Source organism: Sebastes umbrosus, chromosome 2, assembly GCF_015220745.1.
Source record: "Sebastes umbrosus isolate fSebUmb1 chromosome 2, fSebUmb1.pri, whole genome shotgun sequence".
NCBI classification, from domain to species: Eukaryota; Metazoa; Chordata; class Actinopteri; order Perciformes; family Sebastidae; genus Sebastes; species Sebastes umbrosus.
The window spans coordinates 25,001,160-25,265,458 of NC_051270.1; the positions used below are offsets into that span (position 1 = coordinate 25,001,160).

Genomic DNA, 264,299 nt, shown 5'->3' on the forward strand with positions numbered 1-264,299 from the left:
TGTGCAGCTCTCATTCAGAGCTCAACTGCACCATCTAGCTGTGAAACCTGAGCCATGGTGCTGTAATGTCCTTTAATTAAATGATATACAGCAAACATTAGGCTCATAAATATACTGTAGGTAAAATACACAGCCAATTAGTGGATTAGTTACCTGACAAATTAACGTGTAATAATTTTGATGATTGAGTCATTTTCAAACAAAAATGACAAAATTTGCTGACTCTAGCTCCTCAAAATGAGAATTTGCTGTTTTTCTTCATCTTGTGTGATAGTAAACTGAATATCTTTGAGTTTTGGACTGTTGATCAGACAAAACAAGCAATTTGAAGGCGGCTCTGGCAAATCTTGTTTAGCATTCTTCACCATTTTCTGATATTTTATTGTTGAAACGATCGATCAATTTAGTCTAGCAAATAAAATGTCAGATTAAGTGATCATTCATTGCAGACCTACAGATATTATGTAACAGAAAGCCAAACAAGAGTTTGTGATCAGCAGAGGTGAAAAGCAAATAAAATAGCAATCACAATCATATAAAAAAAACATCCTTACACACTCTTTACTTTAAAAATGATTTTATTTATTAATACAGTGGTATACTTAAAATTGTGTTGCAGAAGAGGAAAAAAGTCAGCCACACGTGAAGAGCTAATATCCAATTAAAGCCGTGTTATTATCTAAAAATAAAATGGTACTGGTGTGCCATACATCATATATCGTCTATTAGTACAAAAATACATTTAAGGGCACACGATACAGCATCCAGTATCACAAATCAGTGAGGGGGACACTTTGAGAGCACACCCTTTTTAAAAGAACATGTTTTAAATGTATTTTAGCCCAAGCACTTTCCTGATCCTTAAAGAGCCATAAAAAGAGCTTTTTATTACCGTGACCATAACATAGTGTGAATATATTGGTAGAAAAGATGTGATGTATTATCGTTAGGTTACAAGTTCCAAGGCTCGAGGGTATATCCAGAATACAAAGATAACCACGTTCACTTTCTTCCACTTTTTAAAACATGTTTTCTCTAAGTTTTATACAAAAAAGAAAGACATACAAAAAGTTCATTTACAAACAAAAGAAACAAGGCAATATGCTAGCTTTATTTACAGCCACTTCTTCTCTGTTGTTTTCTTCTTCTTTTTTTTTTAAGTAATGCATAGCAGATGAAAGAAGAGCATACCTTTGTTATCCTTTATAAACTGTAATTGTGTGCTAAACCCAAGTTCATTTATACAGTGGGTTCACAGAGAAATGGCAAAACAAATGACATTATACCATAATTTATCATAACTTATTTTGTTTTTCTTAATGAAAAGTGAATAATCTGCAGATAAGGCATCACTGCTTATTTGTGTGTGAGTGCGAGAGTGCACCGAGAGAAGAGAAAGAGAGAGGAGGAGGAAGAGGAGCGAGAGAGAGAGAGAGAGAGAAAGAGAGAGAGATATAGATGTGAGGAAGGAACTGAGGATGCTACTGGACCTGAGTAAAGAACATGCATAGATCTCCCTCAGGCTGGAAGGAGAGACGCCGGAAGAAGTTAAGCTACAAGATATCACTGTAGGAAAAGGAAGAATAGAGGAAGAACGTCTCTAAATAGTGTGCTGCTCGGGTTCATATTCAGCTTCATGTTTTGCCTTCGACAGATACTCGTCACCATCTCTGGTTTAACCTCTCAAAACCTTCATTAAATGTCCTTCAATGTGGAAAAAGAAACGTGGAGATACATGTTTGTTTTCAGTCACCTCAACTGAAAAATAACCGGAGGTTGACTGGTAATTGAATTCATGAGTAAAATTTTAGTAAATCTTCTCTATACTACTATATATACTGTATGCATATATAGCATAAATATTACCAACACAAGACATTTTGAAGCATGTACGCTGCCTCAAAAGCCATCCATCCATCTATATTCATGTCAAAATTACATTAAACATTAGCCTTATATATAGTGTCAATCCTCAGGGGGGGGCATGCATCCATGGTTTCATTTCACATCAAAACTTCAAATTGGGCTTTAAAGAACAGCTTGTAACGATCATCAGTGTCCTTCATCCGCGGGTGCAGTAAACAGCACTGACTGGATCTTCTTCATACTCCATTATGTGGTGTGTGTGTGTGTGTGTTTTTGGAGTGCATCCGTCAGTGTATATGTGTGTCCATCTTCTTCATTTTTATCCCCCAAACGGTTCCACATTCAGTAACATCACACCTGCCGCTCTGTCCTAAAAGTGGTCAATGAGCACAGAGACACAGTTGGCTCCCACCAGGTAGTTGGGGTCTCCGGGGAGAGACTTGTTCTGCCAGCTTTTTGGGTCACCTGCAGACAGACAGATGGCGAGATAGTGAGTGATAACAGCTGCTTTTTATGTGAAATCCAAGCTGTAACTGCAAAGAACTCCTCTTCAAACCACAAAATCTATTGCACAACAAATCCTCATTTTTACGACAGCACTGGCTGCAGAGCTTGATTGTATCTATTGTCTGTAAGTAAGTAACATCACATGGTTTTGTGGCCTATAAAAGCAATTTATTATTTTTATTGAATGTCCCCAGCCGCAGTCGCTGTGGGGTCTGAGTGTAATTGCAATTATAAACATATAGGTCTGTGCCAAGAGGAAAGTTCCAGTAATCAATCAGAGGAAGCAGAGCCAGCTCGGCAGAGCTCCATCGCTACAGTACACGCTAACTATAAATACAGCCTCCTCATTGACATCCACTGTCAATCTTCATATTCTCACCAGTTCACCTTGCCGGGAGACAGGCCGGTTGTATCTATGCTCCACCAGACTCCATTGAAAAACATGTAATCTTACGTCACAGAACACAGGGGTTGCTGGTCTACCGCTGCCTCGATCAGTTAGTTTGTGCTATTGTGTGACTTTGGTGAATCCAAACTAAACAAAGTCTCACAATAACACAAACAAACTAACCGATCGAGGCAGCGGTAGACCAGCAACTCCCGTGTTGTGTGAGGTAAAATGTAATTTTTTTCAATGGTGTCTGGTTGCTTTGACGAGAGTATAGATAACAGCTTCAGTTGCCCGTCGGGAAACCTAGACTGTATAGCTGTCTCTATTCTAAATATAACGTTCGCTTTAGGTGAGCCTTTTTTTAGGTGGCTAAAATATGTTTTGCTGCTGGCCCCGTCCACAGCAGTACATTGCTTTGCTCTGGTGTGGTAACTCCTGTCTGCTTCTCCAAACTGGTGGCGTGCCGACCGTCATCTACTGAAGGTAATACATTAACTATGGATAAGTACCTCATACATCCCCACTTCAAAACACCCTTTAAACTGTCAATCTCGTGCTAAAATCTGGCTGACATGGAAGAGATAAATGTGACCTGAGGACCATCTTCTGTTCAGGAGGTATGCAACATGAAAGGCAGGGGGGGAAAGCCACACACACAACTCGGCTACTTTATTTCAAGATCTAAAGGAGGTGTCAATCTGCCTTCTTGGCGGTGTGTTAGGCTGAATAGTGGACTCATATTATTGGGCTCTCATAACGGATTTCCTACTTTCCTTTTCGGCTGGCTGGTTGTTTGATCACAGGGTTGACGGTTTGATCCCCAGCGAAATAAAAGCGCTTTATAAACACAATCCATCTCAGAGGTCTAGTTGTATTAAGTGCAGCGTTACTGGATGTCTTGATGAAGTCGGACTGAGAGGCAGCCTTCTTGTTGTTCGTTGTAAAACAACTCAAATTGAAAAAGAAACACGTCTTCTACAAACATTTGGGCCGGTTACTGGTGGGGCCTTTTACTGGATGCTGGCTCAAGGTGAGCCCAAAACAACCTACTGCGACCCAATTCTTCCCTTTAGTCATTTAACATGCACTCTCCCACACGTACCGTCTTGTTAGAGAGTGCATGTAGCCTGAACACTAACAAAGAGCCAGTCATTCTTTCATCCTAAAGGAGGCAGGGTCCCGAAACGCTGAACTTTACAACTTCAAATACTAAATTGCGTCTGCGTTATGAGTGTGTAGCTTTCCCCTCCTTCCTTTGATGTCTGCCTGTGAGCCGGCACCTGACAAGAATAGGAGTCAGTTTTCCTTCAGTTCCTCGAGTAAGAAAAATCTGCAGGTCACATGTCAGGTTGTCGGAGCGGTAACGGGAAGTCAAAGCAGATATTCATGCGGCATTCTTGAATATTTCAGAAATAACTGACTGATACAGAAATCTGACCCAGTAGTTTGTAGAGCAACTTTTGCTTAAACAACATTTAAAAAAGAAAAATCCCAATATTAAAAAGAATCCAGAACATGATTATTATGATGACGTTAAAGGTACCCTTTGGCAGCCCGGTCACGCAAAAAGGTATGTGAATGACACAATATGGAGCAAGGCAAAAGCGTGAAATAAGAACGCCGTTGTTGCTTTAGGCGTGTCAGTTGTACGTCATGTAGTCTGTACTGACTGCAAAGTAAATGCATCCATGTAAATATGCTAAGCTCAGAGGTAGTGACGTAGAATAAAAAGCGAGAAAGACTGATTATCACAGGAGGATTGGGAGGTGGATGGGTCAAACAAACTAACGACTTTCAACCAGGAGACCGCTGGTGTTTTGTTCTGCAAGTTACATTAGTGACGTCTTTTTTAGTGACGTTTGTGGCGTGTTTTCTGTATTTCTGTTACGTTGTTTCCGTACGTATTTTACTTACTTTACGACTTATTTTAAGCCAAACCATGATGTTTCTCCTAAACCTAAGTGAGTGCTTTTGTTGCTCCCTGCTGATACTGCATTTTCATACATGCGTGTAATATTCTCACGTGACACTGACCTGCTATCCTCTGGTGGACAGGTGGGTATATTACACGCTTTGGTGTGATATTGGAGAGCCTGTGGACTTTTTTTAAATAAACACTTCTGTTTACATTCAGTGAAAATTGACAGAAATGATTTATCAATTGTCAAAATGGTTGCAGAATAATTTTCTGTTTATCAACCAATCGATTAATCAACTAATCGTCTCGGCTCTAGTGTATTCTCAAGGCCTAACAAACACATTAATGCAAGGTCAACTTACTGGAAATTTTCTGGAACTTCCAGCTATATCTTGTGGCCTTCATCATCGGCAGATAGAGTTTGCTCAGTGAGGCTGCTCCATCTGATGGTGAAGGCCACAAGAAGTGTCTGAAAGCTCCTGAAAATTGAGCTTTAAGGTCACTGATGAACCTTTAAGGTAAATTGTCAAAGCCATTTTTAATCCAAAACCTGACAGTGTCAATGAAACCTGCGTTGATTATGTCAAAGTTTGCGATACATCAGGTAGCTCAGTTCTTTTCTGCCTTTTGCTGGTGCATAACTAAGTTTCTAGGGACGTGACAACCGCCAGAGGATCAGTGAAATAGTGTGAAACAGTCAGCAGCAATGTGTATCGCGTTACCCACTCGCTTGTATGTGCAAGTAGAGCACGAGATACAAACAAAACAGGGACCCCACGTATCAAAACATTGGTCTACAGCTCCAGTAGTGATCGAAAACTTCCACAGGGTACCTTTAAACGATAAATGTCAGGTGGTCAAGCCCTAAAGAATGTCTAGAAGATGAAATATTGCATATTTTGATGTTATCGTCTACCATTTCATTTCATTCTGGTGTACATGAACAGTTCTGTTACAGAGCTTAACTGTATTGGTGGTTCTGATTTCAGCCTGTAAATGAACACAATCATCTACAGAATAACACAGTATATATACATATATATAGAAGAGAGGCAGTGAGATGCAGAGAATTGTTTAGGAGGAAAAAGGAGAAGCAAAGTGAGAAGAAAACCAGAGAAGGGACAGGAGGAGGCCAGAGAGCGGCCTCGCTTTACAATAAGAGGATTACGACACAGCCCGATAATCCTCCCAACAATTCAGCAGGACAACGCAGTGAGCTCACATCTCATTCAGCCCTCCAAGTCTCATCCTTAAAATGAGGCTAATTAACAGCTAATCCTGACCGCTGCCACAATTACCACTGTTTTTGAAGACGTGAGACGTGAGAGGGACAGTGTTGAGGAAAGGGAAATGAGGAATTAGTTACTTTCTTCAGTTTTTATTTCTCAGATGTGTGTTTGCTCAATTACACGAGAGACTAAATGGTGACCTACTTAAAGTAGTCTGCGTTAGTTTTGATTTCCATTAATGTGATTCGTGCAATATTCTCCCTTTATCTCATTTCTGTTGCTGATCAATTTCAGTGCTAAATATAAATATGGACTTCACAAACAGCATTCTGTTTTGTGGTTTTACTGGAACTTCTGTCTCGGTTGAGACATGTCGTCAGCAAAATCACCATTTACTGACAGAGGAGTTAAAACTATCTGAATCATCTCCAGCTGCCCCTGAGAGCTGTGAATGGTTTATCTATTTCATTACTTCACTTCCCCGTTTTTCCCAGATCCAATTTCACAACCAGACTTTACTTTTAGTAAACAAAAAAAAGATTTATGTTAATTCGTCTTTCAGACAGGCTTCATTTTGTCACCTACTCTTATTCTACCTTAAATAAGAAGAACAATTAGCAAGACGGAAGCTAAATTTAGAGAGCTATATTTTGACATGGTAACAGGATGCCTTTGTGTAACTTGTCTTCTTGTTTTTGCAGGATAAAAACAGGCATTATTGGTTATGACAGTGTCCCAATTTCTGGAGAGATCTATAAAAGCTGTTCTTCAGGTCAGGATTTGGGTGGCTATGTGAGAAAAAAAGCAGAGCAGCATGCATTATACCTCTACCTGGTGAAATGAAACTATTATACAGCCAAGCGTCTGATGCATGCATGTTAAATGAAATCAGAGAAACTTGTTAAAATGACTCAAGAGGTGAAAAGCAAGAGAGAAATACTGCAATTTCAGCATGTAAAAACAATGACTTTGATCTGAAATAACGAAAACCAGTGATACAGTGATGAGATTGAGTGAGTTAACTAGAATAAATGATGAAAATGAATCAACCAAAGCAATAAATTATGAAAAAAAAAAAAGATTTTCCCCCTAGATTGATTCTCTGACATGACCAAAATATCTTATTCAATTTTGTTCAATTGATTTTTAATGAAGAGAACCAAAACTAGGGGTAAAAACTACAAATAATAATTAAACAGTGACCCACAACCCTCAAATTGTCACACAGCCAGCCCAAACGACCCCAGAAGAACAGAGAGAGCACAGCATACCCGACGAGGAGTCGGAGGATTTTAGAGCAAAAGACCAACCATCAGGGGTCATAGACGCACAGTGAGGTAAGCGCAGCTCCACAGGCTTCAAAAACTTGAGGCCATGAGGTCCACACATCACCAGAGGGCTGAGCAGAGTCTCTCCTGTAAACACAAACAATTCAGGATGATTATAAGTCAACAAACACAAGCAGGTCTTAAATGCAATTTTTCGCAGACAGCGCTGGTAGGCCTTGTATCACTGGGAACATCCAGCCCGTTCTCGTCCAGCCCGACGCTTTGTCACTGCCGTCGGCGTGTGATACCGCCGCACAAGGCACCCTTTAGCACCGGTATGAGACGCGCCGGGCTTTCCATTAACTACAATGTAAACCCATCCACGGCAACAGTAAACGCTCAGAGAAAGTGTGCCGTGAGTGTGGTGACGTAGTTTTAAGAGCGAACGAGAGACACACAGGGCGGGTGGGAGGGGGAGGTGGATAGGCCCAACAAACACAAGGCTTTCATCCAGGAGACCTCTGTTCGTGTCCCGTTTCACTTTCACGTTACAATCAGCTGTTCGTTCATGTCTCGTGTTCACAAAGTCAAATCACATTTTTACTGTACAAACGTAGTCATTTTAAGCCCAAACATGTTTTTTCTAAACCTAACTATAGTGGTTTTATTGCCTGAACCTAAGAAAGTATTTTTGTCGAATACACAACATTAAGCATGTGTTTACTGCGACCGAAAAGTGACGCCGAGGGGTCTGACAAAGCGTGTGATGAGTTGGGATGAGAACGTGTTGGAATATCATGGAGCAGAATCCTACTTTAGATCCAGCATACCTCCCGAAAGCAAGACATGCGCAATTAAACTTTAAAATACCAGCTTCAATAAGCATTGAAAAATTTAGATGTGACTCAAGAAAATCCCCCGGCCTCTTCATCCCTCCATCTTTGATAAGTTACCTTTCTCCTTGTCGAGAGGCGGCAGGATGCTGTTGTCTCTGCAGACTTTGAAGTAGATCTCCTGCTCCACGCCTTCAGGGATGGCACCCTGAGGGATAATTATGCTGACACCTGTCTCGATGGAGCTCAGGACGCCGCCGTTAGAGTTGAAGATACCTCGAGCTGTTGCAACCACTGTGTGGCCTTCATCTTCATCCTCATCATCATCCAGGGCACTGGGGCTGAAGGGACAGATGTCTTTACTTTCACACTCTCATATTCAACAGAACACGCTCAAGGTAATCTCTAGTCAAGACTGAGCTTGTTACCTCACAGGGATGGCCTTGGGCACGGCGTTGATGTTGTTGTGCTGGTTTTTGGAGCGATGGTCCATCGTGCGTGTGAAAGTGTCCAGGCCGCTGTCATGGTCTGTGTTCAGGGGCTGAGGGGGTATCTGAGGCTTCACTGGGCTGGAGCTCCGGCCCTGTTTCAAACACAAGAGGGTAAAGCGTTAAACTACAGGTAAAGACAGAAACAGTGAGGCTGAGCTAAAGAGCGTGGAGCTGGAGAGTTATTGATGTAACCATCAACAACAACAACCAAAATATAGAATAAATACTGTAGCTTCTCAGTGAGAACCGAGCAGACAAATCTATCCATATAAGTCATGCCTATTTCTGTCTTTCTGTTTAACTGTAACCTCTTACTGAGAAATGCTCACTGTTTTCACAGTAACAGCTCATTAAATACAGCAATATAGCTTATGTCTTTGACTTGGTACCAAATCTGAGGGTTACAGTTAAATTAATAGCATCATAAATTATGTCTTTGATTTATTTGATTTTGATTTAAGTCCACATGGACTTCAATAATTTAGCCTACCTTTGCATCATTACATATTTGACCCTCTTCAGGGTGCTGCACTAAAACGGCCGCTGGCCAAACATCTGCTTACCTTTGGAGCAGTGTCAGGCTTGTCATTGGGCAGAAGGTTGTGGTTGAATTTAGGACTGTCGAACATGCGCGCAAAAGGCTTGGCAGACGTGGTGTAGGGCTTGGGCGTGTAGCGGTTGTAGCTGGTTGCTGGTGGAGCTGTTTTTGGAGGATGTTCACTGGTGCCGTTAACTGGAGACTTCTCAGGGTAACTCTTGTGAGGCAGGAAGTTGGTCTGGACAGTGTCGTCTCGGCCGGAAGGCTTGGCTGTGGAAGAGCCATGAAGGTCAGCAAAAGAGCTTTACAGTACAGTATGTGTCACTGTGTATACGTTTTTATGTGTATGAAATTATGTACATGTTGGCGTAAACAGCAGGCCGTGTGTCTCAGTAGCCAGTACAGTGCGATACAGTACATACAGTAGATGCATCTTCACGTGATTACAGTCTTGTATAAGATGAAATTCTGACTAGTATTTCCTTTGATAGAAAACAGTTTACCTTCAGGTGCGGGTTTGGGCAGTGTGGCTGGTGGCAGAGAAGGCGTCACCTGGGGAACTGGTTCATATTTTTTCTCCACTGGACTTGGTTTCTCCACTGACTCCGTCCTATATCACAAGACCAAGACCATCAATTCAACATTCACAATAGAAATGAACAAGCATAAAGGATGTTAAAGATAGATTAGATTAATGTGTCTTTTGCAAATTTCCTTCCAACTAAGAGGAAAAAAAACAAAGATGTTTCATAAGAACATTATACGTTTGGGAATGTGGATGATGAGCATCACCTGGGGTAGTTGTTAGTGGTTTGTGCTTGTGGCTGGGGTTTGTTGGGACCAGTCTGGAGCCTGTCAAAGTAAGACAGCTGTTTCCTGTAGTAGTCCTCGTCCTCATCAGGGTCGTAATGGTTGGAGCGCACAATGTCATCAGGGACCTTGGACTGAGGCTGTGGAGGCTGCTGAGGCTGCGGAGGCTGCTGAGGCTGCGGAGGCTGCTGAGGCCCTGGGGCTCTGGGTTGGTGTGATAGAGCAGTCAAGCAGATCAAATACAAGGCAGAGATGGTGAGAGCAGAGCAGGAGAAGAAGAGATTATGATGACAAATGGCCAAAATGAAAGTGCTTGAGCAAATTGGTCAATGACGTGAAATTTAAAGAGGCTGATTACACAATTTCATTCCAATATTACTCAGAGTGTGAACACAGTAACAGCAACTCGTAGTAACAACTTACCTAAAGGTCTTCTCTTGATCCAGGTTGCTCAGAGAATTTGCTTTAGGGATGACTCCGCCTGCTTTCAAAGGTAGATCGGCTGCCTGTAAGGGCAAAAACAATAAAAATAAAAACAAATAAAAAATTCTGAATGTTAACTTTCAATGTGCTTATCTCTCAAGAAGTTGAAAAGCAAATGTACAAGTTAAAGATCATATTGATAACATTTCTGTGCAGAGGAATAAAATTTTTTTTTTAAAAAAATGCATACATCCACAGAGCTTTTAGAAAGGTGCAGAATAATAATATGTCTTTTCCTGCATTAATCATTTTAAAAATGTTGACGGGTCCATAACTAATGTTTTGTTTATATCTGATAAAACAAATTGGCAACCATCTGTTGTGAAGTGAATGTAATTGAACGGAGGAGGGAGAATGCAACATCTATTTGCTGAAAGTTATCAATGTTATCAACAGCACCTTTAAGTACACTAGTAACGACTGTAACTACATAAGCTGCATTATGTAATACAACTGCAAAGCCAGACAGTTTACCTTGTTCCCAGATGAATCCCCTGCATCTTTGGCTCTATCCACGGACACAGAGCGTTTGTTCTCAAACATCTTGACCCTTGTCAGGACTGACTGAGGCCGAGAGGCGGGGTCGTCCGGTTGCTCTACTCTGGCGGGGAAAGGATTTGGAGCCTCCGCAGGGGAAGGTGAGGGGGCCTCTGTTTTGGGAGGTGGTGTGGGGCTGGTTTCAGAGTTCACAGGAACGGGGTCATACTGCTGAGGTTTGTAGCTCTTTTGTTGCGGCGTTGGTCCCTGGTTATAGGCAGGCCGCTGGGCAGGGGGGTCTGGGGAGTGGGCAGCTGAGGGGTACGTGCTCAGGTGAGGATCCTGGTCGTAGTGCAGGTCAGATACTGGAGCAGGAGGTGGAGGATCATCATAACGGACAGGACCTGGGCCTGTCGGTTTACCGTAGCGAGGCCGTCCGTCGAATCCCTGCTGAGGCGGGGGCTCGTCATAGCGGAGAGGAGGGGTGTACTGGGAGTCAGGGCCGTCACTGTATGGCAAACGGGGGTCGTAGGAGTTGGCAGTAGTGAGCGGTTGGTTGTAGGGGTTCCACTGTTGCTGGTCGTAGTGAGGCACACTGTTCTCGTAGGGCGGGTTAGAGTCATAGTTTCGGTACTTTGGTTCTGGGTAACCACCTCCGCTGCTGACTCCGCTGCTGCTGACGTCATACCGACTGGGTGGGTGGTCGTAATCTCTGTATGGCTGCTGCTCAGGGGGATATCCCGGCTGAGGGTTGTAAGACACAGGCTTCATGCTGTGACCGATTCTCCCCATGTTGTCTGCGCTGTATGGATCCTTCTGAAACATCTACCGAACAAATACACAACAAAGAATGAGGTTAGCGACTGCACAGTATCCACTAACACACGGAAAATATGTAATGAGAAAACGTACAAAAATCAGTTAAAGGATGCGAAAAGGAGAATATTAAAACAAGTCCGTGAAATTAATTGCAGAAGAAGAAACAAGAAGGGAAAGACCTGAAATAGAGAAACTGAGAGGGAGGGGGTTACTGGTCAGAATATATACTAGATTAAATAGAAATCGCAGCACAGCCAAACACACATTGTAGCTTGAAAACATCACAAAGTACCACTGCAGCTCCAAACTAAACACTGAATTTAAATTAACAAAGAATAACAAAGTTAAAAAAAAAAAAATACAACAAAACAATGGGGTGCATTTTTCTTGTCTAAAGTGACAGAATAAGAAAATACTATATCGAAATGTGACGTAAACTACTAATAGAAGGCATATTGATAATTTGGGGTTTCTTTGCGTATAATTTGTGCACTGCTGCATTCACAAGGGAAAATGTCACCCACTGTCTTGGTGCAATCATAAAGGCAACTTAAACATTCACAATAATATTTAACATTACAAGCACAAATCCATTGTACAAAAAACATATTTAAAATCCTGATAATTGAGAAGTAACCATTAATTATCCATCCAAATCTGCAGAACATTTTTGTTTAGGTGGTTTTTGTTACTCGGCTACAAATTCAAACGCAGGACCAAAAATTAAATATAAAATGGTTAGAAAATTAATGGCTACTTTTACATTCAGTCTGCACTGATAAATACAGCACAGAGAAATCTACGTCTAGTGGTTAACAGAGAACGAGGCAAACATGTTGCAGCCATGCAAAGAGGATAAGCAACAGTGAGAGCTGTAGGATTTCCGCTGCTCCTCCACATGTAGGCACATCAGCGCAGCCATAACCTCCAAGTCCACTGTTGTTTACCAGCATCTGCTCGCACTCGGGCTCGGGCACGTGCACACACACACACACACACACACACACACACACACACACACACTCCTGCACGCACAATAACGCCCACACGCACACACACACACACACACACACACATCTCTGTCTCTTCTGGGCAGCACTGTGGTCAGCAGACATGCAGGGCGGAAGGAGAGAGAGAGAAGCGTGGCAGCAGGAGGTAGATAGGTAGACAGGCAGCAGCAACAGCAGCAGCACAGGAGGTCAGCCGGGTCAGAACGAGCCGAGCTGAGCCGGATCACGGAGTGTCCAGTGACGGTCAGATGGATACCTTTGGTTCTGAACTGGCCAGTCCAGACTGAAGAGGTTCTGGTGTGACGCTCTGAGGTGCTAGCTCAGGGGTGGGCCTCCTAAGTGAGCCAGCCTCTGGGATGGGGCTTGGCTGGCTGTGAGGAGCTGCAGGAGCCTCGTCAGGGCTCAGACCCCCTACAGTTTTTACAGTAACGTCGACAGCAGGGGGCACTGTCTCAGCCAGGGGCTCAGGCTGCTGGGGGACGCTAGGGACGGCAGCGGCCTCTGCTTTCTGTGAAGTGGTTCAGAAATGTTTAATAACACGCGCTGACACTATGGTGCAGTTTCTAACAAGTGCTACTACCTTCACCGCCCCTCTACAACGCTCTGCTCCTCACTTGTGCAAACAGCCAATCACCCGCCTCCACATTTAACAGTAGCTGTAGATCAACCAATGTCATGTGAGAGTTAGGAATTAGCAGCAGGACAAGTTTTCATCGTTAGAGTATACTAATTTGATTTTAATTCTACGGTTACAATACAGTAGTTTCTTTTTTTCCCCCCTTTTATGCTCATTAACACATCATGAGACGACAAACGTTTAGATTTGGGGTTCACAGCGGCCAATCGGGTGTTGATAAATACATTACACAGGTACACTGAGATTAACACTGGCATTTCCAACATGCACATAATACTTTCTTGGGTCGTTATCGCAACAGTCCCGATCACAGGTAAAACAAAGGTAGGAAGTGCACATAGGTGAGTACTGGTACAGACACTTAGACAAACATAAGTTTCTTTTCCCAGTGACATCAGCAACAGTCACACCAGTAAGACAGCTTGTGGTAATACAGAGTATAAGAGTAACAGTAAAACTTATTAAGTTCTTTTCCTTTTCAAAAAATAAAAAACACGCTCACAAACATCAATCAACAAACACATATAGGCAAATAGATAAAATAAATAATATCATAAATATAGATATATATTTTATATATAATATTTATATATTGCGATAAATACCTGACCACAGAAGTTTTCCCACTGATATTGTTTGGTAACAGTAGATAGACAGAATAACTGTAAAAATAAAAAAGTGCCTTCAATAGCGCCTCCAGAAAACCCTTCTAACGCAAACCACGTCCTCCAGACAACAGGGAAGACGTGCAGCTCTCAGAAACGCTACCTGCTGCGGCACTGGTGCCTTGAATCCAGCCGGGTCGATGCGGTTCAGGGGGTCCGGCTGCACCGTGTGCGGGTAGACGGCGTAGCCAGGGGGCTCCTGGATGACAGGCGGGTCGTCACGAACAGGCTCAGAGGAGCGGGTGATGGCAGGCTCCGCGGGTGGACCCACGTCGTCGTTCAGCGTTTCGTCCAGCTCCTGGTCGGTGTAGGCTCCGCCCTCTGTGTCCGTGTCCTCGTAGTCGGAGGTGTGGCGGCTGTCGGTGCTGTACATTGAATACTCACTGCCTGGTGCCGACAGATAGGACAGGCGGTCGTCGTGGATGTCCAGGTCATCCTCAGCTGCCCCGTCAGCCTGGGAAACAAAAGGTAAGGTGAGAGAGGGAGTGAGAAAAGATCATTTCCAGTCTACACGGTTGTTTGTTTCTGTGTGTGTGTGTGTGTGTGTGTGTGTGTGTGTGTGTGTGTGTGTGTGTGTCTTACCTTGCCCTCTGAAACCCACACCAGCTGGTTCTGCTGCTGCTGGATTGTGTCTTTCAGCGCTCCAAACCAACCATCATTCATGTTGTTCAAGTTAATGGTTGCTGAATACACAGAGAGGAGAGGGCAGAAGAGAAGAAAAAACACATCTCTCCAATCAAATGAGTTCCAGCATTTCTTTTCCAATTAACAATAAAGTACAACCACAGTGTCCTAATTAAAAGTTCCTTTTAGATACGCACTCTAACCCATAAATGTTCGGCCACTTTAACATGATTGGTATCACGTCTGTTAAGGACTCCAGAATAAATTTGAAGTTGCTCTTTCCAGACTTCCGGGTCTGAGAAGTGAAGCCAATGCTGAAGAAACCTTCATTCTTTCTAATAGCCAGCAGGGGGCGACTCCTCTGGTTGCAAAAATAAGTCTGATTGTATAGAAGTCTATGAGAAAATGACCCTACTTCTCACTTGATTTATTACCTCAGTAAACATTGTAAACATGAGTTTATGGTCTCAATCGCTAGTTTCAAGTCTTCTTCAATACAGCATGATGTTCATTTTGTAAATTATGGTCCCATTTAGAGTCAAATAGACCATAAAGCAGAGTATGCTTTAGGGCGTGGCTACCTTGTGATTCCCATGTGCCAAATTCTTAATATAAAAATATTCCAACTTTATCTGTTTCCCAGTTTTATTTACAGTAATTATAGTACGATTAGGAGTCCTGATTCTGAGAATATGTTTTAAATGAAATCCAGTGGATAAAGGCACAGAGGCACAGATGCAGCTTGTTTGCTAAAAGTTGCTTGGACAGAGGATTATGTGGAGAACTTCTGTGTGTGCTGCAAAGGCTGAATATAACCCGAGAAGAATAGTCTTTAGAACTTATCACCAACAGATGCTCCTAAAGCACGGTCACGCCACATCCGTTGACAGAAACAGTGCATGCTGAGAAAGGGCCCTGTGGGTGCTCTTGTGTGACGGTCAGTGCTGAACAAGCGTTTGTAAGGAGTCTGACAGAACAGGGCCAGGCACAACAAGTGAAGTGTGGCCTCCAACACTGCGGCACTCAATTGTCAACTGCTTTTGAATTGTGTCTGTGCTGCCTGTAAAATCTCTATCAGTCCCCTCCCTTTGTTTGGAGCCCCCATCTACCCCTCCCTCCTTCCCGCTGGACTCACTGGTGAAGAGGTGGTGGTTGTTCTTCCTTAATTTGAGGGCTCGGTCAAACAGTTTCCTGGCGCTCTTCCTAGACTCAGGGCAGAGGCGGGTCCTCATGGTCTTCACGCCCTGCTTTGTGTCTGGGTTGAGGAACACCACAATTGGATACCACTGAGCGTAGTTCAGACGATCCACTGCATTAGGGGTGATGTCCAGCACTGCATGCTTGTCCTTCATACACAAAAACACAAATAAAGAGAGAAACATAAATGTGTTTATTTCCATATAGTGAGCATTTCCAAGTGGTGGATGAAGTACCTGAAAGCCACACTTGAGTAAATAAATACTGTTAATAAAACAGTCATGATGTTGAGATTTATTAAGTTTATTCCTCTTAACATGTACACCACCTTAAAAATGGAAGCTACATTACACTTGAAGAAAAACGGTCTCCACAACTTAAAGGATTTAAAGATCAAAATCTTGTTTTTCCTTCCCTCTTTCACAACAATGAAAGAATCCCCGCTAGCTGCACATTATCCTGCTTATTACACAGCTACTTACTTAAGAAATCAAAAATTTTACACAAAAACGGTCCGCCAGAGTCCGACATCAGAACTGCGCCCATAGCAACGGTCTGCTATAAATAAATAACAGACCGCAGAATGCCGTGATTGACCAATCAGAATCGAGTATTCAACAAAGCGGTGTAATAAGCATGGAGAAGCAGTGTTCAGTTTTTATGCTCCATACTGTATATCTGGAAATAAAATCCCAGAAAACTGCATGTCAGCTGCAACTCTCACTTCTTTTAAGTCAAGGCTGAAGGCTTTTCTGTTTGCCGCTGTTTTTTTATTAAATCACCGTCTTATTCTATGTAGCTTATTTTCATTTTCTATTTTCTTGGATTTTTAATGACCGTTTTTAATGTATTTAAATGTACTTTTATCTTGAGTTTCTTTTGCACTTTGTCTCGATGCTTTTGATGTCTTATGCAAAGCACTTTGAATTCCCTTGCTGCTGAAATGTGCTATATAAATAAACTTGACTAGCCTTGGATTCGTTTCTCAAATGAGCCTGCCACAGTATAATTCACCACTTTGTTGAGGTTCAAACACATAATAGCATTAAAGAGTGCAGCACAGCAGAGGGCAGCAGTGAGCTGTATTTATCTCTGTGGCTCGCAGCCATCTTCTCATTACCATAACAAATCTGTCAAAAGATGTTTATATCTCTACCTTTTGTCTGTAGAGCTAAATGTGTGTGCATATCTAGCTTCTCACCCGGTCAATGATCTGTTTGATCGTGTGCAGGCGAATGATGCCGGAGCTCTTCTGGTCGGTTCCTGCATCCCTGGGTTCACTCTCTATGGAAGACAAATGGACACAGTTACTGCATCATATCAACATGAGAGACAAATAACAACAAACCCAGAATGTGCCACCATTAGATATATTTGTAGTGTGCAGTTGTCGACTCCCATAAATACAGCTGTTAAATACAGAATAGTAATCTGTGTACGGGAGAAGACAAGTGTACGTTTATGAAAACAGCTAGATAGTAAAGACAAAAAAATGTGGACAGCAGCCAATTCATGCAATAGTCATTAGGTTTTTTAGGTAGGTTTAGGGAAATGAAATTCCGTGTTTAATGAGTGTGTGTGCGTGCAACTGCATGTAACAGTGTAAATTATGGTGCAGGAAATGTGTTATGTGAGAAACACTGACGTGAAATATGTGCATACAAGAGCATGAGGGTCATTTTGGGATTAATGAAAATACAGTGTCATTGTAAGCCTCAGGGATTTAAGCAAGGATGCGTAGAGGGTTTATGATTCACATAAAGATAAGCAATGGTTTCCTGCCCAGACACACAAGGTTCAACAGAGGGCAGTCATCTCACCAGGATGTAGTATAGTAATGACTCAAACACATCACAGCACGAGGCTTCATTTCTAACATTTCTAATTTCTAATAGGATCTATGATCTGAAAACACACTGCTCTTATCTACCCAAAAACATCTCAGGGAGAGCAGATAAATACAGCCATGCAATACTTTAAGATTTAAGCGTATGCAGCGATGTTAAAAAATAATAGTGTGATTCATTGACATGTCAGTGTCAATATAAATAAAATTTGAAAGACCAATTTTGATATAAGGAAGTCTATTCATTGACACTTAAGAGCTTTATACCATCGCTGCATTATGGAAATTTAGAGAGTAACACACACTCACACACTCACACAACACTGTCAGAGTTGTAATATATAAAATACGCTTTACGTTTTTATAGAGTAGCGTCACTGTGGTGGTTTAAATGTAGCCGTTGAAGGAACAGTGTGTAACATTTCGGGGGATCAATTAGCAGAAATGGAATATAATATTCATAACTATGTTTTCATTAGTGTATGAAACAATGGTTGACTATTTCATCTCTTAAATACTACGTGCTGTGTATCTTGGCGTTCCTTTAACAGATTTTAAATGGCTGCCACGTCACAAACTTTCTCATTTTACAGCTAAACCGTACACTACAAGATGATTCTGAGAACATTTGAGGCAATAAATAGGCATTAACGTAACATAATATTGATTCATATTTGATCAGCGCTGTCTAGTTTGACCGTTTGGTCGGAGTTCGCGATTGATTGACAGCCGGCTCTGATAGACAGCAGATGGACAGCAGACCTCAGATCAGCTCTGACTGCTTGTTTTCCTGCGGTTTGTGAAATCTTGCAAATGCTGTTAGGAGCACCGGAGAACAAAGAGGCACATGATTTTTTTCAGGTTATCTGTTTCATGTACTACTGTCACGACATAGCGACCGTTTTATAAAAATAACTTTTTTGTTTAAATCATATTTTCTCCAGTCTCGCCTCCTTCAGCTTTAATGCCATGATGATTTGCTGCATTTTTAGCATGTGGTATTTTATAGGCAAATAATGGGTGATAAATTAGTACAAAAAGCATAAAAATGGGTGCCAAGTTTCTGAACCCCAAATAAACTCATTATTTCCAGTCCATTCTGCATTATTTGATCATTTCCTTATGATTTAGTTGAAACTTCACACATTTTCATCAGTTTTCATGGCATATTAACTGCACAGCTCCACATGCTGCCTTGTTGTCTTTCTACATGATGCCATTAAGAGGGGAATACCACTGAATTTAACTATACTTTGACTATTCAAGAAAACTGTACATTAATCAGCATTATCTCTTCCATGATCAACATGCAATATCACAATGACAAACAGCTCATTAGAGACTTAAATTTGGGCAAAAAAGTGTTGTATGGGAACAAAAAATAATTTTCAACATCAAAAATGTGTATCAAATTTAATGTGAGTTAGATGTGCAGAATGTGATCCATGCTAATGCAGCAGAGCTTTTTAAAATCTTAAATATATATATTTTCATTGATAGCTGTTGTTTTGTTTGCCAAAGTCAAGTGTAATTTCAGTCACTAAATGAAGCACAATATCAAGAAATAAAAGAAAATAGCTGTTTGCAAGTATGATATTGCATTTCTTCAGTGTGAGTTCTTCTGTGATTCATTTCACAATCATGCTGTTATATACTAAAAATACTAATAATTGTAATGACAAAGGAATAAATCAAGTGCTACTCCCCCATACGCATTGTTTATACATCTATAGGCCAGCTAGCCACCAAACAGCAGTTTACAGATTATCTGCCATTCACTGAATCAAATAAAACAAATAAAAGTTGATGCACTAAGTGACATACTTTCCACTCCTTGTTGTTGCTGTGTTTCTGAAAAGGAAATACAGTTACACAAACATCACTACGCAAATAAACATCAAGGAATGGATTCACTTTTTTTGTGTGGGTGTGTGCACACTGAAAATATATGTGGGAGTGGTTTCACTGGCATGTGAGGTTGTGCACTTAAAGTAATTGGAATTCAATACTGAGTGTTAAAAAAAAAAACACACATTAAAGAAGGTTGCAATTTCAAGTGATTAATACGAGTGTGCAGCTCTGCTTGGAGTGTAGAAGAGTGAAAGATGAACAGAGATAAAGGAAGAGAGAAGCTATAAATAAACAGATACAACCTGACTAACTGACCTACTAAAAGATATTGTGAATATCTAGTAGTAGGCTAGTAGTAGTAGTATTCTGGAGTTAAGCAGAATGACATCTATTTTTGAGGGAGTTAACATCCAGTGAATAAAGACAACTAGCTGGAACTTATATTAAAAATGTAATCAGCCCACAGCAGTGGTCTGTTTCTACAGAAAAATACTGAAGACTTAAGGAAGAAACTACCAAAATATAATGTTTCTAACGTTCTGTAGGTTCTAACTACATAGAAATAGCCGGGGTTGTTGCATTGATTTACCTATAATCGTTCAGCTTCTAAGTACTTTGTCATATTCTCATTACTGCCAAATAAACAAGTGTGTTTTTATACACTTTTGATGAATCAAATCAGATTTGCAGCCTCAACAAGCTGTTTGTTTGTCACTGCATTGTTGTGCCAATCCTTACAGCAGAGTGGCACATTTAAAAATAACAAAAGAGAGTCACAGCAGGCAGTAGTGATGCACGATGAATGTCTATTTTCAGTGGACACAGGTCAGGAGAGTTACTGTTACAAATCACTGACAAGAGAATTCACAAAATTTGTTCAGAGATGACACATTTTGTGGAATAAATGTTGCTATCTTTCTGTGTTAAACCAATCAAATTAAATGTAGACAGGATAAAAATATCTTTAAAACCTCCCAGACTCAATAAGGTTGTTTAGAGACGTGTAGAGCTACGTTTGGATTTTAAAAATGCAGGGTACGTAGTAGAAGTACTGATCCAACACTGAGTTCAACATCTATTACTGACCGCTACTGTGAATATTTGATGGATGCGGCGAAGTTTAGCAGCCATCAGCTTTAATGTGTGATGTGTAAATTAAGAGTATGGTCTCCTATCAATACCAGACACACAGTAGGATACTACACAAAACATAATACTTAATCACTTACTTGCTAGTTCAAAAATGTCTGGCTCCTCCCTGGCCAGTTTCTCTCTGGCCGTGTCCGCTATCGGCCCAAAGAGAACCACCGGCCTCAGGAACCCAGCTGTACGAGAACAAGACCATGTCAAAGAGAGTACCAAAGGTTAGCATCATGTAACACTTACAAACACAATGCTAAATTAGATCATACATTTTTACCTCATTATAATATATCACAATCAGTAATGAACAAATGAAAAACTTTGCAATGCTTAGAAGCATAGAAACGTAGGACTACAGTCGTCTAGGGATGTCAGAGAACCGATTCTTCGGTGCCAAGATGATGCCAAAATTCTGAAAACGTGATGATACTCATTTGTACCGACAAGCCAGAGACTAACGGCGTCCTGTCAACCCGGGGACAATAGAAAATGTGTTTGGGACGTAGTAAACTCACTATCAACAAGTCAGGGGAAACACCATATTTTAGCCCTGATAACACTACATTGCAAACAACAAATCGGTGTTGAAATCGGCAGGACGAGAGGTAGTTAACGTTAGCTGTTAGCTCCGTGCAGGACTGTACTGCTCACCAGCTGCTAACAGCTACCGTTGACTATCTCTCGTCCTTCCTATTTCAACACGGGAGGTGCCACTGATTTACATTATGATGCGTTCAAGCTCTATTCAGTAAAATTGATATTGGGCGAAGGTAAATTCTAACGTTATCATGATGTGTTCAAATGTAACTCTTGTTTGGTGAGAAACCTGAATAAATCCAGTTGTTTGAAGGAGATGTTTTTACATCAATATAAAATAGATATTAGAGAGGGAATTATGACCTGTTTAACTTCCTAACAAAAAACAGTATGCAGACAGTAATAAAGGAGTGGATGTTGAAGTATATGGGATTTATTGTTTTACTTACGTTTTTTTACCGTAGTATCGAACTGGTATCAAGAATCATGAAATCTCACTGGTATTGGTAATAACTACTAAATTTCTTGACGAAACTCACGAGTGCCGTGGAGGACCACGTGTTTCTTTTTGCTACTAGTTTGAAATCTGTCCACTACTTGGTAAATTCTTCCTACAATAAATTATAAAGATATGTGGGAGTTGATTGCCGGTACTGCCTGTGCAGATGTACTCTTACCTTCCCTCAGCACCACCCTCTCATAGGCAGGGAACTTGGTCTGAACTGGCTGAGCCGACAAGTCCTCCCTGCTCTTCCGCAAATTCCTCTTGGAGCTTCGCAGTCCTCTGAATCTCCAGAAGTCCGCTCTGTCGCCGCCTGGTGTTTTGGGGAGGGTGTACTGGACACTGGATAGCTGCTCAGCTCTGGATAGAGAAGAGTAAGAGTAAGGTCAGCTGTCAGGACTTCAATCAAAACTGCAATCAAGGCCACTTTTAGATAGTTCAGGTATTAGGCATTCAGCTTAATACTGTTTGGAGAGGAAAGCCATGGTAATATACTGGTACTGCAACACCTCTTCCTAACATACAGCAACCGAGCAAACTCTGGTGAATGGAGCATGAAAAATTGTCCATATATACTACGAGCAATGTCACTATCTATTACATAGAGAGAGTGATGTTGAATAACTGTCAGTTACTGTGCATACATAGAGCCAGGGCAAGCGTTTTTTCAAGCAAGGTACGTTGCTTTGCACGGAACAGGTTAGGACATCTTCATTGGTAAATACTGAACCAATCTGATGTTTACTCGTTCAAATCGCGTCCACTTAGGAAGAGGTGTAACTGTAACACCATTGTGCAGTACTGAGTTGTAGATGGTTGTCAAACTGATTATGGAGTACTTGCTGACGAAACGCTTAAAGGACATTTTATATTTAGGCTAGTTGATGTTGTCTTAAGGGCTAGTACAATCTAATTTATAGCTCAATATTCACATTATGAAGAGCTTAAATGTCATAACTCAATGATTTTTCAGCAGAATAACACAGTCAGCAATTGGTATATGTAAATTCATTACTTTAAATCAGGTATTTTCACAAGATAATGACACATATTATTTTGATATACACATTTTAGTGATGCTCCGATATACATACAGAATATGTATAACAGAAACTAAGATAAGACTTTATAAAACACTGACACACTTTCCACCAATACAGATTTACAAACCATGAATTTCTTCTGCAGTATCTGTTTCCTAAACTTACTGGAAAAGAAGAGAAGTCATTCCTGGTGGCTTTGAATAATAATGGTCTTCTTTCGATGCATGTTTTTAGAATAATATTATTGAATGCTGAGTGTGATTTTAGGGTTTTGTGAAACAATATCCAGGGAGGCAGGTTTATCTTGGCCGGGGAGCTGAGATATGTTTCACAATGTTTAATGTATGTGATATAAATGCATGCAGCATGTGGAAAGCTCTGTCTTCTCTGTCAGCAGGACAGTGAGGAATCTCTGTGTAAACAGAGCCAGAGGCCGTTTAAGGCTGTTGAGACAGGCCTAGATAAAACGATGCTGTTGGCTGGATCATGATCTATACTACATATCCTCAGACACACAGACCTCATGAACCTCACACAGTAATCCTTATATAACATAACAACTCGTACATTATATCCTTATAAAACCTGACACACGTGATGTGTTAAATATGCCCTACTTTAAAAACACAGACTATAACACAGAACTAAAGTCTTTTCTTACACAGAATTACAGAAACACAAATAATAAGCATTTAAAATCATGATAAATGTGTTAAATATAGTAGAATATTTAACACATTTCAATGAATAAATGGAAATATGCTCTCACATCCTTCCTTGCTACTCACAGATCAACCACAATGTTTCTGTTCCTTTGTCTGCCCCATTGTTCATTCATAAAGTGCCAGGACAAGCTGTACAGGTAATAAAAGGTGTGACCTGAAAACTTCTTTTACCTGTTCTTGTTGGGAATGATGCCTCTTTCCACTTCTTGATGGTTCTTGCCAATACGGATTGCGAGCCAGGAGCCTAATTTGCCGTTGTAGAGCGTGTCTACTACACGGAACACCTCGCCCTTGTTAAAGCTCAGCCCGTACGGCGACTCTTTTTCATATTCAAAATGTGTCCGGATGTAGAAGGAGTCACCCACGTCCGATTCCACTATCCTCCGATACACTAAAGAAAAAGCAGAAAATGACAAGAGATGATTACAGCGACGTTTTAAATGTGCTGGTTTTGATGCCTGATGTGTTTACACAAGGGCTGTCAATCGATTACAATATTTAATCGAGATTAATCACAAATTAATCACACATTTGATTAAATAGAGATTTGTCAAGTATTTAATAATCTTATCAACATAGTGGGCAAATATGCTGCTTTATGTATTTATTAACAGGCAACAACAGCTGTCAGTGTGTCAGTGTGCTGACTTGACTGTGACTTGCCCAGAACTCCATGTGATTATCATAAAGTGGGCATGTCTGTAAAGGGGAGACTCGTGGGTACCCATAGAACCCATTTTCACTCATACAGTATATGATGAGGTCAGAGGTCAAGGGACCCCTTTTGAAAATGGCCATTCCAGTTTTTCTTCAACAAAATTTAGCGTGGTGTTTGGAGCGTTATTTAGCCTCCTTTCTGACAAGCTAGTATGACCAGGTTGATACCAATTGATTAGGTTTTTTAGTTTCATATGATGCCAGTATCTCCACTCTAGCTTTAAAAATGAGCCTGCTGCATCCTAAAAATCACAAGTTGTGTTAATGCGTTAAATAAATTAGTGGCGTTAAAACAACTTTGCGTGCTATTATCGCGTTAACTTTGAGAGCCCTAGTTTACATTACTAACACAGTACTTTATACTGCCATCACTCACCATCCTTCTTCTTCTGGGCCAAAATAGTAACTTCTTCTCCTTTTGGGAGATCCAGCAGAAACAGCACAGCCTCCTCCCGGATGATGTTGGCAAAGTCCACATTATTCACCTACAGATGCAGAACAGAAGACGTAGAAAAATCAACTTACAGTTAAATTGAAGGACTAGTGGACTATCATACGAAAGAGCAAATTATGTAAGGGATAATGCCCGGTGAGGTGTCCACTATCAGGAATTAACTTTGCGGAGGCAACTTGGCCTCCACATCGTCCATTAATTCCTGATTACGGACATCTTGAAGAGCATTACCCATGTGGCCACATGCCTAAGAGAAAAAACATTCATTAATATTTTCATGCGTTCTGCAACCAAAAACAATCTATTCACTCCGTTTCCATGGTAACCCTGAAGGTTTGCTAATACCTCTAAAAAATATGACCATCCCATAAGGTTCTTATGTAATGGAAACATTGTTCACTGCTCCAGTAAATAGGATGGACCGTAGCTAGGACTTGGCAACAGCAGAAACTTCTAGTCCGCTCAGCTTATAGAACCCTTTGGCTCAGCTACTAGCCAGAAAGCTAACACTATGCTAGCAAGATTCAACGTCAATGACATTACGTACGGTTGAAAAAAAGTAAATATAATTTGACAGTATGTTTAATAAGACGACTAGCTAGCTATCCAGACATATCATTGTCCCCAAATCAATATCAAGACGAACAAATGAGAGGCCATGTGTACTTTTGGAGTTGAATAGCGAATGTGAGACGATCGCTTCTGTGATACAAGGTATCAGTGTTGTGAATAAGACATTAAGATGTTTTTGTAGCCAGCGCATTAATTTAGAACGGTGAACAGACAGTTTCACTGGAACTACTCAGTAGGTCCATTATCGAGAATTAATAAACAACCGGCAGCTAATCAGAATCGAGTATTCACCCAGACCATGGTATAAGTAAGGGATAATGTACAGCTAGTGGATCATTGTTGTGAAATAAATCCCTTCATTACTTAACAAATCCATAATTTGATACAAAAATGGAACTGCGTCCATAGCAACAGTCTGCTATAAAGTAATAACAGACCGTAGAATGCAGTGATTGACCAATCAGAATTGAGTATTCAACAAAGTTATTAAATAATGACTGTTAAATGCTTAAAAAATGTTGAAAGTTACTGAATTAAAGTGAACTCTTCTCCTCTCTTTTCAACAACTTTAATTTTTTTTTCTTTGACAAAAAAACCCCCAGAAACTCTAGCAGCTATCACTCTCTTGATTTCTCACAGAATAAGAGGAGGAAAAGAAAAACTTGTTCCTGAACAGAAGCAGGGCGATGTATTCCCCCTACAACCAAGCAGCCTCCTCCTCACCTCCTGCTTCTGTCCCAAACACAATAACTGCTGTTTGTTGACTCTGCTTGAGGGGCAGCAGGGGAACCAGAAACACATGGACTGAATCACTGAACCTCAGAAAGACACCTTTGTCCTTCCCAGAAACAGGAGGGCTTGACGTCTTTATCTCCACTAGCACACCATGACCAAAGGGAAACCATCTGAAGATGGAAAACAATGTCCTGGAAGTCTCTAAGGTGTGTTTGCACAGCAAAGAGAACACACACACAGGCACAGGCACAGGCACAGAGAGATCTATGCTGTGGAGTGGGAGGAACACAAGACATAGTATGTTCATTAAGAGAAGGGGATATGGTAATGGACAGCTTTGTCTATAAGATAAATGCAGTCCATAGATGTTTATGTCATAGTAAAAAGCTGTGTGGCTAATTATTCAGCCTCTACTACACAGCTTCAACGTTTCAGCATTAAACATAGCAGGTGTAATAATAGTTGTCTTTGTATAAACATGACAGAATGGATCCAACAATGACATCAAGAGGGTTTCCATCATCTCATCAACAATGTTACTCTAGTGTTCAGCTGAACAGAAAGTCAACTGTTCCGAGGTCAGAGTGCAAGAACGACATCTATTGTGTCTTCACATTGGAAACAAGGGGAGTTTTGACACGAGGCAGAGCCCAGAATGACTCATAGACTGACAGATTTATTGTGCTGCATTCCCAAGATCTCTATACACAGAAATAAAACGATTGTGGCCATGGGATCACATAGTTTCACCACTGATTATCTAAGTTACGTGGGCAGCTACTGCTCGTCTATTTTGACAATAACACCAGATGTTCTTCCCACTCTCATACATGTGACATGGAAATAATAACTTACAAAAGCCTGAATAAACTCAATATCTTGGAATCATCTTACAAGCTACTTAATACTGAGACAACACACTGCAATCGCAAAGCAATGAAATAGAAAGATCTACTTCAGCCGCAGTCATCCTATATATCTGCATGTGACCTAGGGCACTTTCATAAGTCATAGTCCGTTTGGTTAGTCCGAATCAGAGTGAAACTGATACTTTTGGTTAGTTTTCTATTTAGTCTGGTTCGGTTTCACAGTGCACAAATTAAAGCAGACCAAATAAAAAAAATAATTAGCTGAGGGGCGTGTACGAAGGAGCGAATTTATCTTTTTCGTCTCGAGAGCTGCTACTTCTATGCAGGGAAGCACAGACTTTGATATATTGCTGTCAAACTCTGCATGGAACTACTGTGCGCACAAATCCCTTCTCCAGTTTATCATGAATGACTTTATAACAACACTATTTTTGTGGACTTTATTTAGCATATTCTGTATGTTCACTAGGGTTGTGCAGTGGTTAGCACTGCCGCCACACAGCAAGAGGGTTGCAGGTTCAAATCTGGCTTGGGGCCCTTTTGTGTAGAGTTTCCATGTTCTCCCCGTGTAAGCGTGGGTTTTCTCCCATGTCAGTAATCAGCCCCAGCCCACCTGCGACCCTGAGTAGGATAAGTGATTACAGATAATGGATGGATGGATGTTCTCTTCGTCCCAGATGTCAAGCAAACATTTGACTTCTGCAGAAGTCCAGGTCAGTCCTCTCCCACTCGTTTTAACCTGTCGTTTACCTGTGTCCATCTCAACAAATGCACGCACAGGCAGTCTGGCTTGAAAACAGTCAGAGACCACCTGTTACAAGCTGTCTTGGACCGGTTGTTTTGGTCTGCACCAGAGTACGATTTCTGTGTTCACAAACACATTTATACATCCCTGATTACTGTAAAACCTGTGTTTACATGCAGCAGATTTCTTCCCCACCACTGTCCATTTTTCAACCAAGGCTGGCATATCTGATAAATGACAAGTGTAGCCTAAGGAGTTGTTTTTTTTCTTAGGGTGCTTTGACAGACGATGCAATGAAAGGACAGCTTTTACAGAGTTTCATAAATAGTCCACTTCAGCTGTGAAAACCCATTTAGATCTACTTATTTCAGCTTCAGTTTTTAGCCAGACTTTAGGTTTAATTATATTGAATCCAACATAAAGCAACGACTGATGATCTTTCTTTTCAACCCACTGAACTGCTGCCTTTCTAAAATATTTGTCATTTACATGTACACAAAAACTGATGAAGCATACACAGTACGTGGCCAACAAATCAGGTTTCTGTGATTCTCATAATCCATCACCACTATTTCAAAAACTACATTTCATGTATACATGTTACTGCAGAGAGCGAACAATAGCCATGTTGCTTGAGTGATGGAGTGTAGCGTACCCTGAGAATCTGGTCTCCCTCCTCCAGCCCCTCCTTGGCTGCAGGACTGTCCTCCAAAACACCTGCCACAAAAATCCCCACGTCGTTCCCTCCTGCTAACCGCAGACCGACACTCTCTCCCTTCTTGAACTTGACCAGCTTCATACTCGGCCTACAAGAGAACACAGGTAGACAGATGGGATTAAGCAAAAAAGGTCAGCAAGTCATGGATTTAAAAACAATCATTCAATGAGACACAAAACACAGCCAAGCAGAGTGTGGAGTAGCAACAGAGCCAAAACAAAAGCTCACCAGAATATCTGAACTAAATTTCAAGTATATGGCAGGAAGCCTAATTGTTTTTTAAGTGAATAATAAATCCCCTTGATATACATGCCACAATGCAAATCTGCACTCGATACTGTAAGGTGGACGAGAACATCTAGGACATTTACCTGAGGATGCTGTCATCATGAGCGGCGCTGGGTACGGGGGCATCAGAGGGGCTGACAGGCAGGTCCACGTCAGGCTGACCAGGCTGTGCATAAACTGGCTTTGGTTCTGCCACAAAAACAATCATAGTAAGTTAAATAACACACTTACTCCCAAGGAAAGTTGTAAACACTCCATGCAGGACAGCATTAGATTAATAATTTTGCACAGTGAAGATAGCAAGCCAAGTGCTGGGTAATAGTGAAACCAAATGTAAAAGTGAAAGCATCAACATAAAGGCCTTTACACACCGGGGGTGTGATGAATAAACAACAACAAAATGTTGTGAAAGGGAAGAACGGAAGGAGTGGATCTGGTATGCGCTGCTTTTGTCAAGGTTGAAAGGAGTAATAAAGTTTGCTGTTCTGGTTCGGACCATGAAGCCTCCGTGTTATTGTTTCATAAATATAGGCGTAACTCAACCGTTTCTGTACATCCTGATTGGTTGACGCCATTATTTGCGGTGCGAAAGCTCAGAGAAGTGATCTTGTTCCACAAAAAAAATTACGCTGCTTTTTCGGCACGTAATTTTCTCACGAAGAAAAAAAACGTTGCCGATGTGTAACAGCCTTTAATCCGTGTCACGTTTAGTTAGTATTTCTTAGTGAAGACTGATAAGGATGCGTAAAAATGTAATTTGCAGTTAACAATAACTTTTACAACAATATGTTGATAGAAATTACCCAATTAATAGTTTAGATTGTGTCTTATTGAACAGCAGGAGTGGAGTTTAGTGTAAAGATGTATCTGAAGCCTGGCACACTGTTTGTCTTTTTAATAATTTGTCTTTAGGTACTTCAGTTAGGTTTTACAGCAAAGAATGTTCACTGAGTCAGCTCTACAAGTATTGTTTTTTCTTGTAGAGCTGACTCAGTGAACATTCTTTGCTGTAAAACCTAACTGAAACCTTACATTACTAATGACAATGAGATGTAGAAATATAAAAGGTGGTGAAAGCTGAGACAAACATGAGAAACCACACTAATCCCTCAAGTTGAGGGCTGATGGGAAGAGGTTTCTGTACCAGGCAGCGGAGGTAACAGTTTGTCATCTCTGGAGCTGGCCTGGTCGCTGGCCTGTGACATTACACCATCATCAGAGCTTTTGACTGGTGTGGACATGACCCCTGCTTTGGATGGGCGATCCTCATCTCGACTTCGATGACTGAAATAGACAAAAATAACACATGGCAATTCAGTACAAGTGAACTGTTAATGCTGTAAACAACCACAGTTTCTATTAATGTATTCCTTAAATGACTGCAACATCTTTGCTGATTTCAGCGTGTGTGAAAATGACCTTGTACGGAGCCCCTATATTCCCGAAAGGTGATATTTTTAGTTATTATCTTGTGCGCACAAGATAATTATCGTTTATTAAACTTAAGAAATGGCTTAGAGCAAACCAAACCTGTAATCATGAGTAACCATCATCTCTGGCACGGTCGTTACATACTGCTATTTTTTAAACGTATTTATTAGGGGTATCAAAGTTAACGCAAAAATGATGCATAACGCAAATACGTTTTAACGCCCCTTATTTCTCTGACGCATTAACGCAACTTGTGATTTTTAGGTTGTAGCAGGCTCAGTTTTAAAGCTAAAAGATACTGGCATCATATGAAACTACAAAACCTAAGGACTTCATTGGTACAACCATGTCATACTAGCTTGTCGTGAAAGAGGCTAAATAACACTCCAAATTTGCGCTACATTTTGACGAGGAAAAACTGTCATGGCCATTTTCAAAGTTCTTCATATGTGAATGAAAATGGGTTCTATGGGTACCCAGGTGTCTCCCCTTTACAGACATGCCCACTTTATGATAATCACATGCAGTTTGGGGCAAGTCATAGTCAAGTCAGCACACTGACACACTTGCCATGTTATGATTTGAGCATATTTTTTATGCTAAATCCAGTACTTGTGAGGGTGTTTTGTGTTTTTAATTGATTTCAAATAATAAATATATACATAAATTTGCATAAAGCAAGCATAATTGCCCACTCCCATGTTGTTAAGAGTATTCAAAACTTGACACATCTCCCTTTAAGGTACATTTTGAACAGATACAAAATGTGTGATTAATTGCGATTAAATATTTTAATCGATTGACAGTTCTAGTATTTATGTATGTTATTGCATTGTATTGTATTGCTTGCTGATATTGATAACTAATATTGATAACTAATTTGTAATAACCTGCCCAGGGACTACAGATGAAAATTAGCACATGAGCTAATTCTGGCACATTTTCAATGAGATAGAAACTAAAATCTTGTTTGTGAATGTTCACCGTCCCTGGAAAAATAAATAAATAAATAAAAGTTGTCTTGTGCGCACAAGATTAAAAATATCATCTTTCGGGGCTTTGTCTTGTGCTGACATCAGCAGGAAGATACAGACACTGAAAGGAACCCAAAAGGAAATAGCATGGACCCTGGATGACGTGATAAGGGCACATGGACAGAACATTTGATGAGAAGACAATAAGCTATAAAAAGAAGGATGTGCTGCTCTGTCAAAAAGACCCTGCAAATAGCAAACCACTCTCCCAACCAGAAACTGATATTAATTCAACTGGAGCAGACGTTTTTCTGGAGGATTGATGTAAACTCCCATTTTATTAACCATTCCAATGAAAGCACCAGGCAGAGAAAGAATAATAAAACCAAGCCTTTCAACATAAACTCTTGAGTTAGGATACTTTTCAGTCCAAGTTCCTGTTTAACCTGGATAGAATAAACAAGGGGAAATGGGGTGTGTGTGTGTGTGTGTGTGTGTCTTGTAGGCTACTTCTAACAGAGTAGAAAGGGCTCTGTTGCTTAAAACAATGGTTGAATTCCTATCTGGTCACATGACTGCCTGCTGGCACAGTACTTGAGCTGCATTCAGAGGCTTTTGTAGAAGAATGTGAAGGTGCAGACTGTGCCACCAGGCTCAGACGAGGAAACTTCTCCCAGTCTCTTAGTTTTGCTCATGCAGTACGAAAATATACAGTGTAGATAAAGTATACAGTACAGTGTAGTCACCCATAAATAAAACAGTGAAACACAAAGGTACATCTATTTACACACAATGCAGCTGCTGAACTTCTTTACAGTATTTTCCCACCACAGCATGGCCTTTTCTAGGTCCCTGACTTCTCTCACTACAATTCAATTTTACACATGAATCTGATCCGTGCAGTTTGCCAGCATCAGAGAGTCCTGTATGAGAGTTTGTTGTGGAGGGAGAATGGCAAATGAGAGCTGCAGCCCGAGGATAAATAACAGAATTGTAATGGGAGAGAGAGAAAGACAGAGTGTGTGTTTGTGTCTGGGAGTGTAATGGATGAATGAGAAAGAGAGTGTGGGATAGGGGTGAAAGAGAAAGAGACAAACACAGCAAGAGCAATGGACAGAGAGAGAGAGAGAGAGAGAGAGAGAGAGAGAGAGAGAGAGAGAGAGAGAGAGAGAGGCTGTTGTGGCCTAAATCTGTTGTTTCTTTCTGCAGAATGGTGCTAAAAAAAAGCTTCACACTGACAAACACCATTTGACAGAAGCCTTTGTTCAATCCCCTTCGCTTACACACTGTTACAGTACAGGCAAGAGCGAGCAAGGGAAGTAAGAGACAGGAAAGGTGAAAGAGCAGGAGAGATGTGGCGTCACAGACATCAACAAATGATGGAAAATATGTTACTGCCACACCAGAATCTCTACGCTGCATAACAGTCCCGATCTATATCCATCCACAAGCTCCAAAATATTTAACCTTCTCCACTCCACTGCTCTTTATCATAGACCCGTTTTTGTCTTTTTAGGGGGGTACAGGGGGTCTTTAGGGGGGGAGATAGCAGGTCAACAGTAGATGTCACATAGAAGAGGTGTACATCTGAATCTCAAGCTGAGAACCTGAAGATTAATTTGAGATGCAGCTCAGCGCTGTGTGTCAAGTTGTTCTAGTCATGAATCAGAAATAAACATGAATTAAGTTATTAAAATAAATTGTGAAAGTGTATAAAGGCTAAGAACATGATGATAGAAGTATATGATGGCCATCCCCATGCTCTATTATGTCTCATAAGTTGTTGTAGCAGTTTTTGTGTTGATACCTTTTGTTACACAGATTTAATGCTAAATTTAACAATTCTTTTAATTGATAAAAATTATCAAAAATCCCTCCAAAATACCACATTGAGACACCAAGACCTTGAGGAACAACACAGAAAAAGACATGCTGTGATTTGGTATCAGAAACTTTGGATAATTGGAGATTTTTGCAAGAATTTCATTTTTTGGCGTTTGGATGGTGAGTCTGCTTCAGCCTCTTAAAGACAGTAAAGTCGGCCGAGGGAAGAGATTAAAGAACAAAACAGATTTAGCAAAACAAACAAAATGTAAAATAACAAAATAGCTAAATTTCACTCTTGTAAACTAACAATCTAACAATTAAGCATATCAATGACAAAAATCTTAAAAAATAAAAAAGAATAATTACTCACACAAATGTATCTGCAAGTTGAACCATGACCCTTATTAAGATGAGTTTGAGTATACTTCCTTGAAAGACAACACAGAGAGTCGATGTACAAAGTATACTCGTGCTCATTAAGAGACACTTTGGATGAAGGGCGTTTTTGATGATATGTTGTATTTAAAAACATGCAACAGCGTCGTTGCCCTAGGGAGAAGCCCTACAGCCAATCAGATTAAGCAAACCATCTGGCTTGGGGCAAAGCACTGTGGGAAGTATGTCAAATTCCTCCTCCCCCTCCCCCCCCACCCCAAACTGGGAGACAGTAAAAACATCCCCTGACATCACAGGCTTGTGACAGTCAGACTTTTACTTCCTCAGTAACTTCTTCAACCACAGAAACATGAGAAGCAGGTGCTACTCCTCTGATGACGATTCATGTGCAAACCAGATTAACCAGTCATACCAAATGTGCAATGGTACACATAAACAAAATGACGTAACGTAATTTGGTTTTCCTCAAAAGGGGGATCAGGGAGACAGCAACAGCAGTATTACAGTGATAAATAATCAAAACAAACACACACTGGTCTGTTATCAAAGGGATGCATTCACTTACATTGGAAGTAATCTGTGCAACAGTGAACCTGCCCTCATCCTGCATTGAAACAAGTAAGGTTACTCCACAGTCTGACACAATGTACCATCTAATGAAATGCCAGCACTGGAGGTTAATCTAGGCACGACTGACAAGCAACTTGCAAGCTAAACATAGCAGCAGAACACTGAACTACCATCCTGCAGCTACAACAGCTGTATGTGTGGGTCTGTGCAATACAAGTAATGCAAGAAATATCTCAACAAGGCTACTGGTTTTTCAGCTAAACTTGGGTTTTGTATACCTGTTCCAGTGAGACATTTTGCCCTTCAGGAAGAGAGTGTGTTATAAACAGCAGGTTTGGCACCCATATGTCACATAGTCAGACCGTGATCTCATTAACATTACAGAAGTGCTGCCACTATTTGATTAGCAATGAGTTGTACTGCCTCCTGAAATAGCACCTCTGGCTAGTTCTCTATCCGGTTACACATGTTCTCTTTAGCATAGTTTTTATGGTTTGGAGTATGACAGCCTATTATGTATGCCTGCAACTCAAGGCCAATATAAATATGATGAAAGGAGGTCTGATTTTACGAGAATCTGACAGTTCAATCCCGAACAAGTGCATAAAGGCTGCATGGGTTCAACACCCAGCCCTACTCCACAGTATCAAACAGACTTTTACTAAGATCAGAAACCAGCAACATAGCCTCTGTCTTTTCTCATTGCAGCCAATGACTGAAGCATGGGTCTGCTCCAAAAAGTGCCAAGCCTGTTTCACTCCCCAGTTCTGTTTTATCAACTGGACCCAAGTCTGAAAGAACAAGTTGTCTTGTCTCAGTATCTTGTTCTTGCCTTGTAAGCATACAACATACACTGACTGAGAGAAACTATAGTCCGTTGCATGACTTTCTACAGCTCTCCTTTGTCATCTACTGTATGTGCTAGTCAGCTACAAGAAGCTTTGAAACTACTAAACTACAAAACCACTAAACTATGAGAAAGATAACTTACTGGAAGCTCCAACTGGCAGTAAGAAAAAAGGAGGACAAAGAGACATTATGGGCATTAAAATTAATTGAAAGAACAGCACATAAAGTGTACAGACGACAGAGAAATTTAATAGCCGATACCAATACCAGTGAAATTTCACGATTCACGATACCAATTCGATACCACGGTAAAAACCAAAAGTAAAACAATAAATCTCACGTACTTCAACATGCAATTCTTTATTACCGTTCGCATACTGCTTTTTTGTTAGGAAGTTAAACAGGTCATAATTCTCTCTATATTATCTATTTAATATTGCTGTGAAAACATCTCCTTCAAACAACTGTAGTTATTCAAGATTTCATTTGAACACATCATGATAACGTTATTAATTTACCTTCGCCCAATACTCATAGAGCCTGAAAGCATCATAATGTAAATCAATGGCACCTCCTGTGTTGAAATCGTCAGGACGAGAGTGAATTAACGTTAGCTGTTAGCAGCTTGTAAGCAGCGCCGTCCTGCACGGAGCTAACAGCTAACGTTAACTAGCTCTCGTCCTGCCGATTTCAACACGGATTTGTTGTTCGCAATGTAGCGTGATCAGGGAGAAATTAGGGTGCCTCCCCTGGACGCGCCAATAGTAAGTTTACTGTATCCAAACACATTTTCTATTGTCCCTGGGATGACGGGACGCCGTTAGTCTCGAGCCCTGACAGTACCTGCGGTATTGTAGAAAAATGAGTACCATCACATTTCAAGAATTTTGGCATCGATTTGGTAACGAAGTATCGGTTCTCTGACATCTGTACAGAGTATATGCAGAAAATAGCATTGCATTAATCAAATATGCATTATAAAACACAGATTTTGTTTCAAGTACTAATGTTTAGGTCATTAGCATGAGTGATGGCAACAATAGTAAAAAAACCTAGCTTTGCATGATTGAAGTGAGTGACTATATAAAGCTGAGACAACCTTATACAGTTTGAAGGTGATTCTCTGTACAGAAACTGGTTAAAAGTGTACTTTCAAACAAGTCCTTAGTCCACCAGGAGGAGGTGAGTCAATCCCTCCTCTCTTCCTCTCCCAGAGTGACGCTTTATTGGAACTCAGTCACGGCTCCAGAGGGGCTGTGATGGTTTATGCATGCAATGTCTTTATCTATTGATTTATGCATTAGTGGTGCAAGGTACTTACTCAGCACCCACTAACCCGAAGGTGTGGACATGATGTATGGAGTTGGAGGGGTGGGAGTATGGATGTATGACTGTGGTATGTGTCACAGCTGTGTCCCATCACCTGATTTGCAGTCAGATGTGTGTGCACGTGCATATGTACGTTGCTTACCTGCCATTGCTGATCTGCCGAGGTGAGTGACGGAGAAGGTCTGATGGTTCGGGCCTGTCAGGTGAACGTGATCGACTACCTCGCCCGTGGGATCGATTGGAATGGTCTGATGTCAGTGAATGTATTTCTGAAATGTCTGTGAATTTTAGATTAAAAATGCATTAGCATTTAATCAATGACATAAATCATTATATAATTTGTCTTTTGTAAACACAGGGTCACAGCTTTATGCTAGCTGCATCTAACACGACACATATTCTGGCCTAGGAAGATTACACACCATGATCTAAACAAAACGACAGGGTGCTTGGACATGAAAACAATATTGATAAGAAGAAGATGGAGATGGCTAGGACATGTATTAAGGAATCTGATGACATGACAAAAGTGGCATTGTGTTGGACACCAGAGGGAAAACATGAAAGAGGGAGGCCCAAAACAACCTGGAGGCGAACCATCAAAGGAGGAATGAAGACGAGAGGATACAGCTGGAACAGCATTGAGAAGAAAGCAAACAACAGAGATGAGTGGAGATCCTTAGTCCTTGCCGTATGTGCCACCCGGCGCAACAAGGACTAAGTAAGTAAGCATCCGACACGGCACTGCTACACGTCTGTTGTCTCACCATCTCTGTCGGAGTTATTGGCTGATGGGATGCTGTCATCCATGTCAGGAATGTTGAGCAGCGTAGCTCGCTCGTCTCTCTGCACCACCATCTTCAACTTGCCCTTTGACCTCTCAATCAGCTTCTTGGCATCTATTAGTGATAGGTTCTCTGTGACTGTGCCATTGATCTGCCAGAGGAAGAGGAGAGGAGAAAACTGAATAAACAGGTCAACTTCATTGCACAATTTTTCTGTAGATCCCACAATGTTCTTTTGAAAACTATGGGATCATCACAAGGTAAACATTGGGGCGACTGTAGCTCAGTGAGTAGAGGGGGTCGTCCTTTAACGGAAAGGTTGACGGCTCCTACTGTCTGCATTTCAAAGTGTCCTTGAGCGAGGCACTGTTAGTTGCTCCCCGGACGCTTTACGGCAGCCCACTGCTCCGAAATGCTTAGGATGGGTTAAATGCAGAGGGAGGTAATAATTCATGTACCTGTATGTATATGACTATTATAATAAAGTTTTTTTAAGAGGAATTGTGAATTGTTTTCCCTCACATTAACAATAAGGATGTCTGGAAGGCTATAAACAAGTTTAAAAGTATTTACAATTAGGATTGCAATGTTTTTGGTACCGTTAGAGACACAGACAGTCCACGGAAATTGTATTGTATCATATATGTTGTATAAAGCAAAACTATTATTATTATTATTATTATATTATCTTTATTCAAGTATTTGATTTCTATTGGTCTTTGTCCTGCAATCGCATTTCAACTAGAAAATGTCTCCGCCTCTCTTCAGAACAATTGATACAGTAAATTGGATTTTGAATGCATCTCTGCATTGTGAAGGAGGATTTTTCCCTCCTCAGAGATCGAGGGGATAAAAATTCAAAGGAATAATGGAATGTGTGGTATTCCTGCTGGTGAGCCTGCATACTAATGAACTGTGACCTCACTCTGCGAGCCACTTTCAGCAGATTACCACGGCAGGCTAGTGAAAGTTTCCAGTAAAACTTGATACTCCCTTCTCTTTCACCCCACCTCACTCCTTCTCTATTAATGACATTATTTAAAGCTATTTTTTTTCACCTTCAGGAGATTCAAGAACTTTATTGTCATCCTGCAAGCATAACGAAACTGCAGTTGGCCTCAAAATGGTGCATTATATTATAAAGACGACACACATATTTACAAGGAATAAATAAGAGATGAATGAGATAAAAGATTAGTTATAAATATCAGCGATTAAAGTGCAGAATCTGAGCGATATAGACATAAAAATATAAGCAATATGAGTATAGTACAATAACGTTTCAATACAACTAACGAGTGTGCAAACATCAGCAGCAAAAGTCCCGTAAGAGTGCAGTGTGGCAGCACATCAGTCTTGACAGACTCAGGAGATGTCTGAGTTCAGTAGTGCTACAGCTCTATGAAAGAAGCTGATTTTCAGTCTATTTGTGCGTACGTGGATTGATCTGAAGCGCCTGCCTGATGGGAGGAGTTTAAACAGATGATGTCCAGAGTGTGTGATGTCTTGTATGATGTTCTTAGCCCTCCTCACGCAGCAACTGTTGTGAAGATGTTCCAGTGGTGGCAGCTCGATGTCAACAATGTTCCTCTTTATGTTTATTCTTATAATTGTTTTATCAGTTCATTTCCTCAATATTGCGTTTTACCCACTTTTAAAACCCCCGTCTTACCTGTCGGCTCATTCATGCAAACACTCATCTGTTTTCTCTCACCTTAAGCACAACATCTCCCTCCTGGATGTTTCCATCTCTGGCAGCAAGGCTCTCAGGAGAGATGTCCTTCACAAAGATGTGGCTGGCCAACCGCAGTCCATATTCTACTTTCATAGTTAATAAGCACAGAGAAGTAATATTAACAGGGTGCATCATTAAAACTCACTCAGTTCCCTGCAAATAAGATTAACAGGTTAGTCAACATTAAAGTTCTTATAGACCTTTAAACTCTAGGATTTGCATAGTAAACTTTTAAGGTGCTTGGACATTTCGTTGCTCACCTTCATTTTTGCGGGACTTGACGAGGGTGACCTTGGCAGGCCTGGGTGCAGCAGAGGAGGTTGTTGATCGGCGATCGGAGCGCGGTGAGACGCTCCTCTCCCGCGAGGCACTGTGATCCCGCCTGCCACTGCTGCTACGCTCACGATCCTGACGCCTGCCAGTGCCCGTGCCTCCGCTTGCTCCTCCATAGGCACTTTGGCTACCACGCCCACTGTGGTGATCGTGATCGTGATCGTGATCATGATCATAGCCATCCTCCTCGTCACTGTCCTCTTCCTCGTGCTCTGACATGGTCTCCCTGTCCCCTGGCCGAGAAACAGGGAGCTGCACTTTCCTTTTGCGACGAATAGTCTGGGAAAAGACAGGAAGTTTTGAGTGTTATTAAAGATGTGATTATTATGGTCTCCCTCACATTTGAGGTCAACATGATAGTAAGATTCAAGATTCAATAATTTATTGCCAACCGCAGTTGATGTGGAATTTGTTTCAGTGTAAATCAACAACAAAACATTTTAATCACATAGCACACGCAATAGTCTCATTAATGTTGCACAAATCATTCTGTCAAACAGCAATTAGAAGTAAGTGTGAACCCCTGAAATCATGCTCTGTAACATCAGGGCCACTGTGATTCACACAATGTTGCACAAATACAGGTTTGGTAAATATCTTCAGAGTCAAACTTACTATCTTTGCATTTTTGCCACTCTTTCGGAGCTGCTGCACTGCGTAGGCATGCTCTACGTTGTCCATAGAGACTGCATTGACCATCACCACTCGATCATTTTCTCTGAAAATATTAATAACAAAAACACTTAACAATGTCTAAATAGTTGTAGAGATCTATGTGAATTTATACAATTCATACCAGGGTGGTAGTAGGGCTGCACAATTAATCAACTATTCATGGCGATCACGATTTTGACTTCCCACGAACATGACCAACTGCGATATTTATGTTTACAATGTGTGCTTCGCTCATAGAAAACTCTGCTGTATAAATCAAGTGCTTCCCAAACTAACAGCTTGAGATGCAACGTCAACAAGCAGCCGGTTTTCAGCAATCTCATATATCCGATTTTTTGCAGGTTACACACAAATGTGCAGCCACCACATGATGGTTTTATGTCCTCACACACACACACAGCATGCCGTTGGTGTGGAAGTTCTTCATCTGAGTGAAGAACAACAAGCCGTTGAGTAACAACTTTAAAACATTTGGAACAATTAACTTATATTGTAATTCATTCCCATGATGCTGCTCAGAGTAATCACAGTGACCGCCTCATCTGCTGACAGCACGGAGCTAAAGAGCTAACGTTAACGGAGGTTCCATTGTGCTACATTCATTCAAGCTCTACACAGTAAAAATGAGTATTGGGCGACGGTAAATTTTAACGCTATCATGATGTGTTCAAATGTAATCTTGTAGTGTAGTTTTTGGTGAGAAACTTGAATAAATTGGGTTGTTGAAGGAGACGTTTTCACAGCAATATAAAATAGATAATAGAGAGGGAATTATGACCTGTTTAACTTCCTAACACTAACTCTAAGCAGCTTCTAATTAGAACTACTAATGCCAATATTACATTTTTAATCGAAGCAAATATTTAAATAAAAATACAATAATTTATTTCCTAATCATTTGAATTGTGTATTTTTATGAAAATAATTACTGTAGATGACAGTAACAAAGTAAAATGATAACATATAGAGTTTTTGACGGTTAGAATCTAACACAACGTGCAAGTGAAACAGCGCTCTGCTTATTTAAATGTGAAATTGCCATAAAAATATTTTGTTCCTAAAATTAATGAATAATCGTGATCTCAATATTGATCAAAATAATCCTGATTATCATTTTGGTCATAATCGTGCAGCCCTAGGTGGTAGACATTCATTCAGAATAAAATGTAACATTAGAAATATTTAATAGGAGCTTACTTACTTTATCTAATTCTGAGGTCAAACTAACAGTGCTCCTACAATCCACAAAATATTGACGACAATAGTCAAAGACTTACTGTAGCAGTCCCTCTGCAGGACCTCCTTTCAGCACATCAGATATCACAATGGACGTCTCCCCACTCTGGAAATGAGGGTTGTCTCGCCCACCTGAGATGGCAATACCAAACCCAAAACCTGGGGCCTACACACAGAAATACATACATACTGACTGATACCGCATAAATGACAAATACAGTAAACTATCCCAACAAAAACAAGCTAATAGGCTCTCTGTAGGCTAATTATCAGTGAAACTGCTATTTAAGTAAAACAATGTAATGAGGTTTAAAAGACTGGGATATTTGCTGTGGACAAGAACAAAGCTATGCATTTGCAAGTTGCTAATTTTCCAAGAGGTTTCCATGGAGGCTTTGAGGACTGCTGTGTTTTTGCCTACGTAAAAGCCAGCACTGAAGGATCCAGCCATGTGATGTAAAAGGCTAATCTTACAACCACAACAACACAGGAGAACCGCAAGGCAGAGAACCGCAGGCCACACTGGACTGCTCCTTCAGCCTCAATAAAGCCGCTGTTAATTAGATTACAGCAAGCAGGCCAGTCTAGACAGGTGCTCTATACAATCCCACTGCACAACAGCATCAACTTAACTACAGTTTACTGTCTCAAAGCAAAATACATTCAGTAATTAAGCATACAAGACAATGGGTATATGATTTATCATCTATCTCTCGGGGAATATGACTTTGAAAAGTTTGATAGTTAACTTGATTGTGCTGATTGTGCCAGAGGGATTATCAGTTATATGCACCGGTGCAATCTATCATCATTACATGTGACTTTACACAGGACAAAAAGCACATGGACTAAAGCCATCACCCCCCCTCTTTCCCTGGAGTTGTGTTAGGGAGAAGAATATGTTGCCAACAGGAAGGAAGTGAAATGAAGTAGTAAGGATGTGGATGCTGATTTCAGTCTTCCTTAGCCTTGTTTCCTGCCATCTGGGTTCCTTGACTATTGTTTCAGTACCACACATCCTGCTGCTGCTACAGCTGGCCCTCTCAGTACAGAGAGGAAGAGAGATGGATGGGCAGAGAGAGAAAAAGTGAAGAACACACAAGACATACTGCAGGATTAGGGATGCCAGAGACAGGCAGAGAGCGAAAGGTGTAAACACTTACCCTGTGAAGGGTCACTGTGTGCTGTTCCCATATGACCGTTTCCTCCATCGCTGCACTCTGCAACACAAGAAACAAGAGGGAACGGATTAACATCTTGAGGCCAATTTATAAGTACATATGTATATCTGGATGCATCCTATTACAATAATCCTGCAACAAATACTGTCTTTGTGAAGCTTATAATGTTCCTTTCTTGAAGACTTTGAGCCTGTAAAGTTTTGAGACAACTCTTTGGTCATTTTTAGTTAGTGGTGGTGATGTACTGGACTGCATTATATTGAAGGGTCTAAAACCTTGTCTTTTACATAAATGAGTGGTGAAGAGTATTAGAAATACCTGCCTGTATAACGTAGTCCAATACAACACCACCGCTATGCACAGCATAAAGAATAGGACTGCAATTAACGATTATTTTCATTGTCGTTTAATCTGTAGATTATTTTCTATTTTAATATATATTAGTTGTTTGGTCTATAAAACGGAGAAAAATGTGGATCAGTGTTTCCCAAAGCACAAGATGACGTCCTCAAAATTCTTGTTTTGTCGTGCGCCGTGCACACCGGCTGACCGCTCCGTCCTTCACATGGTGATTACCTCATTAATGTTATGGTTCCCTTATAGCACTGGGTTTAAATCTGAAATATTGCCAAATAGGCGCTTTTGCTTTTTGCTTTGACACTAAATCCTCCGTTATCGTCTTGTCTATCAACTCTCTCTCGTCCCCTGTGTGAAATCTGACTCCTACTACTCTGTGCTGAGACTCTGTATGGAGCAGACACTTTCGATTTGTAGCGTCCCTAGTCTGACTATGTTTTGATAACACGGCGCTGATACGCCAAAATGAACTAAATAGTTTTTATTTCTATAAAAAAGCTAAATGACGGTGGGCAAGTAATGTAATCCGTGTATGCCCGAACAACGTGCAACACCGGTAACACCGATTACCGCGGCAAGCCTAAAAATCAGAACGCCACACCTCTCTGAAATACATCATGTGGCTTTTTATGACATAACTGTTTGTAAGGGTATGAACATGATTCAACCAATTAGAACTGAAGACAATACTTATTGGTTCTATAGGACTTTTTATTATGTATGTATTTAACTTCCAGTTCTTATAAAGAATAGCACTAACTCAATGAGGGCACATTAAACCTGTGTGCAGCGTGCAAGACATAGCCTACTTATATAATACACACAAAATGTCATTGAGTCATAAAACTCTGCAAACAAAACATTGTTTATATTCAGCTTTAGATAATAGTGACAGTCTAAAACTACATGCGTGCTTAGTGTTTCCATATCCTGTTCAGTTTTCAGTAGAGTTGTTGTTTGGCTACCAGCAAGGTAGACTCTATTGCTTATTTGCATGACTAAGTCCTAAAAGTCCACATGTGAAAAGATTATGAATGACAGCAGCATGAGTAAACAGCCGGCAGAGACTGACTGAGGTTCAGAAGACTGAGTGAGCATTCGTATATTATTCCTGGATGGGTCAGCTGAGAGAGCTGAAGCAAATAAGGTATTTAGCTGCTCCTCTGACTTGCCACACTGGATTAAACTGATGCTAGGCAGCAGGCATCTTTTGCGTTCACTTATTCTCTAATTCAGTTACATCACACAGGTTTCTCTTTTTGCATGATTCATGTTTTAGTTTATTTTATTTACTCCACATGAAGCACAGAAAACTCCCAATATGAAGCTATAAGGATGTGATGATGTTACTACTATTAGGTCGAAGAGACACTCCTCAATTTGAGTCTCAAAGCAATGTTGTTTTTAACTCCCAGAGTGCTATGTCCCCAGCTTTAAATTACAGCTTCTCTCTGCTTGCCTCCAGCTGATGAAGCAACACTGCTGTCCTGTCTGTCTGTCTGTCTGTCTGTCTGCTTGCCTGCAGGGAGTAACGGTACAGCTGTCTGTGGCAGAGTGCTGAGCACAGTTCAATGTGGCAAGGGAAGGGAAAGACGAAAACGCCACCACACGTGGCAGGGTGCTCATTTACTACAACTTCTATTATCAGCTTTTTAAAATAACACACCACGCCATCTGTCTCTCCCTACACCCTACCATCGTGATAATTTCACTCCCTCACCCCTTAATCATCACCTAATCCCCCAACCTTCTCACCCATCATCATGATCATTACTGTCATCACCTTCCCTTTAACCTAACTACACAGATCACAGCACGTTCACACTGCAAAGCTGCCAACTGCATGTGATGAGGACACAGACCAAGAGCCAGCTGATGAGAGTGTCTGGTGTTTTTAGACAAGGCCAGAAACATACTACTGTAGGTTTGGTGGGAAAAAGACACAACTGAACACAAAGAAGAAAAGACTGATTTCCTAGGTTATATTGAGAACATTTTTATGTAGACAAATATTTCTTTTAGAGCTTTTACAAAGGTGCCGAATGAAAGTATGGCTCATCCTAAAAAAATATTGATGATTATGAATTAATTTTTTTAAAAAATTAGCAGGTCCAACAGTGTCCGAAATTAACTTATTCACTCACCAGCCAAGGGGACTGGTAGATAAAAAAATCCACCGACCAAGCCTATTTTTTACCGGCCAAATAATAAATTTCCTTTTTATGTCACATTTACATTTGTTTAAGTACATTTCATTGAGATAGTATGTCGAATACAAACTTAGAGAAGAGACCAGAGCAAAATTTAAAGCAAATTAATTCAAATATATTGTCAGTTAATCAATTCAAGCCTGAATACTAGGCTTGGCGGTATCTATTTTGTATATCTTCCTGACATTTCACCAGTTGAAGGCTACTAGAGGTGGGACCAAGTCATTGTTTTGCAAGTCACAAGTAAGTCTCAAGTCTGTCCACTCAAGTCACAAGTCAAGTCCCAACTCAGGTCTCAAGTCCTAAACAAGCCATATGCGCTCTTCACCAAATGTAATGTAATTTTAACAGTGGATCCAACTGGATCTCAGTAACATAATGTTAGTTCTTCATAGTTTTCTCCTGAAACTTGATTGGATGCTGTTGGATTGGTTCAAACAAAGTGGATCTGGAGGGTTAAGTGTAAGATAATCAAATGCAAGTCCCAATAACATTCACCGGAAATAAAGAGTCCAGAGTTCAATAAAAAAACAAAACACCACTTTTCAGAGATTTAGCAATGAGCAACAAAAGATAGAAATTCAGTTTGTTCAGTTCAGTTCAGTTCAGTTCAGTTTTTTCCCACACGAGTAAATCCTCTTCCCAAAAAAAATCAATAAAGGATCTCTAATCAGTTTGTTCCGTTCACCACCGTAAACAACCTAAATCTATAGTTAATGTATAGCTACATGTTGCAAAATGACTTCATTACTCTACCACAAAAGATTCATCACTTGACATGACTGTCTGTCTGTCTGAGTCTCTCTCCTCCACTCAACCATGAAATGTGCAGGTTGTGTGTCGAACTGGCAACCACTTGTTATGAAGTGAATGCAATGGAACGGAGGAGGGAGAGAGCGACATCTAGTGGCTGGACGTTATCAATAGCACCTTTAAACAGGATAAAAAGGAACTACGTAATTTGACTTTCAAACGATGAAGTAACTTTTAAAATGACTGATTGAGAGGTAAAACTATTGGTTGATTATTCGATCAAACATAGCCTAAATCAAGTGTCTATTTTGAATAACTGATTAATCATTAATTTCCTAAGCAAAAATGTCAAACACTTGCTGGTTCCGGCTTCTCAAAGGTGAGCTGCATCTCTTTACCTTAAAAGATAATAAACATAATACCATATGTTTGGGTTTTGACTACCAATAAAACAAGATTATCACTATTTTCTGAAAATTTACAGAAAAAACAATTGATTGATTCGTCAAAAAACCTTATAGATTAATGGATAACGAAAACAATCTTTAGTTGCAGAGCTAAACTTGATTATTGTGAATATCCTCATTGAAGTTAAGGATCATTTGAGCCTTTATCATGGTTCCTCAAAAAACAGTTACAGTATTTTATCTGTCTGGGTAATGTCCAGAAGGATGAGTGGTGACCTACAGGTAGTTACAACTCATGTGCTCAATACACTGGATGAAGAGCGAGGTAATTCATGCTATTACAGAGATATTTGACAAGAAGAAGAAAAGATGGCTACACATCCAGCTACTTTAGATACTTTTATTAGAGCTGCAATAATTAATCGATTGGTTGTCAACTTTTAAATGAATCGCCAACTATTAATTGACAATAAAAACAATCGTTAGTTGCAGCCCCAACTTTTATTATACTGATGTTTCAAAGCAAGGTGTGTGACACGGACTAGCATAAGGCCACGTTCAGATTGACTTGAAAAAACTAATTAATTTGAATGGAGTCAGTCCGTTAACACAGTCGTTTTGCAACAACGTGCTATCATTCAGCAAGGCGTTGACCAATCACATACATGATGTAAGCTCACATTCCTGGTGGATTACTTTGTAACGGGAATGTCGAATTTCTCCTGTTTACTTCGTGATTGTCTTTTTGAAAGATAAAATAATTGCCGGTGTGATTACTTTCCAGAGTTGTAAAATCATGTTACTGAGCAATACAAACTGTTGTTCAGTGTTTGACACCTGATAAGCCTTTAAATGCATCAATCAATAACTCCAACTGGACATCCTGGATCATATTTCATTGTGTCCCAAGTACCCAAACAATCCACACTCAACCACCAACACAGCCTCTTGTGCTGTTTTAATACAGGTCTGTTTTCAGTTTGGATCCAACACCTAAGTATCGGCCACTGGCCTTGCAGGCAGTAACCTATGCTGAACTTACTGTAGGTCTCCTCTTCTGTGTTTGAATCTTTTCCATTCACACCGTTCACTTCAGTTGGCCTGAACCTCTAGAATACACAGTTAACCCTTTGACCCCGATTTCCATGGTAGCTCTGTGTGGATGTTATTTGTGTCCATAATTGGTGCAAAGGGCTTGGGTGTCCCCCTCTCTTCCCCTCCTCCCCCTCCCTTGTCTGCCCCTACGACTCACACAGTAATGCCACTATTGTGTGAAGAGACCTGACCCATTTAACCACGGCTCCCCCCTCCTGACATTCCCAAACACATCCATTCCTCTAAAGTGTTTTGTGGTATATTCATCCACCCGTTCATCCATTCATTCATCCATCCAACAGTCCAGGCAGACCGAGGGGGGCTACATCATGAGAAACAACAGCGTGCTGGGGTCATGTGATCAGGCGGTCAGGCAGGCAGGTGGCCTTGTCCTTGAACTGTGGATTGCACTGATAGGCAGTGAGAGGGAGGAGGAGGAGGAAGAGAGCAAGGCTGTGGGCTGCTTATACAACTAACATATACAGTACCAATGGACAGGGCACATAAAACTGTAGAGGAAGACATGTTGAATGACATGTTCCCTTTTATTCTCTGCTCCCTTGTCTCTTTCCATCCCTCACACACACATTTGTGTACATCCGTATTCAAAAGCAAGCTAAGACTATGAAGAACTTGTAAATATTTGTGTAAAACATTTTGCTTGACCAGATCTAAACCCTCTGAAAACACTGAAGTCATACAGCCCACACACCCACACCCCTACAAACTGACCACAAGCCTTGCAAGGGAGGGCTTACGGTATGTGAGAGTGTATGAGCCATGAAGACGTAGACATGCTTGTACCAGTAAGAGGTCATAGATCAGATGTGAGTCATAAGAGAGACAGGAGAATTACAGATTAACAGCACGGCTTCAATTAAATTTCTATTTAACATCTGAGTGGGCGTTGTATTAGAGAAAGAGTGATTTTCTGTTATATACTACATATTATAGCATTGCAGTTGCACATCCCTTTACGTAAGAAAGGCTGAAAAGAGTGTATTTAATTGCTCACACTGCTGCTTGATTTGGGTTAAATTAATTAAAAGGATTATAACAACATCACACATATTATTAATTTTAATGGTGCAAAGGAGTATGTGTAGTCACGTTCAGCTTGTGAGTGGAAAAGGCCCGGCCCTTGACAGATATACTGTACAGTACAACCAAGACGGTTAGTGAGTTAGGACTAAGGTAGGATACTAATTCACATAGGATGTTTTTATCTAAAAAAGCAGACTCTCTACTGATTACAGATGTCAGTTTCTGTTAATTTTGCTTTTGACAGCCCGATAACAATTAACCGGTATCTAACTCGTTAATTTTTAGGACGCAAAATGGCGTGAAATACAAGATGCGCTTTCCTTTAAGTCTGGCGCTCCATTAACTCAGTGAGCTTTGGCGCTGCATTTCGAAAAACTATCCATTTAGAGGTGCTGAAATTTTTATGTTTTGCATTGTACATGTCTTGCTGTTTAATTTGGCCAATCACAGGTCATTTCAGAGAGAGCGTTCCTATTGGCTGTGCTCCGGCAGGTGGGCGGTGCTTGGTATTTCCACAACTGATCTCAACATGGCTGCCAGGTCACAAACTATCTCAATTTACAGCTAAACAGTACACCATGAGATGTTTCTGAAAACATTTGAGGAGAGAAATAGGCAATACAGTAAAAGAATATTGATTCATATTTGATCAGCGCTGCCTAGTTTGACCGCTTGATCAGAGTTTACGAGTGATTGACAGCTGGTCAAAGACGGCAGGCTCCAGCTCAGCTCTGATTGGTTGTTTTCCTCCGGTCTGTGAAATCCTGCAGATGCCATTAAGAGCACCAGAGGACACAGAGGCACATGATTTTTTCCATGTACTACTGTCAGGTTATAGTGACCGTTCTATAAAAATACCTTTTTTTTAAAATCATATTTGCTCCATTTCTACCCACTGCAGCTTTAAGGGTGCTTTGATCGGTTGGCAACCGATCATTATTGGCTGATATTCGTTCTAAATAGTTCAATAGGTGGTCTCTATAAAGACCGATCAGAAGAGCCGATAAGACGACGCATTGACTCGGAAAGTTTTGAATACTCATTTGCCTGCGTTCTCGCCTGCTCTTTAATTCTACAATCTACCGCCCAAGCCTATTTGGCGCTCATGTTAAATTAACATATAGACCATAAATTTACCCAGGCTATTTAGACCTTAAATTAACCTATAGGCCGACACATGTAACGGTCAAAAATATTCTTGATAGCTAACTAATTAGCAGTTAGCTGTTGCTATTCCTACTACTGATGAACAACATCTGCAGAGGCTCTGTTACAAAAGAATAATACAGGCTACAGTGTTATGACAAATACAATGTAAACTGGTGACAGCCAAGATGGTTAAGGGGAGAGATCCTGTCCGTCTCTAAGGCTGCTTAGAATATTTACTCCACTGGGAGTACGGCTCAGTCTCTCAGATGAGATTATTACAGTAATTAATCACTGCAATGTGAAGTGATGATTAACAGGCTGGCTGATTGAGTGTGAGGTATAAGCAGGGTAGAAAGCAGACAGTAACAGAGCACAAGTGACGCGTTAGCTTAGTGTTACTGAGACGTGAGAAGAAAACAAACAATTCACTTTAACCGAGATCATTTCAACAGCTAATCCAGATGTGATGTGGATGAGGGAGGCCAATGTGGTCTCATCTTTCATTAAACAAAAACCCACAATGAAGAAATTTCTGTGTGGAAAAGCTGTAGCTCAGTGTCAAATGGTAATTTGGATATCTCCTGCATTTTGTTACGGGAACATTTTGGATCATGCAAAAGCAAAGATCACAGAACATGTCGGGCCAAAACAAACATCAACACAAGTGTGTCTCATTTTTCTGGAGTAAAGAAATAATAAAAATACTGACGGGAACAAAGGATGCGGTTTATCTCTGAAGTCACAGAGTTGTGTGAAACAATGGTGTGCTTGATGTTGCACAAACTGACGGCAGCCTAGTGTATTTATACATCCATATTAGTCAGGCTTGAGCTCTGGCCAGCAAGGCCCAGGGCTGGGAAACAAAGAGCAGCCACGAAACATGTGTACTTGTCCGTCCGTGCACGCACAGACGCACACACACCAGCCATGATCTAACACTACAGGGCCTCTTTGTTCAAGCTACAGCCAGCCTGGCGTGGCCCTGCCTGGCCCACCATAACACAGAGTCCAGTACGGAAGATAACAGCTCACTCAGGCTCTTCAAAGGCAAAGACTAATCCAGTTCTTTGGGGCATACTGATGAACGGACAGCAAAAATGAGTGATGAGATGGACAATAATAACCTGCTGCAGAAAGCTATGATAAGTAGGGTCAGGTCAAGCATGCAAGTCTTCTCACATGCTTCTCAGTCTCTATAGTCATCAAACATGTTCACAATAACAGAAAAACTGAGTATACACTGCCAAGATCTTGAGAATCAGTGCACTGTGAGACCATCCATTCTGCAACCAAATGAAAAGTCAGCTGATGAGCATCACTAGACTTTTTGGGAAATAGAAGCATTCAGCCAGAAACAGCCAAAAAACATGTGGACCTGGTTCACATACCCAAGTTGGCAGTACTGACTACACAATAAAACCACAGAGAAGTGGGCAGTCAAACACATCCCTAAAGCCCCAGACACACCAACCCGACATCAGAGAACTAGCAGCAATGAAGGCCACCAGTTGCGTCGCATCACGTCGCCTTTGTTTTTGCCGACATGTTGCAGTTAAACACACCGCAAAGACTACAGCCGATGGCCAGTTAGCGCATACGATCTGCGCCTGCATGAGACGAAATAACTCTCCACTACAGCAGGTCACGGTGGTCTGTATTTGTCATTCAAAAATGGAAACCCGAAAGACCGAGGACTGCGGATATACAAACTGTTGTTATGATACGTACATGACATAAAGCGGATTCAACATGCTGAATCGTCCAAAAAAACTCCAACACGGGCAGACTAGGGCTGACGGTGCGGGACACACCGAAAAAACTAAGCCGACGGATGCTCACCGACGACCCCAAACTGTCTGACAGCCGACCGTCGGCTTGGTGTGTCAGGGCCTTTACTACCTCTACTACCTTTTTTTCTCATCCAATAGTCTTAACTTTATAAACTTAAAAAGGAAAGTGACAAAGCCGCAGGTGAGGTCATCTTATGAGTAATGTCATGAGCTCGGAGGAGGTTTGGAGGAAGCATAATACAAGCTCTTTATCAGTGTTTTACCAATGAAACTGTTGTCCGGCAGGCCATTAGTCACCACCTCCCTCCATCCATCCAACTTCCCTTCATCTGAACCACAGGAATGCTTCACACGGTGGGCAGATCAAATACAAAGTCTAAGATGCTGTTTTTGACAAAAACCCACAGGATGAAAATGTGGGAGGAGTGAAGAAAAAAAGATTAAAGAATACTTGAGCACTGACATTTCTGCCACTGAGAGAGAACAAACCATTATTCACATCAGATTATTCTGAGGTAAAGGTAGAAATACTGAGCAATGGGGCTAGCAGCAGCTAGATGACGACAAGTGTGAGGTAAAATCCTGATAAAGCTTTAGGTCAGTGTGCCTGCTCTTCTCTGATAGCCTGAGGCAGGATGTAAGCAAGAGCAGCCACATCACCCCACAGGAAAACACTCACTTCCTGTTTGCAGGAAATAGCCTCAGCTTCCACAGCAATCCCTGTGCAAAACTACTGGAAATTCCTCCCAGTATACTCACCTCCTTTTACGACTTGCAATCTAAAGAAAGTTTTAATCCAGATTTAGAGGGCAAGTGGTTGATTAATCTCACTGTGATTTTATTCAAATACACCAAGGTCCCACTGTTGTTCCTGTTTTTTCATCATGGCTATCGGGCACTACTGTAAACACACTAGGTCTGCAACTAACGGTTGTTTTCATTGTCGATTAATCTGTTGATTATTTTCTCAATTAATCGATTAGTGGTTTGATCTATAAAATGTCAGAAAATTGTGAAAAATGTGAATCAGTGTTTCCCAAAGCCCAAGATGACGCCTTCACATGTCTCGTTTCATTCACAACTCAAAGATATTCAGTTCGCTGTCATAGAGGAGTACAAAAACAACAACCACAAATACTCATCTGTAAAAAAAGTAGAAATTCAGCCCTATTCGCACAGCTTAATACAGTTAACATGTCATTATGGCGTACTGTAGAGAGGTCAAAAACACTGCAACAAAACCTGGGTATCTGCACGTATTAGAGGAAAGGGAAAAAGTTAAGACTAACATTGAAGGATCAACATTTAGACTGGCAACTCGCAGAACCGCCACCCTGTAGCAGCAGCTCTCCCCGTCACTGGGGCAATTGTATCCATGGTAACCGTATCTCCCTTCTTAACGGACCCAAAGGAAAGAGTGGGGCAGCAGCAGTACACTCAAACAACTCATAATTAGAGACACACGCACATGCTCTTTCTGGAGGGCAAGCACTCAACAGCAAACACATGCAAATGCATTAAAGCCTCTAATGTAAGCTTTTACATTCTGTCTTTCAGGATTACTGTGCTATCCTGTGAAGCGCACATGAAATAACAAACCCAACGACATATCTGCCATCACCTTCAGCATTTAACAGATGAATTCAGCAGTAGCCATTTTTAGGGCAGGTTGTGACTGTGATGGGAGGAGAGAGGGCTGCAAGTGTGTGCACACACATGGGTGTGCAGATGAGGGCAAGTAGCCAATAGGCAGATGACGATGATGATGATGCAGAGCCTCAGTCAGCAATGATGTACTGTTGTGCTGATGTGCTCAAATATGCTTGAGTTAATTAGTCTCAAACAGCAGCTCTACTCTGCCATGCAGCTCCCTGAAAAACCTCCATCAGGACTCTGCTCAGCATAACATGCAGGACACACACCCACACACACACACACACCTCTGGCTGAAAACTATCTGACACAGAGTCACTGCTAGAATAGTGAGGGTAGGAATAAAATACAAAACCTATAATCCAGGCTTTTGGATTAAAACGTTAATCTGAGCCATGCTTCCTCTGAAGTCTACGGCTGCTGTCTCATGAAAGCAGACAGAGTGAAATGGATAGAAGGACGGATGGATGGATGGACGGATGGACAGACAATGGCAGGATGCAGCACTGAGAACAGTGTGATGTCAGTGAGCATGTTTCTTGCAGCATGGGTCTTACACATGGTGCCTCTGACTTACTGCTGTAGCTGCCTGCCAACTTAACTGATAAGTCTGTCTATGTTTTAACAAACCGTTAATAACATGTGATTGTGGTAAAAAATCTGGCACTGACGACTCCAGGTATTTTCTTGCTGAAATTTCCACCCATCGCTCTTGTGCGGTGTCAAACTGGTGCAAAACTTCCAAACCCAGTTTCATCGTCCCACACACATTTAAGGCAAAACCCACCAGTTATCTCTGAGGTATATAACTAGTGTTACACGGTATACCGATACTAGAAAGGTATTGTTAAAAACGGTACGATACCACGTTTTATTAGTACCGATACTTTATGAATGACAGTGTTTTAGTACGAGCCGTGAGTTGCGTCGATGTGCGACAGCGGCGCTGTGTGTGCAGCGCTCTGCTATGGGGACAGCATGAGGATCGGGATCCCGAGGGAGCAGGCAGTTATAACTTTGCTGCTGGTGGGAGCAAGCAGTCAAAAAATAAACTGTAGTGATAACCAGGAGGATGGAGCCAACAAGTGAAGTTGAAAAGAAGATTAAAGCAGGCCACAAAGTGCTCAGCGGCTGCACAGTCTCTCTCTGAGCTGGTGTCTGTATCAGCAGAACTCCCTTAAAAAGAAATAAGGAAATAACAGCATGGCTCTAATTGCCGATCAAATGTACCGATAATTAGATTCACCTCATTTTCTGAATTTGCATTTGCAACTCATATGCTTGATCACATAAATCATATGTAAATCATAAAGGTAATGTATTTTCACTTGAATGAAGTGAGAGCTTTGTTGGAGCCTGTGGGTCAGGTGTAGGCTCTGATTATTTTCACTGACCTCAGTACAGCTCCACAGAGCTGATGTGCAGCGGGCTGTTCTCTGCTCTCCACTGACCCTGACACACAGCTAGCCTAGGCTAGCATCTCATGTGCAGCTTACCCAGCAGCAAAGTCATCCGACCTCAACCACACTAATTGTTCTCTGCCTAGAGAGACGGGCAGCGTTGAGGTCACAGAGTGGTAACTTCTGGTGGGATTCAGACTTTCCACTTTTCCACAATCCCTCCCGTTGGTTTAGTTCAAGCTGTGGGTTTCTCGCAAACTTCAAAGTTTCAAATAGCCTCTCTGGCAGCGTTTTTCACTCTTGGGATTTAAGGGCCCACCCTCCGCAGAGCGATGAGTGTATTTAAGGGCTGGAAGATGTTTTGCTAAAAGAAAAACGTTTCTTTTTTCTCCTTCGGGGTGTGCAGGTGGTAAAGGTCCAAGGCTGGAGCCGACACACAATAACACAAATCTAATGCATGAATACGTCTCTAATTACTGTAATCCGTCATCATGGTTGTTTTTCTTCTTACAATAATAATTCAATCAAATTCAATAACCTAAAATGATGTCACATTTGGTTAATGTCTCGGTCGATTACAAACTCGTGGGAGGGAATTGCTTCACGAGTAGAGCCTGACTGATATATCTAACTCACAAGCACACACACACGCACACACACTACACTTTGTTTTTGTGTCTGTGGAAACAAACTGTAAGCCAAGGCATTGAGAAAGATAACCAGATCCAGCACTGGAACCTTTGGATTCAGCCAATCACCGCACACACAACTATCAGTATTCCCACCCTACCCCTCCCATCATACACATACACTTTACACAGGAATGTGCAGATAAGGAGACAAGGCCCAGCTCTCTCACTCGGCCTGTTTCTCATTCCAAACGGTTTTCCTCACCTTTTTCCTCGACCCACACTCTGGATATTTCTGCCTTAAATCTCCCTCATGGTCTTATTTTGACTCCTTTTTCCTTCTTCTGTCTCACTGACAATGAAAGCAAGGCCAGAGAGCAACACAGCAACTGAATTCAATGTGACTGGGTCAATTTAATATCAGAGAACCAAAATAAACAAGTATCAGTGACAAGTATCAGTGACTGTGAAGGCGAGGGAAAACGATTCAGGGTCTGGCAATGATAATTACAGTGATTACTGTCATGTGGCTGATAAAGTTTCTGAGAAATTACTGCAGTGTTAATGACTGTCGATTAACAGAAACCATATTTCGCTATGTGTTGTAATACATTTCGTCACAAGAGATGAATTTTACTACGTAACTCAGAGGTGACGGTCGGGACTACAAACAAACTAAACTTATCAATTTACCAACACTATGAATCCCTTACTAACCTAAATTTACGATAGTCGAATCCCCTAAAAATAAACTACAACAACTATAGACATCTCACCGGAAGGGTTTATTATTAGACCTATTGATCTTTAGGTCATATTGTCCCAACATAGCCGCAGTTACATTTAACCATCAAAGCAAATACACCAGGGCTGGGATGATACAGCTATCTACCGATTCAATACCATCATGATACTTGGGTGCCGATTTGATATGTATTGCAATTTTTAAAGCTGAAGTAGGCGAGATTGGAGCAGATACGATTAAAAAAAGTTATATCATCTGCAAGATTTCACAGACCGGAGGACAACAAACAGTAAGAGCTGATCTGAGGTCTGCTGTCCAGCTGCTATCTGAGAGCCGGCTGTCAATCACTCGCGAAATCCGACCAAACGGTCAAACTAGTTTTATTTTCTTTTTAATTTATAAGGGATATGTAATGTTTTATACTTCTGGTGAATATAATCCAATCAATCTTATTTCCATATATGCATGTTGTATATACAATTCCATTTGTTAACACCTTATTTTGAAAACCAGATGTAGTCACACGTGTATACTTCCGCTAACTTCGCCAAGCCCGTCGCTAACTCTTACAGTCAGCTCCGTTCTCTTTATACATCCATGGCCAGCTCTATCGGGGCTGTTTGAGTGCATTTAACATAAATGTCAGTATATGGGTGCTCTGCAGTTGTAGCGTCGGTTCATTTGACCATGTACACGGTATGTGTAGTGTTTACCACTTTGGATTTAATATGCAATGGTGAAGGTTGTATCTACGCTGACCCTCCACAGTTTTGTACTTTCTCGTTGCGGCTGGCCACGGTTAGTTTTGGTTGACGAATAAGGAACGTGCTAACTTCCTTCTACCTCTGCATAGACTCAAATGAAGCAAATATATTTATTCTGGCATTAAAAAATCTATTTCAAAATCGTAAAAAAAAAATCGGGATACATAGGTGAATAGATTTTTTCCCACCCCTAGTTTGACAGTGGTGAAACTCACTGTACCACACATGCAAACAGGCAAAGACACACACACACACGTTAACAAAGGGGTGATTCAGCAAGGGGTCTTTCAGTCTGCTCATGTTTGCCTGCCCCCACAATACACACAGCATGACCAAAATTAGCTACTACCAACAAAAACAAATAGAGAGTCTCGTCTGCCACAATGTACCAAAGTCTATACATGATTAGTACGGTGACAAGAGCAGCATTTGACTGTTCAAACTGGAAGCAGGCGGCTGGAATATTTGACACAGAAATAAAAACATTATGGCTTCCAAATTTCAAGTTGCACAACATCTTTCAAACTACGCAACTCTGAACCACAACTCATAGCTCGCACAATCACATGGTGCCATAAAACAAGGGGCCAAGCCCACTCAATGGCATTCCCAAGCCTTCTGAGGACTTTGCTACAATAGGCATGTTGTGGGGCAGAATCTATAGTGAATTAATGAGTTACTGTTGGAGCGGCCATTTTCCCAGCACTTAACTGGCATCATAATTACCGTTCCCCCAAGAGATGAGAGATAGGGAGGGGGCGCATGCATTCCTTAACAAGATGCACAAGCACAGAGAGATAATACACAAATTACTTCTAATGATGGCTAAAAAAAGAACTCCTCAGCACCCCTACTAGAGAGGAAGCTTACACCCTCCAATGCACCTAATGAACTAATTACAATGTGCAAAGAACAAACCTGTAATGAAGCCTTATCATCTTGTTATTCTGTAGTATACGTACAGTACATCATTACGCTGTTTTCAGAAGGCTGAAGGAAACACATCCACATCCTTTAAAGTATCTGCAGATACCAAGTCAGAGTTTTGTTTATGATCACAGCTGCATAGTGCAAAGTTATCATTACAGAGTAGGCCCACATACAGCAAGTTAAACAGGACTGACAGCTGAACAGATCTGTATTAAGGAAACACAACCTGCATCAAAGCTTTCCTTTGTTGATATCTGTGAAGAGAAAAGTTTTTTGAGCCACAACAGCAACACTTCAGAAGCATCTGCAAATTGGCGTTGAACTAAACTCATAACGATGTGTCTCTCCTTGCATCACTCACTAGCCCTCGCTGTCATACTATCAAGTGAAACTGCTAGCTGCTGCCTGTTTATTTTGTGTTTTTACTTCCCATCCATACTTCAGACAGGAGAAGAGGATTGAAAGGAGTGACAGTGTAGATCTTTATGAGTGAATTTTTTTAATCAGTGACAGAACCACCCATATTTGATGCTCTATGCCAGTGGTTCCTAAAACTTTTTTAGACCTTCCATGGGAAGTTTTTTTTTTTTTTTTTTTTTTAATAATGGGACGCTGAGCCACAATATATCATACATATACTGTATGTACTTGTGCAAATGCAAAATAAATGTGTACAAGGACAAACAAACAAAACAAAAAGGTTGCAGGCATTTTAATGGGACATGTGAGTCTGCTGTTGATGTGGTGAGAGAGGGAGAACAACCCGCAGGTCTGACTTTGCTGACCGGCGGTTTCTGGTCTTGTTTTCATGTGAACAGATGTTGGGAACAGGCAATAACACAGTGAATGTGCTATCAGACAGTGATGTACTGTATATCCGTCAAACAGTCTCGTTAAGCCATTAGCCAAATAGTGTTCATTTTAATGTGGTTGGTCTGTGTTGAGGTTTACCATGTCAAATCGTTTCATAGGTCACTATTAACGCTGGGTATCGATTAAAAAAATTATGAAGCCAGTGGCCTACCCTTAAAGTGATACGGATACCAATAGAGTACTTCATTTGATACCTATCATGTGAATGGAAGCTGTGTGTATCACAATGACAAGGCACAGCGCTCATACAGAGGTTACCGTTGATAACACCATCCCCCGACCCAGGGTGGCGGGACCACGTTGTCGCAGAAGCATGTCGCCCACCCAACGGTTCTCCCACAGGTTTAAACTGTTTGCACCTTTAGCTGCCAGCCGTCGGCTCAGATATTTCCATGTTCAGAGCCGTGTGCAGGTAGGCAATCTCGGCTGTATAGGTTGCAGCTGCTGCGGTAGCTACATTAAACCGAAGAACGCTTGTGGTGATTGACTGCAAGAAAAAACATACGCAGTCATTTTTTTCTAGATCTGGGCACAAAAAGGATCGACTGCAGGTATCGTTTGACTGGACAAGTTTTTATACTACTTGGCACAGGGTTATTTCGGTCGATACCTTAAAGGTATTGAGTACCAATACCCAGCCCTAGTCACTATATCTCTGACCCTTGAGCTTCTGGAAAAGTCTTTTTTTTTTCTGTTTTGACATAAAACATAGTTAATTTAAGTGTCAACATTATTTTAATGCGATGAAACTTCATTAAAAACACACAATAATGAAGAATGATATGAGAAATGTTCAGCACCAGATGCTGTGGCACTACTCTGTGCTAACTGCATTTACTGAGAACACTTATATAAGTATATAATAAAATACTAAATAACAATACATTTGTTATGTCTGTTATAGTGTTATATTGTTTTGTCTCAGATGATCATGTTTCATGATACAAAAGGGTAGCTGAGCGCACATTCAATCTGATATTTATGCAAGGTACAGTATGGCAGCTTTATAAAAAGGAAAAAGCAGATTATCTGCACACTGGATTATAGATCTTGAACTTAATTGCATGTTTCAAGTCTACCGGCTTAAGCAAACTAACGCACAAAGCGGAAAACAGCAGGTTTAAGATTTGTTAAGATGATTGATGACAGTTCTTGGTACACTGTAAAAAAAAAACCTGTCCTACACAGGTTGATGTAATAAGTTATTTTTTTACACTGTTTCACTTTACACCAAAAGAGAGAAACAGAGACAAAAATGTGGAGAAAAGTGTATATATAGAGAGAAGACTAACAGAGACAGGTGATAAGGATAAGCACAGTTGTTTATAGAAAACACAATCAAATGATGTGCTGTTTTAAGCTAAAGGTGGGGGAGACAGATTTCAATACATGCATGTGGACAATATATATATTTAGCAGGGAAAACATTTCTATTGTCAAACAAGATCAGAACAGAACAGTGTATGAATTAAATTGTAAAACAAAGGTTTCTAAGAGAAGCAAATTCCTTAACGTTAGTCTGAGATCTGGGAAAGTTACACACAGATACTGCTAGTGATGATTATGCCTTATATCATCTAAAGCAGCGGACGATGTCTCCCACAGGCTGATGACTGTGTTTCCCAGACAGAAAAGACAGGGCTGTTTTCCCAACACTGTGAAAGATAAGCAAATGAACACACAGCAGTGTGTGTATGTGTGTGTGTGTAAAGGCATGTAGGGCAACAAGCCTTGGGATGAATCTGTTCCAGCCTCTTTCTCTCTTCCATAACCAGCTGAGCCACGGCTGCCACATGCACTCTCTCTTGTCCCTCCTCCTCTCTCACCATCTCTCTCTAGCTCTGTCTCTCTCTGTCTCACACACACAAAACACCCTGTGTCAAATCCCCTATGCCTGCAGTGGGAATGATAAATCCCTGCAGAGACCTGCCCTGCTAGAAAGGATGCAGGGATGGCTTGGAGTGTCCTAGCTTTGACAGGCTGGCTGTTTGATAAGGAAAGGAACTAACCAAGACTCAGGGTTACAAGACATTTCCATTCATCCACCTCAATCAACAACATCACCAGCTGAGTGAAAGGTAGGGGTGTAAATCACCAGTTTCATCACGATACAATACAGATTCTCTGGACAACGGTACGATATTTACTAGGGGTGTCACAATTCTCCAAATCCACGATTCGATTTAAACACGCCATTGTTAGACTATGAAGTCTTGATTCATAAAGATCAACAGATCATTGGTTTTATGCCCCGACAACTGTCATTTACACTTTCAAATTCTTCTTTAAAAAGAGAACTGAACTCCAAGTGTTTCAAAAATTAGACTACAACAGTCTACAACATAAACAGCTGCATCTTTTCAATATCAGTATCTGTGTGACCCACCTCAGTACGTAATCATTACAAAAACGAATCATTTACTGTTACTGCGTTTGTTTCTTTCCTCTTTTTATCCTCTTTCCTCTCTCTCTCTGATCGCTGTTTGTCACTGAAGGGGAGGCGGAGTTTGGACAGTCTGTGTGCTGAGAAGCGGCAGTCCTTCTAGTTTGTTGCTATCTACTGTATATAAGCTGCTCCGATTCAACAACGTTGAGTTGAAAAAACGTGCATGTAGGCTGAAATTCAACTGTGGTGTTCTTCTGTCGGGAGATGCAGTGACTTAATATTGTACCAAGTAAGAGTAGAAGAGCTAAGAGTAAGGAAAAATATCTAACTAACTAAAGTCTGCTAGCCGCTAGGCTAATTCATGCAGTGTAAAATGCCATAGGCCTGCAGGTAGCGACCATGGTAGCGACAGGGACGGCCTATATTTCCCATCATGTCTGTCTAGTCCCGAGTGCTGGACTGAGTTGTTTAATTTTGCTGTTTTATGTTCCAAAATGCAAACGTTACTTTTGTTAGTGTTTATAATGTAATGTGTCTGTTCAGAACATGGTGGCTTATGTTGGTAATTGTGATTTGTGTGCTGGTTTACAGTTTTAACCATGAATGAGGTGGCTGTTCTTCAGTACAGCTGTATTTTCTGTCTGACGCACGCTAGTTGGCAGGGGCAGAGAAAAACAAACAACAACATTGATCCTGCTTTTGATTTTGATGATCGAGATTGGAGGCCAATTTCGATCTATTTCCAATTTAGAATCTAAATCGTGACACCCCTAATATTTGGCGCAGATAGGCTGGTCTTCCTGATGGAGATCTGTGAGATAATATTTAGATTTCTCAGGTCAATATCAGAACTAAGCCACTCATAACAGAAACAAAGTGTTATGGATTCCTGGGCAGACCAGTGCTCAGTCGCTTCTCTGGTGTTTTTGGTTCTGCCTGCAACATCCTGCTGGTCTAGCCTCACCCAGCCACACTATATCTGGAAAGCTCATTGTTCACTGATAAAGTCTAGAAACATCCACTTGAGAACTGTTTGTATTTAAAATATGACCAACAAGTAAAAAATTGCATGAATTTCTGCCTCAACAAACTTCCAAATCGCTAAACCGATGTATGATTGATGGTGATAATATGACAACATGGCCCGCTTCTTGTGTCATTTTATTTTTCAGAAACTGATTTTGGTGAAAAGTTAAGGAGAAATTTGAACAACAATTCTGAACCACACCCATGTTATTCCAGTTCATGGTTCATGTTGGTGTCTCAGTGACGCAGATAACTGTCAATAATCTATTGCTGCTTTCAACAACATCCCCCTTAAGATATGCTATGCATGGCATTGCCAAACCACAGTGAGCAAAGTAATATTTGTGGATTGTTTTGCAAGGCTACTGCTAGTCTTTTCCATAAATGTCGTTGACCCACACCACGCAAGGAAATGTACTCCACCCTTTTTTGCTGTTACATTTGAATTAAATAGAAATAATGTGCTTTATAATATGCTTTATAACATGAAAAAGCTCAAGAGTTATAATGCTGTGATTATAGGAGAGAGAGGCAGTCTTTTTAAGATCTGCCATGTGATTCAGATTATAGCTGGTGCATCTCTCCCTCCCACTCCTTCCTTTCTCCATTTCACCCCTCCAATAACCCCTCCTCACATCACCTCCTCCCTCAGAAGGCATTTTCTGCTTTCCTTCTTTTTCCCTCTCTGCTGTGTGTATCTGCCCTGGATTTCACTCCAGGGATGAAAGGATAAGCAGGTCAGATGTCCTTGATAACTGTCGCACTCCAGAGTCTCCTGGCATCGAAACAACACAAACAGCTGCTTTCTCTCAATGTTTGTATCTAGGCTCCGACAGAAGGTGATACTTCAGTAACAAGGAGCTTATTTTGATTATCACAGTCCACCGTTTTTTTTGGGGGGGTTTTTCAAGACTGGTCGACAATGAATCTGGGCATCTGGACATAATCATACTTAAATTAAGCTTACTCTCTGTGTTATGTAAAGTCTCTTGTGGTCCATGAACCTATGCCTAAACATTTGTTTTTGACAAAATAAATGACATACTTCGCAAAAGCCCCCCTGAAACGCAGTGAATAAGAAAAATCATTATATTTAGGGATGGTTATCGAAACCCGGTTAAAGACCGTAATATTCATCATCACGCTGAAGCCTCACCCCTCCTCTGTGTTGAGGCTGTGGAGGAGTTCTCCACATGTGAAGTCAGCTAACAGCAGATCAGAGAGGCCGCGGTGGAGACAGTGAAGTGAAACAGGTGAAGTTGAGTTGACGACAACTACGCTCGTTACTGTAAGTAAGTGCAATAAAACCTTCATGAGTATAAAGCCAATAATTTATCAATACACCTGTTCAATAACATGATGTAAACATGTAGAAAAGCGTAATTTTAATCTGCTCTGTCCGCGGTCTCTCATCCACCGCTGCCGTTTTAGGCCACGTTCACACTACCAGCGACAAAAGCAACAACACAGCCAGCATGGCCAGCTACATTGTCAGCAAGTCGTCATTGAAGTGTTGCTCAAGCTCTCATTGACGTAGTTATGTTTAGTTACTGGTAACTGGCTAATGGCATTTGTTTAGATGGAACGGAACAGGGAGAAACAAAAACACGCTTTGTTGACGCTTCACCGCATCATTGGAGCGCTGAAAAATGTTGAGTCCAGCTAAACTTTATTTGTGGCATGTCCCGCAGCGATAAGTGTTGGCCGTCAGTTTGTAGCTTCATGTCATCAGCTTCCATTGAACGACTTGTAGAATGTTGCGGTGTTGCTTGTAGTGTGAACAAAGTATTACACAAGCACAGCGAGCTAGCTGGGGCTTATAGCGAATGGTTACAAACAAGTGTACACCATTTAGTTGATTTGCATCTCAGTGAAGGCTCTGAATGACTTTGGTTCCCTCTAGTAAGCAGTGTTCCAGTGTATGTGTCCGGGGATTTTATTGTGAAGTGTGGAGCGGATGCAGTGAAGCTCTGATGTGCTGTTGTTGACAAGGTTGGAGTAATAAAGTTGTTGCCCGGACTACAGAGCCTCCGTGTTATTATTTTATTACCTTCATAAAGTATAGGCGCCACATAACCCTCGGCTACACAAGGTAAAACAAAAGCTGTCTGTATGTAGTCTAACTGTTTAGCTTAGTTTGCCATGTATCTTAAAATTTGGCTTGTATTCTTAGCTGCTGGCTGAGACAAAGCATCGTGCAGGCCTAGTTAAGATCCAGGTCACAGCCGCGGACCAACTAGCCAAAAAACAGAAGCCCAGCTGAAGCAACAGACCTGATGTCTTCAATATGATCAACTGGCAGTCTTCTCATCTTATACACAATGTGACACTAAGCATTGTCAATCCAAAATAAAGACAGATTCAGCAACTGCATGGCATATTTCTCGCATAAAATGTTTCCAGAAACACATTTCTGTGAACTATTTTCGTGTTATAAGAGAAAACAATTTCCAAACGAGTTGCCATGTTGGTTCCGGTTTGAAAGCTGGAAGCAGCAGCCCAAAAGGGAAAGCGTTCGTCCAATCAAGTGCCTTGTGTCTAGTGGCAGCCCATCAAGCGTCCGATGCTGGGAGGCGAGGCAATCCCTCGCGATAAACAACACCTCTCGTGATCTGTACTAAACAAAGATGTTTTCTGAAGTCTGTAGAATATGATGAGTAGGCTAGGACATTTCTGCAGCACCACAACATTTATTCTAAAATGGTATTTTGACACAGATTTTGCCTATAACAAATATTGCAATATTAACAAATTCTGCGATTTAAAAATTGCAGTAGGCCATATTGCTGTCTACAGTGAGCCAGACTGCACTGATCGCCCTGTTCTGAAAATGACCTTGATTGTGCCCTATGACATATTCAACCCAGCTTCCCTGTGACATTTAATATCAATAACCCTTCATATACTGTCCATTCCACGCATGAACATCTTGCAAGAAGAATTTACAAGATTTATAAGTTAAATTTAACGTGTTAATATGTAGGCATGTGAAGCCCTTCGGGGAGTGTATCAACAGAAGATTGGATAAATGCTTTATAATCTGATGGTGGTCACAGACACCAGATATTAGCCGTTTCATCCTGTTTATCACGGCCACATCAGCACTGATTCTCCAAAAAGGACGGGGAGCCTAGGACACAGAACAAAAACACCACCAGGACTCTTATCCGCTCCCTAGCACTTGGTCCTCTAATTACATTTCCCTCCTTCATTGATGTAAATGGGGATGTGCAATCATCAAAGCAAAATAGAGGCTGTTCTTGGCCCACTGTGCAACTCTAATTAATACAACCCCCTTCATCCAAATGCATTTTCCACTCATTTCAGTCTGTCTTCTCAAAACACAAGTCTAAAGGCTGGAGGGACTGCTGATGCTCTAAATTATGTTTCTTTCTTGTGTTGCATTTGCAAAAGTAAACAGGAATGGCTGAACACAAAGAAGAATGAGGCCAGCATTTACTGTAGTGAAGAAGAGTCGACTCTTCAGTAGATTAATGTGGTTTTCAACTAATTTAATATCAGTTAAAGGCGGACTCGTTTGAAAAACAATGTATAAAGCAATCAATCAAATTCAGATTTAAATGGCACTTAAAAATATGATTAGTAAAGATGTCATACAATTAGCATTACCATTGCTAAATAAGTCAATTTTAACATTGTCTTTAAATGATGATCAAATAAAGTTTTAATCAAATTGACTTTTTGTTGCTCCACTGCTCATGTGTCATCCTGTCATCAAATGTCATCCTACCAGTACAGCCAGACTGTCTTTTTCTCCTAGCTTTGATAACACTGTCCTTCCCTCCCTCCTTGGTGCCAAAGCAGGAAGTCTAGCACCAAACAGAAAGATCTTTCCTTTTCCGTCTTCATAGAGACACATCCTCCTCTAAACAGCAATTAACATAAACTGTTATTTTGTAGTGTAGGTCTGTCATGACATGAAACTGAGAGGCAACTTCAACTTAACTTAGATTAGGTTAGAAAAGTGCTTTCACTCTGTTCACCTGAACTGTTTTTGCCAACGTTGTCACAATTGAGTGAATGCTAAATATTTACTGACACATAATACTAACCTAATGACACACTATTGCGCAATGATAGCATTATTGACCTCTGAGGTATGGCGTCAACACACATACAGCCTATTCCTGAAAAACAGCGCAACAACATTTTATTACAGCTGATCATTAACCGCAGCTTTACGTGGCATGTGACTAATACTGATGTCATATCAGTTTTCCACAACTCATCAGGTGGGAGTTAATATACGGACAATGAGTGACAGGCTAACACAGTGGAAGGTGAGTCATACGCGTTTCGCAGATTATTTCTGACAATGAATGATGGAATCGGTTAATACAAAATGTAGTTAGGGCTATGTCTGTCTCACTAGGAGTAGCTTTGGATGCTTAATGTGACTACTGTCTTTGCACTGTTAGCTAATCAGTGCAGTGACCCTGAACAGAAGTCACTAGGTCGTGTGTATTAAAGGAGACACAGCTCTACTAGGCTTTTAGAGTTGGCAAGATGGAATGATAAAATAATAAAAACCTAGAGGACCTCCTACAGACATTGAGATATTTCAGGATATTTGTTTATGTAAGAAAACCCCCATGAAAACCTCATTGGTGCTGTCGTATTTTGCCATTTTTGTAATAACAGTTTTCTTGGAATCATTACTTTTGGCAAAAGCATTTTGTGAAACGAAAACGTAATAAAAAAAAATACAATTTTTTATTAAGTTATGATTTCACTGGCAGACAATATTGCCCAGCTCTAACAATAATGGGTTAGCTTGGAATATGAACACGAATCCTAACATAATGTTTCTGCTTTTCAGAAAAATGAATTAAAGAAACCCTTTATGAAAATATACACTGAGTGAATTAGACCAGTGGAACAGAGGATAGCTTGGAAAGACTTCTGTTTTCCACCTTTAAAAAATATATGTGTATGCAAAGTTTGCTATATAACTGACATATAGCCTTCCTATCATTAGGAAACGCTGAGCTATATAAAAAAGACATCATTAATCACCTGAACAATATGACTAAAACTTGGAAAGCAGGCTGTCCACTAATCACAACCAGGCTGCCAAGACTATCCATCAACAAGCAGTCAACATGACGTCTTCACCCCTACATTCTTGTTTTGACTTTCATCCAACCGATAGCAGACTGATCTGATGTAGTGTCGTTGGAGCCGCTGTTAATCTAATATTAATGCAAACCAAACACTTTCTGCTTATTCAAAATTCTCCACAAAAACAATGCAGGAAAGCTTTTATTCTGAAGCAGCAACAGGAAATGTAGTCTTCATTACTAAGGATAGTGACCGTGCTAACTCAAAAGGTAGCCTACATGAAGATCTGGACATTTTTCAGCATTTTTTTTAGGCCTTTCAGTTCAGTAGTGGAGTCAAGACCACCTAAACAGAGACCAAGTCGTGACCAAGACCAAAGTGCATAAAGATCAAGTCAAGACCAAGACTAAGGCAGGGCGAGACCGAGTCAAGACCAGACCAGTATGAGTCACACAGTGCATGACACACAAATGCAAACCATAGGAATGTTCCTGAAATTGACCTGAAAGAACCACATTCCCATAGAAACGCCCGAAGAAAACAAATGAAGATCCTCTTCATTCACCTCTTTTATTGCCATATACTGTATACGCTGTATATGTGTAAGTATGTACAAGTGTTACCATAAGAAATGTCTTGATAAAATAATCAAAAGATATTGCAGAGGTGAATTTTATGTGTGGGAATTTTCCTTTGTTTTCTATAAGCAATGTACAATAATGATGTTAACACATAAATCAGACAATGCAAGCAGACAATTTAATGATACCCCCGCAATTGTGGTCTTGAAATTAAATCCTGAGTCCTCTTTGTCTGAGACCGAGACAAGACCGAGTAAAAATGCTGTCGAGACCGAGACCTTCAAAAAGTTTTCTTGAGACTGGTCTCGAGACCAAGAACGATCTGGAGTGCTACAACACTGCTGTTCAGGCATTGTTGCTCATGTAGGCCCTAAGGAAACCATTCACAACACTGTCATCCAGGTCTTATAGTTTCCCTTTTAATTTAAAGCAGACAACAAAGTTCAAAAGTCCTAATCCTACCTGATGTAATACAACACAAGACAATAGAGAATAATATGAAACTGAAGAGGAAACCCTGGAATTACTAATGAGCACAGGACACACTTTTGGCTCATTACCAACTGCAGCATAGTACAGTAGTAAGTGTAAATGGTAAGGTGTGACCAACGCCATCAGGTACAGTACAGCATAACGTCACCCGCTGACATGACGGAGGTGGTTTCGTCTAACTGGAACAACCGACCAAACCTGAATATCACCACCTCAGTTAGACAAACACAGCACATTCCTCACTTGTCAAACTGAAAAAAATACAAATCCCTTAATAGAAAATTACTTCTGAATGCAGTGTGTAAAAAAATGTAGGTCTAATCTGAGGATTGACCCACTTAAATTATATTTATCACAACTTTTTTCTTTTACTAAATTCATGTTTAAAATAACCAATTCTGCAGGAATGCTTCATTGATTGATCTAAAACACATTATAAATAATGAGAAAATATTAAGGCTTGACAGGTATTCATCCAGCTGTTTTGACTGATGAATGGACAGCAACTACACATAGCTGATACAGTGTCGCAGGTGAAAACAACATAGCTATTGTTTTGTATTGTATAGATATTGTAGCGTGGTATGAAAACCTTGTTTATTTTGCCATTGGAGAGACTATCACACGTGTTAAGAGGTACTCTTGATGTGTTTGTAAGTGACTGGTCCTCAATAGCAATATACCTGGAAGAGGAATGGTCAAGAGTAATACGTATGGGGGTAACAAATATAATAGTAAAATAGTTAAATTCACTGGGTTGCGACTATTTCTGATGCTCACATTTTATTCTTATTTTTATTTTATTTCTTTGTGGTGTTTTTTTATTTTTTGTGAGTGTGTATATCTGGGTGTATGTTTTGTGATATTCGGTATGTCTTGTCTCAATTGTAGGTCTTTGTATGGTGTCATTTTTATTATGTTGAAAATGAAAAAAATTATATTGAAAGAGAAAACAACATAGCTAGAGGTTGTTCAAAATGGGCTTCAGGGACCTCAACTGGGACTTGGCAAGTGAACGAAAAGGTGCACAAAAATAGTGAATAGTTTCTAAGTTATACTCTATAAATAACACTATACTAAGTGTCAGTTGATTTACTTGAAGTCAATACAATATGATTGTTTATAAAGATTACACTTTGGTTAACAGGTGGCTCTTTCACCCTGACTGTCACAAGGCTTTTTTAACTCCGTAAAGCAACAGCTTGGTGCACCTTTTCCCACACCTTATATTGTCCTCTTTTGGCTTATGTGTAGTAATTTATTGTTTTGATACCACTGGTTACGGGTTTTAGTTTTCTCATTATTTGGTCTTTATGTTCTGTTCTTTTATTGTTGTTTTTATTTTTTTTTGTCTGTATTTCATTGTATCTGTGCAAGCACTTTGAAACTATGTTTAGAAAATGTGCTATACAAATAAAGATTATTATTATTATAAGTCTCTCAGAAAACTCAATTTAAAACAAAAATAATCTCAAAATGCAAACTTGATCAAATGTAATTTTTGGTCCACTATCATCTGGGATCTCCTACATGTAAAAAAAAAAAAAAGGTTATTTCTTGGCAGAAGTTCTGCCTAAGAAGCTCAGTTAGTTTTTAGATCCATGTGGATTTCCTGCCACTTTTTTTTTAAAATAAACTATAGAGACTTGGACTCTGGATATCAACAGTTAGCTGAGCTGAGACCTAACTACAGCTGGGTGACTTCTTATCAACAGAAACAAGAGAGTTTAAGTGAGATTATTTTAACCTAGTACAGTAGAAACAGCATGGCTGGTTACTAGGTGTAGATTTCAAAATAACCCCCCTTAGCCAAACACACTCTCACACACACAAACACCACCACCTCTAGGCATACTACATTACTACTAACGACAGTCTACAAAGTTATACTGCCCAACAACAGAACCACTTCTTTTCTTTTTTTTAACTATTGAGACTCTAGATATCAACAGGTAGCTGAGCTGAGACCTACTACAGCTGGGTGACTTCTTATCAACAGAAACAAGAGAGTTTAAGTGAGATTATATTAACCTAGTACAGTAGAAACAGCATGGCTGGTTACTAGGTGTAGGGCAAAATCTGGGATCTCTGACATGTAAAAAAGGTTATTTCTTGGCAGAAGTTCTGCCCCAGAAGCAAAGTTAGTTTTTAGATCCATGTGGATTTCCTGCCACTTTTTAAAAAAATAAACTATAGAGACTGGGACTCTGGATATCAACAGGTAGCTGAGCTGAGACCTAACTACAGCTGGGTGACTTATCAAGAGACACAAGAGAGTTTCAGTGAGATTATTTTAACCTAGTACAGTAGAAACAGCATGGCTGGTTACTAGGTGTAGATTTCATAATAACCCCCCTTAGCCAAACACACTCTCACTCATACAAACACACACAAACACACACAAACACCACCACCATTAGGCATACTGCATTACTACTAACTACAAAGTTATACAGCCTAACAAAAGCACCACTTTGTAGCCAGTGTTTTAGTTTTCTCATTATTTGGTCTTTATGTTTTGTTCTTTTATTGTTGTTTTTATTTTGTCTGTATTTCATTGTATCTGTGCAAGCACTTTGAAACTATGTTTAGAAAGATGCTATACAAATAAATATTATTATTATTATTATTATTATTATTATTAGTCTTTCAGAAAACTCAACCAAAAACAGAAATATCCTCACTATCATCTGGGATCTCACATGTAAAAAAAAAAAATCCTAGCTTTCTTGGCAGAAGCTCAGTTAGTTTCACTTTTTAATAAACTATTGAGCCTCTAGATATCAACAGGTAGCTGAGCTGAGCCCTACTACAGCTGGGTAACTTCTTATCTACAGAAACAAGAGAGTTTAAATCAGATTACTTTAACCTAGTACAGTAGAAACAGCATGGCTGGTTACTAGGAGTCAAAATAACCCCTCTTAGCCAAACACACACAAACACCTCCACCATTAGGCATACTATACTACTCCTATCTATAAAGTTATACAGCCCAACAGCTACAGCAGCACTTCTGTAGCCAGGGCTAGCTTTAGCCTGATGTGATCCAGCCAGGTTTACCCACCTTAGTTGAAGCTTTGGAGGACATTTCACTCTTATTCCGCTTCAAAAGTGTCAACGTTTGAAAGTTGTTGTCGTCTTTGTTTTGACAATCACTCCTAGTTGTGTTTTGTGTCGCCCAGCTGCCGCCACGCCGGGCTACGGGGTTATTTTATTTCATCCAGGACGACGACAGGAAACATGTCAGGAAAAGTCCAAAGTCCATTATCTTTATCTTTATATCTCCGTTTCCTGACTCCTTAACGTTAGTCCAGTTTGGTGTCGAGTCAGGGAAGAAACTCGAGTTGAAAAGTATGGATATAACACCGCCTTGCTTTGACGTTTTGGTGGCTAACGTCTGGAGTAAAAGTTGTGTTTGGTCGGCATCTCTCGGACGGTCTGCAGCAGCAATGGCAGCAGGCGGAGTGAACCTCTCTGCTCTCTCCGCTCTGTGAGCAGGGTCTGAGCGGAGCGGACCACTACAAGCACGGAGAGGGGTGGACAACTCTATAAAAAACGGGGACATTGTCCTATCACACCGAAAAGTCTCCTTTAATAACATTTTGTTTCGTTAAACAACAAGCGGATATATCATATTACTAAGATTAATTATTAATTTTATTTATAATCTGTTTTTATCGCGGCTAAAAAAAGCGCGCATCCCTGTTATCCCGTGGAATAAACAGTTCCGGGATACAATAAGGAGAAGAGACGCCGGCTGTCCCTGCTGATGCTGAATGCTCACTTTCACTGTGTGATGATGATGAATGTTGTTACACAAGGACCACAGTAGCCTTTAAAATCTCAAATTTGTGGGGGAAAAACCACAGACTGTATTCTGTTAATTTCTATTTTTGTATATATATATTTTTATTATTTTTTTTTTAATTTGTGTATACCCTTTCCTCTCATGTGTTTCACTCTGTTTGCTGATGTTTGCTGATGTTGCTGCTTTGACACCTGAATTTCCATCCAGGGATTAATAAAGGTTCATCTTATCTTATCTTATCTCTTATCTTATCCTTAAAAAAAAAAAAAAAGGTCAAATTCAGTGCAAATCGGTGTAAAAACAGGCTACATGAAGCCTGCCCTCATAACAAAACAGCAGAATATGTGAGCAGAATATTTAAAAAGTTAGTTGCACAAATTAGTTTTGTAGATTACAAAATGAGCCAATATTAGATATACTATATAGATATTTCAGGATATTTATTTATGTAAGAAAACCCCCATGAAAACCCCATTGGTGCTGTCGTATTTTACCATTTTTGTGTTACACAAGGACTACAGTAGCCTTTAAATATAAAGTTTGTGAAAAACACAGACTGTATTCTGTTAAAAAAAAACACAGGTCAAATTCAGCGCAAATCGTCTGGAGTTACCCTGCACTATACTCATTTTTAACAGTTTCTTCTGCACTAAATTCACTTTTTTAATAGTCTTGTATCACAGCTGTTACCCTGCACTATATTGAGTTTTAACAGTTTTCTTCATCTCCTTGTATTTTTATATCTGGTATATTTGTTTGTACTTTGTACTTTGTACTACTAACTTTTTTACTGCCTTTTCACTAACATGTTTTGCATAATGGAACTGTGATGCGGGAAACTTGAATTTCCCTCTGGATCAATAAAGTTACTATCTATCTATCTATCTATCTATCTATCTATCTATCTATCTAAAACAGGCTACATGAAGCCTGTCCTCATAACAAAACAGCAGAATATGTGAGCAGAATATTTAAAAAGTTAGTTGCACAAGTTAGTTTTGTAGATTATGTGTATGTGTGTATGTATATATTGCATGTTGTATTGCATGTGCATATTGTATATTATAAATTGTATATTATAAATAATAATTTGCGCATATAAGAAAAGATAACAAATAGTCAATATGATTAAGTTAAATATGTAAGTAATGAATTTGTATTGTGATTAAGTTATATTATAAGTAATGAATTGGTATTCTGGATTGATAACAAATTTATATTTTGATAAGGATAATTATATCAGTAATTAATTTATATTTCTGTATTACACAGATTAAAGGTAATAATTATAGTTAGAATAATTATAAATAATAATAATTATAGTTTTAGAAAATTTAATTAGAGTATATGTATGGCTCAATAAGGAAGCTGGTTAATAATTAATAATTGACTTATGGAGAAGGGGTGGGATTAAATAAGTTTATACTTCTTCTCATTCCTTTTCGAATATGTAAATCAAGGCATCAAGTGTTGACAATTTATTTTTCTTATGCTTTTCATTGTATGTAAATACTACTTGTTTCTGACTGTCCATTTTTTGGTATTATCATTCTTTTTCTTTATTCTATTATTATTATTTTTTTTGTATTCTACATGTTCGAAATACATTTTGAAATGAAATGATTACAAAATGAGCCAATAAAGTAAACAGAGTCCTTATTTGAAACCATTTTCTCAGCACAGAGTGTTTGTGGTTGATAACTCACCTCACAGGAAACCACAAAAGCCATTCAGTTAAGTTCCTATGACTTCCTAAACCAGCCCCCACCCACAGGATGCAACAATCTCAGCTTGTATTGTTTCACAGTTTACTTCTGTTCCCAGCAAACAATATATGCTATGTTGAAAGTGGGCCACACTGTAGAAACACAAAATGTTGAAGCAGAGTGACATTATGCAAGTCTTCAGCGTCCACGGTTGCAGTACAGTGATTGAGAGCATACAGACACCGCATACAGAGCATACATACAGAGCATACAGGCACCCCGTCTTTTCCAAACAAACTGAGCAATCACATTCCCACATCTAGCTCCTCTAATGATTACTTCCTCTGTGTCTTTCTCGCTCAACTGTGGAGGAGGGCTTTGAGGCAGTGTAGGTGGTCTGGTCTAAGGGGTTAATTCCCAGCAGACATAATCCTACAAGGCTAAAATACCGCCAGTCAGGAGTGGCAGACATGTCTTGAGGGTTGCAAGCGGAGAATGACCTCCAGAAAGGCCAGGTCGTGCCGAAAAGAGGATCAAGACAGATGAGCAACTCTAAAACCTGCAGCCATACTTCAGCCAAGGAAACACATACTGTACTTATTTCTAAAGCATGCTTGAAAAAGACATTGACTTCTTGGACAGGCAGTTTTTACCACAAGGGTTTCTTTTGAAAAAAAATAAACATAAACAGACACAACAATGTTTAGCATGCAACCCAAGGGTGATACATACTAGTATTGATGCAAGTCGCTCGCTCCTTCTGAAGGTCCTCAATCGCCTGTCAGGATCCATCAGTGCCGACAGCAGGATATTTAACATGGTTGATCGGTAGTCGACTAACAATAAAAAATAACCAAACTTGAGCTAATCACCTTTAAAAATGACACTAAACAGAAGCTTTTCCTCTGCTGCTCGCCTCTCGCTCTCATCCACACCTGTGATGGTACCTCAGATGTTCTGGCAGTGAGGAGCAAGACATTAGTGACACTTCAATGTGATCAAAGCTATCTTTGTCCTCTATGCTCTCATCCCTGCTCTCTCTCTATCTCTCAAACACACACACACACAGAGAGAGAGAGACACAGCTCTTTCAGGCACGACGGGCAGCTTCAAAGCTCAGGTGCGCTCATGGAAGAGCAGGCACATGGAAAACAAAGGCGAACATGCAGGCCTACATTTGGTCCGAGCGCATCACAAGGTTCACTCAACCCAGCTTCTCCTGCAGCGAAAAGGCTAATGTAGAGTGAAACAGCATAATGTGCACACCCGAAAAATGTAAAGCTGGCTGTTGATGCGCGCAGAGGCGTTTACATAAGCAAACACATGATTACATGATGACAAATAAAGATGAACGTGAGAGGTTTGATGAGAACCATTTGTTTTGCTGTGGTGAAAGCTCTAAAGCAGACGTTGTTTTCCTATTTTCATCTGTCCTGAGTTAGGCGTCTGTGTGATCCCTCCTGTGCCCTGTTGACTCACGGCTGCCCTGCAGGTCCAGCAAGACCTCTTTGTTTCTACATGCTAATAAAAACCTTCTGGAGACATGAAGTTCTCAATCAATCTAGGCCGGGTAACTTATGGCTACACTGAGAAGCCGTTCATCTGGAGGTATTATATTTTTTAGTATGCAAACATTGATAAACAATGATTTGTGTAGATTTTTTTCTGTAGTTAAATAACCAGTGTTATTCTATTTTTTTTCTTGTAGTTAAAAAAAAATCACATGAAATGATCAAAACCAAAAATGAGTTAGTCCATCTCAAATAGAGCTGCAAGGATTAATCAATTAATCGATTAGTTGTCAACTGTTATATTAATTGGCAACCATTTTAACAATTGATTAATCCGTTTGAGTTTTTTTTTAAAGAAAAAAGTAAAATTCTCTGACTCCAGCTTCTTAGATGTGAATATTTTATTGTTTCTTTACTCCTCTATGACAGTAAACTGAATATCTTTGAGTTGTGGACAAAACAAGACATTTGAGGACGTCTCTGGGAAACACAGATCAATATTTTTCACCATTTTCTGACTTTTTATAGATCAAACAACTAATCAATTAATCGAGAAAATAATCAACAGATTAATCGCCAATGAAAATAATCATTAGTTGCTCTAATCTCATTACTATCCTGTAAATGGGTGGCAAATATACTGTAGACTTTTATAAACAACAAAAAACAACAGGTTAAGTTCCTTTAACTGCTGGGTACTTTAGTTTTTTAATCAAAGTTAATTTTCAGCTGCAGCTGTGAGTTTTTTTTGTAGCAGTAGAACAGTGTCCGTGAGATTGACTCAACTAACAAATAAACTAAACTACAGCGCCCATGTTCATGGTAATGAATAGTCGTGGGGGGAAAAATTGATACAGCATAGTATTGCCATATTTTGTGAGGCAATATTGTATCGATACACGGACGTCAAGTATTGACCTTTTATTATATAAACTATTAACCTCTTAACAATCTGATTGCCTGCCGGCGGGCCCAGATGCTATTCTATCTTTCAGAGGTTGTAGCGGGCTCAGTCTTAAAGATAAGACTGAACACTAAATAACGCTCCAAAGTTAAGCTAAATTTTGTTGAGGAAAAACTGGCATGGCCATTTTCAAAGGGGTCCCTTGACCTCTGACCTCAAGATATGTTAATGAAAACTCTGAGATGAACAGAGTATCCTATTAGATAAAACAGATGTTGACAAACTGCATAATTTGCAGTTGAAAACAGGTAATAAATCACAATATATCATATCGCAATACTAAAGAAAATGTTTAAAATCATTATAAGATCATATCATGACTTAAGTATCGTGATAGTATCGTGGGGCTTCTGGTGATTCCCACCCCTAGTAATGTAGGAACATGTCGTTGGACAACGATGTAGCTCTATGGCACAGAAGAAGAGGCTGCATCAGGCTTTGGCTATCAGACAATACTTGTTACTAGGATCAAGTCATTGTTGGTTTTGGTCTTTTCACTGGATTTGTATACAATAAGAAAAATATAGAATATCTCCAGCCTTATACTTTAAATACAATTTTCATTTTAAGAAACTTTCTCTTATAGAAAATTAATCCGTTCAGTAAAAGCCACAAAGGGTTGCGGTTTAACCTGCTAATCATTAGTATACAAATGTCACATCTGTTCTTAAGAGGCCAACTGTTTCTGACCAGATTAGTATCATATGACAGGATTAGCAGGCATCTCTCCAATTCACCCTCTACCTTACCTCCCAGGTCAATATTGTTAAGGCTTTTGTGCGGACTTAAACAGTAAACACAAATCTGGTTTCAGGATGTGATAAGCCCCAGACATGGTTCAAGGTTCAATTTATTCAACCATAAAAGTAGGGAAATCATTTCCTACTGTAATATCCTGATCACAGAAGGGAATAAATACCTATAAATTAAGACCATAGACTAAAAACAACATGAGACTAAATTATATTCCAACAATACCTTACTGTCCCAAGCTTTTAACCTCCATCCTACCTTCCCCTTATCAGCTCAAATATCAACTGTGCAAACATAACCTGACCGCTGCAGAAAGGGTTTTCACAAGACGCACACAGTGTACACAGCACTGTGCAGGTGAGCTGTTGGCTCTTCCTGAAGCGAGAACTGCAGTAGGGTCAAAAAGAGTTTTGGAAAATCATGACTTAAAGGTAGGATCGATAATGCTGAGAAACTAGCAGGGCACACTAGATTTTAAAATTGATCCAGACGAAAAACCCAGCTCAGTGTTGCCAACTTTTTTCCAATGAAAGTAGCAGCACCAGCTCCAAAAGTCACTAAATCTAGAGAGAAAGTCGCCAAGTCGGCAACACCGACAGTCCGTCCCTTCAGGCCTCCCTCCAAAGCAACAAAATTATCATTATGAACTAATGTAAACAACAAACATGGCTACTGTTAGTACTCACAGCTCTCAAACTAGCAGCTTGTGAAAGACTCCTGTGATGCGCAGTGAGTGCACGGATAGAGCACACCCAGGGAGGTAGGCCATCCAGTCATTACATTTGGGCCAAATCAAATGATTGGACGGGTTTATTACAGTCCTACTAGAAAGTAGCTGCACTTAATTTCAAGTATGTCAAACGATATATACAGTTCTGGGGAGCACTACAAGAATTTATTTTTGCAAAAAGTTGCATAAAAATTAGTACAGTTAAAAGTAGTTTCTCATTATTGGAGATGATCATCCTGCTCTTGTCCGTTTTGTTCGCCGCTAATTCAGTCATAACCAACAAACACGAATAGTCTGAAGTGCTGTTATTTGGAGAGACACTTAGTTCTCGTGATGAAGAAAAAAGCTTTTGGAGTACTAAATTTACCATTTCAGTCACTGATAGTGAACCAGGCTACTTTTAATCTTCTGAAGACATTTACTTCGAGAGGCAGCCTGTGATCAACCAACCAAACAAATCTCTCCTTTTCCTCTCTCTCTGTGCCTCTCTCTCTTCTCTACAGACAAGGATTGCTGAGCCCTTTTTAGCCAGAGAATAGAGGCTGCAGTGAACCTGGTTGACTCCACTCTGCTTCTCAGCGGTATCTCAAGTAGCCTAACAAGGAATGGCTTGAGAAGCAGAGAGAGCACCGCAGCAGGTCTACTTGAATACTTGATTATTTCTCATTTTCCTCCACTGAACCAGCGTGAATGTTGAATCTCTATGTTTTGTGCAGTGTGAGACCCACACCCACTAACAGTCAATTTACTGTGTAAACCTGGTGAACAAAAACTAGCCATCACGTCATGCTTTCCATCCACGTGACGACCCCATTGTTCGCTGCAGAATGAGACTGTAAATTAAAAATATCGCAAATCCCAAGGTACAATCCACAAGGCACTTAGCTCGATCTAGTGTGTGTGTGTGTGTGTGTGTGTGTGTGTGTGTGTGTGTTTTGCCAGTAAATACTTAATGAAAAACAATTTTACCTTTTCCCTTCATTGTTGTGATAGCAAAGCACACAATACAGATGTAACTTCTAGCAGCATTTTGGTACTGCCCTGTCTTATTTGTTTATAAAGATAAATGTGTTACAGTGTGTCTTTATTGTACCAGTACAGACTGTTCTCCAAACTTTCACATTGTCATGTTTTTCCCCATGATAATGGCCCACTTTATAAGACTGATAAAAAAATGTCGTTGCAAAAGAAAATACTTTAAGAAAGTGCCATGACATAAAGACACTTTTAGTTGTCAGAAAAGAGGGAAAAATGTGTTGTTGTTGCAGGGATGTGCTAAATAACTTGCACCCAGGCAGCACTTATATGTGATTTTTATCATCCAATTACACCATGGTGCCATTAAGTGACAGGTGGGTGCATGGAAATATTTTGCAAATATGCTACAGGATTTTTCAACCTGCTGTGTTGCCTTATACTGCACATGTAAGCAGCTCAGCAATGTGGGAAAAAGAGTGAGAATAAGTAAAGTAGCTGGAATTTAAAGGAAAATATCAATGAGTCTTTAATAAGTTTCAGCACTGCTTTTGACACAGCTAGAATGATGTTTAGTGTGTAATCTAACAAGGTTTCTCTGTGTTCTTTTAAACAGTAACAACAACTTCAAAAAATGTGACCTTGATGTGATCAAAGCACTGAGCATAAACAACGCTGCTGTAGTGTTATCATTAAAAACCGATGATTGTACACAGTTCTTTACGGTTTTGCTACAATCAGATCAACAATATTCAGTTATTTTTTAAAACATGTGCGCTCAAGTGGTCAATATAGTACGTCAAGAGATGGGAAATTGCCTGTGATCATGCAGGGCATAACTATAAGGATTGCCCGCTTGCTCGGGGCAAGTAAAATACTACGTCGGGCTAGTAAATCTAGCAACAAAAAAATAATTAAACACTTTGTTTTTTCCGGAGCTGAAGTAGCTAAGGAGTATCTAACCATTTCACTTCCTTTTAATCTCTGTAGAGATTTGCACATGCATAGTATCGTTCGGGCGCGTAAAGACAAAGTTTATGAGTTGAAGCGCAAGCAAGCATTTCAATAATCCTGGAAACAGGAGGTTAGTTGGGTGGCATTAGAGGATGTGGGCAAAACTCCACATTAATTTTGTTAGATAAAGATGAAACATGATAATCAATTTTGGTCTTTGTTATTTGATAACCGCTAATAAATAAAACAATTTGTATAGGGGCAAGTAAAAATTTACTTTGGGCCAGCGAGTGAAAAAAACAAAACATTAAACAACTGTCATGGACAAAAGTGCGAAAAAGGGAAAAAGATCTGTGCAAATTAACCATACACATCTTTATACTTAATCAGATGTTCATAATCACATGTAAAATAACATTCAAAGTTATTTTTAGGAGCTATTTTTTACACTGTGAGGTATTGGACTAAGTTGTGTGATTATACATAAGAAAATGAAAATGCTGTTCAGCTATTCTCTAACTATGTGGTTCAGGAGACGCTGCACAGAGGTACTGCAACACATCATGCAGAAAATTCGGCCTCAGGGTCTCACCTGGTACAACTCAGAAAAAGTAAAACAACAAAACCCTGACACCGGTGGCAGAGACACATTATCAGTCACATATTAGCCAGCCACATCGGAATATACAGCAATTATACTGCAGTGTTACTTCTCACAGGTTTCTGTGGCACCTCAGACAGAGTAAGAGAGGGTGTAGTAAAAGCAGCAGTTAAACCGTCTGCCAACACTTACAGTATTATAGCCTACAGTACACCTAGTACACCTCTAATAACAGTGTAGAAACACAATCTATACACGTTCACTGATGAAACCTTAAAGCTCCTAAATCACTATGAATCAACCTCGCTATGTAACCCATAGTTGTGGGCATAAATAGAATAAGTGCAGTCACAAAGGAGGAGATGTTTCAGCTCGACTCCAGCACATAGGACGAAAATGGGGTTAAAGTCCTGACTCTTAGCTTTGAAGGTGTTTACATCAACATCAGACAAACACGGCGAATTTTAGCCCTTTTTATACATGGTCCAAGTCCATCAATTTCAATGGAAAGAAATTTAAATTAACAACAAATTAACTTAAATAAAGCCGTTGTGTTTAACAGTTGGTTAAAAACCCTTTGCAGCCAATAGACACCAGCAGACACTTGGTAACTTCTCTGGTGACTCTCTTCCAGGCCTCTACTGAAGCCCCTTACAGCTGCGGCTGGTTGGGTATGGTCAAGTGTGCTGTTTTACACCTGTAACCACACCCAACAGTGACAAGGTGAGAATTTAAACCACTGGAGGTCAGCAAAACAAACTCTTTAAATGGTAAACATCTCTATTGTGAGACTGGGTTGATTTTGATAAACAAAACTATTTAAGACGAGATATATTTATGTTAATTCAGGGACACATCAATCTTCTCTCTTGATAGTGAGGACAAACTGTCCCCATCACAAATCAAAGCTACAGTATATCCAAAAAGCAACAAAGAAGTTTGACTGCATTTTGTTCTCATACTGTCCCCTGTTATCACAAGAGAAGATACAGAGTATGTAACATAGTAGAAATATAGACTCAATCATTTTTCATAAAGGGATAAATGTTTTTCTTTGTCGTACAATGTGGAATTCTGCTTGAGATAACTGAAACCGACCTTACAGATCCCATGTTAGACTGCAGGGTTTTGAACATAACATCATCTCAGACCTCAATAAAATAGATTAAACACCCGTGTAAACAAATTTCAATATTTTGCAGACTGAAACGGTTAGGGGCAGGTCTAAAAACCCAAAGGTGTAGATGTAAAAATCTGAAAAGCAACAAAATATTAGTACAGAGGTCAACCCAGTCTACATCCTCCACAGCACGGTGATGTGAAAATGATGCAGAGATGTGACAAGTTTCTAATTTTCAATTAGTTTTTGTTTTATTTTAGTTTTGACTTTTCGATTTAGTTTTAGTTTAGTTTTAGTTAGTTGGCTAGTTTCAGTTTAGTTTCAGTTTTTCAGGACGGTTTAGTTTTTATGTATTTAGTTTTACAGTAGTTTTAGTTTGTTTTTGTTAGGGCTATAGCTATAATTTCTCAGAAGTATGTAGCTATATATACATCCAAAATAAATGGTTGGAGAACTGTATAATAGCCATAATGTTTACTGTTTACTGTTTAATCTTTGCGTTACTTTAGTGTACGATGTGAAGCAATTGTGACATAGCGGAAAACTTGGAATGTCAATTCTGTTCAATTTCTGTGGTTCAATGTCACGGGAGTTGACGAAAATTCTCCTTTTACCAGCAGTGATATTATTATAGCTAAAAAACAACAACAAATAAAACTGAAATTAATTTACGTTCTTTTTTTAATTAGTTTTTAACCAGGATATATAGCTGCAGTTTAGTTTTAGTTTTCCTACTATTTTACTTTATTATTATTTTAGTTTACTATAATAATCCTGGTGCAAAGGAGATGATAAAAGAAAGGAAAGAACAGAGGAAGACTAGAGCGGATGAGGAGGAGAGGAAGAGAAATGAAGGGTAAAGGGATTAGAAAAGAGAGGACAAAAGAGGTGCCAGTTTGGGAGAAGAAAGAGGGAGAGTAGAGTAATCTAAAATGTAAGAGTTGATAAGAAGTCAGAAAGGGAGAGCAGAAAGAATAAGGATAAGGTGAAGAAAAGGAAAGGAAAGGAAAGAAAGGTTAATATAAAAGGAAAGAAGATGAGAGAGGAGAGGAGAGTAGAAGAGAGAATGAGCTAAACTACAGTATATTGTATCACAAAGTTGGTTTAAGTCCAGTGATCTCGGCGTTCGCCTGAATAGAGGACATGCATCTCCCCCCCCACCCACGTCAGTGAGTCAGTGACTCTTCCCATGGTACTGCCTGTTACTGCTAAATTCCTACAGTATGAAGCTGCTCTCACTTGGAAAAGGAGTGGAAACAGCGGCAGCTTCCTGAGAAACAGGCACAGGCCGAGTGAACAGTTCAGGGGGAGAAGTCTGAAGTTTTCATAAAAAACTAATTCTCCAAAAATCCATTAAATTAAATCCAAAGGGAAAAGCAGTGATTAGCTGCTGTGCAGTAAATGTGCTTTAATGGTTCAGCGATAATGAGGTAAATTGATTTCTGGTATCTGTTATTGGAAGATAATATCAGAGATGAAATCAGAGTCACAAGACACCTCTTGTGCTCTCTCTATATTCAAAAGGGCTGCACGATTATGGCCAAAATGATGATCACGATTACTTTGATCAATAATGACATCACGATTATTTGTAGATTTTAGGGAGAAACATTTTTATGGCAATTTTACATTTTAAATAAACAGAGCGCTGCTTTCACTTTAAAAAAAAAACTGTCAAAAATTCTGAATGTTTTCCTTTCACTTTATTACTGTCATTTAAAATAAAAAAAACAATAAAACACACAATTAAATTGATTGATTGATCGATTAGGAAATAAATGGTTGTATTTCTTTTTAAATATTTGCTTTGATTAAAACAAATATTGACATTAGTAGTTCCAATTATATATTAAAAGCTGCTTAGAGCTAGTGTTAGGAAGTTAAACAGGTCCTAATTCCTTCTCTATTATCCATTTTATATTGCTGTGAAAACATTTACTTCAAACAACTGGATTTATTCAAGTTTCTCACCAAAAACTACATTTTACAAGATTACATTTGAATGCATCATGATAGGGTTATCATGGGTTACCATCGCCCAATACTCATTTTTACTGTGTAGAGCTTGAACGCATCATAATGTGCTCCATGCTGTCGGCAGACGAGCCGGTCACTGTGATTACTTTGAGCAGCATCATGGGAATTAATTACAATATAATAACTGTCTGATCAAGTTAGTTGTTCCAAGATTGTTTTTAAGGTTGTTCCTCGACGTGTTTTTTTGGACTTGCAGTTGTTACAAATTGCAGCTTTATGTTTCCGTCATTCACGCTTAAGAACGTCCACACTGACGACATGTTGCATGTATCGCAGTCGATCATGATTAATTGTAGGAAGCCAAAATTGTGATTGCGATTAATATTCGATTAATTGTGCAGCCCTAATATTGAATTGAGTTTTTGTAATGTTGACGTGATACAGTAGATCAAAACAATAAGAACTAAAAAGCTTGTTGTGTATTCAGTCACTTTATCAAACCACATCACATCAGCGTGAGTTTCAGTAGATAGACCACGTGCATGCAGCTGGACTAGTGTTGAAAATATGTAGACATATGCATGTGTTTGATAAGTGTTCTGAACTGTATTAATGAATCACGACTTTTCAACACACATTAGCTTTCTTTTCCTCAACATTTGACCAAGCTTCACTGCATGAACACCTCTCGATCAGGACCCTCCACTGAAACTTAACCCACCCTGCCCTGAGAGTATGACATCATACGCTCCTGCCATGAAAACACAACCCTACAAGAGGAGGTGATGTTGTTGTTTTTTTGGTAGAACGGAGGAAGGAGAAGCGGTGGAGGATGGGAGCCAGCCAGAGAGGCGGATGGAGACGCGGCAGCCACAGGGGCCGCTTCAAGCCTGGTGGTGATGAGATGCGATGGGACCCGACTCTGCAGAAGCCCCAGCCAGTGTGTTAGCTGACTAATCCTCTAGCCGTCCAGTGCCAGGATCCAGACTCATCAGCTTTGGTGTTCTCTTGTCAGACTCATTTTTATAACGTCCCACTGGTCAATTCTAACCACTAATGCCCAACACAACAGCCCCTAATGCCAAGTGATTACGGAGTGCTGTTTTAGCACATTTGTCGCCTGAAAAGAAAGAAAGAGCCACAAGGCAGTGGGCTGGCTCCCTGCTCAAAGGACCAGCCTGATGAACTCAGCAGAAAGGGAGCGCAGCTAAAAGCCAGTCTAAGCCACCTCTCACTCTCAGTGTGGGCACTGTGGGGCCTGAGCCGGGTCAGGACTGAGCTGGGCTGTGGGCAGGGATTTACAGTGCCCTATTCTACAGCATATAGACAGTTCCTGTGAGATCATACACCAGGAGACACTGAATGTGCACATCCAGACCTTTCCTGCATGCCGGACAGAGAGATGCAATGGTGTAGCTTTAATTTTAATTTATTTTACAAAGAGGAAAAGGTATGTTGAGAAATATATGTACAAAAATGTTAGGGCTGCATTTTACTAGGGGTGTAACGATACATCGATCTGAATCGATATATCGATTCAATGATCCAATATCATTGATGCAAAGTGAAAACATCTATACATATTCTCATCTTTAATATACACCTTTATTTTGATACTGCCTTTATATTTATTCTTTTTATTAAAAAGAATGGGTTATTTTTCATTTAAATGTCTGAAAAGTTCAGTAATAAAATTGTCAAATCATATTTTAGTTGCTTTTTGTGAGTTGATATAAATGTAGCTGTGTTAAAAAGGCATATGATATCGGCTCATATCGATCGCAGGACCCTGAATTGAAATCGTATATCGTGGTAGACTATGTGATATCAGCAAATATTGTATCGTTTTCCATAGAATCAATATAATATTGTGCTGAAATTTGTGATTTACAACTCGACAATCTACAATTATTTTTTTATTGATTAATCTGACGATAATTTTTTCAATTAATCGCTTCTTGGTCCATAAAATCTCAGAAAATACCAAAATAAAACAACAACAAAAATCTTACAATTACAATTTCGTAAAGAAAGATGTAGTCCTATCACCTCTACTCAAATCTACACTTATGGAGAGATGTGATGGAATAAAGGTAAGCCACTTTATTGAATTCAATCCATTCAAAGCAGAACAACTAGATGTTGTAAAACTGAAGTTGCTCTATTTGTTAAATGACTCCTTGTTTACTCTTGGTATTAGCATATAATGGTGGCATACACCATGCAATCTGCTTCACATTCAGCTGTAATGTTAGTTATATGTCATATGCCTCTCTCTCGTCCTTGTCTTTTTATTTATAGTTAAGTGCATAATAACAGCAAAAAAAGAAAAGAAAATGGACAAAACAGAGAAAAAATTAAAATGCAAAGTGTGTATGTTGTATTTGCCTTTGCTGCACCACGAACAGTGAACAGAGCTCTTTGTGTGGAGATGTTATCTGCCTCTGTTTGCCTACAGCAGCTCTGGTATCACCTGGGCCCCCTCAGCTGAACTAGTGCCACTAGCCTAACCATGTGACATCTACAGCAAACAGCATATGGAAGCAACACTGCCGGGACAACAGCACCAGGGAATGCACAGAAAAAAACACTTTAACGCTGCACTACTGTTCTACTAATGTTTAAACCAAGCAGTCAAGGCAGTGTAGTCCTGCTGTCATGTACTGTATATTATAGGTTTTATACTCTGCTAAGCCAAGCCAAAGTCAACCACACAGGACAAAGCTGACGAAGCTTGGCTTATTCACATATGATTACAGGTATCGCAGCAATGTTACAAACCACGGAGAGAAGCTGATTTACTGTAGCTGAGTACACAAAGTAGCTAGCCAGTAGCTTCAATGTAAAGATAAATGTATGCAGCACATTGTTGTCAGATTAAAATAACTTTTTAATATAATTTTTTTAAATAATTTAACTTTTTAAAATAACTAATTTTCATGTTTTAACTGAGAGTAATGAATTCAACGACGCAAGTTTAAAGGTACAGTGTGTAGGATTTGGTGGCATCTAGTGGTGTGGTTGCAGATTGCAACCAACTGAGTACCCCTCCGCTCACTCCTCCTTTTCCAGGACTGCGGTAACGTGAGCCGCAGAGTGCAAAACCATGGTAACACCGTTCGTCTCGCTCAGAGGTCATCCTTACCATAATAACTCTACTTTAGGAGCAACAGAATCAGACGGCAGCTGGCGGTACCACAGTTTCACAGGTGTGTCGGAGAATTTAGGTGGCCTTCAGGTTACGTGAAAACGTGAAAGGCTCTCTCTAGAGCCAGTGTTTGGTTTGTCTGTTCTGGGCTACTGTAGAAACATGGCGGAGCAACATGGCAGACTCAGTGAAGAGATATGAGGGCTCACTCTAAGCTAACGAAAACACGATTTGAATATTATATTCCATTTCTGCAAATAGATCCCCCGAAATGCTACATACTGTTCCTTTAAGTATTACTGTTAGTTGCCTTTGATTTAGTTCATCCTGATTTCCTTAGATGACAGAATCTTCTCATATGAAGATTAAAGATATTTAAAAAAAAAAAAAAATTCCATAAAGTAAAGCATTTTTAAATAAAACTTGTTCTAAAAAATAAACAGTACATGTAAGCGATATGAACATACATCTTGACCTTTTAAGACTGCTATGATCTTTGTTTTTCTAAAAAATAAAAAATATATATTAAATATAACCTAAATAAGCATATGGACTTATTGCTTTCCATCCTCTGTATGCAACTAATGGAACATGCATATCTTTAATTACAGAGCGTATCAGAGGGAACACTGTGCAGACCATAGCTACAAGGCTGTGATTAGTCCTGTTGTCATGCTGTTAGTCAGTGTGTAATGTGCAAGAGCAGCAGTCCCGCGGGAAGGTCAGACTGTATGACACACTAGGACGACAGCATTTTATACCACAATGTATCTGAATCACAGCAGTTAACCCTGGACTCAGAGATAGAAACCTAACCTAGCTGTAATAGTTTTATGCCACTTCAATTATTAATCTTCACCTACCATAAATTCAGCCACATTTAGCTCAATGTATGGTAATCCACTTTCAAAAAAAGGATTGCTGCAGATCATATTCAGGTATCTTAAAAAATACTTAGCATGTTGCGTGGTAAGCTTTGCCTCAAATTGACAGGAACAGTAAACGGATGAAAATAATCCCCTTTGTATTTATATATAGGCGACACGACATTATGCACGGACAAGATTAAATGTATTCCGCACTGAAATCCATTCATTGAACGTTCATACGTAATCACTGAACTATAGGCATTATATAAAAGATTTATAGTGAAAAAACCTGGACTTAGTGCATTATATTTATGCTAAGTGATGCATTTTTCTTGCATCACAAAGAAAAAAAAAGTTTATATTCCAGTGGCAAAAGTCCAACATGAAACCATTAGCTTAAGTTTTTAAAATTTGGATTGTTGTCAGTTAAATTCAAATACTTTTCGATTCCCATGTAGAAATGTGTCTTCACTTTCATTTGATTCATTAGTCTTAATAAGCTCTACACTTTCTCTATATTTACTGCCATCACCAAATCCCACAACACGAATACGATGACTATAAGATGTCAGTCAGGACACTAAATACTACCGTAACATCAACACACTGAATTAAAGTTAAAGTTCAAACTGCAGATACACAGGATACTGACAGTTGCCCTTTTGAAATACTTGTTCAGAGCATCAACAAGAAAGAAATATCCTTTGGTGTAGCAATAAACATCCACCTTGAAAAAATATCTCCTTTCATCTTTCTCCAGAAGAGCAAACATGTAGACATGACCAGCATGAATCAAACAAATCAACATCAAACACTAACAACTACTGTAATACAGCAACATAAAATCACTCTGCTTAACGATAACCTTCCAAAAAACATCATTTGATTAGCCCTGTGCTCGTCCTACATTATCAAACCGCCGCTCGTGTTCACTCACCACACATGCGTGCATTCGCCTGTACACGGTCTGACTCCAGCTACTGCTGACCCAGAGGGATGCTTTCGCCCGCGTATGTGTCCCTCCGCATGCACGAGCAGCATGCAAGTGAGTGAATGTGTGGTGATCCTCAGCAGCTCACACTGTGGACTGAGAGCAGAGCCAACCTGGTGTGACATCTGTGAAGGCCGTGAGATAATCTACATGACACTGCCACTGATAGGAGTGGAGATATTGATTTAAAAAGCATCAGCTTTAAAATTAGATTCCTATGCGTTCTGATTGGGCCGGAGGCACGCACCTCTGTGGTAATATGAGCCTACGGGCAGAGCTGTGAGTAGTGATCAAAGCTTTGATGGAAACCCCAACAACTCCAGCAGTTCTTACTGAAGTCAACCTAACAACGCAGGGGCACTCCGGCCTGACCTCCTGTCCCCTTCCTCCCTCCATCCTCTCTCCCTGTGATAACAGAGACATTCCTGAGCTCCTTCCCTGCCTCGCTGCAGGCCTCTCCCTTAATTCCAGTGGAGTGTGTGGAATGTTGGACTGGAGAAACGAGCAGCCAGGCGGCCGGAGGCGAGCAGACGAGAGGAAATGAACAACATTAATAAACTCAGGTCTGTTATGGCTCCTGGTGCTTGAAGCACCTGGATGCCCACTGCAGGACGGACCGGCACACAGAAACACACACACACACACACAAACACACACAGACAAGCAGGGAGAACATCTGCCACACAATGTGCAAATCTAGAGCAAGCATATCCATATGTAGCTTTGTAGTTGGATTAACTATGTAAGTGAAACAGAGGGATGGATTACAGGAAAGGATGGGATGTCTTGTCCTGAACATGCAGATCAGACACGATCAGATGAACGTACTGCTTAGGATCCCAGCAATAAAATGTCAAAGAACCAGCAAGACTTGTGTTTCATGAGAAAGTTTTACTTCGAAATAGTGATTAGGAATTTATTTTTCTGTGATATTTGATCTTTCTAATAATGTACAATAGGGTGGGGTGATTGGACGAATATATCGGCTATCGGTACAGTGTCAGTTGTTTTTTTTGGACGATTTTTTGGGCGATGTTTGTTATTCTATTTTGCTAATTTAAAGCTGCAGTGGGTAGAAATAGAGCAAATGTGATTAAAAAAAGTAATTTTTTATAAAAGTACAGTAATGCATGAGACAGGTAATCTGAAAAAAAACATGTGCCTCTGTGTCCTCTGGTGTACCACAGCCGAGCTGGAGTCTGCCGTCTCTAAGCAGCTGTCATTCACTTGCGAACTCTGATCAAAAGTTGAAACTAGGCAGCGCTGATCAAATATTAATCAATATTCTGTTACTGTAATGACTATTTCTCGCCACAAATGTTTTCAAAAAAACATCTTGTAGTGTAATGTTTAGCTGTAAAATGAGAAAGTTTGTGACCCGGCAGCCAAGTTGAGATCTCTTGAGGAAATACCAAGCACCGCCCACCAGCCGGAGCACAGCAAATAGGAACGCTCTCTCTCTCTCTGAAATGACCTGTGATTGGTCAAAGTCTCTCGTCCCGGGCTAGATTTTTTAAAGCCTGAAAACAGAGCCATGAAGAGGTGCAGAAGTCTAGTTATCTTTCAGAACACTTGAATTACAATATGCTGAAAGGTTATTATGGAATTTTTCCCCAATGATGCCAACACTTTCTGCCTACTGGAGGTTTGATGGTCTGCCTCTGAAGAATGAGAGCCGCTCATCCGCTGCTCAGCAGACGGAGAGAGACAGCAGGGGGTAAACAACGTGCAGAGCCGGCATATTTTCACATCTAACTGTGAAATTAGGGTTTATTTCAACCAAACCAGATTTGTGGATTGTTGGAAAGACTAACAAAGACAGTTTTGGTGAGTACTATTTAGTTTCTATTGAGTAGGGCCGTCCCAAATACCATTTTTTTGGGCTTCAAAGTTTCAGTGAGAAATATTCGAAGGTATTCGAAGCTTCGGGACAGTGCTGGACCTCTACACATTACAGTGATATCCGTCTGAGAATAACAATAATGATTAATGTTGAATATGAAAAATGAATAATGTCGTGGGATTATTCTTTATTTCATGGGTTATTTGGGTATTTTTACTTTATTATTACATACTTATATGAAAAACAAAACAAAAACAAAGCATTCAAATACTGATTTGGAGGTCGATTACCATGGCAATGGCCGAAGCTTCGAAGCTTCGAAGCTTCGAAGCTTCGTAGCATTCGGGTCAGCCCTTGCCGTTTGAATTACCGGTAAGTGTGTTTTACGATGCTCTGGCTCTAGAACAGCTGAACCGGTTGTTGGAATGACGATGGCCGATTGGAAAATGTTAACATATCGCCCAACCCTAATGTACAGTACTGTTATCACAACTCTAGATGCATAACCTGACGTCGGAAGGTCTACTCTTAGATGACTCTGATCTGCGGTCTAAGCCGCTCAAACAGCAAATCAGCAAAATGAGCGAATTCCAGAAAGTCAGGAGGCTGATCTGTTAGAGTCTGGTCAATTTCCCTCGAACAACTAAAAGGTGTGTGTGAGTAAGAGAGACAGAGTGAGGCAGACAGATCCAGAGCAGAGAGAAAAACAAAGCTGCTAAAGGCCAGGTGAGCAGCCCACAAAGCAAGATCAAAGGGAAACAGAAAGGAGATTTGGCAAACGTTATAATCTCAAAAAAAAAGAAGAGGGAACACACTGTTCTGGGCGTTACAATGAAAGGCAGAGTGATGGGCTGGAAAAAAAGATGAAGGGCAAAACATATCAGAAACAGTGATATACGGCACTGCAGCGGAATGAGAGCATAAATCTCCACCTCTCCTCCTTGCTTCAGGAAATCAATTCTCTCCATTGGTTGCTGCTTTATTTATGGGTCACCATTAAGGATAAACCATCAGCAGCTATGATGACTGAGATGCTGATACGGGTGGGGGTGGGGGGGGGGGGGGTCACCAATACATCCAGCTGTCTCCCTTGAGAATCACATGAGCAACAACATTTAAGGTCGCACACTTGAATTTAAACTGCTACTGCAACCAGTTTAACCAACTTCTTCTAGGGCAGCATGGGCAATATATCGATATACAGTGGAAACCGCTTAAAGTGATCATGGTTACAGTGATCAACCGCCTATATGGATCAAACAGCTTGGGACAGAATCATTCCTATACAAACGCTGTTTAAATAATTTGCTTATAGTAATCAAGTAGTCCGCTTACAGTGTGTATTTTGGATCTTTTCATACATGTCAACATATGGAAAAACATTTTAAAACTACGTTAGACTAACGTTAATTGAATTTTTGTTTTGTTTTTTACTTTACTCCCTTAATACTTCGCCTCGCGGACTGTCCGCTTTCCAGCTGGATACCTGTGCTGCCTGCACATTGATATCACAATGTGCAGGGAAATAGCAAAGCGGTTCGTTTCATTACTTTGTATTCATGTAATAAATATACAAATATTAATTAGATGGTTATCTGCATTAGAAATGATGCACCACAACAAATATTTGGTCATAATAATCATTCGCTTATAGTGATCAATTTGACCCGGACAGATGTGATCACTATAAGCGGTTTCCACAGTAATATCGATATTGTGATATGAGACTAGATATCGTCCTAAATTTTGGATATCAAGATATCGTGATGTGGCATAAGCGTTGTCTTTTCCTGGTTTTAAAGGCTGCATTACACTAAAGTGATGTAATTTTCTGAATTTACCAGACTGTTCTGTTATTTGCCTTTACCCACTTAGTCATTATATCCACATTACTGATGATTATTTATCAAAAATGTCATTGTGTAAATATTTTGTAAATGCACCAGTGGTCCACCCTATAATATTGTCACAGTATCGAGGTCTTTGGTAAAAAATATCATGATATCACCCAGCCCAAATTTCTTCATGGTCTAAAAGTGTTCATTTGTGATTTGGTATTGAAGCAGGTGATGTTTCCCTTTGTGACTCTCAGAGTGTGCGTTTGTGTGTGTGCCCACTTGCATGAGTGTGTCTGTCTCACTGACAAGACTGCAGCTCCTCACACAGAGAAGAGACAATCAAAAGCGACAACGTCACCGAGCTGTCACGTTCGCTGTGACTGCACCAAAGAGCGGGGGTTTTGTAGTGCCGCGACCTCTCCTTCGACCTTTTCCAGCACCCACTCGACACGTCTCCCTCTCTGCCCGGTTTGTCTCCCTATACCACGCCATCCATCTCTACCTGTTATTGCTGCCCACCTGCTTGGCTCCTTGTCCGTCAGCCAGCCTGCTCCAGGACTAAGGAGGCCAGGCAGCTTTATTAAAAGAAAACAAGCAGGATAAATAACCTGGGATGCAGGGATATGAGGACAGTTAATCTGCTGGCAACGTCACTGAGGCTCTGAGGGAGCTTCCACTGAAAACAAGCCAGAAATATATATATTGTCTGAGGGTGCCTCACTGAACAGGACTCAGACATAAAACACCACCTTTACCCCAATGACCAGCTTAATACGGATGGCACCAGGCAGACTACACTCAGTTTGTTTAAAAGAGGCAACAGAAAGGCTACGATACAATAGAATAGACTAGAAAGAAACAGAATAGAAAGGAGTAGAGCATTGTTTTTGTCTGAGTCTTAGAGCTTTCTGGCAGGCTGTAAGAAAGGCGCTGACCCGTGGATGACAAAATCCCCATCACCTGACTGATCAGTCATCCCCCGCTGCTCTCCCCTCTGCCCCCTCTTTACTCTTAATGAAATATCTCCAGCTAAGACTCGACACCACCTCATAAATATGAGCAGACGCGCTGGGGAGTTCATATCTCCCTTTTCTGTTTCATCAACAAGAACAAAACATCTGAACATTTTGTTCTCGTTATCCACACAGTCTTCTGCTGCTCCCAAACATCTCTTAACACTTTTATTTCAAGGGGTCATCATGCTGATGTTTGGCTCCAACAATCAGAATTAAACCAACCACAGCTGTTTATTTCCACGCTAAAATTGACTTTCTAAGTCTTTCCAGTCAGCCAGCAGATAAGATATGATGGTAAAATTGCTATGTTGGCAAATATTTGACAATAACAATAAAGTGTAGAAGACTCTGTGCCCATCTCTCTGTGTTTTTCCCTCTCTGATGCTACACAGATCTGCCTGGCAGTGAGATCCCCAGTGGGCCTTTCTGGAATGTCGATTTCAGTTAATTAACTACATTTACTGGCATCTGCTTTGCTCATGAAGTAACAGAGGGAGCCACAACAGTACAGGCATCTGCAGAATATCTGTCACAAATGTTACTGTAAGTAAAATGTACATATCAGTAGTCCACATGTGGAATTAATAAGGTTGATTATTTGAATTCAGCAGCCGATTAGACTGTTGTCAGGCCATTAAATAGGCGTTATCAGTCACTATAAGCCCCCATAGATGTGGGTCAATAGGGGCCTACTACTCCCACTAGTAGGTTTCATTATCTTTTCACATGGTAGATCACCAAAAGAAGGTATATTAGAACATGACGGCGACCTCTAGTGACCGTAGTAATTATGACAGGAGCAGAGGCGGAAGTCAGGTGCTGTATTATAGACAGTAGACACAAAACACAGAGTTTTCACCCAGGAGACTGGAGTTTGCATCCCTGTGTGAAACCAACAATGTGTAGTTGTGTTTGTGTTCGTAGTTATTTTAACCTAAAACACTGTGTTTTCCCCTAAACTTAACTAAGTGTTTTTTTTTTGCCTAAACCTAAAGAAGCCTTTTTGTTTGTGTTCAAAACGTGACGTTTCATACAGTTTTAAAACATGTTAGAACATGTTGCTTTTAAGTTTCACTTTTACAACGTAGTGGCCGTAGTAGGCCCCTAATGACCCACATCTATGGTGCTTATGGCCTGATAACAGTCAAATCGGGTGCATTCAGAGACTGCAGAAATTCACCACATATATGCACATTCAAATATCCATCAAAAGGAGGAGATCCACCTGCTTTTGATTCAGTTGCCTGCATTTATCCCTCCAACTTTTCTTTACCACCCACTGTCTTTGTCTCTCTCCACATCTGTACACCAGTACACAAACTGCTTGGAAACGGTTTCAAACACATGTTAGAGATATGAAAAGTGTTTAAGAGTGTGTGTAACATATGAAATATATCCTCTTATGCTGAAGAGCAAGAGCATCTTGTCTCATTCAGACAGTTAAAATGGAGACCAGAGCTGAGGAGGTCAGTGGTCCGCTCACCAGCCGTGTTCAGATGGTTAGTGGTGAAATTCTGCCATCTGCAGGATGAAAGCTCTCATCGACCTGCTTTTCAGAGAGGTTGACTGGAGAGGAGCTTCAGTGCTTTTTTTAATCCATCAGTGTAGCAATAGCACCATTAGTGGTCACACAGGTGTACTGCACCTGCACAGTAGTGTTACAGAAAGAGTAAATAGTGCTTGTATTCATCCTTTACATAGTAGTAAAAAAAAAAAAAAAGGAACAGATAGAAACTGGAGTTTTCCAAGGCCTGGTGTTTTTTTTTTTTATTCATAAAGTTAATGTGATTATAATACTATTAAGATATGTACCTTTATGGTCCACCTTTCCAAAGATAGAGCTTTACAGTGGTTTGTAACTAGGAACACGGCAAAGGTTTCCTGAGTGTAACTATTATTTCTGTATTTCAATAAACCGAAATAATCTCCAAATAATCTCTTTTAATTATATGGTTAGTCATTGGTTGCCCAATGTATTAGTGTGATTAACTATGCCACTATATACTGTATGTAAAGTGTTTACTAATGTTTTTGTCAATGACTATAACTCCTCTACATGTGAGCACCCATAAGTGGAGACTGTATAAATAGATAATAAATGACAATATAGTAAAACACATTAATACTCTAGTATAATGATATAAAATGTCTTCATAGGAGAAGCTTTAATAGTTGATAAATATTGTACAATAATAGACACTTGCAACTACATTATAATGTGTTATAAACTATTAATCAAATGTTTACATGCTTACAATTTCAAAGTTCTAAATAGGAGGATTTAAAGTGTTTCCATATATAATACTTAAACGTGCTAAATTAAAAATTCTGAGCATTTCTATCGCCTCCGCACGGCTCTCAACAACGGCTGAGTCGCTGGCTCGCAAGTAACGGTGCTAACAGTGCAAACAATGGCGCCAGTGCTGCTGACAGAGCTAACAATGTTTTAACCTGGGGGGGAATGGGAGGGTGGGTGCTACACTTCCACAATGTCGTCGTCGATCGGGACAGCGTTATCAGCTGTAACTGCTGTATGAGCGGTTTCCATGAGCTAGCCAGTGGGGCACGCACACATAAACTAACATGCATTAAAAGGCATGTCAACAAAGCACAGAGAAGCTCTGGTTACAACATATACAAAGGGAGAGCGACTTCATTCTCTGCTCGGGACGAAATGACTTCACTATATCTTTACATAGCAAATAGTTGTTTCATGCTATATTTATTTATTTTTTATTTAACCTTTATTTAACCAGGAGTAAAGACTCATTTAGATAAAAAAATCTCTTTTCCAAGAGTGTCCTGGCCAAGATAGGCAGCAGCACAGTTACACAACAAAAAGAAAATCCACGTAATGCATGTATTTAGGATTAATGCATACATCTCCTGTGAGTATAAACTTGAGTAATCTAAAGCAATGATTCAAAGAGTTTCATGCCTACTTAAACACACAGACATCTGCAGCTGATATACAGCTAGATGAGACCTTTAACCCCGAAGGCCACCGAGGTCACTTTGTGTCTCTGTGATGTGGAAGTCAGTCAACAAAGAATGCTGACTCATTTTTCTCTTTCTCTCAAACGCACACACACACGCACGCAAAGACGCACCCACGCACGCACGCACGCACGCACGCACGCACGCACGCACGCACGCACGCACGCACGCACGCACGCGCATACGCGGGCGCACGCACTTGTGCTAAATTTTGGTGAGGAAAAACTGTCATGGCCATTTTCAAAGGGGTTCCTTGACCTCTGACCCCAAGATATGTGAATGAAAATGGGTTCTATGGGTACCTACGAGTCTCCCCTTTACAGACATGCCCACTTTATGATAATCACATGCAGTTTGGGACAAGTCATAGTCAAGTCAGCACACTGACACACTGACAGCTGTTGTTGCCTGTTTGGCTGCAGTTTGCCATGTTATGATTTGAGCATATGTTTTTTATGCTAAATGCAGTACCTGTGAGGGTTTCTGGACAATATTTGTCATTGTTTTGTGTTGTTAATTGATTTCCAATAATAAATATATACATACCTTTCCATGAAACAGCATATTTGCCCACTCCCATGTTGATAAGAGTATTGAATACTTGACAAATCTCTCTTTACGGTATATTTTGAACAGATAAAAATGGGCGAATAATCACGATTAATCGTGCACAATCATGCGATTAATCATGATTAAATATTTTAATGTATTTACAGCCCTAAATCAGGCCTGTTGGAGATCACTGATTAGGTTTAGATATGACTAAAAAACGGCAATCATTCCTAAAAATTAAAATATCTGGCTATTGATATCATACACATATAAATATCTGAACTAAAATAACTGGTCAGTTTCTTGAAAATAGGTCCCATCCTAGTTACTCAGCAGCAGCACAGGCCATCTCTGCCTAACTTAATGGACTTGGGCGGAGGGGCCATCAAAACTGTGAACAGAGTACATCCCTCAGCAGGTAGCATCCTGAAATAGCAACCTTGATCCTAATGGTGCACAGCACTGCCCCTGGCTTCTGACGAATCCATCCTGAGAGCCCCCCTGTCCCCGAGCAAGCAGTCCTCCTGAGGCACGCACACTCATAGACAGACACGGACACACACATCCAGTGACAGACAGAAAGACACACACACGTATCTCCATGCACCCGTCGGCTCTGATTAACCCATTTCCTCTTGGGTTTCTTTTTGTTCTCATTTTTTTTTTCTCTCTTTCATCATTTGCTTTACTCCTCTCTGCAGACAGACGCCACACAGCCAGGTTGCAGGTTGGCATCGTGACTTCCCCGGGGGCATCTCACTTTACAAAGTTTCACATTTCTGGTGGTCAATTTAGTTGAGAGGGAAAATAAAAGTCAAACCTGAAATGAGAGCCCCTGGAGGTGCATGCACGAAGGGAAAGGTTAGAGAGAGAGAGAGAGAGAGGACACCTGCAGCACTGAGGAGACTGAGATTGTTGAAGGAGGGTAACATACACAGACGATAAAATGAAGGGCAGGGACAGAGGTGACACTTTAGTCTGCACTTCCACTGATATGACAGACATCAGATGAGTGGGAAGTATATTCTGTTTAAAAATTGATCATATTTCAAGATTTATCTGCCTAAGAAGACTGCCATAGACAGAATAAAAGATTCAGCTGAATCTCTTATATCTCATATCAAACACTGAAGGGAAATCTGGCATGCTGCTCCATGAGCTGCTGAAGACTTTTGATAGTAATATGGTCAAATTGAGTACAAAGATTTTTTTTTTTTCCACATTGTGAGTTTAATGGTTGAAATGTTGCGTTTTATATTAACTTAGTCTCAATGATAATCTGATGGTAAAAACAGATGGTAAATATTGAATAAAAGCATTAGAGGTGCAGTGTGTAGGATCTGGCGGCATCTAGCGGTGAGGTTGCAGATTGCAACCAACGGAAACCTCTCCTGTGTGCCAAGCCTGTAGGAGAACTATAGTGACTGACGTGAAAACGTGAATGGCCCTCTCTAGAGACAGTATTTGGTATGTCCGTTCTGGGCTCCTGTAGAAACATGGTGGCCGACTCCGTGAAGAGGACCCGCTCCCTATGTAGATATAGAGTGCCACAGGAATGAGTCCTAAAACCGGAAATTAGTTTTTTTAATTTAGAGGGTGACCAGCGCCCCCCAGATGGTGGCACCCTAGGCGACCGCCTATATGGCCTATGACTTAAACCGGCCCTGTGTCTTAAAAAAGGTGGTTGCTAACAAGCGGCTAAATGAGACCACTAAACATCATCACGCCGACTCGTCTGCCTTTACAGCCTCATCGTGTATACTCGCACTCATGCGACCGTGGTGTAGTTCGTTTATAGCCTAACGTTAGCTTTTTACTTCTGCCAATTGCATTCACGCTTCAAAAATCATAAAAGTGGTGTTCATTTGTGGAGATTATTTTACGGAACAAGACATGTAAGTATCAGAAACGTCTGTTTGCCACAGAGCTTATTTTCTGCAATAATCCAAAACCCAATTGAAAAATCCTGCCCTGTAGCGCTCTATAAACGGTTCATTCTAAGGTAACGAAAACAAAACAATTCTTATTTTCAGGTGATTATGCACGAAAGAAAACATTCTTGTTAATATTATATTCCATTTCTGCCAATAGATCCCCCTAAATGTTACACACTGCTCCGTTAACAGTGAGACATACTGTGAATCATCTTTCACAATCATAACACTAATCTCATTGATAATCTTGAGTGTGTTGGATTAAAACAACAAAATATAAATCAATAGTAACATTTGACTATAATATAGTGGTTAAAAAACAGATGGTAAATATCAAATGTAGGCATTAATGGAAGAGCAGAAAATAAGCTCTCTTCTAGAGCTACAATAAAATGAGAGTTTTCACCAACAGATTCACAAAACCACACACTTCAACCTGTTTTTTTCTCTGAGTCCTCTCAACATAAAAGCTGCCCGTTCACATCACTTTAACCTGCGTGTATCATCACCCCGTAACCTCCCACACCCAGGGCAAAGTAATTATGTTGCCATGGAAACAGAGGAGGGGGCCTAAATTCTGAGCTGCTGAGAATCCATCCCATCTCGTTAGACGAAGCTGCTGCCGCCACGTGGTAGATGTACGCTGAGATCATAAATTAACCCAATCTTCACATCTCATGCATGAACTAACTGTAATGTTCAACCACTGACACAACAGGGTTTCCGTCACAGTGCACAAACCGCTGCCAAAAAAATAAAAATAAACGAAAAACACTCCACACTACAAGGTGTAGTAATTGATTTTAAGTGTGATAAATTATTCAGAGCAAAACATTTCAGCACTGAGACCTGCGCTAGAAATGGAGCTGGGACCAAAACAGGGTTGGATGTGAAAGCAAAGCTAAAATTACATCAAAACACCAGAGAGTCACTGAGGAAACACTGTCAGTCACTGAGGCTGAAAATGCCTACTAAATGTCTAGTGAGAGAATTACATCCTGCTATGACTAAACTAAAGCTTATCTGGGACAAGCACCTTGAACAGTGAGCTGATGAGGAGCATAAAACTGGTACTGTACATCACGTGAGAGCAACAAAGGGCTATACAGTATGAGCCACGGTCAGGTCAGCTGGTCTGATCTGATCAATAAAATTAATTCCACCCCTCCATTAAGTGAACATCGCAGTGCAAGTGCGACGGTTAATATTATTTATTCAATATTGACGTGGTGTTGAGCAAAAATGAGTATTAATATACTGTAAACAAACACGTAAACAAAGTGCATGAAGGCGAGAACAATAGGTCATCTTTAACCAGCTGTAGCACATTAAATCAATACTACAGAGCAGGGACGGGGTGGAGCTGAGCTTGTGGCCATGTGAGCAAATTAACACCGATACTGCTACTATCCTTCAATCAATCTTCCCATCATTCTGCTCTCTTTCAATTTTCCGTCCTTCCATCTCCCCTTGTCATTTCGTTTCTCATCCTATCTGCTCGCACCCTCCAGTAATTCCTCCTCTCTGCCCTCCTACACCCTGCTCATCTTCTGTCCCTGTTTGAGAAAATGCTGACCTGCACACTCCCTAATGTGACCAATCAATATCACACAGAGGACAGCAGACCGCCGGACATACTAATATGAAGACACACGTCCTGCAATGTATGCGGCCGGGCATCCCTTCAGCTCAGAGCTCACACATACACACTACAAACCCAGAGTGATTGATTAATTTAATCTAATCTCATGTGAACTGTTCCATATGACCCTGTGTGAAATAAGGCTTTCTCACTTACAGGCAGCTGCGGTGGATGTCATAGATCATTGCTTCATCTATCTATAGAACCAACATTGATCGCGCTTGCCCTTCCTGCCTGACAGTACAGATGCATGGTGATGAGCTAACATGAGGGGCAGGGAGCATGTCATTATGCGGAGGGGCCGCCAATCTTTAAACAGCTAATGAATCACTGCGATCAAAATCAAAGCCATAGGGAACCTGCAAGTTACAGCCTATAGATTTGCTGCTAGTTAATGGAGAACGCGATTAATGAGTGGCTTCATCGGCTGCTCCGGATGGCGGGCATGAACCCGTAGAACAGATCAATGACGATGAGATGGAAAAGTAACATAAAGTACACATAGTGTAAAACAGGAATGTACACTATGGCCTTTGAGATTTAGTCAGTGAAGCTCATTTTAACTGCTTTATTGCTGTGGTTTTATCTGCTACAATGCATCATATTTTATAAACTGATCATACAGTATGTTTTGAAGAAATGCAAATAGCAACTATAGCTGTTAAAATAAATGTAGTGGACTAAAAACTCCCTAACGTCCAGGGATGCTATTGGGCTGCTCAGCTATGGGCCACCACCTTTTTTGTTTGAGCACAAGTCACCTTTGCCTTTGATACAGATGGAGGAGGTCACAACATCTAAGATACTCCATCGCATTAAAAGGAAAATACAACACTTTTATCTTATAAAATCTTAACAGATGTTGAAAATGTGAGAGACCCCACACATAACGACTTGTTGTGTTAAATATAACAGTTTTCTTCCTGTAGTGTGTGGAGAGCACCAATTTGGCCAAAACAGCACAACACACACTAACAGATTCATTAATGCACAACAAGAGTCCAGACTAAAAAAAAAGCAAACGTGCACTTTGTTTTTTATTTTTATCCACCAAGATTTGGTTTTAGTACCTTGTCAGCAAATACGACAGCAGAACGTGCCGTTCTTACATTATATTCAAAGTGCCTTCATGTGTTTTGTTTAGGGGTGCCTTTTTGTGTATCTATCACTTTCAATGTGAAGTGTATGTTTTTATGTTATATGGAATAATTCAATAAACCTATTTGTCAAAAAAAAAGTGGAATTGGAAAGTAAAAGCTGTGGTGGAGAGGAAATATAAAGTAGTGTGAAATAGAAATATTCAAGTAAAGAACAAGTACTTCAAAACCATACTTGACACCACACTCGAGTGAACATACTTTGTTACTTTCCACCAATAGTAGTTGTAATAGTAGCAGCAGTAGCATCAGTAGTTGTAGTAGTAGTGGGAAATAAAAAGTAAAAGTTTGAAAGCAAATAAAAGGTTTTGAAGCAAAACTGTAACTGAAATGAATAACATTATGTGAAACTAAATTATACACAGAAATGAATCTCCCTAATATGTGTTATTATTAGTAAAGGTGATATCAGCAGAATTTGTCGCATACAGTATATATGATATATATGACCCTCCCTGCACATTAACAACATTTCTTTTGAATGTAGAATAATCTTATTATATATCATGCTGATAAAATCAAAATGACTCCATTATATCTAAATAGATAGCATATATGCAGATATGTAACCCCAGTACCATCACACCCCTCATGCTCACTGACAGTTTGCTCTTTTTTCTTACTTTAGTGATTTCTTTTTTTTATTCTGATCAACAACTGAACTGACGTGATTACTAAATCAATACTGAACACATACATACTGTATCATATATATATATTTATCATATATCATATACATATCATATACAACATGCCTGTCATCTGATTTGTGTATCATGTTCAGTAATAAATTAATTAGTGCTGCCCCTAGAGGCAGATAAACACAGAGCAAAGCTGTGGTCTCCGTCAGCCCGCAGACTTCACGTGCAGCTTTCTCTTTATTGCATCATAAGTTATATCCACGGCCTCACTGTGTGAGTGTGAGTGTGTGCGTGCACAGGACAGTTTGTCCTTGTGTGCATGTGTGCAGAACAGTAATAACACCTTACAGCAAAGACACCTGACTGCTTTAAAAGTTTGACCTCACGCGCAACACAGACAAGCATGTTCATACTCACTATCTAACGAGGTAATGTGACTTAGATGGAATCAAATAGGGAAACTAACGTCTTCATCAACCAAAGAAGCTGGTGGACAAATTTAACTTACAAATTCGGCAGCTTTTGGCTGATGTCTGGTGTTAATTTCCCACTGATGATGATCCTAGAAGCTTAGCACTACTGTGGATTTAATAATTTGTTCAGAAATAACCAGCGTTGCTGCTGTAACACGACATCCTGTCCCAGACATGCAAAGGTACAGGCACAGAACAGGCACACATACGTAACCATAGACCATTTTCAGTGGCCTGATTCAACTTAGGTAAGATAAACGACTTGAATGTGGAATGCAATTTTGCCCTGTTGTGCCTTGAGAACAAGGGGATGAAGAAAATGAGTTATAAGGTGTCTGAGGAGCCTCCTGTCTATCCAGGGAAAATATATTCATGTAATGGGAACATCCTGCACCCTGCTGTCAAACCATTCTCTCATCTCTCATACGGCCATCCATGTCATAACCTCCACTCCTCCCTCACATTCATCACTCCGTTTTGTAATCTCTCTCTTCTACTCTGTCTGTCAGTCGGTGTTTGAGTGTTTGCCATCTTTAGTCTGCACCCGGTCACCCCGGCACAGACTTGAGATATGACAAAGTATGTAACATTACACTCAAAGAGTCTGGAAGCCGGGTGCAGCAAATGCTACTCAGCTTAAAAATAACAGCTGCTTTTTTTCCACATTTTGTATTTTACAGAAATAGTTTCTATTTGCTGCAAAATGCCCGAGGTCTACTTTTAGCTCTGACTGCCTGACACACGCTTGGATTTTTTCATATTCAAGAAAAGTTTCTATGCCTGCTTTCATCCTAATGAATAAAAAGCATCACCACTAATTTGCCTTCAGTGAACATTTACCAGTAGAAATCTCCGTGCTTACACTAACTCTAAGTAGTATAGATTTTACTGAGGTCAGTTCTTTAAAGAGGCTTTTCATTCTGAGTTCAACAATTAGCAGGACACACAGCTGTGGTCACATAAAAAGCAATATATCTGCAATTTTGGTTAGACATTTGTTGTGTTTTCATCTCTGTTGAAGAACCAAATAGGACTTGTATTTCTTTCCTCTTTTATCTCTAGTCTAATTTTCCCTCAATGCACTCATACCTATATTTGAGTAGATTTGTTGGGAATAACGTGTAACGTGTTGTATTGTATATGCAGACGGTGCAGACTTATGTTTATACTGGGGCTTTTTGTTGTGCATGCACACATCAATCTATATTTGGATTTTGCTATTAGTGAATTTTACAACTTTTAGGACATAATGATTCAAATGAGAGCTATCTAACTGTTCGTACTAGGAAGTTGATTTACTTAAAGGGACTATTTGTAAGATTCAGAAATGCTGCTTAACAGCGACACCTGTGGCCTTGAAATCAACGAAAGTCAGCGTCGAGCTCGCGCTTGCTCGCTCTACATAGACATGAACGAGCATCGCTCAAAACAGTGAGGCGACACACGTCAGCTAAAACCACAATATCACTCTATATTTCACCTGCTTGGCAGTAATGTTAGCTGACCAGACGAAGGTCTCTCCATGAATCACTGCTGATCTTAGTGTTGGCTTTTCCTGCTCAGCGCAGGCTTCAGCAGCGGGGCTCCTCAACGAGTGACGTTATCGCCTCCCGACGGCAGCCGGCAGCCGAAGACACCGGCACCCGGTCGGTAACGAGACGATAACGTAACTCATTGAGGAGCCCCGTCACTTCACAAGACACAGAAAACCTCTGTTGGTCTGGAGGAGCTGCAGCAGTTATTTCTGCATAAACGTCCACTCTACATTCACTAGATATTCTCAGAGCTAAACTAACTCTTCTGCAGTGTGTAGTGAGCGCGCGTTCACGTCTAGAGGTGGAGCGAGACAGCGAGGACGCGCGCGCTGTCTGATTGAAGGAGAGCAGGCAGCGGAGACGAGGCTCCGGCCACACGCGAGCGCGCATATGCGAACGCACATGTGTGCTGACCCGCTACATTTATACGCTTAAAAAGTTGCAAACAGTCCCTTTAAAAATCAATTGGCGTTTTCAGTCCAAAATGGTGAAAGCGCTACCGCAGCGCCATGTAGCAGCTATTGTCAAAAAAAGCACCAGAGTTTTGCCTCTTTGCTTCTATACTCTTTGATTACACCCTTTCAAAACCCCCAAAATACATGATGGTCAAACTGAAAATAATGCATTTTTTCCTGAAAGCTGTCCTGACTAATCCTAACCCTCACTTGAAACCTTTTTGTGTATTTCCGTCGTTGCCTTATTTGGACAGACTGAGTGGAAAATTAAAGCCACAGCGCAGCAGGATCTCATGGATCTCACCAAAACAGTGTGTACTTTCAGCTCAAGGACTCAGAATATCAGGTCACACTTCACAGCAACACGCACACGCACGTGCACGCACACAGACACACACACACACACACACACACGAATGACATTGTTGTTAGGAATCAATCCTCCACGGTGAGGAACATATTGGCAGCTACTTTGCATTGGAAGACAAATAGAGGAGCCATCGGTCTGTATTGAATAAATAATAGCTAAAACCCCAGGTGAGTTCACCCAGTTTAACCACAGATTTCACATTCGCTTCTTCACAACCTTCACAGTGTTGTTGTATTTCTAATTACACAAAAATAGCTCCAAGTGAAAGAAAGAAAACACTGCATTATGAAGTAGATATTTTCTTTCATCTATTATTCATGTGTCAGACATACACTCATGCACATCTTGTGATGGTCCACAGCCGCGTTAGAGAGGGGAAGCTAATGTATTTCTGTAACATGCTCCAAGCATCCGATACCGTTGCAGAGAGTGAGAGCTCATTGAGATGAAATGGATACTGAGGCCTGTTTTTAGTCTGCATCTTCAATATTCTTGATGGAAAAGGAGAAGCGTAGACGTGCTTGAGAGTCACATGCAAACTTCGACCTCAGATGAATAATGTATAACATGTTGTATACGGACTGAGATTTATTGTTCTAATGTTTTAGTTGAGAGACAGTAAGAAGGGAGGTTTACTTCACAGGTTCTCTCGTGGCCGTGTTTGAAGACTGTTGATGGATGGTCTTTAAAGATAAAACTGTGAAGCATCACTTTCACTTTCTCCTGACTGACTCTCTTCCTCTAACTCTGGCTTGTCTACAGTGATGCCTGAAATACTTTCTGCTGTATTTGCATCATTGTCAACGTAAGGCTTTTACTAGACTGGAGCAAATAACAGCTAAAGAGGCTGTGAGATAGAGCCATATTTTTACCTATGGCAACACAATTTTTTGTACCTTTATTGAAATGAAGGCTGTCAATCGATTAAAATATTTAATCAGGATTAATCACTAATTATACACAAATTTTTTTATCTGTTCAAAATGTATCTTAAAGGGAGATGTGTCAAGTATTTAATACTCTTATCAACATGGGAGTGGACAAATATGCTGCTTTATACAAATGTATGTGTATATTTATTAATGGAAATCAATTAACAACACAAAACAATGACAAATATTGTCCAGAAACCCTCACAGGTACTGCATTTAGCATGAAAAATATGCTCAAATCATAACATGGCAAACTGCAGCCCAACAGGCAACAACAGCTGTCAGTGTGTCAGTGCGCTGACTTGACTATGACTTGTCCCAAACTGCATGTGATTATCATAAAGTGGGAATGTCTGTAAAGGGGAGACTCGTGGGTACCCATAGAACACATTTTCATTCACATATCTTGAGGTCAGAGGTCAAGGGACCCCTTTGAAAATGGCCATGACAGTTTTTCCTCCCCAAAATTTAGCGCAAGTTTGGAGCATTATTTAACCTCCTTCAGGACAAGCTATTATGACATGGTTGGTACCAATGGATTCCTTAGGTTTTATAGTTTCATATGATGCCAGTATCTTTACTCTAGCTTTAAAAGCCTGCAACAACCTCCAAAAAATGTAATAGCGGTCGGGCCCGACAGCAGATTTAATCAAAAATCATAAGTTGCGTTAACGCGTTATTATCGCGTTAAGTTTGACAGCCCTAATTGAAAATGCTATGTAATGGTTCAATATTGAAAATAACAACAGCTGTGATTTTATTAAAAACTTGCATAATCAACAGGGTCTTAGCAAGTGGAGGGAGTCGAAAGTGTTAGTTGGTGATTTCACGGGCCATAATGACAACTGTTGTCTTGGCTGTTGTGTGGTTAATGAGCCTTTTTCACTGCAGGCATTTTGAGGTGTAATTAGTAGGAAAAGCACAGGTGTTACTAAAACGTTAACAATGGCTTTGTTCAAGTATCCCAGCAAGCCGTGGCAGTGAGCCAGCATGCACAATATCAGAACCCTGAAACTGAAGCGGTTAAATTGTTCATTTTATTTACACATCTACTTCTCTTACTTGAATTACCGCCTCACGGTTGTATGCCTCCGCCAACCAGTCAAGTTACAGTTTGCATCCATGTCTGTTTAAAATGTCATCACTTTATCATTTGATCCCATTAGACTTTTGTGTAAAATTGTCATATTTAGCATATTAGCAAAAAAAAAAGGTCTTATGTGAGGTCACAATGACCTTTGACCTTTGAAGTGGACGTTTGCACCAAATGTGAAGAAATTCCCTCAAGACATGCCTGAGATATCGCGTTCACAAGAATGGACCGGACATATGGACAACCTGAAAACACAATGCCTCCGGCCACAGCTGTCTGCGGCGCAGAGGCATAAAACAAGTGCTGAGTTTTTCCGTCGATAAACAGTTGCCTCACGTCAAGAGAGGTAGCAAACAGGTTGCTCGTTAGTTGTAGTGTAAATGACAGAAGTAAACTTCAAAGACATCATTAACATAACTTTGTTTTGAGCTTAAGTATCTCCTTAAAATCTCTGAAGAGGAGCTGACACTGTCAGTCTGTGAAGCTACGCAGTTAACATTTCGAAGTTGAAGTTCGGAAAAACATCATTAGGTATTTTTTATTAAGAGTTAGATATCTGAAGTTAAATTGCAGTTTTTTTCTGCTACATTATACATATGTGCTCTGTAAATCAAATCTTGCATAAAGCAGTTACATCAGTGTTGTATCACAGTCAGAGCAGACAATCACACTGAGCCAGACAGCAGCCTGCTACACAACACAAGAGCCACAGACTTTGAACATCCCGATTAGCTTCCCTGCTAAAGTCTCCTTCTTATCGAACCTACAAGCATGAACACACGTCTCCTCCTGCACCTTTGCTTGTTGAACAAGCCTCCAAACAAACATCCACCAGGGAGAAGTGTGCTGCTAACAGTTTGCAGGCGAGATAGCTAATTATATCTAAAACAGCATGTAAACTAATGTCACTTTTGTTCAGTTAGATGCTGGTGTGGTCTGTACTCTTCAATACTGACAACACGCTGTCTGCCCGTGACATGTGGGAGACAGCACAAGTTTGTTTACTTCCCACCCTACAATGACACTGTGACAGCCTGCCAGCTGCTGTCAATCAAACACAGACACCGACACGCCCCTCTACTCGGCTGAGATGAAAAGATATATTTCTAATATAAGACTTTCTTCCTTTTAATAAAAACAAACAATTAACAACGCATTTACAATTATTATTTAAAGAAATGATTTACAAAATGGGATGACTAAATGCCATCTCAGTTGGACTTTAAACCCTCAACAACTCACAAGCTTCTTCATGTGTGGGTGTGGTTTGATCAGATTGGATTGACAGTGCTGGTAACATAAGCAAACAACCCCACCACTCCAAAACTGTTCTAACATTGGCAGAAAAATGAATTCACAAAAGGATTTGCAGCCGCTAAACCTGTGCCAATAAGACAAAAGAAACAACGTGAAATTCTCAAAGCACCCGCATAGGGTGAAATACACCCCAAACTGCGCTGCCAAGCAAATAGTGTCTCGGTGCGCCTGTGCTATTAATATCTTTTGCGAATCGGACCTTGAGACATTCTTTGTGAATTCGCTAGTGAGCGTTCATGTAGAACCACAATCTGATAGATTAATTATGTTTTCAGGATCTTTAATATTACAGTATGTAGACCACAACCACAGGTGTGGAATTAAATTTATAGAAAATAATCACAACTGAAATCACAAATATTGGACTAGATATTTTCCACAAATGGTTCAGCCCTATTTTTACCCCGGTAACAGGGTTGCTATAGTTGGAAAACGCATCTCCCACTCAACCCAAAGTGCACCACGACTGCTACGAGGTTTTGTTTTTGTGGATGACATAACAGCAAAGTCACATCTAACTTTCATTCACCATCTGCCCTACAGCTCCAGTGCAACCCACCTCTGCTTTTACTTCAATCATGTCTGCAAAGGTAAGAAAACTAGAATTACCGCCTCATGTTCGTATGCTTCCACCAACCAGTCAAGTTGCAGTTTACATCCATGTCTGTCCAAAATGTCATCGCTACATCATTTTATCCTATTATTTTTTTATTAATGAAAAAGTGAAATTGGCATAATTAGCATATGAATTCTTGAGTTATAGCCAAAATCATGTTTTGTGAGATATCGGGTTCACGAGAAAGGGACGGACGTGAGGCTACAGTGACCTTGACCTTAGACCATCAAAATTTAAACAGTTCATCCTTCAGTCCAAGTGGACGTTTGTGCCAAATTTGAATAAATTCCCTGCAGGCGTTCCTGAGATATCGGAACGACGATAACGACGTACGTACAGACAACCCCAAAACATAATGCCTCCGGCCACGGCTGTCGCCGGCGTGGAGGCATAATAAAACTTTGATTTAGGCCACACGGCTCGCTGCCAAGGATTATGGAGCAGAGCACTCAAGGTTGTTTTAAAAATCTATGAGATATTTTCGCCTCTGTCTCAAAATTAGAAACTGACAGGAAACTTCAGGCCAGCAGTCAATCAAACTGACTAACAAACAGATGTGTGTATGTGTGTGTGTGCGTGTGTGTGTGTGTGTGTGTGTGTGTGTGTTGCATCATTCAGGTTGGTGATGCTGTGCTGCCTGTGTCATTCCTGACTGTCAACCCCACCCTGGCTGTGACTTCCTCTTTCCAATTTCAACCCTCCTACACATCAATAATGAGTTAACTTGTGTGAACTGTAATTATAACGAGTCCCAGTCTGGCTCTTTGACGACAGGCCGGCTGCTGTGGAGGGGAAGAATAATGACTCCTTACACAGGCACACCAAGCTGCTCGCAATTAAGGCCAGCTAAAATACTGAACACCCAATGAGCACACACACACACACACACACACACACACACACACACACACTCACACACTGCAGACTGTCAACATGGAGAGGAAGGATGGCGGGAGATGAGGAAACATCACACTGTGAACATTTATTAAAGGAGACATCTACAGAGGGTCAAGACATAAAGAAAGTAGTGGCGATGGGGAGAGATTCAGTAGCGCTGTGCAGGAGAGAGATTTATCTGTATGAACCATTTCACCTAAAGCCCCCAGGAAGAGCGCCGGTCGCTGATCCCAATTTGCGTAGTGGCCAAACGGCGGTACTACAACTTCTTTGTCCGTCACATGATGCCATTGGGCCCAAAAAGACTTTTTCCCATAGACTTACATTGGGAAAGAGACGTCTGTAACTCCGCGGATAATTGTTTTTTAGGTAAATCAACTTCCCAGTATGAACACTCTAATAGCCCTTATTTTTTAAAGTCCTAAAAGTTGTAAAATCCACTAATAGCCGAATCCAGAGTTATTTCCCTTCCTCCGTTCATGCGAATGAGCCCCAGACCGAGGCTAGAGCGAGGGCTGGGAGGCGGAGTTAGCAAGCCGTGACGACAGCGTGACGTTGTGAACCTGTGACCGAGCTATGTGACCGAGCGGACGCTACTGCGCCTGCTCCCAATGGATGCGGAAAATTGCCGGAAGATCCAGGGACATTTCCAGTCGGAAGTCGAACCATTTTGGATTCATGTGCCACTGAGCAACTTTCATAGGACTGAACGGGAGCCCGCCTCCAATGCTGTATCCAGTTTTCTTAATACATCCATGTTTCACCGAGGTTGTAAATGTAAACATGCTAAATGTGTCCCAGTTTACTTCCTTTTGCAAATTATGTGAATGACATAAGCAGACAGGAAGTAAAGCTGGACCCAAGCTGTTGCCTAGCAATGCAATTCCGTTGAAACGGTCTGTCACTGTGGTCCCATGCCACCTAAAAAACAGCCTTACCAAGCATGCATTAGTAGCAGGTTGGCATGCTTTTACATCATAAACCGTTGGGTGCTTTCCCAAAAGCCACATCACTCATAAACACACACAGGTACGCACACACGCACAAGTACGCATGAGTTGACCGGTGGAGAGAGAGTGGGCCAAACGCCGTCCTCAGCTCAATGGACAATCCCAGAGTTAGTAAGGGTTTTTAGGGCCAAGCAGCTTACCCAATCATTTATCAGATTAATACTTTTCATGAGAATAAACCAGTCATAGAGAGAGACATATGGAATGTGTTAAACTGTGCTCATCTGAAAATCAAAGAAATATTACATAACCAAAGGTCACGCTGCGTGTGTGTTTGTGTGTGTGCGTATTCGTGCTCTAGCTTGTGTAAATGTTAAATCTGAATTAAACCATTAGGAGAAAAATATGTGTTTGGGCTTCTCAGTAATTTATTCTCCGTTGAAATCACAGTAACTGTAATTTAGTCGATGTAATCACAGCTTACATTTAATGCAGGACTATAAAATATTATTTCTACAGGAATACAAAAAAAATAAAAAAATGATTTGCTGACAGATAAGGATTTTTTTTGAGTACCCCCCTCTGAGGTAGTACAAGATCTAGTTGTTATTATCTTAAATGTGTGGGTGCAACTAATCAAAAAAAAGGTGCGCTCCTTCAACATCTCTCTCTTTCCATTAAGAGACAGCACACAAACTAGAAATCAAATCAAATAATTGTCATTGTTTAAGCCCAAATCTCAAATTTGGAGGATTAATCGAATAATCGTGAAAATAATCATCAGCAGATTAATCGCTAACCATTAGCTGCAGCCTTATTAGTATCCTGCACTCCTCCTTTGTGTGTACATGTTAAGTTGGCGTCGTGAGTGAGCCTTACATTGGAGTCGAGCAGATCCATACTGTCCAGGCTCTTGCTGCGGTGAATGCGGCCTTTGATGCGACGCAGGGAAGGTTTCCCCTGGCTCATGGGCAACGAGAGGGTGGAGGTGGCAGGCATTGCCATAGCACCAGCTCCACCTGTAGCACCTGTAGACCCGTCTGAACACCCGGGATCACCTGTAGGGGACGTTTCTTCATCTTGCGGGGTCACCCTGCAACAGGACAGACAGAGAAAACAAAAATGACATTAGAAATGATGCAGGCACAAAACTTTTGGTCGGCAAAGCAGAATAATACATGATTCTCATCATGACCAGCCAACAGTTTGCAGAGATGCATGCCCAAAAGAAAAGCCCACATTTCAGGTCAAAAAGAGAAACACACCTACTGTTAAACATTATGAAAGACTTGGATATCAACACATTCTTGGATGTGAGCAAATATCAAGAAATATTCTTTTCAAGGTGGTTGAAGGAATGAAAGAGGGAGCCTGTTTTCGCACCGTCAAAGAAGTCCGCCACTGGTTACATTAATCGGAGTATGCACAACTGCATGTAATCAGTGGAATATTCATTTTCATTAGCCATATAAACAACTTAGTAGGAATATTGTCTTTTTCCGAATAAGGGCAAAAAAATGAATATTTTGTGCATGTAAAGCATAGAGTTTATGGAATATGGACGTAGTCTCCGCGACGTCACCTATTGGTTTGTGGACTGCCGTTTTGAAGCCTCGAGTTCACCATCTTGGTATTTGGCCGTCGACATTTTGAGAACAGAAGTGACACGAGAGGGTGGAGCTAATTACAACCGAACGCTGAATAAGATATTTTTAGGCGACCAAAATATTATAATTAACTTTCATGAACTGAAAACACACAGCGAAACGGTTAAAGTTCTAAGACGAAAACACGGACAACTCTAAGAGTTCTCATAGACTTCTATACAATCAGACTTCTTTTTGCAACCAGAGGAGTCGCCCCCTGCTGGCTGTTAGAAAGAATGCAGGTTTAAGACACTTCAGCAGTTTTTGGCACTTCCACGTTGGCCTCATTTCTCAGTATAGGTGGTTGCCGCTTGATGTGAACAGTCAGTGTTGTTTCCAGTTTTTAGCTGGTGAACACCGTGAGTATTTAGCTGCTAAAGAGCCAGATATTAAACTAGTGAGAATTAAAAGGTCATGTGATCTGGCTTCAAATGAATGTTGCTCTGTGGCGCTGGATGCTTTAAAAGGTAACTGGTTGCGAACACCATAACAATGACATAACAATTTCATGAGGTGATATTATGTCTAGGTTGTGTTTACAGCTTTTTCCCCCTAAAGTTGCCAAAGAATCTGTCAATGAAGTGCATGTAAATGTATTGTGTGTCACTTGAATGCACCTGTTGCTGTACATTTCAATCAAAGCTTTAATTGATAGTACAAACACATCGGAGACGTCTGTGTGTAAATCTTAAACTGTTGAATGTTTCTGATGTTGTATAGCTTGAGGCACAACATCTTGACGTAACCACATCCATTAAATACCACATGATTCACAATGACCACGTTTTCCCCGAAGAACAATCCACACTGCCAGCAGGCATCGCCGCATATCTGATGGAAAACATAAAGATGCCTGGAGGATCTAAGTGACATAACTTTCCTCTTGCCGTCTTTACTTTTTAAAGGACATCCTCCCCTGTTGGCTGTAGTTGCATTCCAGCATGTGTGAATAATTGGGCTGAATGTCAGCGGGTAGCTTGCAGATGGAGGCTAGGTATGGAGCATCCACTTGTCTTCTATTATTAAGCCACAATGAAGCTGCTTTGCTTCTGCAAAGGGAGGGAATTTCCAAGGTAACTTAAGGTGAATTGGAATAAAAACATTGTAATTCTGACAATTTTCAACCTCATGCTTTAAAAAGATGATAAATTACAAAAAACAAAATGGACTAAATCTCAAAGTTCCTCAAAAAGGGAAATGGTTCAGATGTAGGTGTGTAACCCTACATACATGTGGTTTAAAGACTACTAGGGCTAGCAGACAAAAACATATTGTATGTTGAGTGTATGCATAATCAACTTCTACAGCAAACTCAATGCAGCCAGCTGGAGCTGAAACGATCAGTCAATAAATTAGGGGTGTAAGAAAATATCGATACACGAGTATTGCGATATTATGTTGTGCGATACCGTATCGATTCTCCAAAACACTTTATTGATTTTTAATTAACCTTTTAAAAATCCACTATTCTATCTTTCGGGGGTTGTAGCGGGCTCAGTTTTAAAGCTAGAAGATACTGACATTATATGAAACTAGAAACATAAGGAATGCATTAGTACCAACCATGTCGTACTATCTGAACGACAAGGAGGGTAGGCTAAATAACGCTACAAACTTACGCTTAAAGCTAGTTGGGAAGTAGGATAAATAACACTCTAAAGTTAAGCTACATTTTGGTGAGGAAAAACTGTCATGGCCATTTTTAAAGGGGTCTCTTGACCTCTGACCTCAAGATATGTGAATGAAAATGGGTTCTATGGGTACCCACGAGTCTCCCCTTTACAGACATGCCCACTTTATGATAACAACATGCAGTTTAGGGCAATAACCATGCAGTTTTTTGCATGCAGTATAAATGTATCATTTTTGCCTATTCTAAAATGGTCTATTTTTGGTGTGTGCTTTAAACTATGACAGTTTTCATAAAATTAAATAAAGAAATAAAGAAAAACACAATATATAGCCTTGCTTACAGTGTCAAAATATATTGCAATATATTGAATCATTACCCCGGTACCATGATATGTATCGCCAGATTCTTGCCAATACACAGCCCTATGATAAATACATTATTAAATCAATGAACCGGAAACTATTTTGATAATCGATTCATCTTTTTCAAGCAAAAATTCAAAACATTTGTAGGTGTCAATTTCTTCAATGTGAGTATTTTATGCTTTTCTCTCTATTACATTATTATAAATCAATTGCCTTTGTCGTTTATTTATAGTCAGCTCAGCTCTGCAGTGCACTAATACTTCGTAGCATGAAGCTGCTGAAAGAGACTATTTTTTGTTAAGATAAACCTACGGACAGCTTGTCTCTCTGGGCATGGAAAAGACTGGATAAAGGCACATGATAAAATAGGTTCAGCCAATCACAACAAGCAACAGCGACATGGCAACGTGACCATGATGGCAGATCACCTTACTGTTTACGTCTGGTAGCAGCCGGGCGACCTTTGGTTAATTCCATAGAACCATACTCAGATATTAGCACTTCAGTCCGAGTTAGCAGTAAAATGAGAACACATGTTCTTATAAATGGATGCTTAGAAGTACACAAGGTGCACAGGTGCACTGGGTCTGGGTCAGTCTCTCCACTGTCCGCTGACACATCTGCTTGTTATAATAGTCATGACTGGCGTCAGAGTGGCTCCTCTCAAATGCAGGGCTCGCACTTCCAAAACATAATCATCATTTGGTCATTGTCTTGCTATTTATTCATGACATGCCTTAATGCTAATGGTTTCATATGGTTCCATACAATAATGCTGACTACTCTCAGTTGCAGTCCAAGAGTACTACTACTTAATAGTACCTATTATGTAATTAATGCCATTCAGTCTGTCCCTCAATCTGTCCTCTACTGTGATCTGTGCACAATGTCCACACACGTGTGTATTTACCAACAGCCAGGAGACAAACACTGGATCTCAGTCGCTGTAATCCCAGTGTTGCTTTTACAAGTGGATTCCATTCACACATCCAGCAGCAGCTTATGGAGCTCTGTGGCTCAAGGAGGGCACTTTACAACCTGTAGCTCACTCACTAATCCTAGACGAATCACATTATTAAAGAGAAACAGGACGAGAGAGAGAGACAAAGAAACATGGACGATTTGGCTCAAGGATTTAAACAATGAAAGTTCCTCCCAATAGCTGTGATTCCATTCAACTGTCAGGCGAATTTTACGCAAACTTTTGAAATGTCGCAAAAAAGAAATGTGAATTAGGCGGGTTTCCATCGACTGGTTTGGAGTGAATAAATTTGGCTACAGCGTAGTTTCATCAGAAGTTGGCTCTATAGACTACGCTTTACACATGGCTGTAATCCGCCTGTAAACAGAGTAGAAGAAGAAGAGGTCGAGAACCAGAAACAAAACAAGTCGCCTTGGCCATCTAGTCCATGTATGATAGAAAATTAGGAATTTTTAGGTTTGTTTTGGGCATTGTTCTTTCATGTTAGTTAGCATGTTGTCTGGACGGAGATGAAGACAAGTATTCGCTCGTTACGGGAATATCCAAAAAGACGCCGACAGCGGAAACAGCTGATCTATCATGTGGGTTAGATGTTCGCAACTTCAGAATTTATTCAGCAAAGGTGTTTCCATAATCCATTTAGCGCATCAACTATTTATTGACAAAGGCAAAAACCTCCTCAAGAGAGTTTTTACACAATTCAGGAAGTTTTATTGAATTTTGGTGTTTCCATACAGCTTTTCTTATGCAATACTTCAAAATGTGCATAAAAATATGTAAATGGAAACATGGCTAGTTAGTAAAAATGTGATATAATTTGAAGTACACTTTGTGGCATAACTTGCATCAAGAATTTTCCACAATTACGTGACAACATTTAAACAACGTGGATCACTCTATTAAGATCAAAACAAAGAGTAACTGATTCAAAATCCCTTTGAAAGAAGCAAAGCTGCGCTGTAAACAAGTACATTTACTTTTTGGCAGATGCCCATACTGCTATTTTTGACTTGACTGCCCTTTGTCCTCTCTTTTTTAATTGTATTAGATGCAACACAAACTTGCAATATAATTTGAGCCATGTATGAAAATAGACAGAAACACTGAGTTTTGTTGATGTAAAGTTAAAGATATAAAGGTCTACGAGCAGTTTAAACATCTGGGTACAAATATTAAAACTATACAGATCACAAGACGGAGCAGAATTATGACTGCTCACTTGCTGCTGACCTAAGAATGATTTATCATCAGCGATACTGAAGGATTTTAGGAAGATATATTGAGCCATGAAGCCAGTGGATTAGACACCGTATGGCTGTCTGCGCAGACAGAAGTTAGTTTCACTTTTCACTGTCTCTGGAGAAATACGGAGACTCACAGACAGGCCGAAGAGCACTCACAATGCATACCCAAAGTCACCCCTTCAGTACAGCACAAAAATAGAGAAATAACAAGAAACATTAGGCACTGAATGCACTGAGAGGTGAAGTTTATGAATATTACATGAGATTTGAGCCCAAAATAGAGAATCTACCTCCTACCCTGGATTTAAGAAGTCATTAGCAAAGCTTTACAGACTACCTCATCCCAGCAATGTGTTATTGTGCTAATTGTAGAAAAATGATTAGTCAATTCATTGATTAAGGTATCAGCAGAAAAATACGTTCTTCAGTAATAATATTGTTAGATTAAAAAGCATAATTGAATAAATTAATTAATTTATCAAAAAATAATAATGAATGAAAAAATGCATTTGTTTCAGTACTACCGCCTAACATCACACCAGAAGAACATCATTAAAAGATTATGAAAGGTAATTTTTGGCTTTGACAAAACAATCTCAATACAGCATCAATTTAGTAGTTGTTCTGGAGTTTTCAATCATATCACATGAACTTCATCAGCAGGTGGAGTTTGCCCAGTTGTCGTACATTTTCCAATTTAATAAAGTAAAAAAGCAAAATAATATATGCTGTATATGTATTCTGTGGTTATGGTTCGTAATCTGTCACAACACAATAATTATGTGACATAGTGTTGAGATTAGAGGCTTTAAAAATATGTTATAAAATATTATAGTATATTATAATACAGGCTGTTCTCATACACCGTTCCTAGCTGTACTTATCTCCCATATCCCATGTAATCAAATCATATGTAATCCAAGTAATTGCAAATGGTCCCCATCTGTAGATTTGCACTTTTTAAGGATACAACACAGTTTTAAAATGTATAGCAAATTATTTTGCGGACCCTCTGACAGAGTGCCACGGACCCCTGGAAGTCCACGGACCCCACCTTGAGAATCACTGCTTTACAGCATATACTTCAGATTAACATTACTGCAAAGCCACAATGTGTTTTTCACAGTTATATTTAACAATTGAGCACATATTTAAATATAAACCAGTTACATACTTTTTGTAGACACTAGTTTAACTATATGGGTGTTAAGGGGGTGGGGGTAGAGGTTGGGGGGCTACCAGCGTACATGTACCTGTTACCTCAGAGTTATTATGTTATGACAGATCTTCAGACGGAGAGCACTTTGCAGAACAATTGGTTCCGCTCAGTGAGGACTACAGGAACAAAAGCAGGTGTGTCTCATCGCCATCCTGACACTTCTACCTAAGCAGCAATGCTTCCAGTCACAGACACAGACAGAGACATGATCCCATCACAGATTTCCTGTCCTCTTCTGCACAGGTGGCTCTAACTAGAGAAGACTACCATACTTCTCCAACTTCTTTTATATCACGTCTAATAGCAATGGACTGTGCTCTGACCAAAATGTTAAACAGAGCTCTGACGGGATGCCTTTTGATCCTGAGATTTGCCTTTGTTCGTATCTTCCAGTTCATCGAGCGACAGTGGTGCATCCAAAATAGCTCCACTGACTTTTCCTCTTTCCATTTATATCCTCAGACCTTTTCAAAGAAGCTTTTACCGTGCCAGTATGTTAGTCATTTGTTTTACTTTCCATATAAGCTCACTCTCTTTAATAAAGGGCCACTATTGCACAGGTGGGAGAAATAAAAGTTAGAGCAAAAAGACAAAAAAAGCAGGAAAGAAAGGAGACAAAGCATGAAGGAGCTGAGAGGCAGAGGTGGAAGAAAAGGGGCCGAAAGACAAAAGGAGAAAGACCGTGATGCAAAGGGACAAAGGACAGAGGGACACTGTCAGCGTATGGCTCAGAGGTCATCCTGACTGCCTCGTAATGCCTGACTGTTCAGCTGGAAGTGATGGCAGCCGATGAACATGCATCATTCTGCTCACGGGCCCCCCTCCTACTTCAGGGGACAAGTGGTGACAAGAGGTGCATGACACATCCTTCTTTATCAAGATAACCTCACTGACCCTCCCTAACAGAAGAATGAAACCAGTGACTAATGTACTGGCCAGCTAATAACATCCTTGAAAACATCAGAGAAAGGAGAAAGAGAAGAAAACAACATATCAAAGCTTTTTATTTACTGGTTGTAGTCTGTAAGCTCTTTGAAAGCCACCTGCGCAGACGAGGATGCCGCTGAAAATCTGTGGTGAGATCAAGACTCTGATTAGGCCAGACAGGCCTGACAGATGGGCAGACCAGATTAGGCATATAGACATGTATCAAACAACGCGGGACAACGCGCGTGTCCGAGTGCTGTCTGACCCCTGTGGAGAGGAGGGCAACAAGCAAGTTGATGGCTGGTTTCAAAAAGCAAGGCTGCTCCCTCCCATGTGTGCACAACAGACATCAATACAAACTCAACTTTAGGGCACATTAAAACTCAACGAGTGAGCAGCAGAGATCTGCTGTGAAGACATGTTGGGCTAAAGGTGGAGAGTAGATGCTGCCTTTCCTACTGTATACCACATACACCATCCCACCAAACATAAGCATGTTTTATACATTTCACTTGGGGAAATGTCCATTAACAGGAGAGGCAAGTCCTAAAAGATATCTAACTATGAAGCAATTCTCTGTCTTTCCATATGTCCTTCGCGGATCTCAAGAACCCCGTCATGCGATCGACTTCACACTTGGTGGGTGTATTGCTTAGGACCCAAGGGAGTGCGGTGTCCAATGTGGTGTCATTTGACCAAATGGAGGCACTATGTTCATGATTTATTCTTTTTTTAATTCTTTACAATGGGAGTGCTGCGTATTTTCACTATGCTACAAACGCCGGCAGCACAACAAGGCAATGAGCGTCTATTCTGCTCTGAACGCTGCACATGTGGTGTTTTTTCTGGTCAACAAGAGTTGAAAAATGTTCAACTTTGGGTAAAACGCTGTTTCTCGCCACTGTCACTTTTTACCCAGCCGTCCAATCACAATGGAGGAGGGGCGGGACAAATACCACAAATAAGGACTGTCACATCCTACATGTAGGCTACAAGTGCTGAACAACAACAATGGAGGAGAAGTTAGTACACATATCTCACCATGTGCTTCAGCCTTCCCTTCATCCAGAGCAAGTACTCTACCTTGTGCCAACATTTTTACTTTGGCAGATATTCCGTATCATAGCAACCAGATGCAACCTAAACGTCTCAGCTGAAATAAACACTGCGACTCATTGCCCTACTGTGTTCAGCATTTAAGAATAAATGAGTATTTAAATAGTTTTAAAACTGTCATCTTTATCATTTAAAAAGCAACAATCTACATAATAATAGCCTAAAAATAAAGCTTGTTTATACAGTACTAAAATCAGGATTAATGAAAAAACAAAAAGGCGATAATATCGCATATTGCGCTGTTGAGCCAATCATTGTCAAATCAAATGCATTCAGGGGGACGGCCCTACGCTATAACAAGGAGCTTTACATTTTGGCTTTTTAACTTTTTAACCATAAGTCTCAGAACCAACATTTTCCTGGAATTTATGGGTCCAGACAAATCCATCCGTATAAACCATGTGCCATTTCCATCTAGAGGGATTTTCTGCCATTTTGGATTGTGTCCAAATCAGATATTTTTTTCTACTCCTTCGACACATTTTGAGCAATCGTCACCAAATTTGGTGCATCTCATGACTGAGCTAGAAAAAAATACATTTTTGGATTTTTGTTCCCTACAGTTTTGCTGTAGCTTGCCCTCAAAGTAGCTCAAATGCTGTGGGCAGGGCATATATTACAACAAATGTCATATCTCCTAAATGCTTTGTGGTGTTGTGACCACATTTGGTGGAAACATGTAGATATGCTGTCTGAGTAACACATTTGGTGCCATTTGGCCAATAGGTGGCGCTGTAGCAGGCAGCATCATCTAAAGATAAAGGAAGGAATCTCTGTCTTTATATACAGTATCTATACAGTATATATATATATATGCCACTCTGTGGCTCATGTTACCGCAGTTTTACAAGCATGTAGGAGAACTACGGAGGTCTTCAGGTAACATAACAGTGTGAAAAGCTCTCTCTAGAGCTAGTGTGCAGAGGCAGTGCTACTGTAGAAACATGACGGAGCAGCATGGCGGCCTCAGTAAAGAGGACCCGGTCCCTATGTAAATATAAACGACTCATTCTAAGCTAACAAAAACACAACAATTCTTACTTTCAGGTGATTATACACTAAAGAAAGCATAGTTATGAATATTATATTCCACTTCTGCTAATAGATCCCCCGAAATGTTGCACTCTGTTCCTTTAAGTCAATGTTAAATCATGGTCAGCAATAATATGCGATATGCAGTTAATGAGCTTAAACCTTTAGGTATCCTATCCCAGTGTGGTTTGCAACACTGTGTAGTCATACATTATTTGACTGGTTAGTCGATTTCAATGTTATTGGAATAGAGGACATAATAAATAAAAAAGGGATAATCACTAAGTGTGCTTCAGACTTATGGTATCAGACACTTTTTGAGTTCCAGACAGTCTCTACTACACTACAGTATAATGCTATTACATCATATTAGGAAAATGAAATGCTTTAATTATGTAACATTAGAAAATATTAATGTTGCCACAGCCAGACAGATATAAGTCTGCCAAGCAGAGGGAAAGAAGGAAGAGAATAAATCGAGATCTCTGTCAAACAATAGTGGATCCCCTCTGCTGTGTCCTTCTCTATTTGTGGGACGGCAGTGATGGATTCCATCTTGTCAGCCCCCTGTGAGCCATCGTGACAGTCGAGAGTCACCAGAGGCCGAGAACGTGTGACTCACAGATTCTAAAAGTCGTTGCTGCTCGGCGTCTGACTCTGACTGGAGACGATGAGTCTCTGATAGGCCTCTGTTACCATCACTGCCGCCAACAGGCTTTTTAAGCAGCCATTACCAAACCCTTCGTTAGGCTCACCATTACATTAATCAAGACCCGCACTGTGTGAGAGCTGCAGTCAGACTCAAGGAGGACGCAGCTGCAGAGTCACATTTACACCGAACCGTAACAGAAAGGTACAATTAGTTCAATTTGGTACACACCTTATCAACCAGATATGGCTCGATGGCATTTCAAATACTTCAATGCCAGTGACAATAAAATACTTGAGTTTTGGTAACAATTAGGGCTGTCAAAGTTAACGTGATAATAACGCGTTAACGCAAATTTGTTTTAACGCCACTAATTTCTTAAACGCATTATCACATCTTGTGATTTTTAGGTTGTAGCGGGCTCAGTTTTAAAGCTAGAGTGAAGACACTGGCATCATATGATACTACAAACCAACCATGTCATACTAGCTTGTCGCAAAGGAAGTTAAATAACCCTCCCAACGTGTGCTAAATTTTGGCGAGAAAAAACTGTCATGGCCATTTTCAAAGGGGTTCCTTGACCTCTGACCTCAAGATGAATGTAAATGGATTCTATGAGTACCCACGAGTCTCCCCTTTACAGACATGCCCACTTTATGATAATCACATACAGTTTGGAGCAAGTCATAGTCAAGTCGGCACACTGACACACTGACAGCTGTTGTTGTCTGTTGGGCTGCAGTTTGCCATGTTATGATTTGAGCATATTTTCATGCTAAATGCAGTACCTGTGAGGGTTTCTGGACAAATTTGTCATTGTTTTGGTTTGTTAATTTATTACCAGTAATAAATATATACACATATTTGCATAAAGCAAGCATATTTGCCCAGTCCTATGTTGATAAGAATCATCTTGAAACTGATATCAACTAAAGGTCCAAACCCACAGACCAGGCCTATTCATTTGCTTTTTTAGAAGGGCCAGATTTGAAGTGCCAAGGGGCCTGACATTTGCATTTCCGTGTCTTATCTGTGAAGCTAGGAATTTAAATGTGAAAACAATATACCTATTTTAATCTTAGTTGGTTGTTGTTTTAATAAACACAATGTTGCATTTAACATCTTTTTTATTCATATTGACTCTCCTAAATTCCCTCTGCTTAAACAGCCTGAGTTAAAACTCTTTAACAAAATAAGTATTTCTGTGCTAAACAAGACATATCTAATGAATGGGCTAATTAATTACTATTAATAAAACAATGTAAACCCCCATAAACTTAGAATATAAGCAGGTTACTTAAATAAAATCACAATTATATTGCTTTAACAGTCCTTAGCTGCGGCACTTTTGTCTTTTTTAGAGGGGGCAGAGGGTCTTTAGGGGGAGATAGCAGGTCAGCAGTTAATTAATTAATCAAACGCATTTATACTACATGCAAAAAAACTGCATGTGATTATCATAAAGTGGTCATGTCTGTAAAGGGGAGACTCATGGGTACCCATAGAACCCATTTTCATTCACATATCTTGAGGTCAGAGGTCAAGGGACTCCTTTGAAAATGGCCATGACAGTTTTCCCTCACCAAAATGTAGCTTAACTTTAGAGTGTTATTTATCCTACTTCCCGGCTAGCTTTAAGACCGAGCTCGCTACAGCCTCTTAAAGACAGTAATGTCGGCCGGGATCGGGTTTCAGGGGGAAATACTTTTTTCATATTTATAAATGATCAAAGGGCCGGATTGAGGTCATTAAAGGGACGGATTCGGCCCACGGGCCGCCAATTGAATAGGCCTGCCATAGACAAACAAACACACAGACACACTCACACTGGCACAGACACCCAAAAATCTACACTCAGACACACACCCACACCGACAAACACGTAAACACACAGGAAGCTCGGAGAGCGGGTGGGGGTGAGCCACGAGTCAATAAACCCTGTGTAATCTGTTCCCTTTAGTGGCATAAACCATCTGAGAGGAGATTACAACCGTTCTGCCAAAGTAAGAACATGCGAGTTCCTAATGGACAGAAACACTGAATACAAAAACAAACACATGTGTGCACCTTCGCAGATACTCTATAAAGAACTGTGGGGAGAGTAGTGTGTTCAGAGACTGCCATGAAGTCAGGACTCGTGTTTTTTAAGATCAGACTCCATGACTTTGATGCAAAAAGGTTTTTTTTTACTCCAGGGAGAGCGAGAGATACTGAGAGTAAAGGAGAAAAATACTGTATTTCTGCATGTTTTTCAGAAAAGTACTGATTATCATGACAGGCCCACCCTGGACTTGGGCTCCTGCTGAGGTAACTAATGCGCGGCATTGTCAGTTTGTGTGAGGTTACGCATCACGGCCTCCATGAGTGGAGCTGGAAGAGTGGAGGGGGTAGGACAGGAGTTGTTGAATGTGTGTGTTCCTCTGAAAAGCTGGGAGGGAGGACGTGTGGACGGGCAAATCGGAGGGCAGAAGGGCTGCTGCATGTGTGTGTGTTGGGGGGAAGAAGGGACGCTGACTTTATGCATCATTAAGCAGGTGGACTGAGAACACCAGGCGGAGCTGTCACTGTGGACTGTCACTGGGAGCAGAGTAGACATCTGGCACACAATACAGGACCATACACCCACGTTAGGAAGAGCTGCGACCAGTTTAAACACATGTCACCTGGCTAATTATTATTTATGGATTATCTTAAACTAATTACAGTGCTGTGGTTACTACAGACCACTGTGTGCTTTGTATAATAACAATGTGTTTTATGCAGTGTAATGAGGTCATATACTGTAGAGCCTTCTGTTTGTTGTTATTAAGTGTCTTAATTTGACTAAGACCAGAAGAAAACAATGCGGTGTGGCTGAAACAAAACGGAAATTGGTGAGTTTTCAATGATAATGTGGCGGATTTACAATAAAACCATACTGGTCACTGCTCCTCCAGCACTGGCTAATAACATCTTGGTCTTAGGATGCATGTTTTCACTAATGCCCAACCGTTTTATCTGATATTGGCCTATCACAGATATACAACTTTTTACAGAATATAATGAATTCAAAGATGTTTGAGTAATTTATAAATTAACAAACAATTACAAACATAAGCCACCATGTTCTGAACAGACACATTACATCACAAACACTAACACTAAAGAAGTGACACTAAAAAGTGACATTTGCATTTTGGAACATTAAACAACAAACGTAACAAAGCACTTAGTCTAACACTCGGGACTAGGCAGTAGGGGTGTAAATCACCAGTTTCATCACGACATGATATTATGTCATTCTTTGGACTATGATACGATACTTACCGATATCACAAAGTCTGAATTAATACAATTTTAATTTGATTCAATTCGGGGGCCTGCGATTGATATGAGACGATATCATATGACTATTTAACACAATCAGTTAAATTCACATCTCACAAAAAGCAACTCAAATATGACGAGACAATTTTATTACTGAGCTCTTCCAAACATTTAAATGAAAAGCTTCTTCTTCTTTTTAATAAAAAGAATAAAAATAGACCTCCTGTTGCTGGAGGTCTGGTTGCTGGTCAATGCTGATGAGCGGCTTGTCAGTGAAATGAGAATAGCTGGTCCATCTTAAAGATCAGCCCACCTTAAGTGAGCATGAGCTGAAGTTGTTGTTGCTAACTTTGGGGCTAACCCCCTTCACTTTAATCAGCAGGTAGCAACACACAGGTACTTGGCTTGGGTAAACTGTAACTTACACACACTGCACTGTTAAACAGACGTGTCATGGTAAATCAAAATAAAGGCGTGTCTTAAAGATGACATGTTTTCACTTTGCATCAATGATATTGGATCGTTGATCGTTCAATCGATACATCGATCCAGATCGATGTATCGATTGAATGATGAACAGACGGTGGTGCGGAGTCAAGCGCTGTCTTCACGGTAAGTTGCTAACTAGTTTGTGAAATACATTGCTGGAATTGAAAGTTAATAAACAATGACTCTATCATTTCCCCTTTTCAATATAACTCTAATATCATCCTGGCCCTGACAACCGTCATGTGACTCATGCTCAGGCCTGCCGTGTGTCTTGCTCGTGCTCCGACTGCGCACAGGTCGCATATTATGCCTGACTTCAATCAACATACTGACTGCGCCACAAGGGGAATAAATACTCTGGATCACTGCTACATGGCATTCAAAAAAAGCCACTCTCTGAATGACCTCCCTAAATACACAAGATTGTTGTTGTCTTTGATAATATTCAAATATATCTCTTAATAACTAAATCATAATAGCAATGCAAACGTTAAATGCAGTTTGATGTAAATGCTACAGTTACTGCAGGTGATCTACCTGTATGGTACTTGTACTGACTAATTACATCTTGAAAGCAGCTGGTCAGGGTAAGCACTTGACACCTTCTGGCTTTATTGAGCTTAGAAATATGGCAGAGGTGGTTCTCAAGTTTATGTACAGAAACCACTAATTATCATTGGGCATGCATCATCACCCATAAATAAAATGCTAAATACACAAACATGTCACATTTCAAATGCATCTCATGCAGTAAAGTGTTTATTGAGCTGCTCTTAAAACATGATGGATGGATGGAAGTAGATTTTTAATCAAGGGGGTCGAGTGTTTTGGAAGATCATAAAATCTGGCGCGCAACCTCCTCCTCATCTATAATAAGTGACGTCTCCATTCTGTCTCCTTGTTTTGTTTAAGAATCAAGTATGCTGTCTTCCTTTGTGTTTTTTGTTTCTATAAAAACATTACCTGAATGTACCTGACTAAGTTCTAAATCCTCTTGCTCCTGCAGTCATTGCTGTAACTCAAAAGCCAAAGCTTCATGTCCATCACGTCTCTCAACTCAATGGCTGAAAGGACCACCAATTGCGGAAAGTAAACTGGCATTTGCATCCAATTCATTTCAACAACTTTAGAGAACAAGTCACATGAACTTACAGCGGTGCACTAGAGCACTTATTCAACAGTCTCTCAATAACATACTCATCTTATCTTATCATGTATAAAGGTATAAACTGCTCAGGCTGGTTTCTTTTGATGTTTTGATTCTGTGCCACAAAGGTCAAAGCATGGACTGTATATAAGAAGTGGACATAGTCACTGTGATGTCACCCATTGGTTTGTGGACTGACGTTTTGAAGCCTCGTGTTCGGCATTTTGACCGCCGCCATTTCGGGATTTGGCCGCTGCCATCTCGGAATTTCGCCATCGCCATGTTGGCTTTTTGCAACCAGAAGTGACACGAGAGGGTGGAGCTAAGCACAACTGAACGCTGAATAACACATTTTCAGGTGATCAAAAAGGTTCAAATTAACTTTCATGAACTGTAAACACACTGTGAAAGGGTTAAAGTTCTAAGACGAAGACATGGACAGCACCCTGACCAGACAACACCAACTGCTGTCAATCTCAAGGTAGCCACGCCCTAAAGCATACCCTGCTTTATGGTCTATTTGACTCTAAATGGGACCATAATTTACTAAATGAACATCATGCTGTATTGAAGAAGACTTGAAACTAGTGATCGAGACCATAAACTCATGTTTGTAATGTTTACTGAGGTAATAAATCAAGAGAGAAGTAGGCTCATTTTCTCAAGAATGCAAGTTTAAGGCACTTCTGCATCGGCTTCACTTCTCAGACCTTGGTTGCCGCCTGGTCAAAGAGTACCTGATGCAAAGCAGTGCATTGAAAAAAATGCATGTTTATGATTAACAATGGCGGGGAAAAAACTGTTTTCCTGGGCATAGGCTGTTATACAAAATGGACAACCCAATATCACCCAATATCCGCCTGTCCACCAGAGGATAGCGTGTCAGTGTCACATTTTCCCTCGCCGAGTTGTGAATATTACACATGTACTAACGCGCAGTACCAGCAGGGGGCAACAAAACCACTCAGTTAGGTTTAGGCAATAAAAGCACTTAGTTAGGTAAAAATAAGTACGTAAACTAAATAAAAATAAGTACAGAAATAACATAACATCACAAAGGAAAACACGTCACAAACGTCACCACAACGTAGCAATGGTCTGTTATACAGTACATAGCAACGGTCTGCTATAAAGAAATAAGAGACCGTAGAACGCTGTGATTGACCAATCAGAATACAAAGCCGTGTAATAAACGGCACTAACATAACTTGCAAAACAAAACACCAGTCTCGAACACCACTCTCCTGGTTGAAAGTCCTGTGTTTGTTGGACCCATCCACCTCACCTCCGGCCCGCCATAAGTGGTCTTTCTCCCCTTTTATTCTACATCATTACATTGCGGTCAGTACAGACTGCATGGCATGAAAATGACACGCCTAAAGCACGTAAGGCGTTCTTATTACAAGCTTTTGCTTTGCGTATTATCGTGTCATTCACACGCCTTTCTGTGTGACCGGGCAAAAATGGAGGGATAGATGGGTGTATGAATGGATAGAGCTAAAATCAATAAAGTCCCTCCAGCATTTATCTACTATATCGCTACTATCGTTAGCTCAAAGGTTACCACACATCTGGATATAAACTTGGCGATCGAACAATTTATGTAAACTTGGTTTATTAGTGAAGTCGTCCAGTTTTAAATCTTGTTACATTGTCGAGTATTACCTCGATCTGGGTATTCATAGTAATTGAGTTACTTGTGTGCATGCAAGCCTACTGATTCTAGGCTCTGACTTCACCCTGAATAAAGACAGGCATGACATGCAAGTGAATGCATGGGGTGACTCCATGTAACACACACTGCAGGCACACGCTGGCTCAGCTTCCCTTCGTTAAAGTGGCTGTCGGAGGCGATACAGTAATCCTGTTTTAATGGCCGTGCCCCTTCCCCCACCATGATGTGATGGCCCCAGACAAACCGCCGCGCCTCTCTTAAGGGAGAAGTGTCAAAACCAAGTCACCACTGTGTCCTTTTGCAACACATTTGACAGCAGTCACGAGCTAAGAGGAGAAAAGCAATCCTTTTCCCCTGTGTGATGACTTCTGATTCAGTCAGGTGTGCTACTACAGGCTTGTTCCTATATATAGGATGAACTCTACAGGAACCGTGTCGGACACTCATTAAAATAAACCAGTGTTTGTCTTTTTTCTGTAAAGTAATGCCAATCTGGAAGGATTATACCTTGTGCTTAATGTTATCTATGTGGATTACAGAAGAAGAAGAACTGAATGTGCGCCTTTGTTCGAATAATGAGAGCCTATAATTAGACTCAACACTACTCTGCTGTGTAATGTTTTTGGATTTTCCTTTTTTAATTAATGAGGCTCCTAATATCAATGAGCAAAAGGAAGAGACTTCAGTTTACCATACTGTGACCTGTAAGCACAACACAGGACATCTGGTGTAACAGCCTCTGCCATGTTGTCAAAAGCCAAATAAGGTTACAGACAATATCAATCTCTTGTTCCCTAATATCAACCAACTGATTTACAAAATGTACAAAACAATTAGTCAAATAATCGGTTAGTCGCCAGACATAAAATTAATTTATAATGACATTTTGACATATAGCTAATCTTTTAAGAGATTTACAATGCAATAATACCCAAATATTTTTTGGTTTTATACTTCTCAAATGTAAGGATTTTCTGCTTTTCTCTGTTTTATATCATTGTAGGGGCTGCAACTAACAATTATTTCATTATTTGTTAATCTGACGGTTATTTCTTGATGAATCGGCTGGTTGTTTGGCCTATAAAGTGTTAGAGAATGGTAAGAATGTCCATCAAATGTCTTGTTTTGTCTGACCAACAGTACAAAAAAACCCCAAAATATTTTGTTTACTGTCACATAAATCAAAGAAAAGCAGTAAATCCTCACATTTGAAAAGCTAAGAACCAGAGAATTTTGGACATTTTTGCTTAAAAATCGTCTATCAAAGCAGCTGCAGATAAAGAAAAAAAGTATTTGGGGGCATTTCATGCTTTAATAGATTACAGGAAATGAGGTGAGAGAGAGATGAGGAATCACAGTCAGCAAAGGTACCTGGTCGAACCTGAACTCTGGACATTGCATTTCACGGTAGGCACCTTATAACTAAGGGTGCACCGATACCGATACTGGATCGGATATCGGCCGATACTGACTCAAGCAGCTGGAACGGATATCGGTGGCCGTGGGGCCGATCTATTAAAATCCATTCTATGTTTATATACCATATACTGTACATTATATACTGAAATTTTAATTCCTGTTTAAATTTGCTGGTATACAATTTATTATATTATTATATTTATTTGTTACATTTTGTTTGACAAAGTTAAGAAAGCAATGTTTAAGTCAAGACTGATGTTGCCTTACACATAAAAGAATGATCGCACTCACTTCCACACAGTGAGGCATACAGCTTATTAACCAAAGACTGGTATTGGATCAGTACTCGGTATCAGCCGATACCCAAAGCCCAGGTATCGGTAACGGGACTGAAAAAGTCGGATCGTGCATCCCTACTTATAATAACCCACCAGGATGCCCAGTGATGGCTATTTTTTTAATATTTTCTACAATTTCATATATCAAATGATTTAGCTTAAAAACAGCAACAGTTTAATTGACAATAAAAATAATCATTGGTTGCTGCCCTGAAATGCAGTGCAACCAATGAAAACAAAAAATGTATGGTAACAAAATGTTTAACAAATAGAAATAAGGTGGCAGTCTATATAGAGAGAGCAGGTAAGTCTGCTGGATGCATGCTGGGTGAAAAGTGTGTAGATGGGTAATAAATAACAACAGATGTGAATTAAACTACATTCATATACATGAAACACACATCAGCAGCCAATGATGGTAAAGCACTTTAGCATCACTCCTTCACATGGTGATTTAAATGCAGGCGTGCATGAAGCTACTGAATAAGTGATGAGAAGTGGAGAGAAACCAGCCGGCATTTTTTTTTTCTTCTTTTTTTTTTTTACAACATCAGCTCACAGAAATAGATCTAAGAGAACAGAGAGACTTAGTTTGGAAGATACGAATCACCACATCTACACTCTTCAAATAAACGCTCTCAAAAAGGCTCGGTGGAGACAAAACACTGACATCATCTCACCACTCAACATTGTTTTCTCTACTGTTGTTGTTGTTGTTGTGAATCCACCTGCTAGGTGTATACTCCTGCAGGTGAAACTCACCCGGATCATAACAAACAAGAGTCCACCGAGCACACGCACATAGCAGCATGCATGCACGACTGCACAGTATGCACAAGCCTCTCCTCCTCATCTGGATAAACGCCTGCTGCTCTGTGTGGACATCACCGGCGTGAATATGAACCAGTTGTTGAAGGAAGGCGCAGAGACATGGAGGAGGCTGCATGCAGACTTCCTCACAACAGCTGCTCGGCTTCAACTTCACAGACACACACGAGGGGGAAGGGAGTAGCTTCTCATCACAACAAAGCTAAGAGGCTCATTTTAAAGCCATTTTCTCCTCATGAAAACACACCTTTGCCACTCTTTTTACGCACGCACCAACCCATCCATACGCGCACCTCCTCCTCCTCCTCCTCCTCCTCCTCCTCCTCTCTACTCACCACAGCTGTCTCTTAACGGGGAGGCAGTCTTTGTTGGAGGCTGTCACTCCCATGGCCATCTGCATCACCGTGATATATTTCTGGTACTTCATATTTACTACTTCTTCTACTACTTCTTCTTCTTCTAGGAATCCGCGCGCCACAGAAGGTGCACAGGTGAGCGTGCATTCAAAGGTCTGTTATTATCCCGATGGAGGCATCCTCTTCAGTAGCAAAAGCGCCATTTCCACGTCTGGAGGAGGAGGTGTGTTGAGAGGGGAAATGTTCCCCGAGGAGCTGAAGGAAAGGTACCACTCTGCCGCCGCTGAGACCCATCATGGCTCTAATCTCATTAGCGCTCAGAATAGATTGGCTTAATCCATTCAGTTTTTAGTCAGGAGAGGCTCATTGTTGTTGTGGATCGCCTCCGGAGCGCCCACTTTTTCTGCTTTTTTCTTTTTTTTGTTGTTTTGTTTAACCCCGGTTTGTCTCCAGTTGTTGAGTAAAAAGAGTCAAGAGAAAGAGACAAACAAGCGACAGAGAGATAGGATGGATGCAGCGGCGGTGGCACCCAAAACGTCTGCGAGGTAGGAAAGAGAGAGCGCCTGTGTTCAACCAGAGAGAGAGAGAGAGAGAGAGAGAGAGAGAGGGAGTGACAGAGGAGGAAGAGGAGGAGGAAGAGGAGGAGAGAGGCAGCAGAGATGTAATGGCTTATGAGAGGGGAAACCTACTACTACTGCTGAGTAATTTCTCAGTATTGTAAAATTGAAAGGCATCCCTTTTGGATGTTGTTTTTTTTTTTATCAGGAATGGGTCCATGAGGGACAATTAGAAAACATCACATTCTGGGTTGTTAGAAAACACTTCAGTGGGAGTTCAGTTAAGTGGAGCAAAGCAGCAGTAGAGGAAAACAACAACAACAACAACAACAACTCAATACCAATTCTAAGTTTAAAGACAACCTTAAAGATCAGACTATAAATGGAAACCTGGACCCTGAAGTCTGAAGAACAGCAACAAAACAACCTTATTACATAATACATGTTGCTTTATCCTACTGTTTTTATTCTTACTTACTTTACTTGTGTGATCATCTCTTTATATTAGGGCGGTCAGTCAGTTGTGCATGATTGTCCATAGTTAATCACGATTAATTGTAAATTAATAACAAGAGATTTGTCAAGTATTTAATACTCTTATCAACATGGGAGTGGGCAAATATGCTGCTTTATGCAAATGTATGTATATATTTATTATTGGAAATCAATTAACAACACAAAACAATGACATATTGTCCAGAAACCCTCACAGGTACTGCATTTAGCATAAAAAATATGCTCAAATCATAACATGGCAATCTCAAACCCAACAGGCAACAATAGCTGTCAGTGTGTCAGTGTGCTGACTTGACTATGACTTGCCTCAAACTGCATGTGATTATCATAAAGTGGGCATGTCTGTAAAGGGGAGACTCGTAGGTACCCATAGAACCCATTTTCATTCACATATCTGGAGGTCAGAGGTCAAGGGACCCCTTTGAAAATGGCCATGACAGTTTTTCCTCACCAAAATTTAGTGCTCATTTGTAGCGTTATTTAACCTCCTTCACGACAAGCTATGACATGGTTGGATGGTTGGATGAAACAATGGTTTTCTAGTTTCATAGGATGCCAGTATCTTCACTCTAGCTTAAAAACTGAGCGCACTACAACCTAAAAATCGCAAGTTGCGTTAATGCGTTGAAGAAATTAGTGGGTTTAAAACAAATTTGCGTTTATGCGTTATTATCGCGTTAACTTTGACATCCTTATACGTTTCCTTCTTTTGTTTTTTCTTTTCTATTCATACTGTATATTTCTGTTTGTAAAATTTGTAACATAGAAGCACCTTTCCTGTTTTTAATAGTATGGTAATAGAATAAGATTGATGCACCTTTCTGTACAGTTCAGCAGGGCTGCAACAAACAATTAATTTCCTTGTAAATCTGTTGAATATATTCTCGATTAATCTATTAGTTGTTTGGTTTATAATAAAATGTCAGAAAATGGTGAAAAATGTCGATCAATGTTTCCCAAAGCTCAAGATGACGTCCTCAAATGTCTTGTTTTGTCCACAACTCAAACATATTCAGTTTACTGTCATAGAGGAGTAAAGAAACCAGAAAATATTCACATTTAAGAAGCTGGAATCAGAGAATTTTTACGTTATTTTCTTAAAAAGTTACTCAAACCGATAATCGATTATCATAATAGTTGACAACTAATCGATTCATTGTTGCAGCTCTACAGTTCATTCACTGCTTGTGGACCTCATACTTCAATGTGTGGTACCATGATTTTTTATTTTTTATGCTTCTACTATTATTTTACTTTATTCTAATGTGTATGTATATTTTCTCTGATGTTTATTTGTACGATGTATTAGAGCTAGATCAATGAATTAGCCATTACATAGTTTGTCCACTAGAGGGCACTGCAAAATGTATTTTTCAACTGTAAAATGTCCCACTCTTTCTTGGTGACAAGTATTTAAAAATAAAATTGAATGGACCCTAAAAAATTGTTTGTTGTATGTTTATTGAAAAATGATCTACCAATATATAATCATCATTTTTTTTTTAACTCTGAAATATCTATATCGGTATCAGCCTTAAAATTCTAATATTGGTCAGCTGGAGTAATATTGATTCCTTTCACTATGTGTGTCCAGCATCTTTCCATTGGGATAAACAAAGATTTACAACGAGCAGCAGAGTTGTTTTCACCTCTTATAACTACTGACCTTGTTGCTTAAATGTCAATCTTCTTAAGTAGCCACACAGTCGGGCTCTGCAGGTCTGACTGAACGAGGAGGCGAGTCAACTTGATCTCTTTGGCGGCTCAGTGAAACTGAGCCAAGCAAAGCTCATTAAGAAACTGCTCCGAAAGGACAAAAGTAACAGTAAAGCAATCCACTTCACTTATCGGGTTTATTCGTTATTTATTTTTATAATGCTTAATAATCACACACAGTACAAATAAAAGGTCCGCTAGCTTTCAATAACAGGACTGAACAACATTATGTATATATTTACGTTGATTGTAGGATTAGTAAACTATTGTTATTCTATTGTTTTCAGGTCTCTATGTGTTTTACTCTTACTCTTATCTCTTACTGCCAACCCACAGAGCAATGCGAGGTTCAGGTTACTTTTACTCACCTTTTGGGGGCTGATAGTTTACAGAGTTTCTGAAGATACTAATCAATTCAGTGATTGATTCAGTGTCAAATTGAAATGCCCAGTAAACATTAGTCGTTAGTGAGTCCTCAAGGACGAGGGGGACATCAGACGAGTCCATGTGCACAAGTTGAAGTGGCTCCCTGTGTGCTGGTATGTTTATGTCGGCATGGCCTCTGTCAAAGAGGAAAATGGTGTTTTCTTTAGAGTGATTAGAAGATGATGTAACCATTAAGACTGTTCACAGACTCCCTCAGAATAAACCCCTTCGGGCAGAACTATTAACCTTTAAACAAGTTGGCAGAGAAGCTGGAGAGTATCAATGGAACGGTGAGACAGCACATCACTGTCACTGTATTTACATATTTGTTTCGGACTAATAAACAGAATGAAGGAAGGGAGAGCTGCGGTGTATAAACCATGGTCCTCTTGAGACGGCCCATGCACCGGAAAAAAGTAAATCTAGATATAAACTCTTTGAGGAATGAATAACACCACAATAAAATAGCCAAGGAGAGAAGTCAGACAGCCAGCACAGCTAGGCAGGTAACTCCTGTTGGACGGGGCAAGCTGGTGAGCAGCTGGTGGTGAAGGTCAGGATGAAACTGCTGTTATCAGCACTGCTTGATATTGGCAGCTATGAAAACAACAGAAAATCCACCAAAAAAATGTCAATACAGCCCACCTCGCCTTTCCTCCGACTCCTCTGATGTTTATTTACAGTTCTTGGAGTTGGAAAGAGGATTAAGTAAACACACACACACACACATACAGAGGCACACATAGGCACACAGAGGCACACCAGTGGCCTGAAGGAGACTGAGGATGGTGAGGTCACCACAGCAGTGATATGGTCTTAAGCCAGAAGGACAGTGGAGACTGTGAATGACGCAGAGTTTTCAGCAGTCAATATTCTCTTTAATCTCTGGTCATAAATACAATTTGCTGCTATTTGGTGCAAGGCCATGTATTGGCAAGAATCTTGCATTGCGATACGTATCATGATACAGAGGTTACGATTCAATATATTGCGATACTGTAAGCAAGGCGTTATATTGCGATTTTTTAAATCTAATTTTAGGAAAACTGTCATAGTATAAAGAACACACCATCGTATGCATAAAGTTTACTTTTTTATGCAATCAAACTAGTGGGATTTGCATTTAATACAGTCCCTGTAATCAACATCATAGCACTACTTTTTGTGCAATCTGAGCCACTGTCTGCTACAAATGTTTGCATGTAAACTATTAATAAAAAATCAATACTGCAATACTTCAATATTTTCTATATTTTCTTACCCCCCTAACTTGGGGATATTCACTTGCAAAGGGACTCCGTCAGCCCAAATAGAGAACATAGATTCATTCTGTCTCTAAAATAACATTACTGTTAAAGTACTCAGTATGTCGCATGTGGCCACCTCTTCTGTGCTCATTTTGCTATCCTCAAACATAATCATTTGCTGAATGGTTCTGTTATGTGTCATTCAGATATTCACCTTCATGGCCACAAGTGAATGTATCTTTAAACTTCACACACATCTACTTAAAGGGATAGTTTGGGTATTTTAAAGAGGGGGTTGTATGAGGTCCATAGTCAGTGTATTACCTACAGTAGATGACGGTCGACATGCTCATTTTGAAGAAACAGACAGGAGTACCGGCACAGGAGCAAAGCAATGTACTGCTGTGGACGAGGCTAACCACACAACACGTTATCCACCTAAAAGAAGAATTAAAAAAAAAAAATATCCGTTTAAGTGTACGCTATATTTAGAATATTGTCACTGCTTTATCTTGCCATCAGACAGCCCTTTCCAATGGGGAACTGAAACTGAAACATATCTGTGCTCTCTTTAAAGCAGACAGACTCAGTTCACAAAAACGGTAAAGGTTACAATTTCAGTTCAGTTCCCCGTCGGAAAAAATTCTAAATATATGGCTAAAATATGTTTTGCTGCCAGCCCCGTCCACAGCAGTACTGTATTTTACTTTGCTCCCGTGTCGGTACTCCTGTCTGCTAACCGTCATCTACTGTAGGTAATACACCTACTATGGATAAGTACCTCAAACATCCCCACTTCAAAACACCCAAACTATCCTTTTAATAGAGCTACACCAGGAAACTAGTTCATCATCTTTATAATCACAGAAATGGCTAACACACCCAAAACCCAGCTGTCAGCGCTGTGACATGGTGGGGAGATGGAGAAGAATACTGGATTGGTTTAAGAGTGAGATTTCCCTCAGGAGCAGCCACCATCCAAATGTGTTGATCCCCCCTCACCATAAATTACACTATCCCCTGGCTCCTGGCCACGATTAATCACATGACCACAGCAGCCAGATTAAATCTGTAGCCTTGGACTGTTCTCCTGTCTCACTCTCTCTCTGCCTCTCCGTCATGCATGAGGCATACAAATAATCAACAAGCACACAACATCAGCTGAGCATATAGTAACACACATACACAGATTACAACTATCAGTGTGTCGTTGTAGACATTTTGTGGCCAGTGTGTGTTGTCATCCACCTGTTATCTGTTACTACTTGTACAGTATTCCTATACCCACCCTGAACACCGTCTGTGGGCTACAGCTCTCCGTCTCAGTGCAACGTGGACGCTGTATGCATCCTGTAACTCAACACTCCACTGCAGAGCTTTAATTTCTCAATGCCAGACCTGCATCGCCACGGCAACACTGGCTCTGGGCCTGGCGAAGGTGGACCCGACACATGATATGCTTTCATATTCCTTCATATTCAAAAGAAAAAAGAGGTAAGTTGAACAGCTATGACACAAATATATATTCATGTAGCTTAAACAATTAATTGTCAACTATTCTGATAATTAATTCATTGTTTAAGTAAATTTTCAAGCATATATTCCAAACAATTCAACGGTTTGAATGGTGAATAATTGATGCTTTTCCTTGTCTTAAATCATTGTTATCTGAATATGTCTGGGTTTTGGACTGTCACTTAAAAAAGCTATTTGAACACATCACCTTAGAGTATTGTGATGGACATTTTGACTATTTTCTGATGTTTTATAGAACAGAAGATTACTTAATTAGTCAAGAAGATAATCACTAGATAAATTGATAATGAACATAATTGTTAGTTGCAGCCCAACTTTCAATGGATATGAATAACGTTGAAAACAAAATCTATGGCCACAAATGTGATTATTAATTTGAATGCATGATTCTCAGTTCAACTAAAATCACTTGGTAAGATTTGTCCCTTATTACTAAATTTGCTGTTCCTCTAATACAAAAAATTGAATGGTACAGTGTGTAGGATTTAGTGACATCTAGTGGTGTGGTTGCAGATTGCAACCAACTGAGTATCCCTCCGCTCACTCCTCCCTTTCCAAGACTGCGGTAACACGAGCCGCCGACTGCAAAACCGTGGTAACACCGTTCGCCTCGCTCAGAGGCCATCCATACCATAATAACACTACTTTAGGAGCAACGGGAGTCAGACAGCGGCTGACGATACCACGGTTTCATAAGCGTGTCTGAGAACTACAGTGGCCAGTAGGTAACAAAAATGTGAAAGTCTCTCTCTAGAGCCAGTGTTTGGTTTGTCCATTCTGGGCTACTGTAGAAACATGGTGGAGCAACATGGCGGACTCTGTGAAGAGGACCCGCTCCCTATAGATATGAAGGACTCATTCTAAGCTAACGAAAACACAACGATTCTTAGTTTCCGGTGATTATATACAAATGAAAACATAGTTATGAATATTATATTCCATTTCTGCGAATAGATCCCCCGAAAATGTCACACACTGTTCCTTTAAACATTATAATGTAATTAAATATATGGCGGTGTTAATAATTTAATCAGGCTTGCCGTTAATGTAGACGGACTTGGAAGGCGTAGAATTATTACATGTACATGGAAAGTGTTGCTAAAATGGGACACTGAATTAAATAATATAAGCAGTAGCAGAATGTCATTATGGAGAACATCCTTTTTTAATTTGGATTGTAAATGGCGAGCTAAAATTAGATCTACATGGCACTGGGTCCATTTCAAAACTAATTTGGGATGCATGGCTATCTAATAATAGTATAATGCTACTGTATACAGTCTAATGCTGTACTGTAAGACAGAGCTTGTTATAGCAGTTATTTCTGATGTATTTCTTTATTTAACAGAGATCATATAGATGAAGAGTTGCATGAAAAAAAGCAACAGATGTGATATATGTAGGCGGTCTACCTAAAGCTAATTTGCAGCATCTGTCCCTATATTAAATGTAGGATAAGGGAAAATGTAAAGATAAATTGTTGATGCTATAATGGCAAACATGAAGTACAGGTCTGCACAGTAATGCACAGTGGAAAGGAGCTAAGAGCAGTATCAGCAAGATAAAAACCCGCCTGTGACGTGTGTGAGACTTGCCAGAGAGCAGTGATGTGATAAGAAGGCGCACATGGACCGCTAGACATAGAAGCTGCAGAGGATGCATAAAGCATATGAATCCAACCAAGGGTAATGCAATATGTAAATGAGAGAGCAGTTGTTGAAGTGAATGTGCCTGCTGTTGTTTCTACAAAATTGCATGTGAAATGCACGAAACACGACTCGGTGAGAACACATGCGCACGCGATACTGTGAATGCCTGTCTGAGGTCAAAGCTACAGAGGAGGAGGGTAGAAACGTGGATAAAAACAGTTTTCACTGGCAGCCACGTTGGCTCCAAAGTCCCCCCCATCTGTTGCTAAGTAACAGGTGGAAACAGACTTTTTAAAAATATACTCAGCATCTCACAGTTTTCGGGTGGAGCATAGAGGTGGAGAGGTGTTAGAGGTTGAGCGGAAGACAAACAAAGGGAGAGACCGGGAGTGAATGCCTGGATATTAAATGCGTGCTGTTGCTGCTCGGACAGTGATTTATGGTGCAGTTTCATGGGCGTGGGGGGTGTAGGGAAGGAAAACAAGGATGGTTCCACATGAAGAGGGATACACAGTACATGTAAACAGATATTCTGCCCGACAGGTGCAGAGAAAACAGAATTTTCACGGTAACTTTGTGCGTACCAGTACGTGTTTGCACGCAGTAGACAGTATTACTTGATAGTAAGGTGAAGCTCTGTGCTTCTGTGCCTCCAGTCAGCAGGGTTTGACACCAACAGCCTCCTCCCCTCCTGCCCTCCCACTGTCACCTTTATTAACAGTCTGCCAGGTGGAGACTTTCTCTCCTAAGTGTCCCACTGTAGCCTCGGATTTGCTGAGGTAAGTGATGAACGGAGGCACAAAGAGCCTGTGGGAGGGAGCAGCTCTCCCTCCGGTTAAAAAAAGCTCTGTTTACAGGTAACACACAGCAGCAATATACATTCACCACACTACAATACTAAGTACCTAAGTGTCGGGTGGTCTGCTCTGTTGCTGACATCCTTAACTTTGATGATAAAACACGGCTGCTTTTTGGTCTGCCATTCAAACGTTGGCTTCTTTTTCTAGAAATGTAACAATAGGAAATTAATGCACACCTGGTGACAAAGTTTGCTAGGTACAAGCTCAACGCTTCTTTATAATTTCGTATGAAGAAATACTATATACTGTATTATGTAAGGACGATTGACGTGACAACCAGTCATCACCCGGTGTCACCAAGTGGCAACCTCCGGTGCTGAGAAATAAAGTCAACGACGAAGTGGCAAAAACTGCAGTTCATCGAATGGCCAATTGAGGCTGGCTCCAAAAATGATTCAATCCCCATAGACCTCCATTTTAAAATGCCTGATTTTACAGCAGAAATAAACATGTTTATTACATGTTTGTTTTCTATAGCTTATATCTCCCTACATGACGACTGTATGGGGCGAATGTTTATATAACTCACCTGTTTGATTTATATTAAGTCTTAAAGTTAGGCATAGTTAAGGGGCGTGGCCTCTTTGAGTGACAGGTGGGTGCCGTACCAGGTCGCTAGCTGCTAGCTGTCTGCTCTGCTGCGTCAACCGGGGAGCCTCAGCTCCATCAACGATCCACTTCTTTGCCCAATTTTGGAGCTGGGAATTAGGCTGTGTCGTCACTGCCAAGATGGCGACAGCCGGAGCTTCACAAGGGCTCTTCAGAAACCTATATGAGACTACGTCCATATTTTATACAGTCTATGGTTAACAAGTTAAAGGACTTCATTTCTTATTACATCTCATGCACTTACATGTTAAAACTAAAGGTGAGGACACAATGAAAGGTAATAAAGTTCACACTTTAAAGGCACAATGAGTAGGATTTGTCGGTTTGTAAAGACGACGTTCAGAGTTGGCCCCCTCCTCCCCGGCCTAACCAGGGTTAGCGTGCTTGCCACCGGGTGAAAGCCAACCCCAGATTCACTCTCGTTTCAGAACAAGCTTTGTCTGCTTGGTGTTTAGTTTTTTCCGGTGCTGTGTCCGCCATTTTCGTAGCTTCCTCTTGGACGTCTAGTGGGTCATTCGTGGTGATTGAGAGGGATTATTTTATAATCTATAATTTTTTTGCACAGATTAAACAACCAAGAGAGACACGTTTCTCTCTGTTTCCAGTCTGTTTGCAAAGCTAAGGTGATCAACTCCTGGCTGTAGCTTCAATAGAGAGTAATATCAATCTTCTCAACCTCTCTAACTCTCAACAAGAAAGCGAGTACAAACTATATCTTTAAGGTCTCAGCCCTGCCGTGCATTATGCTTATTTTATTTTTAAGACAGAGCAAATTACCAAACTGACAGCATGAAACTTTTCATAGCACCATAAGCAGTAGTTTGAATTCTACATAGTGTTCAGCCGCAGATGAAACAGTGGCTGGTAAAAGCTTAAAAAAGGTTTGTGAGTGTGTGTGTGTGTATGGGTGTGTTTGTTTCTATTGGCACTATTCAATTGTGAGACAGAGGACTTGCTGCACATTAAGTCTAGCTACTGTCATTCAACAACTTCGGTACATTAAAAGTCACAAAATGAAGTCATGAGAGCTCCTTATTTAAAAATCAATATGTTGCTCTTGGCAGGCACAGAAGATCCAGGCAGCAAGAGAAAAAAGACAAGGAATATAGAATAAGTAATAGACGAGTTATGGGATAAGCTCTCTGGTCTTTAGTCAAAACCCCCTTGGATCAACCTTCAAATAGCACTCCTGTGGTGTCAGACATCTGCTGAATGACTCGGCAAAATCCATGGATGGCAATCCATGGATTTTTGTTACTTAGTGAAGGTTGACAGAGTATACGTGCTTTTTCAAAGTGATGCCCTTCCTGACATTACCACAGTTGCACACATACACACCTGGGAGCTGCTCAGTCAAACTACAGTCTTCAGAGTGCAGTTGGAAGTTTTTAAATGCTGAAAGCATAGTGCACAGTTATAAATGAATTGACTTAAATCATGAACATGTGACATGGCTTTTTTTCCTTACTAATCATGCATGTAGTGGACTGTGTGTTTGCAGACAGTACAGTGCTGTAGGTGCTGCCATGCGGCCGTACATGTGTGGGCTGTGTATGCTGTCGTTGTGCATCTTATCACAACAATCTCAGCGAAGAGTGAAAAAGGAATATTACACCATCTGTGTATGCCTTCATCTATGTAAGGAAGGCGTACAGAGTGGTAATCTCCCGTTTTGCTATACTCATTAGTATCTTCTGATGGAGGTGCTGGTGCTGAGATAAAAGTGGGACAAATATAGGGAAAACATCCAAATGCTCAAATTTGTGACCAGAGACCTCATATGCTTGAAAAAGGTGTAATGGAAATTTTCATATCTGAGTAAGCCAAAGTTAACCATGTACCTTTAGAGTATCTCAGGGCCTCACATCTAGCAGACCTTGTCACCAAAAGCATTAAAACAGTGACCCGACAGTTTTGTCTTCTGTGACTGTAAACAACAGAGGGCTGAAGTACTTGTTATGTCTTGTGATGCTCTGTTGTCTGTTCTGTGCTGACTTAAGGACAATGATTCACTTTACTATGTTTTCATGACTCTGCACTTATCTGTGTGTTTTGTATTAGTATGTATAAAGGCCTGACTATTCCTGTGTTCGGGGCTCACTTGCCACAGCCCACTCAGGTAGCTGTGCTCGTGAGTCCATCTGCAGATGCTTTTTTATTAAATTTACTTGAAAGACAAGTTGTGACCTCGGCTTGTGTCTTGTTTTAACAGAAACTGCCGCCACAAAGGTCTCTGACCAAAAGCTCACCTTATATGGATGTGAAATTAACAAAATTAAGATCGGGAAAAAATAAGATCAAAGATAACATCCCAGTACTTTTAGGTTGCTGGTCAAAGACGGTGTATTCCTGTGATTAGAAGTACAAATACAGTGGTGTACTATAGACAAAGATTAGTCAAAGACCCAATTTACACCTTGCATTAAAGTGCTTGACCACATGAAAGTACAGGTGTAAATGCACCCAAAACTCTCTGAGGATGGATTGTGATCCAATCGGCCAAACCACCCCCGGAAGTGATCAGGAACACATTGTGACCACATTGAACACAAGTGTAAAAGCAAATGCGTTTTCAATCTAAATACAACAACTACATGGGCAAAAATAAGTAATGCTAGGGCTGTCCCGAGTACCATTTTTATGACTAGTTATAATCAACAGCAAATATACTAAGCTTCGGGTGTGTGTGTGTGTGGGGGGGGGACAGGGCTCAACCTGCAGTGCGCTCTCAGCGCTCCTCCATGAACAGAGAGATCACCGCCACTGCATTGTCTGCGCTCAGCATCTCCTCTCCTTATCCCTTTGTGTGTGTGGGTGTAGACGTACCTCAAAGTCACATTTGCGCGCCCTTTCCCCCTACACGCCACGGTGGCGTTTTGGGGCTGACATGTCCACCCATTACGCACCGCCTCTCAGGCAGTGCCCGGCTGCAAGCCCATGCGTAATGCAGCCTTCCTCTCTGCCCTTTCAGACAGAGCGATCAGATCTCAATCGGATCTCAATGTGGACACTGGAGACACATATTAAAGGCTGGGTTGGTCAAGATTTTGTAAACATTTTTTGTTATATTTGTTGAAATTCTCATTACATCCCGACAGCAATCAATAAATCAAGTGCCCTGACAAAAAAAGAAACAAATCCGGTATCTGAGTACCCTTATCTGAGTACTAACAATAGCCATGTTCATTGTTCATGTTCATTATGATATGTTTATGTTCATAATGATCATTTTGGGCAAGTGGCTGTGGATCAGCTCCAGATCACCGACCCTGCCTTTAGTGCCAGGTGTAAATGTAATCAGGTTAAATCATATCTAGATACAATCTGGATACAGGATGCATTTCAATGCCAGGTGTAAAGGGGGTCAAAGAGTAGTAATTAAAAGTAATGATCAGTGGTGTAAATATCGACGGTGCAATCGGTGCGGCGCACCAGGACCCAGAAACTGTCAGGGGCCCAAAAATCCCCTTCCTACACTGTGTCCACACTGGATCCGTTATATGCACTTCTGTTACGTTGTGTATACAAACCACGTATGCCACCTATCAGCTGTGCACTGGAGATCGGACTGGAGACGTAACCACTTATCTTCCTTTGTTTGTTCTTTTAAAACAGAAAACACATGTTTAATATTGTGATATTTACTGGAAATTACATACAATATAGCCAACAGCAGAAGGAAACTTTTAGCCCTTATTATTTAGGTTTTTGTAGTGAAATGAGGAGGTATCGTTTCATTTCAACTTCACCAATCAGCCGCTCCTGGTCCATTGAGACGATTTCAAGGCGAGCAACAGGAATAAATAGAAACAGCTGGGCGTCTGACAAAAGTTCACCCCAACAGCGTGCTACGTCATGCTGCGTCGCTCACGGCAAGGACATTCAAATAAAAAGGAACATGGTTCTAAAGTAGTGTTGTTAATGATTTTGCGGTCTTACCTGTAAGATAAACTTCTAATGGGTGACTACTGGTTTCTTATTGTTACTATGGAGTGGGATCAGGGATTTAAATCTACAGCACTGTAATTGTTACGTCTCATATGTTGGAAAATGTTCACCTACTGTAATCTGTGTCTGAGAACAATGGGCAGACGAGTTCAGGGCAGGCTGTTAAATTAGCGTTGATAAATTTGGCACTCCGGCTGCTGTCCTTGGTGCTGATCTAAGGCTGGTTTGCAGTACGGGAGTTGCATGGTGACATAGCAATTGTCTGGAGTAGTTGTGTGTGTGTATGTGCACGCATAAGCGTGCATTTGTGTTTGGGGTGAGGGCCCAAGAAAAAAGTTTGCATCACAATTATGTTATGCTGCTGCTAATGATGCTTATATTACAACACTGATGTTATGGGTACTTACTACCAAACGCTAAAAAATCAGATTCAGAGTAAAATCACTGTGCATGAAGCCGAAGGAAGCTTTCTACTGTCAAAATATTAAAATCTGAGTTATGCACATGTACTCTAATTACTATCTATCAAAGATTGCAGGGTCATAGTCACAACCAACTGCATTATTCATATCACAAAGTAACTATAAAGTGAGAGAGGTTTTAGACACAGCGGCATATTGACTCTGAAATGGAGTTAAGGCATGAATCATAATGTGACATTTTGCCCTCTGCTAATAATGTTTTTCTCTTCTGGTCCACGATTAGCTTTATCATCTGCAAAAATAAGGGCTATTTTTTCTCAACTGCGAACACCCTGTACCCTCTTGTTGTAACAGTTCCCTTAAAACTGATGTGTAAAGCAAAATAACTGGAAAAACAGATAAAATAATGCTGTATATGTTATTTGTTTACCTCTTTAGAGTGCAAAAACCCAAGGCTGACAGAAGCTGTGCTTTGATACTCTCAAGTAATAATAGTCTGTGGTTCGGCAGCTAATTAACAGTGAACGGGCAAACCGAACCACAGCGAGGCCAGTTAGCTTGCATGTCACAAACATAACAGGAGAAGGGAGAGATCACACAGTCCTGTGAAAGTCCACTAGACAGGAGTGTGCAAGCCATTAGCGCCTGAGTGTCTCCACTGTATGTGCGTGCATCATAGAGTCCTTTGCCTTTTATTGCTATGGATGAACTGTGCGATGCATTTCTTACATAACACCACAGAAACTTTAAAACCCAACTCCTGAATATGCCCAGCTGATGTGCTTTAGAGAGCAACACACTCCTCCAGGAGCAGTCTTCTCCAGCCTCGATGTGCAGCAAGGCAACACGCATACCAACGTACACTAACGTGCGTGATACATTGACAGCCTGGCACTGGGATGTCTGAAGATGGATAGTGACAGATTGGCAACCACATCTTGCTCTTAAAATAAGAAATTAAGTGAAACGTGTTTTCCTTCACCCATGATACAGATAGCCCTTGGTCAAGTTAGTAACAAGATGCATCAACATGTACATTCCTGTCTTTTCAAAATGTGAAATTTTATCAATATTACCACCAGTTAATTTCTCCTTTATTTGATTTATATTGTGAGAATATAGTGGCAAAATGCATTAAATACACATGCTGTGGCCTGGAGACACATCGAGCCACGACCACTATACACCTACAGTGGAGACAGTCTGCTCTGTTCAGCCAGATTCATCTCAAATGCTAGTTTTGTCAAAGTCACACAAAATATTCTATACAACTTTCAAGTTACAAGTATTAACATTTTGATTAATCATAACACCCTCATTAGGCCAGTCAGTGTTATCAATAAGGATGAGTGAAGCTGACTTTAGTGTACAACTGGACTTTGTATCAGACAATCTCTGTGTTTGAGGTCTGTAAAACACTTTCTACTTTAAAATTGAGGTGTTATACAGTATCAGTAGTTTGCTGATACTGATTTGAATCAATTTGCTGTAATTTCTCCAAACTATTTACACATGCATCTTTGATAAATACTGAATTTGGTTCCAACATGCAGAAAGCAATTTTTCATTTTCCAAATTTCTGTTGGACTGTATGATAACTATGCATCTCTTTGGGGTCTGTTCTTACATTAAAGGTAGGATCAGTAATTCTGAGAAACTAGCAAGAGAGGGTACACTACATTAAAAAAATGATCCAACTGAAAAACCTCCAAAAGTCACTAAATCTAGAGAGAAAGTCGACAACACTGACAGTACGTCACTTCAGACCTCCCTCCAAAGCCACTCCCCCAACATTATCAATAAGAACGTAAACATATCATGAACGTTAACAACGAACATGGCTATTGTTAGTACTCACAGCTGTCAAGCTGGCAGCTTGTGGAAGACTCCGGTGACGTGCAATGAGTGCACGGGCAGAGTGTGCGCAGGCAGGCAGGTTTATTACAGTCCTGCCACAGATACAGGATTTTTCTTCTTTTTTTTGTCAGAGCATTTGATTTATTGATTGCTGTTGGGACATAACAAGAAATTCAACAAATATAACAAAAACATATTTGAACAACACTACAAACCCAACCTTCAACAGTGTACATCAAATACATGCAGAAAACATGTGGAGGTTAAAACCCATAATGCTTAACTGCATTATGATGCTAAAAAAAGTGCTGTAATATGCAAAAAAATATTGAAAACAAAATGATAAAAGGGTGGGTGAGAGAGTACATATGTGTGTGTGTGTGTGTGTGTGTGTGTGTGAGAGAGAGAGAGAGAGAGAGAGAGAGAGAGAGATTCTGCTGCACTGAGCAGATTTGCAGGGCCAAGGTCAAGGTCACAGCAGGCTTACTTCCTGCCAGAGGCAGAGGTAACCTGAACCAACAACTGCAACACAAGGGAGCCCTCACAGTCTCCAGCCTGGGTGTGAAATAAAAAAAACGCTTGCCCTTGTGCTGGTGTGAATTGAGAACTGTAAAAACATATGTAGGTTTCATGCACGCAAGACAAATTGAAGACAACATTGTCTTAACATTGATTTTATTGTAGGTAAAGTGATGATTTTCTTTTTTTCAGATTAAGATGAGTGTCCTGTGGATTTTCAATCTTTCCACATAGGCGATGTTATAAGTAGTTGACACTAAGTGATACCTTTGTTAAATCATAATTAATCAATGTGCCAATTAAGTCAGACCTCATATAAATCACCTTTTTCAATACAGACCACACAGACGTAATCCAGTATAACAACTTCAAGTTCCTCATCTGTCTGCAAAGTAGTAGCACCATTCACCGTGATGCATCGTACACGGTAAAATATTAACATACTCTACATGCACTGCCGCTGCTAAGATCCTTCATGTGCTTTCATCTAAAAGGTTAGACCTTGGGAGAGGACAGCACTTTGATAAACTGGTTCTAATAAACATTTCCGTGGAGTCAAATGACCTAATTAGGTAACATAAGGGAGACAAAGTGTGTGAAGTCAGAGATGAAACATGTTCAGCAGCGTTGGAATCAGCTCAGGAATAACTCATACTCTCAACTCTCTTTCAAACTTTGACATGGCTGTCAGGAAAAGGCACATTTTGATTTAAGTAAGCATGCTCACTCCATGCTGTCTTAATACAATGAGCCAGCTGGTAAATGTATTTTAGAGAGTCAGAGACAGAAAGAGGGATGACAGTTTGACTAAGGGAAGTGAGGCATCAAATTTATCAAAGTTTGGTTGTGAATCAGAGCTCTGATTCAGACCTCAAATCGTAATAAATCTCAACCATTAATGAACCAACATTAAACACGTCACAGTAACTGACGTCAGCGTAAATATATTTCTTTCTCTAAATTCTCTAGCTACATGCTGAGGTCAGGTTCAGCACAGATGTATCATCAGAGACTTCTTACAGCTCCTTCTTGGGGGATCTTTTGTGCTCCCAGAAAAGCTGAATGGTGTAGTCACGTCACCCGAGGGTTTACCCTCAGATACCCAAAACACATCATATTCTTCCTCTCAGTGTGGAGAAGCATCTGCTCTGGTCCTTCTTGACAAGTAATAACAAAGAGGTAAAGACCACACAGAACTTATAACAGAGAAGTTTTAAAGGTGCTAAATGTGATGATTGGGAGCATTTCTACTGGATTCGCACGGATCTCGACATGGCGACGGCTGAGCCGGCGGCTTATAACTAACGGTGCTAATATAACAGCGCTAACAGTGAAAACAACGGCAACAGTGCCGACAGAGCTAACAGTGTTAGGCCCTGATTATACTACCGAACAGACGCATTCACAAACAGCTGAGGACACCATGAATGCATATTGGTTCTGTTTATACTGTCTGCTCGGAGAACGCACTCCACACATGCGGAGAAGATCGCTTCGGTGTAGCGTAGTGGCTGCGCGGACCCTCCCATACTCACAGACACAGAAGGTATATCTTCCACTTTAACCTGGGGGCAAACCGGAGGGTGGGTGCTACGCTTCCGCAACAGCGCCGTTGGTCAGGATGGCGTTATCAGCTGTAACCGTCGTATGAGCGCAGTGTAGAGCGGTGGCTGTGATCTAGCCAGTGGTGCACGCTCACTTGCACAAACATGCACTAAAAGCATGCGCGGCCACTCCGGTAATGTAAACAGAGCCCACAGAAGCTTGGATTACAACACACACAGAGGGAGAGTGACTTCATTCTCTGCTCAGGTGGACATTACTCCTCTATATCTTTACATGCACAATAGTGGTTTGCTGCTATATTGATGTTCTGGATATCGTATAGAGCACCTTTAAACTAAATAAAAGAGTGTGCGCACCATCAGATAGCTGAAAACGGTGGTATGATTACAGAGTTGGTTGAGTGAGTGTTAAAAATACTGTGCATTGATAATATAACACTACTGTACATCCATTAAATCAACCATAACCCTTACCTTGAACAGACTTTTGCTGACATGAGGCAAGCAATGTGTATTTGGTTTTCAAGCACTTTCATGGTATTAAGTCGAACATATCAGAGCTTTCAAAAAAGTGTGTGAGACCTCGTTGTAGTGTCGACTTGGATATTGATGTGAACACTTTTAACAAGTCGGAAACCGGTAACTACAGTATTTCAGTGGAGGAGGCAAGAGAGACAGTGAATAAGTGAGACGCCTGCCAGTACAGGTGGCAGCCATCTCAATGATGGACTTCCTGACAACCTCAGCACACGACACCGGGCTGTCCCAACTCTTTTTCTCACTCATGTATAAGCTCTGCTCTTCTCAGAGTAGCTGCTGGATAAGAAGACTAGTGAAATTTACAAGGCCTCAAACCTGGAGGTGCCATTTCTCCTCCTGACAGCATCACACTCAGCTGCAAACTACCCTACTACTTATTGGAGATTACAGAAAAGCCAGAACAACATCATCCACAAATAGCAGAGATGCCACCGTAATGTCACTTATCTCCAAACGTCCATTCAGCCCTCTTGTCAAGACTCCCCTGCCTATCTGGGATGTGCTTGACTTCTGTCATTCGGTGTGGTATGGAATGACTTCAGTATGTGGAAAACAGCTTTCTATGTTTCTCTCTAAATCCATAAAACACATGTAGACAAGATTATAATATTCCTGAACGCATCACTGATCCACTCTACCACAACTAGCAAAGACCAACTAGATTCAAAACACTCCTCAACCTCAGTTAGTATTGAAACAGTTAGACGATTAATTGATCAGTCAATCTACAGAAAAATAATTGCCAACAATTATGACAATGTATTCATCATTTAAGTAGTTAACAAAACATTTATTGGTTCCAGCTTCACAAATGCTTGCTGTTTTGTTCTGTTTTATAGCACTGGAAATTTAATATTTTGTGCTGTTGATCGAACAATAAAAAAGTAATTGGAGACGTCACCTTGGTCTCTAGGAAATTGTGATCAGCGTGTTTCACCGTATTCTAGACTAAACAATGAATTGATTAAAGGAATAGTGTGACTTTTGGGGAAATATGGTCATTAGCTTTCTTGCAGAGAGTGTGATTAGAAGATCAATACCACTCTCATGTCTGTATGGTGAATATGAAGCTATAGCCAGCAGTAGGTTGTAGTCTGTGTAGGTGTCTTATGTTGTTCTTGATATAAACTAACACTGTAAGAGACTAGTAAGGGCTATCTTCGAAGTTCAAATTGCAAACAAACAGCTGTGGAGAAGTAGGCACACTTATGCACCCAGCCGGTTCTCATTCCTAGGTCGTAAATTACCAATGCTTTGTTACGCCCATCAGCGTGTGATACCAACGCACAAGGCACCCTTTAGCGTCTGTATGAGACGCACCGGGCTTTCCATTAACCTCAACGTAAACCCATCCGCAGCAACAGTAAGAAACAGAAACAGAGAAAGTGTTCCAGGACTTTGGTGACGTAGTATAAAGAGCAAAAAGACACACAGAGCTTGGCTGGGAGGTGGATAGGTCCAACAAACACAAAGCTTTCATCCAGGAGACCGCTGTTCGTGTCCCGTGCGTTAAGTTTCACTTTCACGTTACAATCAGCTGATCGTTCATGTCCCGTGTTCACAACGATCAGTGTCATATTCACTTTACAAATTCAGTAGTTTTAAGCCCAACCGTGATGATTTTTCCTAAACCCAACTAAGTGATTTTGTTGCTTAAACCTAAACAAGTGTTTTAGTTTGAATTCACATATTAAGCATGTGTTTACAGCAACCATAAAGTGACGCCAAGGGGTCTGACAAACCCTCATAATGAGAAGAGTTGGGATGAGAACAGGAATAAGGTCATTTTAAGATTATCTTCTATTAATGTGAAAATACCCCCAATGTCCATTAGTCTGCCTCCTTGGCACAAGGATACACTCACCTTTGCAACGATCATCATTGCATTAGCTTTGTTGTCAGTTAAACGTATTATTATGTTGAATTGGAAATTACATAAACCAAATTGCTTTAGCATTGACAATTGTTTAAAACACTTCATGGATTTATTGTCAATGGAACGTGCAACCTCAGCCCTTTCCGAATATAATCATGGAGGTGATGGACCCTGGATATTTATAAGATCATATTTGGAAAATAGGCTATAGAATTCAAATAGGACACGCACTTACTCATACACACATGCACATATGCAAACGCACACACTCTCACCAAATTATTTTATGTTGCCTACATAAGTTTGCTTTTAGATTCTATGTTTGCTTGCTTGTTTATACTTTTGTTAAATACGTGACTCTTGTATTTGCTTATAATGCTTATTGAGGTGAGATTCCTTCTGTATGATATATTTTTTCAATCTCACCTGCACAACTTGCTTCTTTGGTTTTGATGTGTTTGTGTTTCTTTTGCTTTGTTTTATTGTGAAAATGAATGAATAAATATAAATTGTATTGTAATTGATCTGCGCCCCCATCAGTCACATCAGGGGCTGTAAGTTGTAGGTGGGTGATTTCAACATGACCTAGAAAAACATACACTGCGAAGAGCATAAAGCCCTTTGAAAGGTCTCCTTAATGTGTCATATTACGAGGATATTAAGTTGGAGAACTTAAGACCGTGGGAACATAGATACACTTCCCTTAGGTTAGCATAAAGTGCCGGCTGTTGCTTCATATTCACCATACAGACATGAGAGTGGTTCTCATCTATCTATCAACAAGAAAGTGAATAAGTGTCCTTTAACCAAAACAAAAATTCCAGAGATGAATCCATAATTTAATAGTTCCAATCCTTCCTTCAATTATCAGTAAAAGGATAAAATGGCAACAAAGAGTTGTCCTTACTGGGGGGTATCAGCTTCTTTATCATCATTGAGGTCATCAGCATAAAGTTTTGGAGTGACAGGTTACTGCTGAAATCATAAATGACCCCGGGTAAATCAGTGGGCCCTTTCAGTCAGGGATCTGGACCGTGGAGTGACTCACGTTGTATGTTCCTGCCCTACGGAGGCACACACAGCAACAGTCAGAAACACTTTAACCAAATGGCGCACTTCTGTGTAAAACTCCAGTTAGCTTGTCCCCTGCGCTCGTTGCCTCTTAGCGGAGATCTACAACAGTAACACAAGCTGGCAGATTAGTCTCAACAGTTTAGAATTTGCCACAATAATGATAGCCTCAGCCTTCCTGCTATTTGGCTTTGGCAAGCAACAGAAAATTCATAAAATAAGCAAACCAGAGCATATTTTTTAAACTATTCGTATTTACTTTTTTTTAATGTAAGCTTTGGGCATTCCTCTTTCAACGGTCGTCTACTGCTACTGTAGCTTTTACTGTAAATTATCTTGCTATCTCCTACTTGATATTTTCACAATAACAGTCCAAGGAGGACAACTTAATTAAATGTTACAATAGAGGCCTCTTACTGGGGAGATATACTTTACATCTGTCCCTTTTTTCCTGACAGCAGGTTACAGAAAACAGAGGTATGAGTTTGAGAGCTATACTGCCAGAACACAAGTTGTGTGTGTGAGTGTTATAAGAAGAGGACAGGGCCTGTGTTTAGACAGAGGCATCCTGTACTGGTGAAACAAGAGGGAACAGGTCCCCAGATCACAGCGTCTCAGAGGATAAGAAAGAAACCAGACATCCAATAATATTCGTTAAGTTGTTCACAAGTTTTCTCTGTTTACATCGTTTTATGATAAATGGAAAAACCCAACACTCCAGTCAGTTTGTGTTTAAGTGATGTTGTATGTTAACTTTGTTAACATAAGAAGAGCACTGTTCAAACATTTAAGTGGTTATTAATCATTAATACTGTAATAGTTACAGGTCTGTGGCTAATATCCCAACAGATACAATTATGATGTGTGATGTAAAAGTACATCAGGGAAACCAAAGTCACTGATTATAAAATTTGGATGTAAAAGAACGCTGATTTGGAAACACTTCCCTGGGCAGAGGTGGAAAGTAACTAAGTACATTTACATTTTTAAGTCAACCCGATATCACACCAAAATGTGTAATAGACCCGCCTGTCCACCAGAGGATAGCGTGTCTGTATCACATTTGCCTCTCCAAGGCTTGAATATTACACGCCTGTATTAATGTGCAGTACCAGCGGGGGGGCAACAAAACTACTCACTGAAGTTTGGACAACAAAAGCATTTAGTTAGGTTTAGGAAAAACACCATGGTTGGGCTTAAAATAAGTACGTATCCTAAGTAAAATACGTATGGAAACAATGTAACATCATTACAGAAAACACGTTATAAAGCAGCATTTATTTCTGCACAAATGTCCACTGTACATCTACTAGATATTCAAAGAGCTAAACTAACTCTTCTGCAGCGTGTAGTGCGCGCATGCACGTGAGAGTGGAGCGAAAGTGCGAGAACGAGCAAGGTGTGTGAGTGAAGGGAAGTAGGCAGAAGAGCAGCGTACAGCTGAGACTCCGGCCCTGGAGACCAAAGCTACAGTCTCCCAAGCGTCCTCTGACCGCGGCCAACACTGTTTTGCAAGACGGGCTTCACTAGATAGAACTTGGTTTTGGTGCTTCCGTGTAGTTTGTGTTGGAGTCTTATCTGAGCAGCGTAGCCACACGCGAGCGCACATTGGAACACTGACCCGGATTGATTTACATGTTTAAAAAGTTACAAACAGTCCCTTTAACAATGCAGGTTTTCAAGTGTTTTGCAAATGTTTTATGAGGAGGGATGCATTTACCATGTTTTTTAGACCTAAAGGATACACACTTTTTTGAGAAACACTGAATGTAAACATCATTTGTGTTTGTTGACAAGACAACTCCACAGGGCACCTTTAAGTAAAGGATATAAATGATTCTTCCATCGCTATCCACCGGGGGGAAAAACATAGAAAGTTGGATGAAATGTAGGTTCATAAACTCAAAGTTAGAGAAGACAGTTGGAGAAGATGATGGGAGGAAAGGGAAAAAAGAAAGTCAGGTCATTAATCTAGATGGCTGGTGCTCAGCGGGGTGTTAACCCCAGGGAGCCGCCATTTCTTGTGATGCCATCCTCCAAACTCCAAAAGATGACTCACTGTGTGGACCCAAGCAACTAAGAGGGCAAATAACATTCACACATGGTCTGGCATAGCAGCACGACAGTCCTTGGTGAGACACAAACTTAGCTACAGTCAGTCAAAACTTTGATTCTGTTGGCAGTTTCTGTCTCGCAGGTGTCCTCTGTTCAAATACATCTTTCACTCCGTGTGTTGCCTTACCGATACCTCTGTGCAGCCTTGCGTACGTATAAACCCGTGCATGCATGTGCATGTGATGCATGTATGAGTCTACACAGTATATGCTTGCCTAAGAGTGAGTGTGTTCCCCTAAAGGTAAGCCTGTGGAGCCTGCGACGTTTCATCTCACCCTACTGTCAGGCACTGCTCAGCTGTTTCCCTACATGGCTTCTTAACGGTCTGGGGAGCAATGTACCCTCCTGTCCCTCCTCAGCACACCAACACACCCCGGTGACCCGACCGGGGTTAAAGGTCAGCACAGAGCCTACAGCTAGCACCAGAGCGGTCACTCTGGAAAACTTTCCTTGTCTCCTCTGCTTCACTTTCACTGAGATGCAAGCATGAGTTCACAGAGCTGTGAAAACATATTTGCCTGTGATATTTTGCATTTTTATACATTTCTCATTTTATTTGGTTTTAGCTCTTTGTGTGATTAAGTAGGTGAGGTAAGGATTGGATGGATGTATAGTTTTGCTAAAATGTCCTGTCGACATTCTTTTATTTCTCCAGTAAGATGAATAAGATGCATCTGTGCATATGGAGGATCACTGTGTTAATAGTTAAATACCACAGCGACAGTTACTGTGACTTTTAAACTGAAATTATTACAATGCAGCATTTTGGGCTTCAAGTGACATGTTATAAGTCCTCTATTGTAAGTTGCAATACTTCTATTTTAAAAGGTGCTCTGTAAAGTCAAAATGAGTTGGAATTTGAAAGCAGCTTCAAATTCAAAGTCAAGTGTATGTGCCTTGAAGAGACTGCTTTAAGAGCTTTGGCCTAAATATGGATCACACTTTCTCTGCAGGTCTGACAGACAGAGAAAACACCTCTCTGTAGCTAACAATGTGCGGCAGCTGCCTTCCTACATCTTACTTTCTGTTTAAACACAACATAAAAAGGGCAACATTATATCAATTATCACATAATTTTTTTTATAGCTGGCTAATTTGGTTGAGTGTAAATCAGCTCAAACCTGGCTATAAAACACAACAGTGACAAGCAAAAAATAAGCAGGTGGATTTTTTTAAAGTTGTGATTCTGTCAATAGTCAAATACTGAAGTTACCCGTAATGTCAAACACAGATTATGGGGTAAAGTAAAACAAAAAACATCAATCTCTGACGGGAACCAACTTCGGATGGGCGATATGAATGAAATCCTATATAACAGTATATGTAATTTTATGTCACAATACTACTATACTGTACGGTACATTGTGAACTATTTTGCACAAAATCAATTGAGAAACTGTTTACGGGTGAAATAATCAAACAGGAATACCTGTTTTTTGGCTGATCCAGCAAATTACAGTAACTACCTGCAAAATCATGTACTGCATCACATAGATGCAAAAATCATAACAAGTGTTAAAAGCTCTGCTAGCGACTCTGTGAGGCTGTACTCAGGCACAACTATGCTTTGAGCTAAGTGGGTGGAGCTAAGTACAACTGAACGCTGAATAAGACATTTTTAGGCAACCAAAAATGTTACAATTAACTTTCATGAACTGAAAACACACTGTGAAAGGGTTAAAGTTGTAAGATGAAAACACGGACAACTCCCAGACCGGACAACGCCGTGGTAGCGACCTGTCAATCACAAGGTAGCCACGCCCTAAAGCAAACCCTGCTTTATGGTCTATTTGACTCTAAATGGGACCATAATTTACTAAATGAATATCATGCTGTATTGAAGAAGACTTGAAACTAGCGATTGAGACCATAAACTCATGTTTACAATGTTTACTGAGGTAATAAATCAAGAGTGAAGTAGGCTCATTTTCTCATAGACTTCTATACAATCAGACTTCTTTTTGCAACCAGAGGAGTCGCCCCCTGCTGGCTGTTAGAAAGAATGCAAGTTTAAGGCACTTTAAGGCATGAATGTCTGTGCCAAATATTATGGCAATAGTTATTGAAACATCTATCTATAAAGCAAGGAATCTCTGTCTGTCTGTCTGTATGTCATTCGCATATCTCTAGAACCACTCATCCGATCGACTTCACACTTGGCGGGTGTATTGCTGGGGACCCAGGGGAGTGTTTTGTCAAATTTGGTGCAATTTGGACATGAGACACAATCAATAGTATAGTATTACTACTATTACTCAATACCACAAATGTCAACCTACAGATGGCGGTAGAGACAAACTAAGGGGATCACCAAAATCATTAAGGTTCATCATCTGGGCGCCATGAATGTTTGTACAGCAACGGTTATTGAGATATTTCAGTATGGACCAAAGTGGTACACTGACCAACCTGACTGACATACAGCCACTAGCTAAAAATCTATATTTCCCACAATGACCTACTTTACCCAGAGACGTTAAGAGGATAGTTACCATGGAATGAGGATAGTTATGGTGAAATCTCTGACGAGAAGCACATTAAATCGGTATATATCGTCATATCGCCCCTGGTCCAAGCCTCCAACTGTCAGATGCTGTCCTCATTTGTGCAACTACTGACATTAATCACAGGATATAATTTCCAGTTCCTGAGTGCTGACGCTGTGTGAGAATGAAGACACTCCATATTTTCAGTTTAGCGATGAACACTCTAGGCTACCAATCCATGTTACCGGTTAGAGACACAAGTGAGTGAAAGAGACACTACATCAAAGATGAGGCTGAGAATAAAACCCCGTCCTGCGGTGGCCTTAATCCTTCAACACCTGCGATTTGAAGCACACTCCTTTGATGTTGTTGGTTCAGCTGGAGAGAAAGAGATTTGATATGGAGACAGAGAGAGAGAGACAGAGATAATGGACTGCTCATTTAACACTGAACTAAAGTGAATGCAAGTTAAGGTGACAGATTGGTGCAGATAGCAGCTCTTCTATAACTCTTCAATGATATAACTCCAGTAAGGTTTACTGCTCCATCTCACTGACAAAGTACTGTACTGTATGAGAATGCTGACTGGCTGTTTGCTTACATCTGGAAGCAGTAAATAATATACAACATTCAAAGCCAGCAGCAATTCATAAAGACTCTAGTTGTCATTGAGCTTGTCTGGGAGTGCTGGGCATTATTGTATACACATTTCTCCTTGATTCAGACCTCCCTGTACTGGATCATCCCCCACAACACACAAATGTCTTCACAGTCCTCACATAGTTGGGAAATCATTAAAAAATTTGTTTTCTGCTTGTGTGCTATTGTTTCTGTGTCATGTTTAATCAGGCTGCTCATTATTTATGCTTTCTGGTGAACGTGTTTCATTAAAGATTACATACATGTAGACGAGTCAGCTTGAATTCCCCTGGGTATGTAGCCTCCACTTAACCAAAACCGTCCAATTAAAACATATGTAGCACAGCTCCTCTTACTACATCTCTCCATCTGAAGCACAGTCACTGGATGGGGAGCAGAAAATACCAAGCGAGTCCGAGACAAACCGAAACCAGGCCAAACTGAAGCTACAGGGAGACCCAAACAGCATCTCTGTATATCGGGATTACAGTTGAGTCGCATTAGTTAGAAAAGTCAAAACAGAGACAAATCTTCATAAGGACATTATGGTTTTATATGTCATATTGTACTACTACAGCAACATACCAGAGCTGAAATGATTAGCCGATTAATCGATTAGTCAATTAAAGGAACAGTGTGTAGCATTTCGGGAGATGTATTAGCAAAAATGGAATATAATATAAATAACTATGTTTTCATTAGTATATAATCACCTGAAATTAAGAATTGTTGTGCTTTTAGCTTAGAATGAGCCCTTCATATCTACACAGGGAGTATGTCCTCTTCCTCTTCCTCTTTACATTACCTGAAGGCCACCGTAGTTCTTCATCACACGTGTGAAAGTGCGGAAACGTGAGCCGCAGAGTGCTGCCGTCTGACTTCCGTTGCACCTAAAGTAGTGTTATTATGGTGAGGATGGCCTCTGAGCGATGGGAATGGCATTACCACAGTTTTGTACTCGGCGGTGCGCGTTACCGCAGTCTTGGAAAGGGAGGAGTGAGTGGATGGGTACTCATTTGGTTGCAATCTGCAACCACACCACTAGATGCCACCAAATCCTACACACTGTACCTTCAAAAGAAAATGAATCAGAAAAAAAATTTGAGGTAATTTTTTAAGCATAAATGCCATAAATGTTCTGGTTTAACTCTCTAAAATGTGAATATTTTAATGAAAAATGTAATTAACTTGCTGGTTTTCTTAGCCTTATATGGTATTAAATTAAATACATTTAGGTTATGGATTGTTGGTTGGACAAAACTAGTGATACAAAGATGCCACTTTGTGCCCTGGGAAAATGGGATGGGTATTGTTCACTATTTTCTGACATTTTATAGACCAAATGATCAATCAGTTCACCTAAAAAATGATAGTCAGATGAATAAACTGTTAGCTGCAGCCCTGAAACATACTACCACCAACAGCGATAATACAACAACAATGGCAATACAATAATCTGGGCTACCACACAATGGAACAATATCATAAGGGACAGAGGGGAGATGGATGAGCCCGGGGCAGCCAGCTCTGCCACCGCAGGCCATTTACTCTGTCCAGCAGAAGGGAAGCTGAAAGGACAAAATCAGCACAACAGAAAACAAAGGGGAGGAAGAGGACACATCCTGTCATTTTTACATAATTCAGATTATCCGAATTATTCCTGGACATCAGAGGACACACAAACACACAATAGGCCAGAGTCAAAGAAAAGAGCAAGAGACATGTAAAATGTAACAGTTGGAGCATGAATGCACTATGGTAATACATCCCCAGTTGAATCTAAAATGTCAGGAAAAATGTGTAAAAAAATCAGTTTCACAGAGCCTAAGGTGACGACCAGCAATCCACAACCCAAAGGTATTTTTTAATTCATAAGACAAGGACGTCAGTGGTCAAATAATTCTCTGTTGATCTATTAATCAACATGTTGTTTCAGTGCTCCACTTAAAGGTCCCATATTGTATAAAGTGAGATTTTCATTGCCTTTTGTTATTATAAAGCAGGTTTAAGTGCTGTATAAATACTGTGAAAGTATTGAAACACTCAATCCACAGAGAAATACACACAGCCCGTATTCAGGAACTTTGCCTTTGAAACAAGCTGTCAGGATTTCTGTAATTGTGTGATGTCACAAATCTACAATATTTAGATCATTACACAGTTTTAAATGTTTCCCAGTTTATTTTCGGTTGCAGCGTATGGCTTCGTCCGATATCGTATACTATGCACTACATACCCAATATGTGTACTATCGTTCTTTTGTGCGAATAAACAGTATTATATATCATTTCGGACGCACTAAGCAGTCATTTACATTGTCAGAGCCTCCTTGCCGTTTGGAGACGTGTAACCATGGTAACCCGTGCCAACCTCATGTGAACAAAACGACGGTTTGTGAGAATCAAAGTCTGAATTAATTTAAAGTGTATATTAGGCCACTTTCACTTAGCAAAGTGAAATCTTAATATTTTCAGTTAAATTGAAGTCTTATTGTCTTACAGAGCTGTCCCTCAACGCCTGTTATGAATGTTGTTGTCGCTACCATATTGCATTGTGGGTTATTTATGTCTAGCTTTACTGTACACAAACACACCTCTACACACAACAAACAGCAAAATCCGCAAAATCCGTGAAAAAAATTAATAATAATATTGAATAATGAATAATGTTCCTTATTCCTTATTTCATGGGCTATTTGGGGATTTATACTTTATTATTACATACTGCATAACTACACAAAAAAAATGAAGCATTCGAATACTGATTTGGAGGTCGATTACCATGGCAATAGTCAAAGTTTCGAAGCATTCGGGTCAGCCCTAGCTAGAACGTGAGTGTTTCAGACAGAGGGTAAATACCGGCATATTCAGGCAGATAGTATAAGGAAAATAAAGTATTTTTGGAACATTAAAGCATGTAAACATGTTCTAGTGGAAAATTATCATAATATGGGACCTTTAATTGGGGCTGCAACAATCAATTCTTTTCATTATCGATTAATCTGATGACTAAAAAATGTCAGAAAAACAGTAAAAAAAAAAAATGCACATTATAATTTCCCAGTGAGAAAAAGAGTCCAATGTGACATGATGATATAAAACAGAGAAAAGCATCAAATTGAGAAGCTGGTTCTTGAGAATGTTTGGTATTTTTGCTTAATAAATGATTTAAACCAATATTGTTTTGGATTAATTGTATGTCAATCATCTAATCAATTAATCAACTAGTTGTTTACATTTAATACATTTAGTATTTTATTTATCCTTAGAAGAGATGTATTCTAATATTTTGGTAATTGGAATGATTTCCACGTATTCCAGTAATATTATACATTTTTTTTGTGCAAGGAAAATAAAAAGGTAACTAACTCATATTTTGTCATATTATTATTAAGGTGTTTTGAATTCTACGGTCAATTAACAACATATTATAGATGATTAATTTCGTCTCCTGTCCTTCTGCTCATGTTAAACCTCCGTGCATGTACCACCAACAACCAGCCACCTCTCTCCAGTGCTTTGTTCGGAGCAGAGCATGTTGGGGGGTTGGGTATAAGAAACAGGGTGTGGCTTCGCTGTTGTCATGGCAACAGAGTGAACCCCTCTCAACCAGTCACTGTATGTAGTGGAGGAACTCACGTCTCCATCCAATGACAGTATATGTGCAGGGAAAGATGACCAAAATATTACAAACATGCATCCAGTTTAACCTACATGGAGACTCTGCCTGCATGATGTGTGCGTGCATGTCACCCCCTGTCACACTAACAGGCAGTAGGTGTGCTCAGTGGTTATAATAGCCTGAGATACATCCTGTACCATTCCCTTTAGTGACAGAGTAATAGGCTCTCTGGTTTCTCAGAGTTCAAATAAGCATAGCCAATCAGTTATACCTGCAATCCTGCTGTACAGCAATATCTTCCTTAATAGGGCGGCGCTGTTATAAAACACGAGGTTACACGACATTATTGGGTTTCGTAAACGGGATCTGTGTGTGTGTCTGTGTGGCAGCAATGAGCGCCTGACCTGCACACAACCTCACTGAGGGTATTATAGAACATATAGAACATAAAGCAGAGGTGCTGATGTCTACATACTGCCAAAAACTGCTGTCCAATATGTGAGTGGATCTACAAGCCAGTACACAGAGCTGTCGACAAGCGAGATTTGACAACATAACAACTGAAATTAAATGTTTTATCAGCATTGTGGGAGACTGAATTTACCTCCAACAAACATTGCTGAATAAACAGCACCACATTGGAATATTGCTTATTACTAATACTAAAAATACAATCCAATTCCCTTCATCAGGTGTGGATAAATTAAAAAGCTAGGGCACATCACCACCCTTGTGTAATTCCATCAACTGAAAGCTGCACCATTATTCAGTCAGCAGCTCAATATCACAGTCAACAGCTTTGATTTCCAAAGGTAGTTACATTTAGAAGATATGGCAATACACTTCCTGTAGAGGCTCAAATTACTCAATGGCAGTTGCATTAATGAAATGAAAACAGCTTGGTCAATACAGGATTTTACTTTAAATATATTGTGAGATTGGACTGTTAAAAGCCGTATAAAATGGACCATGACTTGGTGATCGACTGTTTATGTTACAAAATATTACCATCTGGTGGTGAAATGTAGTACTGCAATACACTGCTGCTGGGTGGCAAAAGAAAAATCCTCTATAAATAAATGGAGAAACGTAACTGATGCTTCCACACATGATTATAAATGTTTTGATTAGAGTAAATGATGTGATTCATTTGCTATGTCCTTCACAGTCACCAGATCTCAACTTAAATGAATACCTATGGGAGATTGTGGACCAACGTGACCAACGACTGCACTCTCCATCATCAAAGCACTAAATGAGAGGTTGTCTTTTGGACTATGGTGTTCAGCGATATTCCCATGATAATCCCACACGTTTGTCTATGTTGTCAATTTCTCAACCAGCAAGATGCCAAGGTATTCATATTATGTTACCCTCTCAATAATAAAACTGCTCACAGCAGAGACTAAATCCATATCTCTGAAATGTAAAAATCAATTGCTGTAAATGGGGAACAAAAAAGGGCTCACAATGGATCCCTGAGGGACGCCCTTTGTAACATCATCAATGTAACAACAGGACAGGCACACAATACAATGTGCAGTCAGGAGGAGGAACAATAGGTTATAGGGAATGGGAGTTGGGAGCATTCTGGGGCGCGCCGTCATTTTTGTCATCATCTGTCATCGGTCTATTCATCTGTCGTCTGTCAATCGTTCATCATCAGAAAAGTATAAAGTACGTGCGAAAGACAAATGCCCATATAAAGAGAAGCTGACAGAGGCAAAGGGGCCATATATTACAAAATTTAAGTTAGTTTACAATATCAATCCTTACGAATTTAATTAAAGGGACTGTTTGTAACTTCTTACACGTATAAATCATTGTGGGTCGGTGTCCCATGCGCGCTCGCGTATGGCTACGCTGTTCAGAAACAGACTCCAACACAAACTACACGGAAGCACCAAAACCGCAAAGTTCTATCTAGTGAAGCCCGTCTTGCAAAACAGTGTTGGCCGCGGTTAGAGGACGCGGGGGAGACTGTAGCTTTGGTCTCCAGGGCCGGAGTCTCTGCTGTACTCTGCTCCTCTGCTCCTCTGCCTGCCTGCTTTCCTTCACTCATACCGCGCTAATTCTCGCTATTTCGCTCCACTCACGTGCATGCACACACACTACACACTGCAGAAGAGTTAGTTTAGCTCTGAGAATATCTAGTAAATGTACAGTGGATGTTTGTGCAGAAATACATGCTGCAGCTCCTCCAGACCAACAGAGGTTTCCCGTGTCTTGTGAAGTGACGGGGCTCTGCAGCGAGAAACGTTATCGTCTCCGACCAAAACTCCGGTGTCTTCCCTGTTCCCTCCGACCGCGGTCGGGAGGCTGAAGCAGGAAAAGCCAACACTAGGATCAGCAGTGATTCATGGAGAGACTTTCGTCTGGTCAGCTAACATTACTGCCAAGCAGCTGAAATATAGAGTGATATTGTGGTTTTAGCTGACGTGTGTCGCCTCACTATTTTGAGCGATGCTCGTTCATGTCTATGTAGAGCGAGCACAAGTGTGAGTCCGATGCCGACTTTCGTTGACTTAAAGGCCACAGGTGTCGCTGTTAACAAGCATTTCTGATTCTTACAAACAGTCCCTCTAAAGTTAATGTAACTTATACAAAACATACTGACACACATCTAACAGCCTGTAAAGTTAGCTTTATGTTATGTGTATGTCAGTTATAGATTATAAGTGTCATCAAGTCACCAGGTGGAGGTGGTAAAGAAGGAAAATCTAAATGTGGATCACAGTTAGCTAATCTATCTCCTTGTAGCTGTAAAACACTAGGAGTTCCTTGTCTGGCATTTGAGAAAAAATCATACCTCACATGAGATAATAAATACCTTGGCTTGTGGACACACAGTTCATTCAGAAACATGTGTGTGTGACATTTCAGCAGTGTGGCTGCTCACACAATCCTCTGCTGTTTGCTGTCAGTTGGATCCTCTCTCCATCCACAGGGTCTGTGAGCGTCACATTAAGTAAACATATTATTACATATATTCTGGCAGTCGATACTTAAAACCTTTTCAGATGTTTTGGAAGTACCCGTAGAACCTTCTGCTATTACTGCAGTATCTGGAGTAGCACCACAAGACATACATCTTAGTCGCCAGGCAAAGAATATGAGAGCTTTTGCATCTCTCTTAGCTAGACAACTTATACTTCTTAAATGGAAGGAGAAGTATCCTCCAAACCTTTAGGATGTGGTTTAAAGATCTCATACATCATTTGGTATTGGAGAAGATTCGCTATACTACAAGAGGGTGTGCTCAGAAATGTTATGCTATATGGAGACCTTTTTTAATCTATATAGAAAAAATGGATACAACTGACATTGAAGTTTTAAACTGCTGACCCCATATTACATATAATCCACAACTTAAACTTAGTTTTTTTTTTTTTTAAATTATTATTTATTATTATTTTTAATTCACTTATTTTTTGTGTTTTTGGTCCTTTCCTTTTTCCTTTTTTTGTATTATGTTTTGTTTATGTTTATATCGGATTGAATTCATTTATATGTATAAATTTAATTGTTTATGAAATTCATTCTGCTTATTTAATGGTATAGTAATATTGTTATAGGGATGGGGGGTATAATTTGTTTATACAATTATTTCTGTGATTTATTGGATTTTGTACAGAATACCAATAAAAAGACTTTGAACTAAACATATTGAAGAAACACTGAATACTTTCCAATCATACCTAAATAGCTATTGGTGGTAATAATGCAGACAATTAAGCAGGATACATACATACCCACACAAGGAAAAACAGAGACTCCACTTTAACTATCATCACCTCACCATCCTCAACAGTAAACAAATACAGGATATGTATGGCTGTGCCTGTTTTATAAAACATATACAAACTAAACATTAAACAACAGGTACAACACAGCCATAAAGTCCACCTCCTACCTGGTTGTTGTTGTTGGTTAGTAGTCAGTTTCTCTAAATGTCCACATTTCCAACAGTTTTCGACAGCATGTGAATGCAACACAAACAGATATAAAGCTAGCAGGCTAGCTGGAGAGCTAACAGCTTACAAACTAACAACTTTTCACAAGAGAAGACTGTAGAGATGTTTAGGAACAAGTCTGCCTGGTTTTCCAGCAGTGTGCCACAGGCATGCAACAACTTTTGGAGTAAGTAACCTATTATATCAGGTCAATGTTTAACTGTAGTTAGCAATCTAAGTTAGCTGGCTGCTAGGTGACACAATCTCTCACAGGTAGAAACAAAGACTTGTGTTACCTGTAAAAGGAGAATAAACATAAACCTGTTTTAGTTCACATTGGACCTACATTGACATTTAAAAACACACTCTTTGTTTTGGTATTTAGCTTTCTGGTCATAATGTGTATGTATCCTGTACATCTACTTGGAGAAAATAGTGTCATCGCCATAGAAACTGCAGGATATGTCAGTGCATGTCAACAGACAACAACAACAACACATGATAGATGTAACTCACACTCTGCCTTTTATTTACTCCTCTACTTCATGTTTAAAAAAAAAAAAAAAAAAAGTTTTTATATTTATCCTTTGATATTGCAATATATTGTTATTAATAGTTTTTTATTTGTTTTATTGACACAACAAATATTAATTACTTCTTTATTGTTTTCTTCCATTTACATGCATGTTCTTTTTGAATATATATATATATATATATTGTAATTTGCTTAATGAATTGTATATATGTATGTATATATATATATATGTTTTTGTTTTTATTTTGTTCTTTTTTATTTTAATTTATTATTGAATCGACGCTTTGGCAATATTGTTCACCTGACAGTCATGCCAATAAAGCGAATTGAATTGAATTGAATTGTAGCATCGGAGGCTGGGACCGTAGCTGGTTGGAGAACAGCAGATTACCTCTTCAGTGAGGATGCTACCTGTGAAGATACTCTGAGGTGAGCCTGATGAAGAACTGGGAAGCTGCACATTTATCATCATCTAGCAGATCATTTGTTGTAATCCCCTACAAGCTGTGATTTCCTGTCAGCTGATGACATTCACATTCACTGCAACAGGAAATAAACTGGGACACATTTAGAATGTTTACGTTTAAATCTGTGTAAAGGGTCTAAATATTGGGTATTTGTGACATCACAAATGGGCAGAAATCCTGACGGCTTGTTTCAAATGCAGAGTTTCTGAATACGGGCTGTGTGTATTTCCCTGTGGATTGAGTGTTTGGATACTTTCACAGTATTTATATAGGACTTAAGCCTGCTTTATAATAAAAAAAACATGAAAATCTAATTGTTTTATAATATGGGACCTTTAAATTCTGTTTTTCAGGATATTTGAGAGCAAAGATTATCTTTGGAACAAAGTGGCGGTTTTTCACAGCTTGTTTCTGTCCGCCTGTGAGAAGCGGCAGAGTGTGAAGTCTGTGTGCATCGGTCATTATGTGCTGCCTCCAGCCTCAGTACAGGATGGTGAGGACTAATGTGTTTATTGATTTGTTGTAAATCATACTGAATCAGTGGTTTCCCAACCTTGAAGTCAAGGCCCGCAATGAGGTCCCGAGAGAAGTCTGAGGGGTTGCAAGATGATTAACAAGATAGGAAAATTTCTGCTACACAAACTATTTTTTTCTTTTATCTTTCTTTTTTATTGTTAAAGGGGCTCTATGTAAGAATCAGAAATTCCTTGTTAACAGTGAAACCTGTGGCTGTTAATTCAACGACAGTCAGCGTCCTGTTGCTCGCGCTTGTGCTCGCACTACGTAGATGCGAGCGGGCATCGGTCAAAACAGTGAGGCGACACACTCGAGACTGAACGTGATTGACATCTAAAACCACAATATCACTATTTGTTACATGGTTGTGTTGAATGCTCAATTCTGATTGGTCAATCCCGGCGTTCTGCGGTCTGTAATTTCTATATAACAGACTGTTGCTATGTATAGCAGACCGTTGCTATGTATAGCAGACCGTTGCTATGGGTGCAGTTCTTATGTAGGACTTCGGCGGACCGTTTTTGTGTCAAATTATTATTGATTTCTTAAGTAAGTAGCTGTGTAATAAGCGGCTACATACCGCTTCGCGTCGGGATGTGGCATCGCCCTCTAGGGGATTCTTTTACAACAATGACCCGCTAGCTGTACATTATCCCTTACATATTTCACATGCTTGGCAGTAATGTCAGCTTACCTGTCCAATAGGAATTTTGCCAGCTAGCGGTCCGTTTTGATACCCAAAACCGAACGAAGGTCGATGTTGATCCTAGTTTTCCTCCCGACATCGGTCACATTCCTGTTTTGCAAGACGGGCTTTTTGTTTTTTTGTGTTTTCGTGGAGTTTGTGTTGGAGTCTGAGTTGTGGTGGGGGCTGGTCGTTTGTTGGCGTTAGCAGTTAACAGAAAAGGCACTCACAAGCGAGCATGACGTCACATTCGTTGGATTTTCCTGGAAAAAACGGCCTGCATTCTTCACATTAAAAGCAGTCTACAGGCTGATAGAGGAAACCCAAAAAGTCGCAGAAGGTCTTATTTTTTAGGTTAGGTTACAACCTGTTCACACATTGGCAATAAAAAACAATTAAAAAAGTTTATATGTGTAAAAACGTACATACAGTCCCTTTTAAATAGTGGATAGTGGATAAAGACTATTCAAAGGGACCAGTCACTCTGGTTGAACTTCTTGCAACTCACAGATATAATCAACTTGTGATAAAGGGGTCATTGCCAAAACAGTTGGGATCCACTCTAATGATTGATTCATGTCAAAGTAAACCAATTTTATGAATCATAACTAATACAATGTTCCTCTTATTATTATTTTAGAGGTGAGACACGTGGTTGGGAGGTTGATTTGGGAGTGTGAAGATGAGCAGTCCGTGGCACAAGTAAGTACACCAGGAACATTTATTTACAAATGCAGATCATGTAGCCTGTATTAATTTAGTTGAACTTCCTTCTGTTTTACAGGGTTTCCATAAGAGTTTCAGTTGCCAGTCAGAAGACAAGTACAGTGACGTCAGCAAAAGCAAGTAAGTTTCCACTGTAAATATTTAAAATTCGATCTCAATAAATTGTAAACTGTCCAGTAAATAAGTCTCTGTTACTCTTTTGGCAGTTCTGAACCATCTGACACAGACTCATCAGAAAGTGAAGCCACTCTGCGTGCTCATTATCCAGTTAGTAACATGCTCACAGGTGAAACATCTGTTATCATTTACTGTATGTTCGTTGAGAAAATGTCTGTACTGTTTCTAATAAGATAATAATGAAAAAGATAATTGACCTGTAATGAAGTTTGGTGCAATCGATGATGAGGCAATCTTCAACATCTTTTGGAAGAAGTTTCCTCTGAGTTGTTGAGTGTGTTAACATTAAACCCTTTTTTTTCTGTTATTCACATCAGGGTACGTCAGCATGGACAACCTGCAGAAATATTCAGGTGAAGTGTGTGATTTCCGTGCCGAATGTTTCCGATGCTCCGTCTGTAAAGCCCACTGCTGCCTCACATAAACAAACAAGATGAAAGCATGTTGAAGAAGAACATGTAGCTGTAGATAATGTACTGTCAGATTAGTTATTATGTTTCATATTGCGGTATGTGTACGGTAATTGTGTACGCAGTATAGATGTATAAACTGAAATGAAATAAAGCAATGTAACATGGCTGATGCTGATCTCATGCTGTAATTTTCTCCACATTATTTTGTATCTGCTAATTGGTTTATCCCTCTAACATAGTCCATCTGGTCTGAAAAAGGCAAATGGTACAAATGGGTCCACATTTGCAATCCCATAATTTCTTACATCTACATAATCTGTTTTACAGCAGTACTGTTCAGTTCCTGGTATGACAACAGAGACTCTTTTCAGTTGCAACAGGATTTAAACCAGTTCAACTTGTCTGCAGTCATAGCTTACTAAATAATACTTCCCTAATTGTAAGAAATGCAGCACAATATGTTAAGTTCAGTCTTACTGAGCAGCAATGTCCAGCCTGCTTCACAGGCTTATGTACACCAGTTAGCAGCCTTGCAGAGTTAATTGCAATTAAGTACACATAATGCACAAAAACATCAAAATACAGTGTTTTCATTTAGTGCAATACTAATCAGGTGTATCCAGGTCAAAGCTGTTGATCAATGTGATACGACATAAAATGTGTATTGTACAAACATACTGGTCGTTTACTAATTGTTTATAGAAACACTTTCTCAAAGGTTCTATTAGTCAGAAAGATTCATGTATTTCATTTGGAAACTTCAATTTCCAAAATTTAAAGACAAAGTTTTCTCTGCAATGTAGATGCCATCAGAAGAGGGAAACATTGAGAATTACATGTCTTGAGAACCATTTGATTAATATCTTAGCAAAATATTTTATCCATAAAATGATATGGCTTAAAAGACCACCTTCCTTTTATACTTTTAAAGATAATGATTTTAAAACATATTTGACTACGATTGGATACTTAAAAATTCTAGATAAGATAAGATAAGATATTCCTTTATTAGTCCTGCAGTGGGGAAATTAGCAGTGTACAGCAGCAAAGGGGATAGTGCAAAAAACAAGATGCATCAGCTAACACAGTAAAAAAAGAGCTAAACAAAGTGAATCAAATATGAACAATTAACTATAAGGAAATATAAAAATAGGAGCAGTATATACAGTATTGACAATAAACAGACTATTAACAAAATTGCACAAGTGGAAAAATGATATTGCACAGTGAGAATGAAATGAAATTCCACCTGAAAATATTGCACAGTATGAATTACACCTGAGTAGTAATAATGATAATGATATTGCACAGTCAGTGTACAGTAAAGTGCAGTTATTGTCAGTTTTTTTGGTGTGTATGTGGTCTACTGGGAGCAGTGCTGGATGGGGTTATTTAGACATTTAGACATTTTATTTAGACATTTCAAATTTATTTCAATTGTTTAAGAGATTGTTTTTTCATATATTTTTTTTTTATTTATCTTCTTTTCCTTTCCTTATATTTTATTTGTTGTATAATTTATTTTATTTTTATTATTTTATACTGTGAAATATATGTAATTTATTTAACTATTTTGAAAATAAATATATATATATATATATATATCTTGAGAACCTTCACATTACTAATCATAATGCTGTATATTTCATAAAAATTCATGGCAGTTTTTTTTTTATTTCAAAATTACAGTATCCATAGTAACAGCAGAAAACATTAAAAACATTTACATACAAAAGAAGCATAGAGCTGTGAAAAACATAAAAGGTCAACAGGAATGAAACAAAACCAACATAAAATAATAATAAAAAAACACAATAAAAATAAATAAATAAGTAGATAATAATAAAAAAGACCACGCGAGAGTATGACAATAATTTCACTTAAAAACATTAAAGATATTGCATACATTCATTGTTTTCATGTTTTGTGAGGAGGAAATTGTTGACAGATAAAGATCCACTTCTTTTATAAATACAAAGAAATTAGGCTTTTTTTTTTGGTAAATTTACACTTGTGAATGTGGATCTTTGCGAGAATTCAAATTAAATTAATAAGAAAAAAATGTATTACTGTCTTTGTCACTGTAATCATAGCAGCCAAATATAATATTTCTATAGTACAGTGCAAAATCAAAATCATGGCAGTCTGCCCTGTTGAGCCTGTCAATCGTGTCGGACAGGCTAGTACAACTGGAAAGGGGATTTCTATGCTAATTACATCACGGCATATCGATCATAACGGCTCAATGAAAACCTATAATCAATATCAACGTAATGTGAAAATCCAATGAAGTAATATGGAGCCGTAGTAGATGTTATAGTAATGTAATGAGTGCAGTTACATTAAGTTGCGTGGTAGCGGCCACCCCTACACAGTGGACTCTTTCGCCGGTCTTTGACCAATCACAGGCTTTGTTTCGGTACCAGCCCCTATAACATGGAAGCTGTATAGCCTGCCTGCTTTCTGTGACACCTGCAGAACAAGAAGAGGCATCTCTGCTGGGACTCTCCGTGTTTGGTTCATCTTCACTCAGTGTTGCTTCATCTGCCATGGCTGAGGAAAATCTGTCCGTGGTGCTGCACGCCCAGGGAGACCTGCGGCTGGTAGGAGAAGACCCTCAAACTTCAACCATTTAGTTACAGAAAGTGTTTAATTATAAACTGACTGCAACTTTTTTCTTTGCATTTTGTGCAATTCCTGCATTTCTCTCACAGGAAAACCGCCCCATCCCAGAGCCTGGACCTAATGGTATGATATATTCAACTGGTGAAGCTCATAATGTGTTTCCTTTAATAGAAATGACCCAAAAATAAGTTTATTCAAGTGTGCTATTAGTTCTTTTAAACTTAAAATAATAGAGTATGCTTTCAGTTTACTTTTTATGTACCTATCAGAGATATAATTAACACATATATATACAAGTATATTTGGCTACTGACAAGTATACAAAAAAGTCTAAGTATACTGATGATAAGTATGCAGTAAAGTTTAAGTATACTTGGCTTATACTGATAAGTATACAGAAAAGTTTAAGTATACTTGGCTTATACTGATAAGTATACAGAAAAGTCTAAGTATACTTGGCCTATGTTGACAAGTATACAGAAAAATCTAAGTATACTTGGCTTATACTGACAAGTATACAAAAAGGTCTAAGTATACTTGGCTTATACTGTTAAGTATACAGAAAAGTCTAAGTATACTTTCTTATACTGATAAGTATACAGAAAAGTCTAAGTATACTTTCTTATACTGATAAGTATACAGAAAAGTCTAAGTATACTTTGCTTATACTGTTAAGTATACAGAAAAGTCTAGGTATACTTGGCCTATGTTGACAAGTATACAGAAAAATCTAAGTATACTTGGCTTATACTGACAAGTATACAAAAAGGTCTAAGTATACTTGGCTTATACTGATGATAAGTATACAGAAAAGTCTAAGTATACTTTCTTATACTGATAAGTATACAGAAAAGTCTAAGTATACTTTCTTATACTGATAAGTATACAGAAAAGTCTAAGTATACTTTCTTATACTGATAAGTATACAGAAAAGTCTAAGTATACTTTGCTTATACTGTTAAGTATACAGAAAAGTCTAAGTATACTTGGCCTATGTTGACAAGTATACAAAAAAGTTTAAGTATACTTGGTTTATAGGCCTACTTGTACTTAATCTTTTGATCAAGATATACTTAAGAAACGTATAATAAAGTATTCTCGCCTTATAGGCCTACAGAAAGGTATACTTGGCTTGTAGTTGTGCTTACTTATTGATAGAGTAGCCTATTAAAGTGTGTTAAGTTGCAATTAACAATTTATATGCCACTTCAACAAGCAACAATTTTAAAATATGTAGAATATGTTAATATGTTGTGCACGATATGCAAGGTTATATATAATAAGTTGAATTCATATTTTAAAGTGCAGAACAACTACCTATAGTTTTTATGACTTTGTAATGTATTAGAGTCAGAAGTACTGCATATTATTAATTTGTTCTTAAAATATTTGTGACTTATAATGCACTGGTGTTAAAAAATACATACTTGCCACAGATTTCCTTTTAATTTGGTCAGTAGTTTGCATAAAGATTAGACTGAATTGTCATTTTGTCTGAACAAATTAAGATGTAGGGCATGATTCAGAGGTGTGGAATCATGCTGGTCTGTAGTGTCTTTTTGTCACAAGGAGACAGAACATGCATACCCTCGTATTAATCAGTACTGGACTGTCCCTGTCATGTTTTGCACACAGAGGTTCTGCTCCAGATGCACTCTGTAGGAATCTGTGGATCAGATGTTCACTACTGGCAGCACGGCCGGATTGGGGACTACGTGGTCACCAAACCGATGGTGTTGGGGCACGAGGCGTCAGGGCGGGTGGTGAAGGTTGGATCAGCAGTCAAGCACCTTAATGCAGGTAAGTGGGTGAGCACTGCAGAAACCTGCCATTCTGTTAAAAGGAAAGTTGAAACGTGTTTACATTTCAAACAATATTTATAATTCAAAAACAAACTGTACCCGCAGTGCCATACATGCTTTTAAACATATGCATTCATGGCACTGAAACCTAATACACTGTCTCACTTAGTCTTTACATTTTATGTTGAAAGTCAAGTTCACTCTCAGTCACGTAGATTTATCTGGACAAACTCATCTTCACTGTGTATTTTTTAGGTGACCGAGTGGCCGTTGAGCCCGGCGCGCCCCGCGAGATGGACGAGTTCTTCAAAAATGGACGCTATAACTTGTCTCCTACCATCTTCTTCTGTGCTACGCCCCCCGACGATGGAAACCTGTGCCGATTCTACAAACACAGTGCCAACTTCTGTTACAAGTAACAGTTATATTTTTAGGATTGCACCAGAGATTACCTAACAACTGACTCTCTTGCCTAACTTTGGCGTCCTTTTCTTCTTCTTCTTCTTCTTCTTCTTCTTCTTTTCTCTTTCTGTGTCTTTCTTCAACTGTCCAGGTTGCCTGATAATGTGACATTTGAAGAGGGAGCTCTAATCGAGCCTCTGTCTGTGGGAATCCACGCCTGTCGCAGAGCCGGGGTAACCCTCGGCAGCACTGTGCTCATCTGTGGCGCAGGTAAAACATGAGCCAAAACTAATAAACTGACGCAATAGAACAAGATACTGCATACTGCCTTTCAGGACACGCTGCAGACTAATATAAAAAACAGGTGTTTGTGTAGCCCCTGCAAGTAAAGAATCTAACACACACTCGATGGGTGTAGTCATAAAAACGTGAGAATCATGCTGGCTCAACAAAACTTGAGTGAGTTTAAAACTACTGAACTTGAACGCACCTTGTAAGACACTTAATATTTAACAAAATCCCCTATGTTGCAAAAACAAGCTAATGCACATTTAAGACACCTGTGATACCAGGTGAAATAGTTTCTTATAAGTGTTAAGTTATATAGCACATGTGATTGCTGAAAACACATCATGACATTGACTCTTCTTCCTTGAATTGGAATTCAAATTTAAACTAAATCAATATTAACACAGTTGCTACAGTAAGTACACATCTTGTTTATTTCCTCTCTTCCCACAGGACCTATTGGTTTGGTCTGCCTGCTCGTGGCCAAGGCGATGGGGGCCTCGCAGGTCGTCATCACCGGTAACACACTTTATAAACGTCTATCTCAACTGACGTGACATAACATGCATCTTCTCTTAAGTCTTTTCTTTTTGTCTCTAATCCTGTGTGCTGTGCTCAGATCTGTTCCCCGAGCGTCTGAAAATGGCCAAAGAGTTGGGCGCAGACTTCCAACTGGCGGTGAAGAAAGGAGACGCACCCCAACAGCTGGCCAAGAGCGTGGAGGACAAGCTGGGCGCTCAGCCTCACGTTACTATCGAATGCTCTGGTGTGGAGAGCAGCATTCAAACGGCCATCTATGTACGTGACTACTCAGTGTTGAAGTTATATTCAGAATTATGACGTAGCTCTGCACAAAGTATAGACAATAGTACATTTACTCAGGTACTGTACTTACTTACAATTTTTAGGTCCTTGTAATTTACTTGAGTAACTTTATATTCTACTCCGCTATAGCTCATTTATTTATCTGACAGCTTGAGCTGCTTGTTGCTTTACACATCAAGACTTTAAAATATGTTGCATTGTTGTAGATTAAACTACCCAACAGTATATAAAATAGTTAAAATGTAGCTCCTCATCAACCGACTACAACAGTGAAATGCTACCTACATGTTAATACATCTGTAATAGTTTTATATTATATAATAATACAACACTGAGTGGCAATTTTTCCGTTTTACTAGTTACTAGTTTTGATACTTTAAGTACATTTTGCCTGTAATACTTGCCTGGAGTATTTTTACAGTGTGGTATTGCTGTTTTAACTCCACTGCTTGTTCTTTATACTACCGCATATTTGGTCCACTATAAAGCATAAATGCCAAAGAGTTTGAGTATCTGGAGACTTATAAAATAATCCAAGTTCTAACTGGTTTTTTTTCTGTCAGGCGACACGTTCAGGAGGCGTGGTGGCGTTGGTGGGTGTGGGCGCTGACATGGCCACGGTTCCTCTGATCAATGCTGCCCTCAGAGAAGTGGACATCAGAGGAGTTTTCCGCTACTGCAACACGTAAAAAACATATCTATTAATTGCCCTTTTTTGTTCTATAAGCAGATGTTTAAAGCAAAGCTGGAGGCAGTTCCACTCGGGAGTAATAATTAGACCATTTATGTCCTTTGCTGAAGCTCAACTGATTAAGTAATTATTAGCTATCACAGAGACTGAACTCGTGAGTGAAATGTTTGTCCTGCTGTGTTGCAGCTGGCCGATGGCCATAGCCATGTTGGCATCCGGTAAAGTGAACGTGAAGCCCCTCGTGACCCACCGTTTCCCTCTGGAGCAGGCAGCCCAGGCCTTTGAGACCACGCGTCAGGGTCTCGGGATAAAGGTCATGTTAAAGTGTGACAAGGATGACCAGAAGCCCTGATCTGACCCGCCTGAGAGCGACTCAGCGTGACAAGCAGACATAAACAACACTGGACATTGAACCTACGATAGAAGATAACAGAGCCGGTTCAAAGAGACACACTAATAAAAGCCCTGTGAACTGACTGCAGGTCAGAGATGTAGCTAGCACTGAATGGTACAAATCATTATTTTACGATGCTTGAACTTTGTTGTATAACCAACATTTTAATTGTTTTAAGGTTGTACATAATTACATATTTAAATTTATGATAATTTTACATACGGCTACTGAACTAAAAGAAGATCCTTAAATAATAAAACTAAAATGAAATGATATGTGGCTTTTGTTATTTGATTTCCACAGAACCTGCACTACCTAACTGCAGGCATTAGGGGGAACTAGAGACTCATAGTGGAAACATATAGCAGAGTCTATGTCCCAATTCTCTGCTCTATACTGATCATACATAATATGTACTACACGTTCATCTTAGATTTAATGCTTTTTATGTTCTCCAATGTTTTTTCTGGAGCGGTCTCACTAACTGCAATTGATTAATATATATTTTGCAGCTGTGGGACAAGACTACATATGTATTCCAATACCCATACTACCATACTATTTAGTACGCCAGAAAAAGTTTTAGTATGTCCTAATACATAGTGTGTAAAAAGCAGTATGCCAAAAATACCAGCATGCTTTTCTGGCAATTCTGACCCACAATCCTCTGCGCAGCAGATAAATGAGCAAGAGGGTCAAAGTTCAAGGCGCAATGTTATGACGAAGTAGTATGACCCAATTATATGCATACTGCATGCAACAGTAAGTACTTTGTTATGGCAGATGCAGCATGTACTAAAAATAAAAAGTATGTGATTTGGAAAGTAGCCTCGGACACTTTTACAGCACGCTCAAAAATCAAAGTGTTGTTTACTGACAGCTTTGTTTTGAGTATACTTCCCTCTTTTTCCAGTGGGAACACAACATATTCAAAAACCTGCATAGAATTATTACGCATTATGGAATCAGCACACAGATACTGTTTGTCCAAATTCCACTCTACATACTACGAGATTTAATAGATTAATAGATTTAATACTTTTTTTTTTTCCAAGATCTTTCTGAAGTTGTTTGACCTTCTGTAATTTATTTAAAATATTTGCATCTGTGGTTAGCTCCTCCTATTCCAAATATTCATTATTTGAATTATAATTGGAATTTTACTAAAAGTAAAAGTCTAAGGCTAAACTATGAGGCAAATCAGACACTCACAATTGAGATTTCAATTTCATCATATTAAACGTGCTAAATTCAAAATCCAGATCATATCTGTGATTGAGGGATTGCCTCCACACGGCTCTCAACATGGCTCGTAGCTGACGCTGCTAACAGTGCAAACAACAGCAACAGTGTTGACAGAGCTAACAGCGTTTACCTGAGGGGGGGACCGGAGGGCGGGTGCAAGTTTCCTTGACGATGCCTTGGGTTGGGATGGCATCATCGGTGGTAACCGCCATTTGAGAGCAGTGCAGAGCGGCGGCGATTAGCTTGCCAGTGGGGTGCACACACAGGGACTCACATACACTAACAGGCATGCACGGCTGGACCGGCTACGTACTGTCAACAAAGCACAGAGAAGCTGATTACAACACACATACACACACACACACACACACACACACACACACACACAGGGAGAGCGACTTCATTCTCTGTTCAGGTAGACATTACTCCATTGCAGTACATCTTTACATAGCAAATAGTAGTTTAGCTGTTCTGAATTTCTAATCTAGCACCTTTAAGTCAAAGTTATGAATAAAATAATTTACTCTCTTACGTTTGACTTAGTACAGTAAGTCAAAATTATTTGATAAATCAAATAATTTAATTATGAAATTATGAGAATACATCAAAATTTGTTTTTTATTTTTTTCATGTCTAACTTTTCATAAATTTTTTATTTTCTTTTCCTGGAAGCAATGGGCCTCCATACATAGCAGGCTGAGGCTAATTATCGAAGTACATTTTTAGAGGCGAAAACCTCCATCTGGTGCTTCACTTTCACACAGCAAACCTTTTTTTAGAACCAGTTTGATCCAGTCCAACAAAACCAGCCAGGTTCAGCTCAGATTTTATTATCTTGCCACAATGACATGAAACTACTTTACGAGGCATGCACACAGATCATGTTCATATGGTTAAAAGTCACTACAATGCATTGTAAAACCTTTACCCGGCGGTAAGGCTCGTTTCTGTCACAGTGGGTGATTCACAGTTCGCTCTTTCCCTCTCAAGACTGAAAGCCAACATACAGGTGGGGAGATGTTTGCAGTGACTAAACCTGTGTGTTTTTTTTATTTGTTTTTTTTAACATGAGCACAATACTAGACGAGTTTCTCTTTATGTACAGACATTCTAATACTGCTTATGGCAATGGGACGGCTCGCACAACACAGTTACATTCACAATCCACCCATAGTATGCATGAGTGTCAGTCAGGAACACTAAAGATGAACGTACAGTAGAGTAGCACACAAAAGAAACTTCATTATCATACATGTGACTTTGATATCAAAAGCATAATCGATGCATGTTAATAGTTTTACTCGGTTGCTTGTTATTTAAATGTGTGGGTGAGTGTTTGTACATGAGATTTAGAAAAGACTTCAGAGGTTGAACTCTTGTATTGCCGTTAAATGAAGAAAATCAAAAGGATATGGCGTTTCTCCCATAAACCCCTGCTGCAAGCATTGGTTTGATTCACATGTACATCATATCAACGTAGCATATTTAAACCCGACATTTCACACACTTAACTCACTCCCCTTTTCACTGGCAACTACTGTGATATCAGGCATGTAATTGTGTCTCTGCCATCATCACGGACCGTCTCAATTCAACAGCGAGATTCGATAAATATTTACAATGCAGCTGTGGCCCCTCCCTCACCCACCTCCGCCTTCGCTCGCGATATTAGCAAAATATGTATTTACATGAGAAATAAATAAACAGAGAAGAAAATGAAACTATACAAGAAGTATAGTAGGAGCATCATATTGCATTACATGAATATAAAAAAATAAATTGTGACGCATTCGCTCGATAAATCCGTCAACACGATCTCACTGAAGTGACACGGAAAAGCACAGACAGGACGAATAAATAACACACACACACACGCACACACACACTGTCTCTTCAGCTGGTCAGATGGAAAAAGCATCTCATGTCAATAAAATGGCCGTTGTATGTTAAGCACAGACAAGGTAGAGATGATGAGGAATTGAAGTCATCAGCTCAACGAAAAAAAAAGAAAGAAGAGAAATGAATTGACAGGGAGAAGCAGTCCTCCCACCCCCGTCACTGGTCGGATTGGTTTGCCCCGTCAGATAACCAATCACAGCTGACGTCCTGTCCTTTGGAGCGGTCCCTCTCCATCGTTTATATGTACATAGGTGTCTCCTGTCCTGTTAGAAGTCTGAACATGGCTGCCGGCATGGTCTTCATGTGAATCTGGCAAAAACAAACAATCTCAATTAAAGGGTCAAACGTTTAGAGTATTTTCTTATAGATGTTCCATGCTGTAGATGATGTGTGTGTATTCTGGAGGGGTCCCTTTTATTTCAACATTTTCAAAAGGTAAACCTTAAAACTGTCAACATCATTGTCGCTGTGTCCAAAATCATTCACTATTCACTATATAGTCCGCCGCACAGTCTCCTTTGAATGTCTAATGAGAATTATTATATCCTACTATACATATAGAGTGCCGCAGGAATGAGTCCTTAAACCCAGAAACTAGTTAGCATATTAGGACTTCCTGTTCCCTCGTTTCGAAGTCAATGGGTTTTTTGTTAAGTGACTGAAATAAGGTCTGTGGTTAACACAAGCTTAAAGGACCAGTGTGTCAAATTTAGGGGTAACTATTGGCAGAAATGGAATATAATATTAATAAGTGTGATTTCTTTAATGTATAATCACCTGAACATAAGAGTTGTTTTTGTTACCTTAGAATGAGCCGTTTATATCTACATACAGAGCAGGTCCTCTTCACGGAGCCGGCCACCGCCATGTTTCTACAGTAGGGCCTGAGTTGACAACGTTACTCGCTGCCGTCGCTCTCTCTCTCGCTTCACCATTCACTCACTTCCCACATACACCACATACACCACATACACTGGCTCTGCTCCAAATGAGCTACGCTACACTTACAACAACTGGCTCTAGACAGGGCCATTCGCTTCGCCCACCGTAGTTCTTCTACATGCTTGGCACACGGGAGAGGCTTCAGTTGGTTGCAATGTGCAACCTCACCGCTAGATACTGCCAGATCTTACACACTGCTCCTTTAAGAGATTTTAACGTTTTGTTCTACAACATAAAATCCCACTGGTGAATTTTTAAGCTTTTATGTGTCTTAAATAAGGCGGTTGCTAACAAGTGGCTAAATGAGACTACCAAACGTCATCACGTCGACTCGTCCGCCTTTGGCTTAGTGGTGGTGACATGAAGTCATGCGACCGTGGTGTAGTTCGTCTATAGCCTAACGTTAGCTTTCTACTTCTGGCGATTGCATTCACACATCAAAAATCATAAAAGTGGTGTTCATCTGTGGAGATTATCTTGCTGAAACATTTAAGTATCACAAACGTGTGTTTGCCACAGAGCTTATATCCTGCAATAATCCAAAACCCAATGGTAAAATTCTATTGGCTTTTTGTCGAGGGAACCAGGCCGGACTTCCTGGTTGGCCTACAAAATATGTCATCCCTATTAGACCTTAGATAAGAGTCAAGTTACTCCAGCATTGAGTGTCGACATGTGTTAATGTGCTATCATACAAACAGTTTAGCCCTCTAACTGGCTAATTGATGCAAGAGAATACAGCTGGTATTCATTAGCAGATACTGCTACCTGCTCTAGGTGGCATAAAGAGGGCCTGTTATGCTCCTTTTCAGGTGCATACTTGTATTTTGGGTTTGTACTAGAACATGTTTACATGCTTTAATGTTCAAAAAAACAATTTACTTTTCTTATACCGGCTGTGCTGCAGCACCTCTTTTCACCCTCTGTCTGAAACGCTCTGTCTGCTCTGATTGGTCAGCTGGCCCACACTGTTGTGATTGGTCAACCGAACCAAACTCTTTGAACTCCGCTCCAGCTCTGCTCTAACTAGCTTTGTTTGAGGGTGGAAGAAAAGGCAGGACTTCAATCAAGGCGTTTCAGGCAGTTCAGTAACCGTGTTTCTGTGGGGGAGAGTAACTCCCTTTGGCCTGGACTTTGGTCTTTGTAACTTTGCAGACCTTTTAAATGCACAAAAAACGATATAACACACTAAAGGAAAGGGGAACAGCACAAAAGCATAATAGGTCCCCTTTAAAGTAAAACTGAAAGCTAGAAACTGCAACACTGCCTCTGTCCTTCTTTGGTGCGACTCTTCTTTTAAATGTTTTAAATCTCAGTTGGTCTCCTAGGTTTCTATATAGCAGACTTAAATTATCCCACAATGCATCATAAAAAGTAGTGTAAAATCGATGGCCACTAAACAAGATATATGGACCAACATGCAGTAGGACAAGACAGTTAAAAAAGGTTCATTTATATGGCAGCTGGGTGAGAGGACTGACCTCGGTGGACACTATATAGTCCATCACACAGAGCTCCCTCTATAGTGACAGTAGTAAATTATTTTGAACACAACCTCAGACTCTCGTGCTCCACACAGAAAATAACTTGACAAGTCCTCTCCATTTAAAAGCTTCAATAGGTTGAAGCCATCCTTCCACAACAAACAGAAACTTTCATCCATGTGTGCAATATTTCTTTATCAGTGCGACACGTTTGGCTCAGCACAGGCTGAGACATCCTGTCTTTTTGTGTCCTAACTTGCTGGATCCTACAATTCCCATAATGCTACTGAACTGTGTCTTTTGTTAGACTTCCCCAGCCTTGTAAATGCCTACGTCTTTCATACTCAACGCCTGAGTTTCTGTTAAAAATGTGTAGTCGCCAATCCCAGTCTGAGATAACCAATCAGGGTTATTCTCTTGCTTAATTTAAAGGTAGAGTGTGTAGGATTTGGCGGCATCTAGTGATGTGGTTGCAGATTGCAACCAACTGAGTACCCCTCTGCTCACTCCACCCTTTCCAAAACTAACATGAGCCGCAGAGTGCAAAACCGCCGGTAACACCGTTCGCCTCACTTAGAGGCCATCCTTATCATAATAACACTACTTTATGAGCAACAGAAGTCAGATGCCGGCGGTTTTACACTCTGCGGCTCACGTTACCGCAGTTTCACAAGCGTGGCGTAACACTAATGAAAACATACTTATAAATATTATATTCCATTTCTGATAATAGATCCCCCGAAATGTTACACACTGTGGTTTTAATTAAGGAAGTTTCTCTTGAGCCACACAACACATTAAACAACTGTTTTCTATACAGTATAATTTACTTTGGTAAAAATCACAGATACTGTATGTGCTCCATATTTGCAAATGTGAACATTCACATTTTATTGTTATTATCGTGTGTGTGTGTGTGTGTGTGTGTGTGTGTGTGTTTGTGTGCATCAGTTTAACCTCGCCAACAGAGTTCGAGAGGGCCTGGACGATCTTCTCATGTGCTGTGGCCACCACACTCTGCCCGTTGATCTCTATGATCCTGTGACCCACACGGACCCCACCGCGCTCAGCAATGCCTCCTCGCATCAGACTGCATATCTGACAAAACACAAAAGGAGAAGTCCTCAAGTTGTAACCATTTTGCAAGAATACAGAGTAATATATGCTAAACGAATGTCACTGGAAGGGTAAAATGTCCTGCAGCGATACAGTGATGACATCTAAGACTGAGGCTGTGAGGCCAGCAGAGATTTAAAAGACAATGATAAACTGCACATTACATTCTCGCTAAAGATAATGAGATTTGTTTTTAGCAGGGAATGTATTTGGTTTATAAATATTGTTCAAGGCAAAACAGTAATTTATCACAACGCAGCAAATGTGTTTCTTCAGTGTGTAAAACACAGAGAAAATAAAATAATTAAAGCTGCAAGCAGCGTTGAACGGGCCCTCGCCCCTTTGCGCACGTCGGGGGTACCCGCTGCCGTGCATTTACATGAAAGTCGGACACTGCACGCAACAGTTGGAGGGTATTTTCTGCGTGGAGCGCGTGGCACTGTAAATGACCTGTTGAGAACCTGTGGGGCATCCTTAAAAGGCACTTCTATGAGGGTGGGTGGCAGAATACAACCATTTCTTGTTGCCAGTAGGTGGCGCTATCACCATAACTCAATAATGGAATGTATATGTCTTCAATGACTCAATGACTCTTATCCAGTTTGTGAAGTTTGGGGCAGATTGGAATATGTAGGGTCAAGTTACAACAGCCTCCTGTGTCATGTCGTATGCCTCGAATGGTTGAGGATAGGATAGGTCGTCTGGCAGCGAGTCTCACGAGAGTTTTTGCAGATCTCAGATCAATTTCGCAATTTACAGGGTCCCTTCTAGTCGCTGGTCTGGAAGCCGAAAATCAGGGCTGAAGTCGAGTAGAGTGAACTTGCTATAACCAAACTGCCAATCACTGGGCATTTTCATAATGTAGTAATCACATTTAGTACCAACTCGAAGGGACTGGAAGATCTTTACTCATTTGTTGTTTTTTGTTGTACATCTGAACACTTTGTTCAAACTCTGTATAAGCTGAACCTGTTTGTCCTCTAAACACCCACACAGGTGTTTTCAGTTATTCCGGCTGATTAGACCTCTGCTCAGGCTGAAGGTGGAATTCATGAGATCACAAATCTCTATCTACCAACAAGAATAATAACAATGCCCAAGCAGGTGTAATGAAGACTGACAGGAGACTCAGGAAGATGTCAAGAAATTACAGTGAGCAGAGATCTAATCAGCCAAATAAACTGAAAACACCTGTGTGGGTGTTCATGGCTTTTAACGCAGGGTGCAGAACCCTCTGAACCTCCTCCACTGTCACCTCTCTGTTGTCAGTGTCATTCCTACACCCAGACTGAGGTGTAGGAATTTGTGGTGTAGAGACTACAGGTAAAAGAAATGCACTGCACTTTTTTTATTAGCTTCTGTTGCCTGTAATTTCAGATATTGTACTGTCATCACCTATAATCATGACTAAAAGCATATCGGTATGTCATTTGGTACCCCGCTACATTCATGAAGCCAAAACTGCAGCTACTGGTGACAAAGTTAAGAGCGAAAAACAACAACGTTACTGGGCGAGCGATCTAATCGACGTGAAAGTCAGAGTTTGGGTGTGTCCCGCTGTCACTCATGAGAAAAGATGCTGTAAAGACAAACTTATTATCTGTGTTATTTATTGGTTTTGATGTGAATTATTCACACTCTAGGGTGTTGACTTCATTAAGTCAGAAAGATTAGTGACATGGTTTGATTTGATTAAAACCTGATTCTATTGAGCAGGTTCCTCAGGCACGGCTCAACAATAAGGATTGCTCACATGCCCGGGGCAAGTATAATGCCACATTGGGCTAATAATCGACAATGAAAATAATCTTTAGTTTCAGCCCTACTTTTATTCACCTTACAAGTATCAAACCTACATGCCTACAAACCATCAAGAAGTCAGAATGATACTTACGATGCCGTTCTGGACACTGAAGCCCAGCTGATACTTTAGATCTGGCCTCTTAATGAGGACGGTGGTAACAGGAGGGCAACTGACAATGTTCATTTTCACCTGAACCTGGTTCTTCAAGCCCTTTAACACAGAAAAACACACAAAACATAAAATGATTGTTTAGTTTCACAGAAATTATGTGGTTTAGAACAATGTTTAATTATCATGTATTTCATAGCTTCAGTGTCTCGGCACCTTAATGATTCCCTGACAGGTGGCGAGTGGCAGCCCCACTAGGCTGGTGTTGTTGATGGACATGATCTGGTCTCCGATGCTGAGCTTGCCAGAGCGAGCCGCTGGCCCGCCGTTCATCATGTTGGCTAAGATAACGGTGGGCAGAATGGAGCCCCAGCCAGACTCCACAATCACCACACCCAGGATCTCCCCTTTACTCTTCTCCAGCTGCAGCTGTGGGGAGGAGGAGAGAAAGGAGGAGACAGTGTGTTGGTCATGTACAGAAACTGACCGTAATGAAAACAATATGACTGATTTGAACCTTTAATAATACAAAAACACTAACATTTCAACACTACTGTGTCTTTATCAGTTATTTTTACTCTGATAAAAATGAAATTGTGTCAAAAATGTTGACACTATTGCAAAAACAAAAGACAAAAGGTTGCATCAGCGTGCTTGAGTCTTTTTTTCCCCCTCAACATTTTACTGTAGTTGATCAGAGAAGCGTCTGATTCAGATACATTCAACTGGAGAATACGTAGAGAACTCATTCTCACTTAAAACAATATGATTTCTTTTTGACACCTGTCAAAGAATTCACTTTTCCCATCCACGGATCAGAGCATAAAATCTGAGGTATAACAGCAGCCCTGGAGCTCAGAGGGTAGGCCTGGGAAATATCACGATGTATACAGTAATGTGAGATCATAGATCATTTTGACATAATGTTTATATCGAGGTACCAATCCCTCGAATATCTCTGGCTGCATTAGACTATTGCAGGCTGTGTTGCAAATCAATGAACAGCACTGCTTTATGGCAACATGTGAAGACGTACATTCTCTCTTAGGGCGCTTTCACAAACCAACAGTTAGTCAGAGCCACAACTAAATCAGACATCAATTTCTACAGCATCTCAATGAATAGTTTTAAACACAGAAATAGAATAGGAGTAGAACGGACATTGAACTGTTTGCTGTGGTCATATGACTAGGTCAAAAGAGAATGACGATTGTTGTTGGTTGTTATGGTGACAACACGTCATGGGGCTGTAAAGTGTGTTGCCGGTTTATAAAGATGTTAGCCTGCTACAACAGTTGCAATGGCAACAGAACTAGGGCTGATCTAATCGTGATTATTTTGACTGGTATTGCAGTTGCGATATGATTTGCGATATTAGAGGGAATGTTGTGACCATCCTGCTACGTTGATCTGAATGGCAATGTCCGTTCTACTCTACTTTTATTTCTATGGTATTAAATCTGCACCTCACACCTCCCCCTGGTGTTGTCTCAGTAAACAGTGACATTTCTACGTCACAACCAAGTTCTATTCAGGTTGAATATATTATTTATGTTCGGCATAAACACTAAAAGATAACCAGTGATTTATTTATTACATCAGAATTGTTTTTCTCGATTGTTCACATCTCCACACCGTCTTAATGTAGAAAACAGTTTCCTGCTCTAATTCTTCAGGGCAGCAGATGCGACTCGCGTGCACATGAAGCCTTGAGAAACACATTTATTCTCAACACAGTTGGTTAGTGAGCGTTAGTGCTTCAAGAAAGCCCAGTTTCCCCATCACTAGAAATGACTCATGTGCCTCTAATACAGCAGCTGCGTGGCGGCGCCCATGCCGCCTCTCTGCTCATACAGCAGAAACTGTTTCACGGTTTTCTAATTCTCCAAAAGCCTCCAGTAATGCTTTCAGGGCACAGTGTTAGCTAAAGAGGAAATGCTGAAGCAAAGAAAAAAGAAAAAGCAGCTAGAGTTGACATGCTACGAGTAGATTTTACTGTACCATCTGCCTCTTAATCTGTCTAATTAGTGAACAGCTACTGTATGAGTGTGTTCCTCTAATGGCCCTGCAGCTCACATGTAAAGTCTCTCAGTGTTTACGTTCTTGTTTTTTCCTGCACCGACACAAACCGACAAACTTCTGCAGAAAAATTCTTTCCGTTGTGAGAAACGCACGTGTGTACTACACCAACCTCTTTGCAGTTTTCAGAGTTGGAGAAGTGAATGAGGTCGTCATTGTACATCTCCTGGGTGTTGATGATATCGCTGTACTCCTTCTGACTCAGGTCCTCGGGGTTAATGCCGTTGGCTCTCAGGAACTCCTGGTAAGCTACGCTGAACGCCTGGCCGATGGACTGAGCGATAAGCTGGGCCTGCAGACAGAGAAAGCAGGAATCATGACACAAACATGTTTGTGATCTTGTTTTGACAGATACACAGACTGAGTTGTTTATAAATAACAGTACAAAATGGAGCATACGGTGGCATCAAACAACAGTGGCATTGAGGGTGCCAAGAATATGTTATGGCATAATATAAATTCATTTTCACTCAGTTTAGATCAGAGGTGTCAAACTGTTCCCACTGAGAGAGGATAGCAGAAAAGAAAAAACACAGGTAGACTTCCCTGCTCTAGTTTCCATGAAGAGGAATGACGATTACTGAAGACAATCAGCAGAAACACTGAATCTACACAGAGTTTATTGTCTTTACTACACTGGATGGAATGATTTCAGCTTATCAAATGTCGGACATAAGTACTCTACACAAATACAGCACTTTAAAGCAGTTGTTCCCAACCAGGAGTACTCAGTGGGTACTTCTCCATTTGGCAGAGAGTACAGTAGTACATGGAATGATTGTAGAATAGCTCTGAAATTGTGATTGGTAAAAAACAAAAACATTTCATCCACATATACTATGTGTTTAAGAGAAAAGTAAACACTCGTCACACTTTCTGACTGTAACAATGTCAATCGATTAAAATATTCAATCGCGATTGATCGCATGATTGTCCATAGTTAAATGTGATTCATCGCACATTTTTCATCTGTTCAAAATGTACCTTGAAGAGAGATTTGTCAAATATTTAATAGTCTTATCAACATGGGAGTGGGCAAATATGCTGCTTAATGCAAATACAGTATATGTATATAGTTATTATTAGAAATCAATTAACAGCGCAAAACAATGACAGACATTGTCCAGAAACCCTCACAGGTACTGCATATAGCATATAAAAATATGCTCAAATCATAACATGGCAAACTGCAGCCCAACAGACAACAACATCTGTCAGTGTGTCAGTGTGCTGACTTGACTATGACTTGCCCCAAACTGCATGTGATTATCATAAAGTGGGCATGTCTGTAAAGGGGAGACTCGTGGGTACCCATAGAACACATTTTCATTCACATATCTGGAGGTCAGAGGTCAAGGGACCCCTTTGAAAATGGCCATGACAGTTTTTCCTCGCCAAAATGTAGCATGAGTTTGGAGCGCTATTTAGCCTCTTTTGTGACAAGCTAGTATGACATGGTTGGTACCAATAGATTCCTTAGGTTTTCCATGTTTTTTAGTTTCATGCCGGTATCTTCACTCTCACTTTGAAACTGAGTCACTGAGTTACTCCGCTACAACCTAAAAATTGCAAGTTGTGTTAAAGAAATTTGTGGAGTTAAAAATTTTTTGCGTTAATGCATTATTATTGCATTAACTTTGACAGCTCTAATAAACACAAATAAGGTTATCACAATATAAGGTCGTCACGATAACCAATAAACCAGCAGTCACAATAGGCCACACCTCCTGCCGACCTGGGTCAGCTGTAACACCTGAACACCAGGTGCTGTGATTGAGAATATGCAGAAACTAGTCAACAAGAGAGCAGAAATAGATCGCTGAAAGTAATGGAGAAATGGCCTCAGCCACCCACTCATATGAAAGCAAACAATATTAAACAAAACAAGAGAGATATCTAAACACTGACACTTCCAGGATCAGCATGTCTCTAACATTATCCACTTTTATATAATTAACAGTGTTAAAATCAGTTTAAATAAACATGACTGGAAGGTACTGATGAAGGGAGATTGGAGCTCATCTGTTAGGGCCGTGGGGGTTGAGTACCAAAATAATTGGGAACCACTGCTTTAAAGCCCCCTCCATCCAGACACAAAGACATTTGCTACCGAGGAAGGTAGAAGTTGTTTAAAAAAAAAAAAAATGAAATTAGAAATGTGTTAAAAAACGAAAACCAGAAGCTGCATCTTGTCTGTGAGAGATAAGATAGATCAAGAGAATAAAGAGGCCGTATTTTCCCTATTTTCCTTTTTAATTGAATTCTATTCTTGAATATAAATCTCTTGCAGAATTTGCAGACATTCATGGCCCAAACGCTCCAAAATCAATACACTGAAAATTAGTTTTGCAGAACAATAAAAAAAGTGTAAACACTGCATACAGCCGGAGGAGCAACAATAACAGAAACAGTTTATAAGTTGATGGATGAGAGGTTGAATGGATCTATTATAACTCTGGCCGGCCTTTTAAAACCTGGCAGCAGAAATTAGACGAAGAGGGGACAGATTGGAGTCCAGCCTTTATACTGACTGGCAGAGACACTCAGCGGTTGGCTCCTCTGTGCAACATTGTTCATGTTGCCAAGTCCTGCTGAATCTGCTGCAACAAGACAAGCAGCAGCTCTGTGAGTTAAAAAGGCCCGGCCAATTTACATCATCTCATGTCAGAGCGTTTCTGTAATCGGTTATTAAAGGTCACAAAACAATTTTTTTTTAGAATTTCTATATATTAGTGACAACTAGAGCTGTCAAAGTTAACACAATAAAAATATGTGTTAACGCAAATTTGTCTTAACACCACTAATTTCTTTAACGCATTAACTCAATTTGCGATTTTTAAGGTTGTAGCGGGCTCAGTTTTAGAGCTAGAGTGAAGATACTGGTATCATATGAAACAGGAATCCATTGGTACCAACTATGTCATGCTAGATGGTCACAAAGGAGGCTAAAATAACACTCCAAAGTTACAATACATTTTGGCGAGGAAAAACTGTCATGGCCATTTTCAAAGGGGTCCCTTGACCTCTGACCTCAAGATATGTGAATGAAAATGGGTTCTATGGGTACCCACGAGTCTCCCCTTTACAGACATGCCCACTTTATGATAATAACATGCAGTTTGGGGCAAGTCATAGTCAAGTCAGCACACTGACACACTGACAGCTGTTGTTGCCTGTTGGGCTTGAGTTTGCCATGTTATGATTTGAGCTGCTGAATGCAGTACCTGTGAGGGTTTCTGGACAATATTTGTCATTGTTTTGTGTTATTAATGTATTTCGAATAATAAATATACACATACATTTGCATAAAGAAAGCATATTTGCCTACTCCCATGTTGATAAGAGTAAAAATGTGCGATTAATTTGCGATTAATCCTGATTTACTACGGGCAATCATGCAATTAATTGCGATTAAATATTTTAATCGATCGACAGCCCTAGTGACAACATACAGTATGTGACAATGTGGAGCAAACGTGAAAAACAAAACAAAATTCAGGATAAACACTTCAAGAAAATGAAGTCTTGGAGCCAAATGGAGGAAAATCATTCATGTTGGTGATAACTGAGAAGCTGAAATGATATCCGACAAAAAAATAACACTTACAAAGCAATAACAAGTGTCATCTCTTTCCTATCTTTAGATGTCGGAGGATGCATCTACCAAATGAGTCCTCTTACATAATGACAGGAAAATAACAGTGTGACTTCCTTTAGTAAGTGACATCTGTGTGACCTCTTAACTGCTCACAGCCAGAGGGATGTAAATTTGTCAATGTCTCTCATAAACACGTAAACAGAAACAGCAGGTTTGTGATCCTGAAAACACACAAAGCACTTACATCTTCCGACTCGAAGACGTGGCATATCATCTTGTACTGCTTCTTTGCCTCGGGTGCCCCGGGCGTAGTTTCAATACAGTCCTGGGAGGCTGTGCGCGGCATCCGGCGTCTTGCCATCAGAACCACAATGTTCCCAATATCAGCAATGTAGGAGATAGTACGGAGCGCGTTGTCCATCATCGTTTCCTGTAGACATATCAACCAAAATCACACAGGTCAAACGCAACCTTTAAACGTCAACCCTATTGTTTTTATAATACCCTACAGCCAAGTACAGTTTTCACACCTTTCACATACTGTATATTAATTTCAACAATCAACAATCATAAACTTAATCTTTTGTGAAGATTATGAGGGAGTCCTTGGAAAATTTCCATGGCCCCAAGAAGTTTGAGAACTCCTGAAGTAAACCGCTAAACTACAAAAAGTAAACTACAACTGGACCATGATATACATTTGATTGGGTAGTAAAAGAATATAGGTGCTATAAATATGTGCTGGAGAGACAGTAAATAGTATATCACTATTATTTGTGTGACAAAATTATGTAATAACACATTTCACCACAGTGAGGTTTCTTGTTGTATTTCTCTGATACTACCATACTGTAGCTTTGAGAAATATTTTTTAACTGTTGCTGGTAATTATCCTGTTTCTGGCAGCAGTCGGTTCCTTTGATCAGTAATATTTGAGAATAAAAGCACCAGTGTGCAGCAGATTTGTTTCTTTTCTTTGTCAAAGCTGCAGAGTGAGATGAAAGTATTGTTGATAGAAAACATACAGGCCTCTTTTGACTGAATTCAAAACTACTGTATGATCTGATTATACCCCGATAACACCCCGATGAATTAAATCCTGAGTACATGTTCATCCGAAAATAATGAACAGGTGCTCAGAAAACGCAGAGGGGGTTTTGGATTGGAGTGTTTGTGTTGATAAAAACAAAGTGATTTGAATCATGTAATCATGTTTGTTCACTCAGCTAAATAATTGTCTTGATGTAGATTTTACAAGCATTGTTTCTGAACAGAACTATGAAACTGAAGTTTAAAGACGATGATGTGGACTTTGAAGGTAAATCTGCTGAGAGGAACCTGTATTCGTTCATGTTTTATGATAATACACTACATTTAACTTCTATTTAGTTAACTGCACTTCATTAACTGTGTCTGGTGGTTTTATTACAGTAGCCTAATTATTGTTGTTGTTCCAGCCCACCTTTGGAGTTGTTCTTATTATGAAACCCCATGCAAGCTACATCAAGCCTTTTAATAGAGTTCTGCAGAAATGAGTCCAAAAACCCAGAAATGAGCACTTCCTGTTCCCTCGTCTAGAAGTCTATGGTTTTTTGAATGGATTTTTAGTTAAATGCCTGAAATAAGGTCTGTGGTTAACACAAGCTGAAGAGATTTTAACGTTTTGTTCTACAATATAAAATATCTCACTTGTGAATTTTTAAGCTTTTATGCGTCTTAAATAAAGCGGTTGCTAACAAGCGACTAAATGAGACTACGAAACGTCATCACGCCGTCTCGTTCGCCTTTACAGCCTCGTTGTTTATACTCGCGTTCATGCGACCGTAGTGCAGTTTATAGCCTAATGTTAGCGTTTTACTTCTGGCGATTGCATTTACACTTCAAAAATCATAAAAGTGGTGTCCATTTGTGAAGATTATCTTACGGAAAACACGTGTAAGTATCATAAATGTGTGTTTGCCAAAGAGTTTATTTTTCTGCAATAATCCAAAACCCAATGGAAAAATCACATTGGCTTTTTGTCGAGGGAACCGGGGCGATTTTAACTTCCGGGTTGCACTACAAAAATACGTCATCCCTGGAGCGCTCTATTGCAGAATGAAGGCTTTTCTACTCAGAATGTCTTTCTCAAGAGCGCCAGGATCAGTGGCAACCAGATGGAAAAGGGAGGAAGATATAAACTGCACTGCAGCACGTTAGTTTCTGCCAAGCGGCTGCCCACACCCACCCACACACACACACGCTCACATGCTCACGCTCACACGCTTTCTGAAACTCAGACAGCAGCTCAGACTGAAATACTGCAAATGAATTCATCTATTACATATACATTTAACTGTTGCTGTGAGCACAAAGCTCTATTCGGGATCCCAAGAACTGCAGAGCTCTCAGAAGCATTTCTACTTCTATCACAGACTGCTGCTTCACACAGCTGCTTGTTGTAAAGCTAAAAGGCAAGAAAACTTTTGACAAAGCGTCTGCGAGAGTAGAGAGAAGCCTTGTTAAAAAAAAAAAGAACTTGAATATTTCATTCATAAAGACCTTCAGAAAGTCAAAACTTCAATCTGTAGCACAACTGAAGAAAACATAGTTCGCATTGTAACTTTGACGGCGTTGTAACAAAGGACTAATTGAGTACAGGTGTGGTCATGACTTGGATATTCATACTAATGCTCAACTCTTATACTTTAAAACAAGGAGGGCAGATTGTTCTGCAGTCAAACAGCTTGCACAATACACGCTCTCTAAGTCAGCCTCCAAACACAGATGTTCGTGCAGCATTTTTAGGCTTTGCAGAGTCTATTCTTATCCTCAGTCAGAGAGAATCGTGACATCATGAGATTAAACAAATAAATATCAGTTGTGGGGTTTCATAAGAAGCAGTTTGTGTCAACAGTTAAGCTGCAGTTATGACAGCTATGACACAACAACTCACCCCTGATGTGTAGCCTTATGTATAGCGCTCAGCGTGTGGCCGAGGGGCTGTCAGGGTAAACAGCTTTCACTCTCATAGGTGACGCTCTGGAGAGAAACAGGACGTTATGTGTGCTTGCTGGTACTCACCTGTGAGTCTGCGTTGAGGACTTTGATCCTCTGGGTGGAGATGAACAGATCGACCTCAGTGAGGGTTTGGGCGTCTCCGTCTGCACTCTGCAGCGAGATAAAAACAAACAAACAGAAGAGTTGGTCACATAGTCTTCTGTGATTATTCTTTGTATCATGGTTATTTACAACCGCCTGAATGGTGTCTGTGTTAAATGTCGGAGAGTTTAAGATATCCAAAATGCATGCACGTATAGTTTAGGGTCCAGCTAGGGGAATGCTTGTTAGATGGACAGGCTGTTGAGTCTAAAGGTGAGGTGGAAAAGGCAGAAAAAGAAAGCGTTTGGCAGTGGTGTTAGTTTACATCAACGGTCCAGGCACGAGGACGGTGAGCTGGCATGAGAACCAGAAACAGCTTAACACTAAACCCTAACCAGCTGGCTGTTTTGCCAGTGAGAGCAATGCAGCTTCAGCACAGAACAAGCCTGCACACATTTCCCTCTAATCACTGTGTACTGCAGACTAATCAAATTATATTTGATTTCCCTTAATTAAAATTGCCTGCTGCATTTGGAATAAGGCAAAAATATTATTAAAAAACATATAGCTGGAGTTAAATATTTCATGGAAGGGAGACTGTGGTTTATAACATGCATTAGTACATTTTTATCCCTACCAAGTAGATGCATGGAAACTAACCAAAATTGTCCCCAGATAATAAAATACAATTATTCTTTTGGATAAAATATTTATATCCAAGACTCCTTTCCTAAATAATACATTGCAATGCCAATTTCTTTTGGAAAAAATAATTGCTACAAACCACCAAAAGTGTAGCACAACACAACATGAAATGCTCTAGTGAAGAGTGGGACTATATGAAATATTAAATATGCTCTACCTGTCACATGTAAACTTCAGTTTTTTAAATGTATCGATAATGTCAACCTAATTATTTGAATTACTAAAGAGATCCTATTAATTACATTTTTTGTCTCTGGATATTTATTTATTTATTATTTTCCTTTTGTCTTCTTTCCTTTTTCTTCTTTTTTTGAGGTTGTCATGTCATCATATTGTCGTGTTTGTTATGTATATTTTGCCTGTATTAAATTAAAAAAGGAAAAAACCTAACCAAAGATTAAAGATTAAAAGATATAATTTGCTTATTGGGCTTAACTTCTTCCCCTTGTCTTTTCCCTAGTCCTAATTATTTGAATTACTAAAGAGATCTTATTAATTTATTTTTTTTCTCTGGATATTTATTTATTTTCCTTTTGTCTAAGTGTTTTTCTTTACTTTTTCTGAGGTTATATTTTCATGTCATCATATTGTCGTGTTTGTTATGTATATTTTGTCTGTATTTATTAAAAAAAAAAGATAAAACCTAACCTGAGATTAAAGATTTAAAAGATATAATTGTTTTTTAGGTTTAACTTATTTCACTTGTCTGTTTTCGTTTGGTGAGCATTTATGATTGCAGCCATACTCCCGATTCAAAATCCAACTTGTCTTGTGGATTTTATGCATAACGGTCTACAGAATACAGGACAAATGAGAATCAACCTCTTCTATGACGGACTTCTGATACTAAAACCTGATGTTTACCACTGAAATGTTTGATTACAGCTAGTGTGATGTCAACTTATACAAAAATACCACAAAAAAAAGATATAAAACAGAATATAAAACCAAACAACAAAATGTAAGCCATCCCACTAATAACCATTTCTTTAGTGTTGAATTATTATATTTTTTTCTTCTGAGCACTCCTTAGTTGTTCATAACATTGAGCCTAAAGTGCATGCAGTCATGCAGCAGCGGAGGTTGTTTACAGCGGATCCTTTTCTCCGCAGTATCGCAGGATGGCCAGAGTGTAAAGTGTAAATTATAGCGAGAATCATTTTCTGCTCTCTCTGGTGAAAACTGTTAATCACACAAAAATTAGGCATGCACTGAATTACAATCTCCCAAATACATAATTTAACTTACTTGAGGGTAGCAGCGATTTAAGTACAACATGTGAAAAAGTATTTGCATACACTAATTAAAGTTGCAGCTGGTGACATGAGCTTTGCATTGGCTTCAGTGATGTTTCTTTCAAAAGGAAGTTGTATGTCCTTGACTCTGAGGTGAAAGGTTATTGTATTAGTATGTTGTGCTTTTTGTCGGCATTTTAATTTCTGTATCATTTTATCTTGGTATATTTTGAGAAAACTGGATGTTTTTACGGTTTCAAAATCCTCCATCATTAAACCACCAAATCCTCCAAAGCTTTGGATTCTTCAGTTTACGGGGAGACACCCCAGGTTGAATAGCGTAACAAATTTAACTAATAGATATCACCATGAAACTTCCCCAGTTGATTACTTACATCAAGGCAGTTATTTTTTGTATCACAGGTATATTTAAATATCCAAATGAGGTATTATCTAATACTTTTGGTGAATTTAGGAGAAATCTACAGATGCAAATAGACAAAGTAGTAAAACAAACATCTAAATATGTATTGTGTATATTTTCTTTCCACTAGTCTGAAAGAAGACATGTTATGGAAGCAAAATAGCCCAAAATCTCAAAATTGACCAGCGCATGAAAAACAATGTTGCCTGTTTTTTCCGTAAGAAAAGAACATTAATTTGACTTTAAAATGATATTAATAGCACCTGTATTACTTGAATCACTTGAGAATTGTTCCTGCACTCAGTTAAAGAATGAAAAAGCAGGAATCAGTTGACACAACTAGAGCTTGGGTGAGCGGCGAATGACGTACAATACCTCATTGTGTTTTGTGTTTACACTCAATACACTCTTAAGATACATCTATGATTTCATAAAACAATATCAGTGTTAATGCGTACTTACAACTCTTTGCCACAGGCTATTGCACAGGTTAATATGTAAGGGATAATTTACAGCAAGTCGATCATTGTTGTGAAATAAACCCCGACAGGGCGATGTGGCACCCAAGTCTCTCATCGCCCTGAAGGGGTCTATTTCACATCACTGACCTGCTAGCTGCACATTATCCCACCTATTACACAGCTACTTACTTAAGAGATCAATAATTTGACACCAAAATGGTCCTCCAGTGTCCGACATCAGAACTACGTCCATAGCAACGGTCTGTTATGAAGAAATAACAGACCGTAGAACGTTGTGATTGACCAATCAGAATCGAGTATTCAACAAAGCCATGTAATAAATAGTAATAATGGCAATGTATTGAGAGAAACCCAAGATATAATACAGCCTGGAGCTTCTCCCACAGTGTCCTGCTGACATGTCCTCTGTTACCTTGTGGTCACAGTGGTTGCATTTCATTTTGTGTCAATGTGCTGTTATTAAACACACCTTTAGGCCTAGGAAAGTCTCTCACTGCCAAAATGCATAGCTGTTCACATAAAACAAAACATGTTTGTCTTAGTTCAGGAAAACCTGACAAAGATTTGTTCGACTAAGTTAAAGAATGCGACATGTGACAAAGACACAGATGAGGGACGATACACAGAAACAGACAGGCACAAATGAAATGAAAAAGAAAAGGTGAGAGTGGAGGGAAAGTGGCCAATGGGTCTTCCTTTTGCTCTGTTTATTACACACCGCCTTTTTCTTGATTTTGGCAGCCTTCTGTACCCTCTGGCAGGCAGGCAGGCAGGCGTTGGGACGGGACAAGGTCAGCGGATACGGGAGCACAAAAAACAGGAGGAAGAGGAGGAGGAAATAAAGAAGGTAAATAAATGAAGGTAAGACAGTAAAGCCCCAAACCAAACAGCAGGTGTGCTATCGCTGCTCTCAGAAACAGAGAGAGAGAGGAAGTGTGTGTGTGACTGTATGTGTGTGTGTGTGTGTGTGTGTGTGTGGAGATAGCGTTCGCACAGCCGTGTTGGTTATCAGTTACAAATCAAAACAGCAATTACAGAGGATAATAATTGCTTTTCTCTTCAAGCAAATCAAAAGCGTGCAGATATGAATTGACACTGTTCCTGCAATCTTGGCATCTATATGAAGCTCTATTAGGAGGGTTGTTTGGATGTTGTTTATTTGTTACTATCAGTTTTAACGCAGTCAATTTTATGGTCAGAACATTTACCAAAAGAAAGACAGATGGTAAGGCTCCCATTTCTAAAAGCACCGCAACTAACAAAGACAACAAGTCAGGTTGTGTGTATGGGCAGTATGGGCACTGCTCTTACCACCTTCTGGGTGTTCAGGTCACAGTCTAAACACTATTACCAGGAACGACATGCTGGAAAACAATCCCCACTCACAGAGGCAGACGAGGGGATAAAGCCCAGAGCGGGGTTTAAACTGAGCGCTTGGGGTTTGTTCTCTGGGCTGCATTAAAAAAAAATGACAAGGTCGAGTCACTATGTTTGGAATTAAACAGCTTAGATCAACATGGAGGCATTTTCACACGGCTAATGTGTTTGATTAGTTCATCAGTAATTCTGGTCTTGGCGTGGGCATGAACACACACTGGTAATCTTTTGGAGTACTCTTAGCACTTTGTAATCTTTCAAAATCAAGCCCTCTGTGTAAGGTTCAAGCTGAGCGACTGCCCCACTCTCCATCTGCCATCGACCAGAGGAAATTATCTTGACCCTCATTACATTTCAGAGTGTGAGACTGGATGTTTGCCCGAGTCACTGTGCAGAGCTGGAAACGCTAAGACAGTATTAGTAATAAAAAAAAGAGCAGAGAAAACAGCCCAAAGGGAAGAGTCTTTTTTGGGGTTTTGTAAAGTTTCCTCCTCCGTGATCGTCTCTTATGCAAGACAGACATCCGAGGCTTTCAGCAGCATCTACTGCTCTGCTGAGGAGGAGCTGAGCAGGGAGGGGATAGACAGCAGGAACGAGTGAGAGTGGGGGGGGGGATGAAGCTGCATAAATATTACATCAAACACAGTGAACATCATGCCAAAAAGATCAGCATAAATAACCTGTACAGCCTTGCTTGCTTGCTACGATTCACTTCTTTTTGCTCGGTTCAGCACTACCATTTGTGTTCCTGTGCTTCTATATATGTGTGCTTGTTTGAGTTTATGTGGAGCAAATATACAAATATGGCTGCACGTTACTGCGTGTTCGTGAGCAGTCGGCTGAATCCATTTCAATGTCAAAGATTAAATGTCGTTTGCTGTACAGCTTTTCATTTGTCCACGAGGGACAAATCAAGGAGATAATGGATGACCTCTTGTTCAATGGACCTGTTCAGAGCAGGGGAAAGCACTAAAAGGTGATAGCTAACTGTTGCCATGGTTTCATCCTGACAAGACTTTTTGCAGGGAAGGCAATTGTGCATGACAGAGAGTGAGTGAGTGAGTGAGTGAGTGAGTGAGTGAGTGAGTGAGAGAAGAATCAAACACAGATTGCACAGATGTGGAATGATGCCAGTAAGACATCCTCATTGTGGCGAAGAGGGCAGATTTTGGATTGAATCCAGCCAATGGGCCGAAAGACTTTCAGATCCAGCGCTGTCACTTTCCCTGCCACCCTTTTCTTTGTTGCAGAATGCTCTTTGATCGTGTTGTGACATTTTAGAGTGGAGTTATTAGGGATTCAGGGTTGAATCTTTGACTACAAATGTGATTCCACCTGTGTAAGTCACTAGTAGTGGATCACACAAACTTAATGACACTTAAAGGTACAGTGTGTGGGATTTGGCGACATCTAGTGGTGTGGTTCGCCTCGCTCAGAGGACATCCTTACCATAATAACATTACTTTAGGAGCAACGGAAATCAGACGGCGGCTGGCAGTACCACAGTTTGGCACTCTGCGGCTCATGTTACCGCAGTTTCCCAAACGTATTGGTGAACTATGGTGGCCTTCAGGTAATGTAAAAATGCGAAAGGCCCTCACTTGAGTCAGAGTTTGGTTTGTCCGTTGTAGAAACATGGCGAAGCAATGAAGAAGACCTGCTCCCTATGTAGATATGAAGGACTCATTCTAAGCTAAGGAAAACAAAACTATTCTTAGTTTCAGGTGATTATACACTAATGAAAAAATACTGTAGTTATGAATATTATATTACATTTTTGCTAATAGATCCCCCGAAATGTTACGCACCGGACCTTTAATAACAGACTTTAGACTGTAGTCTTTCATGCCACATTCATGCTTACGATGTTGACATTGTGCCTAACGATTATGGCTAAATTTCAAAACTCAACATATTTTGGCTATGGACTGAAAAGTATCTGCAAGGACCAAGTATCAACCAAAAGTTTTGCCGTTGACTATATTTCATTCAGGAAATGTGCTTGACAACATTTAACATTTGAAAAGTTTGACATCTTTGGTTAAATTTAATGTTGTAGAAAAATATGTTTATATTCCTTGAATAAAGGAATCAAAACATTTCTCGTTTTGGTATTTGTACCAAAATTCTGGTATTGTATTAGCTTAGACGGCCTCGATAGATGCATCATATTCCAACATACTTTACATTTAAATTTCTTTTTGCATAATTATAAAAATATTTGCAGGCATCAGTAGCCATATATATCCGTCTTCAGCGAGTATTTGATACACATTAAGACTCATTTTCAGACTGCACGAGGACCACTAACCCTCAATCCTAAGTAAAGGTGGAACAAATGACACTACACTGAAGCATGTCAAATTAAAGGATAGGGCTGAGTGGTAGGACTATTGAAGTATTAGGACAGAGCCATCTGAATCTGTCCCTTAATTAAAGGACCAAACTATATGTTTATTTACTTACCGTTACCTAGCATAAAGAACCTGTTAAATGTGCCTAAAACAGAGACAATGTGACCAATTTTAGAGAACAAAGCCGATCTCTTCACTGGCACAGACTGGAGTTCATTGTAACTGGTGGCTATTTACCTATATCATGCCATTCTGGTGTTTGCTGATATCATGCACCTGTAACCTTATCAGGAAACCTGACCTAATACTTCCAACTTAAGACACATACTGTCTCTCTTTCTCTACTTTTAATTCCTGACGTTTTCCCACTGGACAAACACATAGAGCACGTAACTTTCTAAAAGTAGACTGCTAAATGGGAGGTCATTTAATATTTAGAAATACAGCCAAGCTTGTGTTCACATGAGAGGGAGATAAAAGAGACGGGTGTCTCGGTAGCCACTGTGCATTAAAACATCAGTGCTGCTTCATGTCATCACGTCACGAAACAATGTCCTTTGATCACACAAGAAATGGGAGTCTATCATTTTGAGTAGCTGTTTCTCTAAAGTCAGACACTTTGGGCAGAGTAACAGTGATGAACAAAGCGATGAACCTAGTAGCTGCCCTGGTATGGTCCACAGTATTTCCCTCAAACTGCACTGGAATATCATCATCACAACAGCATTAGTGAACAGCAGGGAGCAAGTGTCAACAAGGGAAATATTAGGTTCACCTGCCAGCAGTCCCATTATCCAGACAGCTGCGTCAAACTATTAGCCCTGCGGCCCAATCTGGCCAAGTTCTTTAGCTGCCCTAAAAGACCACTCATGCCTAATATATGACTATAATATTTTGCTCTAGACGCAAACAGCACTGATGTCCATGTACATTTTATTAGGGGCAATCTGGACCAGACATAAAACTAAAAATATCTCATAATGAACCACTTAAACAATATGCTGAAATAGCAGGGTTTCACTTGTTTGCTTGAGTTTGTGGATCTATTTTCCCTTCCAGAAATGTGCAGTAATGTAAGAAAAGAATTCAGATACTGTATGACAAATACGATCACACATGCCGTATTAGCCATGTTAAGCCACTGGACATATTTCCTGCAGGACTTCTGTATATTTTGATGCAGCCTGAACAGCAACAATACGACTGTAACATTAAACTAGCACCTCTGGGGAGAAGAGAGAGAACTGCCGTCATATAAAATGCTCTTTCAGAGTGGGGCAGCAAACCAGCAGCACTGAGCGGATGAAGTCTTCTGGGAAGCGAACGAACACATCTCAACATCACCTCTAAGAGCCTGGAATAAGTTAAGAGGGCAATAGGCTCTCAAATAGGTGTTTTCCACTGGAATAGGAACTTTTCCACAAACCTAGGAACCTTTCTAAAGGAACAATCTAAATGTATTTTCTGGTCTCCAAAAGTTCCAACTCTTTAACAGCAATGTTTATTGATGTAACTGTAAATTACAAACCAGCGCTTCAGACTCAATCAGGACTGCACAAAGCGGCTAGTTAGGAATTATGGGACCAGCGGAAAAACAATCAGCAACTAAAAGTCCACTTTGTGCATTCCTGTTTGCATTTCCACCTCCTCTGAAGAACCGTAATGATTAGGCAAATTAGACCAATGACAAATTGAAAAACTATGGCGCTGTTAGGAAGGCAATTTTCACCCAAGGAAAAAACAACACGGAGTCACCCTTTTGTGCTTTGATATTTGAGTTTGGTTAAATAAATGAGGATGCCTTAAACTGAGTGTTTTATGGTTATTTGTTTCTACCTAAGAACATAACCGCCATGAAACAATTAGCAAACGTTTTGTTTTTCTTGTTCACTCTCTTTGTTCTCTCTCGACTATGCCTCTCTCTCTCTGGGTTGCTTGCTGCTCTCTTGGCTCATTCACTATTTTAATGTTACCAAACAACAAGAAATGTCCACCCCTCATCCTAATATTAATACTACAGTAGTGGTGCCCAGTTCTTCTTTATTTTGTGAATAAAGCTATACACAAGTTGAAACAGCTGCAGTGTCTGTGTTTCACAAATGTCCTGAACCATCAAAAAGTACTACCCCCGGAGCAGGGACTCTTTATACACCTGGAACTATCGTACAGAAACTAAATTTAGCCCCTGGTTCATGCAGGTAAAATTCCTGAGTTCCTTAAAAGTTTCTTGGTTCTCTGGGAAAGTTCCTGCGGTGGAACCAGCCTTTTAGGGCGTTTTCAGATTAGCTACGATTGCTTCGTACCGTGCCCAAGTACGATTGCCCCCCCCCTCTCCACTCGCCCGCCGTTTTGATAAGGTTGGCTTTCACACCTGATGCGAACCATACCCGAGTACACATGAACCATACTCAAAACCACCTTTTCAAGTGGACTCGAGTACGGATCCACAAACCGTGCCCGAGTGCGGTATGGAGCGTTCACATTATTGTATTGTATTGTAACGACCTGGACTTTGGGGTCAAGTGTACTCTGATCCGGGTCCCTGATGTGAAAGCCTCCTTAGTTATTGGGACTTTTTGGTCAAAAAGGGCGAATGATCCTCATTTATATTTAGGAAACTCCTCAAGAGGAAACGGCATGACTGAAAAAAATGCGGCCTGCTGATTGGGTAGAAGTATGGATATGGATATCTTCGGGACAAAAACTAAACACAATGTTGTGTGTATGTGAGTGTTTGAGTCAATGTGTGTTTGAGTACCTTGACCCTGCTGACAGCTTCTTGGGCCTGCATCATGCGTATGTTCTTGGAGGGGTTCCTCTCAGACAGCAGCTGAGTGGAGCCCAGGTAGTTAGCAGCAAAGATAATCCCATCAATCAGGTCTTCTGGTTCGCAGGGTCCTGGGACTGGGCCAGGGAGAAGCAGAGAGAGGATGGTGATTAACAGGGAGACACAGGGAAGGAAGGACAGAGTACGGTTGGACTGAAAGGGTCGGGTGTGTGGTGGGGAGAGTATTTTAATCACTGCAGTCGATGTGCTGTGTGGAGAAATAGAGCCAAGCGCTGTTGCTCTGGAGATAGAGATATGGTGATAACAGGCTGGATGGGATTCAGCAGTGAGATGGCCACTGGCTGTGAGCTGATGGAGGTGCAGTGCTGGTGGGAGGCTGGACTGAGATTAATCTGTGTCTGTGATATGTAGATGTGGACTCTCAGACACCCACTCGGGGACACAATGCGCTGCCATGATCTGAAGGAGCAGACGGGCAGCTAAGCCCCTCGTACATTATTAGGCCTAGCTTCTGCCCAGAGGCAGAGAAAAAGCACTGGAAGAGTTATACTAGGCCTGTGAGATGACAGACTGAAGGCAAAGTAAAGCTTGGAATAGTTCCATGCAATTACAATATTTTTGATTTCATCACCAAACAGGTGTGCAGACAGATTAACTTACCATCAACAAAGCTGGGGAACGAGGCAGCCTTCTTTGTTGGCTGGAAGACAAAAACAGGATATGACATATAGGTTTACAGCGAAGTAAGAAACAAATACACCAATCACAACCTTTACGTTTCATTCTGTTTGTGAATGTTGTTAGTTGGCTAACATCTACTGCTTTTCTTAATGTACAATAGTGCATTCAAACAGCATGTGTCAGTTCATGGAAGCAAGCAGCAAATCCTATATATTTAATTTTAAAGAGAACCAGCCCAAATATTTGGTATGCTACACAGGGAAGCCTGCTGATTTACCTCAAATTAGGCTTGTCGCTGTAGTCGCTGTTACCGGTGTTGCACGGTGTTAATGCATACACAGATTAGATTACCTGCCCACCGCCCCACCGTCATTTTGCTTTTAATCGTTAACACTGGTGCTGTAATAAGTTCATTAGCCTGTGGGAAAATGTCCTCTCCATGACATCCCTACTTTAAATTGATTAGAAAATGCAGATGAGGAGAGAATCTAAAGAAACATCAAATCCTGGAAAAACATTTCTGTCTTTTTATGAGAAAGGACAAGTTATTGCTTTTTACTTCCGTGATTGCGATTCGTCTTTGACCTTCCACAAACACGCAAGTTGACCCTTCTATCATGCAAGACATGATGCCCCCCTGCTATTTTGGCAACTGCCATGACAACAAATCCTGTGAGTGAGCAACTTGACGGTTAAAATTTGACATGACATTTTGTGAAAGCGGTTTAAGACGTCGCCTTGGCCAGTGGGCAACCTCTGGGTCTGAAAAGTGAAGCCATTTGGAAGTACCTTAAACTTGCATTTTTTCTAATAGCCAGCAGGGGGCGACTCCTCTGGTTGCAAAAAGAAGTCTGATTGTATAGAAGTCTATGAGAAAATGACCCTACTTCTCACTTGATTTATTACCTCAGTAAACATTGTAAATATGAGTTTATGGTCTCAATCGCTAGTTTCAAGTCTTCTTCAATACAGCATGATGTTCATTTAGTAAATTATGGTCCCATTTAGAGTCAAATAGACCATAAAGCAGGGTATGCTTTAGGGCGGGGCTACCTTGTGATTGACAGGTCTGGGAGTTGTCTGTGTTTTCGTCTTGGAACTTTAACCTTTTCACAGTGTGTTTTCAGTTCATTAAAGTTTATTGTAACAATTAGGTCCCCTTAAAATTTCTTATTCAGTGTTCGGTTGTGCTTAGCTCCACCCTCTCGTGTCACTTCTGGTTGAAAAAAACCAAGATGGCTAAGTCCACAATGCTGAATTTGAGGCTTCAAAAAGGCAGTCCACAAATCAATGGGTGATGTCACGGTGACTACATCCACTGTATATACCGTCTAAGGCCATGACCCACATTCACACAGTTACAAGAATTTACACCTCGGTACTTCTACTGCTGCAGAAACTGGGCATATACGCCATGCTCAGGAGCATGGCAAAAGTGGAGAGAGTGCAAACTAGCTTTACTCATCCACTTCACACATGGACATTGCTGGGGGAGGTGGAAGAGAGAGGATGTAAAGGAGGGAGGAGGAAGCTATAGACAAGAGATGGCCACAGAGAGAGAGAGCTGTGAAATGTGAAGTGGTTCATGAGATTCAAACACTCATCCCACCGGATCCATTTGATCCTCTAACCTGCTCTCTACACATTCAGAAAGTTTACTCCGCCCAAGGACAGCGAGGTGTGGGTGGAGTCTGTACAGGGAGCATCCACTGCAGACATCTCAATGAAAAACGGCGCTCATAAAACCGCAAGCAGACACGCTGCTCAATTACCGGGATGCTATCACGCCGTAAGCAGAGGACATGAGCTGAGGTTGTAATTGCACAATTACTCATTTACTCAGACAGTCACACACACATGTACACACACATAAACAACAAAATCTAAAGTGTCAACGACCTCGCAACAGATCTAAAGGTTGATGATGGAAACACTGCGACAGGACATCTTACCTCTGGTACATTGTTGTTCTCCAGGGGAACGTTGAGGTCGGAGCGCTGCTGTTTTCTGGGTTGCTCTGCACCATTGCTCACCTGGCAGGTCAACACAGAAGAACAGGTGCGAGTGGATAAGAATTAGAAGAGGAATATTGTATAAGCTAAGTCAAACACATAGAAAACATTTCCTTTACATTTGTATTTAGGGCTGTGGTATAGCAATAATCTGATACATTGGACTTATTGGATCCACAAGAGTCTCAGCTTTCCAGTAATACACAATTTATGCTATTCCGAGACTGTTTAGGGACCCCAGTATGCAGAAATATTCAAATACACCATTTTAGAAAAGGCGAAAATTACATACATACATACATACATTTGTACTGCTTGCAAAAAACTGCATGGTTTTTGCCCAAAACTGCTTGTGATTATCATAAAGTGGGCATGTCCACGTTATTTAGCCTCCTTTGCGACATATGATGCCAGTACCTTCACTCTAGCTTTAAAAGTGAACCCCCCCAACCAACGAAATACAGAATGGCGTCTGGGTCCGCCGGTGGGCCGCCAGATTTTTAAGATGTTACTGTAATTAAAACTCGATACAGCGTTTTGGAGAATCAAGCAGAGCTACGCTTTGGGCAGAAAGCGACTACCGGACGCCAATAACATCCGCATATAAAGTGCTGTACAAAAGTAAAAAAAAAAAATTATATTTTTTATTTCTATTAATATTGCCATATTCTACAAAAATGGCCTGTGTTGAACAATAAAATATTATAAATATGATAGGCGTTTTCAGTCCAAAATGGCGGCAGCGGCTTTCGTCTCTTTGCTTCTATACTCTTTGCTATAAACAAAGTGTGGGTGAGAGTCCTGCACTGTCACAACCCTCTGGACTAATAATAACAAATATAAATTGTTAAATTAAATTAAATTAAATTAAATTAAATTAAATTAATTTAATTTAATTTAATTTAATTTAATTTAATTTAATTTAATTAAACTAAATTAAATCATCTTTAAGAGTGAAACATTCTTTTGAAGAACACAATCAGTCTTGTGTCAAACGGCCACATGGTTAAGTTCTGTCTTTCACTTGTCCTCCAGCTTTTGTCTCATCACATTAATGGACAGATACAGAACATCCATATAATCGCACAGAGGGAGGATTACATTTACATGTATTCCCCTGAATATCCAATCTTGCGGTCCACAACTGCTCATTAACATTCAATCGTATTACTGGCTGAAATGAAATCCTCTTGCCAGTAAAACCTCCTCCTCCCTGCTGTAGCAGTGGAAAAGTGAAATACATCCCATGCTGTTGTGCATCTGGAATTGAAATTAATTACCACAAACATGACATTAGTGGCCTCCTTTGCGAAGAGAGAGAGCTAAACGTAAACTCCTGATCAGTATTCATCATGCTGCCCAACTCAGTTGTGCAAACAACCATTAAATTAATTAGACCCGTGTTGTTGTTTGGTGGGATGGATTGCTAAACTGGGATGCTCTACAAAACTACATTCATGTACAGACTCCAGTCAAACCATGTACATGCAATCATCTGTAATAGGAAATCTTAGAGAGACTACATGAAGAACTTTATCAGCAATTTTAAGCCATTAGCATATTTAGCATTCACAAGACCACCACTGAGAGGACTGGCATCTTCTACCAACGTGTACATGTGTACACAGATTATTATAATTGAGCAAAACAAAATACTAATAAAATGAAAAATATTGCAAATGAGAAGCATTCGATTTCAAGGGGTCATCTCTACTCAAATTTACTGCACTAGGCAACTCAATCCATGTCACCTTCAGACAGATTTATTTAATCTTTAATGTTAAAGATATGAATGGTATTTTTTTCTATGGACATAAGTTCATCTGATGAATATACATATTCATCTTTTTAGGCACAACATATAACACAGTCATAATTATGAGTACACTTTGGTTTATGCCAGACTGTCTCTGGTCTGTAAAGTGATAGTTCAGGTGTTTTGAAGTGGGATTGTATGAGGTACTTCTCTACAGTCAGTGTATTACCTACAGTAGATGACGGGTGGCAAACTTATCAGTACTGTTTTTGACAACGGATTCTGCTGGCTTTGAACCCTTTCAGTTAAGTCCCCGTAATCTGATACTGTTTTTTCCCGTCCACAGCAGTATATTGGTTTGCTCCTGCGTCGGTAGCTCCTGTCTGTTTCTCTAAACTGGGGGCGTGCCGACCGTCATCTACTGTAGGTAATACACTGACTATGGAGAAGTACCTCATACAACCCCACTTCAAAATCCCCGAACTATCCCTTCAACAGACTTGGTGATTCATGGAAGGAATTTTTAATACAGACTACTGTAATACTACATACATATAGCACAGTCTCTCACCGACATATTGATATTGATATTAACCAAAACTAGAAAATGTGATCATATTACCCCTGTTCTTACTTCATTACATCGGCTCCCTGTACATGCTAGATCAGACTGCGAGGTCCTACTTTTAACTTATAAAATATTACAAAAACTTGCACCAACTTACTCATCACCCCTAGTCACTCTTCATATACCTGCTAGGGTTTCACGATCTCAAAATGCCTCCTGACTATTCCAAAAATAAATAATACATCAGTAGGTAGTTCGTCCTTCTCTTACAAAGCCCCCTTCTTTGGAATCGTCTTTCTACCTCTAGTCGAATCATTAAACTCAAAACACATATTTTCGCATCAGCCTTCAACCTCGCTTGGTCTGCCTAAAATACTAATTATGATTATCCAACTTAAAACTGTACGTTTTTGTATAATTTGCTCATGCTGCTATTGTTTTTATTGTATATATTGTGTGTCTAACTTTTCCATTTGTAATGCTTTGTATGTAGTTTTTATCACTTATATACGTTTGTTGTGTGTTTTTTCTGTTTTTATTATATGTACAGCCCTTTGAGACATGCTTTGTGATATTGGGCTGTAATAAACTTCGACTTGACTTGATGTTTACAACATGTAGCACCATTTAAAATAAGACTACAATACTGTGTAATATACGCAGCGCACCAACAGAATGTGTGTTTCTCTGACCTCCGCCTCCCTCTGTTTTATAACTCTTCTTATTCATAATCTCTTGACTCCACGCTGTGCAGCAAAGCTTTTATTGAATTCATTGTTGGCCTGGTTCACTCAAAGGTCATGTTGAAGTGCTGTACAGAGGAACATTTTATTTGATAACAGAGGACGAGGCGACCGAATCATCTCAGTGAGTCTGGGAGTCATCTGAATCTGCGGTGTGCTCTACCTTCTTTAATCTAGTTACACTGTCTGACCCAGTTCTGTGCTACAAATGAGCTGCATAGTGAATGTAACATGTGCACTCTGTGTTACACAGGTGTGTGTCAGCATGCTGCCCACAGGAGACCATCCCTGTTCTCCTTTTACCATCTGACTCTTAGAAGATGGGGGAGCTCTGCATGTGTTTGAGTCTATCGATGTGATTGTGTGTGTGTGTGCTCATCCAGGGCTGTGAGAGGGAGAGAGATGAGGAGGGGGACAGCTCAAGGTAACATGGGGGGAGGGGTAAAAGGCTCCAGCTATTCTCTGGATCATGGCCACATGCAACATGTCATGTAACTCATCTCCAGCTTCTCACCACAAAGCTGTTGGCAAGAGTCTCTGCCACAGAGCACTGAAATAGCCTGAATGTACAGTATATTTTCTGCAACGGCTCTGGTCGGATTAGCATTATTATGTTGATGCTGTACGTCGTTCCGTCTTTTCATCTGTGTGCTTTTCTCTGTACATGTAGTCCTGATTCAACACATTAGAAATGGAATCTGTGATTCAATGGCTTTCAGTTGACTGGGAAATTCATAGTATTCATAGTATTCAAAGTAAACATCAGTATATCATTGTTTTAGGATTATCAACCCACTACTCATGAATCAGGACCTGCAGGATTCAGTTCTGTGAACATTAGCTCAAGCATTTACAGTAACCAGCTATCAACAGTATCATAAGGGGTTGTCGATTAAACAAAATTACAGTATTGGTCAGAAAACTGTTTATTAGATATGGATTGAATCGACGAAATCAACTGCCAAATCTGTCTTTTCTTGCATCTGCTCTGTTTTCTTAATTCCTAAGGGGCTGAAACGCGTCGCCAGCAAAACCATTGTTTTCCTATGGTATGCCTGTTGTGCACTCCTCTCTTGCACTGCGCTTCGTGTTTTTCTAGTTTGTTTATGCGCATAAAAGTTTAAATATTCTCAACTTTTCAGCGTCAGGAGGTGCAGAGTCGCGCCACTCGTCAATGTCACACTTGGTACTGACAGCCAATTGGCAATTTAATCAGGCAAGAGACGGGCTTTACTACTTTACCACTTCCTTCCTGTTTTGATGCCAGTAGATGTGGCTAGCTATCTAGTTAGCTGTTGGGCAGTGAGAGAGCTACAGAGTACAGTATATAAGAGGGAAGGGGGAATTCATATCTCATGTCGTGATAGTTTCATTTAGGCTGCTGTCGTTGAGAGAGAGAGAGACCGCATTTTTTCAATGAATCACATTTGATCGCTCAGTTCTGCACGCAGACACGCTCCACAGGCGCACCACGCTGTTTTGCTTGACTCGCTCTGCCATGCCGTTTTTGAAGCGCCTGTAGTGCCTGTAGCGATACGTCTCGGTGTGACCAGCCCTTAACTGAGTTGGTTTTGTGTTCATGCTTTGGAAAAAATAAACCATCAGGGATGCTGATACTGTAAACGGTAAATGGAAAAATAACAATGTTCACACTTCACAGCTTTAACCTCTCAAAAACAGCTCACCTGCTCTGCTGTCCATCTCTGCCTGTCCTCAGGGGAGCGTGCATGTGCCTTGATGCCCCTCTGGAGGTCGGCGTTGTTGTGGTGCATGGAGGGCAGGTTCAGGGATTTGGGCCTGCTGTCGTGGCGATGGGGAGCTGGTGGGTAGGGGGCTGCTTCAGGCTTCGGGTGAGGGTAGTCACTTGGTGCAGGGTCCTGCGCCAGCTCCTCTGGGCTTTGGTCAGTGCCACTGCTTAGACTCCCCATGCTCATACTCATCTTGATCTCCGCAACAATTTGGTCAATGTCCTCCTCCGCCTCCTCCCCCGTCTCCCCCTCGACCACCAGCACCTTGCGGCTGCGGTACGGGGAGACTCGCACTGAGTTCCCATTGTCCTCTGGGGCATAGTAGTCTCCAGTGTAGGCCCTTCCGTGTCTCTCCTCCTCGTCACCTTCCTCGTCTTCTTCCTCATTAGGGCAGTACTCCTCGCTCTCTGCCTCCTCCTCTTCCTCTCGGGTGTGCAGGGTGTCTTGCATGGAGGGTTGGTGGTGGAGATGGTGGTGATGGTGATGGTCCAGGATGGGTTCTGGTCTTCCGTTGTATATCTGTTCGTCTGGATCTTGCTCCACCACTTCGCAGCGAACTTCGCCCTCTCCCTCGACCCACTCCTCCACCCTGTGCCTCTCTCGTCCCGCCCACTGCTCCTGCCCGACCTGGCCTTCCTCTCTCCACTCCTCCCTCGCCTCCTCGTCTCCCTCTCTCCACTCTTCTTCCCTCACCTCTTCCTCCTCTTCTGTCCACTCTTCCCTCACTGCTCCCTCTCCATCCTCATCTTCCACCCATTCTTCTTCTCTCACCTCCACCTCCCCCTCCACCTCTCCCTCTCCCTCTCCCCCCTCGACCCACCCTTCCACAGCCTCCTGACATTCATCAGTGTTATCTCCGCCCGGCTGCGTGGTGGTGACACACTCCCCCTGGCTGTGGCTTTGGCTGTGGTTGTGGTTGCAGTTTCCCTTGTTGCTGCAATCCATACCCTCCAGGTAGCTGTCGTCTTCTGGGCAGTAGCGGATGTAGTAAGTAACACCTTCATCCTCCTCTGCCAGCCCTGCAGGGATTTATGATCACAAACACACTTTTCTTAACCCTTTGAACTCCGCAATAGAAATGGTCAGCCAGTGCCTACATTGGTATTTTTGCTTATTGTGAATACTTCACATCCCTAAAATCTGTACAACCTAAGCTAAAAGGTTATGTAAGTCAATAAAACATAATAATTGACACTGAAATTAAGTATTGATATTGTGTCATTTATTAAAATAATACAACAATCTGACGTTTTTTCGTAAAATGTTACTAATCACACAAAAAACATATTGATCCAAATGATTTCTACATTGATTTGAACAGGATCATGCAAACAGCGATCTCCCACGGACATTACTGTGCAATACTCGCACCAACGCACGTTGTCACAGCCTTTTGTACTGCACGTAACGTAACATGATGTAATGACATCATCACAAGCGTACATTGGATGACGGATAAGACAGGAGCCTTGGCTTTCCACAGCAAAAAAAGAATGAATGCTCAAGCTATTATTATGTTTTTTATTTTAGATGGATTTAAACAGGATCATGCAAACAGCGATCTCCCATGGCCGCCCGCAGGTGGTCAGTTTTTAAAGGGTTAATACCCGGGGCTTCTTTATTAAAATCACAATCAGCACTGAGCTACTAAACATTCACTGGTACTGATTAGGGATGGGAATCGATAGTCATTTCCCATTTATAACCGGTTCCAAATTTGTAAAAAATCTTGTGATTCATTTAGGTTTTATTTGTCACTATCAATGAATCTTACTGATGTCTCAATTGCATACAGCTACTTAACACTGAGACACAAGGTTTCCAAGTTTATTTTCAGGAGGAAAATTTCATGCTGCAAAAGAAAAGGTGCTTGAACTTGAGGGGATATTTTCCCAATTGTACCCTTTCTTGAATAAAAAAACAAAAAAAAGCTACAGTTGCAGTACCGACATTTTTTATGAATGAAAAATTACTACTTTTGATGATGCTGCGGCTTCTTACGGTTACTATTTTAGTTCTGGTTATTTATTTTTTATCTGCTTTCCTGTACATGCTGTTATTTTTTTTCAATTTAGTGCTTGCTCAATAGAGATTAAAAAAAAGAAATCAGTCTTTTTGTCCCCCATAATAGTTTATCAAACAGAAATGAATAGGGAGTTCAGAATCAATGATGGAAGGAATGATGATAATAATCAAATATGAATCATCCAAATGATTACTCACCGTCATCATAGTCTTCCTCCTCGTCTGAGGTGTTGTTAATGTAGTCAGAGCTGGAGTCGTCATCCAGGCTGTCAGCTCCACCGTGGAAGTCTGCCCGGTCATGGCCATCTTTGTTATGTTCATGTTCATGTTCTGGCGTGGAGGGAGTTGCTGGCCGCTGGTCCTCCACTTCTGCATCTGCTTGGTTGCTGTACCGCTTCACTTCAACTTCAACTTCAACCTCTGCATCTACATCCACTTCTGGATGGCTGTGAGTCATGTCTTGAGACGTCTTGGGAGAAGAATATTGTGCCTTACAGGAACGGGGGAGGGGTTTCGGGTCATGTGACTCTTTGGGGTAACGGACGGGGCGTTGCCGAGCGGGGAGGGCTTTCAGATCACATGACTCTGTAGGGGTGGGGCAGGAGGCGGGGCCTGGAGCAGCCATACTGGTTCCTCCGCTGGTCCCCGGCCTCTTCCTATGAGCCATGACTGGCTGCTTACAGGCCATGCATTGTTATTGGTTTGATCCTAGGAGACAGATAAAGACACATAGGCACAGTGTTAGATCAACTTCAAATACAACTGTTTATTTGTTTTGTTGTTCCAAGTTTACTTCCTGTCAGCTTCTGCATTAACAAACATTGTCACAGGAAATACAAAGTGGCCAATTGAAAATGTTTGAAAATGTCTATGTGCATTATCTTGCTTTTCTGAAACACACAAAAACACAATTGTATTTGTCTTGTGCTTACACAAGATAGGAACATACTACAATAGAAATGAATAAAATATAATCAAGGCTAAACCCGATAAGCTTCGGAGCTTTTAAGACAAGTACAACTGTGTTTTTGTGTGTTTCAGAAGAACAAGAAAATGCATAGACCTTTTCAAACTTGACAACATAAACATTCTCTAATCTTGGACCAAAGCAGGCGCCCTAGCAACAGAATGCTAATGAAAAGGTTTATACCATCCCACATCAAAATGACATATCTGCTCGCAGTAGATTCCCTTCATCAAACACACAACATAGTCCTCCATTTATCTTTTTCCACACTTTGCATACAGCTGCAACACTGAAAATCAGGCCTGACAAACCAATCTATTCCTGTAATTGAACATGACAGTCTCTGGTTCACGTTCAGAGGAATGCTTTTGTGCTTATTTAGCACAACTTTGGCTTCAAGCACAGTGGGCTCAATATATCACTCAGCTTAAGAACAATAGACACAAAGACCAGCGCCGTTCTAAGCATACTGCCATCACATAAAGCTAATGGGACACTTCCAGAGAAAGAATCAATAGTTTAATCAGGGTCATCTCCACATAGGTCCTGCACATGTGCCCTGACATTGGGCTTGACTTGGCAGATGTCAATCAAGACTTATTGATCCTTCAGTAGCTTGCTGGTTGAGAATGGGAGACAAGATCTGGTCAAGTAGTGCAGATGAAAAGACTAGCAAGTATCCTGATAGCTTGCACAAGACTAAAAACTACGGCTGTCCATAAATTAAAATATTTAATCACAATTAATCGCATGATTGTCCATAGTTAATCGTGATTATCGCAAACTAATCGCACATTTTTTATCTGTTCAAAATGTACCTTAAAGGCAGGGTTGATGATGTTATCCAGTATACACTATTTGTGTTATTGGTTGAAATGGTCTTTACAGCCCGACAGCGATCCAGTACTTATGACCTCTGAAAAAGGACCGTAAAAAGGCCGTCATCTGTAGATGCTGTAATCCTGTAAAAACGTCTACCAATCACTACCTCGTGGTCCGCTTGGAAAGAACCAATCGGATGCCTCCTGGCTCGTACTCTACCCTTGGCGTGCACCAGGCTGAACTCAAAGCTGTTTCATATGATATCAGTATCTTCACTCTAGCTTTAGAACCGAGCCCGCTACAACCTCCGAAAGATCGACTGTGTCAATGCGTTAAAGAAATTAGTGGCGTTAAAATGAATCCGCATTAACGCCTTATTAGCGCGTTAACTTTGAAAGCCCTAATGGAAACCCAAATGTACACGTTTGTGTGAAAACCCTCATAAAGCTGAACGTCTACCTGTGTCGGTGTGGTATGATTGATGTGATGTTCACCATCAAACATCAATAATGAAACTAATAAAATCATGGCGAGTCTTTTAGCAGCTAATCCAGTTAAATAAACAGGAAAGTATTCCAGTATTGGTTATATTAACATTCACAGCAACAAAGACCAGGCTGTGCAACTGCAACTGATAAGAACAGGTAGATGTAAAGTATTAGGTTTACTTTCCCCAAGACAAAAAAGGATGTTATTAAAAAAAGATACCCAAACAAGATAAAGGGTATCCTATAAATCATGAATGAATCCCATTACAGACATTAAGAAGAAACACACAAACGTGCAAGCCAGCATCGACACACACAAAGCAACAGATTCCAGGATGAGAGACACTTTTTCTATTAGTTGTAATGCATTTTAACAACCAACTAAAAAAGTTCAGAGTATTTTTCTTTCTCTCAAGCACGCCCTCTGTGCCCTGTCATCCATTTTGTCGCCATCCCCACTTTGTTGTGCCATCCAGTTGCCATGAACAACTGCCCTCAAGAGGGGTGTTGTTGCTGCTTTCCCCCCTTTTTCCCTTCACCATAATTACATTTTCCATCACCAGAGATTACACTGGTTAATTAGCTCTGCACAACCTGGTACAAACACATCCCTTCTAAAACACAAATACAGAAAGGAGTACACACATGCACACAGTTGGTTGTTCCACAGGTAGCCAAGTCAGAGGACTAAGATTACATGTGCACACAAAGCACATGTACTGGGCTGACTTGCTCCTGCTGCTGTATAATGGCACATGCATGTTATAAATAAATACGAGCACTTCCATGGAGGTTACTGATCACACAGTATTTGTAAATGCACACACACAGACACATGGATACAAATATTCTGTACACCTGAATAATTTAGCAATATGTACATCTAATGAAGCAATTTTGTTCATCATTTAAAACAGACCATTCAGGTTTTTACTTAATGACGTCGGATTGTTAATATCTAGGAAAGCGTGCACTAGCTGCATCTCTTACCTGAGGTCCTGGGCTGGGATGTGGGATACAATAGAACTGGGATCTGTTGTAACCACGGCCCCATCCTCCCTCCCATCTCTCTTCGCTCCTCCCTTCCCCCACCAGCTGCTACACAGCATGCACCTCCCTGACTCCACCCTCCTCCTTCCTCCACATTACATCCCAGCAAGCATCCTCCTGTAGAGGCCCAGCCCCGCCTCGTTCAACTCCCCAGAGCTGAGGGTAAGGATTGGTAACTATGGGTAACTGCATCCCCTGGGGACCGATACCCTTTGACCTCCTCTTTGTTGGCCTCCTAGATTCACAATTATTTTTTTTTTTTTGGGGTGGTTTTGTCCGGCTGTTGCCGTATTTGTGTTTCATATCATGTTTTGGATTCCTTATATTTTTCCAGAGTGCCATTACAACTGCTGTGTAAATTTAGAAATCCTATGTCCCTAGCCAGGTGGCTTTTCCCCAAATCTGGTTTTGTCTGGCATGCATTTCAGATTTGACTGTGTTTATTGAATTTGCATGCAGTTGTACATCACAAGATACACAGGGGATCCGTCCCACCTGTTTAGTACCATTAGGACAGATTTAGAATGAATTATGACGGTATAACTATGCTCATACACACAGGATGCGTCTACATGTCATGAGGCTAGTTTGTACCTGCTTGGGATATTTAACCATTTAACTGTTAATAATGCGATTAAACGGTGCGCATGAAGTTATCAGTAACGTTATAGCTGTGAACATAGCACACACACACACACACACTAGCTAATGTGGAGACTCACTGGCAAAGTGGCTGCATGTGTCCACGACAATACACGCAGCATCGTGGCTGCTAAAGTAACTCTACCGGTCGGGTGAACTGGGGAATCAGTTGTCTGTTTTGTGCATACTGTACACTGCAGCTGGTGATAAATTATGAATTTAACTTGTTTGTTCATCGGCTTATCGTTGCAGCTGGGCGGCATGCAAGGCACTAATCTTGTCGGTAGGATCAGCTATCGGTAAGAAAAATAAATCTAAAGTAGCATCCCTAGTACCTGCACTATTATGATCTTTCTGCATTCCTTATGCATTAATTATGACGTTTCATTTGTCATTACATGCAGAATCCTAATTATTATGAAGTGGTGCCTACTGCTCCACTAACTATCCTTAATTTCACTTGGCAAGTAGATCAGGAGAACATTTGTTTTATAGCAGCCACTGGAGTTGCAGGAGAAGGCAGGTTTACACACTCTCAACTGGCAACAACTGACTGGAAGCTCACCGCCTTTTTCATGAGCACTTTGTCAGGTTCCTTTTTTTGTTTCACTGCCAAAAAACATTTATATCACTTTAGGAACAATATAGTTTGTTTAATCCAATTAAATTTGTTGTGTTTGTGTGTTTTTTGAGTGGGAAATTATACATTTATTGTCAACCAAGATAACACACAAGTTACATTAATATACACAAATCAAGTTATGCAACAGTAAGCATTTTGATCATCTTTAAACAGCCCAATTTCATAAAAACAATGCTTTATACCCTATCATCACAATATATGCTTTTATTTTTCATTGTGTTTTTCACATTATATCACAGGTCCAAACAGGACCAACAGAAGAAAGAAACAAGTTGTGCTGTCTGACCCAGTCATCAACTTAAACATTTTAAATTGAGTGTCTCCTGGACTAAGCAGTTGGTATTCAGGCACTATTGGGCCATGGATGACCACACAGGTGGCTCTAGTCAGCTAAAGACAGGAAGTGTTGATGCTGAATTGCTGAAGGAGGCAGTCGGTTATAGGGACCTGCCTCACTGAACCAGTGATGTCCCCTATTGCAGTGCAGTTTCTCTGTATTTGTTCCAACTCAGCATTTTCTATTCTTCTTTGACAAACAAAATATCACAAGGTGATTAAGTGAGAAAAAGCGGAAACTTTACGATCCTATTTGCAATTATTTTATCAGACATATTCTCAATTTGTTCTGAGATAAATTCGATTCGTAGTGGAATGAAAATGGTTGGCTAGTTCGTTTTGTTTGTCTCTCTGCAATGATATTTGGAATTAAATTCAGACGATTTATTTTCTCTTATGCAGGGGGAGAATGGATGCAAATATCTGGGGTCAGCTGGTCTCTGCAACTTTAAACAGGCAACGTTAGACGATGTTGAGTAATGTTAGGCGACATGACGTGAAGCAACGCAGTCGTCCTTTGTCTATGATTTATTGAAATTTGGCCCCTTATTCCACAACCCTAATGAGTCAAAATAAAACCTTTATGAAGAGGATATATTAGTATATTGTTCTGGCTTCCTCCTGCAAGATCTCTAAATTGCCCATGTGAGATTAAAAGACTGTGTATCCCAGTTAGTCTCTCCTGGACAGGTTGTTTCTCTACCTTCTGCCTAATGTATGCAGGGTATGCTCCAGCCCCATGGGATCCTGAATAGAAATAGAGCAGCTAAAGAAAATGGATCAATGATTGGTGCAAAAAGAAATCTAAATCCAACTGGCTCCATCACTGCACATTTCTTTCTACATCCCACCTGCACACACACACAGACACACACACACAAACACACACACACACACACACACACACACACACACACACACACACACACACAAGTATCTGTCTCCCACATAAATGTACTGAAATGTAGGCACTGATTCAAGCTGTTACCTTCATCACTATAAAAGGTTTGACACACACACACACACACACACACACAAATTGGCAGTACTAATAGCAGCATACCAGTCTGCCTGCCCGCAGTATCCCAATTGTCTGTTTTGAGCTGCAGCTGGGCACCACTTGTCCAGGGCGGTCTCCACGGACAGACCTATTCATGTCTGCTACAAAATGCTTCATCTACAGTAAGATAAAGCCTTAAATTACCCTCAGACCCTTGTTTGGCAGACACATGTCTTAAAACTGTGTGTGTATGTGTGCGTGTTTCCATGAATGTGTGCGGTGAGTGTATGAAGAGGTAAAGAGGGGCTGAGGAGAAGACAGAGGGTGAGAGAAACAGTCCGAAAGCAGCAGATGGCTCAGTCAGAGCGAGGGCCTCGGGAATACTAATGTCTCTCTGCCTTGAATTCTAAGATATGACCTCTCTTCACACCAGTGAATTAGACAGTCAGGATTCGACAGGACAGATGAGCGTGAAAGAACCACGAAGAGAAAAGATTATGTAAACTGTAACATAACTAGTCAAGTCTTCTTTAAATGCAGTAAGACAGAAATAAGTATCTGTACTGATTCCATTAGCCTATGAATGAACAAATCCTCTTAGGGTGTGGGAAAATCATGATCAAAATCACTGAGTTCTTCAACATTCAAGTACATGGAGAGGGGAAAATAGGGCGGCACGATTATGGCCAAAATGCTAATCCCGATTATTTTGATCAATATTGAGATCGCGATTATTTATCCCGATTATTCATAGATTTTAGAGACAAAATATTTTTATTGCAAATAAATTTCACTTTAAAATAAACAGAGTGCTGCTTTCATTTCCATGTTGTGCTACATTTCAACCGTCAAAAAATTCTAAATGTTATCCTTTTACTTTGTTATAGTCATCTATAGTGATCAATTGCATAAAAACACACAATTCAAATGATAAAATAATTAAGATTATATTTTTATTGATAAAAAAAATCTTGGCATTAGTAGTTCTAATTATATATTAGAAGCTGCTTAGAGTTAGTGTTAGGAAATTAAACAGGTCATAATTCCTTCTCTATCATCTATTTTATATTGCTGTGAAAACATCTCTTTCACACAACTGTAGTTATTCAAGTTTCTCGCCAAAAACTCCATTTTAAAAGATTACATTTGAACGCATCATGATAATATAATCTACCATCGGCCAATACTCATTTTACTGAGTAGAGCTTGAACGCACCACAAGCACCATAACAGAGCTGTGTAGTGTGTAGCTCCGTGCTGTCAGCAGACGAGCTGGTCACTGTGATTACCATGAGCAGCATCATGGGAATAAATGAAAATATAATAAGAGTCTGATTAAGTTAGTTGTTCCAAATGTTTTGAGGTTGTTCCTCCACGCGTTACCTTGGACTTACAGTTGTGACAAATTACAGCTTTTTGTCTCCTTCACTCAGACTGAAGAACTTCCACACCGACATGTACGTCATCTTTTCTTGTAAAATTGTCACGAGTTTATTAACCGGTGGGTATAATTTCCTCTCTGTGACATCTTTCGTGGGAGTGGAGGCAGCGGCTTATTGGAGCATCGTGTTCTCTCTGGTTCCAAGTTCTTTTCAATACTGATGCATCCTACAAGAAAAAGGCGACTGCATATCATGCAGCAGTCACCACAATGGTAAACACTTTTCTGTGCTAGCATTAGCTGGATCGCTGGCTTTTCAAAGTTACTGACCCATGAGTGTCTCAATCTGTAGTTGACCTTTTTGAAAGAATTGTTCACCCTGCAGTTGATTCTATCGATCTTTCTGTGTAAAGTCCTCTGCAAAATATGACTGAATCATGACTGAACCGTAAAACGTTCATGTTGTCTCTCTTCTGGAGTCTTTTTTAATCTTTTCTACTTTCTTTTTCTGAGCTCTAGCCAGATAACCAATCATTTGATATCCACTTCTTGACATATATAAAAGACAGTTTAACAAAAGTTGTCTAAAATAAGTCTAGTTTGGTTAAACACGTCTTTCCTGTACACAACATTTTTGTTATTGTAGTATTTCGTTTCTTATTATTTTAGAAAGGGAGACTTAAAGAACACTGTTATTATTAGTTGAACCACTGCAAAGTTGAAGTCTACATAGCTAATTTCAGTATTATAATACTTTCCGTATATTGCAGCTGTTTTAACTGACTAAAGGCAAACTGGTTCTGCTACTTTTACACAATCAGGCAATACTGAAACCAAACCTTTACTAATATTTTGCATGCTTGATCACAAATATAAAATGGTTTTCTGGTTATCAAAAAAAACAAAAAACAACTGTAACTTCTTTACCAAAGTAACCAGACTTTAACTACTTTTGAGCAGTGTCCAAGGGGATCCTAACAAAAGAAAAGCAACATTTGTTAACAAGTCATAAGGATTTTGTTTAAAACCTATTTTGTATAGGGTTTTTTTCGTATAAGGTTTGTATAATAAGCATAAATCAAGCACAAACTACATGCAAAACTCTAGACTGACAATACAATTCTACTGTGATTACCAAAACTATCTTGTAACTTAACATTAAATCCATTCAATCCTGTATGTGCACATATTGTGGTCTAAATAATGACTTTGGCGTTCAGTCTTACTTCTGCTTGCAGCTCATTTTTCACAATGAAAGGAAAAAATGAGACCTGTCTGGTGAGTATAAAGTTAAAAGCAGACAAACGGGGATGGAATATGGAGGAGTTCACAGAGTTTCCGGAGCGAAAGTGAGAATGGAGAGGAATAATCTTCTCTATATTTTGTCTTCTTTTAAAAGATGGAGACCGGGCTACCTGCTGCGACTCAGCAGAGTAAATTGCAGTTTCTATTGATGTGTGCTTTCTGCTTGGTGCTTTCTCGCTTTTGCTCAAACAGACACAAAGACTTGCAGAGAAAAATATAGAACGTAGATTTCAATGCTTAAAACTTGTATTAAAAAAGACTGATAACGCACAGAAGGGCCTGCATAAATACATGTAATGGGATGTAATGGAGGATATTCTGATCTAAACTGCATTTAGTAGGTGCAGAATAAATGTACCCATCCTTTAGGGCTGATATAAATTCATGGACGATGTCTTATTAGCATTGAATGGTGTAAGACACTAAACAGGGTCTTCAAAGACGTGATAGCATCAGTTGTGGCTGTACTGAAATCACTACTGTTCTGCTTCTAACCTAAGGCATGCTGGGATAGGCTCCAGCCCCTTACAACTATAACAAAATTATGATGTTTTGAGCATGTACCTCTTATATTACTTTAAATCATCAAAACACAAGGACAAACATCTGAAATGAACTGTTATCACAAAAAACTAAATCACAAATTCACCAGTTTTCTTTAAATTTGGATTGCAATTGACACGACGTTTACAGTGTTAGCAAAACCTCCTTGTTGTGTGAAATTGACAAATCAGCATAGCCTCAAAAAGTCATTTTCATTAAGCAGTTCTTGCAAATTGATTTGACTGTTCCCTGGAATACAATGGCTGATGGTTTGATGTCTGACTGAGTTGAATTTATCTCTTAATGGCCATATTGTGTACAGTGGAAAAAAGGATTATTTCCTGTATATCAAACTGATTTCTGTTTATATCAACGGTTGGAGCTATGACACCAAATCTGAATCAGCCTTTGGGCCCAATGATCGGGACCGCAAAGAAGTAATTGACATGGCATCGAGCCTCATTTCAAAGCAATACATTCAGTTTAGTTTAATTCACTGTATTCATCCTGGAAGGGAAAAATGTAATCTATGGTAGAACGATCAAGCATTCCTTCGATAGATAAAGTCAAACTGGAAAAGAAGCAAGCCTCTGCCCTTTTAACTGGGGATCAACTATTAACCACTGCGGCCATCCTACCGTCTCTTAAAGTGGGCTTACACTATGATTTAAGAAATGTTGTGTAATTCCTACTCCTACTGTACGAGCAGATTGTTTGCGATGTAAAACCAAAGCTCACGATTTATGTGCTCACGCTGTACGTGTACAACAAAAGAAAAAAAACACTTCAGCCCCTGCAGACTGTTCTGGCTGCTGACGGTTGTCAATAAAGATTAGTGTGAAAGCTCCAAGGCAGCTAAAGTGTGTTTGCTAGCAGGTCTGTACGGGTCACAATGCTAACAAGGCAGAAATGTGCTGCCTTGATCATCCGTGCCATCCTGTCTGCTGAAACGTCTAAAAAAAAAGAGACGCCGGCGTATATATGGACTCGCAGGTGGCTAGGAAGACGTGGACAGTTGGGCTTGTCCATTTTGCAGAGAGAAAAAAAAGCCTGTGGACAAATTTTCGGACAAATCAGAAATTCATCCGACTGTCTGACGGCCGGTCGGGAAGAGTTAATCGGTCCTCGGTCCCCCCTGTACTGCAAACGACGCACAAGAAAGCCGAAATTTGGTCCGACTCTAAAAAGAGTAGTGCGGCTCAAAATTCATGCCAGAAATGGGCTGAAATCGTCATGTGTGTGTCCAGCTTCAGAGGCAGCATAAATACAACATACCCACTTCCTAATGTAGCATCTTTCCAAAGACCAGCTGATTTAAGTTTTGACAGACTGAAGAGTAGCTTCAAGCATTATGGGGAATAAAAATCTGAATTTCTGAGATATTAAGTGTGTCAGACTTAAAAGTTTGTGATCCATGAAATAATCCCTGCTGCCCTTCATGAAGCTGCCATCCGTCTTGTTTATTAGGGTCAGCTCTGATCACATGATCTTGTAAACATTTAACTGTATAACATTAAACTACCCTTACAGCGCTTCCACGCCGTTAAACATACGTTGATAAATGGTGTAATAAACCCGACCATGCTTGTACATAGAAGAATAAAGGCACTATCAGAAAGAGACAGAGCGAGAAAATGAGTTTCCTCTCAGCTGTCTCATTGAGATTCAGCGTTTGTTCTCCTTACAGCCTCCCACTCGCTTCAGGACGACAACAAGAGAGCGAAGCGGGAGACAGGAAGAGAAGGACAGCAGAGACTTGGTGAGCAGCAGGAATGGCAAAGGACCACAGAACGCATCGCTCGCTCCCCCGCCATTCTGCCTGCCAATGTCCATCTCGCCACTTCAAGCACAACACCACAGACACACCCTCCTCCTTCACCCTTGACTGTTACCATGGCAACTCTTTGTTTTCCAGTGCAGTCTCTCGGAGGAGGACTGCGTCAGCCAATCATCAAAATAACCCCGTTTGCAGAACAAACACACACACACTATTCAAACTAATATAGCCGTTTGTAGCAGTATAAGAAATAGCAACACTTTTGGTGTGAGCTGTGTTGAGTAAATTTGCCCCCTAACAACAAATGAATAGACTAGATGGATATTTGTGTTATTGTGTGGCCCAGCATCCTAGGACCACATTGTTTAGCTTCAGGAACACAAGCAACACGATTCCAATCAGATTCACAGTGGTGTAAAATAGTATCCAAGACGAGACTAAAGGGAAGACATTCCCCAGAATAAGGAAAAGGCACTATCAAATCTGGATCTGGATAAAACTAAACACAATATTATGGACATTAAAGTAGTAAATAGAGATGTGACGGTGAGGAAATTTTCCCACCAGTAAATAAACTTGTGACAACAGTGGTGTTACCGATTACAACGGACATTTTACAAGAAAAAGATGATGGTCAACATGTATAGTGCGCTTACTTTGATCTTTAACGTTGGGTTGCTGTGTGTCTGGCCTCTCTGGTAGAGCTTTCACTGCGGGGCCGCAGGTTTCCACCCGGCGATTACCTCCTTAACGTTATGGTTCTCTTATAGCATTGGGTTTAAATCTGATATATTGCCAAATAGGCACTTTTGCTTTTCGTTTCGACACCAAATCCTCCGCCATCGTCTTGTTTATCAACTTTCTCTTGTCCCGTTTGTGAAATCTGACTCCTGCTACTCTGTGCGGAGAATCTGTACGGAGCAGACACTTTCACTTTCAGTTTGTAGTGTCCGTCGTCCGACTATGTATTGATAACATGTCGCTGATATGCAAAAATGAACTAAATGGGTTTTATTTCTGTAAAAAAAAGCAAAATGACAGGGTACGTAATGTTATCGGTGTGTGCCCGACCAGCGTTTAGCACCGGTAATACAGACTACCACGTCAAGCCTAGTAGTAAAGAAAATAAATTTATACCCAGATTGTTTCTTCTGCTTTTCTGATGTTTGTTTTTAGCCAAGCTAGCGGCGTGGTTCCTTGGTTCAGACTGAAATATCTTCCCAGTTGTTGGGTAGATTGCCTTTTACAGACATTTATGGTACCCAGAGGACAAATGAGAGCCTAATGACTTTGGTGATCCTCTGCCACCGTGAGGTTCACATTTGTGGTTTTGAGTGAAATATCTCAGGAACTAATGGATGGATTGCGGTGAAGGACATTCATGTTCCCCTCAGGATGAATGTATTACCTCTGACTTACGACTTCGGCAGTGGCCATGGTGTCTCAAAGTGCAGCTGCAGGCTACCGGTAAGATATGCTGTGTCGTCTTTAGCTGCAGGCTACCATAAGACACGTTGTGTCGTCTTAGGATGTACGCAAGTCGGCGGGGGCAGAGGGAAAAAGAAACATTGGAGAGTCATCAATCCTGCTTTTGATTTTGATGGTCGAAATCTGAAGCTCACATCGATGTATGATTTAGCATCGAAATCGTGACACCCCTAAAACAAAGTAAAGAAAGTAATTATAATATTTACCACAGCAGGAGAAGAATAAACATTATGCCTTTTTAAAACCTGTTGCATATGATCACTAAATGCACCAGAGCAAACTATCACCCAGGTTAACTCACAGTGTGAACACTGAGTGAGATGTGAGGCTGGCCAGGTGGCACATGAGGGCTAGGTTGGCCTACATATTAAGAAGGAACATGAAACACTCTCTAAAGTTTGCCTGGCAACAAGCCCAGCTTGCAGAGAGCTAAACACAGCTAAATGGCCCCAGAGGGAGACAGATACTGGGGCAATTTCACAGGGTTTAATTGAAGCTGTCAACTGGGTTTGGTTACTGATGAGAAGGAATGTGAGAGAGAGCAAGACAGATAAAAAACATTAAGTTAAATAAAATAAAATCATGAACTTGGGGGTAAACAGTAAAAGCAGCCTTGACATCACCCATTCATTGTGGGGACTGCCACCACTGCACACACGCTAGCAGCAGGGAAAACTGTTTTGTTTTGGATTTAATGAGAAATCCTCCCACAACGCTCTCCCCACACCAGGCAGAAATCTGACGACAAAATAAATGGGTATTAATCTAATAGCCAAATAAAAAAGGATGGAGATAATAAAGATGATGGAGATGCTGCTAATTAAAAACTATGTTAGTTTGTTCTGTCTGCTGATACAATACGGAGTGAAAGCATGCAGGACAAAAAAAAGATACGCTTTTTATTTATGTTTGAAAGGAGATTAGTACATTTTTGCGTTGATCCTGACAGAAACGGGAGAGAGCGCATAAATCTCAGGAAATGAGAAGAGAGGTTGAAAAATGATCTGAAAATAAAAAAAAGTATTTTTTTAAATAAAACTTTGTCATTGGTAATTTAATTAATCAGCATTAATGAGGTTATGGTCCAAGTTTTAATTAGGAAAAGTGATTTTTGTGTAAAGTCTTTTGTTTATAGACTTATTCTATCATCTAAAACTAATTTGTGACTAAACAGTGAACATTGTAGGTTAACTATACTCAGGTGTAGGAGGCTTTACTTACTGCACTTCCAAAGAGCCACAATGCAAGTCAATGTGCAGCTCATAAGGTTAGGATCATGGAGGCTTTTGTTCAGCTGACAGTATGAGCTACAGGTCGGATTAGTTCATGTTTTCTACAATAAAATTTGTTAAACACAGTAAAGTCAATTTTCTTGCTTTGATACCCCTGATGACCAACAGGCTTTTTCACTACATCAGCAAATAATGATAACACAGGTTTTGACAAATTATCACCTTTTTAACATTTAACATTTGAGATCTTTGGTTTCTTTTGATAAATGAAACAAATGAGTTTTGTATAAATCATTTTACTCAAAGTAATATATCAATAACATTGTTGGTACAAAAACTCTGGTATCATGTCGGCTAGGGGTGTAAGAAAATATCGATACGCATGAGTATCGCGATATTATGTTTTGTGAAACTGTATGGATTCTCCAAAACGCTGTATACATTTTTAATTAGCGTCTTAAAAATCTGACGGCCAACCAGTGGACCCGGCCGCTATTCTGTCATTCGGAGGTTGTAGCAGGCTCAGTTTTACATCTAGAGTGAAGGTACTGGCATCATATGAAACAAGAAAACCTAAAGAATCCATTGGTACCAACCATGTTATACTTGCATGTCGTGAAGTAGGCTAAATAACGCTCCAAATTTACGCTAATTTTTGGCAAGGAAAACAGCCATGGCCATTTTCAAAAGGGTCCCTTAACCTCTGACCTTAAGATATATGAATGAAAATGGGTTTGAGTCTCCCCTTTACAGACGTGCCCACTTCATGATAATCATATGCAGTTTTGGGAAAAACCAAATCATTTTTTGCATGCAGTACAAAAATTGTGTATTTGAACATTTCTGCACAGAGGGATCCTCAAACAGTCTTAGAATTGCATAAAATGGGTATAACTGTAAAGCTGAGACTCTTGTGGATCCAATGAGTCCAATTGTATTCATGTGTGATGATGTTAGTCCCCTTAGTAGCAATTTCACACAGTGACTTTTTTTACCCTGATTTCATGGTGGTGTGTCTTTATACTATGACTTTTCCTAAAATTAGTTTTGAAAAAAATCGCCTTACTTACAGTATCGCAATATATGGAATCCTTACCCCTGTATCATGATACGCATTGTATCGCCAGATTCTTGCCATTACACAGCCCTAATGTCGGCTAGTAGACTACTAGTACATTTTAACACAACCTTTCTTGTAAATGTAGTAAATCCTTTGGATCAATCAGCGTCGAAATCAAATCAAAATCCAGCCAGTGGTATTCGTTCTATCATTTGTATGAATATATAAACTTCATATTCACCCTCAAGGCTAATTGTGAAACTATTATAATACTCCAGAATATTATTTTCGCACTTCTGTATGCTCTCCAGGTTTGTCTTCAAAATATGAAAAGGATTTTGCTGCTCCCACTTAACATTAGTTCCAACCCTTGAAAGAGTAAAACCAGTGAGAGCAGAAGCAGAATGGACAATAACACCAAGCCCTACTCGCTTGCTACACTGAGCTGTCATTCCTCCTGAATTGTCACTCAAAGTCTGGAAAGATGAAGGTGAGAATTGCTCCCTGGCCGACACAATGGTCCACCTGATCCCTCAGTTAGAGGTCTTTCACAATCCTGCTTCTTATTGACCCCTCTCCAGAAACAGCTCCCTCCTCAGGGCCTCTAATCCTCATTCTTTGTCAACTTTTAATCAACAGCAGTTATTTCACTCTCTTAACCTCTGTCAGGTCCTTTCAAACCAGAACAACGGCAGCAGCTTGAAACTGCTGAGTCAGGTGACTTCTTGTTAATGACTGGCAATAACGGACGCTCGACAGCTGCCTCATAATTACATTTACAGACTGGACAATACACCGCAGTATCAACTCTATTCTCCAAGAGGCAGCTCAGATATCAGACCACAACAAAAACAGTATGTACTTCTACTCCCACAGAGCTGTCTTCCGCATTGACAGAATCCTGAGGAAAAATGCTAATAATATTCATTGAATGTGGTGATGGTCATTGTATTCAGTGACAGCACAGAACAGAGCAAGCAATATTGGGCCAGGAAATATCCCCTTATCTTGTTGAGAGACAGACATGCTGAGCGGCTAACGGCCGGGCCCGCTAATGCAGTTTGGTGGCAGGCACATGAAATAACTTCTGGGTTCGGTCAATCACACAACCCCTCAGGGAAAACAGGAGGAAAATATTCATCAGCTTTCACATCACAAGAAGGAATACACACACAAACACACTCAATCAGCCCTAGATTTCCTGTTTCCACATCTGCACGTGCTTAGGCTACATACATTTGCATGTAGCCTAAGCACGTATAGTTGCACGTATAGCTGCACAACAAAGTGTTGACTATAATTGAACTATTAATTAACTGTTAATTGAAAACAAAGCATGCTTGGTGCTCACGTTTCCCATTTGTCAATGTTTGCCTCTGAAGAACACAACTGGGTTGAATGTTTTACTCTTCTTTGCTTTGCAGTGGTGTGATGTGCGAGCCCAACCTGCACACTTCTGCACATCCTGAAATGGACCGTGAGAGCATGCACGCTGCTAAGCTTTGTGTGAGTTTTTGTTTGGTTTCAGTATCACTGCTGGCCAGCTGACAGAACTGAGGATTAATCACGCAGACAGCGCCTGCACGGCCACACAGAGGACCAGCAGCAGCACTCCTGACCACAACAAAAGACGGACAGACACAAAGAGGCTTGGCTGTGATTATCAGTCCAGTCCCCATGTTGAACGGACATCTGTGTGTGCACGAATGTATGTGTATCTGTGTCTTGGACCTCTATAGAGAGGTGAAGTCCCGCCCCCTTCGGTGGACCACCATGGGACCTTATTTCGGAAAAAATATTAACGGTAGTCAACAGTGAGATATGTTTTTGATTCTGTTTGAATTCTGCCATGAAGACTACACACCCAAAAGTCGCGCAAGTGACGTCTTTGTCTCTGAAGCTACGATGCCTGTGTGTTTCCTACTGGGATGTACTAATACGAGTAACGGGTCTTCTTTCGCTTTCCGGCTGATAAAAAGACCAGGAGTACCTGGATAAAACACATCAGGTAAGATAACGTTACAGTTGTGCGGAGTCACAGCTAAGTCAAGTCCCCAGGAAGAGCGCCGGGCTTTGAAACAAATTTTCATAGTGGCCAAACTGCGATACTACAACTTCCGTGTCCGTCAAGTGATGCCATTGGGCCCAAAAATACTTTTTCCCATAGACTTACATTGGGAAAGAAACGTCTTTAACTCGGCAGATAATTTCTTTTTAGGTGAATCAACTCCCTAGTACGAACACTTGAATAACCCTTATTCAAATCATTAGGTCCTAAAAGTTGTAAAATGCACTAATAGCTGAATCCAGAGTTATTTCCCTTCCTCCGTTCATGTGAATGAGCCCCAGAACGGGAGCTGGACCGGGGGCTGGGAGGCCGGGTTAAAGGAAACGCTACTGTGCCTGCTCTATGGGCCCAATGGATGCGGCAGATCGCCGGATGATCCGGGTACTTTATCACTCGGCAGTCGAGTCATTTTAGCTTCATGCGCCACTGAGCAACTCTCATAGGAATGAACGGGAGGCCGCCTCCAACGCTGTATCAGTTCTCTTTATACATCCATGAGCTAAGTTAGCGAGCTAGCTAATGTTGATGACGTATATTGTACATTACGAGAGATGTAGTTCACTGAGCGGTGTCACACAAAACTAAATGAATGAAACTACAACAAACTGCGACTTTCTTGACTTGCAAAATTATGTTCTAAATTAACAAACATCATATATGTGAATCATAGCGCAATTCAAGCGGGATCAAAAATTATTTTCTGTTGCCGTTGACTATCGTGTATATTTTTTCCGAAATAAGGTCCCATGAGGGACACCGGAAGGGGGGAGACTTTGCCTCTCTATGACGGTTTGTGCTAACAGTTGACACAGTTAGCTCTAGTTTGTTGCATCTGACTGCCTAACTGAGGCGTGTGCATGTGTGTGTGTGTTTGTGTGTGTGTGTGTGTGTGTGAAATTGTCACATCAATCCTCCTGAAGCAGTGGCAGGTTCAGTAGGGGGTGTCACACTTCCCAGCATCCTTTATGCTTTACTGAACCCAAGGGGAACACACTGAGTCAGGCTGGAAGATTGAAATCTGCCCACTCCACACACAAACACACATAATACATGCCCTCATGTCCCAAAAGCAGCTCTGTATGTTTCCCGTATTCCCCAGCAACTGTCCTTTTATACACTCAAATGTCAAAACATGACAATATCTCTTCATGTGTGTTGCATAATCTACAAAGGCTGTTTTCCTTTTTAAGTGCATTTACTTTTGAGAGACAGAAAAGCCATCTGTGAGTCTCTTCATGTCAACTTTAAAGCTATGCTAATGAGGTTTGGGAATCTTTCAGATGTGGAAGCTGGGAGAAAACAAGGAGACAATAATCACAGCAGCGAGTGCAGTTTGACAGAGGAGTCAGGCCTGCTATGTAATAATGTATGATTCAAAGCTATTTTAAGAGTGCGGATTGCTAAACCTAGATTTCTTTGGGGAAATCTCGCTCACATTGCTCAGTGGAAACTGTGCCAAGCAGGAACACAGTCAGTGCCTGGGTTTGGTAATGAGGCTGGCTCTGGCTCAGTGTTATACCTAGACAAGGTGGGAGAACATGTATCTGCTCCGATATGGCGTCATCACACTGCGTCTGGGCTGTTTGCCCTGGTTTAAATAGTGAATGTCAAGGCAACACATGCAGCACTCTAAGAGTAGCCGTAATGACATTCGTCTCTAGATACATCGTAAATCCCCATCGTGTCGAAAGATAAACTGGATAATACATTAAATTCAAATAGGCAGTTATGAAGACTATTTTATGATTAATACTCACTAACATCCCTTGAATGGGCAAAGACACAAAATGCTCAGATAAATTATGATTATTTGGGGTTCTGAGGTGCAGCCGGGCTATTTTATTACCAGTCACTGGGAGACCTGACTCAAATTATTACTTGTTAAATTCTTTTTATTTTTCATAGTGATTTAATTGTATTGATGTCAAGAGACGGCTAATAGGGCTAAAAAGCTGCCTTTTGGCCAATATACAGTACCTGCTGTGAAAATAGTTTTCAATCCCTGTGACATGTGCAGGTATGCTGATGTCTATGGTTGAAACTAGGGCTAACGATTGTTTTCATTATCGATTAGTCTGTAGATTATTAATCGTTTAGTCTCAAAATTGTGAAACAACACTCGATCAAAACCGAGTATATGACTGGATCGTGTACGGTAAGTCTGTGAATTTGTGGCTTAATTGTTACACAGATAGTCAGTGGTCATGTCTATAATGTTAAATCCAGCGGTACATGTCCACCAGGTCCGGCGAGGACACTAGAGGACACCGCGCTGCTCCACTCAACCAAAGAACGTATATTGCCAAGAAGTGAAAGTCAATTGTTCATTCAATTGCAGCATCAGCGCCCAGCAGCAGAGCTACGCTTCCACCATTGTGGACTGAAAGCGACTATCGGATGGCAGTAAAACGTCCGCCTAAAAAGTAAAACAAAATGATTTCTCTTCTATAGTCATATTCTACCGAAAAAGCCTGTGTTGAACAATAAAATATTGTAAATAAAATAAGCGTTTCCAGTCCAATATGGCGGCAGGGACGGAGTTTCGTCTCTTTGCTTCTATACTCTTTGAGTCAACTGACCATTCAAGCGCTGACACGCCCTATCCTGGAATGCACCTGATTGGTCCCTGGTTTTCTGCTTGTCGTTTCAAACAGGAAACAACATGCCGGCCTGCCCGTATGTTATTCTGTCTAAACTGCCCACCAAAGTCTACTGAAAACATTTTAAGCGAGAAATAGGTTATGCCACTGCTGAATCTCGTTTCACTTTAGAACAAGATCACCTAGTTTGACAGCTTGGTCCAAGTTTAATTTTGAAAGAGCAACAGCCAATGAGGAAACTCCAACACTCGGCTGAACAATTGTGTGACTTCATCACTCAGTCAGTCACTCAGTGACAGACTTTAGCATTAGTAGAGATGGCCCTCTGCGGTCCAGTCAAAAATGGCAATCACAATTTTCAAGAGTCCAAGGTGATGTCTTCAAATGTACAGCCAAAAACCTAAATATATTCAGTTTATATTCACATAAAACAAAAAAGTAGCAAATCCTCACAAATGAGAAGATGTAATGAGAGATTGTTTAGCATTTTGACTTGAAAAATGACTTTGATGATTATTATTTTATTATTATCAAAGTAGTTGTTGGTTATTTTTCTGTCAAGAAATGTATTGATTAAATTGACTAATTGTTACTATTGTTGTTCTTTGTATACTGTATATAGAGGAGTACACAGGAATGTACAGTATTATAGGAGAGAAGAAGAGAGGAAAGACTTCAGAGAGAAGTGATACAGTAAATGTTTGGTGGGACAGAAAAGTGAGGCAGAAAAAAAAGCTGCAGCAACGTGCCAAGAAATTAAAAGTAGAACTACTGAATTATGTTGTGCAAATTAATGTAGAGCAATTTCACCCAATTAAAAGAAACCAATGTATCATACATGTCACTGAAGTCACTGATCTACAGTAATAATTCATACTATTAGTATTCATAGAAGTTGTATTTATGGTTTTGCATTCATAAAGACATTAAATCAGCAAATGCTTGCAAGGGAAGTGGAATAAAATATTAAAGGCAAATATATATTATAATAACATATACAGGGCACAAAAAATTAAATAATTCAGGTAAAATAGGACTGCAGATGTTCAGATTACAGAGACATAGATCCCAGAAAACAATAAAAACACACAAAACAACGTAGATGTGGCTTCAGGAGATGAACGCTTGGTCTAACAGTTATAAAGCCACACACACAAAAACACTCGGCCCATTTGCGCTGCACATTTTGATGGTTTCTTGGCTGTAGCAATGAGGCGTTAATGCTTTCATGCTCTCAAGTTTATGAAATGGATGCGACAATATGCAGCAAAAGGTCATGAGTAATTAAACTAAGCGTAAACCAACACTGTTGACACTTGGCACGGCTGGAGATAGCATTCCTGTATCTACCATTTATCTTTTGAACAAAAATAATTTGGTTTGCAATTCAAACAACAGAGAAGCATCTACTTTTCATTTACTTTATGTTATACCTCTGTTTTTCCATACTGTATTTCTACTACTGCTATTTCTGTCTACTCTGTACATATAACACCCTTTTTCAGGCCTGGATCTTTCCTTTGTTGCTCTTCCTAGGGTTTCTACCATTTGTGTGTGCACAGTGTTTCCTTATCCTGACTGAGGGTCTGATGATAGAGGGTGTAATACGTTGTACAGACCGCAAATCCCTCTGACACAAACTTGTGATTTTGGGCTTTATGCACAAAACTGACTTAGTTGAAAAGACATTTCACTGAAGTGACAGTTGAAAAACTTGTCACGCATGTCTGCAGTAAAGATATAACTTTATCCCAAAGGTATCTAAAAAATATCGACTTTCAAAGTAAATGTAAGATTATGTTTTCGCTGATGATGTTTATGTTCCATCAGTATGTAGAAAATGGCTCATGGAGAGAACTGTCATGCTTGTATTTATTTGATGAAAGGTCAGATCTGAGGAGACATAAATCAATGCCAAAGATGGCAGCTTGTAGATACATTGCGTCTGTCATTTCACTGTGATGTGCTGAGTACTAATTTCACCGTCCCTTGGGATGCGGCCAGGGATCATAAGAGACAGCAAGGACAGAGAAGGGTCTGACGGGGCTCAGCAGGGCTGGCTGACCAAACAGAGCCAACAGCAGCACTCATCCCATGACGACAGAAATCTGGATTATTGCAGCTCTCATTTGAATCCCCTTACATCACATCACTCTGTATCTGTTCCCTCTACTCTGCTCTAAAACTAAAACCAAGGGCCTTTCCCCCATTTAGCCCCTATAGTATTAAGGGTTAGTTCAGACGCCTTGTGGATAAAAAGGTTGCCCTTCAGATGGAGGTCCACCTGCTGAGGTTACTCTGAGCATGACACTGAATCACCACAGTTTTTGACCCTGTGACTCTGACCTTCTCTAATCGATCTACAGGAGTGAATGAAGTGGTGACAACATCATCACACCATTACAAGGACTTGTGAGTATGTGAGTACATCATTGAGCTGAGATAATCTGAACACACATTAGATCCGACCTTACATGTCCATGTTATTGTCCATTTTAATGTTTAATCCCAGCAAATACTGCACATTTCATAGTCCTTGTTGAGGATCCCAAATATTCATATTGTAGGTATATTGTACGGCTGTCAATCAATTAAAATATTTAAGATTAATCGTATGATTGTCCATAGTTAATCACATTGTCACATACGGTATGTTGTCACTAGGGCTGTCGATCGATTCAAATATTTAACCGCAATTAATTGCATGATTGTCCATAGTTAATCAGGATTAATCGCAAATTAATCGCACATTTTTTATCCGTTCAAAATACCTTAAAGGGAGATTTGTCAAGTATTTAATACTCTTATCAACATGGGAGTGGACAAATATGCTGCTTTATGCAAATGTATGTATATATTTATTATTGGAAATCAACTAACAACACAAAACATATATAAATATTGTCCAGAAACCCTCACAGGTACTGCATTTAGAAGCCCAACAGGCAACCAAAGACAACAAAACTGTATGTGATTATCATAAAGTGGGCATGTCTGTAAAGGGGAGACTCGTGGGTACCCATAGAACACATTTTCATTCACATATCTTGAGGTCAGAGGTCATCGGACCTGTTAACTTTGACAGCCCGAGTATATTGTCAAAATACTCCACTTCCTCAATTTATGACTGACTGTTGATTTTATATATCTGGATTGCTAAATCTTACTTTGACACATGCTTTGAGATGAAGACCTGTATAATATAAAGCAAACAACTGGTGTTTATTTATGTTCAGGATTAGTGAGTCCACTCTAATCAAGGTACAACTCAAAAAGTATGGTAAGCAAACACATGCAGTTTATTGTGTTTTTCTAGCCAGTTTTTTTTTTTTTTTTACATATTTAGGAATGATTTGGGCACCAATTGTTTTCTGGAAATGCATGATGGTGACCAGACGTAGTTTCTAGGAAATTGGTAATGCAAAAGAGAGTAATCTCAAATTAAGCAAGAAGCCGTTTGTGATAACACTACTGTTATGTCGATGCCCTCATCACAAAATAAATGCAGAATTTTAAGCAAGGTTGGTTCTATGAGCTTATATAGGATCATTCAGATTATATCAGTATATATCGGTGCACTTTAGCTAAGCTACAGTACGGCAAGAACTGCCATCTGAACAGGGGAGACAATTTGCTCGGTGGAAAATATTAAATTTGTTCACAGCTTTCTCAGAAGACCTCATACATTTATGACAACCTCATATATTCTGTGCCGGTGGGTTGGCAAATTTGTCTAAACTGCAATAAGCAGAAGAATTTTCATGCTATATTATGATGCAGACATGGGCACACAATCATAGAGTGCATATACACACACACACACAAAATACTGACTGTGGATTCTTTTAGGTTTACAGATAATTGCAATCCTTAGGAAGAGCAGACGAAAGGAGAAGAGAGAGAAAGCACAGATGATTCCTCGCAAAGTTAACAGCATATGTGATGACAGATGTGGCTGACTTCATAGCCTGGTATCAAATTCTACCACGACTTTAGTTAGTTATCAGTACATTCACAGTGTCGTATCACAGAACCAGTGTACACATTAATGGAGCTGCTCTGGCTTTTGATGATTTATAACAAATTACGGGGACTGCCAGATTCTTTGTCCTTCCCTTCATCTTCAAAGGATTTAATCAGAATAAGTGAAGCATAGCAGCTGGCAGACTGAGCACACATCACTGCGCTGCACTGGCTGACTTAAATTCCAAATGCAGCAATCCCCAAAACTAGTCTACCGCTAAAAGTTCCCTGTACGAAACCAAACAGCCATGGATTTCCCATATCAGTGACATACAGATGGATGGAGACCTATTCTGAGGCTGTTTACGGACCTACTCAAGTGTGAGTATGGCTGTGAGGCTTATGTCAGTGATCTGGTCCTGGACTCACTGCTCCTTAAAGACCACATTGTGGGTCAAAGTCTGAATCTCAAAACAAAAAGCCCTGCTCTGTCTTTCTTTTAATCCCTTTATAGAAAAGTATATGGTCAAAAATTAACAGTAAACATGAAATAAGCAGACAAGCGGAATGGATGGAAGACGTTAGTAGATGATGGACGATATTCAAGTGACTAGACTAACAAAGGCTGTGATACACGGGTGAGTGTCAGGATGATGCAGAGCTCTATTAATTTCTCTCTCTCTCTCTCTAGGAGGATGGCGCTGTACCGAGGTGGATGAATATTCTAGCAGAATATTAATAAATAATGAGGGGAGGCAGTGTTGAGAGGCTCACAACACGGTGGATTGCTCAACTGTTGTTTTGGCGTCCTCTTCCTCCACCCCTGTACAGTACTGTGTGTCCTCAGTTGGGTTATTCCAAGATGCTCTCCCGCCTCCTCCATCAGCACACAAGCTGCCCACCTCCTCATGTTCTCCTCCCTCTCTATTTCATCACTGACTTCTCACCCAGACATGTATCTATCACAGTATTACAATAATGTGACTTTTGTTTTTTTCTCAACATATCTTAAATGAGATAACTTTAACCGTCATTAGTAATGTGGTAGTAATCTAAGCAGGTCCGAAGTGATGTAAAAATTAACAAATATGTCTCTGTTGTGTGAAGGTATGTGTGGTATTTTGCTGTTTGTTTATCAATCAGCCATTGCAAAGCATTACAATGTACCAGTTAGGGAAGTGTGACATCAATTAATGGGCTTTGTCTCTGATGTGTAAAAATACTAACATAGTGTGAAGTGTGTGAGTTGTCTGGAACCGAGGTTATTGGCATTTTCAAGGACTGGTGTGAGCTCACATGCCAGCATTGCTTTAAGGGAGAATGCGCAGATTTTCAACATCATCTCTATCTATCTGATTTAGGGATATAGTGTGAAAAATGCCTGCAGTTCTTAGCCGATGTTCTCTGTGTCTCTGAGGAGCAGCTGCAAAATCTGTTCTTCTTCCTTCATCCAGTGACTAGTCACAGTCAAAAATGTTGAACTTATGATACATATCGATACTGAATATTTGAATCGGTTTCAATACTCATTTCCCACAGTATCGATACACAACAACACTTACTGCTCTCTCTTCATTCTGAGAGCGTGTTAACACACACACACACTGCTATTTATCTTTTAATAAGAATCTAAAATCTTATCAATTGTATGTAAATTTTTCCCTTAGGTATCAAAACTGGTATCAAATATCGACATTTTTCAAGGCATTGTATCAAAGTTAGAAATTCCAATATTGTGACAACACCTGACTTGACAATGACGTTGTTGGAGGCAAGGAAGAACTAGTGCTGCTTCAGCTTTGGTAGCTGTGGGGCGCAATGCCGCTCAAAAAACTTCTGTGTTCTCTTGTCTTGCAATGGGTTTCCAACAGCGAAAATGGCATCCCAAAATAATATGAGTGCAGAGGACGTTATGGATGAGGACTTTTTGCAGGGTACATTTTACAGTGTTTTGGCTGACTCAGCCGGAGAGAAGCCGCTCGAGGCTGCTGCAGCAGGGAGGATATGGCCGGCGGGGACCCTCCAGAGCCTGAGCTGCCGACAGCAAACACCAACCGGTGGAGCCTTTGCTCAAATTGGCCTCCGATGACAACAGAAATGGAGTCATTCTGATGTAATGAAAGTCAGCGTGGGCAGGTTTTGTTGGATGCTGTTGCCGATCAAGCTGTGTGTGCGTTACTATTAGGGAGTGGCATTTCAATCAAGAATACTATTCGATAGCTGGTTAGACGGAGATATTAAACTAAAGGAGAAAAAAAAGAGAAGGGTCTGGGGGAGATCCCGGATGGGAAATTTAGTGGAGGACCGATCCCCTCTGATGGGTCTGGGATTGGCCCAGTGTGACAATTTCCACAAAAACGCCCACATCCTCCGTTTGAATCATTACTACTACGTATCATTATTCATTATCCTCCATACCTTGTCTTTTTCCCTCTTTACGTTATCATTTCTCAATAGCCAATAGACATCGTCGATTCAAATACATCTCACATAATCTTACATGTCACGTCACAACACTGGCCGAACTCAAACTCCCAGTTCAATACAAACTGTTGTAGTGTACTGTACTTGTCTTAATGTCCTAATTAAAGTGGCAGTAGGCAGTATATTTTTGGTATCATTGGGCAAAAATTCCATAATAATCTGTCAGAATATTGTAATCCAAGTGTTCTGATAGATAACTAGACTTCTGCACCTCATCATAACTCTGTTTTCAGGCTTTAAAAAAATTGTGGAGAGAAATAAGCATTACAGTAACATAATATTGATTCATATTTGATCAGCGCTGCCTATTTTGACCGTTTGGTCGGAGTTTGCGAGTGATTGACAGCCGGCTCTCATAGACAGCAGATGGTCAGTAGACCTGACATCAGCTCTTACTGCTTGTTTTCCTCTGGTCTGTGAAATCTTGCAGATGCCGTTAGGAGCACCGGAGGACACAGAGGCACATGATTTTTTCCAGGTTACCTGTTTCATGTACTACTGTCACGATATAGCAACCGTTTTATAAAAGTAACTTTTTTAATCCTATTTGCTCCATTCTCACCTACTTCAGCTTCAATGTCCTAATGTCTGTATGTTTTAACACTCTCCAATTGTCCTATGTCTTTTTGTAATGTTATATTACACCAATAAAAAAAATACTATTCGATAATCACTGGGATCTATTTGATCATTCTTTGAAGATAGCAGGGCAGCTGCTTAGCAAGCAGTCAGCATGGCAGAGAGATACAGCGGGGGAAACGGCGTGGCGAGCCAGCATATTTTCACATCTAACTTGGTGAATTAAGGAACTATTTCGACTAAACCAGACTTGCTGATTGTTGGAAAGTGGAAAGACTAACCAAGACGTGTTTGGTGAGTTTTATTTTGTCTCTGTCCAGTTTGAATAAAGTGTGTTTAACAATAAGTTAACAAAGCAGTTAGCCTGTCTTAGATCGGTGTAAGAGAGAAAGTTGAATCCAGAAGGTGTACAGTATTTTTCTGTTTAGGTGTAAGAATATTTCTTTCATTGACATTTTGTGAATTTATTTTGTTTATTTATCAGATGCAGCGAACTCGCTGCTCACACGCAATGCATCCTGGTACATGCAGGCACAGTCGTCACGGCTCTGCAGCAGGAGAAATCAGCTTTCCCTGTCCATATGTCACTCACTGGGGAATTTATTTCTTCATTTGACTACATTTGCTATCAGCACTGATCATCCAAATAAAAAGGTAAAAGGCAAATTTTCCCCTTCAACAGCAGAGGATCTCTTGTTTTGCAATGCTCCACCATACAGATGGATATACTAAGTAAAAGCATTACAGATACAAACTTTAATGCAGCTTTAAACACCAAGAAAAGCAACCTCGTCACCTATCTAAATAAAGCTCCACACAACAAAATATCTTGACCCTTCCCTTCCATATTTCTTCCACCCTTTTAATCCTTATTCTGTCTCCTCATCTCCTCCCTTCTCTGTTTGTTTCTACACCCCAATGTCATGACTCAGTGGACAGCGTGGCGAGTTAAGGAGCTCCCTAGGGCCTGCTGTGTCTACCTGTTCGGTGTCCAGCGACAGGTCTGATTGTACCAGTAACACTGGACAGTGATCATCCTATCATTATTTTATATTGTTTCTACAATTTGGGAGAACTTGACTACTTTTCATGTGACACTATAAGAATTCCTCCCACACTCTTCAGTATACTCTAATAACCTGCCAAGACACAAGAAAGGCCAACTCACAGATATCCGTAGGTAGGCAGAGCAGCTCTACTGTTTGCTCCAGGCGATGACCTAAAACACAAAAGGAGAGAGAGCGTCAAACTGAGCATCAAACTGACATCCCACATGAAAGACACAGAGTTAAGACTGAAGATTGAGCTTTGATCTCTTTCTCCTGCCTGGATGTGCACAAGGTACAAGGGGTGATGATGAGATTGTTGGGTCATAGTTGGGATACAAACAGAGAGTGACACTGTGGGCAGTTGTCATTCGACTCTGAAATAAGGACCCAAATTCATAATGGATGTTTTTGCAATTGCATCATGCTAGGGATGAAAATAGGCTGTCGAAATCCTGCACAAACTTTCCTGACACAGATCCACACGGACACTCTTCTCTAAATAATAAAAGCTCAGAAAGAAAATATTAATATCAAACCCAATACTTGTATAGTATCTGTACGGCATCTAGATCTAGCATAATGAGCTTGAACCTCTGGCAGAGCTGGAGTGAAATGTGCTTCAGACCTTACTTCAAACCAAATTCAGTGCTTTCTTCTTCATGGAAATTTTGATTTTATTCTTTTATGACGGGGATGTTTCTAGACCTCCATTGTTTGAAACAGAGGTGTGACTATGTGAGAGTGACTGGCCAGTAACAAGAGGAACTAGTAGCATTAACTCAGCTGTATTCTCACAAACTTTGACAGCAGGGCTTCACCATCTGCCACTAAGCCAAGGCCACATGTCACATCTCTTCCTCACGGCCTGAGTCCCCTTGTGACAGCCTCGAGTTGCTGTCCCCACTCAGCAGTTGGGTCAGATTAACCAGAAAACACACCAGCAGCATACACACTGTTGGTGTCAGCTTGATTGCTCTCTTACAATAGACAGCAGGGGTCGTGTTGAGTGTAGTGATAGGATCAGAAGGGGGTAAAAAGCCTTCAGGTGCTCTGCCATTATAAGGCTTAGGAGCAGCGCCTAAGCGTTTTTGTGCTTCACCTAAACTGTATGAAATTAAAAACAATGTGGAGAGATGGGATGTCACGAGAACCGATACCAAGTCAATGTCAAAATTTTGAAACCCTCACAAATCTTGTTTTTCTACAGGTACCATACGTAGGGGCTTGAGACTAACTAACTAGCGCCTAAAATCCAAAAGGACAAAGGAAAACATCCAGTTGAAATTGGCAGGAGGAAAGCTAGTTAACGGAGGTCGCACTGAGTGTCGTTATGATGTGATTCAAGCTCTTTATGTAAAAATGAGTATTAAACGAAGGTAAATTATAACGTTATCATAATGTGTTCAAATGTAATCTTGTAAAATTGTGTTTTTGGCGAGAAACCTGGATAAATAAAGTCGTTGTCATAGCAATATAAAATAGATATTAGAGAGGGAATTATGACCTGTTTAACTTCCTAACACTAGCTGACTCCCCAAATTACACAAAATCATATCAAGAGACTTCCACTTACTGATCAATATGACAGATCAAAAACAGCTCACTTCAAACAAGAACTCAAAACAACATATATGCTGCTCCTCAGCAGAGGTTTATTGTTTTATCTGGTAAAATGTTGGAGAGAGAGAAAAACACTCTTTTGAACTGCAAGTGATCAAAACTCGCTGACTCATGGAATGGGAATACAAAGTACTCAAAACCGCTTCTGTGGTAGCTTGTGAAAACAAACCCCTGTCGTGGCTGGTAACAATATTCAAGACATGTTTCTTTCCCGTTTTCAGTGGCAACACACACTAATTTGTACTTGTGAGGACAATGTTTTGACTCTCCATTTAACTCCCTAAAGGCTTACAACCAACGTATACCACGACATCTACAAGCTTGACTCCAACACTTACCCTATCCTTATTTTAAGCATAACTCTGACCTTAACCTGAAAACTCTGTCTAAATCCTGAGCTTAACACATTGATATTGTTGTGGGGACCATATTTAGGTGAGTCCCCACAAAGTGATGGTGTGAACAGATTTCTGCCCCAGACAGATTGTGTTCAATATCGTTACAATGACAGTGTCTCTCCCATCTCACCACTGCTCTAGTTCAGCATGGCTCCCCTCCTCCTGCTTGCATGCAGCCCTGAGGCTTGTATCGGTCCCACAGGTCCAACTCACACTGCAGCACACTGCAGCTATACTGTGTTGGAGACAAAACACTCAGCAGATCACATTTATGATCAACTCAAAAGAAGAAAAAAACATTTATTAGGGGAGATACTGGAGTCAGGCAATCTAGGAATCTTGAGCTATTATATAGCCTCATTCCCAGCACCATATTATCTGATACTGTGAAGCACACATGGCAAACCACATTTGTTTCACAGTTTCTGTATCAGCCTAAATCCATATACATAAATCCTTTTCTTTTTAATCAATAACTGCTTTTGCTGCATTCGCCGCTGCTTTCCTTTATTCCCTTACCAATGTCATAGATCTCCTGAGCAATCACAGTATCCAAGAGTCGTTTTACTGTAACGTAACCGTTAGCTGTAAGCATCCAACCCAGAAACTAGACAGGCAAATCAGAGTGTACATGAGCATGGGATTGTATACTAAATAGATGTTTTACGGAGTAAAATGAAAAGATTATGAGAACCCCCACCGCCTGTAACTCTCTCTCCCTATACCTATTCCAGCCTCAACAAGCCTCGCAAGCAGTATTAAAAGATGTTGCTTGTTTAGCAAAATGATCTGCAATTAAAAACCATCCTTTATGTTTGCAAAGCAAATTATAGTAGTTGCATACGATGTAAGACATTTGATTTGTCTTAATTCAGGCTCAGCAATACCATGTATAGGTTATCAAATATACTAAATGTGCAAACTCTTCAACAAGTAACTTGTGGCTCACATTGTCACATAAAAAAACAGCAGATTTTTTATTTCTGCCAGAGAGCCATATTACCCGGTGCCAATACTGAGCACCAGCCCAAGATGCTATCTGACAAGAACCGGAAAAAATGGAATCAACAGAAAAAAAAATACCAGACCCTCCGTCTGTCGCTGATATTGATCATTCACGCTGTGGTGGATAAATTGTGAATATGTCCAAAAAAGGGAGAAGTTTCACTATGCTCACCTTAAAGCTCTGCAGTTTACACAAGTGTGATGTGCAGGGTGTGAAATAACTTTTTTCACCGCCTGTCACTGGCAGGCAAGTATTTTTCTTGTCTGCCACTCAGAAATGTTATCTGCCACTTTTGAAATCTATGCGCTAAATGAAGGTATAACATTTTAAATCTGATGTCAATTAGTGCTTGATATATTTTACATAAAACACATTAAATACATGGTAAATTACAGTGTCCGAATTAGTTTCCGGGAGCCATATTTTTCGGCAAAGGGAGGGTACTGTAGCCTACACAGTACAGTACTGTACTTTGCTATTGTCATTTATAGTGGTTATTTACATAAAACACATATTTACTTTAATTAATATTTACATAATTACTTTGGTTTAAAGAAATCTTGGCAAGTTGCTTGGAGCTAGTCTTAGGAAGTTAAACAGATCATAATTCCCTCTCTATTATCTATTTTATATTGCCGTGAAAACATCTCCTATAAACTATATTTATTCAAGTTTCTCACCAAAAAAACGTAATATTACAAGATTACATTTTGAGCTCATCATGATAACGTTGTAATTTACCTTCACCGAATAGTAATTTTACTGAGCAAAGCTTGAACACATCATATTATAACTCAAAAGCACCTCCGTTACTGTTATTAGCTCCGTTATTTAACCAAGCAGGACTGTGCTGCCCACCGGCTGTGTAGCATTATCAGGGAAAAAATAGGGCGCGCCCCTCAGGCGTAGTAGTTGCAGCGGCATGCTTTTGAGCGCCTATTTTCTCCGGACCCAAACAAACTGAAACATGATGTGTCATTTTGCATGCGTAACTGTCGGAAAGCATCAAAGAGGAATCGACAGTCACAGAGGCATGACGTGCCAAGGAATCGGACAACTAGGAACCCGTTCTCAACCGGAACTGATTCTCTATTCCCATCCCTAGCGTTTGCCAAGGTGGCGGATGGCCTGACAATTTGATCCACCACTGCCAACAATTTAACCACATTTGTCGAGTGTCAGGTGCTAATTTCAGATCCTGGTGATGTGGAAACGTGAAGCATGCCGGTCACATATACTGATAATGGACTTTTCAGTAAAGTAAGAAACATCTTGTGTCCGACATATTTGCATATTTATAGATTACGGATTTTTGAATGAGGGAAAGCAATGTGAAAAACAGACGGAAATGTCATTCAATGCAGATAATCTTTCATATGTTGTAATGTTTTAACATGTAGACTCAGCCTCAGGGGGGAAATATGATGTGATACAATCACTTCCCTTCTTAAAAAATGCTTTTTGTTCTGAACCTGAACAGAGAAGGCATGTTAATGAGAATAGTCTGCAGACCTCAATACTAAACATACATTGAGCAAAAAGATATAAAAACCAGCTGACAGATGCACATCACACCTGTATGCACGCCTACATGTCAGCTCAACAGAGCCCATCTCCAGCAGGAAATCTATCCACATTGATCTCCATCCTACCTCCCTCCTATGTCAAGGCAGGCAAAAACTTACAGTACCCAGTTCACTGTAAAACCTTGCATAAGCTGTTCCCTGGCATTTTATACCCCGTCAACATTTTTACAAGGTTGCTCACTGCCATGCTGTTGTGACCTCCTGTCCCAGAGCAATAACTAAGTTCTCTTTCCTGAATTACAAACCTGAGGCACGTAAAGATGGAACTGAGGCGGAGCAGAGATAAACAAGCCACTGGCTGCTAACAGTCCAGTTAGGATGTCCTGACCTTCAGCTTTGCTCTCAGTGCTGTTTAGCAGTCAGTGTTATTCCAGTGATCATCTTCAAGTTAAGAATATGGTGCATAATATTGTGTATAGCATCATGACATGCGTAGTGATAAAGTAGCACCATGAACTCATGTTATTTTCAGATTCATTGTCGATTCAGTTTAAACCCACCTCTATTAATTCTCACATTAGTATTCCTCAGCTAGCCTCCACTCACCCGAGACTGAGAGGTCAGCACAAACGGCTCCAATTTCAGCATGTACGACCAAATCAACGGACTGGTTTTGAGCTTATTGCTGAGGTGTGGAACCTCTCTTCTGACCTTTTTGAAATGCCTCCTGAACCCAAATCAGAAAGTGCGTGAGACTCTTTGATGCAGTGCTTCGGGCCATTAGTTTAATGCTGTGTACTACATGTACAGTCTGTTTATGTGTCTAGTAGGGCTGTCAATCGATTGAAATATTTAATCTTGATTAATCATATGATTGTCGATAGTTAATCACGATTAATCAGAAATGAATGGCACATTTTTTATCTGTTCAAAATGTACCTTAAAGGGAGATTTGTCAAGTATTTAATACTATTATCAACATGTGAGTGGGAAAATATGCTGCTTTATGCAAATGTATGTATATATTTATAATTGGAAATCAATCAACAACACAAAACAATGACAAATATTGTCCTCACAGGTACTGCATTTAGCATGACAAATATGCTCAAATCATAACATGGCAAACTGCAGCCCAACAGGCAACAACAGCTGTCAGTGTGTCAGTGTGCTGACTTGACTATGACTTGCCCCAAACTGCATGTGATTATCATAAAGTGGGCATGTCTGTAAAGGGGAGACTCGGGGGTACCCATAGAACCCATTTTCATTCACATATCTTGAGGTCAGAGGCCTTAGGAAATGGCCATGACAGTTTGTCCTCGCCAAAATTTAGTGTAACTTTGGAGCGTTATTTAGCCTCCTTCCCAACAAGCTAGTATGGCATGTTTGCTACCAATGGGTTCCTTAGGTTTTCTTCATATCATATCAGTATCTTCACTCTAGCTTTAAAACTGAGCCGGCTACAAACTAAAAATCGCAAGTTGTGTTAATGCCTTAATTAGTGGCGTTAAAACGAATTTGCATTAACACGTTGTTAATGCGTTAACTTTGACAGCCCTAGTGTCTAGAGATGTACAGTGCGATGTACGGGCCGCTGCAGTAAGGACTCAGTCTTAATGGTATGAGCCCTTCAACCTTGTGAGCAACCAGGGCGCCCACTATTCAGCATTGTTGTAACTGTGTGGGTGTGTACCCTCCAGAAGGATGTGTACCTTATAAGCCTGCAGTGCTGTTTTTAAGATGAGACACCACCATATTTATTGTTACTGACTTAATGGTAGACATTAATCTCTCAGAAAACTGAAAGCCTTTTGCTCACAGTTCTTTAATATACAACTCTGTATGATGTCTTTCCTGTAATGACCACATTAGCATGCAACAGATAAGGACAACAGATAACAGCCAGGATTATATCAGCGACTAAGGTCTTATTCTAAATTAGCTTAGATGTTTGTATTTTGCTTTGTAAAGAAATAAATGCCACAATTAAAATAAACTCTTCAGTGTCAAATAACAAATCAAACACAACAAATGCATCCCTCCCTAACCACACTGAAGTCAGTACAGTAAATCCCAGGTACTCCATCAGGGTTTCAAAGCACAGAGCCACTGTGCACATTGTATATTTACATGCACAAGCTCAATAACAACAAGTCTCCAATAATGACTGGATATCGACATCCATGCAAAGACACTCATTGAGCTACTTAGACACAGACCTGCCGGCTCCTGTACTGATTTTCATTAGGGATGCACCGATACAGATACTGGATCGGATATTGGCCCGATACGGATTCAAATAGCCGGATTGGATTCCGGTGACAATGGGGCTGATCTGTTACTGGTGTATGATTTATTATTTTAATGATAAATAACAATTAAATAAAGGTATATCTATTTATTTATTGGTCAAATTTAATTTTACAATGTTAGGAAAGCAATGCCTTACACATGAAAGAATGATCCTAGTCTCTTCTACACAGTGAGGCACACAGCTTATTAATTAAACACTGGTATCGGATCGGTACTCGGTATTGGCCGTTACCCAAAGCCCAGGTATCGCTATCGGGACTGAAATAGTCAGATCAGTGCATACCTAATTCCCATTCATTTCAAAACATAAGCAATGAAAGTAATAACTAACAACAAAATAATTGATGAGATTTAACCATAAATTTGGTGTTTTTTCCGTTAATTAATGAAATAACTTGAAAAATGTATGGAAAATAGTGGAAAATGTTATTTTTTGGTAGCACCCTAAGTGTAGCTCATCTACTGTGCACTTTTATTGTTTTGTTATTTCCTAAAAAATATATCACTACTAAAGCTATCCTAGAAATATCCTGATGTACAGATACATCATTCATGTTTGACCTCCTATCCATATAGTAGACCGGCAAACAACAGAATGAACTCACAAATAGAAGGCACGTCCTCAATATCTGCTTGTTGACAGTGCCAAAGTGTTATAGGGTCTTTCCTGCTACAATACTGTAACCTATAAGGTGAATGAGTAATAGCAATAGAAAGATGGCCTATATAACAACACCGCAGAACAAAGAGGAAGATTTGGGCCAGTGATAAAAAAAGCACCTGCTAAGTCTGGTCTTTGATGTATCTCTGTGGTTCTGGGGAGTCACATATTTTCTCAACCTTCACCATAACCAACAACAGTATGGCAGCATAGATGGACTTCTGCACATCAGCCTCTGCTTGACTGGCTGTCTCCGCAGACGACCTTACCACCCTTCCTCCAGTCAGAAGCGATGGTTAATGTGTTTTCTGAGGCTCTGAAAAGCCATTTGTTGAGGAGGTACACCCACATGTCACAGAGGTAATATAAAATGAAAATTGAACGCCATTACTCCACATCAATTTAAAAGCCCATGTCAACAGTGCAATGCAACTTGCAACAACCACCCATCACATTCAGGGGGAGTCAATCAATGCTTTTCCAGGTGTTGGCAACATTTAAAACTATCTAAAAGAAACTAAACTTGCTTTGGAACTCAATCAGAAACAACATACTATCTAATCTTGTGTGTGGAGTGATAAACTACACAAGTGAAACCTAGCATTGCAACGCAAACTGAAATAACTTCTTAGGTTCAACTTCATCTCACAAGGATTTTTTTCCCATTCATTGCCGACAATTGCTGCAGATCTTCTGTAGCTGATTGCCATCTACAACACATTTTCAATGATCATTGCAGGAAGACTGGTCAAAATATATGAGTATTGTTCATCAAGATTTAGGTTTAAGGCAACATAGAGCAGCATCAAGCATTAACCAATATTTTTTATATCAACATTAAATGAAGCAACATCTTGTAATGTGAAAGGGTTGATAGTACTGCTGCACTGAGAATCAGCATCCCTGAGGATAACGTATGTTGAAATCATCATAATATATTTGCCCCTATTATTTAAGAAAGAGTTATAGTAGAGATGCACCGATCGAAACCGGCCGGTTGTCAGCTGATCGGCCCTGACGGGTGACCTAACTGCAATCGAGTGTCCGACAATCGTGTTGTATGGCGCAACATCGGATGCTCTCCGTCCAAATTGAATCTGTTAAATATGCACTTCTGTTATGCCATGTACCGCGTACCTATCAGCTATGTGCTTGAGATCAGACTGGAGACGTAACCACTTAAAAGATGGGTGAGTAGCCTACTCGCTATACTTTTTAATATTGTGATATTTACTGGAAATGAACATACAATATAGTCAACAGTAAGTAGGTTGTTAGCAGCAATTTTCAGCTCCCTGGCGATCTTTCTCCAGCCAGCTGTGTAACGTCACAGTGTGTTGTTATATCATGTTGCACCTGTTTTCTTCTGGAAAAGTAAAACATGTTAGATAAAGTGGATACTGCTATTCATTTTGTTGGATTGTATTTGTCCAGTAACCTGGAGCACTTTTACTTTGAGATTTGTTTGAGTGACAGTGAAAGAAGGTCCCGTAACTTGGTGCAGTTTTGGAGGAAATGTAAGTTATTTAATAGTCAGTGTTTTATTATGAACATTCAGTTGAATTTCAATTTTTCCATGAAAGAAAAGTTACAAAAATGTTTGTGTGTCTGTCAATTATAGTTCTTAGAAAGAAAGAAAATCTGAATTGGCACGTTAGAGTTTAAAAATAAAATCGCAATCGGCCAAGAAAATTGCAATCGGTGCATTATATAATTAAATGTTTTGTTTTCTCTATTTTGCACTTTTATTTTTCTATCTGCATGGTCCCCTCTTTCCCTGCTCCTCTCTGAGCATGCCTCACACTGTAGATAAAACCACCATCTGGTTGCTCTCCATCAGCTTTATCACACAAATGATAAACAATCATCGGTGCTGTCAATCAACAAACATGTCTGGCTATAGAAATAATGGCCAAGAGGCTGGTGCTCCAAAGCAATTCAAGATTCAGCCTGATTTACATTCGTCATGCTCGAATAACAACAGCATGCTGCATTGTATATGGAAATACATTTACCTCTGTATCTATAGACAACATTGTTTCTTTGAATAGCAGCAATCTCTCACTGTTGAGAGAAGAAATTTGCCAGATGTGAATTTGTCTGCGCATCTCAACAATGACAGCAGCAGGTGAGGCTGCCTGCACATCTAAATGCTAATGTCATGCTGCTCCACAAACCAATGCAGAAGCTAATGAGCTGGTTTGGTGAATGCATCTTAAGCCTAAGTAATGACATAAGTGACAGAGTACCGAGGTAGAGGAGTCCTGTTTTGACACACAACGCAGCAGGAGGGTTGGTAAAATGGATTGGCTATATTAAGGTCATGCATAAACATACTAGCACTAACCCCTACACATACAATAACAAACTAACAATGCCAAGGTTAGTTCCTCTGAAACTCCAGGTTTTCTAATTAGATCCCATACTTTTACACTTTTGTCTGCATAAATCTCAAAATCTTACAACATAAAATCATTTCAACAAAATTCTGGCGGACGACTGATCCGAGCCCAAAGTGACAATTGTTGACATCTACATGTACCATGTGCTACCTGGGAAGTGCATGCAAACGTGTACATATACATTCTCACTACAAGTTTGCCAAAGACGAGCTGGGAACTCTAAAAAAAGCCAAACTAATGTTGAACAGTTGAAGCAAACAAATGCACATGTTGCATATTTAAAAACACTTATGATGGAAAATCACAAATGTCAACAAAATGGCTAGAACTGTAAATTGCAAATAAAACAGTAAAGATCAAGGATAAAGGTGTAACTAAAAGGACTAAAGCCTGCTCGGTAGGGCTGGGTATTGTTTACAAAAAATACAATGCCATGTACCAATACCAGTACCCTTAAAGAGGTACCGATACCAATGGAGTACTTCATTCGATACCCATCATGTGAATGGAAGCTGTTTGTGTGTCCCACTGGTTAGCTAATCGCCGCCACACTGCTTAGCGCTCATACAGCGGCCACCGCTTATAATGCCGTCCCCCGGCCCACAGTTGTGGGACCAGGTTGTCACGGAACCGCAACGGACACCCTCCGGTTCCCACCACCAGGTTTAAACTGTTGAGAACTTTCAATACTACTTGGTACTGGGGTGTTTCGGTTGATACCGTAAAGGTATCGAGTACCAATGCCCAGCTCTACTGCTCGATCTGTCATGACACATAATTGAGTCTCTTTGAGGAAGTAGGAGAGAGCAGAAATGGCTGTTAGGTGACAGGATGCCTATGTGAATAACATCTTAAAGGTCCCATATCATGCTCATTTTCAGGTTCATACTTGTATTTTGTGTTTCTACTAGAACATGTTTACATGCTGTAATGTTCAAAAAAAACTTTATTTTCCTCATACTGTCAGCCTGAATATGCCTGTATTTACCCTCCGTCTGAAATGCTCCGTTTTGACGGAATTGCAACGGAATTGCGTTGCTAGGCAACAGCTTGGGTCCATGTGTACTTCCTGTCAGCTGATGTTATTTACATACACTGCAACCAGGATATAAACTGGGACACATTTAGAATGTTTACGTTTAAAATTGTTTCAAGGGTCTAAATATTGTATATTCATGACATCACGAATGGGCAGAAATCCTGACTGCTTGTTTCAAATGCAGAGTTTCTGAATACGGGCTGTGTGTATTTCCCTGTGGATTGAGTGTTTCGATACTTTAACAGTATTTATATAGACTTCAGTCTGCTTTATAATAAAAAAAACATGAAAATCTCACTTTTTTATAATATGAGACCTTTAAGATCCTCCGATTGAACTTCAAACTCTCTAATACTGTACATTTATCAGTAAATACTGTAGTGTGCATGTCTATGGACTTCTATGTATCATGTCAACAACACCTGGCACACCACCTGCAGCTTGTACTCCCAGTACCGCTGTACTACCAGTGTCCTCTATGTATCTATGACATCTATTTTGGTTGATACACTCTGGCTCGGTGCCCTGGATTGCTGCTTGCAGCTATATGTATGGTATATATATTTTTCATGTTCTAGCACTCTGCTGTCTTGTAACACAACGGCCATTGATCAATATTAGGGTTGGTCTCCATTTTGGATCCAGTTCCATACTGATATCAAGATACGGTAGGCTCTGGAGTTTAATAATCTTTTATTGGATCTTTTATCTCTTCTTGCTCTCTCTATTTTTTTAAAGGGGCACTCCACAATTTGTGCAAGATTACATTACTAGTCAAGAGGAGTAATATTCAGTTGTAAAATGTCTCATGTGGGTCTGGAAGGAGCTTTCAACAGTCTGAGAAAATAAACCAGAAGATGTTATCAGTAAAAAAAAAAATTCCACTCTCTAGAACAACTCTATTGGACGGTTGCATATTTAATTAACATTTCATATCTGATGCTATTCATCTCGTTACTGAAATGTAGCTACAGGTTGTGAGCATTAAGTTAATGAGCCTGTCAGTCAAAACTGTAGTCTCTGTTTTCTCAGCCAACAAAATGCCATTAAAAATCTCAACTGAACCTTTGCACTGTAGTTATAACATACGTTACCTATAAATGTTCAAAGCTGAACCTAGCCTAACTAGAGTCAGATGTTTAAATTATACTGAGCTAGATCACAGAGGACACAACTGTGAAGGGAAAGCAGACTGATTCAGATTTATCCAGTTAAGGAATTAGACTATTTCAATGCTTCTCTCTCTCTGTCTCTCTCTCTCTCTCTCTCTGTCTGGGTGTTGCCTCAGTGCGATTCTTTAGTGCCACCCATGATTAATGCAGCTATGAATGGGTTTCTCTTTCACCAAGCGCTGTGGGAGAAGGCTTTCTTTTGTTCTATCTTCTCTCACTTTCTTTCTTAGCCATTTTGCTTTCCTCCCAATGTGACCTGATTTAGTCACAGAGTGTGAAACTGATTTGGACTCATTTACATGCTAATGCCATAAAGAGAGGTGAAATGATGTTTATGCATCACTTCATTGATTCTAGTGGACACCAACGCACTTGGAAAAAAATGATCCACAGTTTAAACTGTAATATTCACAGACTCATTATTCATGAATTTAAGTAAGGAACGGCTTGAAGGAACACATTCTTCATGTAGTACCATGAAGTACTGTGCCATATTTCCACATTGACATGCAAAAGTACACGACCGATCAAAAGTTTGGAATCACTTGTAACAGAGAGCTCCAGGGATGACGTATATTTGTAGGCCAACCAGGAAGTTTGCATCGTTTTGCTTCCCTCAACGAAAAGCCAATGGTATTTTTCCATTGGGTTTTTGGATTAATGGAGAAAATAAGCTCTGTGGCAAACACACATTTATGATACTTACACGTTTTGTTCAGCAAGATAATCGCTTTTATGATTTTTGAAGTGTGAATGTAATCGCCAGAGGTAAAAAGCTAACGTTGGGCTATAGACGAACTACACCACGGTCGCATGAACGCGAGTACACACAATGAGGCTGTAAAGGCAGACGAGTCGGTGTGATGACGATTAGTAGTCTCATTGAGCCACTTGTTAGCAACCGCCTTGTTTAAGACACGTAAAAGCTTCAAAATTCACGAGTGGGATATTTACTGACGTATTTTATTTCATAGAACAAAATGTTATCACTCTTAAGCTTGTGTTAACCACAGACCTTATTTCAGGCATCTAACTAAAAACCCATTAAAAAACACATTGACTTCCAGATGAGGGAACCGGAAGTGCTAAAACGCGAACTCATTTCCGGGTTTTAGGACTCATTCCTGTAGCACTCTATACTGATGTTTGTATTCTTTCCTGCAATTTTAACAGATAAAAAAACTGTATAATTCAGACACCGAATGTTTTATTTACAATTGAATTAATGTTGGCCCCAATGAAATGATTAAATATTCTATTTAGTCGATGTCCCCACAGTGTTGCACGGCCGGGGAGAATAGGATTAGGATAAAGCCCCCCAAATACTTACTACTACTATTTATATTCTCATTTACTTGGTATTGTTGTCTCTTTCTACTCATCCAATTGTCAGTCTGATTGAACCACTGTACACCGTTTTGTTCTCCATGTACAAAACATTTTTTTGCAAACCCTTCATACATAAACAAACATAAAACAACATCTATTTGTAAAGACACCTTTCTACAACCTAAAATTCATGAAAGACCATTCAAAAATATAGAGTAGTCCACTCAGCCATCTGGCTGTCCTGAATCAAGCTTTTGAGCAGGCGATTCCAAACTTTTGAACAATATGGTATGTTGTCGTTGGTTTATAATAGAGGTAAAATGGGATTTATCTTAATTTATCTTAATTAACATATTGTATATGTCTTAAGTCCCTATCAGGGTCAGTAAAGACCATTTTCTTTGAGCAAAGGGGGTTTTGTTGAAGTAGCTGTATGACGGAGGGGGGTCATACAATACATGCAGAAACATAATTCATTAACAGAGTAAAGCGACACAATACAGTTGGACAGAGCCACTGCTCAGCCGCACAGCAGGTTACAGTATGGGATAACATGATGTACAAATATGCAGTGTATCTACTCAAGATGCATGTCATCACCAGGCTAAAGCAGACCAGGGAAAGAAGTGGACCAAGCTGGTTCAGACCACACGCCAGAGATCTATCTGTAGGGGACTCTGAGTTTCATATGTTTTCCGGTTCTCGAACAGGATATGATGTCGCTTGCTTAGAGATATTATTTATTTAAGATATTATATAAAGCAACAGTTGGGAAAGTATCTTTTTGTTGCATCGGTAGATCCAGCTTGCAAAGGCATACTTACATGTTACTGATTTCAAAGCAACTGTCTTTTTCAAGGATTGCTTTGAATTTAATTCCGTCTGATGAGGTAGAGAAATAAAAAAAGACGGCATGCATCTTCGCTAAATAGGCGGAGAAAAGTGCAAAAGAAGATTTCAGAGAAGACAAGGGTGTCAAGTTTAAGATATATCCTGCATCCCACTCCTGTCACCAGCAGCAGTCATAAAAAAGAGCAACACCTATAAAAACCAGGGGATTTTTGATTGTGTAACTGCATGTGTGGAAAGCAATGGGGTATTTAAAGAAGCAGTGACGATAATATCATGTTTGTTTAGTAGGGGCACAGTCAAGAGAGATTTAGTACACTACTTGTATGTTTTCGAGTTAGAGACAATGTGGCCTTGACCTTCACAACTGACTCAACATGGTGTCAACAACACATCCTGCTGGCCTGCAACATCTCTCACAAATCTTTTCATGCCTCAACTAGTCACTACTTTGATATTGATTACTTGAAGGTGCGGGTCATTGATGTGTTGGAGAATGTCAAGGGAGTAAAGAAAAGTGTTGATGCATTCTGGAGACTGACTTCACAAAGCTTAAAAAGGTGCAATCTGCAAGATCTGGCCAGAGTTTTAGTTTAAAACATTCAATAAATGAACTCACATTATCAAAAGAATGTGAAGAGGTTACAGTGTTGACATTAGAGCTAGGGCCATTCCTTAACGTAATCGATGTCATCGATTACAAAATATGCCGATTTGCACAACGTGCGTCGGCGCATTGCAAGAATGGCTGCCACCGGTCAAAGCATGCATTCCCACGGAGAACAACCTGCAGAACCTCGCCCACGATCCTCTAAAGCAGTGATCGGCAAGCTCAACTGACAACGATTGTGTATGCTGACATTCTTCAGCTTAAAGGGACTGTTTGTAACTTATTCCACGTATAAATTAATCTGGGTCGGTGTCCCATGCGCGCTCGCGTGTGGCTACGCTGTTCAGACAAGACTCCAACACAAACTACACGGAAGCACTAAAACCGCAAAGTTATATCTAGTGAAACCCGTCTTGCAAAACAGTGCTGGCCGCGGCCGGAGTACGCGGGGGAGACCGTAGCTTTGGTCTCCAGGACCGGAGTCTCTGCTGTACTCTGCTCCTCTGCTCCTCTGCATACCTGCCTTCACTCAAACACCGCGCTCGTTCTCGCTCCACTCTCACGTGCATGCGCGCACACTACACACTGCAGAAGAGTTAGTTTAGCTCTGAGAATATCTAGTGAATGTACAGTGGACGTTTGTGCAGAAATATATGCTGCAGCTCCTCCAGACCAACAGAGGTTTCCCGTGTCTTGTGAAGTGACGGGGCTCCGCAGCGAGAAACGTTATCGTCTCCGGTCGGTAGGCTGAAGCAGGAAAAGCCAACACTAGGATCAGCAGTGATTCATGGAGAGACTTTCGTCTGGTCAGCTAACATTACTGCCAAACAGGTGAAATATAGAGTGATATTGTGGTTTTAGCTGACGTGTGTCGCCTCACTGTTTTGAGCGATGCTCGTTCATGTCTATGTAGAGCGAGCACAAGCGCGAGCGCAAGCAACAGGACGCTGACTTTCGTTGACTTAATGGCCACAGGTGTCGCTGTTAAGAAGCAATTTCTGATTCTTACAAACAGTCCCTTTAAGTCATGTATATCTGTGGATACACGTCAAACATTTCATTTGTAACGGCATCACCCAAATGTGTCGATTAACAGAACGAAACTAAAACAAACTGGAAGGCGAGTCCTTCTCTCCACAGCGTTCAGACGGCCTCCCACTGCAGATTTGGACCGTGCCAAAGTAATAACTAATGCTTTAGGTGTTTAAGAGTGTTTATTGCTGCGTATATGCGACCACACTAAATCATCGACAATACCTTGCCACAGACCCTTAGGCTTGCCATAGACCCTTATTTGTTTGGAGCATGTTGCCAGATCGTGCACACTGCACCTTTAATGGATTTTACAGCAGGACCAGAGCAGCAGGGCAGAGAGACGTTATTGACAATGAGTGGAGAATATCGAAAGAAAAACATGACATAGCAAAGACAGCTGATGCATGCTGTGGAAGTTTGCTTGCAGCTTCATCACTGACACAGAGGAGATAATCTTTTCCTTTGTCTTTGAATAGAAACAATGTTAAAGTGACTTTGCACTCTATACACCAGCTGAAAGATTGGTTGAAACAACAGTTCAAAGACTGGCACACATTTTGAGAACTGTCAAAAACAATGAAACAAGAAATGTCGAAACAGTACCTCCTTCACCATGCCTAACACAGAATGTGACCTGGATTTCTGCATGTTTCCTTTCCCTGTTAGTATAGAGCAATAGTAGTAGCACGTTATACCCCTAAGCCAAAAGTCAACACTTCAGCAAATCTAAAAGACCGATCAAGCCGCTTCAGATCGATAGTAACCAGTGGATGAAAGCGATAGGCGACAGCTTTGTCTCAAAATCAAAGTAGTCTAGTGAGGGTTTAGGGGGAAAAAGCATGACAGAGGCAGAAACACAGATCACACGTTCAAGGAAAAACTGAAATCGAATAAGACAGTGCTGTCAAAACAACTTGAGTAGCACTGATATGGCTGTCATATCCATGTGTGTGATACTAGAACAATGTCAAGAGCTGGACAACAAGGGCTGACCCAACTCCTTCAGGCTATTCATGCTTTATTTAGAGACAACTGACTGTAAATGTTATACAGCCTGGCCTTTTGTATGGTTATACTTATGGCACATTATATCCTTGATCAGACATCACTTAGAGACACAACTTTAAAAAAGCAATATCTATGTCAGATTGCTCAAGCTTACAAAAATATGACTCAATCCAGCATCACATTCATATACTGCACCACGATCATTGGATACAAATTTGAATATGAAAGGTCAACTTTGTAGATGAATGTCAAATTGAATATGTAATGTGGATATTTCTTAGGAGCCGCATCATCATCTAATATGTGATGGTGAGTCACTTCTCCTTGCAACTCTGACTAAGTTTTGATGCATTAATCCAGAAAACCATTTCCTCTTGTGATGAACAGTGAACTGTGATTAGTCTATAAACCCAGACGAAAAAAGTGAAAACAAAACAGCTGCTGGCAAGCTGAAAACCAGAGGATTAAAGTCCTTACAGTGCAGAACAGCCAGCAAAGCTGTGCAGTTGAAGATGATGAACCGAAGCACATACTCGGTAGATATATTAGGTTACAGTGCTTTTTCAAATTACCTTATGAAACACAACCACTATGGATTGAAAGGTTCAGCATATTTCCAATCAGGACATGTAGAGGTGAAATGCTTCTGTCAGCTCTAACTTCTTTCTCGCTATTGACCACTCTAGCTGGCCGTGACCAAGTTTTTGCCTAGGTTTTAATCTGAATTAAGCTTGATATGGCTGACTGCAACATAAAGCTACATAGCACTCAGAGAGCACATACTGTACCTGTGCAAGGCTGCACAATCCTCTAAATATGATATTATAATAGTAGAAAAAAATGTTTTCCATCAGCATCTGGACCCAGAGCTGAGTCAACAAAGACAGGACGATCGACAATCAGGTTGATTCCAAGAGAATTGTATAAGCTTTTATAAGTATGACCTTCGTATAAGAAAGTGAGTTAAACTCATGACTACTCAGTATAAATTCATATAAATTCATATATGCAATTCATATGTATCTACTAGGGCTGTCAAAAATAAATATATACATACATTTGCATAAACAAGCATATTTGCCCACTACCATGTTGATAAGAGTATTAAATACTTGACAAATCTCCCTTTAAGTTACATTTTTAGCAGATAGAAAATGTGTGATTAATTTGCAATGAATCGCGATTAATCATGGACAATCAAGCAATTAATTGCAATTAAACATTTTAATAGATTGACAGCCATACTATCTACTTTCTATAATATTGTATAGCTCAGTACTGTTTTGTGAAGCTGAGCTGCAGAGAGACTGACTGTAGTGATGATGTCATCTGGAGATAAATCCTCCACAGACGGTGAATAATGGAACAACTCATGGGACCATATGACAGCAGCCACATGGTGATCGTACTGGAATAGAGGAGTAATTTCAGATTCATAGCAGTGCACCCATACATTTACATAAAAACAACGTAATATACGAGTCTGCAGGCACGTAAGACCAATTGCAAAAAATGTTGCCTGATGACATCATCAATTTAAATCTTGATACTCTGATTTCCACCTTATGGAGACAGTTGGCCATGTTTGTAGTTACTAAATAGTGAAACAAACAATCAGTTGATTAGCTTGACGACATAAAATTAATGGACAATTTTGATAATGTAATAATTGTTTTAGACATGAAAGAAAAATGCCAAACATTTGCTGGTTTCAGCATCTTAAATGTGAATATGAGCTGCTTCTTTCTTTCTTATATGATTGTAATTAAACAATATTTTTGAGTATTTGCATGGATAAAAAAAGCACTGTAACGATAGCTACTTTGGCACTTTTTTTGACAATTTACCTATGTTTGATAAAGTAATAAAGAATTAATCGAACAATCATAAATACAATCAAAATTTTAATCAATAACAAGAAATATTAATCAGATGCATCCCTGCAGTAGTCCATAATCAAAACAGCATAACATGTGGTCAGTTCCTTTGTTTTGGATAGAAATACTCTGTAACTTAACAGGTAAAAATTCTATTTACATAAATTAATTTCCAGTGGATTAACCTACAAGATCTAAGGTGTAAATTTTACCTAGCCCTCTTCATCTGTAATTCAGCAGCAACAGTGTGGTTCACAGCCCAGCCTCTATAGGCTAAATGTGTAGAACAGAAAGCTGTTCGCTCCAATTGCTCACACAAAACTTTTTGACAGTAATACAGTTGTCTGTAAAAACACTGCAGCACCACTTATCTCACAAAAGCCTTATCATAAATCATCATTTCAATCGCCATTTTAGCTTTCTAACAGTTTTATGCAACATGAAAATCAACACCCACCCTGAGGCCCTATCTATGGGTTCTGTTATCTCAGAATCTTTTGTTTTTGCCAAAGGGCAAAATAGTATCTCGTTGTACCTCCGCCCACACCGATGTTATGAGCGGAGTAGAGAACTTAAATGTTGGTGCATTAAATCCATAGCTTAGAGAGCAAAGATTTTAAGAAGATATTATACATATTATATAATAACTAGGGCTGTCAATCGATTAAAATATTTAATCACAATTAATCGCATGATTGTCCATAGTTAATTGTGATTAATCGCAAATTAATCACACGTTTTACATCTGTTCAAAATGTAACTTAAAGGGAGTTTTGTCAAGTATTTAATACTCTTATCAACATGGGAGTGGACAAATAGGCTTGCTTTATGCAAATGTATGTATATATTTATTATTTGAAATCAATTAACAACACAAAACAATGACACATATTGTCCAGAAACCCTCACAGGTACTGCATTTAGCATAAAATTATATATCAAATCATAACATGGCAAACTGCAGCCCAACAGGCAGCAACAGCTGTCAGTGTGTCAGTGTGCTGACTTGACTATGACTTGCCCCAAACTGCATGTGATCATCATAAAGTTGGCATGTCTGTAAAGGGGAGACTCGTGGGTACCCATAGAACCCATTTTCATTCACATATCTTGAGGTCAGAGGTCAAGAGAACCCTTTGAAAATGGCCATGACAGTTTTTCCTCGCCAAAATGTAACTTCGTAGCGTTATTTAGCCTCCTTCAGGACAAGCTACATGACATGGTTGGTACCAATGGATTCCTTAGGTTTTCTAGTTTCATATGATCTTCACTCTAACTTTAGAACTGAGCCCACTACAACCTCCAGAGGATCGATTGCGTTAATGCGTTTAAGAAATTAGTGGCGTTAAAACAATTTTGCGTTAACGCGTTATTATTGCGTTGACAGCCCTAATAGCTGATTTCCCTGTGGCACTGCCATCCACAATGCTAAGGCAGCTAAAGGAATATTTTTGTTTATCCAAAACTCGTAACAAGCGCGTTTAGATCACTTGTCTTGATAGGTTAATGACTTAATCACATATTTCCAAATAGTTATTATCTTTCATAATTTGTGCAGCAGGGCTGGAGGCTGTTTTCGGAGGCCTATTCTGTTTCCTCCCCTGGAGTCCAATTTAGTATCCTCCGTCTGCGGCACGAATAAGGTCCCAGCAGGCTGCAGGGAGGGTGTTTGTCCTTCAGTGCAGGTGCTATACAGACAACTATCCCAGGCTACGGAGGTGGTGAGACAAAGCAGGCGAGTGAAAGAGAGGGCAGTGCACAGGAAGTGAGCACAGACCTAAAGGAAAAGGTGGGAAATGAAAACTTAGCAGCTCCACTTTGAACATCACAAGTCAACATGATGGGTGCATCCTCTAAGGCCTTACAGGTTTCTATCATGGCTCTCCTGTGGCCCCTTGCTTTCTTTAATAGCCATGCATTACTCTCCTCCATACAGCACTGGTCAACACCCTCTTTCTCATCTGTGACACAGCCATTGTTCCCCCTCTCTTTCTGTGTGTTCTCTACTCCCCAGTCCCGCTGTACAAGCCTCTTCTTCCATCTTTATCCTGTCCCACTGTTAACCTCTTTATTGGTCACAGTGAGGACATTTTTGCTTTGACACCAAATCCTCCACCATTGTCTTGTCTGTCAACTCTCTTGTCCCGTGTGTGTGAAATCTGACTCATGCTACTCTGTGCTGAGACACTTTCACTTTCAGTTTGTAGCGTCTGTCCGACTATGTATAAGTTGACCAGCACTTTGGTCAACTTTGTTGTTTTTAAATGTGCTTTATAAATAAATTTGGATTGGATTGGAAAATGATAACACAGTACTGATAAGCCAAAATGAACAATATGGGTTTTATTTCTATAAAAAAAAAAAGTGGGCAAGTGGGCAAGTATTGTCATCGCTGTATGCCCGATCCCCGTGTAACACCGGTAACACCGATTACCGCGGCGAGCCTACTTTCCTCTTGTCGCACGTTAAATATATCTGTCTACTACGGGTGGGATGAAATTGAAACCAATAGTACTTGAATTGGATACTATTAATGGTAATCATTACAGTATGCAAGGCTGGACATTACCACAGCATAAATATCCCACAATGCAATGCAGTTATGACGACAACATTCATAACAAACGTTGACAGACAGCTCTGTAACATCAATAAGGCTTCAATTTAACTGTAAGTATAAGATTACACTCTACTAGGCATAATATACATTTTAAATTAATTCAGACTTTGATTTTCACAAACCGTCTATTTTGGTCACATGAGGTTGGCACGGGTTACCATGGTTACACTTCTCTAACCGGCAAGGAGGCTCTCGGGAAGTGAAAACGTAAATTACTGCTTAGTGCATCCGAAAAGATATATAATACTGTTTATTCACACAAAAGTGTGTTGAATGATAGTACACATATTGAGTATGTAAGTGCATTGTGTGAGATTTCGGACGAAGCCTGCGTCTTATTATTCTCTACAATCTACTATCCAAATGTTTACTTCTGACTTCATTTTAGCGGAATAAAAGGGTCAAATTAAATCCAAATATTGAATGGATATTAAATCTTCAAAGATTTAATATTACTGTATAATAATAGCAAAACATACAAGGCTTGCACCACTGTTATTAACCTAATGCAGCTTAACATGTACTGTAAATATTCCACTGTGGCGTTGACTCGAGGGACAATATTGTTTTTGTGACAGAAATCCAACTAAACAAGAGTTGCACTGTAAACATCAGACAGCCCGAAGATATCAAACGTGGACGATGGCTACTGAAATGCGTTTTTGCATGACTGGATGAGGACAGAAGCTAAGGACATAAAATTGCAAAGCAGACCTTGTGAGTCTGTCCCCTGCTCCCTCTGAACAATGAACAGCCAGACACAACGCCTGAACGCCTGTCAGCAACTGCCCTCCCCTGTGGCCGGGACTGGCACAGAGTGGTACACAGCAGGCACTAAAGGACACACCACATATATATGCTTCAGATATACCTCTGTCCCAAAAGCTCGGACAAAAATTGGGGAAAGGGCTTTTGCATATTCTGCAGCCTGGAATTTGCTCCAAAATGACCTAAAAATCAAGGAGCTGGTATCATTAAATATTTTTAAATCTAAAATGAAGGCTTTAGAAGCAGACTCTATGGCATGACAATGTTTTTAGCTTCCCTTGTTGTACAGCTGACTCCCAGAAAAGTTCCTTTTTGTCCCCCCCATTTGTCTTTAGATAGTTCTCTTTTAATGCAAATTTTAGTGTTTTTAGTGTTTGTGAATTGTATTTTATCTCTATTTGTGTCTGCAACTCTGTGTTCTTGCTGCTGACCGTCTTGGCCAGGTCTCCCTTGGAAAAGAGGTTCTTACTCTCAATGGGACTAACCTGGTTAAATAAAGGTTAAATAAAATAAAAAAATAAAATAAATTAGCTTTTAAAAAACGTGTATTTTCGGCAGAGGCTTGGACTTAGATGCAGTAGTGCCCTCACACAGTTCTCAACTTCAGTCTTGTGACTAGCAGCACCATGGATCGATGGGAGGAACTGAATATGTCATGAAATGTTATGGGGTGATAGGGTTTATATTACAGAAAATAATTAGATATCAGGGCTGAATTTTTTTTAAATTTTATTTTCTCTTCTTTTTATTTTTTTATTTTTTATTTGTCTTGAACATGTTTTTATTGTATTTCTTTAAAATGTGATATATATATGTATTGTTATATGTTATGTTTTTGTTGTGTGTGCACCCCAGGAAGAGTCGCTGGTGGCAGCTAATGGGGATCCAAATAAAGAATAAAGAATAAGAATAAGAATAAGAATAAGAATAAGGAAATGAATATGTCATCAAATGTTATGGGGTAATAGGGTTTATATATATTACAGAAAATAAGTAGATATCAGGGCTGAATTTTTCCATTTCCACAAAGATAACTCTGAGTAGTATGCACATGCCTCAGGTGCCGTTTAATAAAACGAAGCAGGAAAAGGAATTGGACCATTAAGGACATCTAAAAATTAATGACCTTCCAGCATCTCATGAGACACTAAAGGCCTATAGCAATATAACTACAATCGATAATGTTAGGCGTAGACTAGGCTGCTGCAGGGATGAATCACACATGACTGTAGCATTAGGTGTGTACAGAAAAAGCTCCAATCTTTTAACTTGAGTTGCTAAAGGAATATACATATTTCCTCCTTTATAAGCCAGACTTTCAAAGCAAAGAACGGTCAAAGCTCACCGCCCTGTTGTGAACACACTGATGCTGAGGAGACATCCACAGGCTGAGCAGATCAGCATCCATCCACCAAGACTCCTACAGCCTCACTGACAAGAGCAACGATGTTTACCGATTCATTCATAAATAAATGAGTCTTACCTGGAGAATGTCATATGCTGATCAAGTCACCTCCTTTTGGGTATGTGTGAGGGATGCTGCTGGCTGGTCGGTGCATCACTCGGTGTGTGTTTCACCGACAGAAAGCGGACTGAGCTCAGAGAGCCTGACAGCAGCGCCCCGGAACCAGTATAACATAAAGACACGAGCCCACTGCGGTTGTCTGCTCTGCCTGCACGAGAGAGCCTGCTACCCCACCCGAGCAGCGCGAGCTCACGTTACTCAGACAAAGAGTAACGTCAACCGTTACCTCATCCTATATACCACTCTGACGTTACGAACAATTTAGTGAAACAACTCTTAGTATAGTATGTCGAACAATTTAGTGAAAAAAAGTCATAGTATCGTGTGTCGAAAAATTTTGTGAAAAACAGACATTGTATAGTATTTTGAAATATTTCATGAAAAAAATTCATACTGTTGTATGTCAAAAAATGTCGTGAAAAAGTCATAATATAGTATGTTGAAAAATTTAGTGAAAAAAACTCTAAGCATAATATGTCGAACAATTTCATGAAAAAAAGGTCACAGTATAATATGTCGAAAAATTTAATGAAAAATCCATTCTATTTTATGTAAAAAAAAGTTCATAAAAAAAAGTCATAATATAGTTTGTCGAAAAATGTAGTGAAAAAAAGTCATGCTATTGCATGTCAAAAAATTTCATGAAAAAAATAATATTATAGTATGTCGAAATATTTTATGAAAAAAAAGTCATGGCATCGTGTGTCGAAAAATTTCTTGAAAAAAAGACTGTATAGTATTTTAAAGTATTTCAAAATTTAGTGAAAAAAAGTCATACTATGGCATGTCGAAAAATTAATGAAATAAAATAATAGTATAATATGTCGATATATTTCATGAAAAAAAGTCATAGTAGTGTATGACGAAAAATGTCATGAACAAAATTCATACTATTGTATGTAAATGTCATGAAAAAAAGTCATGATATTATATTTTGAATAATTTAGCGGAAAAAAAAGTCATAGTATAGCATGTCGAACAATTTCGTGAAAAAAAGTCATGGTATAGTATGTCGAAAGATTTAATGAAAAAAAGTCATAATATAGTATGTCGAAAAATGTAGTGACAGAGACCACTATCCCGGCTGTATTAACAACATAAATCATAATAATAATAATAATAATAATAATAATAATAATAACAACAATAAGACAACACTATTATACATTTTGGTTTTTGCTGAACTTACTTGAGGCAAAAAATGAACATCTAACGTCAGCTAGTAACGTTAACGTTAGGCTAACCACGCTGCATAGATGATTACATACCTTAGGTTAGCATTAGCTAGATGATTAGCTAGCTAACTAGCTTAAGTTGCTTGCTAACATTAGCTAACTACGTTACATAAACAACCATGCATCTAAGATAGACGCTAACTACAAGCCAAACTTTGTAAAATCCTGCAAATTATTTCACAACACTCAGTGCTTTGTTAGAGACATTTCTAGATTTGCCAAAGACTCGAACAAGGAAATATCCCATTGTCTGCTGTGCTAAACAAAAACAAAGTTGTTTTTTTTAAAGCAATCTTTACCTACACCAAGCAAAGATGGCAGCTGGCTCATCTCTCCAAACCACTTCAAAAGAAAAAAAAATCATATTTCAACATGTACCTCTAAGGGCGATTTGTCAGTAGGCTATTTAAAACTCTTATCAACATGGGAATGGGCAAATATGATTGTTTTATACAAATTTATGTATATATTTATTATTTGAAATCAATTAACAACACAAAACAATGACAGATATTGTCCAGAAACCCTCACAGGTATTGCATTTAGCATACAAAATATGCTCAAATCATAACATGGCAAACTGAAGCCCAACAGGCAACAACAGCTGTCAGTGTGTCAGTGTGCTGACTTGACTATGACTTGCCCCAAACTGCATGTGATTATCATAAAGTGGAAATGTCTGTAAAGGGGAGACTCGTGGGTACCCATAGAACCCATTTTCATTCACATATCTTGAGGTCAGAGGTCAAGGGACCCCTTTGAAAATGGCCATGCCAAGCTAGTATGACATGGTTGGTACCAATGGATTTCTTAGGTTTTCTAGTTTCATATGATGCCACTCTGGCTTTAAAACTGAGCCTACTACAACCTCCGAAAGATCGATTGAGTTAATGCGTTAAAGAAATTAGTGGCGTTAAAACGAATTTGCAATTGATGCGTTATCGTGTTAACTTTGAGAGCCCTATACAAAATTATGGAAAACTATGATGAACTAAGATCAAATATTTTAACTTCAATATGCCATGGGTTTAAAGGTGGGATGTTTTTTTAAATAGGCCTATAATTAACCCAACTCAGCCATTCTGCATCCCACACAGGTGTTTTCACTCATTTGCCTGATTATAACAATTCTCAGGACTTGTTGTCGTGAACAGACTGTGCTTGATTGTTAACTTCATCGTTGCTGTTAATGTAACGTACAACTGTTAAAGAGGGGCAACTTTCACCTTTATCATATTGATAGGTTGAGTTTGGTGACTTTGTGTAATTTCCAGTGTCGCTCCACACTGAGCTGAGGTCTAATAAATCCCAATAATTGATATCACCTGTGTGGGTGTGTGCAGGGTCTTTGGAAGAATTTGAGGTA

At 40.1% G+C, this 264,299-nt stretch overlaps 4 protein-coding genes and 1 long non-coding RNA gene across 20 annotated transcripts; 3 read left to right on the forward strand and 2 right to left on the reverse strand.

Moving 5' to 3' along the window:
- Positions 1–560: 560 nt before the first annotated feature.
- tjp1a (tight junction protein 1a) lies at positions 561–130,481 on the reverse strand. 14 transcript variants are annotated; one of them, XM_037757332.1, is made up of 33 exons: positions 129,912–130,481; positions 110,441–110,654; positions 41,813–41,869; positions 40,691–40,815; positions 39,354–39,456; positions 38,666–39,017; positions 38,385–38,488; positions 36,653–36,821; positions 36,028–36,163; positions 34,699–34,710; positions 33,703–33,741; positions 29,654–29,793; positions 28,593–28,698; positions 28,159–28,309; positions 24,504–24,612; positions 23,582–23,801; positions 21,818–22,002; positions 20,690–20,785; positions 19,434–19,460; positions 16,965–17,047; positions 15,702–15,912; positions 14,525–14,625; positions 14,046–14,396; positions 12,897–13,148; positions 10,809–11,636; positions 10,275–10,357; positions 9,834–10,055; positions 9,545–9,651; positions 9,067–9,311; positions 8,441–8,595; positions 8,133–8,353; positions 7,183–7,326; positions 561–2,331 (listed from the first exon to the last, which is right to left on the reverse strand). In XM_037757332.1, the coding sequence occupies exons 1-33, from the start codon at positions 130,001–130,003 to the stop codon at positions 2,237–2,239; spliced, it is 5,535 nt and encodes a 1,844-aa protein (XP_037613260.1). In that variant the 5' UTR covers positions 130,004–130,481; the 3' UTR covers positions 561–2,236. The 14 variants fall into 14 exon arrangements, with proteins under 14 accessions (XP_037613260.1, XP_037613251.1, XP_037613303.1 ...); XM_037757323.1 differs by having other exon boundaries at positions 38,385–38,491; XM_037757375.1 differs by having other exon boundaries at positions 7,243–7,326; positions 38,385–38,491; positions 129,912–130,480.
- LOC119480840 lies at positions 119,635–135,621 on the forward strand. Its single transcript, XR_005205017.1, has 3 exons — positions 119,635–119,836; positions 126,498–126,499; positions 135,611–135,621. It is a non-coding gene; the product is annotated as an uncharacterized LOC119480840 (long non-coding RNA).
- Positions 135,622–163,653: 28,032 nt separating this feature from the next.
- terb2 (telomere repeat binding bouquet formation protein 2) lies at positions 163,654–167,348 on the forward strand. The gene is made up of 7 exons (XM_037757439.1): positions 163,654–163,847; positions 164,543–164,624; positions 165,016–165,155; positions 166,504–166,565; positions 166,648–166,709; positions 166,796–166,875; positions 167,084–167,348. The coding sequence occupies exons 1-7, from the start codon at positions 163,784–163,786 to the stop codon at positions 167,188–167,190; spliced, it is 597 nt and encodes a 198-aa protein (XP_037613367.1). The 5' UTR covers positions 163,654–163,783; the 3' UTR covers positions 167,191–167,348.
- Positions 167,349–169,625: 2,277 nt separating this feature from the next.
- On the forward strand, positions 169,626–174,481 carry sord (sorbitol dehydrogenase). The gene is made up of 9 exons (XM_037748082.1): positions 169,626–169,782; positions 169,894–169,927; positions 171,440–171,604; positions 171,862–172,021; positions 172,160–172,278; positions 172,750–172,815; positions 172,916–173,094; positions 173,685–173,806; positions 173,999–174,481. Exons 1-9 carry the CDS (start codon positions 169,729–169,731, stop codon positions 174,162–174,164), a joined length of 1,065 nt encoding a protein of 354 aa, XP_037604010.1. The 5' UTR covers positions 169,626–169,728; the 3' UTR covers positions 174,165–174,481.
- A 1,779-nt stretch (positions 174,482–176,260) lies between these two features.
- Positions 176,261–261,846, reverse strand: apba2b (amyloid beta (A4) precursor protein-binding, family A, member 2b). 3 transcript variants are annotated; one of them, XM_037748059.1, is made up of 16 exons: positions 261,657–261,846; positions 240,086–240,190; positions 238,057–238,107; positions 210,659–211,168; positions 208,373–209,454; positions 203,561–203,641; positions 201,588–201,627; positions 200,898–201,043; positions 195,127–195,162; positions 191,545–191,631; positions 188,726–188,911; positions 184,996–185,175; positions 183,021–183,233; positions 182,787–182,906; positions 180,734–180,874; positions 176,261–177,659 (listed from the first exon to the last, which is right to left on the reverse strand). In XM_037748059.1, the coding sequence occupies exons 4-16, from the start codon at positions 211,146–211,148 to the stop codon at positions 177,588–177,590; spliced, it is 2,874 nt and encodes a 957-aa protein (XP_037603987.1). In that variant the 5' UTR covers positions 211,149–211,168; positions 238,057–238,107; positions 240,086–240,190; positions 261,657–261,846; the 3' UTR covers positions 176,261–177,587. The 3 variants fall into 3 exon arrangements, with proteins under 3 accessions (XP_037603987.1, XP_037603978.1, XP_037603997.1); XM_037748050.1 differs by lacking the exon at positions 240,086–240,190; XM_037748069.1 differs by lacking the exons at positions 195,127–195,162; positions 240,086–240,190 and having other exon boundaries at positions 261,657–261,845.
- Between the last annotated feature and the right edge of the window lie 2,453 nt (positions 261,847–264,299).

What these genes read in the sequence shown, in the direction of transcription:
- tjp1a (XM_037757323.1), bottom strand. Translation starts at nt 130,003, where the DNA reads ATGAAGTACCAGAAATATATCACGGTGATGCAGATGGCCATGGGAGTG. An exon ending in AGGGAGATGTTGTGCTTAAG is followed by an intron (nt 36,822 to 38,384) that starts GTGAGAGAAAAC and finishes TTCCTCTGGCAG; the next exon opens with ATCAATGGCACAGTCACAGA. An exon ending in GGGATTCATCTGGGAACAAG is followed by an intron (nt 10,358 to 10,808) that starts GTAAACTGTCTG and finishes TTGCCCTTACAG; the next exon opens with GCAGCCGATCTACCTTTGAA.
- terb2 (XM_037757439.1), top strand. Translation starts at nt 163,784, where the DNA reads ATGTTTAGGAACAAGTCTGCCTGGTTTTCCAGCAGTGTGCCACAGGCA. An exon ending in ACCTGTGAAGATACTCTGAG is followed by an intron (nt 164,625 to 165,015) that starts GTGAGCCTGATG and finishes TCTGTTTTTCAG; the next exon opens with GATATTTGAGAGCAAAGATT. An exon ending in ATGAGCAGTCCGTGGCACAA is followed by an intron (nt 166,566 to 166,647) that starts GTAAGTACACCA and finishes TCTGTTTTACAG; the next exon opens with GGTTTCCATAAGAGTTTCAG.
- sord (XM_037748082.1), top strand. Translation starts at nt 169,729, where the DNA reads ATGGCTGAGGAAAATCTGTCCGTGGTGCTGCACGCCCAGGGAGACCTG. An exon ending in CCCAGAGCCTGGACCTAATG is followed by an intron (nt 169,928 to 171,439) that starts GTATGATATATT and finishes TTTTGCACACAG; the next exon opens with AGGTTCTGCTCCAGATGCAC. An exon ending in TGTGCTCATCTGTGGCGCAG is followed by an intron (nt 172,279 to 172,749) that starts GTAAAACATGAG and finishes CTCTTCCCACAG; the next exon opens with GACCTATTGGTTTGGTCTGC.
- apba2b (XM_037748050.1), bottom strand. Translation starts at nt 211,148, where the DNA reads ATGGCCTGTAAGCAGCCAGTCATGGCTCATAGGAAGAGGCCGGGGACC. An exon ending in GGAGGAAGACTATGATGACG is followed by an intron (nt 209,455 to 210,658) that starts GTGAGTAATCAT and finishes AAATCCCTGCAG; the next exon opens with GGCTGGCAGAGGAGGATGAA. An exon ending in ACTCTGAAAACTGCAAAGAG is followed by an intron (nt 183,234 to 184,995) that starts GTTGGTGTAGTA and finishes TCCTCCCCACAG; the next exon opens with CTGCAGCTGGAGAAGAGTAA.